Source organism: Equus caballus, chromosome 9 (genome assembly GCF_041296265.1).
Source record: "Equus caballus isolate H_3958 breed thoroughbred chromosome 9, TB-T2T, whole genome shotgun sequence".
NCBI classification, from domain to species: domain Eukaryota; kingdom Metazoa; phylum Chordata; class Mammalia; order Perissodactyla; family Equidae; genus Equus; species Equus caballus.
Genome location: NC_091692.1, coordinates 80,741,321 through 80,959,751, shown reverse-complemented (window position 1 = coordinate 80,959,751; position 218,431 = coordinate 80,741,321). Strand labels below are relative to the sequence as shown.

Here is a 218,431-nt window from a genome sequence, read left to right as displayed (position 1 = left end):
TTGTGTTTCTATGAATTTGCCTATTCTTGATATTTCAAATAAGTTGAATAATACAATACCTGTCCTTCTGTGTCTAGCTTATTTCATTTAGCACAATGTTTTCAAAGTTCATCCATGTTGTAGCATATATCAGAACTTTGTTCCTTTTTATGGCTGAATAATATTTCAGTGTGTGTGCATACACCACATTTTGTTTATCTGTTCATCTGTTGATGGATGGACACTTGGGTTGTTTCCAGCTTTTAGCTAAAAAACATGCTGCAGTGAACACTGGCATACAAGTATCTGTTTGAGTCGCTATTTTCAGTTCTTTGGGGTATATACCTAGGGGTGGAACTGCTGAGTCATATGGTAATTCTATACTTAGCTTTTTGAGGAACCATCAAACTGTCTTCCACAGGGACAAAATGTTTTCCACAGCGTCTGTAACCATTTTACATTCCACCAGCAATGGACAAGTGTTCCAATTTCTCTGCATCCTCAGCAACACGTTTTATTTTCAGATTTTTAAATTATCATCACTCTCCCAGTAGGTGTGATATCTCATGGTGGTTTTGACTTGCGTTTCTCTAATGACTAATGATGTCGCGCATCTTTTCATCTGGTTAGTGACCATTTGTATATCCTGTTTGGAGAAATGTCTATTCAAGTCCTTTGTCCAGTTTTTAATTGGGTTGCCTTTTTTTTGCTGAGTTTTAGGTGTTCATTATATGTTCTGGATGTTACACCCTTACCAGATACATCATTTGCAAATACAGGCAATTCCTGTTATTCACAGTTCCTGAATATGCAAATATGCCTAAAGTTTATTTGTAACCCCCAAATCAATATCCATGGCACTTTTGTGGTCGTTCACACACATGCACAAAGGTGGCAAAAAATTGGAGTTGCCCAATGTGCTCCTTCCCACTGAGGTCAAAAAAGGTGATGCTTTGCCTCTTGTTTCAGCTCTTATACTGTTTTTTTTGGTTTTTTGTAGGGTTTATTTATTTAGTTTTCCTTTCTTTTTTTGGTGAGGAAGATCATCCCTGAGCTAACATCTGAGGCAATCTTCCTTTATTTTGTATGTGGGATGCTGCCACAGCATGGCTTGATGAGCAGTGTGTAGGGCCTCACCCAGGAGCCAAACCCACAGACCCTGGGCTGCCAAAGCGGAGCACGTGAACTTAACTACTACGCCACAGAGCCAGCCCCTCTCGTGGTTAAGAAGCATCCCTTTTGTAGTCTGTGTAGTGCCATTTTTTAAGTATTTGAGCCTTTTTTGGTGATTTCACTGTTTAAAGTGATCCCTACATGTAGTGCCAAAGTGCTGTTCCTAAATGCAAGAAGGCTGTGAGATGCCTGATGGAGAAACCACGTGTTAGATAAGCTGCATTCAGGCACGAGTTGTAGTGCTGTTGGCTGTGAGTTCTATGTTAATCACTCAAAAATATATATTAAATAAGGTATCTTTAAACATGAAACAGATGAGTCATGTATGTCATGTCCTATAGTTGGAATCATACAGTATACAGCCTTTTCTAATTGGCTTCGTTCACTTAGTAATATGCACTTAAGTTTCCTCCATGTCTTTTCATGGCTTCGTAGCTCATTTCATTTTAGCACTGAATAATATGCTATTGTCTGGATGTACCACAGTTTATCCATTCACATACTCAAAGACGTCTTGGTTGCTTCTAGGTCTTGGTAATTATGAAGAAAGCTACTATAAACATCCATTGAAGGTTTTCATGTGGACATAAGTTTTCAACTCCTTTGGGTAAATACTGAGGAGCAGGATTGCTGGACTGTATGCTAAAAGTATGTTTAATTCTGTAAGAAACTTCCAAACCATCTTCCAAAGTGGCTGTACCATTATGCATTCCCACCAGCAATGAAGGAGAGTTCCTGCTGCTCCACATTCTCATTAGTATTTGGTGTTGTCAGTTCTGGATTATGACCATTCTAATAGGTATGTAGTGGTATCTCGTTGTTTTAATTTGCATTTCCCTGATGGCATATGATATTGAGCATCTTTTCATGTGCTTATTTGCTGCCATCTGTATATCTTCTTTGATGAGGTGTCTGTTAAGGTCTTTGGCCCATTTTTTAATCAGGTTGTTTGTTTTCTTATTGTTGAGTTTTAAGAGCTCTTTCTATGTTTTGCATAACAGTTATTTATCAGATGTGTCTTTTGCAAATATTTTCACCCAGGCTGTGGCCTGTCTTCTCATCCTTTTGAAATTGTCTTTTACAGAGCAGAAGTTTTTAATTTTAATGAAGTCTAGCTTATGAATTATTTCTCTCATGGATTGTGCGTTTGGTGTTGTATCTAAGAAGTCATTGCCAAACCCAATTCTAGGAGTTTTATAGTTTCCTGTTTTACATTTAGATCTGTGAGCCATTTTGAGTTAATTTTTGTGAAGGGTGTAAGGTCTATGTCTAGATTCGCGTTTTTGCACATGGGTGTCTAGTCGTTCTAGCACTATTTGTTGAGTAGACTATCTTTAAATACAGCGTACCTTAGTGGAATGAAGTTCTCTTTCTTCTACGCTTCCTTTGTGCTTTATATTTCTCTTAAAGGGCTTATTACTTTCTGTCTTCTATTACATTCAGTCCCTTGTTCATTAACTGTATGTTTTACACAGTAAGTGCACAGTTGCTTTCATTGAAATAATATATGCATGTTATTCCTTCTGTCCGGCTTGTTCTTCTGATGTTGTCCCCACCACAGTTGTCACCTCCCCTTGAGGCCTCCCGTTTTTCTCTCCTGCCCTAGTTACTACTAGCTGCTTCCCCCATATCTACCCGACAGGTCTTGGTTTATGCCTTTATTCAGTACATGTCACAGCTGGCTCTGTTAATACATCTATTTCACTAGCTAAGAGCACTTTGAAGGCAGAAACCACATTTTTTTAAATCTTTTTTTTAAAGGTAACATTTACTGAACACTTACCGCGTGCCAAGCCCTAGGTTGAGAGAGTTCCATGATTTGTCTCGGTCCCCATGGACTGTCCATGAGGTAGATGCTATCATTACCCCCACTGTATAGATGAGGAAACAGGCTCGCAAAGGTTCAAATTCACACACCTAGTAAGGGTTGGAGGAGTCAAACCTGAACAGTCTCTGGAGCGCTCATCCTTAACCATTGCCTCTAGTGCCTAGCCAGTGTCTTCACAAAATTGTTACTCAATAAATGTTAATAAAATTAAACTGAAGATTGTGAGTTTGGGAGCCAGGACAGAAAAAAGCAGTGTCAGGCTGGTTGTGTACATAGCTGGTGTTGGCAGGCAGTGTTTGTCTTTGGGACAACAGCCTGTGATACTGGAATGAAATGATCTGAGCAAGACAGAGTACACTCCACAGCCCTCAGAAAATTTCATTTGGCTCAAGAGTTGCTGACCCAAATAAAAGGGCATTAAATTGAGTTTTGTAGAGGAAAATGGGGGTGCGGGGAGAGGCCAAAACTCAGCTACATAGTTAGATCATATGACAACGAAGGGAGTGACAGGAAAACAATGCAACCACCACACCACACACAATAAATGTTAGAAAACACAGCCAAGAAGCTAGTAAGATACAGTACTTGGAGTTTGGATCATTAGCTCATTCATTCCTTCAGTAAACACGTATCGAGCACGTGATCTGTTCTCTGCCTGGCTGCGCCCTCTCCTGTTTCAGGCCATGCAGCCAGCTCTTCCTCTTGCTCACTTGCTTGTTTCAGCACCATGGCTGCTTTCTGCTCCTCATTCTTGCAGTTTTTCAGAAGCTCTTGCTTCCGCCTGCCATGCTACCTCCAGAAATCCCCTTGGCCAGCTCGTTCCCTCCATTCCAGGCTCAGCTCAGAGCTCACCTCTCAGAAGCACCTTCCCTACCTGAAGTAGTCTCTTCCTCAGACATCACCCTTCACATTTTCTTTATAGCACTTGCCATGGTTGAAAAGTACCCTGTTCATTTATTTACTTGTTTATTATTTTCCCACTAGAACTTAAGTTCCATGAGAGCAAGGATCTTGTTTGTCTTATTTATCACTGTATCCTCCACTCTGAAAACAGCCCTTGCCTTATAGCAGATAGTCAGTAAATTTTAGTTGAATCATGCCACAACTAGATGGACCCACAACTAAAATATACAGCTATGTACTGGGGGGATTTGGGGAGAAAAAGCAGAAAAACAAAAACGATTGCAACAGTTGTTAGATCAGGTGCCAATCTTTAAAAAAAAAAAATTTTAGTTGAATCAATGAATGGACTACCATAAAAGTTTACAGAGGGGCTGGCCCGTGGTTGAGTGGTTAAGTTTGCACGCTCCGCTTTGGCAGCCCAGGGTTTCACTGGTTTGGATCCTGGGTGCGGACATGGCACCACTCATCAGGTCATGCTGAGGCGCCATCCCACATAGCATGACCAGAGACACTCACAACTAGAATATACAACTATGTACTGGGGGGCTTTGGGGAGAAGAAGAAGAAAAAAAAACGATGGGCAACAGATGTTAGCTCAGGTGCCAATCTTTAAAGAAAAAAAAAGTTTACAGGATATAAGAAATGAGTGAACTCAATATGTTAATGTAAGTTGATAAATACCCATGAAAATTAGTGGGATGGAACTCATGCCAGTAATGGAAGGGTATGCTTTGCTCAGGAGAAACAAAAAAGATGGACAAGGAGAAAAAGCAATATTTACAAATATCCAGAGAAGCTCAGAGCAAAATTGCTTGGGTTAAAAAAGGAGAGAAAGATGCGATTTCATTATGGAAGGGGTTTTATAGGCTGCCAAGCTCTATTATTCTCTATCCTAGCACTTTGCCACAATCTGTAATTAAATATTTTGCTTGCTTACTTGTTTATCATCTGTCTTCCCCACCTTAATATAGGCTCCTTAAGAGCAGGGCCCATGAGTGGTGTATCCTTAGCACCTGGCACAGAGTAGACCCTCAGTAATACAATGGGTTATGCACAGAATGCATAAATAAAAACTGTGTACCCAGTGTTGCCCCAGAGGAGTGTACAGTGTAGAGGGGAGAGGATTCATATGCAAAGAGACTAAAGGTTAACCCATTCAACAGTCTTGGAGTGAGGGCCCACCGGGGGCCAGACACTCTGCTCGGTGCTAGACAGAGATGAATGACCCAGTCCCTGCCAGAATGAGCTCACTGTCTCCTGGGGGTGATGGACAAGCAAGCATGGGACAAAAAAGTGAGCATGGACAAGAGCTGTATGGGACGAGAAGTGCCTTGTTAGAGAGAAGCATGTGGTACTGTGTGAACCCAGACTGGGGGATCAGGAAAGGCTTCTGAGGAGTCAGCCAGATGGAGGGCACTGGGAGGGGCCTTTCTGACAAAGGAACCGGAGCCGGGACCTGGTAAGGGCAATGAAGGTTGCAGGATGAAGGGAAGACTCGGGGGAGAATATGGAAGGCCGATGCCAGAGAGGGCCAGCCTGGCCGAGAGCAGGATTTGGCTAAGGGGATGGCGGAGGGAGAGGGCTAACACTTTTAGAGCGATGGACATGTTCATCATCTTGATGGGGGGAAGCTTTCACAGGTGCATACCTATGTCAAAACTCATCACTTTAAATGTGTGCAGTTTACTGTTTGTCAATTATACCTCCATAAAGCTGTAAAAACAGAAACACCAAAAAAATAATAAAACTGTATGAGTGAGCTTGGCAACAGGTTGCAGATGGCTTTGATTGCCTAGCTATGGAGGGTGTGGTTAGAAAGGTGTCAGGCTTTTTCAAAGCACCCCTAACACCTCCCTTGGACCAGGGAGGAAAGCAGTAACCTCAGACACCCTTCCTTGAGGGCTGGACACGAACTTCATCTGGCTGCCTCTTGCCTCACAGAAGGTCTGTATTTCTGGGAAAAGGCAGAAACTCTGAAGACAACCAGTCTTCCCACCTTTAATGGTCAAAGATGATATTTTGGTGTTCCAGAGCAGAGCACCTTCGAGGGGTAGAGAGAGAAATCAAGAGGGAAATCAAGACTGGGAAGGGCATGAAGGACTGCAATTTCTGAGTATAATGAGAAGCGTCCTGTCCCTGGCAGCCACCCCAGGGCTGTGGAGTAATGTACCAGGAGTGGCTAGACTCTGGGCTCAGGGGCCCCCAGCCAAGGCCCAGGCAAAGATCCCAGTGCTCTGCCTGCTACAGTGGCTGCAAATCCTGCAGACTACACATGTATGTCTACTTGGCTTCCCGTCACCTCCCAGAGCACAGTCCCTCCTGAGCCACCGGCAGACCACCAGAACCTGCAGCTCTCTCAAATGGTGACCGGTCTGACTCTGGCCCAATAGAGTGTCTTGGTCAATAACCTGGAATTGGGACACACAGTAATGTCAGTCATTCTTTTCTGCGTACTTGAATTGCCCAGGTTTCAGAGGCCATGTTTGGGATGTGTACAAGCAGGGCAGAGAAAGCCATTCTGCAGAGACACACAGAGGAAGGAATGAAAGTCCCCAAGGCTCCAGAATATGAGGCAGGCAGAGCCAGCCAGTGGCAGATTCAGTTCTGTCTTCGTGAAACCCTGCCATCTTGTTTTTGGAGGAGAGCTGATAACACAGATTTTGATGCCAGATAAAGTTGACTTTGAATCTGGCCTTTTCTCCTCACGACCTGGGACCCTGCACAAATTACCTCTCAAATCTTTGTTCCTCATCTGTAAAAATGGGAATAATAATGTCTAACTCAGGGAGAGAGAGAGTGTGAGAATTAATGAAAGTTAATAGGGTGCCCATAGCACAACCTAGTACATAATAACAGATGCTCGATAAATGTAGGTTCCTCCCCTCCCTCACTCCTAGATGGGACGTGAACAAGTGACTTAGAACTAAGAAGTGCTCCTGTCTGTTCCTTCTGCCATCTCCTGTCCATTCAACAGGCATTGACTGAGCTGCTCTGGGGTCAAGACCTAGGGGTCTAGTCTAGGGGCTGAGTCTATGAGAGTAAAAAAGACACCATCTCTACTCTCCAACAGTCCACAGTGTGATAAAGGCCACAATGGATAGAAGCATGGTGGAATTACAGGAAAAAGAAAGGAGGGCTGCCTGGAGGAGGTGATGCTACCTTGCCATGGGGAACTCAGTCACACCCCTTAATCAAAAATCAGATTTGTACAGAAAATCTAAAGAAATCTATTTTTATCACCACTCATACAATTTTAGATATTTGCAGCATACCCATTTACTCCCTAACATAACCTAACACCAGGCATTTCCTAAGTGTACAAGGTATATTTTCCTAAGTGGATAAAAGTGCCCTTCTCTCTCTTTTATTAGTTTACTCGCCTCTTTTAAAATGGTATTATCCCGGGGCCTCTCTATCAATTGAAGCAGTGGTTTACAACTTGAGATCGCAGACCCCAGGTCCTCAGTAGCGACAGGGGTCTTTCAGCTGTTGTCATTATTGCCAGAGGCCCCACATGAATCACATTTCACCCCTCCTCAGCCTGCCCAAGGTCGGCAGCAGCTACTTCTTCGCTTTCCGCTAGAATCCTAACACGCAGCGAGGCAATGCTGGTAGGTTCAGGCTGGGAGAAGCTTGGATTGGCTGTTAGATAGGACTTAGATTCAATTTTATTTTTAAGGAAAATGAAGAAATTTTTAGTTAACAAATACAGCTTTATTGTGTACATCAATCCTCCACAACTCTGTGGAAAAATAACTGACAGCGTTCTTAGTAGTAAAAAGGCTGGAGACCCGAGCTCAGAAATCCTGAGTGCAAAGGGCAGAGAACTCTCTTTTACCCATAAACTGCCCTTCCCTGCCTTCCAACCCATTTCAGCAGAATATCCAACCAGCTCAGTTAGTTGTTGGGCCAGGAGGAGGCTAGACCTGGGAGGCCTCAGAACAGGAGAGGATGGAAGTTCTAAAACCAAACAGCCTTCAAAAAGAAAAACCTGAAAACACTCTCCCTGCCTGCCTTTGCTTTGCTCTTACTTTGGCCCTGGCACGGGAATTGTGAATGAACATGCATTACTCACTTGCCGTCCGGCAGACACTTTACACACATTATTTTACTCAGTGCCCACTTCACAAATCGGGTCACGTGGCTAGTGAATACCTGAACCAGGATCATGAACCCAGACAAATCCGGTGCTTGATGCCCTTTGACACTGCTGTATTGACTTTTCTGTTAGGACAGGGCATTTTAGGATTAGGGCAAATTTCTCTACCTTCTTTAGACTCTATTCCTTTTGGGTGATGATATTATGGATATAAATATATTTTTAATTTTTCTATAATTTCTAAATTTTTCCTAATAAGGACATTTACATCTCTGATGGGAGAACAAGCTTTTTTTCTTTTTTTTTTTAATGGTCCTTCCCTGGATGAACTCATCAGTAGCTAGTGCCTGGAGGCTGTCCTGGTGGAGCCTTCCACTCAGGCCTGTTGGATCTATGGGCTGGTTCTGGACTGGGGGAGTCATCAGCAGAGAGCCGGATTGCGACACCTTGGGGAGTGGATTACGTTTCATAGGGTGAGTTTGTGGAACAGAAAACTGGGTTGAGGAAAGAACCTTGGAAGACAAATGGTGGATGAAGAACTGGTGCGTCAGGAGAAATAAGAGGAAAACCAGGGAAACCCTCCACGTGGATCACCTGCCGTGTAGCAGGGCACAGTAATATTGTGCTGTGCAATATTGGCCGGTATTTTGTCAACAATTTCTATTATTCAGTCTCAAAGAATATCTTGAAAGTATAAGAATTCTAGTATGCTAGCCTTAGAATCCTGGGATTTGGGGTTTTTCTCCAGGTAGAATGAATGGTCCTTGATGGGGCCCTGCAGTGAATCTCAGGTCCTCTGCTTTCTAACCGCGTCAATTACTCTCACCTTTCTTATAGGTGGTGGTGTCTCTTCTCGGAAGACACGGGAAATACGGACTCATTTCTTTATTTCCCAGCTCTTAGCCACGTAATAATCGATCCTGAGCGAGCTACTTAACCTCCCTAAGCGCCAATATCTTCTTGTGCAAAATAGTAATCACTGTGCCTTTCATAACTTGTTAGGAGAGGATATATAATGCAAAAAAAGTGCTTAATACAGTGCCAGGAATATCGTCAGTGGCGAAAAAATAGTACCTACCAGTTTTAAACAGCTACCCTGGGGTCAGCGATTTTGATGCGTGCACGTAAGAATCGCTCTGTCCATCTCCTCAAACAGAGAAGTCAAACACGGGTTCACAAGTTTGTGAGTCAGATAAAAATCGCAGCTCAATAACGACTGCACGCCTGCAGCCCCGGTTAGGCCCCTCCAAAAACTACAAGTCCCAGCATGCCGCGCTCTGGGCCCTGGCGGACCCGCCTCTTCCGTGTCGGCCCGCACGTGGGCGCCGCTCTGGGCACCGCCTCTTCTCGATGCTCCGGCCGTGGGCGCGATGGAGAGCGGGTGCTGGTGGCCCGGCGGCGAGTTCGAGGACTCGGTGTTCGAAGAGAGGCGGGAGCGGCGGCCCGGACCGCCCGCGCCCTACCGCGCCAAGTGCTGCGAGCCGCAGGTGAGAGGGCCGGGCTCGCCCCATGGCTCCCAGCCGGGCGCTTGGGACGCCCCACGCACATGTCGCCTCCCGCTGAACCCAGACCCCCCCGCCCCCCTGGGCTGACCCTCTGCGCCCCCAGCATCCCCGTCGTCCCTTCCCCCACGCGGAACGGGCGTCTCCCGAGCCCCACCGGGTGATGAGCGCGCACCTGGCGTCTGGCCGGTCTCCTCACGGCAGCTGGTCTCACACCCTGCTCTGAGATGCTCGAAGATCCGCAGTAACTCCCCTCTGCCTTCTCCGACTCTGCAGCCCGGACCCCCAGAAATCCGGCCACCGCCCACTTGTCAAACCTTGGAGTTGTCTGCTCCCCAAACGGTGACGTCCCACCCACGGGCCTGCCCTTGTCCTGTGAATTCCGCCTGCGCGCCTTAACCCTCCTCTGACGGTCAAAATCGTTCAATTGTATCCATTTCTCAGGGCGCATCTTAAATGTTGCCTCCTCCAAGAAGCCTTCTCTGGTTCCCTCTTCCAATCAAATGTTTTTGTCTTTGACTCCTTTCTCCCCTTTGAGCTTCTATTAAAGTACTTGTCTGTATCTGAGTGCTAAATGATCCTATGGGAACGGGTGCTTAACTTTATGTTCTTGACAGTGCCTAGCAGTTTTTGTTCATAATAGGAACTCCGTGAGTATTTTTAATTAGTAGAGTGTTACTTTGTATTATTTTATGTGTGTAAATTTTATCTTGCCAATAATAACTACTGTTTATCAAAAAGTTACCTGTTCCAGGCGTTGTACTGGGTTCCTTTATGTTTATTGTTTGGTGTTTCTTTACAACCATTGTACTTAACAGATGTCAGGTGCTCAATAATTTCTGAATTGTATTTTTACTTTATTTCACTTACATTTCCTCCTTACCACATGCAGTCTTCCAAAGTTATGTTTAGTACATAACTGTGGTACAGCTGCGGTTATCAGGCAGGACCCTTGAATGTCACCACTGGCTTTACCTCTTGCCTTTCAAGGTGTCAGTTCCTTATTTGTCATTTGGGAAAAAGAATATTTGCTGGCTCACAGGGTTATTGTAACAATAAAATGAGATACTTTGTCAGGTGTGATGTGCTGTATACTTGAAAAGTAAAATCCAAGAATCATTTGTCTTTAGAATTTTTTTGGTATTTGATACTGTTCATAAACTCAAAGAGGCGTCATTCAAGTCATGTTGGTTTCCCTAAGTGTCAAACCAGGAGTCTGGGTTAGAAGATTTCTGTTGTCCCTTCCTGCCCGGATTCTGTGTGGGACCAGATGTTGGCCTTATCCAGCACTTCACCTCCTAGTCCCATCCCCGATCACAGCTGCTCCCTCCTTCCTCTTATCAGAAAGGGGTATTTGAAGCCATCCCCTGTCTGAACTCTTGTGCGCCTGCAGGTTATATGGGAGAAGAAAAAGAATCTTTTGAAAGCCAGTCTTGCTTGATCATTTCCCAGTAGGATAAGGAAAAGTGGACGGAGGTTTGCGATTATGCAGTTATGGTTCAAGAAGTTGGGACTAGCTAATAATCCCATAGAGTGTGTGACTGGAGCGCAGCCGAGTGCAAAGGAAAGTTATGGGTTCTGCATGTAGACTGCTGTTGAGTTACACGGTGCTTGAGGGAGAACAGAAAAACAAGTGACTAGTTCTCTCCACTGTGATGGGTTAGGCTCAGGAGAGAAACTGTTGTACTAAGGTGACGGGGGCAGTGGCACCCAGGCGACTCTTAGAAACAGAACCAAGCAATTTCAGCGTGATGCTGGAACCATCATAAATGCATTTACGTTTGAGTTGATAGCATTTAACTGAGGATAGATTTCCTTCAGCCTCAGTGTGTTTTACTCTGATGAGATCCTTCTTTGGAGCTGGTAAACCTGGGACACAGAGTGCTTTTGGTCACACCTGTTTTCTCATCTTATTCTTTACTCAATAGCCAAGAAAGCTCAGTCTCGGTTTCCTTTCTATCCATAGGGTTTAAGTCAGTAGAAAAGCGCATAAAATATTCCATATGGGCTCATCTTCAGCCTTTTCTCCTGCAGGTCTTTGGCAGTAGGCTGCGGAGCCTCCCCATCAGCCTTAAGTTCTGTCTCATCTTTGCTTAGATTCCAGTTTTGGCTTATACAACATTTTCATAATAGCACTGTAATGGGAATTCTTTCCTGTGTCCTTTCTGTAAAGACTTGTCAACCCCTGTTCCATCCACTCTGAACATCTTCACAAGAACACCTGTCTCAGTCTAAAATACCAGTGTGAACTGTGCTAGTTAAATGCAGGTTCCCAGGCACCACCACCCCATATTGAAAACACTATAGATGAAACCATGGACTTTTCTGCTTCTTTACTTGAGAGGTTTCATACTACTGTGTGTTTATTACACTGGGCTATCGATAAAATTGTCATTCTTCTTTGTCAGATGTTTTCCTCTGAGTCTCATCCTGAAGAAGTATGGTTTGTTTTTTTCGAGGTTGAATCACTCATACATGAGAAGTTGCTTGTGAGGGTGAGGTGGGAAAGCCTAGCTTCATTCTCTGTAATATGCTGTTTTCACAATTTCTAGTGGTTTTACGAAGAAACGGGGAGCAGTGATGATGTTGAAGCTCTAACTGTCCAGAAGTTCAGAGGGGACCTGGCCTACAGACGGCAAGAGTACCAGGTAGAATTCAGCGTTTCCCAGGCTGCTACTCGCGATGGGCGCCTGTTCTGTCGGTTACAGCACGTTTAAATAACAGTATTCTAGGCGAGGAGGGTGTTGTCTTGGAAGATAAGTTTAATCTTTTGTGGTAAGTGTTTGTAATCTTAGAATCCCTAGCTTCTGTCCCTTTCTACGTGGCTCGATAGAATGTTTTGTTTCCTGTAACTCCACATGGGGATCTTTTTGGGATCCTCATAGGTCTGTTTCCCCACGTTCTGCATCTCCTCATTATGTGGGAGCCTCTAGCACAGCTATCTCCTGGTGTCACAGGAGGAAAGCACTCCAAAATGTAAGAAAAGGGAAAAACTAATAACTGGGTGCCAGCTTGCTTTCCATCTAGATCTCATTTCATCTTCACGAGAGTCCTCTTGTTATTTTGCTGATGAAAAGGTTACACAGCAAGTTAGTAGCAAAACCAGGATTCAAGCCCTGGTCCATTTGGCTCCAGAATGCTCTTTCTCCTAGAGTGTGATGTTTCCCGTGATAGTCGTGGCTATATTCTCCAGCCATTTCATCTCTCCCTTTTAGAGAAATAGTGCTGACTGAAATACTCGTCTTCCTTAGTTCATCGTAGGGTCTATTATAACATTACCGTCGGCCTGGGGAAAAAAATCATCCCTGTAACTGAATCCTTTTCTCTTCTGTGTGACCCACCTTTCTTTTCTTCCCTTCTCTTTATTTCCTTTATTTAACAAATAATTGCCAGAAGGCACTGCAGGAGTATTCCAGTATCTCTGAAAAGTTGCCATCCACGAATTTTGCCGTGAAAAGGGATGTCCAGGAAGGCCGGGCTCGGTGTCTAGTTCACCTGGGAAGGCATGTGGAAGCGCTGGAGATCGCTGCGGACTTGGTGAGTGGCTTCCTTGCCTATTTTCATTTGCTTTCCTAGGATGGTCGAATAGTTCATTTTCTAAAAAACAAAACAAAAAACAACTTCCTGCAGGCAGCAAACTCGGTGGGTTTGGGTGAGCAGAAGAGGATTATCAGCGGTGTGAGAACTTCATTAGGATGCAGTTTGGGGCTTGAGACGTGGTCATTTTCTTGTAATATTTTTTCCTGTGTGATGCTCAGAATTCTTCACTGCCTGAAAATCTCATTTGCAAAGGTTTTTCTCTTGTTAGGTGTAAATACTCAGAGTGGAAAGATTATCAGTGATCTGTTTTCTTTACATTTTTTTATTTTCCAAAATTTCTACAATGAACAAGTATTACTTTTGTAAACAGGAAAAAAAAGTTACCAAAAAATGACTAAATATCATTCTAACCCAAGCTTCATAGTCCTTTTTATTTTTAAATAGCATTTAAAGATTTCTTTTTAAAGGATAAAGAAAAGCAGTTCTTTGCAATTCTGGATTCTACTGGTCTTTGTTTTCAGGTTAAGGCATTGATGGTTTTCTTCTGTGGTTGTCTGTGTAAATTTTATATGAGGATTGGTCAAAGTTGACCAGTTCTCGTTTATAGATGTCCAGTTTTCTCCCTCAGAAGGAATTAATGAGGCGCCAAGGCCTGACCTCGAACCCCGTGGGTCTGGTCAACCAGAGGTCAGCCTAAAGGATGCTTGCGGTTGAGGCTCCTACCCCCCCCCCCCCCCCCCCCCCCCCCCCCCCGCCCCGGCGCCTGATCTAAGAGAAATCCCGAAATTTGCTTGCCCAGGGGTTCATTGCGTAGGACCTCATGCTCTTGCAGTGAGAGGAAACCTTGGCGGTAATTGTCTTCAGAACACTGAAAACAGCTGTGTCTTGTTCTTTCTTCTCCCCTCTACCAACTGTGGGTTAATTCTTAAACTGGAAGATACAATTACCTTGTTAAGGAAGCACATGGCGTGAACAGTGAACTCGGTGCAATTTAACAGTGTTCCTTCTCAGTCCCCCTGGTCTGCAAACAGCAACTTGGGCTCTTTTGGCACCTTTTTCTAGACATCCGTTCCGTCCTTCGTTACTGTTCTGCTCTCTCTGTGGTTCCTTCTCGCTTGCTAAGTGTCTCTTTCAGTGGCTCAGAGAAAGAGCTGTTGCCGGTCGGCAGACGTCAGGTCTCCAGAGCCGGGGATGGGCTCCAGGTGGGGGGAGGGACCAGTCAGAAGACCTTCCACTCGCTTGTCGGGACTTTGAGAACTGTGCGTCGGGCTTCTGGGCACCCCGTCGGGGAGACAGGAAGGAAACGAACAGTGTGGGCCAGTGGGCCTCACCCCTTTCTGTGGGTCTCTGCACGTGGTCTCAGTGGACCCTGCCTGTTTGCGTGGTTTTCTCATTTCCTCGTACCTGGGTTTTGGGTTCCAGATAACATTTTTGTTTTGTTTTTTAAATTTCTCCCCTACTTACAGACCCTCCTCTCCTGTTATTAGCTCTGGCTCATTTCTGTTTTTTGTCCCAGTGGTTATTGTCCCCTCACGTTCTGTAGGGTGACAGGTCAGTATACAGCATTGAACGAAACAAGACACCTGGTTCTGGAGTGGCCGTCAGGATACGAACATGTTATGCTCACAACTTCTGTTGAAATTTATTCACCCCTCTTCTTAGTGAATTTTGGGTAAAATTTGTAATAGAACGTATTTCTTAAATAATTTAAACATCTTATAGCGACTCCTATGCTCATGTGATAAACCGTGATAAGGAAACTGCTTTCTGAGAGTAAAGGACTCGTTTTCATTCACGCACTCGACAGACATTTATTTCAGTCCTGCCATGTGCCCGGTTCTGGGTTCAGTGCTGAGGAGACGGATAAGCCATATCCATCCCCTGCACATGCATTGCTCGTCTCGTGTCTAGTGGGAGAATCCTAAGGCAGCCACCGTGCGTCAGTGCATCTGAAGTACGCCTTATTCTGTGACTTCTGGTGTGACTGACTGTAGCTGTGCTGCTTACTAGCTGTGTGACGTCAGGCCAGTTAGATAACTTCTCTGTTGTGTCTCAGTTGCCCCATCTATAAAATGGGGATAATAATAGAATCTATTTTTAAGATTCGTCATGAGGGTTAAATGAGTAAAGCACTTAGAATAGTACCTGGCACATGGTAAGCACTCAGTAAATGTTAACTGTTGTCACCATCATCACAACACAGAAGGAGGTGTGATATTCTGGAAAAAATCACGCAAACTCATTTAAACAATTTAATTTCCAGAGAGTTATTTACTGGTTATGCCATTGAAACCCTCGCCTCCAAATCATGGTTTGGATGTGACGACCTCAGCCTCAGCACACGCTTGCTTTCTCACCGTGGACGTGGTTTTCAGCAGTCTGAAGCACTGCAGACTCGTGTCGAAGAAAGGGAGCGTTTGTGACAGGTCGTCTGTACCTGTTGCTCTCCTTATTGTAAATAAAGGCGCGAAGACATGTCACTCAGCAGTTGTTAAAAAAAAACGTCTGTTGTGTCCGAGGTGCTGTGCTCTGTAAAGGGAATCAGCGTTCAGCAGAAGCTGTTGGAGCTTAAGGCTCTCTTGGGGAGGACAGAAGACTAAACACTGGTAATAATAAGACCGGATAAGCTCTGTCGCTGGGAAGGGACAGGATGACCAAGTAGTTGCGTGGAGCTTTATTCTCTCAATATATGAATATTTACGATCCTCCCCAAACTTCCACTCGCCGGTCTGCCAGTTTCTTCGGGCTGCATCCTGGGTGGTTTTGCTTGTATTTCTTGCTCCGTCTCGTTCTGTGTGGGAGCTTGGTCTGGAAACTGGTAGGCCAGGTTTTCCTTAGACTTCAAATCAACTGAAAGGTAATTTTAGTCTGCCATCTGCTCTCCGCAGACTTTAACTTAGCAAAAGAGGGCTTGTTTTCCCCAGCCCCCAGGGCTGTCGCCATACGGCAAGTTAGGCAAGAGGCGGTGGCTTTGGTTAAAGGGACTTGAAAAGGATTTTCTCATCAGAAGGAAACCAAGTGGCCCCCTCTGGTCAAAAGTAATTGGCCTAATAATTACCAGGGAAGGCATTTGGGTTCAATTATGATGCATCGTGAAACACGGAGAGCTTCAGGGCTATCCTGGGTAAGATGTCTAAGCCAAGAACAATTTGGAAATAGAGCCTTTTGAATCCTCAAGGAAATTACCAATTGGAATTTTAGAAAGCCTGGAATATTAAAATGGAACCATTAGCCCAGGGTATAAAAAAGTTGGCCATGGGTCTTTTAGATATCTGACTCAAGACAATAAAGATTGTAATAAAAATGGAAAATCACTGACATAGTGTTTTTGTAAGGCCACTGTCACATGAATTATGTTATTGTTATGACGTTGGGATTTTGGGGATGACTGGTGATTATTTTGCTAAGTTGTATATATTTCTCTAGGTTTCTGGCTGCAAACTGAGATCTGTTGAAAAATATTTAGTTCACTCTACTTCTGTAGCTACTGAAAGATACTTTTAATTTATAACATACACAACTTGGGTTTTTAGGCATCTCTATTTTTGTGTGGAAAACATTCTGCAGTTTAAAGTTTTCATTGTTCTTTTTTTCTCCTCAGGAAAATAAAGCAACTAACACAGACCATTTAACCACCGTGCTCTACCTCCAGTTTGCTATTTGTTCAAGTTTGCAGAACTTGGAGAAAACAATTTTCTGCCTACAGAAACTGATTTCTTTGCATCCTTTTAATCCTTGGAACTGGGGCAAATTGGCAGAGGCTTACTTGAATCTGGGGCCAGCTCTTTCAGCTTCGTGTGCGTCATCTCAGAAGCAGAACAATTTCACCTCAAGTGATAAAACTATCAAATCCTCCTTTCCACACTGGGGAAAACACCATCTTTTGTGTTTCCCTGACACGTTGCCTGAGAACTCTTTGTTTCCCATGGAAGCAAGCAGCAGTGATAACCAGAAGAAAGAGAAAGCTCTTAAAAATGTTCAAATCTGTACGGCAGAAAAGAGAGAAGCAGTGTTGCTAGAGAATCAGATGAAAGCATGTGCTTCTTTTATACGAACCAGGTAAATGAAGAAGGGATCAAAAAACATGTGGTCCTAAGCTTGGAGTAAAGGTTTTATTGTTCTAATTTTAAGCTTTAAAAAGTTCTAGGCTAAGGGCCACCCTGGTGGTATAGTGGCTAAGTTCATGCACTCCACTTCAGCAGCTTGGGGTTGGTGGGTTCAGATCCTGGGCTCGGACCTATGCACCACTCATCAGCCATGCTGTGGTGGCGACCCACATACTAAATAGAGGAAGATTGGCACAGATGTTAGGTCAGGGCCAATCTTCCTCACAAAACAAAACAAAAACAGTTCTAGGCTGGATACGTGGTTTATGTTTTTCAGAGTTTTCCTATGCTCTAGAGCAAATCCTTTGAATGTGTCCTTTTCATATGTAAGATTTAGAAACAAAACTATATTTGCTCAAGAATGCAACTTGTATCATGACTCAATATAAAATGTTAAAATGGGAAAACATTAAAATTAGGAAAAGAAAATTAAATGTATAAAATGCTGACAAAAGGGGAAGAGGTATTCTAAACAAGGAATTTTTCGCTTGTATGTTCCGCAGAAATCTACTGAATAAGAAACTGCTCTTGTGTTTGAATCACTATTAATAATGTGAACAATCGATGTTTAATGCATTCTACAGAGAATTCCCGTGGTTTAGGGACTCCACATACTTTGAATCCGTAGAGTATGAGAGTTGAAAGGAAAGGGGAGAGTACACTGGACCAATTCTGTAATTTGTGAGAGGAACAGACTCCGTTAGGTCTCTAACAATACCAAAAAACATAGAGTTGAGGGGTTTTTTTTTTTGACTCTGGAGAATTCAAGAAATATTGATTAACAGTAAGGCTTACTGAGAAGTGGTATCTATTTGGCGGATTTTAAACTTGATTCCGCAGATGTTTATTTAGTGTTGACAATGTCAATTTAATTCAGAAGTACATTGAATGGCAACAGTGTGTCAGGTGCCTACTGGGTGCTGGGATCATAAAGATCCTTAAAGAAAGAGTCTCTTTCCTTATACTACACACTGTATTGAGGAAAATACGCGTATAGTCAGTGACTGGCCGCACGGGTGCTAAACAGCATCAGTAGCGTGTGCGGAACTCTGTGGGGACCAGCACGTGGGAGCTATTCAGTGTGGCAGGAAGAAGGAAGCCGTTAGAGACGGGGTGGTGCTTCTGCTGGATGTTCTGGAACCTTCGTCACTGTGTGGATAAATGTGTGCTCGAGGCTTGGTGTACGCTGTTTCCTTTCAATCCTCACTGCCCTCGGGGGTAGATGTTGGGATCCCACTGTATAGACCGGGAAACTGATTTACAGCCGTGCCCAAAGCGATGCAGCTACGCAGTGCTGCCAGGAGCTGGACACGAGTCTTTGCCTCCGGAGCCTGTGTTCTTTCCAGGATACCATGCTGACTGCATGCAATGGAGCTCCTGAGCTGAGGGGAGGCGTGGCAGGTAAAGAAAAGCACAGCGCAAAGGGTGGAAGGGCCCGTGTAGCACAGTGTTGTCACGTAGTCTGGTGTGATGAGAGCAGCATTGGTGCGGGGAGCTCGAGAGGGAGGCGGTGGATGACCAGGAGGCTGGGCCCGCACAGTTAGCGGGAGGCAGGACTTTGGAGTCAGATCCCGTTTTAAGGAACCTAGTAAATTGTTGTTATTGAGTGAATGAGTCTGGACTCCTCCCCTTGCCAGCTGTCTGACCTGTGCCCATTACCACTTAAATTCTCTGATCTCCAGTTTCCTCATCTTGACAAGCTGGAGAAATGGGGAGAATGTCTGCTTCGTGGGGTCGTGAGAATTAAAGTGTCTGACGCACTTACCGTAGCGCGCGGTCTACAGTAAGCATTTGGTGAACGTCGTACTTCCATGGGTTTTGTTTTTATTGGTACAAGACGTTAAGTGGAAGGCCTTAAGAGTGTTGGTAGGTTGTAAATGTTGAAATGATGTGACGAGACCCGTGATTCCAGAGGGCGATCTGGTGGCTGGGAGGAGGTGGCAGAAGGAGCGTGGAGGCAGGGCCACCAGTGAAGGGGCTGTGGAGTATCGGGGGATGGTGCTGAGGACCTGACCCAGGACAGTGCAGTGGTAATAAAAGAGGAAGGGATGTCACTGAGGATGGAATAGACAGGACTTGGTGAACCAGCTGAGTGTGTGGGAAGGACGGGGTGGGAGGGGAGGACAGAGGAGTCAGGGACTCTGGAAGAGTCTACCGTGGGTGTGTGGGTGGTGGTGCCTTTCCCTGAGACAGGACAAGATTTAGGTGGAAGTAATGACTTTAGGTTTTTAGGTGTGCTGAGATTCAGGCACCTGGACATCCAGGACGTCCAGCTGGAGCTTTTCACTGGGAAATGGGAGTTGAGCTCAGTAGAAGGGGGCTAGAGAGGAAGGAGATTCAGGAAAGAGCTCAGCAGTCAGGTGGTGGTGAGAAGTCAGGATCGACCCTGAGAAGAGGATTTGAGAGCTGGGAGGTCATTTGTGACCTGTGAGAGGCAGTTTCAGTAGTGACGGGGTGACAGGCAGATGGCAGAGCGTTGAGGAGTGAATGAGCATGAAGTGCCAGGAGCTGGTATAAGCTGTATTCTCAAGTAATTTCAGGAGCAGGAGGGGGCAAGCAGGTACCTAGAAGGAGTCATGTGTGTGCACCTGGCTTCCTGAGGCCGGGTGGGCCATGGAGACAGAGCCCGTGTCAATCAGGTCGTGTCTCCAGCACCCTCTCCAGTGGCTTCCCACTGCCCGTTTCTTTCCGTGGCCTGCAGGGCTGATGTGAGTTGGCCCTGCCTCTCTCTCTCTCCTCATTCACTCCAATTTTTCCTCCCTGGCCAAGTTCCAGCCTCAGTGACCTTTTTGTGATTTTCAGACACTTCAAGCTAGTTCTTGTGTCGGGGCCCCCTTCCCCCTTGGGGAACCCTCTCCCCCACATATTCCTGTGGCTGGCTCCTCCTCAGTTAGGTCTTGGCTTGAGTGGTCTCAGAAAAGCCTGCCTTCCTTGCCCCATCTGAGATAGACACTTCATCTGCCTTGTCTTGGGTTTTTTTCCTAGCATTCATCACCACCTGAAATTACTTATTTGCCACCTCTCTCCTTGCATTCCTTGAAGCAGGGACCTGTCAGTTTTGCTCACCAGTATCTCCAAGGTCTAGAGTAGTGTGTGGGACATTCCCCAAGACACGAGGTGAGTGAGCAGGAGAGCTGAGTGCTTCTGGGCACAGCAATAGGGACCAGCGAGGCCTGAGGGAAATTGGAAAAATCTACATGTTCAATATTTTAAAAAGCAAGAGAAGGAGCCATGTGAGGAGGACAGAAGGGAGGAGGAAAGAGGAGACCAGGTTATGATCAGGATGGTGGGAAAGTTAGCAGTAAGGCGATTGCCAAGTGGTCATCGGAGGGTCGGCAAAGATCTGGGCCTGTTTGGGTGGCTGTGGTGTGCCAGAGAGTCTGATTGGTCCTTGAGCTCAGTTTGCTGTGGGTTCAGGGAGATGGAAGGTTCGTAGAACACTGGCTTCAAAGGAGCACTTCCGGGGTCGGAGCCTTCGATGGGGAGGCTGGTTCTTTTCACTCCATGTTACTTGCCCTTTCGATCACTTGACCATGCAGGAAGCCCTTCTGAGGTTTGGCTCTAAAGGTTTCTTTGAGAAGCTTTGGTCTGTGCATTTTAGGAAAGATGACTCTCCAACGTAGAGTTGCGCAGCTTGTTCATGAGAAGCTTTAGGATCCAAACGAGGGTGAGCCCCTCCTCTTAGCCTCGAGGGCCCCCGTCCAGCTGGATGCCTGCGCTGCATGGGGGGGGGCGTGTCCCCACCGCTGCCCCGGATGGGCACCTGCACACAGGGACTTCCTGTCTTCCAGGCTCCTGCTGCAGCTCGCCCAGGCTCAGCAAGCCTCGTTTGCTTTGGAGAGGAACTTGAGGACTCAGCAGGAAATTGAAGATAAAGTGAAAGGGTTCAGCTTCAAAGAAGACGCTTTGCTGCTGATAGCTGAGGTGAGTTGATGTGAAACGGGGCATCAGAGATATTTTTCCTGGCTCCGATACCACGTTTTATAAAACAGGGCCAAATCTCATCTAGTAAGTTAGGACGTCTGTCTCCCTCCTTCACGTGCCTTTTGACCACTTAATCCCCGAAAGCGGCCTCTTCAGCATCTTTCTCGGGCTGCACGCTCAAAGGCAGGGCTGTGCTTCACTTACTTGTGGATGCTGCTTGGTCCCCGCCGGCTTGCGCAGCGTAATGCCCAGTAATTGTCTTTTGAGTGTCAAATAGAGGAATGAATGAATGTTGGTGTTTGGGCAGCACTGCTGTCTGTCTTGTCCTCCATGCATCCTCCTAGCGGCCCGTGGGATGGGTAGAGCTGGGAGGGAGGCTCCGACAGGTCGTGACTTGCCTGAGGTCAGATTTTGAGTGGCAGAGCTAGACTGGACCCCATCCAGCTACAGTCCATTGTCTTTCTGCTCCACCCTGTTACTACTTCGATGATTGCAGGGAAATGCAAATGTCAATTTCTTTTTTTAACCTTTATTACCTTTATGAAAAATATGCTGTCAAAATTCTTAAGATGGCATTTGGAGATTAGGTGTTGAAATTATTCACGCCAGTTCCTTTTAGTAACTACAGGTGAAACTTGACAGTTCAGGTACTTTTCCCATGAGAACAACTCTCTATCCATGAACATCCTACCATCATTCTTCCAAGAAATACCTACTGCGTGTCTCTGATTGCCAGGCTCCTTTATTCCTTCCCCAAGCCAAGCCCTCATTTGGACTCTTCCCTGTGCCGGGACCATGCTCTCCTCTCTTATCCTCTGAGCCTTTTTCAGCCTTTCCCCTTCTGGGGGCTCTTTCCCCTGAGCCCAGGTACCCTGTCTGTCTCTCCTGACTTCCCGGAGCCTCCTTAGTCATTGATTATCCTCCAGTCTGTGTCTCTAGTCCCGCCTCTGGCACACTGGTGTCACATCTCAGATTAATTACCTACTGAGTGATTAATTTGAGATGATTGTTGATTATTCTGCTGTCACTGCAAGTACAAAATGTCTAAAATGGAACTACTCAAAACACTTCTCGTCAGTCAGTCTTTCGTCAGTGCCTCACGTAGTGTGGAACCTTTCGTGGCCGGCAGTGAGGACGTGTTGAGAGGAGGAAGAGAGGAGCTGGAGAGAACCATCTCTTCGTTGCTTCCATTGGCCCTCTCTGTCATTCTTCTATTATCCACACCCAGAACCTCTCTGGCTGTGGGCTTCTCCCTCTCCGGTCTCACCTCCAGCCAGGCACCAAGCCCACCCTTCCTTCAGGTCCACCCTTCATTTCTCTCCCACTGCCAGCACCCGACTCCTTCACCCTGTGTTTGACTCTCGCAGGGACCTCCTGGCTTGTCTCTCCTTGCTTCCTCCCCTCAGATCTACCTTGAACATTGCTACTCGGTTCATCTTAAAACATTGCTTTGACCATCTTACCCACTTGCTTAAAGACTAAAATGTGTCCCCATTACCTCTGAGGTCAGGTCTAGTTTACGTGCCTCGATAGGATGTGTAAGGCCTTCCAGAGGGTGACTCCAAACTTATGACCTGGTAATTCCTTACACAAATCTTTTGCTTCCGCTAGACGAATCTGCCTGTGTCTAACAAACTTGTCATGGGTTTTCCCATCTCCACCTACTGACTATTTCCATCCTCAGAGACCCAGCTGAAGTCCCACACCCTCTGGGGAGCTTTCCTGAATGTCCTGGTCTGCAGCAATTTTTCTCTCCTCTGAGCTCAGATAGAGTGATTGCTCGACTAGATAACTCTTGGGGCCCTAAAAAAAAAATACAGGAATATGTCATATCTTTTCAACTAGATTTAGGTTCCTTATAAGTGAGAGTATCCTTATGAGTAAGACATCCTTAAAGGTGTCTTAAACATCTTCATACCCTTCGAGATGCTCAGTACCTCTGGACTGACTGGAGTGCTAGTTCTCCACCTGGACAATGCATGTGAAATACCCCTGAGCTTTTTGAAGAAGGCAAACATCTGGGCCCTCATTAGGATTCTAATGTACGTTTCATTTTGTGCTCTGTTAATTTTACTTAACGTTGTGACGTGAGCATGACCCTATATCCTTCAACATTCTTTGATTGCAGACATTTTTTTTTTTCTTTTCGTAGTTATTTGAAGTAGGATCCATGTAAGGTCCACATACTGTTTGGTTCGTTTATCTCTTACATCTCTTTTATTCTCTAACAGTTCCCATTCCCCTGCTTTCTTTTGTGATAAAAAATATATAAAACATAAAATTTGCCATCTTAATCAGTTTATTGTGCAGTTCAATGACTTTAATTATATTCACTATGTTGTGCAACCATCACCACTGTCTATTCCAAAATTTTTTCATCACCCCAAACAGAAACTCTGTAACCTATTAAGCAATAATTTCCATTCCCGCCTCCTCCCAACCCCTGGTAACCTCTAGTCTACTTTCTGTGTCTATGAATTTGCCTATTTTAGATGTTTCAAGTGGTGGAATCATACAATATTTGTCCTTTTATGTCTGGCTTATTTCACTTAGCGTGTTTTCAAGGTCCATCCATATTGTAGCATGTATCAGAACTTCATTCCTTTGTATGGCTGAATAATATGCCATTGTATATACATATATATACACCACGTTTTGTTTATCCATCCATCTGTTGACGGACACTTGTGTTGTTTCCACCTTTTGGCTGTTGTGCATGAGGCCGCTGCAGACACTGGCACACAAGTGTCTGTCTGAGCTCCTGATTTCAGTTCTCTTGGGTACATTCCTAGGAAGGGAATTGCTGGATTATGTGGTAATTCTGTGTTTAACCTTCTGAGGAACTGCCAAACCGTACATTCCGTTTTCTACTTTTTATTTTTACCTAATGTGGTGACATGATTGTGACCCTATATTCTTAAATATTATTTGAGTACCTAATTTTTAATGTCTGGATAGTAGTCCAATTATAGCTTTGGATGAGTTACTGTTTATTTACTTAAGTCCTTTGTATTAAACATTTAACAAACATTCAGTACTATTTTAATAGGTCTGCCAAAAAAAAAAAATCAATGTGTGTATTTGTCCCTTTTAGAATAGATTACTAGAATTAGAATCACTGGGTTAAAGTATATGAACATTTTAAAGACGTGCAGCACATTTCCAAATTGTCATTCAGAAAGGTTGGTTCAATTTCCATATCCTCCAGCAGTGCATGAGAATACTGACTTTTCTTCCCCAGTCCTAGGTGTTAGGTTGAACCATGTGAAATTGTCAATATTCAGTCATTTTGACCTATAAAAACAATTTTATATTGATCTAGTTAATTTTATTACTTTTTGAAACCTGCAATTTGATTAGTAAAAATAGCACTTTTTAGTATTAATATTTATTTGATTACTATTAAGATGAACATTTTTTTCTTACATTTATTGGCCATTTATATATTGTAAAATACCTAGTCATGCTTTTTCTTCTTTATTCTATTTGTATGTTTCTGTTTTTCTTATTAATTTTCTTTTTAAAGATTTTACTTTTTCCTTTTTCTCCCCAAAGCCCCCTGGTACATAGTTGTATATTCTTTGTTGTGGGTCCTTCTAGTTGTGGCATGTGGGACGCTGCCTCAGCGTGGTTTGAGTGCCATGTCCGCGCCCAGGATTCCAACCAACGAAACACTGGGCCGCCTGCAGCGGAGCACGCAACTTAACCACTCGGCCACGGGGCCAGCCCCTTTCTTATTAATTTTTAAGAGTGCTCTCTCTTTATATGAGGCTTCCTAACCTTTTTATATGTTGCAGTATTTTTTGAAGTTCATATTTTTTGGTATATAGAAGTTTAAAATTTTTATATGGCCAAATATTTTTGCAGATTTTTTGACACCTGTGAATGATGTACTTGCTGATCCCTCTTTTTGGAATATTCCATTGTTTGGATATTACTATTATTCAGTTCTCTCTTTTTTTAATTTAAAAAAAAACCACTTTTAGTGTTATATCCCAGATTTTAAAATACTACATTTTATTGAGTCCAAGAAGTCATCCGTGGTAAGACACATCATTATTTGATATACCACTAAGAGAAAAATAAGATGCCATTTATACTATGACATGCCAGTGGTTATAAGATACATCTTGGTTTCAGAAATGTTAAAATACGAAAACAAAAATTGTCTTAGAATTGATGAAAATACTCTGCTTTAATAAATGCTGACGGTTGCCTGGTTAAGCTATGACGTCGTCCGCTCTCGCCTCAAACAATACGTAGTCTTTGAAGACGTGAAGCCAGTGGGGACTGTTCTTTGGGAGTGCGGCTAACCCGTGATAACTGGAGTGCTCGTGAACACAGTGGCTCTCAGGTTTGCAGGAAACTTAGAGATCATTTTGTCCAAATCTAAGTGACTTATATTCCCTGTACAACATCTCTGCCAGATGGCTCCCTAGCCTTCCGTGCCACACAGTAGGCAGTGTTTGGGGACTTAATTTTAGGTCACTGTCCTTAGCAAAGGTGGGCTGATGACTTAGCGTGTTCAGGTGCAAACTTTCTACGACTTACCTGTGTGGGTGTCTTATCAAAGAAAAACTGACACAGAGTCTGTCTGGGCCTGCTTCTGGCCAGTAGGGAGCAGTATTGTGCCTTCAGAGGGCAAGCTGCCCGTAAGGCCCTGAGCGTGCTGTGGTGACGTTTCTAGAGGGATTGTCTCTCTGGGTCCGGAGGGGGGCCCCTGCTACTTGCTCCTGGCCCGTTCGCTGCCTTTGACAGTTCTCCAGAAGCCTTTGGAGAACTTTTAAGGGAGAGAATCTGCACCCCTCCCCCAGCAGCAGTTGTCCTCTGTGCAAGCTCTGCTTTGCAGTCATCTTACAAGGGGGCGGAATCACTTGCAGTTGCGCTCGGCCAACAGAGGATCTCTTTGACCTCGGAAGGCTGACTCGGCCCTCCCTGGAGGCAGAGGGTCCTGCTGCCCCCTGAGAACTGCAGTGACTTCTCCCTCAGGGAGAGATGCGAGCAGAAATGCAGGACGATTTCCCTACGTGGTCCCTGGATCGCTTCCTCGGAACAGACATCTTTTCAATACGTTGGCATTGTCGGAGTTGTCCCCCGGCTGCTGAAGCATTTCTGCTTTTGTGTGAAATCCTTTATTTCCACTTGATGCATGGCATAGCCTTCTGTTCCACGTCTGCTGCCCCTTTTATTGGGACCGGTGTTTTTTTTCCTCCCACTGCAGGTTATGGGAGAAGATATTATCCCAGAAAAACTAAAAGACGAGGTTTGCACAGAGGTGAAGTGCGTTGGCCCAGCAGCCCTGAGTGCCTTGGTGATCGCATCTTCAGAAGAATTTGAAGACAAGTGGTTCAGGAAGATAAGAGACCACTTGCATGCCTTTGAAAATCAGTTCCATACAGAGATACAAATCTTGGCTTAGTGGGCTCTTTAAAAACAACACAAGACATCTTGCACTGTATTAATTGTCCTTGTTTACTTCAGACAGAATCCACTGCTAATCATGGAAGATAGTGAATTAAAAGTGACTATTTATGTTTTATAAAAATGGCTTCTCTCCCAGATTATTTCTACTGTGTTCAGTTTCTTGATTTTTTTGTTTTCTCTTAAGATTTTTGTCATTTGTTTATCTTGTGCCTACTACCCCTTTAGAAGATATGTTGGGAAAGTGTATAAAAGAGGCTTTTAGATTCTGTAGTCTTTTAAAAACAGTTACTGTATTGTAGGCAGCAGTGTAAGTATCCGCGTTGTTTAGGTAGATTCATCAGGAATGAGCAAGAATGTCGAAATGTAACAGTAAAGCATTTCTAGGAAGGGTGTGTCAAGGTCTGAGAAGGCGCTGAGGTTTTACCTGTCAGCACGGTAGCCTGCCCGTCCGTGGATACTGCAGGGGCCTTCAGTACTCATGGCCCAGCAAGCCCGTTTCTCATCCCACCAGCTACACCATGAGCCTGTTTGTATCACTTCTTCCTTCCAAATCCCAAGCGGGTAACGCACACGGGCTCAAACCGCTGAGTCACACGTGCTGGTTGCCTCGTAGGAGAGGAAGCCTGAGCTCAGGGAACTCAGTCTTCTGTAGTGGGCGCTAAGTGTGTTCGCCCTCAGCTCCAGAGGAGGACGCTGTCTCTTTTTGAAGGCTGTTTGCTATGCACACGTCGTCGGAAAGATCGTCTGGAGCGAAGGGCAGCTAGCGCGTTGCTCACAAGATGTACAGAAACACAAGAGACCCGTGGAGCACTGTCTCCCAGGGTGACTTTCCCATCCTTTCAGCCACACAAGTTATAATCACAGTCTGTAACCGCATCTTCAAAGACGAAGGGCCATCACCTTACTTGAATTATCTGGGATGGGAGAGCTCCCTTTGAGAGACGGAAGTCAATAATAAACCAAAAACTTCATCCAGTGTTGCCCCACGCAGCTTTCTATTTTTCTCAGCAGCGGAAGGAGAATTCCAGCCCCGGGCAAGAAGGCTCAGTCACCAGGATTTCCCTTCCGCTCCGCCTGCTCGCTGCAGCCTTCCCAGGCCATCCCCACGCAGACAAAGGTCTGATTTTGTTTGTATTTTGACTCCTCTTTTAGTATGAGTGAGCGCATGATGAGCAATCACAAGTTTAGTCATTTGTCTCTAATGGGAAGCAGAAGACTTGGTATGATTAATAGTTCAATTTTTAGGAACCATTGAAAAGCATGGAAACACCGCAACAGCTCCCCATTGCCCTCCTTCCGTTCACTGAGTTGTGAACCATCGCTTAGGGAGCTCCTGTTCTGTGATGAGTGCTGTGCGGTTGCCGTGGAGACACGGGTTATCATGGAGTTTATGGTCTGGTGTGGATGGCCCTCAGCGTAGATCCCAAACTGAAACGGGGTTTGCCAAGCCCTTCACGGTGGAGCCATTGGCTCCGCATGACTTCGTCTTTCCCTGCTCCCTGCCTTTAAATGTCACCATCAGGCTTCTGCACAGGCAGCTGAGTCTGGAACCTCCCCCGACCCCATCGCACAGCTAATTCACTTTCAGCTTTCAGGTCTGGACTTTGTGTTCGCTTCCCAGGAGTCTCCATTCCCCACGTGGTGGAAAGTTTCCCTCTTGGGCCCCTTCACCTCTCTCACTCCCATATCGGCCCTTAATGCTCAGTATCGTAATCGCCTGTTTGTTTTCCATGATAGACTTTAAATATTGTAAAATCGGGGACTAGGACTGTCTGGTTCATGTTTGTATCCCCAGGGCAGAATACCTGGCATCTCACTAAATATTTGTTGAAAAGAATTGCTGAATTAGGCCCAGCCAGGTGTGTAGTGGTTAAGTTCATGCACTCTGCTTCCTTGGCCTGGGGTTTGTGGGTCTGGATCCCCGGCCAGGACCTAGCACCGCTCATCAAGCCATGCTGTGGCGGCACCCCACATAGAAGAAGTAGAAGGACATACAGCTAGGATATACAACTATGTACTGGAGCTTTGGGGAGGGAAAAAAAAAAGGAAGATTGGCAACAGATGTTAGCTCAGGGGCATCTTCCTCACCAAAAAGAAAGAATTGCTGAATTAATTGGCTAGCATCTTATTTCGTTTTCGCAAAAGGTGAATACCCTGAAGTTCTGACCGAGCACGCTGCCTGTTTTTCTTTCTGTACCTAAAACCCCCTCCTTCCATTGGTCTAGCCTCCCTGAAATGCCCTTTTCTCCTCTAGCTTCTCTTGGCTTCCCGTCTCCATCCTAGCCCCCTGTAACTTCGCCCATGCTTTGACCTTTTAGCCCTCTGGCTTTCCTCCCAGACTCACCGTCTACACAATCCTGAACTGGCTGAGTGTTCTTCTGGAACCTGCTCTCCCATCACTCGGCCCAGCCTCGCCTTCCTGGCAGCGGCATGTCTGTACCTGTGAGAACCCCGCCTCCTGCACTCTGATGCCTCGGCTGTAATGCAGGGCGGGAGAGGGCGCCCGGGAAGACTGGGCCCCTCTGGGTTGCATCACACAAAAGTCATCTCCATCATCCAGCACAGATGGCGAAGCTTATTAACTGACGGTGATTATGCTGAGGAAAAATCTCAGGCCTGCCTCCTTAGCCACCCCACCCTCCTGTCAGTGAATGAATCATGCAGGAGGTGAGCTGATGTGACCCGCAGAGGTGACTGTCCGCACTGTAGGAGTGTGAGATGGGACCCAAGGGCAGTTCCGGCCTCTTGTGACTCAAAAGGCCTGTCCTCAACGTTTTCTGCCGAGGCGGAATCCACGTCCGCTATTTGAGCTGGTGGGGGCCCTTTGTCCTTCACACGCCTACATCCCCACAATCTTCAGACTATAGCCAAAGAGATCTTATAAAAATAAAGCTAGTTCTCAGATCCCTTCAGAGGTTTCCCAAATCCACGAGGCCTCTGAGGCCCTGTGTGGTCTGGCTGAGCCCCCTCCACCCCAGCTCACTCTGGTTTTTTCTCAAGTCCTTTGGCCATTCCAGCATCTTCCTGCCCAAGCCTGTTGCCCATCGGGTTACCTCTACTTGGAACATTCTCCCCTGCATTCTCCCAACCCTGCCACAAACGTCCCCTTCCTGCAGCTCTAAGCTCAAACGTCACTGTCAGACCAGATGTTCCTGATCCCACGCTTGCTCAGGTCCCCCTTTAAATGTTTTCATAGTGCCTGTACTTTTTTTTCAAAGTGCTTAACGTAGGGCCCGGCCCCGTGGTGCAGTGGTTAAGTTTGAACGTTCCACTTCAGCGGCCTGGAGTTCACCCGTTCAGATCCTGGGTGCAGACCTATGCACCGCTTGGCAAGCCATGCTGTGGCAGGTGTCCCACATATGAAGTAGAGGAACATGGGTACCAATGTTAGCTCAGGGCCAGTCTTCCTCAGCAAAAAGAGGAGGATTGGCGGCAGATGTTAGCTCAGGGTTAATCTCCCTCAAAAAAAAAAAAAAAAAAGAAACAAAGTGCTTAATGGAAATATAACTGAATATTCATAGTATGAATCCTCCTTGCTCCATGATAAGTTCTAGGACTCTGTCTGTGCTTTGCCCCTTGATGGCAGAGCTCGGCTTCCTGGACTTGCCATGACCTCTGCTCCTTGCTGGCTTCCTGGGGCCCCCAGGCCCTTGCAGAGGCAGCCCTGGAGTCTGGTGAGCCAGCAGCCTGTGGGCCCGTCCCTACAGAGCTCCATGCCAGCGCCAAAGTGCCCCTGCTCACCTGTGCGGACTGTGTTTCCACAAAGATGTGCTTCCTTTTAGCAAAACCTTAGGTAGACATCTCTATGGAACAAGTCCAAGTCCACTGTTTACAAAAAAGATTGTTTTAAATAGTAGCTTTCTAGTGCTTTTGAAATTTCATCTATGAAGGTAGTTAATACACTACTTTCCAAGATCTTAATCATAAAAGCAAAAAGCACAGAAAAACCAGAGCAGCTTACACAAAAGAATCCAAAGCTTTCGAAACTTCGGTCCTTGTGAGGGGCAGCACAGGCCTGACTCCCGTCCTGTCTGCCAGTCGGAGTGTGTCCCCTGGGAGCCTTCACTGCAGAGGTCAGGAGAAAGAGGGCACAGGCGTTTGTCTACCTGGGGCTGCCCCTTCCTGGTTCTTTTCTCCCTCCCCAGCACAGAGTGGCTTTGTCACCTAAAGCTTCCGTGTTGTTGTTGTGTCTGCTTAGCCCTTGAACTAATGACCACCCCACCCCGCCCCCATCTCTGGGAACTGCCCTGTCACCCACAGGGGTGGGACCTGGCAGCCATATTTGTTCTCAGTGATCCAAATTGATTGGAAGGAGAGTTTACTTGACCTAAGCTGAACCACTCAGAATCTCCCCTGGAGATTTAGAAATGAAAGATTCTTCTCATGCGTCTGAAACTAACACGGTGAAAACATGCGGTGGGCTGTGTTCTGCCAAGTGGACTGAGGAGCAGAGAGCAGAGGTCTGCAGAGAGAGAGAGCAAAGGAAAGAGATGCCCAGAAAGGCACAGAGGGACAGGTCTCTGCTACCTCCTGACTCCAGGCTCTTCTTGTCGTCTGGGCCCAGCTACGTTGTTGGCTGAAACCTCCACCAAACTCCTGGAAGGAGGGAGGCAGAAGAATGGCCCTCAGGTGTCCCCGTCCTAGCCCCCAGAACCTGTGAATGTGTTAGGTTACACAGCCAAGGGGAATGCAGTCTGCTAATCAGCTGGGCTTAAACTAGGGGAGTAGCCCTGCTTATCCAGGTGGGCCCAGTGTACGCCCTGGGCTCTTCGCAAAGCCAAGATGGAGCGTATTAGTCAGGGCTCCCCAGAGGGCCATCTGCAACCAGGACAAGGGCCGGTGTCGGAACCTGACGACACTGACACCCTGACCTTGGACTTCCAGCCTCCAGAACTGTGAGAAATAAAATCCTGTCGTTTATAAGCCACCCAGGCTGCGGCATTTCGTGACAGCAGCCCGAATGAACAAGGACACCTTTCTCCTTCCTCTGCTTCTCTCCTTTCCTGAAGTCAGGGGAGAGGCCTGGCTTGTGTTCTTCTGGGGAGATGGGGAAAAGGGGGCGCAGAGCCTGGGGAACTTCACTAGCAACCATTTCAGTGGGAGGGTCTAGAAATCTGTTCTCAAAGACCAGCCACCAGGCATCTCTGTGTGAATTTGCCTGACGTGGTGAGCGGCAGCAGCCTTGGCGAGCTCAGCTACAGGCTGGATTCCAGCCTGCCCTTGCCCTTGGCCTTGTGCACCCTTTGAGCCTCTCTGTCGGCTCAGCGTGGCATCATGCAGACACCCTCACCCACCGCACCCTCCAGAGGAATGAAGCATGGAGCGCCTTGGGAGGCAGTGTGTCTGTCTCAACCAAAATACAGTGAATGAGAAAAAGGAGGTCGTGTTGATGCTTCCTACGTGCGTGTCTGCAATATTTACATTCTCTGATAACAGTTTTTCTGACACACATCCACTCTTCGGGAGGAAGCTGAGAATGTGAGTGACAGTTTCTCTGTGTCTAACAGCTTCTTGGACCAAGTTCAGGAAATGAAGCATTTGAAGATAGGGCTCTGGCACTTCCATGATGGGCGGGTGGGTGGAGGCGGGGAGCCCAGGTCAAGGTGGGGGCAGGACAGAGGGGGAGGAAAGGTCATCCTGGGGCATCTGAATGTTTGTGCCTCTTGCAAGAGCAAAGCTCCTTGACCAATCGGTTGTCAGTCTGCCCTGGGGACGTCCAAGCCACTGTGGTTAGGGTTCCTCAGGGCCTACAAAGATATCCGTGGCCTCTGGCCTCTTACAATGCAGACGGGGATAACAGTTGGTATCTGGTGAGGACCCAGTGAAAGCTACAGATAGAGAGAGTTTGGGGGGCAGGGTTGGTCATTAGCAATCAGTTCTCTGGTCAGTCCTGGCTGCAATCCTGCAGGTGGATAATGTGATTCCCAGTCCCTGGCTGGGGTACGCATTTGGCCTTAAGTGAAGCCCGCCTTCACCATGTCCCCTGGACAAGACTATCATCGTGTTTCTTTCATTCTCTCGTATTCTTCATGGGGGTTGTTCCCGCGGGTGTGGCCTCTGCTGACTTTGGAGTTCTCCAGGACAGAAGCGAGTCTGGGTCTCTGCCTGTCGCTGAACCCGTGCCAGGCACATGTGGGCGCCCCTTCGAGTTGTTGAATTTCACCCTGTAGGAGAGACTGCAGACGTTCAGGACCGCCCCGTGCAAGTAGGCCGGCCAAGGCAGGCGCAGGTGTGCCTCCAGCCCGGAGCACAAATAAAGATGGGCGTGCTAGGTTTGGGAGGATTGCAAACTTGGATAAGGACTTGCTTCACAGGTATGTAAAACTCTCCTAGACGCCTGGTGGATATGGTGTCTTGCAACAAGAGCCCAAGGCTGGGGGCCCTTGGGAATCCAGTCCCACAAAGGGATGGCTCAGCCTGGCATCTGTGGGTCCCAAGGTTGTATCAGTCAGACCGGGCTGGATCACAGTGCAGTAAGAAACAACTCCAAATCTCGGCGGCTTAAACAACCAAGGTTTATCTCTTGCTCTTATTACTTATCCACTGCTGGTCGGTCGGGTAGGAGGGGAGGGCCTGCTCAGCACAGTCTCTGAGGAGCCCGGGCTGGCAGAGGGGCTCCATCCTGAGGCACGCTCCTATGTGGCCGGCTGCGCCCAGGCTCTTCAAGCTTCCACCTGGAAGTGGTCCTCACATTCCACGGGCCAAAGCAGACCCCTCCTAATGCCCCAGCAGGCAGGGATCACACATGACAAGGTGCCTGGAAGAGGAAACGCAGTACTTGTGAATGCCTAAGACGACCACAAAGGGGAAGCTGGCTGGCAGCGAGTGAGTGGGAGCAGCGGGGTTCCTTCTGGTGGCTAGGTCTCCTCTCCCCTGACACCGAGGCCTGACGTGGGCGGGGGCCAGAGCAGCCCCTTGAGCTCCTGGCCCTTCGGAAGCTTTACCTTCCTGAAGCTCTCTCAGTAGACCGTGAAATCCAATTTAGAGCACCCCGTGGCACCCAGTCATTGAACCTCCTCATGGCCACTAGGAGGAAGACAGCAGCATCAGGACCAGGGTTTGAAAACCCCTTAGGAAACAAAGGGTTCTGAGCTGGAAATGGCAACAGGGAAGACATCTGCTGAGATGAGTTGCAGGTGGCAGGGGGGTAAGGGGGACACAGAGAAAGGCAGATGGATGCGGGTTTTGCACCTGTTTCTCTTGGGCTGGAGCAGCCGGGATCACACCCACCCCCAGCTATGACACCCTTGTTCTTTAGGTCTCCGTGAACTGTCACTTCTCTGGGAAGTGTTCCCCAGCCTCCCCGAGCTGGGCTGGCCGACCTCCTCTGTGCTCCCTACGCACCCTGTATTTCTTCCTTATCCCCTGGCTAGGCGGTGCCCTTAGGATCTAGTACCAGCCCGGGAACAAAGCGCACACTGTGAATCTGAGAAGCAGCGAATGATGGGGCTCGTGAGGGCTCCACATTCGCGCTTCAGGTTGTCAACAAGCCACAGAGGCACCTGGATCTGGAGACAGCTGGCTGTGCCTGGGCTGCAAGGTCAACACAGGAGCCTCCCTGGTTGCTCAAGGCTGCCCTGGGCACTGCTGCAGGGCCACCCCTAGATCCTGACAACTCAAGGCCCTGGGACTCAGTCCAGACTCAGGGACCTCCAGGCCGACCCAAGGCTCTTGGAAGTGAGAACCTGAGCTGATAAACTGCCCTGTCCAGCTCCATCACCTAGACGCCTCAGCCTGCCCCATCCCCAGTGGCTACACTTTCACTGGGGCCTCATCCCTAATTCATCAGGCCCAGGGATGAATTACACCTTTCCAGGGATGAGTTTTCCCACCTCTCCCAGAAACATCCAGAATGTTCCCATCCTTTCTCCTGAATCCCTGGGGAGTGGACTGTTCCTGGGCACTGGGAAACAAGAGTACCTTGATCACACCCACCCTCTGCCTCTCAGTGCCTCAGTTTACCCATATGTAAGGCTTGTGCTGCATCTGCCCCTTCTCACAGAGATTCCAGGAACATTAATATTAAGGCGCTGGCCGCTCTTTGGGAGAAAGGGGCTCTATTTCCATGATTTTGTCCTCTGGCTCCCCATCCCCCACCTCCCTGGAACCTTCCGGGATGTGCTGCGTAGGCCATGCTGGAGAGGGAAACCCAGGGAGTGGGGGGGTCAGCAAGTGCAGGGTCTCAGGCCTGGGAACATTCAAACACAGGCAACGATTTCGTCCAAGCGCCTTTAGTTCAAGGGGAAGCAGGTTAAAGCTGCTAGTCGTCGAGGCGGGGTCCTTGGGCCAGAAAATCCAGGAATGCCCAGCCCTGGGCCAGGGAGGGCGGCTGGGGGCAGGGACCCTTCAGAAATGAGGTGAGGCCTGTAGAAAGGGCCTCCAGGTGTGGGCCACCCTGGACACCAGGCTGAACTGCTCGAGCTGCAGCCGTGTGGGCCTGTAGGCGTTGAGGTTGCTGTAGAGAGCAGGTGGGCCATCTAGGGGCCTTGGGGACAAGTGGGCCTGTGGGATCAGGGCCCCCCAGGGGCCGTGGTGGGGCTGAAACCTGGGGGGCGGAGGTGGGTTTGGGGCCAGGGGACTGCCGGGCCCCGAGGACAAGGACAGACTCTGGTTCTGGGGGTTGCTGCCCGTCGACGGGCTGCTGAAGGGGTTGGAGGATGTGCGGTCACTGGCAGAGCAGCTGCTGCCACTGAGGCGGGCGGGCGGTGGGCTGGGGCCTGCCCTGGGCTGGAGGGGTGCGGCCAGCCTGGGGGACTTCAGGCCCATCACGGGCTTGGAGGAGGCGTAGAGGTGGCGGAACTCCTCGTCGAACAGCTCCACTGCCTGGCCTGTGAACTTGGAGAGGATGTTCCGGTGGACGTGTCCGCAGAGCCAGGTGAAGCTGGAGGGGAAGAGGAGAGAGAGTGAGGGGTGGAACTGGGGAGGTGGCGCAGGGGTCTCCGTGACACTGCCCTGGGAGCAGTGGGGGCTGACGGCAGGGCTGGTAGGAAGGGATTAACATACGCCCACCACTCCTGGAAGGAGAACCCCTGGAGGGGGAGGCCCTGGAGGGAGACATGGGTGTGCTCCTGTCACAGATGACAAAACTGAGGCTCAGATACCAGCGACTGTCTGCAGGTGAAAAATTAAGAAGCCAGAGTGAAGCCCTGGCCTCAGGTCCGGGTGCCATCCTGGTGCTCAGATTATGGCCCCTTCAAAGATCCCTGGGGAGGCACAGAGGGACTGCATGCCAGCTGAGTCCCGGTGTCCTGACTCTGTGCTCCTCGGAGTCACCTAGCCACTGCGGCACCACCTGTGAATGCGAGGCCACCTGCTCCTTCTAACCCAACAGGGGGCTGGGCAAGGCTGCTCCCTAGAAGGCAGGGGCTGTGTTGTCACGAAAATCTAAAGGCGATGGCTCCATTTTGGGCACATAAACCTGTAGGGGGTGGGAGGGCGAGGGAGAATCCCATGCTCTCTGGGGGCGGAAGAGAGAGCACAGGGGCGAGCCCACAGGAACCGGAAGGATGAACAGAAGTGCAGTTTGCCCGGCCACCCACCAGAGCTCCCCGTCAAGCAGAGGCCTGGGCCCTCCATTTACAGGTTTTAAATGAAAACAAAATGCTCAAGGCATTTATGCATTGTTTTTATGATTCCCTGATTTAACCAAATTCCTTTCTATCTCTGATGGAAAACTCTCCTCATCACACCCCCCACCCCCCCAAACCCTTGAAATGCCTAGTGACAGCACAGAAGACCCGCCAAGAGCATCAGTTAGAGATTCCTGGGTCCCTAGTTATGTGAACCCAGGCGTGGGGAGCAATGGGGCAGGATGGTCACAGGGGGACAAGGTTACCATGGGCTACAGAAACGACCCCCACCAAGGGTCTCAGCCCCCAGCCCCCAGCCAGCCTGCCTTGCCACCGAAAGGCTGGGCCCAGCCTGTGGGATCCCTGCTCTGTGAGCCTGGGGCACCCCTGGAAAGAACAATGAGGCTTTGTTTAAACCCCACCTGCCGCCCAGGAGCCACCCACACAGCCCCAGAGAGGCGAGCAGCTGAGGCTGAGCCTAGAGCCAGCCAGGTGACAGGGAAGGTGACAAACACAGGGACAGGGGGACGCTTGGCTACACTAAGAACTCAATCGCCCTGTGTTGTTAGGAATCAGGATAGAGTAGGCCAAGCAACTGCATGCTTTGCTCAGAAACAGGTTCGAAGATGCCCTGGCAACTTTCAGGCCCCTATGCACCCAGCATGTGCCTGTGCCCCCACCCCCCGGCGGCCCCAGCACACCCCTGGGTCCCTTGTGCTTCCCTGCAGCACCTGCGTGCCCCCCACCCCCACAGGGGTTCCCCTTCTTTACATGGAACATGCCCATTCATCCTGTGCTCTATCTTCCACATTTTCTTTTATCACCACCCATAGTAAGAAATACATTTTATTTTTATTGTTTTTTGGCCCCTTAGTACATAGAATTGCCTTAATCATAAGCTTTGGCTCAAGACCCACTCTCATCATTAGTCTATTCATGACCCATTTTAATTTATGTAGCTATTTAATTTTTTTTTTTTTTTTTTTTTTTTTTTTTTTTTGCTGCAGAAGATTCACCCTGAGCTAACATCTGTTGCCAATTCTCCTCTTCTTTTGCTTGAGGAAGATTAGCCCTGAGCTAACATCTGTGCCAATCCTCCTCCACTTTATATATGGGTCACCCCCACAGCATGGCTGGTGAGTGGAGTAGGTCCACACCTGAGATCTGAACCTGCAAACCGAGGCTGCCAAAGTGGAGTGCGCAGAACTTTAACCACTCAGCCATGGGGCTGGGCCCCTTAGTTATTTCCAATAATTTAATAAGCACCTATGGACCCACCACCTGAAATAAAAAGCTAGCATCTTGACATTAACCAGCATCTAACCATATGATGCTTCTCGGAAATCCATTTTCTAGGTTCCCCCAAATAGAGGAAATCATCACCCTGAATCCTATGTCATAGTTCCCACACTTTCCTTTTTCTATAATTAAAAAAAAAGTTTTATGTACTTTGGAAAGTAAATATTTTTATTTTAGTTGTTTTTGATCAATATATGTGATCTTTGGGGATTTTGTTCCACTTAATATTAGACTGCTAAGATTCATCCATGTTGTCTCTTGTTACTATACTTCATTTGTTTTGACTGTTGTCTAATATTCGCCTGGTGGTCATAGTGTGATTTGGTCACCCATTCTCCCACTGACAGGCATTTGGGTCGTTCCCACGGTTTTTCTGTTGTGACCAGCGCTGCTATGACCATTTTTATACGTGTTTTCCACTGTACAGTGGACTCGTTTCTCCTAGAAATACGCCTAGGACTGGAAGTGCTGGGTTATAAACTAGGCGAATATTCAGCTTCAGGAGAAAATGCTGACCTCTTTCCAGAGTCACTGTCCCGATTTGCAGTCCCATTAGCAACGCAGAAAAGATCCTGTGAATCCAACATTCGGTATTGTCAGTCTTTGTATTTTTTTTTTGCCGGTTGAAAGGTGTAAAATGCTCACTCCTTCTAGCCTTGCTTTGCGTTTTCCCGATCATGACGATACCGAGCACGTCTCCATGCATTCCCACACGTCTCCTCCTCGGGACGTGCCGGCTCGCGTCCCTCGCCCACGCGTCCGTTGTGCTGCTTTGCTCTGTGATTCCCGGGAGTTCTTGGTGATTCTTGACATCGATCCCGTCAGAGCATCTGGAAAACCTGCTCCCGGTCTGTCATCTGACTTTTCACTTTCTTTAAGACGTCTTTCGACGAGCCGGAGTTCTCACCGTAAGACAGTCAGATTCAGCGATCTTTTGTAGTCAACGCTTTTTCGTGTTCTTTTTGACACAGAGGGCTGTCTGCGTGAAGACACCTCGTCCTACCCTGAGGTCTCAAAGATATTCATCTGTATTTTCTACTAAGAGTTTTAAAGTTTGTTTTTGACATTTAAGTCTTTCTAATCTATTAGGAGGGTTTTTTTTTTTTTTTTTTTTTTTTTATGTGTGGAGTGGAATCCAATGTTCCATATGGAGAATTATTTTTTCCCAGTTTCTCCTTTCCCCGCTGCTCTGACAGGCCCCATCATGTGTGGGCCTGTTCTGGGCTGTCTGTTCCGTTTGTCAGTTTGTCTGTCCCTCCTCCAACACTACATTGCCTTGACTACTGCGGCTCCATGACGGGTCCCCATCTCTGATAGGGCAAGCCCCCGCTGCCTGTTCAGACTTATCCTGGCTATTCTTGGAGAGATACATTTTACATCATGGCCTGCTCATATATACAAGGACACACATAACCACACAGTTTCCAGAACATGCCTTACATCAGTGTGCTCTGATTATTTTTACTCTATCCTATTTCATTAAAGAAAAAAAAAAAAAAAACTGGGCATCATCTGTTAGGTTGATTTCACACTCTGCTAATACATGGTGATTCACCATTGGAAAAACTTTGCTCCTCCAGCCACACTGAATGGCCAGGACCTAACATGGACTTTCATTCACTTATTCATTCACTCATTCAACAAATAGTTATGGTCACATAGTGTTCAGACTGTATTAACTGTCCTTTGTGCCAGGAATGCATTAGAGAAGAAAACAGACCCAGTCCAGGCCCTGACATTATGTTGTTTACAATCTTGGCTAAATAAGTCCACAGAGAAGTTCTCTAGGAAATGATCTGGAAGCTACCACCTGCAAGATAAGTTAACAGGATAAATGTAACAGGAATGAACTCTCCAGCAGAGGGAATAAACAGCAAGTGCAAAGGCCCTGAGGTATGAAACAGCATGAAAGACCTGGGAGGAGGCTAGTGTGGCTACAGCACAGTGGAGTGGGAAGAATAATCTTGCTGAGACAGAGGCCATGGTAAGAATGTGGATGTTCTTTTCCTAGGACCAGTAACAAACGTGGAAGGATTTTACAGATTTAAATGATTTGATCTCGTTTGCATTTAAAAATCTTTCTGTTTCTGGTAGAGAAAGCCCAGAGAAGAGACTGCGGGTCAGGGCAAGAGTGAAATCAGGGGCCAGTTAGAAGGCTGTGCTGGTATCATGCTGTTCCTCATGCTGTTCCAGCTACCTGATTTTGTACCCCCTCCCTGCCCCAGTCTTTCTCATCCTCCAAGGCCCAATCGAACCTCCTGGACCTGCCAGCTGGAGTGGGAGCTCCCTCCTGGCTGACCCCAGGGCACTTTCTTAGTCCATGCAGATGTTTGGGCACACACCACACCGCTCTGGGGCCATTTATCCATGTGTTTTGATGACAGAGAAGAGTTCTGTGTCCCCAGCACCTGGCACAGCGCCTGTCCTGGGTAAGATCCTCTACAAGGGCTTAAATGTTGAAATGCACACCCCCACCTGCACCCACACCCAAAGTTGAAGATGCAGACAGAACTCTTCCGGTTGGGAGGGCTGCATACGACCAGAGGGAAGAGCCAAAATATCTGAGGCCCAGACATGGCTGCACTGAAGGAATGGGATGGAGACTCTGTTTCGTTTCACTGGAGAGAACTCTGAGGGTCCCAGGGCAAAGGATCCTCAGAAAGGCTGGCAGACTGGTCGCCTTTGACCGTCAAGTGCAAAAACATTCCAGCTGTGCTGTGCTCGCCCCAGGAGCTGGCCTCTCCACGGTTCTCAGAAAAGGCCCTGCATGGCTCCAAGCCCACTGCCACCCTCCTCGTGGTGCCTCCCACATCAGGATGACAAACCCAGACCCCACTCAGTAGACACTAGAGAGCTGGAGACCTAGTCAAGGAAGCTGGTGACCCTGGGCCAGTCACCCACCCTCTCTGTGCCTCAGTGCCCCCATCAGACAATTGGAAGAATAAGGCCTCCCTCAAAGGCTGTCATGTGGAATAGATCCTTCCTAAAGGTCTGATTGCACCCGGCTCAGGGCCTGGCCCAGAGCTCAGCGCGGTTAGTTCCGCTTCCTCCTGCCCGTAGCGAGGGCGAGGGCCTCTGTGAGGAGCTCCAGGAGGCGAATGCGAGGCTCGAGTCTCCCTACTGAAAATAAGGGTAGACTCTCCGCCCTTTTCATTGCTCTTTCAGAATGTCTTTCTCTGTCCCTATCAAACGTTTGGAAATCTTTGGGACGGCTCACTAAGCCTCTTGCTAGGCTCACAGCTGGTTGCTAGGGGTGGGGAGACGGGAATGGGGAGCGACTGCTTAATGGCAAAGGGCATCAGGACCTGCCGTCCCAAATCTATATGCCGCTCTCAGATGAGAAATGGTTTAATCTGCAGGAAGCTGAGAAACAGCCGGTGCGGGACGGAGTCTCCGAGCTCCCCTTCTCCCTGAAGCGGGTCCCTAGACCCTCACGGGAGAGGTGCCCTCCCGATACCAGGAGGAAGGGCGCATCCTTATCCCCAAGGACGGAGGGACTCCGAGAGGAATCCGAGAGGTCAGGCCTTGCTATGTCCCCCAGTGACGACGCTCAGCTCCCACCCTTCCGTCCTATCGCGCTTTTCCAGGACCTTCCACTCTTCACCAAACCTCGTATGAACACGCTCAGGCTTAACTGTTTCTCAGAGTCATCATTTCCTTATGAATGCTCCCGTGTCATGTGAAACTTATATTAAGTAAATCTGTATGCTTTTCTCTCATTAACCCATCTTTTGTCAGTCCAGTTGACAGGGCCCCAGATGGAGAACGTAGGAGGGTGGTAGGAAAAAGGAGTTTCCCTGCCGGTGTATTGGGTCGTCTGACTTCTAGGCCAGGCTGCTGCCGCTTCAAGTCCCTAGCACCAGCCTTAGGTCCCGTGGGGCATGGAGATGCTCTGACAGGGGAGTGGAGAAGGGGCCGGGAAGTGTGTGGTTGGGGCCACAGAGGGTGACGCTTGCCATCTTATCTAGGACACTGCGACAGTTCAACAAGCCCTGCAGTGCTGAAGCGATCGGACGGCTGTCTTGGTGGCCTCCAGTCTTGTCGGGCCCCCAGTCCGTCTCCAGAGGCCTGCCTGCTTGGCAGCACCCCCACCATCTTCTCAGCCTTCTCCCTTTCAAATCTTGCCTATCCCATCTCCCCTTGCCCAGGGACCTTGCCAGGGTACCGGCTGGCTAGTAGCAACCATTTCTTGAGCACCTACTGTGTGCTAGGAACAATGCCACATGTTTTGCAAACTTTATCTCACTGAGCCTTACAATAATCTGGCGCAGAATGTATTGTTACCCTCATTTTACAGATGAGCACAGTGAGGCCAAAAAGAATTGAATTGCACACTTTGAATGGGTAAAATATCTGGTATGAATTATATCTCAATAGATTAGTTATGTTAAAATAATAAAACGTTTTGAAAAGAAAATGGGGCGCATACACACAACAAAACAAAAATTGCATGGCTTTATAATCACACCTGAGTGGCCTGAGGAGGGAGAAAGGATTCCATGTCGGATGGCCATGTCAAAGGAAACTGAGGCACTCAGAGGGGCCTCTCTCCCCTGGAGTCCACTAGGAAGGGCCCAGGTTTCCCCCTGTGCCCAGGCTGGTCCTGCCTCCAGCATCATGTGTGGGATGAAGGCCCAGCTCTGGGCAGAGGAGGAGCGCCCTGGGAGCTGCTCCTGGGCGTGTGTGCCTGTGTGGCCGGCTGGTCCGCACCACACTCAGCCTTCGCCTCTGCGAAGCCTCAGCTTCTAGAAGGGGCAACTGAGCGCTCACCTGTACGATCCAGACAGGACGTATCTCCAGTCGGAGATGATGAACTTCTCCTGGATTTGGCCGGCGAACTTCCTGCCTGATTTGGCACAGTACACCTCTCCTTCCACGCTCCGGATGGAGATGTTCTGGCGGAAGGAAGGCAAGGCTCTCTCACTAATTATGTGTTTATAGAAATACGTTTGCCTCGGAAAGAGTTGGGGAGGATGGTCACCAAGATGTAACACAGAGGTTATCTCTAGTTGGTGGGATTATGGGCAATTTTTATTTTTTCCTTGGCTGAATTTTCTAAATTTTCTTTGTTGGCCTGATATTATTTGAGTAATGGAAAAAAAAAAAAAAAAAAAGGAAAAGAGGAAAGGGGAGATGGTGAAATTTAAACAAAACAGAAAATAGAAGAAAGACGAGGGTCTGATGCCCATGGCGTCCTCCGTCTAGGCTCCCATGGACCACAGACGTCTGGCAAGCCCAGCCCTGCTTTGCAGGTGGCGTTAGTGACATGAGTCCCTCAGCCCACGCTCGTCAGAGGGAAGGCCCAGTGCAGTGAGAGGGGCAGCTTTGTGGAGACCCCAATAGACACTAGACTGTCCTAAGAAAAAGTGTGTCTACAACCCAAACCGTGGCCCTGTGTGTCCCTCTCCTCGCCAGCAGCACCTGCTGCCCCGGCCCTCCTGCTGGAACACTTGGAAGCCTGGAGACGTGAAAGGGCAGGTTGGGCATGGGGGTCTCAGAGGAAGGTGGGACACTTTTGGGATCCTGTGAATGCCCACCGGTGGCTGGCCGGGCTCTGGGAAGGAGATGCCCAATGCCTTCAACAGCGCCCCCCGGCCTACCATAAGCTCTGTGAGATGGTGAGGGGGGCCACATCCCACTGTCCCTTGGTGGGCAGAGCACTGTCAGGTGTGGCCGGTGCGGGCCGTGAAGGCAGGCCTGTGCTGACTCTCTGGACCTGGTTCGATGGCCTCAAGAGCAGGAGGAGCGATGCAGATAACATCAAGCAAGCCCAGCCATCAGAGGACCTGGGGCCTGTGGCAGCAGAGGTGCCTCCTGGTCAGGGTGGAGGGGAAGGAAGGAGGAAGGGAGGAGGGTGGGGTCTCCTGGAGGCTGGTCTGCCTGAGAGAGAGGCCATCACCAGGGGACCGCCCACCAGCCATTCAGCGGGGCCTCCTCATGAACGCTGTGGGTGGCTTTACATCCGTCCTTGGATTACCCTCCCCAGATTCGACATGACTAAATGAACCCTTATTTCTGGGTTTCTTTTCTCCCTGGTAGGAGAAGGAAGTGGGAAGTTCAGTTAAATCCAAGAAGATCCTGTTGGGGCTGTGGAGTCCTAAACATGTATCAAACAGGTCCCGGGTGTCACCCTGCCCCGTGGGGCACACCCACTGGGTTTCCTCGGCTGAGAGGAAAATAGCCATATGCCACAGATGTCGCTGCTCACCACCTATCTATCCATGGGCCCCTTTACACTTCCCAGCCCCCAAGCATCTAGGTGGGGTGAAAGGGCTATGAGTGGAAGTGACAAGAATCTCTTCCAGGTCAGATCCTAAAAAGACGCTGTAGAACCCTCCAGCCCTCTCTCTCCGTGTCACTACCATCTTGGAGGCCACGTATTCCTTCCGGTGTCGCTACAAGTTGAGGGAGGGCCCTCTGACCTACTCTGGACTTCGAGCGAGAAAGAAACCTGTATGATGTTAAGCCATTGAGAAGGGGGCATCTGTTACCATGGCACCGCCCACCCTATCTTGACTAATATAAAGTGCCTTTCGGGGCCCCTACCTTGAGGTGACTGTCGGAGATCTGGACTTTGTCACACATCTCCTGGAAGAGCTTCACACCTCCCTGGTCCAGGAGCACACAGACGAACACCCCACGCTTGTTGGCTGCCTCTAGAATGTCACAGAAGATCTCCACATCCGTGAACACGTCCATTAGGATGGCCAGGACCTGGGCCAGGCAGAGGGGTCGAATTCCAGAGGAGTCAGGGCGGGATGCTAACCAGTTTCAGCCAAATTTCCTAAGTCCCACTGGGCCTGGGAGAGCCATTCCCATTGCTACAGGGGACAGGATGGGGCCGGGGAGGGTCTGACAGGGCAGGACTCAAGGAAGGGGAAAGAGCTGGAGTGGAGCCCACTGCTCTGTCCTGACCCCACCTCTCCAGCCCCGCCACAGATCCTCTGGCCTCTGTGCACACTGTGGGAGTGGAGAGCACAGAGGACGAAGGAGAGAAAAGCACAGAGAGAAGGAGAGCAGACAGGGGCAGAAAACAAGGGGATGTGGCCGGGCAGGTTCAGAGGACAGGGACAGACTTAAGGTCATGGATTCTCAGCTGTTTGGAGCTCTAAGGCACTCTATGGCCACTGGATTTCAAATGTTTTTAAGCCATAGAATCTTCACCTCTAATAAAATCCAGTGTGGAGACCCCGTATGTAAACTAGACCAGACTGAGCTGCCCAGTGGGATGGAGAAGGGAGTCCTGCCCAGCCAGCAGTCACTCATCCTCTATCACAGCAGCAACTCGGGGAGGGGGAGCCCTAGGCATCCAGCAGAGGGGAGCGACGGATGTGTTCCTGCCTGCCAAGCATCCATTCCTCCTTCTTCTGCCAACAGCACCCCAATCTCACTTTAAGGAATCACCTCTCCCCTACAATCAATGTGGTTTGGGTGGGACGACTGCCATGCCCTGGATTGGGCACAGGGAGGGCCCATCACCGAGGCCAGACCAGTGAGAGCCCTGTGTCCCCCGCTGACCACAGAGATGGGTTGCGTGATCCAAGTTATTCTCCTGAGAGTCAGCCCAGGACTCCTGCTGGGTCTCTTGGGGAAGGCAGGCTTTCTTTCTAGTGGGTTGCTTAGCTGGTAATTTATAAGCTCCAGCTGCTGACAGCCATGTTGCCACCACGTGGGGACAGCCTGCCTGAAAATGAAGCCAGCCCCGGAGAAAGTAGGGCCAAGAGGTGGAGACAGACGGCCAGGAGCACCATTTGAACGTCTCGTTTCACTCGTGCCTGAAGCCAGTCCCACCCTCGACTTCTCCACTGTGGATGCTGAAGCACGTTCCTCTCCTTCAGCTTGTTTGGGGCTCCTTTCTGTCACCCAATCGGGAGTCCTTCCTAACACCCAAAGTGTGGTATATTGACAAGTGGATTATTATGTAGCCATTAAAATTGATCATTACAATGGTTACATAGAAACTATAAGACATCGTGAAATGTTAAAGTAAAATTTGCTGTGTGGTAAGTGCTCAACAAATGTGTGTTAAAAGTAAATGAATCTAGTGAAAAAAGAAAACAGAACAAAGTAGTTTGTCCACTATAACTGCCAGGGAGGGAGAGCGGCGTGCAGAGAGATAAGGACAGAGCCAAAACCAGCAGTCATGTTCACATGGGGGACAACAGTGATTGTCTTTCTTCAACATTACCTATAATAATGTGCTAACTTTTAAATAATTTTTCTAATAATTACAATAATTTTTGTGTGTGTGTGCTGAGGAAGATTAGCCCTGAGCCAACATCTGTTGCCAATCTCCCTCATTTTTTGCTTGAGGAAGATCAGCCTCTGAGCTAACATCTGTGCCAGTCTTCCTCCACTTCATATGTGGGTTGTTGCCACAGCATGGCTGATGAGTGGTGTAGGTCTGCACCTGGGATCCAAACCCGTGAACCCGGGCCTCCAAATTGGAGTGCACCGAACTTAACCACTACGCCACAGAGCTGGCCCCACAATAAATTATTTTGACCATCAGCATCTGGGAAGTAGCAAAGAAAAGAAGAGTGTCATGGAGACAAGTGAGGGACGTGGGTGGGATTCACTTGGAGCTGACTTTCTGCTCAGTTGACGTGGGCGTCTGGACAGGGTCAGGACCTGCTGAGAACTGCTCACCCTGGGCTAGAAGTCAGAAAGGCTGTCCTGATAGTGAGGCCTGTGACCCAGTAGGACCATGGCCCTGTTATCACAAGATTAAGTGTCTGTACACATTTGAGCTTATGGCGCCCATAGCACCTAACACTGACACCCTCTCTCTCTCTGCTGAAGCATAAGTGCTTCCTTGTCCAAGGTATTGACCAAAGAGACAATTCTCTCCTCTCCAGAGGTCAGTAAATCCTCCAAGTTGTGTTCCAGTGAGTCCTTGTCTCCCTGGGACAGGGCTGCTGAGCGGGCAACCAACCGAACAGAGAAGGGGGCAGGTTGGCAAATAACCCAGCGTCCTGGTTTAAGGGATGCTCACAGACACAGGCTCATGATGACGAGGTTCATCTTGTTTGCCTCCTGTTGGGACTGTCTCCCAGCTGGGTTGATTCAAGGCCAATGACTTCCCCAGTCCCTGGCGTGGGCGTGTGCCTGACAGGGTGTAGGGGATTGACTGATGACCTCCCAAAAGATACATCCACATCCTAACCCCCAGAGCCTGTGGTTGTGACCTGATCTGGACAAAGGGCTTTTGCAGATCTCAAGATGAGACCATCCTGAATTATCCAGTGGGCCCTAAACCCAATGACAAGTGTCCTTATAAAAGACACCCAGAGGAGAGACAGGGAGAAGAGAAGGCCATGTGAAGACGGAGGCAGAGACGGAGGCAGCCATAAGCCAAGAAATTGGGGCTGGCCCCATGGCCTAGTGGCTAAGTTTGGCACACCCTGCTTCAGCAGCCCAGGTTCATGGGTTTGGATCCCAAGTGCAGACTTACACCGCTTGTCAGCCATGTTGTGGAGGTGACCCATGTGCAAAATAGAGGAAGACTGGCACAGATATTAGTTCATGGCCAATCTTCCTTACAAAAAAAAAAAAAAAAGGAGCAAACACAGTCCCTTTGTGATGGAGCTCACCTACTCAGACAAGCTCCCAAGGCCTTCACAAAGCACCACGTGGTGCCACCTTCCAGGGGTGGACATTGGGGCTGAGTGGACCCTGTGGTTCCCAAGGAACTTTGCCTCCAAAAAAACACAAATGCCTGAAGCCACTAGAAGCTGGGAGAGGAAGGGAGGTTCCTTTCCTAGAAACTTCAGAGAGAATATGACCCAGTTAATATCTTAATTTTGGACTCTGACCTCCAGAACTATGAAAGAATAAATTTCTGTTGTTTTAAGACACCAAATGTGTGGTAATTTGTCATGGCAGCCCTGGGAAACTAATCCAGAGGAAGAGTGGTCTGCTGGGAGTCAGGGAACTTTGGCTCCAGCCCCAGGGCAACTGGAGACTAGCTGAGTGCCTTTGGACAAGTCACTCACCCTCTCTGGGCCTCAGTTTCTTTTTTCTTTTTTAATTTTTTGCTGAGGAAGACTCGCCCTGACCTAATATCTGTGCCAATCATCCTCTATTTTGTATGTGGGTCACCACCACAACATGGCCACTGTTGAGTGGGGTATGTCCGCACCTAGGATCTGAACCTGGGCCACCGAAGTGGAGCACGCTGAACTTAACCACCAGGCCATGGGGCCGGCCCCTGAGCCTCAGTTTCTTTACCTGTAAAACATTGCCCAATAATAGAGCATTAGTCATCATGCAAGGTGGGTCTAACTGTGAGCCCAGATAATATAAGTTAAAGCATGTGCAAAAGTCAAGGTTGTTATTCTAGTGTGTAGTTAAAATGTATTATTTTTATATGCATAATTCATGAGCAAGTCTGGATAATGGTAGACTAACATCATGGATTGTTCTTTTAATCCAGGTTATTGAAGAGGATTAAAATCAGTGTCCACACCTCTAAGAGTGTAAAAACAGAGACAGGAGAGGGAGAGCTGTGTTCTTGTCAGGGCCAATGGGATGGACCAGCACAGTGGGCGGGGTTGGCTGAGAAGAAGGAAGCCGCTTCTGTGACACTTCGCTGAAGATGGAAGTCAGCCTGGAAGCAGAGCCCAGCAGGTGGCTCTGGGAATAGGGGGCAGGCGGCAGCCAGGGGGATGCTGGTCTGCTGGGGCGATACCCAAAGGCAGGGATCATCCTGCAGTGACCTCAGATCCAAATCCTGCCTGGGCATCCCTTACTCCCTGCCAGGCGGACACGAGTTTCTCATGGGCTGGAAATCCTGCTGCTTTGGGAAGGGCAAGCGTAGGAGGGGAAATGGGATTTGCGTCCTGGTGGGGCCATCAGTCATACTGGGGCCAGTTGTTGGGGGCACTTAGCAACCCATCCCCCTTTCTGTGCTTGTTTCTACTCTCTCCTCTTTCTCTTCTATGAGCCACGCTCATTTTTCTGAGCTTGCTTTTGACAAATGAGTAATAACAGGAGCAATGATTTGTCAAGCACCTCCTCTTGGCCATCTGTCATCTTCTGTAACCGTCACAACACTGTCATCCCTGCTTCCCAGGTGAGGAGCCAAGGTGCACAGAAGTGAAGCAACTTTCCAAAACCCACATGGCTAAAAGGCAGGGGAGATGCCCCAGACCCCAACCCAGAGCCAGGCCCGTAGTCATTCTGCTTCAGGCCTAAGAGGAGGACTCTGATGTCTGTCTGTCTGTGTGTCTGTTTACAGGATCAGATACAGCCTGAGGGGCAAAGAGCCTCCTCCGCTTGTGGGTTAGGGCTGGGCCAGGGAAGGAGAATCAAGCCCTGGGAGGGTGGGGGGACCCCAGAGCAGAGCTCAGTGGACAGAGAAAGGTAAGGGGCCCAGGTGGACCCTCCACCAGTACCCCTCTGCTGACCCCAGAACGATGTGGCCACAGCCCCTGAAATGGCAGCTGTGAGATGAGCCCACTAGGGACAACCCCTCTCCAACCACATGCCCCCACACCCGTTTGTGTCGCCTCTGGCTGTGCCTGGTGTTCCCCTGGTATTCCCCTCCCCCACGGCCCAATCTGGAGCCATGACAATATGCCGGCACTTTGCCACATCCTGGGCACCCAGAGAGCAGAGTGACTTCCTTCAGGAAGTCCCATGGGGTGTGGAGACATGCCTATCACAGATCCCAGGAGGGTGGAGCTCCTCTGCTGGTCCTTGGGGGCCACCCCACCCCAGCAGGACCTGGGCTGGGTGGAGGCACCCTCCTGCCCGGGCCGGCACCCCCTGCACACCTGGGGGGCTGGACCCCTTTCTCAGTGGCTCCTTGTCAGAGAAACAACCAGCGATCTCGCCCTGGGGCCCTGGTGGCCCTGGTATCCCCGTCACAGGTGTGGGGTAAGGGACCCCCTCATCAGCTCCCTCCAGGGGGTTATGCAGTTTCTGCTCAGGTTTCCCGCTCAGTCCCCCTTCCTGACCCTGGACCCTCATCCCTGTCCCCTGACCACTTCCCTCAGCTTGGCTCATCGTGACCCAATGACCGTGTTGGGGGAACAGCCGCTCCCAGGCAGAGGCTCAGCCTGTAAAGATGGTCCTTGACACTGGGGTTGGGGGTTGGGAGTGTCTCCGGAACCTTCTCGATATTTTCCCCTTCTCCTCCTCTGCAGGCCCTCACCCTCCCCTCCGCCTCCCAGAGGGCTGCCTGGATCTCTCCTTTCTGCAGTGAATCTGTGCTACTTGTCCAGGGAAAGGAGAGGGAGAGGCGTCGAGTGGGAAAAGGGGGCTTGCCTGAGAAAGGTCTCTGACTTTTTGATCTCAGACTCCTTGCTAGTCTTCAAAATTATCGAGGATTCCAAAGAGCTTTGGTTTATGTGGATTATAGCTATTGAGATTTGTCATGTTAGAAACAAAAACTGAGACAATTTTAAAATGTGTTTGAAAATAGCTAATATTAGTTACTCATAATACTATGAAGCCCATTACATGTTACCATAAATAACAGTTTTAATGAAAAATAACTGTATTTTCCAAAACAACAACAACAACAAAATGGAGCGAGCAGGGTGGCATTGTTGCGCCGTTTTGCCAACCTCTGTGGCATCTGGTGTAACAGAGGACAGCCGGCCTCTGCCGTCTGCTCCTGCTGCAATCTGGGGCGACATGTTGTTAGGTGGGAGGGTGTGAAGCTGGTCCAGCCTCACACAGGTAAGTGGTTAGCAAAGGCAGGCCCTCACAGACCCCCTGCAAGGGTCTCAGAACCTCAGGGATCCTTGGTCACACACACACTCGTGGCTTTTGTTGTTGGTATTCTATGATGCTTTAGCATCCCAGGGCTAGCTGATTCCTGGAGAGAGCAAACAGCTTGCCCACGAGCAGGCCTGTGATGTGCACACCAAGAAACACAGAGCCCACATCCCTACCATCTCCTTTATCCCTGAATCACCCCAGGGCCAGGCACTGGACAACCAGGGACCACAAATAGCTCAGAGCCTGCTGGAAGGATTCAAATGAGCCAGTCCTCAGCAGTTTACCCCACCTGCCTGTCTTTCCCGCAAAACCACTATCAAGGCCTGGGCCCACGAATGCCCCTCGCTCCCTCTGCTTCCTGACCCACCCTGGTGCTTCCCGTGTGGCCCTGCATGGGGTGCCGTGCCTTCTGCTTCTAGGGAACTGAGAGCAAAACCTCTTCCTTCATGACATCCCACCCTCTCGCACCTCCTGACCTTTGCAGTAGACACTCCCAAGGCCTGGAATTTCTTTTCCCTTCCCTCTCTGCCTGGCACACTCTTACTCAGCCTTTGAGACTCAACTCAGAGGCCACCGCTTCTGCGAAGCCTGCCTTAGTCACCCACCTCTTCACTCCCAGGCACAGAGGTTGCTCAGGCCGGGGCTGCCACTCACCCGTGTTCTCTCTGACTCTCCCCGCCTCTCCCCTGCGGGCAGGCAGCTGGCAGGAAGCTCCCCAGAGGGAGGGAGGCCTCTTATTCTGCGCTGCCCTCCTGGGTGCAGGGCCTGGCCTGTAAGCTAGACTTTGTGGCATGAAGGAATGAGAGCATGAAGGGAAAGAGGGAGAATTCTTGATGCTTAGGGAGTGGAATCACTTCAGAAAACACCTAGCAGGCTGGCTCTATTCCCCTCTCCTCTCAGGGGGCTGAAGCCAGAGGAGAGAGGGAATGCAAACCCATTCTCTCCACCCTCTTCTCTCCACCTCTGTGTGGGGATAGGGGGGCATGGCCTACTCCTATGGACAGCCTGTGGCTGGGTTCCAGCCCCACCCCTGGCATCTCTGTGGGAGCAGGCCACCCCTGAGGCCTCGTGTGTGTGTGCATGGGTGTGTACATGTGTGTTGTGTGTGTATGGGAGGGATATCACAAACTCTGCCTGCAGGGGCCTGACAGGCAACACAATGGGTGAGGCTCATGGGGCCTGGGACAACAGAGAGTGGTGGGGACTGCAGCAAAGGAGACCTACCCAAACAGGTGGCCACAACTCAGAGCCCACTCTTCCTTCCTGCTAAGAGGAGCTAGAGAGTCTTGCTCTTAGGTGAAATCTGATTTTTAAGTATTGTCCTAAATTCATAACATGCTGTCTTGCTGGAACAAAGGACGTCAGTGAGCCTCAGGGCCACAGAGGCAAAGAGAGGGAAGCCTTGCTGGGTGGGGACCCAGGGGAAGAAGAGGGGCTCAGCCAGGGGGTTATGTTTCACACGCCCCAGCCTGGCTTCTCTCTAGGGAGTCTCACCTGCTGGGTCACAGCTGCTGTTGAGAATATCCCCAACACCACTGGTCCCCACCCCTCAGGACAGCACTGAACTAACACACAGACAGACCAGAGCTACACCCTTAGGAACAGGCCCTTGGAGCTGGAAGGGGCCTTAGTCCAGCGTGGAATCTGAGGCCTGGGGAGGTCAAGGGACTTGACCTAGGTCATGCAGCTGGCCCCAGGCGGTGGCGACACTCCTGGCTGCCTGCCTGGGCCCATCTGTCAATTCCTAATGCTGCCCTGCCAGGGAAACATGAAATACTGCTCTGAAGCAGCCCAGTGGCATGAAAAGCCCACACTCCACCCGTTGTCACCTTCTATTTATTTTCCAGAACTCGGCTCCCTCCCTCCCCTTCCAGGCACAGCCTCCTCACCCCTGGTGGCTTTTTCTGGAGTCTTTAGATTTCACACAGTATTGGACTTGGGAGGGGACTCAGTCTTGAGACTGGGATCCCAGCAGAAAAGGAGCTTACATATCAGCTTGTTCTTTGAGTTCTTTAAATGCGGCAAAATAAATCATGCTAGTGATGAGAGAGATTGAGGATCTTTAGAGATGGCAAATTTCTTTCCTTGGCGTCCGTTCTCACCCTGCCCCTCTGCAGCTTCGGGAAGCAGAAGCGGGCATCCACAACCCTCAGCTGAATGGTCATTTTGTGCACCTGGGGTGGAATGAGCTAGACGGCCTCCACCCATTCCCCAGCTGAATTCCCAATTCCCCAGCAATTCCAGGAGCTTTGGGAGAACTCCTGAGCCAATGCCAGTCACGCGGCCTGCAATTCTGCCAGCCAAGCTCTGGTCTTAAAGGATTTTTCTTCTTCTAGACTCACTTATTAAAATATAAATACTCTGGGGAGGGAGCATCTTCTCTGCTGCCTGCTCCCTCTTCTGCCTGACCCCCGGCTGGATGCAGGTGCCGCACAGTCGTTTGTGGGCAGACTAAGCTGAGTCTGAGAGGACAAGGGACAAGTGTGAGCCCCAGGGGAGTGGCCCCTTCATTCAGAAGCACATAGGGGAGGCCCCTCGGCCAGCCTGGGGAATTCAGGAAAGACTTCCTGAGAAAGGGGCTCCAGGGCTGGAGCTTGAGAAGGAGAAGGCGTTAGTCAGGTGAAGAGCAGGGAAGGTGAGGGGGGTCCCAGGCAGAGGGAACAGCACATGCAAAGGCCTGAAGACAAAAACAAGGCGGGTTTGAGAGTCGGCAGGTCACTCAGCACAGAGCGGCAGGAGGTGGCAGAGGAGCTGGAGAGGTTGTGAGCCATCCTAAGGGGTTTGCTCTTCCCACTGTGGGCACTTGGGAGCCATGGAAGGCTCTAAGCAGGGAAGGGACCATGTTAGACTTGAAGTATGAAAAAAGTGTCTACAGCAGCATGGAGACTGGGGGGTTGGGAATCAAGATGGAAGATGAGGGCCAGGCAGGAAGCCATTGCAGGAGTTCCAGTGATGGGTGGTAGTGGCCTGGACCCGGATTGTGAAAAGCGGGATCAGAAAGTCAGTGATCCAGGGCAGGGGCGGAGAGAAACACCCCAGACTCCATGCTAAGCCCCAACCATCTGGACTCCATCCCTTTGAGCAGGACGCACCCCTCTTCCTCCTCCACCAGCCCCCCGTTCCTCCCACCCGTGGCCGAGGAGACAGGCTCCGCCACGGCTACCTGCCCCGTCCGGTGGATGCAGCGGCGGATGAGGTCTCGGATGTTGTTGTGCTTGTCCGTCTGGAAGTACACGGTGGCACTGGACTTCTCCTTCAGGTAGGGCTTCTCAGCCGAGGCCCAGGTGTGCAGCAGGGTCGGCTCGCTGCCCTCCGAGGCCATGGGGTAGTAGGTCCCTGACTGCTGGGAGCAGGAGTCGAGTCCCTTGGGGCCTGCCTCGACCCCTCCCGGGGACTCCAGGGCACAGGGGGGCCCCTTGGACTGAGCCTGGATGTACTGGGCCTCCGCCGAGGACAAGAAGTCCACCTCGCCTTCCTGGCTGAGCACCTGCCAGTAGGCCTCAGGCCCCCCATCCAGGAGGGCATCTGTGGCCAGCCGGGCACTCTCATTGTCGCTGAAGTCTGCCCTGGCTGGCCGGACCCACTGGCTCTTGACATCTTCCAGGCGTTTCCAGATCTTGCCCACGTGCCTTGGCCGGCTCATGCTGCCCTGTCCCAGAGTGGTGGGGGAGAGACCCACTTGAGCTCTTCCTGATGGCAGGGGCAGGCGGGCCACGCCACAAAGGAGGACCGAGGCTCTCGGCACCCGGGGGAAGCTCCCCACGTCCAGCCCAACCTGCCACCCGTCGCGCCTGCTCCGAGGGACTGATTTCCCGCTGTCCTGGGCAGTGCTTCACAGCGATCATCCTCTGCACCAGGGGTTGGCTTATCTGTGAGTGACACCCGCCCTGCCTGCGGGCCTGGAGGGCTGGCTCCATCACGCCTTGGCACACTCAGCCCTGGGAGATTTCCTCTCCTCCCAGCAGCAGCGGGAGGCCAAGGTGAGCCAGCTTCCCGCCTGCTGGTTGCACAACTCTCCCGGAGACCGTCGGGCCTCTGTCATAAAACAAGGAGCCTCTTGCAGCACCCTCCCCCTGAGCCCTGGGTCCCTTGTGCTCCTCCGTTCAAACACCGAGTGGTTCAAAGACAAGAGTTTCCCCATGGGGGAAAGGTGCTGCCCTGAGATGTGCCATCCCTGTGAGGAGGGAAGCTGGAGGCAGGCCAGGCAGAATGTTCGCCAGGCGCCCCTCCTTTCTCTTGGGAACACCCCAAGCTCCTGGCCCTCCTGGTCCTCTGAAAAAGCTCTTCCCTCCCGTCTCTCCTGGACTGTGTCTGTCGTGGTCATGTGTGAACGGAGCCCCCAGAGAGGTTCCGGTTCTGGGGCCAGCGCTGGTCCCGGGGAAGCAGCTGCTTGCAGTAGTGTCTGGGGAAGAATGTGGCGGCATCTGGGCCCATGGACCTGTGGGATCGGTCTTTGTCTGTGCTGGAGGGGCTACTGGTCGCAGGCGTGTTGAAAGAATGTGAACAGCTAAGGGAGAAGCCACATTTTCTTTCCAGATCAAGTCAGCATCAATTCCACGTCAATGGAATGCAGTATCTAGAGTCCTGACTCTGTAATTGGGTTCTGCTAGAAACAGACTCTGGGACTAGGATTCCAGTACCAGTAGCTAATTGGATGGTGGGGGTTGGCAGGAGTGAGACGGGAAGGGAAGGGAGCTACTGTGGGTATGTTACTGAGCAGCTCACCACTGTGGACATCTGGGGTCTAGGAACACTTGGGAACATCTGGGTCCGGTCCTGCCGGGGACCTCTGAGAGATAGTGTAGACGCATCGCAGAGTTTTCCTACCCAAAGGGTGAGAAAGCTATAGAATGTGTCTACCGACCTCCATTTACTATTGGGCGAGGGCTGCTCCAGGGGCTGCCTTAATGCCCCCCTGAACTGCTCACCAAGTACAGCCCTGAAGCTGGAGAAGCCTCGAGGCAGAGAGCTCAGGGGCAGGTCAGAGACTGTCGTGGGAGTGAGGAGTGCTGAAGCCATAAGGCCGGGCCCTGACGATATCTGCTAAGAGAACATGCCAGAAAACCAGGCCCGCTCGGCCTTCAAATAACTGGTATCTAGTAAGAGCCAGTTGTCTCCCTGTGGCACGTCTCCTCTTGGGAGGAAAATGCCCACGAGTGTCTGCAGCCCCGCCGGAGCGGTGGCCCAAGTGGCTCAGTCCAGGAGTGGAGTAGAACCCTTGAAGCACAGTGCAAAGAGGAGAAAAGGAATTTAAAAGGAATTTCTTCTCCTCTTTTGACAGACATTGAGGGAATCTGATTCATGACCTCGGGCAGCCCTGCCTTTATTCCGTTTTAGCTCCTCCCCCAGTCCCTGGAACCTTCAGGAAGCTCTCTCCCTATCGCCCCCTTGGCTCCAGGCCCGCTTCCTTCTCCCTTCTGCCAACTCTTGCTTGTGCGGTTGACTTAACCTCTTTCCCACATTCTCCTCGGATCTTCCCTCCTCTCTGGTCTCGTCCTTGTCCTCCTCAGCTCATTCTCTGCTTCTGCGTCACACGGGTCCAGACCCCAGGCCGAGGAGGAGTTCCTGAGCTTAGCATCTGAGAGCCTGCATGTTTGTGAGCTGTGTGAACATTCCAGCCTGCCCTCTCCTACACTTGGCCATCCATGAGTGCTCACTGCATGCTGGCCCTCTGTGGTGAGGGAGACACGGATTGTTAGGCCTTATTTCGACCAAGGCTCAGAGAGGTTGAGTAAGTTGCCCAAGATCACACAGCTGGTAAGTGGCAGAGCCTGGGCACTGTCCCTCCAAAGCCCATGTACTTTCCACTGTGCCAAACTTCACTCTTTCCCTTCCTCCCCCCTTTGTCTTTCTACCCTCAGCACAATCCAAATCCTCTTATCAGTTCCAGATTGTGTGTAGGGGAGAAGGAAAGAAGTGGTGGATGTCCTGGAGTTCTCCTCTCGCCTGGGCCTAATTCTCTTTGTTGGATGAACAAATGATTGAGGGTCCCCTGAGACAGAGGCGGGGCTCCATGGCCTGTAGGGACCATTTTCTCCTGTCCACTTGCAGAGCAGCTCTTATTTTAAAATAGAATCTTGAGGGGGGGCTTTCCCCTCTAGAGATGCTGGAGGAAGAAGAGCCCTGCTCTCCCGTCCACAGCTCCTTGCCCTCACACAGACCCCAGACATTCTAGATGAATCCTTTAGAATAGACAGCAAATATATTCCATGCATGTCGTCACACCTGATCCCCCCATTCCTGTGCTCCTAGCAGACATTACTAGTTGATCACAGAACTCATTCCCTGTGAGCTGGAAACCGTCCCCTCACTGCTCTTTACAGGGCTCAAAGAGAAGCGCTCGCCTGGCAGAAATCTCAGATGTCCCGCAACTGCTCCGCTTTACTGATGAGAAAACTGTACCCAGAAAGGGGAAGTGACTGTTCTCAAAGTCACATAGCTGGCCGGGTGCTGTCATCAGCATTGCCCTCATCTCCTCTCCTCTGCAGCCCCGGCCTTGTGAAATGTCATCATTCTTGCTGGTCTGCTGGCTGAAACAACAAATTCCTCATCTGGGATGGCGCTTCTGGACCAGGAAGGCTGGCTGGCTGTTGAGCCACACCTTCACATGCTGAGAAATCCTGAGCGCTCGGTTCCAGGCACTGTGGATGACGGAGGGCTGACTTACCCTCTCCCTTCCTGCGGCCTGCAGCGTAGTCCTTCCTGCTCATGAAGACACTCCACAACGAGGCAAAGAATGAGAAGCCACGCTCCTGTTAGCAAAGGAGTGGTTTGGGGGCTTCCTGAGAATTCCATTTACCTGGGGTGATGGTTCTCAACTGCGGGTGATTTTGGCCCCCACCCAGGGGGCCTCTGGCAGTGTCTGGAGACACTTTTGGTTGTCACAACTGGGGGAGTGATGCTCCTGGCATCAAGTGGCTATAAGCCAGAGCTGCTGCCACATTCTACGATGCCCAGACAGCCTCACAGTAAAGAACTACATGGCCCCAAATGTCAATAGTGCTGAGACTGAGGAATCCCCGTCTAGGACCCCGGCCCTAGCGGATGACGGACCTTGTCCATGTGGGAGGTCCAGTCTCCTGCCTTTGTTCAGCCTGTACCCTCAGCTGGAAGTCCTTGCCTCCACCATCACAACCTATTCGCATCTTTCTCAGCGTTCAAGGTCGATCTCCATTCCCACCTATGCGAGGGAGCCTTCCTGACCATTCCCAGGCAGGTGTCATTGCTCCTCCTCTGAGCCTTCATGGTGCTCGCAGGTCTTGTCTCGGCCAGTCTTGCAGTAGTTATGGGCGCGCTGCCTCATCTCCCCCCCTGCACTTCATTCCTCGAGTGGTGCAATGGCAAGAAGCTAGCGTGCCTTCGGAATCAGGCATCAGTGGGTTCAGAGTGTGCCTGTGAGAACCTGTGACCTTGGGTGGGGAACTCACGGAACTTCACTTTTCTGTCCATATACTGGCAGCTAACATGGTGGACCCTGTGCTGTGTGCCAGGTGCTGATCTCAGTGCTTTGCATGTGTTAAGGCGTGCGGTCCTCAGAGGCCTGCGAGGGAGTGCTGTGGCCATTTCTGCTTCGCGGTTGAAGCGAACTGAAGCACAGAGCTTACCTAACTACCTTGCCTGAGGTCACCTGGCCAGGAAGTGGCACTGCCAGGAGCTACACGCGGGTGGTCTGGCCCCAGAGTCCCCCAGGTAACCGCAGTGCCGTCTGCCTCTTTCACAGGATGAACCTCAAAGGGCGTGAGACCCAAGGGAGCAGGCCTGGGTAGCCAGTGAGCAAACCTCGTTCCGCTTCTGCTCCACTCTTCAGCCTAAGACAGCGCCAGTATTTTTTTCTGAGCTTTTTACATAGTTGATATTATACCACATGTGCAATTTTATATCTTGCCTTCTTTTATAGCTTAACAGTACTCAGAAGCGTATTTTTCATATCATTAAAAAAGGGCCAGGCTTCTCCCTCCCTGTCCCTCCCCTTCTGCCTTTTCTTCCTGAACAGTTCAGTCCTAGAGTCCTTGGGTGGGTTGGAGCAAGGGAGGGCGCCTGGTAGGGAGGGGCCTGGTGGGAAGAGGACTGGAGGCCCATAGCAGGTGTCAGAGGCCAAGTAGGATGAGGAGGTGCAGAGTGAGGGGCGTCTGCACGGGGTGGGGAGCAGCCTGGAATGGGTATCAGAGGTTGAGCCGGGAGAAGTGGCCAGGGAGATGCTAGACTGGTTACAGACAGGGGCATTGAGCAAATAAGGAAATATATTAAGGACGATGGAAACTACGTGTCCTACTCTCAGGGACTAGGGAGTGACAAATACAGAAGGGGAAACCAGAATGAACTCTTTAGGGCTGACTATGAACTGGAGACACTGATTGAACTCACAGCTTCCAATATAGATAAATTTAAACACTTTAGAAATTATATGAATTCTAATATATAATATAAAAATTATAAATAAATATATAAAATGAGTGATGTAAAATACAGACATATTATATAAAGATATATATTTATGCCCTAGTTCCCTAGATCTGTCCACTGACAGTGACGCGCCTGCAGCAATGTCCACACCCAGCGCCCAGGGCTCCTGGGAGAAATGGCTGTTTTCACGCCCGGGGCAGGGAACATACAAGATGATCCTGGAATATCCTGTGCCACAAAGAATGATGAAGTCATGTCAAAAAGATGCAAGCCAGCTTGAAGGGGCTCCTGCTCGCTAAACCTAGGACAACTTAAGCATCAAAATAATGGTAATAAAGGATTATAAACATGAAATAAAGTAGGAAACCATGAGTCCAGACTGATATAAATAAATACGTTGAAAGTTTGAGGAACAACAGGTATTTAAGTAGTTTTCAATACATTCCCCATAAAATACTTAATAATTACAAAGAAGGAAGAAGAAACTACATGGAGAAGCCTGTTGGACACCACCCTAATCAAGTGATCAGAGTGATCCTCATCAATAGTGGGACGAATGGAAATCTTGAGCCACCTAATGGGATGCAATGAGAAGAGCCCAGCATCACTTCCGTGATATTCCTATCAAAGATGTATAACCTGAATTTTGACTTTTTTTGTGTGTGTGTGTGGTGAGGAAGATTGGCCCTGGGCTAACATCTGTTGCCCATCCTCCCCTTTTTGCTTGTGGAAGATTGTCCTTGAGCTAACATCTGTGCCAATCTTCCTCTATTTTTGTATGTGGGATGCTGCCACAGCATGGCATGAGGAACAGTGCCTAGGTCCGTGCCCAGGGTCCAAACACACAAACCCTGGGCCACCGAAGCAGAGCATGTGAACGTAACCACTACGCCACCACACCGGCCCCTGAATTTTGACCTAAAAAAATATTTATTTTTTAGGTGATCCCACAAGGAGGAAACAATCAGACAAATCCAGGCTATGAGACATTCTATAAGACAAGCAGATGGGACAGCTGGGGAGAGGCGGGGAGAGGATGTCATCAGGCACCTGGGAGGGAGTGGGCAGTCCCGTTACATACACACTGCACCCTATTACAGCCCTGCAGACTTTTTGTAGCTGAGGAAACTGAGGCACAGGGAGGTGAAGTCAATTCTTCAAGGACCCAGCCGCAGACCCTGGATTGGGCTTGTCTTCAAAGCCCTCACTCCCATCTGCAGGCCGATTCTGGAATTGATGGTTGGAGCAATTTTGGGTGGCGGATGGGGCACAGGCAAGACATGACTGAACTTTTTGGCTGGGACTGGCACAGGGCAGGCATTTACTCGACATTTGTTGGTGGATACAGGGCTCTGTGCTCCCGGGCCAGAGGCCGGCTTACACAGGTAGAACATGCACAAAGAGGATTCTAGACGCATCCCTGCTGGGGGGCAGCCAGGGCTGAGAGCCCGGGCTGTGGGCCCAAGGGCCTGGAGGAACAGGGTGCCTTCTGTTTGACCTCAAGGAGCAGCTGCCACCTTCTCCCTCCCACTTCTCTATCAAGGCCTGTAGCAGCAAGAAAATTGTAGTCTCATTACCCAGTGACCCGAGAAGCACAATTAAGCTGAAAATTAGTTGGCATAATTAATTAGATGGGTAAATAGCTCCCTGTCAACACCAATCAATCCATTCTGCATATAATCAGCTCGGCACCGGCAGGAAGGAGCTCCTGCAGCTGCTGCTTCTGCTGGTGGGCCAGGGCCTGGGGGGAGCGGAAATGGGCACCAGGGGACAGGATGTGCAGCCAGGTACGCTACACCCCACCCACCCACCCCCAGGACCTTCTACAGTTGCTTTTCATGGGAGCAGTTGCTCCCGGCTATCCTCAGTGAGTCCCTCATTGGTCCCCAGCAAAACCACGGCTTAATTCCCAGGGGCCTGCAGCTGGAAAGTCCCTTTGCTTTCTCAAGTTTTTTATTTTCGAGTTCCTGGTTCATTGCTCAAGATTTCCGACATCATTAAAAACCATGGGAGCTCCCATTTTTTTTAGCTAGTAAATTTGCAGAAGCTTTTCTTAAATTAAGGTATAACTTAGATGGGGTAAAATTTACCCGTGTTACTATATGAACTCCATGAGTTTTGAGAAATGCATACAGTTGTGTAACTACTACCACGATCAAATATAGAATATTTCCATCACTGTAAAAAAATCCCCACTCTCTTCTGTAGTCAACTGCTTCCCCCACCCTCAGCCCCTGGCAACCACTGAGCAGTGTTTGCTTATTCCAGAATGTTCTATAAGTGGAATCCCATAGTGTGAGCCTTTTGTGCCTGGCTTCTTCCGCTTAGCATAACGCACTTGGGATTCATCCATATTGTGGCATGTGTCAGTGGTTGGCTACTCGTTATTGCTAAGTAGTATTTTATTGCATGGATGTACCACAGTTTATCTGTTTCCCAGCTGAAGGACGCTGGGCTGTTTCTAGTTTTGTGCATTTATGAATAAAGCCACTATAAATACTCATATGTAGGTTTTTGTATGAACATAAGTTTCCATTTCACTTAGATAAATACCCAGGGGAGAGGCTGCTGGGTCTGCAGTAGGTGTGTAGATCACTTTATAAGGAACTGCCAAACTGCTTCCTGAAGTCCTGTACCCTTTTCATGCTCACCAGCAATGCATGAGACTTCCAGTAGCTCTGTACCTTTGTTAGAGCACAGACTTTAAAGATCAATAGGGCTGGCACAGTCGTGCAGTGGTTAAGTTCGTACTTTCCGCTTTGGTGGCCCGGGGTTCGCTGGTTTGGATCCTGGGTGCAGACCTACGCACCTGTTGTCAAGCCATCCTGTGGCAGGCGTCCCACATATAAAGTAGAGGAAGATGGGCACAGATGTTAGCTCAGGGCCAGCCTTCCTCAGCAAAAAGAGGAGGATTGGCAGCAGATGTTAGCTCAGGGCTAATCTTCCTCAAAAAAATAAAAAAAGAATTAAAAAAAAATAATAATAATAAAAAGATAATATCCATTCCTGGTGACAGCAGGGCCGACTCCACAATTTGCAGGGCCCAGTGCAAAATGAAAACGTGGGGCCCTTGTTCAAAACAAAAGGAAGAAAGTGCCATAGATGGTGTTGAAATAGAAAGCTTTTTCCCTTCTCCTGTAGTCTTTCTCTCAGCTTCTCATAGTGTTTTTTAATTTGCTCTTTAATGTTGTTAAGTAAAGAAAAATTAAACATTAGAATTATTAGCATGAATTTTATCTTTCATTTTTATATTGTGCAATGTCATTTTAAATGCAAATATGAGAGCTTTTAACTTGTATGTAGAATGGGTGAAATTACACAGTCTGTGTTTTGTTTGTACACGCATCTGTATTTCGTTCTTACTAGAAAGTGGAAATACTCCACTGTGTTTATTTCACTTCCTAACGTGCGCACATTCTACCCTATTCTCTACCTTTGGCTCACTGATGAGTAAGGAAGGACAGAAAAGAGAAGGCACTATCTTCTTTCTCTTTCCTTCTATGTCGTCGTTTTCAGCATGAAGTGGTTGGCTAATACAGGGAAGTCACACGAGTAAGAAAGCATGTGGCAGAAGTCCTTGGTCGTTTATGTCCTTTGAACGCCATTGCCTTTTTCTGCATTTGAAGCAAATTCTGGTCCCAACAGAAAGTGTGACATCTTGGGTCTGTTATCAGCCCCACCTAGTCAGAGATGTAAGACACTTACTTTGTCTTCACTGTGTCTTGCTGACCTCCCACGCGGCGTGGGTCCCCCCAGTTCAGCGCTCACAGGGCACGGTGAACACCATATGTGAGTGGTCAGCAAGGAACTGTGGACTGGCATAGTGCGTGCATCTCTTCTGCTCCCTCCACCGATGGAGTTCACTTACAAAACCCAAGTTCAACGATCAAATCGTTGAGAATTTCAAGATGGTGACGGCAGAGCATTACACCAAGTGTGGGACCCTTCTGAGCACGTGTGACCGCATAGGTTGCACATCCATGAAGCCGCCCTGGGTGAACGTATGGAGAAAAGTTTTTTCATATAAGCATTATTTGTGAAACCAAAATAAGATGTATTTTGTAATACAAAAAGAATTCAATCCCTGAAATCCTATCTAATTACATTATTTGGGCCAGTGTTCTTCAGATGTTTATTTTGCTTGTGCTTTGTCTTTCTGATGAAATTGTCCTTTCTCTAGAATGAAGATGATAACGTCTGCTCTTTCATTACAGCACAGCCCCTGGCCCAGGCCAGGACCGCCATGGGAACTCACGAAGTTCTGGCTCGTTTTCAGGGAAGTCCACTGCACTGGAATAAGCTGCCTGTGCCAGCCCAGCTTTGTGTGGGAGCAGGAGTGGGAGCAAGAGGACTGGGGTTCCCCCATTTCTACCACCTCCCCCGCCCCTCCCCTACATAGCTGAGAGTGAGTGGGGAAGGAAGGTTGAAGATATCAGCTGTTAAAGGAAGGAATTTATAAGTAGCTCATCTTTCTTTAACCACTTAGAAATGGTTCTCATGAATTTCACATAACCCTGGGTGCAGGTCACCCAGTGGTCAGAACCCGCCCACGGTGGCCATCAGGCTGGACGGGATCATCAGAAGGCCCCTCCCTCCAAGCTGGGCTGGGAAAATTTTCTCCTCTACAGGAATCCACTCAGTCTCCTTTCTTCTGAAAATAACTCTATTGGCTTTAGCCCTTTGTTTTGTGAATATGACATGTTCATTATAAAAATTTGGCAAAAACAAATAAAATAAAACGCATTCATATGATAGGAAAAAAATCAAGCATCTTCCATAGTCACAGCACTAGAGATGGTAATTTTTAACATTTTCTTGGGTGCTGTGGCAACAGTGTAGATTAGATCCTGGGACCCACCACAGCTTAACTCTGGGGAGGGAAGAAGGAGTGATGTGATGATATGATAAGAAGGACGTAGCATCTCCTTTGTAGCACTTACGCAGTGTTTGTTTACCTACTTAACATCTCTTAATTAGGGAGGAACCAATTCTGTCTCCAAAGTTCACCACTTTGACCCCAGCGGCTATCCCACTGTTGGGTGGGAGGGGCACCTTCCAGCAGCCCCTATCCCAAGGGAAAGCAGAAATACCAGCTTCAGCCACTTCTGTAGACCTAATGGGCTGTATTCCTTCTACATCTCCCCCCACCCCCCCACACACTAGCTAATTGCCTCTTTCTGCAGAGAAAAGCAATGTTCTAGAAGATTCCCACCTGCACCCCTCTTTGGCTCTGGTGACTTAAAGATTGTAAGGCTGAATCAGCTCACTGGGGCCAACGCCCTGCTTCCCTTCAGTGAGCAAAGACCTGCTCTGTGGTGAGTGTGTGTGATAATTGGGGATAGATTTCTTTTCTTTTTTTTTTGTGAGGGAGATTGTTGCTGAGCTGACATCTGCACCAATCTTCCTCTATTTTATGTGGGATGCCTCCACAGCGTGGCTTAACGAGTGGTGCTAGGTCTATGCCCAGGAGCCAAACCTGTGAACCCCGGGCTGCTGAAGTGGAGCCCCTGAACTTAACCATTGAGCCACCCGGCTGGTCTGGGGACAGATTTCTGAATAGAAAAAGACCCTGAGACTCAGGATAGAAACGTCATATCATTCATAGATTCCACAAACACTCACTGAGTGCCTCTTATGCACATGTGCGTGAGGTGCTGGAGGGGACCCAGACCTCCCAGCAAATGCCACTTGGTAATCAGACTTTCTCCTTTTGGCCACCAGACTGTCACCTACATTAGTTGAAGCCTCTAAGCCTTAAATTATGAGCCAGATGATGTGACTTTGCCATAATGTAGTTGTGGCAATTTCAGGCACAAATGTTATCTTTGTTTTTTTTTTTTTTTTTTTTTTTTAAAGATTTTATTTTTTCCTTTTTCTCCCCAAAGCCCCCCGGTACATAGTTGTGTATTCTTCGTTGTGGGTTCTTCTAGTTGTGGCATGTGGGACGCTGCCTCAGCGTGGTGTGATGAGCAGTGCCATGTCCGCGCCCAGGATTCGAACCAACAAAACACTGGGCCGCCTGCAGCGGAGCGCGCGAACTTAACCACTCGGCCACGGGGCCAGCCCCTACAAATGTTATCTTTGAAATACAGGTGTGGGAGTAGATTTTAATGATATGATTTGAAAGGATTGATGTTCAAGCAGCCCAGCCCCTGGCTGCCTCAGGGAGGAACCACGACACCCATGAGACCTGTGAAGAAGGGGGCCTCATGGCTCTGTGTCTCAACACAGCCGGGGGAGCCAGGACACTCACTGTGACCCCCTGACATTGCCATTACACCTGTTGGAACTGTGGACAAAACCATGGCCCTGTTCCAGATCTAAACCTGGAAGGAGAGGCCCGGCTCCTTGGGGCCCCAGGGCTGCTGGGACCACACCCACTACCCTCATCTGTCTCACCTGTCGCAGGGGGTGGAGTGGGAGGGCCCTGAGAGGTGAGTGCTGTAACCCTTTCCTTCCCTCAGGGTAGGAGACCTTGCTGTGCTCCCCACACCGCATGTGGAGCATGGGCGATGGACCTTGGAGCCCGTTCCCGGCCAGGTCACGGAAAGGCCTACCTGGTCACTGAAATCAGAGCCCACACACCTTTGGAATGAGGAGCCAGGTCTTTGATCAGAGTAAAAGCTGAGGATATAGAAATGAACCAACTGCAGGTCTGCCCTCAAAGAAAGACGTGCAGTTACAGTGGAATGTGAGGAGCGCTTCCTGTCATCATCAAATGCCGGTGGGCCCGCCGTGGGCTCTGCACAGCCTACAGCTTGGCCCCCGCTGTGGAGGGGCCTACACTCCACTGGGAAAGACAGCAAAGGAGGAGTCACGACCTCCAACCTCCAGCTGGGATGAGTGTTAAGGTCAGGGGAGCAAGAGCTGTGAGAATACAGAGCCGGGTGTCCTGGCCCAGCCCAGGGCTGGAGGCGTGGTGAGGACCTCAAAGAGACAAGTTCCAGAGGGCAGGCCTCGGCGCTGGGGCACAGGGTGACTTCCTCCTGAAGCTGTTAGGCAGGACACAGACAAGCCCAGATTAATGCCTGTGACAGAGGCCTCTGGCCACAGTGTGGAGAAGAGCAAGAGGCCCTCAGGGAACATCCGGGCTGGCAGGGGTCAGGCCTTCCTTCTTCTCTGTGCTTCGTCAGCACAGTCAGAGCAATGACTCTCAGACGCTTCCACAACAGGCTGACTCACACGGTGCGGTCCGCTCGTCCAGTCACAAATGGAGCTGGGAGGACGTGGCCTTTCGCTGCCCTGGATAGATGACAAAAGAACTGTTGGCTGTTCCTCCCGCCCTGCACTCGGCCTCCCTGAACTTGCCCAGCTGGCTGCACCCTCGCTTCTGGCTTGTCACAGCCAGAATACTGAGAGGAGACACGTGGGCCACAGCGGGGTCCTACACCACCCCCAGTCCTGGTTGGGAAGGGGCCAGGCCTGGGAACCCTTTGCTGCCTCTCAAAGTACCACAGGAGAACTTTCTCCTGAAATGGGGCCTTTCTGCCCAGCCTCCTTCTTTCCCCAATAACCTCTCCCCTCACCTGCCCTCTGGACTCCCTCTAGAGTTTTATTTTTTTTTAAGCAGAGAGGACTGGAAAGCTGATGAGAGTCACAGTGAGCATGGATTCTGGAAGCCACTCACCCTGACTTCCCTCCCACTGGAGCAGCGACCGCAGAGGACCGTGAGAGGAAAGACAGGCTGTGGGCCGCGGCCAGCTCAGATGCAGCCCACTATGGGGTTGTGACCCCCGCCGAGCCGATGGAGACAGTGACCCGTGGGTGGGAGGGAAGCTCAGGGAGAGGTCAGGGGTGAAAACAAAAGTCCCAGCTCTTAACACCCGTGAACACCCCCAACACAGACAAATCTTGGAGCTTCTGGGGGTGAAACAGAAAACCTGCCCAAATTCAGGACAGAACATAGTTTCAGGCTGTCCACAAGCTCCTTAGACTTCCACTGTCAACATGCACAGGAATGTTTGCTACTGTATTTGTTCCTAACTGGGAAGAATTCGATGTTCTAGAATTAGAAGGCCTAGAGCAGCTCGGGCTCCATCACTAAGGACCACAGACTGTGGGGCTTAAACAAGAGAAATTTGTTCTCTCACAGTTCTGGGCACTGGGAGGCCCAGATCAGGGTGTTAAAAGGGTTGGTTTCTTCTGAGTCCTCTCTCGCGGCTTGCAGGTGGCCGTCTTCCTCCCGCGTCTTCACATGGTCTTTTTTGTTGGCGTCTGTGTCCTGATCTCGTCTTCTCAGAGACAGTCTGTTGTGGTTAGAAAGAACAGGAAGATCTACGTGTATTGGCAGGGAAAGAGTTTCCAGCTATTGTTGAGTGGGGAAAGTCAGTCACAGGACAATATGTTGAGGGGCGAGGGTGGGAAGAGTGCTCAGTTCTTCACTCTCTCCCTCGCCCTGGCTTTACAGCCTCTCCCACCGTGGGCCGAGTACATTTCCCAGCCCCAGGGATGTTGAACTTGGCCAGGTGACTTGGTTTGGCCAATGGAACTCAACGGAGGCACCCAGAGCAGACACCTTCAATGTGCTTACTTGGCAGAGCTTGGTCTCTTGGGATGCTGTGACCCCCAGTGAGAAGAATACATCCCAGGGAAAGGCTGGTCCAAGGAGAACGTGGAGATGTGACAAGCAGAACTGAGCCCAACCTCAGCCTGGAGCTAGCCCAGTAACTCACATACCCAGGAGCAAGAAAAATACACACTTACCTGGAAAGCATTATGCTGAGTGAAGTCAGCCAGACACAAAGGACCAATATTGTCTGATTCCATTTGTGTGAAATATTTAGAATAGGCAAATCCATAGAAAGTAGACCAGAGGCTACCAGGGGCTGGAGGGAGAGGCGAATGGGGAGTTAATTACTTAATGGGTACAGAGTTTCGGCTTCGGGGGATGAAAAGGTTTTCGAAATAGTTGAGACTTGCACAACATTGAGAATGTACTTAATGCCACTGAACTGGGCACCTAAAAATGGTTAAAATGGTAGATTTCGTGTTATATATATTTTACCACAATTTCAAAAAACGATGTAATACATACAGTCATGAACCACAACGATGGACCAAATATACGACAGTGGTCCCGTAAGATTAGTACCATGTAGCCTAGGTGTGTAGGAGGCTCTGCCTTCTAGGTGTGTGTACGTATACTCTCTGATGTTCACACGACGACGAAATTGCCTAATGACGACGCATTTCTCAGAACGCATCCCTGTTGTTAAATGGCTGTACACAGAAGCCATTGAATTGTACGCTTTAAATGGGTGAATTGTATAGGATGTGAATCATATTTCAATAAAGCTATTTTTTAAAAGCACACTTGTTCTTTAAACCATTATGTTTGGGGTGACTTGTTAAGCAGCACCAGCGCAGTGTGGGAATAGCTGACTGATACAGTTTGTATGTGTGTACGTATTTTATAATGAGCACACTTATTTGCGTAATACAAAATGTACAAAAACGGAGTTTATTGGGTTCCCCCAAACAGGCCCCCTCTTTGCTGTCTTCCTGCCTGGTGGTAGCACCGGATGTTTCTGGACCTTGCTCATCCTAATTTGGAGTGACTTTGCTTCCCTCTTTGTGCTTGGCAGTTAAGCAGACCCAAGGCCTGGCTGCTCTTGTAGACTCTGTCTCCACGTGGCTCCCTCCTCTTGGTCTCTGCAACCATCTCCCAGGACCTACTTTCATCACCCTCGGCCAGGACTGTTTCATGGGTTTCCCAGGTGGTCTCGCTGCCGGGGTCCATCCAGTGCCATGGGAGACGGCTAACTCACAAGTTTCCATTAAGTTACTCTGCTCAGGCAGCCCTGAGCCCTCTACACACACACACACACACACACACACACACTCTCACGCTCATACACTTACCTTCTGTAAAATGGGCTTACAACAACCTCTACTGCCTATCAGATCAAATCTAAGCCCCATCAAACGTCACTTGGACATGTACCCCAGAGGTCCATAAAAATGTCCTAATATTGATCAAGTGGAACACAAGCTGCTGTCGGGGGGGTCAGGCCATGGCTCATTTCTGATCTCCCCTTTCCCATGTGCTCTTCTGCCACCTTCAGGATCTCACTACTTGGGTGCGAAAACCTCCAGCACTGCAAATAAAGGGAATGTTCGACTGAAAACACTGGTTTACAAGTTGAGACAGTGAAAGTCTCTAATGACCAATGACTGTGGCTTCCAATTCAAAACCGGAAGAGGACCTAACCAGCTGATAGAGGGATGAGAAGTGACTTTTTAGGATATAACCTGAAATTGTTGTTGTTGTTTTTTTTTTTGAGGAAGAAGATTAGCCCTGAGCTAACATCTGCTGCCAATCCTCCTCTTTTCGCTGAGGAAGACTGGCCCTGAGCTCACATCCGTGCCCGTCTTCCTCCACTTTATATGTGGGACGCCTACCACAGCATGGCTTGCCAAGCGGTGCCATGTCCACCCCTGGGATCTGAACCGGTGAACTCCCGGCCGCCAAAGTGGAATGTGCGCACTTAACCACTGCGCCACCAGGCCGGCCCCCTGAAATTATTTAAGGAATTAAGTTTTAGTACTGAAACAAAACTCTTTCCATTCTTTTTTACTTCATGTGAACAAAGTTTCTCAACATTTTTACATCTGTAAATACAAAAAATATGAACAGAATTCATGCTGAACCCCACCTCATTCTAGCAAAAAGTAATAGCTGGTGACCCACACACGAACGAAGTGGGATTAGAAAATCGCATCTATCTCGCGGGTATTTGTTTTTGATAAAATTTTATGTTTTTCCATTTAATAATTATTCTTCAAATCTATAAATAAATTTATAATTTTTGACTAATTGTATACTAATAAAAATAATGATATGTCAATTTAGAAGAAAATTTTGACACTTAGACCCTTATGGTCACAGGAAACAAAAAAATTTCAATTTATGTATATATTTTTATTGCTGAGATGCATGTTAGGGTGATCAATAACAGACATGCAGACATAAAATATGTGTTGTATGAGGATAAAATTCTGTAGGGGGAAGTAGAATGGAAATATGAGTTAAGGGAGGAAAATAAATGTAAACTTGTGTTAAAGAGGAGCTTATTATGTATATTTAAATTAGATTATGGTTTGTATGGAATCCGTAGGCTATCTCGAGTTCACTGGATGCATGTTAAAAAATCATATATGCAATTTTTTTGACAAGATCCTACAGCCATTTATGATAAAAACTCATAACAAAAGGGGGCTAGAAGGAAATTACCTCAGAATAATAAAGGCCATATAAGACAAACCCACAGCCAACATCATACTCAATGGGGAAAAACTGAATGCCATCCCTCTGAGAACAGGAACAAGACAAGGATGCCCACTATCACCACCCTTACTCAACATGGTACTGGAGGTTTTGGCCAGAGAAATTAGGCAAGAAAAAGGAATAAAAGGAATCCAAATAGGGAATGAAGAAGTGAAACTCTTGCTGTTTGCAGACGACACGATCTTCTATGTAGAAAACCCTAAAGAATCCATCAGAAAATTATTAGAAATAATTAACAACTACAGTAAAGTTTCGGGGTACAAAATCAACTTACAAAAATCAGTTGCATTTCTGTACTCTAATAACGAACTTACAGAAAGAGAATTCCAGAATACAATTCCATTTACAATCACAACAAAAAGAACAAAGTACCTAGGAACAAATTTAACTAAGGAGGTGAAGGACTTACACAATGAAAACTATAGGACATTATTGAAGGAAATAGATGATGATATAAACATATGGAAAGAGATTCCACGCACATGGGTCAGAAGAATAAACATAGTTAAAATGTCCATGCTACCCAAAGCAATCTAGAGATTCAATGCAATCCCAATCAGAATCCCAATGACATTCTTCACGGAAATAGAACAAAGAATCCTAAAATTCATATGAGGCAACCAAAGACCCCGAATTGCTAAAGCAATACTGAGAAAAAGGAACAAAGCTGGAGGCATCACAGTCCCTGACTTCAAAATATACTACAAAGCTATAGTGATCAAAACGGCATTGTACTGGTACAGAAACAGACACACAGATCAATGGAACAGAACTGAAAGCCAAGAAATAAAACCACACGTATATGGACAGCTAAAATCTTCGACAAAGGTGCCAAGACCATACAATGGAGAAAAGACAGTCTCTTCAATAAATGGTGTTGGGAAAACTGGACAGCCACATGCAAAAGAATGAAAGTAGACCACTATTTCACGCCATACACAAAAATAAACTCAAAATGGATCAAAGACTTGAAGATAAGTCCTGAAACCATAAAACTCCTGGAAGATAATATAGGTAGTACACTCTTTGACATCGAACTTAAAAGGATCTTTTCAAATACCATGTCTTCTCAGACAAGAGAAAGAAAAGAAAAAGTAGACAAGTGGGACTTCATCAGACTAAAGAGCTTCTGCAAAGCCAAAGAAACTAGGATCAAAACAAAAAGACAACCCACCAATTAGGAGAAAATATTTGCAAAACATGTATCCGATAAGGGGTTAATCTCCATAACATATAAGGAGCTCACACAACTGAACCATAAAACAACAGTCTGTTCAAAAAATGGGCAGAGGAGATGAACAGATATTTTTCCAAAGAAGATATACAGATTGCTAATAAACACATGAAAAGATGTTCAACATCACGAACCATCAGGGAAATGCAAATCAAAACTATACTAAGATACCACCTTACACCTGTTAGACTGGCTATAATCACTAAGACTAAAAATAACAAATGTTGGAGAGGATGTGGAGAAAAGGGAACCCTCATACACTGCTGGTGGGAATGCAAACTGGTGCAGCCACTATGGAAAACACTATGGAGATTCCTCAAAAAAACTAAAAATAGAACTACCATAGACCCAGCTATCCCACTACTGGGTATCTACCCAAACAACTTGAAATCAACACTCCAAAGTAACATATGCACCCCTATGTTTATCGCAGCACTATTCACAACAGCCAAGACATGGAAACTATCCAACTGCCCATCAACTGATGATTGGATAAAGAAGATGTGGTCTGTATATATACAATGGAATACTACTCAGCCATAAAAAGGACAAATGCATCCCATTTGCAACAACATGGATGGACCCGGAGGGAACAATGCCAAGCGAAATAAGCCAGTCTGAGAAGGACAAAGACCAGATGATTTCACTCACATGTGGAATATAAGCAAACACGTGGACAAAGAAAACAGTTCAATGGTTACCAGGGCAAGGGGGGTGGGGGGGTGGGCACAGGGGGTGAAAGGGTGCACTTAGGTGGTGACAGAGAAGAAATAATGTACAAGTGAAATTTCACAATGTTGTAAACTATTATAAACTGAAAAAAAAAAAAAATTTAAAGGGCCAGCCCCAGTGGCCTAGTGGTTAAGTTCAGCGTACCTCACTTCCAGGGCCTGGGTTTGGCTCCTGGTGTGGACCTACACCTCTAGTGGCAGCCATGCTGTGCTCACGGCCCACATAAAAAAAAAAAAAAATCATATGTGCAGTTTTGTTGTTAAAATATCAGCATATACAATCTGCTGGAAATGACATAGTGTGTAACTGTTTGAACTTAGAATGATAAAGTTTAGATATCAATTTAACATTATGCCAGGAGGTGTACAGACTTTTTCCAAAATTATTTCAGGGGGTGCCCATGACGAAACACTTTTGGAAACTGCTGCTGGGGGCGGGGGAATCGATGGTTGAGAGGCCTGCGTTGCCATCTGACTCGGGATGGAGTCCTGCCTCCGCTGCCAACAGCCGTTCGACCTCGGCTGGTCGCCTAATCTCTTTGGAGTTTGCGCATTGGTAAATGTAGGGCAATAGTTACACTGACCCCTTTAGGTTGTTGTTGGAGTCAAGGAGCCGCCACAGGGAAAGCGTATAGCCAGGATGAGGTGGGGTGGGCGGGGGCTGGAGGAGAAGCCGATGAAGAAGGAAATGGAGATCAGGTTTTCGCAGAGCAGGTGACCTTGACTTGAAGAAGGGCGAGGAAGAGATCTCCGTCACAGCAGGAGATGTCAAGCCGAGAGAACAGCTCGGGCAAAAACCAGGAGGTGGGAAGGGCTTATTCTGGGAGCCCAGCGCAGGCACAACCTGAGGCCCTTTCACCCCCCTGCCAGTCCACGGCCGTCGGTCACTCACCACTAGCCAGGCCTGGGGATCACCGCCTGCAGGAGACTTTGCGCCTGCGACCTCGGTGGGCATGTAGCACCGACCACCCTTTACTCTGGACTCCATCAGGGCTCAACCAGCCGGCGGTTCCCTGCACAGCACCTACGAGGTGCCAAGTGGGGACCAGGCACCTGCCAGAGTCTGCAGGAGCACAAGCTCTCTCGAGGCAGTAAGGAAGCACGTGTGTGTGTTTCATTGTACCGACACGCTCAGAAAAGTGTGTTGAAAATCGGTGGCACACGCATTTAAGAAATGGAGACATTTTATTTAGCGGAATATCCCCACCCCCACCCCCGCCACCCCCAGCTCTGGTTGTCTACCCTCCATATACCGGCTGGATGACGATGGTGGTCACCCCTGCGTGTGCCCAGCCTGGTACCCCGCACGCGGTCGGGGCGCAGTCACTGTGTTCGAGCCTGGCCGAGCGGCGGCCCCCCAGCCCCACGCCGCGTACCCTCTTCCCCTCCTGCCCCTCCCCCCACGCCCCACCCCCTCCCCCATCTCAGGGCTTCAGGCCCATAGCAACTCTAGAACCAAACGGACGCCCCCGCCTCCCTTCTCCTGCCTTCGGGCGCCGGGAGCCCGCTGGGTGTTGGCGGGGACCCTCGGCAAGGCGCCCCCTCGCGGCCGCCCGGCAACAGGCCTGGGAGCCGGGAAATCGTGGGAGCTCCGGGCAGGACATGTGACACGGGAGCCTCTCCCTCCTTCTCGCCCTCCTCCTCTCCCCGCTCCTCCTCCTCCTCTTCACCTTCCCCTCCTCTTTTCCTTCCTCCTGTCCCTTCCCCTCCTCCCCTCCCCGATTTCTTCTTTTTAGTTTCTGCAGTTTGTCTTCTAAATTAATATATTTAAATTTTAAATAGGTACTAGATTAACACAGCTTAGGGTTTTTTTTCAAGTATTCAAAGGTCTTCATCCTAGAAAAACATCAGACAAATACCGAGACTGAGGGACATTCTACAAAACGGCTGACCAGTCTTCCTGAAAAACGATCAAGGCCGTCAAAGATCAAGGAAAGCCTGAGGAAGTGTCCCAGCCAAGAAGGGCTTAAGGACACGTGATCGTGAAAAGTAATGTGGGATCCTGAAGGGAACCTTGAACAGAAAAAGGGAGAAACTAAGGGAATCTGAATCAAGATGGAGTTCAGTCAATATCCTGTCAACACTGTTTCCTTCATGTAACAAAGGTACCATACTAACCTAGGATGTTAATAACAGGAAACTGGGGGCGGGCATTCTGGGAACTCTACCATCTTTGCAAATTCTCTGTAAATCTAAGACTGTTAAAATAATAAAGTTTATTTTTTAAAAAGTCTTCATCCCACCCCTGCCCACAATCATACAGTTTTCACTCCTCTGCACGTATTAATCATGGGTCTTAGTTTTTTGTGTACACATACTTTCTAAGGTTTAGTGAGCAACTACTAACAAATATGAATATACCTGCCCTGCCCCCCTTTAACAGAAATGGTAGCACACCCCACACGCGGTCCTGCTCTTGCTTTCTTCCCTTGTTTGCATCAGACACAGAGCCTTCTGTGTTCTTGTTTACAGCCCGGACAGACTGTCATTCCTGTGGCCACTGCCCTGTTCATAGACACTGGGCTGTTTCCAATTTTTTGCAGTTTTTTCCCTAATCTTATTGTATTTTTTTATTGAGATGTAATTGACATATAACTTTCTATGAGTTTCAGGTGTGCAATTTTTTTGCAATTCTAACAAGACTTCAGGGACAACCATGGCCTTGGGTGAGTCTGTCTGTTGGACATCTTCCCAGTCATAGGACTGCTGGACCCCTGAGTAGGTTAGTTTGTAATTGGCGTAGGCAGGGCTGATGGGGTGTAATCCACACGTTAATCAGTGCTCCTTCGGCCTGGAGATCTGGGCGAAACTGCTGTGACACCCCAAGTCTGCAGTCCTTAGGGGTCCCTGCATTCCCATCCCAAATGTTGAGGGGCTTCCTTCTGTGTTCCTCTGCCCCTGCCTCTGCCCTCCCGCACTTGGGGGGCGGTCCTGGGGCCCCAGCGACCTTACCCTCAGAACACTGCCCCTGAGTCGGGTTCCTGCCAGCGAAAGTGGGTGGGAGAGCTTCCCCCAGGACTGAGAGGTTGTGGGGTTCCCACTGGGGACCGTGGGGGTGGGAAATCTCCCCCAGGATAGAGTGGAAATAATTCTCCTACGGATTAATTCCCCTTTGGGCGGAAATGTCTCCTCCCACGGAGCCACGAGGATGCCCTAAGGAGCCCACCTCATCTCAGCTACCTGCGGGGTCTCACCCGCCCTGGAGCTCACAGTACTTCCCCATCTGGGCCCCCGCCGACCTCCCACTCCAGGGGGCTCTCTCCAAATGCAGCAAGATCCACCCCCTCCAGTGTTCTCTCCCCACCCCAAGAATTCTGGTGCCTGCTCCTAAGATAATATTATTTTCTCCACCTCCTTACACTCATACTGCATTTGCCCCCTTAACATCCGACCGCATGTCCCCAATTCTGGATGATTTAAAAAAATTCCTCCCCCAGCACTTCATAATTAAAAATTTCAGATAAACAGTAACGAGGAAAGAATCGTACAGTGAAAATATCCGTGTACCCACATTAACATCTTACTCTCACAGGCCCCCGAATCTCTCGGCCTCTCTGTCCTTGAGTCCGTCGGTCCATCATATCGTCTCATCTTCTGAGCGCTTCAGACTTGCAGCCCTTCCGCGTGCCTCTCATTGGCTGGCCTCAGCCCGCGGCGCCGGGAGGACCCCGGTTCTGCGGTGGGGCCGGAAGATGTGCATGTGCGTTTTCACATCGTGATCTGCGCGCCCACTCCAACCCTTTGAGGCCGGGAGTGTCCCTGTGGACGCAGCATCCAGCACAGGGCGGCGAACACGGTAGGTGCCCAGTAAGTGTTGCACGAGATCACAAAGGTGCAAACGCTGTGTAAGCGCTATACAGAAATAAGAGTTTACAGCAACAGGAAGAATCCCAATACCTCGTGTCCTACTACTCAGCACAGCGCTGTCAAGCAAGCGGCAGTGTGTGTTGATTGACACACAGGCAAGCGGAGGAGGAACGGAGAGCAAGTGGCCGTTTCGGAGAGGGCGCCCTCGGGCGCGGGCGCGGAGGCCTGGAACTCCGAGTGTCCCGGGTTGGGGACCAGGGAAAAGAAAATTAAAACAGCCACCGTTTTCTGAGCATGCGCACAGGCCGCTGCGCTAGCCTCATCACCCTACGGCCGGAAGCGGCTCCTAGGTGCCTCGTTAGCGCAGTAGGCAGCGCGTCAGTCTCATAATCTGAAGGTCGTGAGTTCGATCCTCACACGGGGCACAATACTTTTGTTCCCTCTGTGCCTTCGCTCGCAAGAAGGACGGGTTTTACTTGCTGGTCTGTGGACCGGGCGACCCCGAGTGTCCGCGCTCTCCGGGGCTGGGGTCACCGGTGTGTCGGCCTCTGTCCCGGCAGGGCCAGGACCTGGGCACTGACCCACCTCTCCCGACTCTACCCCGCCGCCCGGCCTGTTCTCGGGGGCTGGGCTGAGGTCGGAGGACCTGACTGCAGGCGGTGCACGACGACAAGGGGGACACGTGCGGGAGACGCCTCCAAGGAGGAAGCGCACCCTGGGCGCCGCGGCGGGGGTGCCCAGGAAGAGCACGCCTGCGGCCCCGTCCCTCCACCACGGGTGCAGCCCTTACCGTCGAGCGCCGGCCGTCGCGGGGGGCACGCACGGCCCGCAGTGGGGCCCGAGCCCCGGCGCTCACCGTCCGGGGGAGCGCTGCAGGGTCGAGGGGAGTAACGGGAACGCGGGGCCTCGGGGAGGGGCTGGGTCTCGCCGCCTGACCCCGCGGGAGGGTGGGGCTGGGGGCCGTCGGGGGCGGGCTGCACGGGGTGGGAGGCCGGCCAGCGCGGGGGCGCTGAACGCCGTGGGGAGGAGGGTGGGCTGTGGAGCCGGAAGCGGCGGGACTCTATGGGGTCTGGGCAGGGGGTCTTAGGGAGGTCCCGCGGGCAGCTGTGGGGCACGACCCGGCGGGGCCTGTGCTCATCCTGCTTCTGAGACGGTTGCCGCGGTCGAGTCATCGTCGATTGTTCCTGACAATTCAGGCATTGCGCACAGGGCAGATGGCAAACTAGATCGGGCTGTGATAGCTGTAGCCGCCCCTTCATCCTCCCGGTTTTGACGGCGGCACTGATCTCCGCAGTTCCCCATCAGGGAGCCGGTAATCCTTGGGCTTACTCTCCTGGTAGGGGGGACCTTCCAGAGCTTTCACTTGGCTTTTTCTACCCGAAAGGCTGTTACTCGATGGGTCATAGTGCCAGTGTGGAGCTTCTGCCATTTGTCAGTATGTTTATTAGACACTCAGGTACTCGGAAACTAGCCACAGTTGCTTCATGGTCCAACTTCGTCCGCCGTAACTCAGACTTGGCCCAAGACTCCTGCATCACCTGACCACCATTCGCCCTGACTTTGGTGTCAGATTTGGAGCCAACGTCTAGTAATCCCTGAAAGGTCTGGGTGTGTTCTTTTCCCTCTTACACAGTCATTCGAGTCAATGGCCACAGGTGCCTTTGGAGAAGGCTGGGAGATTATTTATGGTATATACACGTGGCCCTCACTGCTGCAGGATCCTTGCTCCAGCTGACCTGGCCTCCCCTTCAGGGAAGAGGCTTTGGATCTGGAAACTAGTTGAGATCTGGAAAATGAGTGACAGGCATGACTTTCCATCGTGGTGGCTCAAATCAGGTTTTTGGCCCCCAGATCTGAACTTTTTCTGGTTACGTCTATCAAGCAGCATTTTAGGAGGCTACCTATCTACTTTATTCTCAGGGACATAATTAACTACCAGTAGCCCCAGATCCCTTACTAATAGTGCTCTGCTGCCCTTTACTGTGAGTGGTTGTCTTTGGTAGTTAATGTTGTCACTTGGCCTCTGCTGCTATGGAATCCCATCATGCCCAGTGAAGTCAGGAGCATATCCAGGGTGGCCTCACACCTTCACACATCACCAACAGAGGCGAGCCACCACGGAGCTGTTCAAGTCTGCCGACACTCCTTTCACTCAGTGCCTTAACAAACGGAGCGCCTTTCAGGCTGATCATGTGGTTGGGAGGTGAATGAGAAGTTCATATGTCATAAATCCGCTCCCACATTCCTACGTTCCTAAGCCTTCGGATACTTTCATCTCCCTCATGCCGGGGAAATTCTAGCATCTCCATCTCATTAAACAGAGGGCCAACAATGAGTGTGCATTTCTGTCAACCAACCAGGTAAACCTAGAGCCACTTCCAAGTGCACGAGTGTGCCAGTTATCAACTTCCTGCCTCTCGGCTCCAAACGCCCTCTTAGCGCCCGCTCTGCGGTAAGGGACTGGACTCGGGCGTTTCTCCTTACAGTGTGCACGAGCTGGAGCTGTCAGTAGAGGGCGCTGGAGGACGCGGCAGCAGGAATGGGCTGCTCTCCCTAGCTGCAATGTGCTGTGGCGCTTATCCTTGCTCGTGCTTCACGGTCCGTCAGCAGTGTGAGTGTGTGAGGACCCTCAGTGGTGCTCTGCCCCGGCCACGTGCCCAGAATGCACAATCTCTTAGTTGACTCCACAGCCCCAGCCCGATGACCACTTTGCTGCAGTCCTCCCAACGGGGACAGCGCCAGCAGCGGCGCCCTGACTCGCTCTGAGCACCTGCCTCCAGCCTTGGTTTGCTTGTGCTGCAGAGAGGGGTTTCCCATGGCCCTCTCGACATGGACCGTGCTGGACAGTGCACAGACCAGGCCACACGCCACGCTGACATCACTCGAGGTGCTGATGCAGAGTCTCTGTATGCTGTCACCCAGGGGCCTCGAATTGCCTGCACCCAAGGCTTCCTTCCTGCTGCCTGGGCACCCAGCAACCTCTCCCTTATGCAGCGCTCTGCAACCGCACCTCCCCCTACGAGGGCTGCACCTGAGCCTCGGGAGGGAGGGGCCTCCCTTCCCGCTCTGTCCCTCCTGGGTGCTCTCCCTCAGTCCTAGGCACCCTTGAATTCTCTCTACATCTTTATAGTTACTCGCCAATCATAGTTGAGTAACTCTTTATATTAAACTTTTCCCGTTGAAATATCATGTGGTTTGTCCCTCCATAGGACCCAGACTGGTAAGAGATTAAACAGTATGTCCAGAATCTGTGCTTAATGCTCCCATGCTATTAAGACTTTGGCAGTCCTCGTAGTCATGACTCTGTAACGGTCATCATGGAACCATGGTCAACATGTGGACGGGCCTTCAGCAAATGCTCAAATCCGGCTCAACATCAGAGAGTGCATACCAGAGGAAAACCCGAATGAATACAATAACTGTGCACAGGCCTTTAACCAAGTTAACAGCTTATTCACTCAACACCACTCAATAAATACTGGGAGGAACTCTCTAAGTGTGTTGTTGTGGAGAGGGATTTAGCTGAAGCCCCACATTCACCCAGCATTGTACGGGAGAGAAACCGCAAGGATGTAACAAATAGGAAAAGGCCTTTAGGAACAGCTCTGCTTTAACAAACTCAAAGGAGCCTGGAGAGCAGCTTTTTGAATGTAGCCAGTGTGGGGAGAGTTTTAGCCAAGCTCAAACTTTATTCAATTCCTAGAGAACTTACATCATAAAGAAATTGGGGTAAGGTTGAGGATATAATGCCACGAAGCAGGAAGAGATAATCAGAAATGTATTTCATATATTTCATTAAATGTGATAACCTTTGAAATGCTAGCCAAGTACATATGACTGAAGAGATTCAGCCAAGTATGTGAAATGTGCCAAGGCAGTGACTTTATCAAGATCATTATTGGGAGACTGGCAGGCTCAGAGAAAATTGAAAAAATGTGATAAAAAGAACTTCCACATTTGGTTGAGAGGATGCATAACTCGCTTTCACTGGATGAATAGAAACTTGTTTTTTTTGAGGAAGATTAGCCCTGAGCTAACTACTGCCAATCCTCCTCTTTTTTTCTGAGGAAGACTGGCCCTGAGCTCACATCCGTGCCCATCTTCCTCTACTTTCTATATGGAACACCTACCACAGCATGGCGTGCCAAGTGGTGCCATGTCCGCACCTGGGATCTGAACCAGTGAACCCCGGGCCGCCGAGAAGCAGAATGTGCGAACTTAACCACTGCGCCACCAGGCCGGCCGCGAATAGAAACTTTTTACAAATGAAATACTGTAATACTATAAAAGCAGGGTGTGTGTGTGTACGTGAAGTTGCAAAACCACTCTGAGCAGGTATAAATTCTAGTGAAAGAAGACCTGAAGCAGAGGTCAAAAACTGGCAATGTACAGCTGATTCCGGCGGGCAGAAGCACAATATTTTAGAACTTGAATGTTTTTGGGTGCACAAGCAATTTCTCGGTCACCCAAGTTCCCATCATACCCTACGTATTGTATATATCCAGTGACTTCCTGTTGCCAAACGCACCCACCTGGCCCACGAAGCCTGCTGTAACTGCCTGCAAACAAACAGAAAAGCAGGCTGAGGGGAGCGCTCTCTGGCAATGGCGCCTCGCACAGTGCCGGGACCTTATTTTAGGACTTGGCCTCTTGCACAACAGAAAGCGCTCTGCTGACTGAAACTGTCTGGCCTACCGTACAATTATGCTCTGTGACCCCAGAAAAAAGAATTACAACCATGGACTGCACACTTACCAGCCGGCATGGTGCCCGGAGCTTTACGTACATTATCTTCTTCAACCCTCACATCAAGTCCACGAGCTATTTCTACCCTCCTTCTAAAAATGCGCTGAGAAGTGATTTGCCCAAGATGAGGAAGTCATGAGCAGCCCTGTCGTGGAGCTAAGAGGGGACAGTGGTCAGTGCTGTCGGGAGCAGCAGGCAGAGGGTACGAGAGGCTGGAGACGCGGAGGCAGAGATGCCGATGGGATCACTGGCAAAGAGGAGATCCCGCTGCTGGGCGCACAGGGCTGGGACTCCAGCCGCTCCCCGCTGGGGCGCCCTGGAGCTGCTGCGGAACTCAGTGCTGGGCGGCCACTGTGGAGACGGCTCCCTGCTCTTATCTCGCTGCTTCTCTCTAAAAGGGAACCCCCATCAACTAAAGTCACTGAGGTTCACGCTGCTCCGTGCAACCTGAGAAAACCGAACCCACGTGCCAGTGGCTTCAAACATTTTTTTATTGTGGGAAGTACAAGAAGCCATTTACAAGCCAAAAAGCATCAGAATTAAATAGAACACATAATTTTTATATGCACATTTTTCTATACAAAAGGCCGATCTCTATAGGAATTTACAATAAATAATCTAAAAATCAGTGTCACTGATTGCAAAATAGGTCTCTCTCTCTTTGACTATCTCAGGGTGACAAGCCTCCTACGCAGCCAAAAGGTGAGGCGTCTGACACCTGTGGCGCGCCCGGGCCGTGAGTCTCTGGCGAAGATTTCTCACTCTCTCCATCAGGTCCCGTTCCACGCCGTCCCACTGTACTCTTCTTTGACTTAAAGAAACTTGGAAACAAAACTTAAAATTACTAATAGTTTGATTTTCTGATGGTAGCAATGATACAGCATTTAAAGGTAAAAAAAAATCAATAATTAAATGAATATTCTAAAAACCAAATTTCTTAAACAAAAAAAGTCTAACATATTACTGGCCCTATGTGGTTCCATTTACAGGCCAAACATTTGTTAAATTGCATGAATGCTATCAGGGAACTTACCTACTTTTGGTTATTTAGCACTTTTTTTCTTTGGGGGATACAGACAGTCTTTTAAATTAGGAACAATTTTAAATTTTAAATTTTAAATTTTAAAACAAAGCTTGTTTAAGAGAGAATTTAAATTCTTTGCAACAGTAAGTTTCCTTACTATGATGCTTAATGGAAGTGAGAAAAGGCATTCCAAGTCGCCCAAATTAACACTGCAGAATGTACACCATGACCACTTCCCAATGATTAAAAATAAGTAAATCAAATGCTTTTCTTAGTAGTAACACAAGAAGAATCCAGAATCAAAGTGAAAATATTACAGTGTGTCCAAGCATAACTGCCATCCCGTACTGATTTAGAGGGGCTGGTAAATACTGGAATTTGGGGAAAAAAAAAAAACCAACTCAAAAATACACTTCTCAGAAACTTAGTTCTACAAATTCAAACAGTTTTGACTTCTGAAAACTATTTTCCCCCCCAAAGGACTCCAACTTTTATGCTTTTTTGTTTTGTTGTCCAATAACCTAAACTTACCAAATGTCCTCAGCTTGATTTTCAAATTTGGAATTATCTAGTTAAAAAGTGAGGCTCTGCCCTGTCAGAGTAGAGGACAGTTGAGAAGCTCCTGTACTCTCATTTGACTTACACACGATTTTGTTTAATTCATATTCTGACACAGAATTTATAGATGCATATAAAAGTATGAATTAGCAAAAATATTTTACACAATGCTGGAACCTCAGTGGACTTGCTATTAAGTGTATTTCTTATAAAACTAGTCTTAGGGGACATCGTATAAACTTTGTCTTTCTAAAAGAACTCAAAGACCTCGTTAAATTCTGATTGATTTATACAACAGTTTTATTGAAAAAGTTGTTGGAAATAAAGTTTAACAGAGCTTCTTTCCTTCCCCACCTTTTAAAAACAAATCCAAGACTTTCCTGGGAAATCGTTAGCTCCTGTAAGGGCTAAAGCTGTGACTACATTTCCGTAAGACGTTTCCACTTCGTCCCTTCCAGAAATAAACAAAACCTCCGGGAAACCAAGTCAAAGGACCAAAAGTCCAGGCGTCAGCAGGAAGCCACCTGCCCTCAGCGGTTCTGCCTCAGCTGGCCCAGTGCTCGGTCCATCCGTGCCCATAGCAGGCACCAGTTTTCAACGGAGCCCAGCCCAGAACAGTCAGGAAAATTCAAGTAGTAGTAGTAGCTTTGAAAAATAATGCTGAGGTTTTCTTTTCACAAGAATGTAAAAAGTAGTTATGAGCATCATTAATTTACTTAGTCACAGGCTTCTGCTGGAGCCTCCGACGTTTTCGGGCCGCAAGGCTGGTGCTGAAGGAACGGAGGAGCACTGGCGAAGTCGGGCAAACTTTCTCTACTTGGGGTTCCATCTGACCTAGTTTTTCCCCAGCTGGAAATTTGAGAATCTTGCTGCCTCCATATTAGGATTTTCATTATCAATGCCTTGGGAAAATGGCCTCAGTGTGACATAAATACAATTTAAGCCACAGTCTTGCTTAAATATTGCTAACTTTTAAAAGACAGAAGGAATCTTTCTTGCTTATCAACTTACTCCGTGTTGAGGAATCCATCTCAGAAATGTCACTTGATTGGGAGGTTGCAGGAAAACAGCTTGAGGCGACCTGCTCATTTTGGCATCTGGGCACTACTGTTATAAAAGTGAGGAACAAACAGGATGTCTGAGAGTGAGTAGAAAGCCTTTATTAATTCCAAGTGCTCCCTAGTCATTAAAATGGCCAAGGATCAAAAGCCTCTTACTTTTCTGTTCTGAGAAGAAACTGTCACCACTCAAAAGGAAGGCAAATGCAGTCAGTGAGAATTAAGAGCTGAGCTGAAGTTTTGGTAAAATACTTTCAAAGCATCCTTAATTAAAACAAAAAGCCAACAAATAAACAATTCAAAAAAAACATACATTAGGACAGAGATCCCAAATATCTCCTGGAAGATTGTGAGCTGACCAGCAAGCCCCTGCCGAGAAGCGCCGCTTTAAAGCAGGCAGGGCCCCCGCGCAGAGCCAGCCACAGGCAAGGCAAACTGAAACCGAGAGCGAGAAGCACGGCCGTGTGCCAGCACCTCACTGGGCCAACTAACCACACGCCTCATCTCAAAATTTCTACTCCCCCTTCAGCTGTGTTTCCACGGTTCCCAACTCCTACAGCTTTGCATCCAATAAGACACAAGGTCTTCTTGATTTTTCATACCAGCGTCGTCCCTTCCTTTCTACTCCCATCCCTTGGGCCCAAGCCACCAGGAGCCTGGCCCAGACTGCTGGGGTTGCATGGGTTATTAAAATGCTTTTACCTGGTCTCAAGAGCTTCAGCTAAAGGTTTTAACTCATAGTTTTAGCTCAAAGTCATTAAGACAATGTGCCTAGTTACCAAATGACTAATTTGAACTGGTGTAGGAGAATGGAATATGACTCATTTTCAAGGGCCAGCCCCAGTGGCCTAGTGGTTAAATTTGGCACACTTGGCTTCATGGCGGGGGGGTTCAGTTCCTGGGCGTGGACCTATACCACTTGTCTGTTAGTGGCCATGCTGTGGTGGCAACTCACTACAAAAAGAGGAAGACTGGTGGCAGATGTTAGCTCAGGACCAATCTTCCTCAGCAAAAAGAAAAAAAAGGGGTCATCTTCAAATATTTGAGGGGCTGCCATGTATGTGGCAGAGATAGTAAATGTAATCTGCATTGCTCCAGAGAACAGTGTCTAGTGAGAGAATTTACAAAAAACCAGTAAAACAAAACAAAAACAAAACCAGATTCAACTTTACATGAGGAAGGAGTAACCTTTAAATGAAATACTGGCAGAGTAGGGAATAAGGAATGAGCCCTGCAGTTCAGTAAGTATTCTGGCACAGGCCGGAGGACCACTATCCCAGTGGTGCAGAGATGATTCACAGACCGGATACTGGATCCTTCCAAACCTGAGCCCTCACAGGTCCTTGCCTCTCACCGGTCCTCCCAAATCCATTCTGCCACGGCTGGTTAGCTCATCTTCCCAAAGGGCCATGTTGTGAATGTCCTCTGTTCAAACAGCTAACAGTTCCTTTTGCCTACAGCAACATTTCACACATTGTGAGCAGATCCCCCTGTGGAACCTTAAAACAAAAATCCAGCTTCCTAGCTTTCACCCTAGATCTGCCGAATTAAATCACCGTTGGTGAGGTCCTGAATACACGTAGGTTTAAAAAAAATCTGTAATTTACAAAAAACCCCAAAGCTAATTGTAACAGATTTGAACACGTAAGTAAAAAGTGAGTTCTTCTCCTATACTTTTTGAACTGCAACTTGTTTTTCTTAATGTACGTATTTTAAAGCCCCAAAGGTGAGTCTTATTTTAAATTAGTCTTTATTTACTCAATTGGCATTACATGAACCATAAAATTCAAAAGGAACAAAAGGGCACAAACTAAGTTTCCTTCTTTTTCCTTACCCAGGCGGCAAGCCCTATGCCAGGGTTCTCCACAGCTCCTTCTGCTCTGCAGCCAGGCTGGCACACGGGATGGGGCCCAGTTCCTGGGCCTGGCACTTCCGGTCCCTGTACCTACCTTCTCCAATGGCACCTATATCCATCCTTGTATGGTCACTCTGCTCCAGTTGCCCTAACCTCTATCACCACGACAGGCAGCTGCCTGCTGTTGATCAATTACCTTCAAGTTCTATTACACATAAGCAAAGTTTGTGGAGGCTCTCGGTTGGTGAATCCACAGAAATTACAAGGGAAAATTTTTCTGTATATGTTTATGTGCATGTTTCTGGGGGAGATTCTCAGAGAGGCCCACAAGCCACAAATTGTTAGAAAGTGTAATATAATGTTAGAACTGTAACAAAATTAAAGATCACCTAGTCTATAATCTTCTCATTTTACAAATGAGAAAACTGAAGACCAGTACGTATTTCTGAATAAATTCAAATGAATGAAGGCAAGTAGTTAAATAAACTAACCAGAGAGCACAGCTTAGTGACTCGCTAAGTTGATTTAAGCTCTTGTGTTCATCTGCCATAAAGGTGGGACTTGGGCCCAGGACTCCTGTCATCCACTTTCGGCTGCTGCACCTACCGTGAAATTCTCCCTCTGACACGTCCTCCCCACTGCTCTAAGCCCTCCCCTTTCTTCAAGGCCCAGTAGTTTAAAAACCTGGGCCAATGGTGCCACAACATTTACTAATGTATTTTTTTTTTAAAATAACATTTTCACTGAGATACAAGTCACATTCCATAAAATTCACTCTTTTGAAGTGTACGAGTCAGTGTTTCTGGTATATTCAGAGTTGTGCCACATCACCACTAATTCTAGAACATTTTCATCACCCCAAAAAGAAACGCCATACTCATTAGCAGTCACCCACCAAACCCCCAGCAACCACTAATCTACTTTCTGACTCTACAGATTTGCCTATTCTGGACATTTCATATGAAAGGAATCGTATGACGCGTTGCCTTTTCTGTCTAGCTTCTTTATCTTAGCAAAAGGTTTTCAAGGTTCATGCATTTTGTAGTATGAATCGGTACTTAATTCCTTTTTGTTACTAAATAAGATTCCACTGTACAGATCGGCCATATTTCGCTGATCCACTCATTTGATAGATACGTGGCTTGTTTCTACTTTTTGGCTATTACGAATAATGGTACTATGAACGTCATCACAAGTTTTTGTGAGGACATATTTTTGAATCTCCTGCGTATATACCTCGGAGGGGAACTGCTGGGTCATGTAGTCACTCTATGTTTAACCCTTGGAGCAACTGCCAAACTGTTTCCCAAAGTGGCTGCACCACTTTACACTCCCACTGGCACGGATCCAGTTTCTCTGATCCTCACCAACACTTGCTCCTGTTTGATTATAGTCCACTAGCGGGTATGAAGTGGTATCTCACTGTGTTTTAAAAAAATTTTTTAATTGTTTTGTCATTTGGTTTTGATTTGTATTTCCTTAATGACTAATGAAGTTGAACATCTTTTTATGTGTGTATTGGCCATGTGTATATCTTCTCTGCAGAACTGTCTATTCAAATCCTTTGTTCAGTTAAAAATCTGGACTAATATTACTTTATAAGACATAGCTATTCAGCTACAATTTAAGTTTTTGGACCTCGGATTTTAGGAGCAGCAAGGGCCATTCACAATGTCCAGAAGGTTCTGTTTTCTGGAAGAGAATAAGAATTTCTTCTCCATTGCTAGTAAAGATTTGACACTGGGCGAGTTTTACGTAAGTGCCCTGCTGTTGGCACATGCCTGTCTGCTTCCTAGCTCCTGGTGCCTCCCTTCCAGGCTCTGAGTGACAAACCAGCACCGAGCACCTCCAGCCAAAAGGTCATCCTCCTAGTTAGAGCTGATTATCTCCTGGTTCCAGGACTAAATGACTCTGGTTTAATTTATACACACTAATTAAGAAAATGACAAATCCTTACATTTTGCCTTTTGAAAAATGGATGATTATTAACCAATTTTAGGTGAAATTTAGGAAAGTTAAAAACTTTAGGTAGCACGCTGGGACGACATCACGGAGGCAGAGGGGCCGACAAGTAGGAAGACTGACGAGGGAATTTTTTTGCAGTTTCTTCCTCTTTTCAATTTCTAAATCCACAGGTTCTCTAAAAGCCTCCAGGTTTGTTTCTTTCCAAAGCAGGGGTAAGTGTGAGAGGGCTGGGGAGAAGGGGCAGCTCCAGCAGTATCTTTCATAAGCCAGTTTTAAATAGCTAATTTGTGCAAAGAGTGACATTCCACTCCCTAGTCCCCTCAAGTGCTCTGGGTGCTATTTGGGACCTAAATCTAAAGTGTGAGAAATAATGAGGGGTTTCAAAAGTAGACAATTATATGATGACAGCTTCAAATATATATTTTTACTTTTCAAATTTGTGAATTATAAGAGTCATGCACATAGCAGCATCATTCACAAAAGCCACAAAGTGGACTCAACCCAAATGTCCATCAACTGATGAATGGATATATAAAATGTGGACCGTCCAGACAGTGGAATATTATTCAGCAATAAGGAGGAACGAAAGCATTGATATACGCTACAACATGGGTGAACCTCCAAACATGCTAGGTGAAACAAGTCAGACACTAAAGGCCAGAGACTGTATGATTCCATTTATACGAAATTTCCTGAGGAGGCAAATCTATAGAGACAGGAAGGAGATTAGTGGTGGCCAGGGGCTGGGGGTAGGTGATGGGAAATGGGGAATGATTGCAAAGAGGTATGGCATTTATTCTGGGGTGCTGAAAATGTTCTAAAATGGATTGTGGTGATGGCTGCACAACTCAATCTATTTTTTAATATATGGTAACACAATACCATTGAACTGTACACTTTAAACAGGTGAATGGTATGCCATGTGAATTATCTATCAACAAGGCTGTTACTAAAAAAAGCAACAGATATACATTACAAAGACCAAAACAATACAAACTACAGTAAAATAAAAGTTCTCTGTATCTGTACTCTATTTTAGAATTTTAAATTGTAATTCTGATTTTTCAGCTGATGCCACTGTAAGCCCTGAACCAAAACCTAACGTTTGGTTCGATCTTACAAGAAGTTTCCTTGTGCTACTTTAATACTCTATTGTTCTGAGGACCAGCTATTGGCAAAGCACAAATTTTTACTAAAATGAACTAGAAATAGCACTTTCGGAACAAAACATATTCTAACACATTAAGGGAATGCCAAGGAACCATGGAATAAAAGACAGTCCTACAGGATGGTTGAGAACTTTTTCTTGACTGGAGCTGTTTTTTTAACAGCCCCATTTCCTCAGCTTTTTCTCACTCTTTTTGACCAAAAAAATGGTGACTAGTGATTACCTTTTGGCTGAGCAATAATTTGAATACCAGTGCCACAATATACCTCAAGGACTTATCCACGATAGCAGGTCACATGAGATGAGCCTGTGACAGCATGAAGAGGGAGAGAGGCACTTCAGACACTCACCTTTACCATGCGGACGCTCAGCATGCTCCACAGCGTCACTTATCTCCTTCTCTAGAAACCACTTTCTAGATGCGTCTGAAAGGGCAGAAACCTTCCTTTCCGATTTCAAATGGAAGTCTTTTTCTTTGGCTTCTTCCCACTAAATACAAATAAGTGAAAAAAAAAAAATCACATAAAAACTGTGCTAATGCAAGCTCCTGCAGAGGAATGAGCCTGTTTCCTCCCCTCCGCCTCCTCGTGGATGCCCCAGGCACGCAGCAGCCATGTGGAATTAGGGCGGCCTGGGTGCCTGGGCCCAGGGCTGCCGCAGGGCTTCGAAAGTAGAGGCACTCCTGACGGACCCTCAGTACCTCAGGCGCCACGTGCAAACAAGTGTCATCGAAATAATCCATTCCAACCCATTTCAAATCTCAACTCTTATGGGATTAAGCTAGTTTTTAAATTAATGGCAATTGTTTTATTTAATTTGAACGCTACGCCTTTAAAGTCTACAAAATTCAGAGACTGAATTCTTGCGACGATGACTACAGGGAAGCTGTGTGATCTCCATTAGCCCCCACCTTCTTCTTTCTGATGTGAGAAAACAATTATCTTAAATTAGCTCAAAGGGTACTAAAATTATAAATTTAAAATACTATATAACACCTTAAGTTACCAATGTTCTAGAGATGCTACAGCTTTTATATGCAAACACACGTATAATTTTTATGTTACAGAAATGCTAATGTATTAAATATGCATTACATTACAAAAATACCTAAAGGAACCATTAAGGCCGGGAAGGACCATCAAGGTCCATCCCTTTCAGGTTCCTGATGAGGAGACTGAGTCTGAGTGATGTTCCAAGGCCACAGAGTCGCCAGCCAGCTCTAGAAGCCAGGACACCAGACACAGAGAAGCACCTGTCCCTGCAGAGCCTGGGCGGTGCCTATGACTCTCAGGCTGCTCACATGGACCACTTCACCGAGGAGAGCAGCAGCTGCTCTGTTTTTTTTAAGATTTTATTTTTCCTTTTTCTCCCAAAGCCCCCCAGTACATAGTTGTATGTTTTAGTTGTGGGTCCTTCTAGTTGTGGCATGTGGGACGCTGCCTCAGCATGGCTTGATGAGCTGTGCCATGTCCGTGCCCAGGATTCGAAATGGCGAAACCCTGGGCCACCGAAGCAAAGCGCTCGAACTTAACCACTCAGCCACGGGGCTGACCCAACACCTGCTCTTACCCACTCGTGCCCTCGAGTCAGCAAGCCTTGCCTTGAAGTTAAGTGGGCTCCACCACAGCTTCCCGAGGAGGAGAGCCTCGGTGACCCGGGCATCCCTCCCGCCCCTCCCTGTCCTTGGTGGAAGGGCCGTCAGCTAGGGGCCCACGCCCCTGCGGTGAGGTCGGAGGAAAGTGAATCTGGAATAGCAACTTGAAGAACATACACGATGGAAAGCTTTCAGAATAGACGTTATGATGGAGCAGCAGAAACAGGAAGGGACTGAAGCCAGCTGCCTCGTTCCTGATCTCTCCCCAGCCCGTCAGCGTCCTCAGGGAAGGGCACTGTGTCTGCAATGTCTACAGAGCAGGGAGCCCGGAGCTGAGGGGAGGATCAACCCAAAGGTAACACGTGTGCGACGAATATTCAAGCTGCCTCCTCAAATCCATTCTTTGATTCTTCTTTAGAATGGAATTCTAATTTTATTTGACATGATAATGTTCCCTGCTAAAGATACTATATTTCCCAATATCCTTTGCAATCAAATGCGGCTAGAAATGTGGGATTTCCAGAAAGGAGTAAAAAAGGAATTGTCTTGGCTGGGAGGTGAGACCTTTTGCACTTCTGTCCTATATTCCTCCTGCTGAATGGAACGTAGATGTGATAGCTGGAACTCCAGTCATCTTGGATGGTAAGGCAGCCTTGAGAATGGAAGACATACACCAGGAAGCCGGTGGAAAGGCTGGAGAAGGCAGCTTCCCTGACGACCTGGGAGCCAGGATACCAAGGACTGCCCACCTCTAGACTTCTTTCATACGAAAAAGAAAAATACTTCTGTCTGTCTCATAGTCACTGTTATTTTGGTTTTGTTACCAGCAGCTACATATAAAACATTGGATGTCGTCTTTGCTCAACATCTATTAAAATGAGATCATCTTTAAGATCTTTTCCAACAAAAATTATTTGGTGTGGTGCTTTTGTCATTTGATATGTAATATTCCAAAATTTAAATGGTTAATAAGTTTACCACACCATTCTTACCTTTTTAGCTTCCTCCTCGCTCAATGCATTTAATACTTCTATTTCTTTCCTTCTGTTTTTCTGAAGGAGTTTGGCCGTTTCCTGGTAACACTCATTTCGCTGTAGATCACCACTTCTTTGCTTACGTAAAGCTTGAATTCGCCAGTCAGTATTCAGACATGCTTGTTCAGCTTTTGCCAAATTTTCTTCAATTAACTAAGAAAAATTTCAGAAACAAGGTCAGACTATAGAAAATTATGGTTTATCCATTCAACGTATTCAAGAGTCTAGGGCAGCTGTTCAGCCTTGGTTGTATATTAGAATCAACTCAGTGTTTAAAACAAACTGATGTCCAGGCCCCAGCACAAAGCAGTTAAATCAATCTCTGGGGCGGCTGGATGCAGGTACTTGTAGAAGGCTCTTGAGGTGATTTTAAGGCAGAGCCGAGGCTGAGGTCTTCCAGGCTAGGCTAACGGATGGGTGGGATTAAATACCTCCATGTTTCAGCCCTTTGAAAAGGAATCAGAAGAGTCCACTCTTACAGACTGGACAAAAGCCTATGAGGAAAAAAAAATGGTGCGATATTCCAGAGGGCGCAGCCAAGGGATTTTGCGGAACAGAAGGTACGAAACCTTACACTATCCCTGGGTTTTGGACCAGGGCCAGGCCCTGCCACAGACCCATGTAACATTTCGTTAAAAGGATAATAGAGAAAGTTCTTTCTTGATGATTTCAAATTCTATTTCAGTCCATTTAAGCCAGCACTCCTGAAAGGGTACTCCACAAGAAATTCTATAACATAAGTTTAGGAAATTTTCTTAAAGATTCATAATGTACTATATCTTCAGACTTGGCATGAAAAAACCTAACTTTAAGACAGTATTTCTAATACTTATTTGCCATCCCCTATTTTATTGAATAATAAATAGTTACTAATGACAAATAAATGGCAAACAATAGGATACACTGGAGTATATGAGGAAGCCATTTGGTGTAAACCTAATTCGGCCTGACCTTGTTTTTCCAAAAGGGCCTGACATGGCCGTTGAGCATGCATTGTGTATCTGCTTTAAGCATTTGCTATGTCCCAAAGACAAGATCAAATGGCCTTAAGATAAAGATGCAACTTCCCACGCTGGCATTTCTGTAAGGATAAGCATCTCTCCTCATGCTTGGAACTGATTGCTGCGCTCCCCTGTGATCACCCAGCTCGAGACAACAGACCTACCACCCTGCTGTGTCCACTGAGACCTGCTGTGTCCATCAGTCGCTGTGCCGACAGAGCAGTCTCGTGACTGCTGTAACAGAGGCATTCCAACCCTGTGAAACATGCTCTTTGAGGGTATATAACCACTCTGTACACCTTCCTTGTGCAGAAGGAAGGCCCCGGGCTCTATGGTCCTCACATTTGGCTCAGAATAAACTCACCCCAATTTTCATTTATAGATTGCTTATGGACTATTTTCGCCGACACGAATACTCTAGACAATCCCCTTTGGAAATGCTGGCTCGTATGCCAGGCCGAGACCCGAGGTTTTGCAGCTGATCTCCTCAGGGACAGTTTCTGAGACGTGACATGGTGGGACACTACAATTTATAAAGTTACCTTTTCCTTTGTATTTTCTTGTCTTAAAAGTCTCAGAGTATAAAAGACAAGTGTATATGGCTGTCAAAGAAGTAACCTATAAATAAAATAATGTGAGATTCTAGAAACTCTAATAACTGAAGCAAAGAAATGAATAACTTCAACTTGACAGAGTTCAATTTTGAATTCCTTCTTTTAAAAGGATGACAAATGGGAATGTCTCCCTCCATACATATATGCTAAATTTACCATATTTTTACCTTCTGGGTGTTTTGGATCTGAGTTTGATGTGTTTCCATCAGTTTATGAAACATGTGTTCTTCAAGATCCACTTTTCGTCTATAGGCATCTGCATCTTCTCTCATTTCTTTTGCAATAGCTTCTTGACTTGTACTAAGATTCTGTTAAAAAAAATCGTTTGTTAAAAAAAAAAAAATCACCGATCTATATATAATGTTAGAACACAAAAATGACCGTTTTTCAGAATACTAATATGCTCACAAATAAAAAATGTTATCATCTTCCAAAGTAAGAAGCAAACAGCAGTGACATCAGTGAAAATAAGAGTAAGGAACTGTACACACTCCTCCTAACAGCACGAGAACACTGGGTAAACAAGCTTTCTCCTGGCTCTGGAAATCAGCTGAAGGCTCACAGCAATCTGGGGAGCAGTTATTTATAAAAACGGCTAAAACCTGCTAAGAATGGCAAGCTGGACAGCATTTTTAAATTTTTTTTTATTTTGAGGAAGATTAGCCCTGAGCTAAGTACTGCCAATCCTCTTTTTGCTGAGGAAGACTGGCCCTGAGCTAACATCCATGCCCATCTTCCTCTACTTTATACGTGGGACGCCTGTCACAGCATGGCTTTTGCCAAGCGGTGCCATGTCTGCACCTGGGATCTGAACCGGCGAACCCCAGGCTGCTGAGAAGCGGAACGTGTGAACTTAACTGCTGCGCCACCCTGGACGGGCATTTTTAACTTGCACGACTCCTATTCCTCCCCATCTCTCAGCTCTGCATTAGCCTTGAAAACCAGCAGCCTGATGGCCAATGGAGGGGGCACAATGGGGCTGGAGCTCCTTCAAACTCCCTTTCCCAGAGAACTGTCACCAGCTGACCTGGCGGGTGGTTCTGGAAGAGCCCACTACCAAGGCTGTCTTTATTTGACCTGACTGAGAACTAGTCTACTTTTAACAGCTTTTTCCCTGGAGACAATCAGAGGAAGCAGTTGAATATCCTGGCTGCCTGAGGCAGTGGGTCACAGAGCAAACAACAGGCTCCTCAAAAAGCTTTATAAGAAAAGCTGGGGAATTAGACGTCTACAGCGGGTTTTGAAAGCTCTGACAGATTCCTGGGACTCTAGAAGGCTGCGTGCATGTTTAGGGCTGTGCTCATGCCAAGTGCTGTGTGAATGCTCAGACCTGAGAAGGTCCCAAGCTCTCAACTCTGGTGAATTGAGGTTTTGCATCATGAGGAAGTAAAATCTAAGACAGAGTTGTAAACTATCTAGCTGAGTGCTGAGGGTTAGCCCCAGTGTGATGCACACAGCCCCCAGCAAAGACTAGGGCCTTACTGGTTCAAGGCATCTAAGAAAACCTCTGTCCAGAGACTTCAGTGGCTACAAATAACAAAGAACAGAGAATTTACAGAATTAATTTAGAAAAGTCACTAAGCAAAGAAACAACAAGAAACCCTGCGGGGCGGGGGGAAGAGGAGAATCTGATTCCAGAATTGCCATATTTTATTACTTAAAATGTCTAGTTTTCAACAAAAAATTCTATGACATATTAAAAGTCAAGAGAGTATGGTCCTCCATACTTTGAATAGACATGAACCACATGATCTCCAAAGAAGACAGGAAAATGGTCAATAAACACATGAAAAGATGCTTGACATCACTAGTCATTAGGGAAATGCAAATCGAAACCACAAGATACCACTTCACACCCACTAGTATGGCTATAATCAGAAAAACACCAACAATAACAATTGTTCCTGAGTACAGAGAAATTGGAACTCTATACTCCTAGGTATATATTTAAGAGAACTGAAAACACATGCCCAAACAAAAAGTTGTACATATATGTTCACAGCAGCACTACTCATCACGGCCAAAAAGTGGAAACAACCCAAATATTCACCCACTGAAGAAAAGATAAACAAAATACAGTCTATCCACAGAATGGACTATTATTCAGCCATAGAAAGGAATGAAGTACTGGCTTATGCTGCAACATGGATAAACCTTGAAAACATTACGCTATGTGAAAGAAGCCAGTCAAAAAAGACCATATATTGTATGATTTATTTATATGAAATGTCTAGAATAGGCAAATCCAGAGAGACAGAAAGTGAATGAGTGGTTGGCAGGGGCAGGAGAATGGGGAGTGAGGGCTAATGGGTACAGTGGACGGGGGAGGTAGCAAACAGTATTCATGAAGACTTCAGTTAAAAAGAGCAAAATATCAATTTTATGTTCCAAATAATCTCACTTATTCTTACTGATGATATCAGTAGGCATTTTCTGATTGACAGATTCTTTTCCTACTTTTCTAATTATCTACTGGCAGCATAACTACCGTCATAATTAGTTAAAAATGTGTTTCACCTATATGTAGAGAAGATGAATGTGTGAAGAAATTTACTGCCAAAAATTGTAACCCACTTAACCATCTAACACCAGAAGCCAAGTTTACATAAGTTAGGGCTCATCAACAGCCACTACGAATGACGACTATGAAGGCATATGACCGTTCAGAAAAAGGATTTTATTAAGTCAAAGAGAAAAGCAAACTACAGAATTTTAGCTACTCCATAGAGAGGTAAAATGGTGCATGTATAGAGATTAAGGGTCAGGAGGAAGACAATGGAAATCTAAAAATAATGAAGAGCATAAGATAGGGTGACGGTTTGAAGCAGCAGACGGAGGGAGGAAGCTGTCAGCTCATTTTATAAAATGATGGAGCGTTTTAGGCCAAGGGGGAAGGAGGGGAACTAACAGCTACCCAGCTGGTGCCACACATCAGACACTGTGCAGTAAAGGGTTCACTCAGTAGTGTGATTTATTCAAATCCTGAACCTTCCACAAAAACGATTAGCCCTTGACCAGCTCCAAGCCCTTGGAATATCCTTCCTGATAGGAGTGTCTCTGTACAGCTGGGGCCTTGGGCTGGGCCAGATAATTTATACTAGCAATGTTATTCACAGTGGGCACCTTGGGCCACACATAATCAGCCTGCCCACCGCTGAAGAAGTAAGGCCAGCCACATGCATGTTCCACGCTTACATGACCAGCCCCCAGGCAAATCCTGAACACCAAATTCAGGTGAGCTTGCTTGGTTGGTAATACTCTATAAGGGTTGTTACACAACTTTGCTAACAAAATTAAGTGCTATCTGTATGGTACACTGGGAGAGGACAACTGGAAGCTTGTGCCTGGTCTCTCCTGGACTCCACCTATGTGTCTTTTTTTTGTGCTGAGGAAGATTTGCCCTGAGCTTACATCTGTTGCCAATCTTCCTTTTTTTTTCATATGTGAGCCACTGCCACAGTGTGGCCACTGACAGATGAGTGGTGTAGGTCTGCGCCTGGGAACGCCAAAGTAGAGTGTACTGAACTTAACCACTAGGCCACCAGGGCTGGCCCCCTTATGTGCCTTTTACCTTTGCTGAGTGTAATCTGTATCCTTCCAGTGTAATAAACTGTAACTATGAGTATAACAGTTTTTCTGAATTCTCTAAATCCTTCTAGCAAATCACTGAACCTGAGGGTAGTCTTGGGAACTCCTGACACAGACATAAACATACTAACTTATTTCACCCTCACAGCAATCTTGGCAAGGCTAGTCTTATGCCAAGGAGAAGGTACACACGCACGAGGACACGCACAAGACAGAGACAGAAAACGGACTTGATGAAACAAGGTCCTAGAAAATGAAGAAGGAGATAGCATCTGGATCGTAGGCCAGTATTTGCTTCTTTGTTCGTGCTTAGTTTTATTCTTTTGTTAAAAAAATTTTACTCAAATTAGATATATATGGAATGCTGAGCTCATATTTCCAATAGAGGTAATCACAATATCATCTGTTTTCCTAGGATATAATTTGTTTAGAAATAGACACATTTAACCAACCTAACATAAGAGGTAAGTTTGGCAGATAAAGTGTTAATCACTAAAGTTAACTTGAAAAAGGCAGTAGCAGCACCTTTCTATCGAATGACCTCATAAAATCCATGATTTTATAAGTTAGTTTTACTGAGTAGGTTAAGTCTTCTCTAACTGTATTTATTTGCTTTAATATATCTTTCAAAAGATAGCAAAAATGATATGATACACAGAAAGAAACAATATCATTTCTGTGGCATTCCAGCAAGCGTGCCGGAAGTTGACTCTTATCATGAGGGAACAGAGAAACACTAACTGAGGGACATTCTACAAAATATCTGGCCTGTATGTTTCAAAAATATCAATATCATAAAATTAAAGACAGATTCGGGAATGGTTCCAATTTAAAGGAGACTAACGAGACATAAGTGACAAATGGATTATCTTAGATTTTCTTTTTCTCTAAAGGACGTTTTAGGACAATAAGTTTATTCTGATAAAATCTAAATAAGGTGTTTGCAACAGATACTAATAATATTGTAATTTCCAGATTTTGATAACTGTATTGTGGTTATGTAATAAGGAATCTTTGGTTTTAGGAAATATACACTGAAGCAATTAGGGTTAAAGAGGAACATGTCTGCAACAGTATCTGTGTGTGTATATGTGTACAGATAGAGAAGGATGATGCAAATTTAGCAAAATGTTAATATTTGAGAATCTGAGAAGAAACTATTTGGAAATTCTTAGTGTTTTTCTTGCAAATTTTCTGTTAACTTGAAATCATGCCTCCTGGTGCCACCGTCTCACCTCCCCCAAAGAAAAGATAGTAGAAAGTAAACTTAAGCTTGGTCCAGATGAATTAACCTAATTCAAAATCATGAGAGACCTCGCTGAAGGAAGGGTGAGTCACTGGTTTAGCTCTTCAAGTTCAGCGTGGAAACTTAAAAAGTGGTGTAAGCATGAATGGATGCTATATGTTTTAAATCTTATTTAATGTGAATAACAATCAAATGTACGTTCCCTGGTGTATATCTGCAGTTATCACTAATTTGAAACTCACAGGTGGACTTTAAGAGGGCTGAAGGAAGTTTCAACATTAAATAGATGAGTAGCAAAATGCTCTTCCTCTATAATAAATATTTATATTAACAAAGTTCCTTTTCCCAGTGTCTTGGAAACTGAATTATGTGTGTAAGTAGACGCTTGCTGATTTGATCCCAGAAGATTCCATTTTAAGTACTTCACAGCTCTCGCCTGATTGACCTTAGAAGGTCCCTGTGAAGCAGTGGGACAATTTTGCAGTCACTATCACAGATACAGGAAAACGCAGTCAGCTGGTAGAAGATCCTGAGGCAAAATCTGGGGCTTACATCTGGTGCTTCAGACACTAGACTAAGTTGCTAAGAGAAACAGGAATTAAAGAATTACAACAAGCTCTGTATATTCAGACATTCTGGCTACCTTACAATCCTCGATGGCACTATATTCTGCTTAGAAAAACAAATAAAATGAACATTAAAAAACCATGAACATACACTCTAAAAAGAGCTCATATAGGGGCCAGCTCAGTGGTGCAGTGGTTATGTTCACGTGCTCTGCTTCGGCAGCCTGGGGTTCACAGGTTCGGATCCTGGGCACGTACGGACCTACACACCACTAATCAAGCTATCCTGTGGTAGCATCCCAAACACACAATAGAGGACTGGCACAGATGTTAGCTCAGTGACAATCTTCCTCAAGCAAAAAGAGGAGGACTGACAACAGACGTTAGCTCAGGGCCAATTTTCCTCACACAAAAAATTAAAAAACAAAAAAATCCTTAGTACTAAACCCAAAAAAAGAAAAGTGTTTGCACAAACCCTGCTTTTCTTATATTGCAAATAGCTGATTTATACCTTCTCATAAAGTCTTTTTTGTGATTCGAGTTCCAGACGTCTCATTTCTAGGTCCTTGGCTGTGGTAGCAATTTCTCGATCTCTCATGTGTACCTACGGCCACAAAGCAAACTGTGAATACCAAAAAGAAACTTACAAAATAACTTTCACTTAATAGATTTAGTAATCTTATGACCTAAACAACTCACTAAAAGTATGTAAAACAATAGGCATCATTAGGTTTTTGAAACCAGAGTACCTGACAATATATTAACATTCACTGTGGAATCTAGGAATAACGTCCGACTTAATGTTAAGCTTAATTTTCCAAAAAAGAAAGCACAATTACCATATGCTCATCTACCCAGACTGGGAGACCAGATGGCAGTTCTCACCATATTACATTAGCCAATATTATGAGTTAGAAAAACTTGAGCAATTTAAATTTGGGGTGGATAAGAATATGGAATGTTCAATCTTATTAAATATAACATTTATCTGATGTTCTTTTTGATTCAACCTCTATACTTCTATAAATTCGGTTTGGCAACCAGTTTAAATTTACTGTGGACTATTCAGCCTGTATGTGCCCTCCTTGGACTCAGGGAATTGGAAGCTCACCTTTCTCCCAAATTTGATTACTTGCAAGCTTTACACTCCTATACACTAGGGGGTTTGCATAAGGCACTCTTTAGACTAGAGAATCTTAGCAAGTGTCTTAAATACTGGGCTGGCTAAAGTCCCAATTTTGGGGGATGAGAATAAAATACATGACGTGTTTCAGAAAAAAACAAAACTACAACCCATCAGCTATCTGAGCCCATTCATTTATTCAGTAAACATTTAATGATTGCATTACTACCTGCAATCATAAGGCAAAAGGTTAGATATTGTAAAGATAAAAGACACTATCAAATACCTATAATAGGAGAAATAAACAGTAGAACTGAGAATGTAACGTAATGCGTAAGGACATACATCCAAGGAGTAAACCACCATGGACTGGCAGCCAGCTCCACTTCAGGAGGTTACTGAGCAGTCAGCTCAAAGGTGGGGATACCTGAGTTTCTGAAGCAAGAGCAGTGACAACGCCAAGAGGTGGAGGAGAGGTTTGGCAGAGCAAAGAATGCCTTTCAGGAATTTCAACTACAGAAGCTCTTTTGCTTATGAGTCTTCAGAGATACAAACAGCTATGTGCCAGAGCAAAAACAGATCAGCACTGCTTGCTGCTAACGGATGTCCATGGTCACTCTGGACTCAAGCAGCCTGTCCTGATGGATGGAGCCTGAACTGTGCCCAGAGAAGCTTCTGCAGTTAGCAGGGTCAGAACTATCAGATTAGGAGGCTGGAAGGGTAGGCAGAGGCCAGAACACGCCATTGGAAGGAATTGAGAGCATTCTCTGACCAGAAAATTGCTTTCCACTATCCCAAAGGGGTCTGGAATAAAGAGGTCAAGTGCTAAACCCGTATTACTTTTGGAGAAGAACATATACTTTTCTACATGGAGTTTTCAACCTCATTCACTAGATGAGAAAATTAAAAGGAATCAGAGATTTTAAAAACCAATTTAGGGGCCGGCCCGGTGATGCAGTGGTTAAGTTCGCATGTTTCACTTCTCGGCGGCCTGGGGTTTGTCAGTTCGGATCCTGGGTGGGAACATGGCACCGCTTGGGAAAAGCCATGCTGTGGTAGGCGTCCCATGTATAAAGTAGAGGAAGATGGGCACAGACGTTAGCTCAGGACCAGTCTTCCTCAGCAAAAAGAGGAGGACTGGCAATAGTTAGCTCAGGGCTAATCTTCCTCAAAATAAATAAATAAGTAAATAAAAAAGCATTAAAAAGAAAACAATTTAAAAGTAATCAGCTTTAAATAAAACAAAAGAGTATTACCTCATGCTATAAAGAGATAACAGATTTCTAATACAGATGAATTAAAAATACTTTAAAAGATTTAAAAAATATTTAGTATTTTATTAAAACTAGGTTTGAAACTCCCTAAATTAAATTCAATGCAATCCGAATAGAAATTCCAATAGGATGGGGGAGGTGGGGATTCAGAGAGAGAGAGGGTGACAAAATTTTCAAAGTCTATTTGAAATGATAAACATTTGAGAATAATGAAGAAAACTCTGAAAAGGCAGATTAATAGTGGGAATTAGTTCTACCACTTAGTAAAACAGTGCAAAGCTGTTTTCTAAACAGTGTGTACTGGCTTAGGAACAGACAGACCAATGGGAGAGATCAAGTATATAAGGGAATATAACATTTAACAACCGTCAGTTGGCAAACGACTTTGGTAATACTCAACAAATGGTGTTGGGACAATGGACTTGCCTTGGGAAAGAAGCGAGCTTGATACCTAACTCATTCCTTACATTCAATTTTCAGATGCATCAGGGGTTGGCAAACTTTTTCTGTAAAGGTTCACAGAGTAAATATTTTAGGCTTCGCGTGTCACAGTTTCTGTCACAACTGTTCACCTCTGCTGCTGTAGTGCAAAAACAGCCAAACACAATGCGTACACAAACAGATGTGACTGTGTTCCAATAAGACTTTACTGATGAACACTGAACTTTGAATTTCATGTTTTAAGAAATTTAATAGGGCCCGGCCCTGTGGCCAAGTGCTTAAAGTTCCACATGTTCCACTTTGGCGGCCCAGGTTTGAGGGTTCAGATGCTGGGGTGCAGGCCCACTCCACTCATCAGCCATGCTGTGGGGGTGTCCCACATACAAAATAGAGGAAAATTGGCAGAGACATTAGCTCAGGGCAAATCTTTCACAGCACAAAAAAAAAAAAATGTATGTCATGAAATTATTATTCTTTGATTTTTTTTAACCATTTAAAATGTTAAAAGCATTCTAACATAAGACTAGAAGAAAATATGCATAAGTGGTAATATAACCTTGGAATGGGAAGGTCTCTATAAATATGACACGAAACCAAGAAGTCACAAAAATTTAATAAAGTTGGTTATCCAAAAATTAAAATATTTCACATAAAAAAAAAAGAGGGTCAGCCCTGTTGGCCTAGTGGTTAAGTCTGGAGTGCTCTGCTTTGGTGGTCTGGGTTTGGTTACTGGGTGCAGACCTACACCACTCATCTGTCAGTGGCCATGCTGTGGTGGCGGCTCACATACAAAAATAGGAAGATGGGCAATCTGAATTGTTTAGTTCATGGCAAATCTTCCTCAGCAAAAAAAAAAAAAAAGAAAGAAAGAAAGAAAGAAAGAAAAAAAAAAAGAACACTAAACATGCTTAAGAGACAAGCAACACAGACCAGAGGAAAACATTTACAACAGACAAAAGGGTTAATGCCCCAGCCTTAGGCTGTGTGGCAGCCACAAGTGGCTGCTGAGAACTTAAAATGTGACTAGTCCAAATGGAGGTGCGCTGTAAGTATAAAAACTCACTACTGGATTTCAAAGATTTAGTAGAAACAAAAGGTAAAACGTTGTTAATAATGTCTTTATACTAATTACATACTGAAATGATAACCTATAGATACATTGAGGTAAATAAAACGTTATTAAAATTAATTTCACCTGTTTCTTCTTACTTTTTTAATGTGCCTAGCAGAAAACTTAAAATTACCTATGTGGCTCACACTATTTCTTTTGGACACTGCTGCCCCAAATGATACAAAGAGTCCATGTAAATTGATAAGAAAAAGATGAACTTGATAGAAAAATGGACAAATGATAAGGATGTGCAATTTACAATTCTTCTCCAAATGGAAGATAAATAACTGTAGAGATATTTAACCTCATTAGCAAAAAAAAAAAAAAAAAAAAAGGTTAATTAAAATGTATAATTTTCTCCCTATCAGATTGGCAAATATCAAGACTGACGTACTCCAAGCTGCCCAGGGTATGGGTGCTCTTATACACTTAAAATGGCCTAAGTGGGTTCACTTCTGGAGGACAATTTGGCATAACCGGGAATTTACTCAACAAGCGTGTGTGCACACACTCAAGGACTTGAACAGACAAGGTGCAACGCGGCACTGCTTCGTGCGGCAAAACACTGCAAACCACCCAAATTCCCAACGGTCAAGGACTAAACTATGACATATTCATACAAGGGAATACTATGGAACCATGAAAACGAGAAAGAGAGACACAACACAATGTGTGTGACAAGAAATTCAAAATGTATCATTTTAAGAAGCAGGTCACAAAAACAATGTCTAGGAGAATAATCCCATTTTTATACAAATATAAGAAAATATGAACGCAACTATTGCTTTACCTATAGCAAAACATCTGAAAGACCATGTAATTAACCATTTTTTAACAGTTTATCTCTGGGGATGAAATGAGAAAAGAGTGGAAAAGGTCTATTTTTAATTCCATATATTTTATAATGAAAATGTTTTTATATTGGCCGTGAGTAAGTTTTTATATTTAAAAAAAATATTTCCCCTATTAAAATTAACTTAAATTTTTAGAGAAACTGTCACCAAAGGCACCAGTCAACTTGACTAATTTTCCTGGCATTTCTAAACTATTTAACAATTAATGAAATAAAAAGAGAATAAAAGCTGAGGGAAGAATAAATAAAACGAAAGGGGCTATTTAGGATTCATGTGAACTCTAGGAATACTATTTAATTTGAAGGTGCTCATTACATTTAAAGGAGAGTAAACAGAGATAATGTATGAGTGCTAAAATGAACCTTTCTCTCAATTTCATCATCCAGTCTTCTTAATTCCATTTCACGTTGATCTTGCTGAAGCTTCAGAAAACGCCTTCTTGCAGCATCTTGTAAGTGCATTTCCTTTACTTTCAGTTCTCTTTTCACAGCAGCTAGTCTTAAACACAAAAAACATCAAGAGGAACATGTAATAATATTTCCCAATATAGATTTAAATGGAAAAATATTGTTTCCCAACAATGAAAGGCTGACACCTAGTTTGGTCCACTTTCCCAATTTAACTGGTGCCATTGTAGCACAGCCGTCTTTATAATACAAAAATGAAAGATGCCCAATTACAAGTCTGCATTCATGAAAATGATTAGTGGTCCACATGCAAGTGGATGGCCTTTCCATATTCAAAAGTTCTCAAGTGTCTGCTACTCAGATGATCTCAATACAAGTGATACCCTTTATCTGAAGGGAGGGCGAAAAAATGCTCCCACGTTACCAAAGATCACATATGCTTATTCTTTTAGAATTTCAGTAGCAGGTTAACGGCTCAGTTCAGTAACTCTTTTTAACCCACACCAGAAATCTGTTTCATAAAGTCCCACCCAAGAATAAGAATTGATGAACACGTAGAGAAGTGAGTTTCCCAACAATTAGGCTTAGTCTCCATGCTTGTCCCATATTTTAATTAAACATTTTATCTATTAGCAAACTTCTGAATAAGCGTTAATACTTCTTGCCCTGTCCTCCAAAGTATGAAATGAGTAGTGACATAGTCATTTTATGTTTCAATTTTCAGTTCACACAGATACGTTTAAAACATAATTTAAGAAATTATGCTCCCTAAGGGTGATTTACCCAGCACTCTATTACAGGGCATTTCTGCCCACTATAGAATCTTTCTAATAACATCTTCCAAGGCACATTAGATCTTGTAGTACTTCTGAATAATCAGTACAAAGTTATATCATATTCAGTGCAGCTTTAGAATTATTTTACTATATGCCAATTTTTGAAAAGTGGTATACACAGATTTCTTTTTATTAACTGAAATATTTGCTGAAAGAAACAGCACGGCTGGGTAATCCTATATATAGTATTGTTCCTATAATGAAAATGAAAGAAAATCAAAGTTATTCAACGAACTCATATGCCCAGATTTTTCCAAACTGATAAAACCTACTTCTGTCTTTGTTGTATCATTTTCTCCTCCTCTTGTAAGAGCATTTCTCTCCTTGTTTCTTCAGCTTTACGAAGTAGTTCTTGTTTTTGGTACCAAGCTTCATATTCATCTCTTTGCTGGTCTACTTCAGCTTGCATATCTTCAACCGTCTGCCTTAAGTAGACAATATTTAATATTATATCAAAACGCCAACAAGAAAACTGAGTAATTTTAGTTCAAGAACAACTAAAACACAAAATGTAATCCGACTGATATGCAACTGTTTTCCTTCTATATGCAAGAAGTAAGTATCTTTAAAAATATTTCCAGTCTTCAAATTCTGCTTTCACAGAAATATTTAATAATTTACATGTATTTTTCATAAAAAATTTTCTTAGTTATAACAGATTTTGTTTCTATTACACAAAGAACAACTATTCCATGATTACCTCTCTCTGAGGTAGTCCAATTCATCGTTCCTTATTCTTTCTCGTTCCTGTGTCTGATAGTCCACAACGAACTTTGGATATTTATTAAACACTGGATACTGCCCTTTTGTCAGCGACACAAAAGCATCAAGCATGCTGTTTGGATGAATATCGGCAGGCGTGGTGTCCATGAGATGATAAACTTCTCGAATTACGACGCTGATGTCCACATTATTCCGATGGTGAAAAAAATACTGTAAGAAAACTTTGTGTTTAATTTGAGATTTACCTAACAAAGCAACTATGAGGTGGAATTAAAACAAGAGTTTCAAAAGGAAAACATGAATTTGTCTTTAAGACGATTTTTTTTTTTGCAAATTCACTGACGCTTTTCTTAACCCAAGTTTTAAAATGAAGAGCCAATTTAATATTTTCAAAATGCAATAAAATTGCCAAAACCACATTATGACCTTTTGAAATAACACTTTTTAAATTTTAACACAAAATGAAGGCTTCCTTTATAATAGAAGAAGAATGCTTCAACAATGGAACAAACTCTTCTGCTTGAATTTTTTTCCCTTCAAAATCCAAAATAAATTTGCGTATAAATGAGCTTCTTTAAAAATATCTGAAACGTTTCCATATTATCTTGTTCTACTGGCAGATCCAAATTCTAAAATATATATATGTCTGTTATCTTGTGAACATGAAATAAAAATAAAGTTTAATTTGACAAGAACCACAAAACAAGTAACAAAAAAACAATTCAACCTGTCTCCAAAAGAATCTGTCCTTTTAAAAACCACCTCCAATGCTTTCTTTCAGTCACTTCCCCATCAAGCCTCAAAATTCTCACAGTTACCATTTTGCACGTGTGATAAGCATCCAGACTATCACAGGCCAGATGGTCACTGACAAGATCATGCACAGAACAAACAACTACCCAACTGTTAAACTCCTTTATACAGGTAAAAAGCATAAAACTCCAATGTTATGTTTCTTTTCTGAAGCTAAGATTTTAAGACTAACAGTCTGCTCTAATTGCCTGTTGAACTGTCTACAAACTATGTAAGGGCAAGGATACGGTATAACTTGTTCTCCACCATATTCCTATCACCCAGCACCAGCATCTGACATACAGTTGGTACTCAATAAGTGAATGGAGTTTTCAACTGAAATAAATGAAATCTGAGAACAGGTACTTAAGAACAAGGATACTGACCTCGAAATCATCTTTAAGATTACAGTTGAGCAAAGGAGCCCTCGAACATATGTTGTAGGCTACGACAGTCATCAGGAGGAACGAGGGATGGTTGGAAAAGACATTATCAAATAATTTAAGCCACTCCTCTCTTGTTAGTACTTCTGAGAACACAGTTTCAAGAAGAGGCCACGCATATAACTAAAATAAACAAGAAAAAATTTATTGGTTTTCCAGGGAAAAGTTACAATAGAGGTATTGCTAATATTCTCTTACATTTGGTTTAACTATTAAAATTATTATATTAAAAATATAATTATGACAAGAACTACCTTAATTTGGACCCTTCTTTATAGACTTTCAGGAAAGCAGTTTAATGAAGAAAAAGAATGAAATACTGTTAAAAATACAAAATGTGGTGGGTTTTTTTTTATTATACTCTTTCAAGAAAATACTGTTTTATTTATACCAGAACCAATATTAGCTTCCAAAATAAGTTCTGTCTTTCTAGAAAGCTCATACTTCTCACCTGGGAAGTTATGTCATGCTCCATGAAGTGCTGTAGCAGTGTCCTGTCATGAAACGCCAGAACATTTTCTACCACACTCAGAACGTTGATAGGAGGGTTAGGGAAATATTCAAACCAGTGCTGACACCAATTGACTACGGAGGAAAAAATGGAAAATTTACCTTTACTTTTCTGCATTATCAAAGGACTTTGCAATTCCTAAAAGAATCCACTGTTTATGTCCTCAACATGCCCATTAGTAGAGAAGAGAAAACATAACTCCTTAAATTCCAGAACAAGAGATTTAAAAATTCCATCATGTTAACAAAGTACTTTAGGCTTATAGAAGTTGTCCAGTTTCTTCAGAGCAGTCAATGAGAAAGTGTCAATAAAACAAACAAAACTTCCCAAAGCATTCCTGATCCTGGCTATAGGGCACTCTGGTTTCTGCTGCCTCGTGTTACATACTTTTGGATTTCTCTTGGTTAACAAAATGATCCTTCTAAAAAAGGCTCCTAGGTAAGTCTTCACTAAATGTGATCAATGTTAAATACCCATCTCCTAAAATCTACTAAAATCCATACCTAATTAAAGTTTAGAAAAGTTTAGGAAAAATGTTCAAAATTACATTTTACATATAGATAGCAATACATAAAAATAAATGGGTATATAGCATATCCCTATCCATTAAATGTTATATTGAGGATAAAAACAGTCCCCGTTACTAGGAAAAGACTGATTATTCTATAGCCATGGTAACAAGTAACCATCAGAATTGGTTTTAAATCTAATTGATCAACGATGACTTGTTCAGTAAACTTGATATTGAAAACCAACCAATCAGTGACAGCAGCATCCTCTGAAAGTCAGCCAGTGGAAAGCAGAACCCGTTCCAGTGACGAGGCGTCTAAGGCTGACTTTAACTCAGTAACCAGTACGACCCCCCAGGTCTTCTCAAAAACCCTAGTAGGATCATCAGTTTATTTTGCTCAATGAGCCTATGTCTAACCACCACAGCTCTCCTCAATTATCAAATTTAGATATTTTATTTTAAATATTGAGTTGTGGTTTCATCTTCTGACAACCAGATCTCCTTTCTCAAACTAAGAAAAGAAGGCTTTGATCAGCAGAGTACCGGATTACATATGGCTTACAATTATAGGGCCTTCTAATTCTACAAGTCCATTATCTCATTTATTAGTATTTAAATTTGAGTTAATAATTAAGTCATAAACTCTTGCAAAGACTAAGCTTTAAAAGAAATATTTCAACTTCTTTAACTGCTGCTCTTAAATAAATTAACTTCAAAAGGAAAATCCAGTTCAGCAACATGTACTAAGCAAGTACCTACCGTGTCTCAGACACTCCTGGTTCTGGGAATTTTACACCACACATACAAAAAGCTCCGATTCTTATACTTAATCTTCATCAACAGAACATCATTTTCAATTAGGAAGGAGGGAAACCCTGCTTTCTACAGTGACCATTTGCCATCTCTTCCTTTACTCTGCTTGGTGCCACAACAGAAGTGAACAGAGGCCCTAGCAACAAAGCTGAGTGAGAGCAGAACGAAGAGCAAGGATAATTGTGTGGAAATCCTTTACTAAACCTGAAGAATTTTCTCTTGGTCATAAAAGAGACTCTAAAGAGCACTTAAAAATGACTTCTATAAACATGTTCCAAATTATACATACAAGTGACTGTATTCCTTCAAACTATCTTCTAGGTCCCAGCTAGACTGTAAACCTGAAAGCCAGGACAACGGCTTATCCCCGGCAGTGCTAACATTTAGTTGAAGTTCCATGAAGGTTTATTGAATAAAACTACAGTAGCCCCCCCTTATGCGTGGGGGATACGTTCAAAGACCCCCAGTGGATTCTTGAAACTGAGGATAGTACCAAACACCATACACATGAAGGTACTGTTTCTTCCTAGACATACCTACCTATGATAAAGTTGAACTTATAAATTAGGCACAGTAAGAGATTAACAACAACAATAATAAAAGAGAACAATTATAACAGTGTACCATAATAAAAGTTTCATGAATGTGGTCTCTATCAAAATATCTTATTGCACTGTTCTCACCCTTCTTCTTGAGGTGTGAGAAGTTACAAAGCCTACGTGATGAGATGAAGTGAGGTGAATGACACGGACATTGTGACGTAGTGTGAGGCTACTACTGACCTTCTGACAATAAGTCAGAAAGAGGATCATGGAGCCACGACAATGTTGATGGCTGGATGTCAAAAGCTGATGAAGTAGATGGTTAAGGATTCAAAAAAGGGATGATTCATGTCCCGGGTGGGACAGAGCTGGATGGCGTGAGATTTCATCATACTACTCAAAATGGCGTGCAATTTAAAACTTATGAATTATTTATTTCTGGAAATTTCCATTTAATATTTTTGGACTGCAGTTGACTGATGGTGATGATGCAGAAAGCAAAATTGTGCATAAGGATGGACTACTGTAGTTTGAAACTCTTGAAGAAAATCCATAGCTACACATTATGGATCTTCTGGATTTAGATTTCAGGATTAGAAGAGAAAAATCAATTTCCTTAGCATATAATCGTACTTTAGCTATGTAACAAGATTTTACTCGAAATAAAAAAAAACAGTTTTGCATGTCTACCTAAATCAGATGTTTCTTTTCTTTCTTATGGTAAAATGTGCCATGTTAACCATTTTTAAGTGTCCAATTCAGCAGCATTAATTATATTCACAATGTTGTGCAACCATCACTATTTCCAAAATCCTTTCCCAAACAGAAACTCTGTACCTATTTAGCACTAACTTCCCATTCCCACTTCATCCAGCCCCTGGTAACTTCTAATCTACTTTCTGTGTGTATGAATTTGCCTATTTGAGATATTTCATATAATTTGCCCTTTTGTGTCTAGCTTATTTTACTAAGCATAACGTCTTCAAGGTTCATTCATGTTGTAGCATGCATCAGAACTGCATTCCTTTTTATGGCTGAATAATATTCCATTGCATGTACAGTTCATCCATTCATCTGTTAATGGACATGGGTTGTTTCCATCTGTGGGATATTGGGAGTAATGCTGCTCTGAACACTCACATACAAGTATCTGTTTGAGTCTCTGTTTCCATGACTGCAATGACTGGGATATACGATAATTCTATGTTTAACGTTTTGAGGAACTCCAAACTGTTTTCCACAGTGACCGCACCATTTTATATTTCCACCAGCAATGTACGAAGCTTCCAATTCTTCCACACCCTTGCCAACACTTATTTTGTTTTTTTTTTAAATTATAGCCATCCTAGTAGTATGTATAAAGTGGTATCTCAGTGTGGTTTTGATTTGCATCTCCCTAATGACTAATGATCCTGAGTACTTTTCATGTGCACTTTAACCATTTGTTTATTTTCTATGGAGAAATGTCTATTCAAGTCCTTTGCCCATTTTAAAATTGGACTGTTTATCTTTTTGTTACTGAGTTGTTTCTTTTCCTTTTAAAACTCTCAGTGTTACTGGCAGGGTAAAGTAGTACAACCGTTTTGGGGAATCAATTAAAATATTCATATTTTATGACCTAATAATACTAATCCTACAAATCCATCCAAAAGAAATTATAAATATTTGTATGTAAAGATAGTTGTAACACTGTTTCTTTTAATAGGGAAAAATTAGAAATAATCTAAATGTCCAACAATAGCATATTAAACTAGTACATGCACATTATGGACTATTACAGTCAATAAAATGTTTATCAAAGTTTATTAAAATAAGATAATGTATATAACAGTCAATAAAAGTAGTATGATTATAGAAATAAAAGCTACTTAAAAAGTGTGGAAAAATTAGGAAAAACCCACTAAAAGTCTAGGAGTTGATGAATAGATAAATGATACCTATGAGATGAAATAGTATATTATGCAGGCAATAAATTATGTTTTTTAGGAATATTTAATGATTTGGGAGAAATGCTCTTGTAAGAAATTCATCAATATATTACCAAAAATTATCTCTAGGGAAGAGGAACATTGGTGAATTTTCTTTTCTTCAGTGTATTTTCCTATATTTTCTCCAATGAACAGGAAAAATTTATCAAAGCAAATACAAAGCAATAAAATGAACAAAAAATGTAAAGAGAAATATACTGAAACATTCTCAATATGTATGCTGGGACCTTTTATTTCTACTTTTCAGAATTTTACTATAATTAAGTGCTTATGTTCTCTGTACAAGAAAACACTTTAATTTAAAATACATATAAAATTGGTTATTTTTGTTAAACCAATCTATAATTTGGATCCAGTTTATCAACTGTTTAACAGACCTGACTTTATGAATATGAAAAAATGACTCACTTTTCAGTGTAGATGATGAAGATGACCAGCAGTAAACACAATGGTTGGGAGTACAGGCTATAGAGTCTGACTGTCTGGGTTCAAATCTTTGTTCTGCCACTAACCTAACCTTGGAAACTTAAGCTCTTTGTGCCTCAGTTTCTTCATCTATAAAAAGGAGATAATCATGACACCTATCTCATAGGATTGTTGTAAGGATTGAATGAGTTAATAAAGGCAAAACAATGAGAATGGTAGCTAGTACACAGAAAGTTCTCAATAAATGTTAGCTACGGATAATGAGAATGAGAGCAGGCAGCACTTGCCACTGTAGGCACTGTGTGCGAAATGCTTTACATACATACTACGATCCTATGGATAAGAACTCACTTTTGGTAAGTGAAGCATCTGCTTCCTTCTTACTAACTAAATCTAGCCTATAATAGTATCTGCTGGAATGCAACTATCCAAATTTTCTCATAAATAAAAAGGTTTATGTATAAATGTCGGAATTGTCTACTTGAGGCTCTATATCCGATTGTTTCACACTAGCATTACTAAACATTGCAAAGGTGCAAGTATATTAGGAAAACGTATAAGAATCCACTCGATTTCATTATTTAATACTTATTTACTTACTTATGAGAGTAGCAATAACTTCAAAACAGATGAGTTGGTTGTTCTGGAATAATTTTACAAATGGAAATGCCAAGAGTGGAAGATATGGTGTGTCGCTAAAGATGGCAGACCAGTGAGCTAATGCAGATAGGGTTCTGTGAATAAAATGACAAAATAAAGACCAGAAAATGGTTTATGATTAAAATTTATTTGAATAAATAATACATTCATATGATAAAAAATTTGATACAGAAGGTGTAATGGGTGAACATTCTCTCTCCCATCCCCATCATCTAGCTCCCCTCCCAGAACCAGTGTTAAAAGTTGCTTATAAAAGACCCAAAGCTATGTTTAATGTCACTGTAGGTATATCATTCTTCACGTGGGAATACAGGGTTAGATGAATTCCTAGAAGTGGAATTGCCGACTCAACGGATACGTGCAGTAGTAATTCCCAGAGCCAGTGTCAAATTATTCTCTGCAAAAATACCCTCTATTTATGTTCCCATTAGCAATGTGAAGGGATGTCCATTTTCTCACTCTTGCCAACATATTATCAACCTTCTTTCTAAACCTTTAATCTAGGTAAGAAATGGTATTTCAACACAGTTTCAAAAATATATATATTTTTCGATGTAGTTTTAGTTGGCATTTCTTTTATTATAAGGGAGATTAAGTATCTTTTCATGTTTAAGAAGCACTTCCACTGCCATGAACTATATATTCAATCCTTTTCCCATTTTTCTTATTGGTTGGTCTTTTTCATGCTTACACACACAAGCACTTCATATACTAAAGAAATCAGCCTTTTATCTGTCAAATGTTTTGCACGCATTTTCTTGGTTTTACGTATGTCTTTGCTTTGGGAAACTTTCTACATGTCAAGACCTTTATTCACAGCAATCTCTTCTGGATATGTCATGCTTAGAAAAGCCTGCCTTACTTTGGGATTACAATTCTCTCACATTTATTTGTAATACTTTTAAGATTTTTTCTTTCTTTTTAACTTTTTGTTTTGAAATAATTTTAGGCTTACAAAACGTTGCAAAAATAGTAGAGTTCCTATATACCGTACACTCAGATTACTCTAATGTTAACATCTTGCATAAATACAGCAGAATCATCAATACTAAGAAACTAACATTGGTACAATGCTAGTAACTAAATTACACACTTCATTCAGATTTTACCATTTTTCCCACTAGTGTCATTTTCCTGTGTGTCATTTTTTCATTTCACTAATCTAGGACGCAACACTGCATTTGTGGCATTACCATAGTTTCCTCTAGTGTGAGAGTTCCCTAGTCTCCTATCTTTTATGACGTTGACATTTTTGAGGAACACCAGTTATTTTATAGATTGTTCCTTAATTTGAGTTTGTCTATTTTCTCATGATTAGAGTGAAGTTATAAATTTTTGGCAAGAATACTGCAAAAGTCATGTGCAAGATCCTGAAACGTTTTATTACTGGTGATTTTAAATGCGACGACTTAGTTAAGGTGGTGTCTGCTGAGTTACTCTACTAGAGAATTACTGTTTTCCCATTTGTAATTAATAAATATTTTACGGGAGGTACACATTGCTGCAATATACTGAACGTACCTCTGTAATACTCTGAGTAGTTTCCTACTTTTGATGGGGTAGTTCTTCTGGAGGTTGAGAAAGGCCGCATGAATACCCTTATCTATTAGGTTACTAAATGCAGTATGATTTTCAGGCAGTTGTAGCAGAGAGCGCCAAATGAACATTCTGAAATTAAAAAACATTTTTAACCAAGAAAAGTTTTGGGGGGTAAGACTGACTTAACATGAGAGAATTTAAGTTTTACCTATATTTTGTTGGATATTCACCATAGCCTTTTAATAAGACTTGTAAACGCTTTTTGCTTAATCCCTCTGACAACTCATTCTATAAAGAAAAAAACAGTATCAATAAGTGACATAATTTTAAAACTGAAAAGGTACCCTAGTTGACAGTGGCTTTCCTATTTTAGAACACAACACACAGTAAAAAATATTTTTACATCATGGGACTCTCTCTACATACACATACACACACACACACACACACACACACACACACACACACACACACACACAATCTCTCTCTCCTGAGCGTGCATATTACACAGCTGATAAAGTTGATGACATATTATTTTCCCTAGAACAGGGTTTGACAAACGTTTTCTGTAAAGGGTCAGATAGTACATATTTTAGGCTTTGTGGGTTAAGAGGCAAAATCAAGGATATTATGTAGATACTTATATTACCACTTAAAATGTAACCATTTAAAAAAAAAAAGTAGGGGAACAGCACTTTTTCCCCCGGTTTGCTTTTTTTTTTGGTCTACGTTCATTTTAGTGGAAAAATATGTTATAGATTTTAGGATTACAAAGTCATTTTCATAGATTATCTCAGTTGATCCTAACAACTATATGAAAAAGATGGAATGTTGTCTTCCTTTCTTTGAGAAAACGGGAAGGAAGGTCAGAGAAATTCAGTGACTTGCTCAAAGTCACAAACCTGCTAAGTCTTGGCTCAAGACTCAATGCTAGATTTTCTGACTTAGTTCAATGCTCTTTTTACCATAAGAAACAGGTAATCCAATGAAAGAGAGCGGTGAAGGAATAGCCCAAGATGATGGTGAAAGATCCATGGTTGAGAGCCATGTGCCAGATATCGAGGGTAACCCGTCCACACTGAAGCACTATGATCCACGAAAGAGACAGGCTCATCACTACCATCACCTCCCAGACATCTGCTGCCACTGACGCCTTTTTTTTTTTTTAAAAGATTGGCACCTGAGCTAACAACTGTTGCCAATCTATTTTTTTTCCTTTCTGTTTTTTCTCCCTAAATCCCTGCAGTACATAGTTGTATATTTTAGTTGTGGGTCCTTCTAGTTGTGGCACGTGGGACGCCGCCTCAACGTGGCCTGATGAGTGGTGCCATGTCCGCGCCCAGGATCCGAACCAGTGAAACACTGGGCCGCTACAGGGGAGCGTGCAAACTTAACTACTCGGCCACGGGGCCGGCCCCCCTCCCTTTTTTTTTTGAGAAAGATTAGCCCTGAACTAACATCTGCTGCCAATCCTCCTCTTTTTTGCTGAGGAAGACTGGCCCTGAGCTAAGACCCGTGCCCATCTTCCTCTATTTTATATGTGGGACGCCTGTCACAGTATGGCTTGCCAAGTGGTGTCATGTCTGCACCCAGGATCCGAACCGGTGAAGCCTGGGCCGCCGAAGCAGAACATGCGAACTTAACTGCTGTGCCACCAGGCTGGGCCCTGAAGCCTCTTTTTAAATAAAGATAGAATGCCCAGGTTGAGTTCGGCCCCAGTTTTATCTGTGTTTGTTTTGACCATAAGCTGATGAAACTCCTACTTCCCTTTCTATCTTGATGCCCAGATTAGTTGCGGACACGCATTTCGCCCCATAGAAGGGTTCTACTTTGACCTACTCTGCAGAGCTGGTTACAGGATTCTTAGCAGCAGCCCATCCCTGATATATTTCTGTAGGACAGTCTGATTTGATCCACACTAGGGCACTGCCAGATGCCTGTCATGGGAATCCTCTTATTTCCCAGAAGGCAATGACCATGCTCACTATTTTCCGAGAAAAGGTTCCTATAAACTCTCAGGAAAGCTGAAGCCAGACCATGTCTCAGAGACCCCATTCAGCTGATCTTCTCATTAAAGCATTCAGCTAATACGGGCAATACTGCCCAATCTTTACACAGCTAGGTTTGTGCCTGAAATTTAGTTTTTAAAAGCTGAACAATATTTAGGGTTACATGTAGAGGTGATAAAACTATAAAGAAAATCAAGGACGTAATTAATACAGTGAAGATAACGGTTACATCTACGGGATGGGGAGAGAAGTGAGACTGGGGACAAGCACATAGTGTGTGACCTGGAGCGTCGAAGTCCCTATTTCTTAATGTGACGATGGGTATGCCCAGAAACGCGTTGCAGACAGGTTGGAGACTGCCCCCCTCAGAAAGGCCTGCTTGCGAGGTTGGGCCTTGTCTGCTATCTGGAAACCCTGATTTCAGGAGGGTCCTCACCATGCCAGGACCACGCATGGCTTGCTGTGCCTATACGGTTTGTACACTGGGGTTTGCGTTGAATCCCTGCTTTCCTCGTGGAGTCCGCAATTTTGAAATGCACTAAACAGAGGGGTCCTATATAACCAGCCTCAAACCCTGGGCACCGAGTCTCTAACAAATTTCCCTGGTACACAACACTTTACACATTGTGTTTTTTTCTGCAAGTTTCACAATTTTAAATGCTTAAAGAAAAATTATTAAAAGTTATTAAAATTAATGTGAAAAATACCAAGTGCTGGTGAGAATATGGAGCAACTGGAACTCTCAAAGACCCCTTCGTGGGAATATAAATTGCTTCAATCGACCACTTGGGAAAACTGTTTAACAGTATCTATTCAAGCTGAACACGTGCACAGCCTATGAAGCCAGAAATTCCTCCACGGTTTATACCTAACAGAAACGTATCCTAATGTTCACCAACAGAGATGCACTAGAACGTTCCCAGCAGCACTATTTCTAACAGCAAAAATATTAGAAAACTACCCAAATGCCTACCAACTGCAGAATGGATAATGCTGGCTTATGCACACGATGGAATTCTATACTGCAGCTATGAGTGCGTGATTTACAACTCCACGCATCTCTCAAAAATAATATTGAACGAAAGAAGCCAGACACAAAAGACTACAAACTGAATGATCCAATTTATGTAACTACAAAAAAGGCAGAACTCCTCTACAGTGTTACAAGTCAGGACAGCAGTTTTCCTTGGGTGAGGGGGAGAGCGTCTGGAAGGGGGCACGAGGGGAGGTCCCGGGGGGCTGCTAACAGGTGTGTGAAAATTCACTGAGCCGTCCATTTATGTGTACTCTTCTGTGTGTGAGACTGACTGACTGAATGTCAGTAAGAAGTTTAAGAAGTCCCTGAAAATGTTAGCGACCTCTCTGTTAATATTCATATTTTCTTTCAATTCTAAAGTAATATACGCTCTTTGCATAAAATTATGAAAAAGCAAAAAATATATACAAAGAAGAAAATAAAACTGACTGAAATCCTTTCCCTCAAAGATAATTCTACTAGTATCTTGGTCTTTCTTATGGAGTTTTAAAAATAATATATGGTACTCATCTCCTTTTTATTTTTATTTCTTTTAAAGATTTTATTTTTCCTTTTTCTCCCAAAGCCCCCCAGTACATAGTTGTGTAGTTTTAGTTGTGGGTCCTTCTAGTTGTGGCATGTGGGACGCCGCCTCAGCGTGGCTTGATGAGCAGTCCCATGTTGGTGCCCAGGATTCGAACTGGCGAAACCCTGGGCCGCTGAAGCAGAACGCATGAACTTAACCACTCGGCTATGGGGCCAGCCTCCTCCTTTTTAAATCAAATTGAGATCCAAGAATATAGTTCTTGTAGCTTGCTTTTTGTATTTAACATACTATAATTATTCCCCTTTCTTCTCAAATATTCTTAGATTTCTAGTGTACAGCTCTACGATAATTTATGATTAGTGACCTACTATTAGACATTTTGGTTGTTTCTAAGCTTTTCTTGAATAAATCACACACACGCGCACACACACACACACGTTAACAGATCATCTCAAACAAGGCCAAAAGGCAAATTGGTACATTCTTTTTGAGAACAGCTTGGCTGCTACTATCAAAATTTTTATGCACACACTCTGACTTAAAAATTCTACTTCTACAGATACATTTGTGCAAATGTTCAGAGATCATTGCACAAGGATATCCACTGCATCACAGATGTATTAACAGAAGACTGACAATACAATGTAAATGCCAGTCAGCAGAGTACCAGTTAGATAAACTAAGGTATATCCAGAAATACAATACTTTGCAAATATTTTTTAAAATGTTGTAGCACTATACGCACTAACATAAAAAGAAGCAAGTTAGACAACAGTGCTATAGAATGATTCCATCTATGTAAAAGAAATAAAAGTAAAAAGGTAACATATGCAGACATGTTTGTTTACATATGCACAGAAAACTTCTGAAAGGCTATCTGTAACTCCTGGCAATGGCTACCTCTGGAGAGCGCAATGAAGAGTGGGCTGGAGAACGGGGAGGAAGCAAAGTATGCTTTCATCTTTTCCCCTTATAACCAGCATCATCTAACAGATAACACAAGCCACAAACGTAATTTTAAATTTTCCAGGAACCACATTAAACAAGTAAGAAGCAGCAGGTAAAATTAAGTTTAATAACGTATTTTATTTAACTCAATATAATAAAAATGTTAGCATTTCAACACATAATCAACATAAAATTACTAAATAATAAGATAGTTAACATTCTTCTGTTCGTAGTAAGTTTTCAATAACTGATGTGTTCTACACGTACAGCACATCTCAGTGCAGACTGGCCACATGCGGCGAGCGCTCAGCGTCCTGGACAATGCAATTCTATACTGTCTGATTTTTTAAAAAACCATTAAGTATGTATTAATTTTATATTAAAAAGTTTAAAAAGCATATTAAAATTTCAGTTACAACTTTCTTCTCTTCATAGAACTTTCCTCTAATTCCTAAGAGAGGGAAGAGTTATGACGGCCTAGAAATCACGAGACTGGCCTATAGCAGAGTCACGACAAAAAAAGTTGAATTATAAAAAAAAAAAAAAAAGAAAAAAAAGTTGAATTATAACACATTCTTACCTCTTTATTTTCACAATGACCAGCCAGGTCTTGTTTTAATATTCTCGTCTGTATTTTGCTTTCCCTTGATTTTGATGGCAGCTGGACCCTTCTCGATGTTACTTTCACCTTAAGATCACCAGCATTCAGTTTACTCTTAGGCAAATCTTCAATCACTTTCACTAAAGGAGGAGGCGGCTAAAAGGAAAAAAAAAATCCAGTGGCTATCTTTGGAAAACAGACCTGCCACATATGATTCACAATATTTGTTTTAATCAATTCAACAATGTGCCTTAATATATAGGTAATTATTCTTCAGGCAAGGAGTGTAAATAAAATATCCAAGAGTGTTGTTGACTAACAAAGTGAATTTCTACCAAATTCCTTTGAAGAACATAATAAAGATAGATGACTAACAACAACAAATAGAATTTAATTATTCTTTGAAAGCTGACCTTAAATCTTAGAGTACCAGTCCATTTTTTGTACTTGCAAGATGCAGTGAGCAGTATGGTGACAACCCGCAGCAGAGAAGGCGCAGGGAGACGTGCAGCCCTCTGGAACGGTGGCTGAAGCACCTTGATATTCTTCAGGCTCAAGCGAAATTGCTGAGGGAAACTGCCAAACGCCTTTCCTCCGGAAGCACGGACCCTGCCTCTCTATCCTTGGTTACGTTTTTTCATCTGCATAGAGATAGCTGCTGGTCCCTTCCTGCTTCAAAGGCAGTTCAGACAGCATGACTTAGATCCCAAACCCTCATTTTTACGGGGTCTTCCAAGCAGGAAAATAAACCCCGACAACTTCAATTTAGTTAAGGTAAAGTGGTTCACTGAAACATTTTATCCACAAATAATACTCTGAAATCAAAAGATCTTCCTGGTTCAAAGGAAATGAGCAGATAAGGCATTTCAGGCCTTCTGAGTTCTGACTATGATTCAACTACAATGACTTTCACGGGGGATTTAAATGTTTGAGACCATTATTGATGAATGTTCCCTTAGTAATTAGCCCAGACCCAAATCAAAGACAAGGTGGATTTGTGATTTAACAAAAAATGTTTTTGAAGCCAAAGTGCCAATTCCTTTCAGATGAGGACAAGAATATACAGAAGACTCTATATGTCCAAATGAACACTGTAGATTTCAGAAAAACACATGTTACACACATTACCTTGAATTCAACTGTCATGAAATCCAGAACAGTATTCTTCCAAGACGACGTATAATGAAAATGAATCACCACTCTTGGGCAGAGCTCTTTGAAGCAGAAACCAAACTTTTTTGACCTCCTCCCCTCTTACCCCCAAAAGAAATAAATAAAACAAAGCAAACATTTTGACTTTTTTTAATAACAGACTACTAAAAGACTGCTTTGAGGTTTCAAACAAAGATTTTTCTCATGCTGTCTTCAGAGGTTCAAGACTTCTGCTTTTGAAACCTGCAGCCAACTATGAGACCAAAAAAGGTATTCCCTAATGTCAACTGCAGTATATACAAATCCATAACACTGTAAAATGTGCAGAGTAGGTAATGTGATACCTATGTGGCAGAGATACTGCGTTTTTTATTTAAAATTATGAAAAGTATTTAGTTTTAACTTTATAAGGTTTTCCAAAGAGTGTTTTTCTAGGATACGTTATTTATTCTCATCTAGAAAGATTACAAGGATAATGTAAGATATAATAACAATAGCTCTGACCATAAAAAAAGTACGATGACTACTCATTCTATGATTTTTCAATTCTTTATCTATGAAATGTAATTAATAGTGCAATTAATAACTGACTTCTGAACACTGCCCATCTTTAATGTCCTCAAACTACCTTCTAACCTTAATCCATTCTAAATCTTTATTAAAATGTCTATTCTAGCGCCACATTTTTTCCTGCATGAACCCCAGACTCTTCCATGAAACACAATCTCCCAAAAGTTAGAGCCTGAGATATGACCTAAATTGCCATACCTTAGTAGTGCTAAAACTTCAACACCTTTAGCACAATACCAGAAATTCTCCAACGGCAAGAAAACAGGACTGAAGGAATGGGATGTAGGTAAGTTCAGTTTTGTGGTGACTATGGACCTGGGCATTTGTGTAGGCCCAGAACAGCCACAGAGACATTGGCGGTGCTAGTAACGAGTCCAAAAAAACCAGATTATCCTCCTTCTGTTATAAGGTAGCTTTTCTGGTCAATATGCTCTCAATTTGCCTAACAAACAGCAGAGAGGAGGTCAATGACTCTCTCTTACCTTCATTTTTCTCAGATCTCTCCCTGTTTCTACTAATAACACTCACCTAGCTCTTGTAAAATTCAGCTAGGCCAAACACTCTCCCAGTAAGAGCAAATAATAATATATTATTAAAATTTCTAAGGTTTACAAATAGAGTCTAACTCCATATATTTAAAGAAAACGCACGCACACGCACGCACACACACACACACACACACACACACACACACACACACAGAGTAGATTCTCATTATTCGCTGTAGTTATGTTCTATCAAGTCCCTGCAAATACTGAGTTAGTGAATACTGAATCATCGCTCAGAGGGGAAACAGAGTTAAGTCCTTGTGAGTCTGTCTAGTCACAACACTTCTGTCAACCAATCAATACATAACCTTGTTTTGCGTGTGCGTTTATTTAAAGACACTTATTTAATACATATTGCTGACTCATTACCATTGAACTCAGGCCAAGAGCACTGTAACTCATGCTAGAATGAAGTTTATCTATCACAGGGGTCTTGTGCTTAGGGACACCAGACAGCACTTCAGCACTACGCTTGAGGGCAATTTTAAAGAGCAAAATCACCTACAAAAAGCACAAAAATGTGAAAAACACAGCACTAAACAGACCACAAAAAGGATGCTGTTTACAGTCTGAGATGAGATCGGGAAGGTGGAGTGTTGGCCTTGTTTGACCTCAGCTGGGAACCTGCATGTTGGGCAATTCAAAACGTGTTGCTGCTCTGCACAGGCCAGTGTCTGTGAACACGTGGTGAACACTGATTTTACAGGCACAGATACATTTCACGAGCAGGTGAGTCCACACACACAAATCCGTGAATGATGAGGACTCACTGTATACGTTTATGCACAGAAAGATGGGGCACGTAGGCATTTCAAGGTCACTGGAGGACGCTGAGACTGTGATTCTTATTTATCTACTCGCTTATCGGTACCTTTTGATTTTTCTCTGCATTAAGACATTTACTACTTGTCTAATTAAAAAAAAGACAAAAAGGAGCAAGTAGAATGGCAAAAAAGCTTATCATACTAAGAACAGACCATCTGGGCCCGCTAATGACTGGCTGCGTGATTAGGGTGGGGCGTGAACTTCTTCCTCTGCTGAGTGAAGTCCCCGACTTACTGCTACCTTGATACAGTTCCAGACCTGGAGAGGCCGCCCACAGACAATGAGACATGGCAAGAAGCTGGGGAAATTTTATAGAACCATAAAAGAGGAGAAGGAAGTATATTTAGATGAAATGAATAATGCAGATAACAGATGCAGAAATGACAAGGGCATTACGGGGAACAATGGAGGAAGCTACCAGTATGGAGAAATAAGTTAGACAGGTAGAGCAGACAAGATAGAGAGGACCTTGAGAGCCAGGCAGAAGAGGCCGCACTTAATGCAACAGGCAAAAGTAGCACTATTTCAGAAATGAGGAAGCAAGTGTTATTTTACAGAAATGCTACATGAAAGATGGTTGATGGGCAGGGGCAAGCACTGAGGGCTCTGAGTGTTGGTATACTTGTTGAAATTACCGTTACTCAAGAGCAGTTAATGAGGACCAATACAAGATGGCTAATATGGAGATGGAGAACGGGCAGCACATATGTAGATATTCCAAATTGAGGCAATTACATAACCTAGTATTGACTAGATTTAGGAAATAAAGGAGTAGGAATAGTTATAGTACTCCAAGGTTTCTAGCCTACAAGACGGGAAGAAAGTGAGACAGATATGAAGAGGCTGGAACTGAGTGCCCTTTTTGGGAAGCATGAGGGCACTCTGAATGGGACAGGGCCACCAAACAGACGCCTTAGGGAGGCAGCCATTTAGGAATGGAGGATAGGTGAGAAATCGAGTCTGGATGTGTGGCTTTGGGAATAAGAGCAAAAAAAAAAAAATTCCAGAAAAATCGATAGGGTGCAAGGAAGTCAGAAAACCACCGCATAAAGATTTTATTTTTGATGATATACTTAAATCTTAAAAAAACAAAAAATTGACGTTTTTTACTTCGTCACATACCTTATTTATCTCTTGTGTTAAAGCCTGAACTGAATATATGTTGAGACTTCCATTCTCCATGATGGACGCAATGTACCGTCCGTGGGGGCTGACCACCGCCGAGCTAATTCCCTCGTCAAGGCTGCCGATTTCAAAGAGAAGCTTACAAGTCTGTATATTGATGAATCTCATGATACCATCTTGACTTAGCACTCCAAGAACCTAAGAACAGAGAGAAACAACATATGAGTTCCTAAAAACACATTTAAAAGTCAAATGTCTGAAAGTGTGTATTTATATGTTTATTAATTTTTCTTTTTTGAGGGGAGGACAGAGGAGATGACATTCGCAGAGAGTCATTACATATTTTCAAATCCCTAATTATGGCTCATGTAGTTTGCCCTGCTCAGGTCCAGGTAAGCTTGGCTCTACCCAGACCCAGCAAGGAGCCCATCCCGGTGGACTATGGAAAGGTCACCTGACAATCTTTCCTTCCCATGGGGAGGCCACGTCTCCACTAGTCCCTACGGAGGGAATACAGATGATAAGACAGGGCTTAACTCTGACCTCCACACTGCTACCAGAAGCGAGGAGTGTGGAGGGTTCGTGTTCTGCACCGTCCCCACAGCTCAGTCAGAGCTAGCAGCCACCCTGCTGCCCCATACAAACCTGTGACTCTCAGTGAGGCTCCCCACCGTCTACCTGCTTCCAGCTGTGTAACTAACATTTGGGGAGTGGAGAGAAAGGTCTGTGAGTTGCAAGGATAGTGAAGGGGTAAGAGGCAAGCTATTCTTTTAAGGGGGAAATAAAAAGCAGGTTCTTCTGTTGGTCAGGCTGTAGGACATCCCGTCATTCACAGTTGACGCAGCCTCTCTGGAGGGCTACTTGGCAGTAACTATCAAAACTGCAGATGCACATGACCCTGGTACCACTATTGCAACTGTGGAGTTTTATCCTGCAGACAGGATGCGTGAAATGAAGTGAGCAAAAAGCTTTTCAGTGCAGCATTATTTGTAATAGAAAAGGACTAAAAACAAGTTAAGTGCCCAATAATAAAGGATTGATTTAAAAACTATGGAATACTATGCAGCTGTAGAAAAAGAAGGAAGTGCTGTACCGATACAGAACAATCTTCAAGGTAAATTAAGTGAAGAAAAGCAAGGTGAAAAGAGGGAAAAACATTAAGACTAACAACAGTGGCTATGGAGAGCGCATAACTGGGCTAACGGGAGAGAGGAGTAAGACATTCACTATACGCCTTCATGTGGTTTATGTTTTCAGCCATGTGAATGAATTACCTACTCAAAAAACTTAAGTCAAAAGAGATACGGTAAATATACACAATTATATATAAACACATATACATAAAACATATATATTACATGTATATAAAATTTATTGAAGTGTAAGATCCAAGATAGTTAATTGAAAATAAAAAAGTTAAGGTTTGACTGTACTCAACTATTAAAAAGAAAGAAGATGTGTGTGTAGGGGAAGCAACTTGCAAACTAAGGCAGGATAGAAAGAAAACATGTTTCATGGGACTGAGGCACCAGTTACGGTACATAAAACACAGCACAACAAAATGGGAAAATTTTAGTTCCAGCCCCACCTTCAATCTTTAAAGTTCACAAAGAGTGTTGACAAGTCACTTAAGGTTTCTAAGCTTCAGTGTCACGATCTGTATAACAGTGAGAATACCTTCCCTGCCTATGTTCAAAGAATTCTTTAAGGATCACATAAAAAGTAACATGCTAATGTGCCCTGTAAACCATAAAGTATGACATAATTAAATTAAACCATAAACTTAAATCAAGTATATTGATTTTAGAAAAAGGGTACATTGTCAGTAACATACAGAACCTAAGATTTAAAATTTTTTTTCAGGGGCCTGGCCTGGTAGTATAGTGGTTAAGTTTGCAATGTCTGCTTTGGTGTACTGGGGTTCACGGGTTTGGATCCTGGGCTGTGACCTACACAGTGGTCAGCAAGCCATGCTGTGGCAGAATCCCACATACAAAAAATAGAGGAAGACTGGCACAGATGTTAGTTCAGGGCCAATTTTCCTCACCAAAAAAATTTTTTTTTCAATTTTAGACTCTTCACAAAAACAACACATTAGTAATTTTAAATCCTTGTAACAATCAGGGTACAAGTTAAGTACGAGCTAATATAGTTTAAAAATTGTTCAGATTTTTCTCAAACAGTACAATGTCACTAACACTTATGTTACTAACCTGATTAGAACCAGCATCGAAACTATCAGGAAGAAACTCTAGATGGCGAATGGCTCGAACTTTAGTAGGCATCTGGATAATTCTAAATAGCTGCTTAGCTTCTAAGCACCATAAATGAAGATGATTTGATTTGCCTCCAGCAGCCAGGATTCGACCATCTCTGTACAACAAAAAGGTAAGAAAGTAAGACTAGATGAATTGTTTACAGCAGCACTGTCGAATATGATCTGATATGATGATGGAAATGCTCTGTATCTATGCATCCACTATGGTCACTACTAGCCTAGCCACATGTGATTATTGAGAACTTGAAATGCGGCTAGTGTTTCTGAGGTCACTCTTAATTTTTCTTTGTTTTTGGTGAGAAAGATTAGCCCTGAGCTAACATCTGTGCCAATCTTCCTCTATCATGTATATGTGGGATGCTGCCTCAGCATAGCTTGATGAGCAGTGTGTAGGTGCGTCACTGGGATCTGAACTGGTGAACCCCACGCCACCGAAGTGGAGCATGTGAACTTAACCACAACACCGCCAGGCTGGCCCCGGAAATTCTTAATTTCATTTCATTTTTACTAATTTAAATAGTCCCATATGCCCAGTGGCCACCATATAGAAAAACTCAGGTTTACTGCATGTATTTTTTTTAACCTATGGTGCTAAAACCCCAACTTAACAAACATTTGTTTGCTGACTGGATTGTGGGTTTCTAAGTAATGCTTATATTTTACAGCACGATCTCACAAAGTCACTTATCACTACCCAACTTTCCACATTTCACATATGACTATACTGAATTGGTACAGCACTGCTATATGAAAAACCAGAGAGTCCAAACATTGTTTCTGCTCAAAGAAAGCTACTTTATGTTTATAAAGAACAAACAGAACAAGCTGGATTGATTTGCAAGGCTGTTGCTCATTCATTCGCCAAGAACTTGTCAGGTGTCTACTACAAACCAGGTAGCAGTTCAGGCGCCAGGAACACAGAGGTGAAGAAGACAAGTAAGGTTCCTGCTCTTACGGGACTTTCAGTCTAGAAGGCGGCAAACCAACCAAAAAATGAACTTGATTTATCAGGGGATGATAAATTCTGTAAAGAACTATAAAATGAGGCGATGTTACAGAGCTGGGAAAGGAGCAAGACCAGCTCCCTGAACGCAAATGGGTCAGTCACGGGATGATCTGGAGGGAGAATGCCATGCTGGGCAGCACTCCAGACTGGAACAGCTTAGTATGAAGGAAGAGTGAGAGGCCACACTCAAGAGTGGCTGGAACAGCGATGGGGGAAGGAAATCAGATGAGGAAAGAGAGGGAGGCCCAGGCCAGATGACAAGAGGCCTCAGGGGATGCGGTGCGGAGTTCGCATTTTGTTCTAAGAACGGTGGAAAGCCTTCCAAGGGGGTTCAACAGGGCAGTGACATGATCTGACTTACTGACTTAAAAAGACCACTCTACCTGCTATGTAGAGACTGACTTTAGGAGATGAGACTGAAAACAAGGAGACCAAAGAGGGAGGCTATCATAGCAGTGAGAAAGAGAGTAGGGTAACAGCTGAGGGAATGGACAAAAAGGTAGGCCCATTCAAAGCACAGTCTGGGAGAGCTGAAGGGATTCACTAATGACTTAGAAGAAGAGGGTGGGAGAAAGGGAGGAAATAACACCTATTTCCTAGCTCCTTCCACTGAAAAGGCCTGGAAATAATGACCAACCCAGTCACAATGAGAACCCCTAGCATCCAGATTCACTTCCCACTAAAATGAACCCAGGCTCTTTAGAGAAATGGCTGATTCCAGGTTTGGGACGGGAAACACACAAATAAGCCTGGAACATCCTGTCAGACCAGAAAGAACAAAAGCTATCACAGACCAATGGGGTTGTATCAGAAGGTCTCAACGCCAACTGAAGAGGATCCCATTGCTCAAAGACGAAAGAACTGGAGCATCACTAACAGTGACCACTTTAATCGACCAAAGCATGTCCACTAGATTAAACCCAGGAATTTACCACGATTAAAGACAAAAGACTTCACTGGCCACCTTCGGAAGATGCCAATAAACCAACTGATTATTTTGAAAATTTTTCTTTTAAAAAAAGAGGGGGAAATCAAGCATTTATCCTGTCTTTCCTTTACAAACTAAACATCAAAGTAATGAAAGAAATGCAAGGATGTTTGGAAGGAACATCCTTTGATGAAAGGAAGTTTTTTTCTATAGGAGTTTCTACTCGGTAAAGGAAAGAAGGAATGACAGAATTAGAGTAGCACCATTTTACTAACCTCTAATTCAAAACCAAATCTAGGTAATCATCATCAATGGCCGCTAATATCACATGAGAAAGAGCACTATCTTTCTCCTGATCAAAGTACACAAACCACCCATGTTTTCTTGCCCCAAAATCAAACCTGAATCAGATCAAGCCTCCAATTCATAGGAAATATATGCAGAACTAGTTTACAATATGAAATGCAGATGACAGAAGATCATATTAAACAACATCACAGGGATGCAAAGAGCAAAATCCAGAATATGGAAAACTCTAGGACAAATGACCAGCTGTTTAACAAATAAACTGCAAGGAAAAAATTAAAAGAGGGCTATATCAACCAAGAGAATGCGTGAATCTTATTTTATTCCTGATTTGAACTAACCATAAAAAACAATTAGATAAATCAGGGAAATCTGAATAATGATTAGCTATATGACAATATTAAGAAATTACTAATTTTTAAAAAGTGTGATAATAGCACTATGGTTGTGTTTCAAAAAGGGCCCTTATCCTTTAGAAATGCACATGGAGATATTTACAGATGAAACGATATGCTTTGTCTTTGCTTTAAGATAATGCAGTAGAGAAGTAGTACACAGAGTTATAGATAAAAAGGAGTGGCTGCTAGTTGATGATTATTATAGCTAATGAGAATACCGTACTCAGGGGTTCATGAACTTTTATATTTTTACGTTTATTTTAAATTTCCCATGATAAAATTAAAAAAAAAGTTCTATAGACCATATCTAAATTTGAAGGAAACTTTTCCTCAGATGACAATGAGATGTAGAATGAAAATTTGTAAAATTTCACTGGAAGTTATATTTCTTAAAAATTCTCAGTATCTTAAAACGCACATCACCTGGTCACAGCAAACACTTTGTATAATATACTGGAGCTTTCTGGTGGAGCTGGCAATTGATATTTGCAAAAAAGAGTATCACATTCCCAGGCGAAGACGGAATTATCTTTAAAACAGCTGAGGATGGTATTACTCAATGGTAGAAAGAAAACCTAAAGAGGGAGAAAAAAAGTTATTGGATCATTTAGCCCTCGTTAAATTTAAAATTATACAAGTAGTCAATTTTTCTTTTTTAAAATTATTTTTTCTTAAACTGGAGAAAAATATATTTACACTATAAGACAGAGGGTAATACTGATATTTCACATATTACTATAAACTAAAAGAAAAGGTATTCACCTTTAAATAAAAAGTAGGTGACTATAATGACTAAAATTCATGAAATATTAAGTAACAATTTATAAATATTTAACCTTATAAAAGGTTCAAATGAAAGTAATGAGATACCCTTTTATGTGTATCAAATTTATTTTTGTTTGTTTTTAAAGATTGGCCTTGAGCTAACATCTGCTGCCAGTCTTTTTTTTCTTCTTCTCCCCAAAGCCCCCCAGTACACAGCTGTACATTCTAGTCGTAGGTCCTTCTAGTTCTGCTATGTGGGCCGGGTGCTGGGTCCAGGAGCAGGATCTGAACCGGCGAAACACTGAGCTGCTGAAGTGGAGCATGCAAACTTAACCACTTGGCCGTGGGGCTGGCCCCCAAATTTATTTTGTTTTTAAATGCACACACATGCATAAACTATACATAAAGTAACATGTGAATTATATTTATAAACTATATACTAATATAAACACTGCATTCAATACTAACTACTGATAAATGTTGAAAATACAAAATGCTTGGGCCAGCCTTGTGGGCAGTGGTTAAGGTTGCATGCTCTGCTTTGGTGGCCTGGGGTTTGTGGATTCAGATCCAGGGTGCGGACATACACATGGCTCATGAAGCTATGCCGTGGTGGTCTCCTACATACAAAATAGAGGAAGACTGGTACAGATGTTAGCTCAGGGTCAGTCTTCCTCACCAAAAAAATAAAAATAAATAAAACCACACACAAAAAATTACAAAATGCTGGTGAAAGTACAGGAAAAGGCATTTTCATACATTGCTGCTGATAGCAAAAACTGGTTAAAGATATTGTACAACCTATCGCAACTGCCTTAAAAATATATATCTCTTCTGAATTAGTCAATCTACTTATAAGAGTTAATCTTTTGGAAACAATCCAGCAAAGTGCTTTAAGATAAATGTATACAAATGTTTGTTAAGCATTATTTATAAAAGTAAAAAGTTGAAAACAAATAGATGGTCATATTTTCTTAGAGGTTCAATTATTTAATGGACGAATGAGATAATTGATAGCAAAGTTCAAAATATAATTCTTCTAATTTCTATTTTTCTATTACATAAGCACTAAACAATGCTTGGTTTTGATAATATAAAATTTTAATTAAAACTGACCAATATTTTCTCGTATTAAGAGTTCAAATGGCCTCAAATATATATTTTGTGTGTCACCTGTGTAAAACACACAAAGGGAGGAAGGGAAAAAAGGAAAAGAAAGAAGGAAAGAAAATGGAAGAAAGCAATGCCCTGAGGACAAAATACTCCTGCCCATCTTCTCAAAACAAATCCCCTCGAATAGCTTGAGACGTTTCACATGATTCAATTGTTAGTTACATCTTTAGCTATTTATTCTTTGATTCCCATCTAGAATGACCTTCTTACTTGCATTATATCTTATTATAACACCTTATATTTGAACATATTTCATTATTGTTTCTACTGGTGTGTCTTTGCAAGCCTTATTATTATTTTTTAAAATATACGATTGCTTCTACGCTGAAAAGAGAGGAGCAGAGACTCACTGAGGAGGCAGAGACCTTTAAGAATTTCTGGCCTCTCCTTCTGACCCCTGATGTCACACAGCTTCACAACTTTACTAGTGTCAGGAGGAGGCCTGTCTTCTCTTGGAATGCTACATTCTTTGGGGATGAGTGGTCAGCACCGTTGTTTTTAGCACTGTATCGGAATATCTCCTGAGTATTAGCATCTGGATAAAACCGTCATCACAGTACTGAAAAAGAGCAGGCCAGAACTCACTCTGTTCAGGGGAAGATCAGGAGCAACACCCATCTACCACAGTTTTGCTCACTGTTGCAAAAATAATGGGTCAACAAGGCACCTATATGAATGCTGCTGCAGCCTTGCATCTAATTTGTGTTACTGTCACCCAGCCTATTATATACATACAGTTAGGAAATGATTCTAAAAGTTATTATTACTATAAAAGTTTCAGGGGGCTGTAAGCCATAATTTTCATAACAATAGTTGCAGGCTATTATCATAAACTGTTTTTCTCATACACATATAATAGTATCTCTTTTTTCAATAACAAATAGTGCTAAAAAAACCCCATACATACACATATACATAATGCACAATAGAACACATTGGTTAATGAAAACAATCTACTCAGGGTTAAGACTCAATAAAAATGCTCACTCAACTACGTAAGGTGTTGCTGTCCTTGCCTGACCCAGTTCCTCACTTTTGTCCTTGGCTCACTTTGTCAAAGACAATCTCGGTACATCTTTTGCCAACAGATTCATTACGTAGGAAGACTTCTAACATACAGGTCTCATAGAAAGAATGTGCAACGAATAACCTACAATCTATAAAGAAAACATTAAAAGATGGTTTCAAAACCAATGTCAAAAAAAAGTGACAAAGTTTTCATTATAGTCTGCAATATTTTTCTAGAAAAGTAATAAAGTTTGTTCCTACTGAGAGAAGCAAAAGCTTAAAAGTTAATGAGCATCAAGTGCTATTTTAGGGGCAAGGCTGTGATAGATTATGGCTTACATGATTATTCATTACCAGATCTGTGATTTTAATTGCCAGATTTTAATGATTATAAAATTGTTCCTAATGAATCATGTCATTATTTAGATAGTGTCATCTCTTGACAAACATAAAAAGCTTCGAGAAAACTTCAAAAGTACTAACAAAATGGACTTTTTGGAGGGCTGGGTACAAGGATGGGGCTGCAGATCTCCTTATAAAATATGCAAATCCTAGCTTTCCAATTCATTTTAGAGAAGTACATGAGTTGTTTTCAGAGAAAGAGTTCAGGATAGTAGTAAGAGCAAGTTAAGGTCAAACGTACAACTGAGCAAAAATCTAGTGCGTGCCCAGTGTATAGAGAGACGGAACTAAGTTCAGTAACACACTCTATTAAATGTTTTCTGATATCCATCACAAAACCTTTTCCGATACACACTAAGCCACAGTAATGAGAAATCCCAGGATTTACTCCAAAATTCCTAAAGAAAAAGCTAAATATTCTACCTCCAAGCATCAACAAAAAATTAAAAATTTACGACTGTGAAGACGCGTGACTTGTTTACCTGAGAGGTAGTGTGGTGCAATGGGATGACTTTGGAGCAAGACTGGCTTGGATTCAAATTACAACTCTCTTTAAATTTTTAAAATTTTCTTAAAGATTGGCACCTGAGCTAACATCTGTTGCCAATCTTCTTTTATTTCTTCTTCTTCTCTCCAAAGCCCCCCAGTACATAGTTGTATATTCTAGTTGTCAGTGGCTTTGGCTGTGCTGTGTGGGACGCCACCTCAGCATGGCCTGATGAGTGGTGCCATGTCCGCACCAGGATTGGAACCGGTGAAACCCTGGGCCACTGTACTGGCGCACGCAAACTTAACCACTCGACCACAGGCCAGCCCCAAATGGCAACTCTCTTATAAGCTATGTGACACCGGGCAGGTTACTTAATGTTTCTGAACTTCTGTTTCCCCGTTTGTAAAACGAGGATTATTAGTATCTACATTTTAGGATTATTTAAGCTTAAAAATAGCTACAGAATGTTGGGTACATAGTAAGCATTCAAAAATTGGTATCTATTACTATTAGTGTTAAATTACTGCTATTGCTAGGTACAAAAAACAGTGGCAAGAGGTTGGAGTGGTAGGTTCTTTAAAAACATTTCGAAATCAAAGGTCCATAGTTCTTTATCTGAAATTCTTTGGATCAGATGTGCTCCAGAATTCAGCAATATTTCTGATTTGAGAAAGGTAATACAATGCATACTCTGTAATATTATGTGGAACTCTCAGGTGACCTGTAGCGTCCATACTCAAACATATTAATATTTTAGCTTCATGAAATGCACTTCAGGTTTTACTGCCAAATGAATTCAGGTCAGATGAGATTTTGCCACCAAGTCAGTTATTTAAAAATTTCTGGATGTTTGAATTGCTAATAAGAGATTGTGCATCTATTTAACGTAGTCAAAAGAAAAACAATACAGTTGCCTTACAGATTTTTAAGAAGATCTGTAATTGCGCTGAGATAATCCCATAACAGAGCTAGATCATAAATAACAATAATTGTAGATAATAGTAACAATAACAACAGTAACAGAAACAGCAGCAGCTGCAGCTTTCACAAAGCACTTACTACACGAAAAGCATTGTGCTAAGTGCCTGCACACGACGGGTCACACTCAATCCTGAAACCAACCCTGAAGTGCCATTACTATTTTCATCTTACACATAAATCGCGTATCAAAAATATTTAACACGAATCTGCTCAAGCCTTTAGAATTAAGTTCTAGTTTATAAGAAACACAGGTGAGAGGACAAGTTAAATGATGTAATGAGGGAATAGTAAGACAAATCCAGAGTGTGGGGCATTTTTCAAGACAATTGGTCTGGTCTGTGTCTCAAACAAAACTAATGTCATGGAAAAAAAACGGTGGGAGGCTGTTTTAGATTAAAAGAGCCACCATAAAATGAGACCCATAGCATCACGTGTTACCATATGTTATAAAGAGAAAAAAGATCACAAAAGTTCTACTTAAAATAGAGAAACTGGAATAAAAATACAGGTTTAGTAAAAACTTGATAAGAATAAAAATTTTACTTTAAGATAAGTTTACAATTATTTCCTATTTTCAACAGAATAAGCCAGAAGTGGCAACCACCTGAGCCATCTCCACGTCTTATATAGCCAAGGACCTAAGAATGGTGTTTACATTTTTAAATTATTTCATTTTAGATGGCTGCATAAGTACACACATAATATCCTCAATCTTGCTCTTGGCCTGCAAAACCAAAACTATTTACTATCTGATCCTTTGAGAAAAAGTTTGCTAGTAACTTACAGACTACAATGTTCTGTTATTTTAGAACAATATATATGTGTACTGCATATTATATGCGTACTTATATGACTACTGCATATTATACATCCATTTTCTACATTTAATTTTATTCTTCTATCACTAACATTTGGAGTCTTATTTTTTAAACTAAAATGTCTAAATGACGAAGCAAGGTTAGAATTGGCAACCATCCAGTGTATACTAATTTTAATTTCATGGTAAAAGAACAGATGGTTTTTGTGTCATTTCATAACTCTGTTTCCATTGTGGGTTCAACTCCCAGTGCTCTCTTCTTTGGAATTTAAAATTGAATTTAAGTACTAAAGCAATTAAAGAAGAAAAGACCTACTAAGTCATTTGGCTTAAGTCCCTGATGAATAAGCTAGCTACAACTTTTACCTTTTTTTAATTATTAAAGGCAAACTAAAGAACTCTGGGATTTCCATGGAGACTACAAAACAAATTTGTGGTTGGCATGCACTGCTAGATGTTCATGTTTAATAATCAAGAAATTAAAAGCAACACTGCATGTATAATATAACCCGAGGCAAAATAATTAATCACACGGGAGGCTCAGATGATTCTGAAAACAGTATGTGGTCAATCAAATAGAAAAAAATTAAAGCTTAAGAACAAAAAGATTTTTTTTAAAAAAGTGATATACGTAGCCAATGAAATATTGATCAGTAATAAAAAGGAACAAACTACTGATACACACAACAACATGGATGAATCTCAAAAACATTATGCTAAATGAAAAAAGCTTTACATATACCACTACTGACTGGCTCTATTTACGTGAAATTTTAGAACACACAAAACTAATCTGTGGTGGAAAAACATCAGTGTTTACCTGCGAGGGGATAGGATGGAACTTTCTGGGATGATGGTAATGACAGGTCTGCACAGGTTATAAAGGTGTATGTATTTATCAAAACTTAACAAATGAATACTTAAGATTTGTGCATTTCATTATATATAAATTTTACATCAACAAATACTGAACCCTAGTCAATTAAATGCAGGCTTAAGTATTTATGGGCAAATATACAGATGTCTTCACTTTACTTCAAAACGCAAACAAGAAAAAAAGTGAATTACTGAACAGAGGGAGAGAAAGATAGATAGGTCCATAATATAGTTTAGTAACATATAAATACAGTGAAGGAAAGTATAGTACAGGAACTTGTTAATGGTGGACTATAGATGATGAGTGTCATGAGTCCACTGCGAAATCCTCACAAATCTGCTGCATGTCTGAAATTTTTCATAACAAAATTTTGGGGCGAGGGTTTAAAAACTAAAACAAACCCAATCAGCTAAATAAAAACTATCATCTCACTAAAGCTGAAGTTACAGACTACAATAATAACTGGAAAAAAAAAAAAGAAGAAAAGCTCAGTAAGTTATAAACTGCAGCCACAGGCAACATTTTCAGTTCTGCAGGCCACTTCGCTTTGCTTGTGGCAGAGTTATGAGAACATAGATACGTGGGACAAAGTGAATCATCACTCTTATATCATCTATAAATCCTGCTCACCAAGAACGAGCCCGAGAAGCCCTCACTGACCTTTTGTATACCCACAGACTGGAGAATATTCAGCTTCCGCTTCCTCTGAAAGGTGTCCAAGTCCCAGAGCTGTGCCGTATCAGAGGAAGTGGTGATGGCATACCTCCCCGATGCATGCACGGAGATCGAAAACACTGACGACTCATGGCCTCTCATCCAGCTAACCAGCTCCTTGGTGACTGAGGGGAAAAGTACAACAGACAGACAGGTGCAACACTATGTATCACCCAAGAACTGATTCAACTGATGGCCAGGTACTACACGAGGCACCTCCACTGACACCCACAGAAATGGAAGGCTGTGGCTAGGTGATAAGCTGCACTGTGGGACACATTAGTAATGTGTGTATCATGGAGGTATAAGGAGATGAGGCTGACAAAGGGTTTAAGAACAGCCTTAAATGCAACACTAGGGAGTTCGGGCTTTCTCGTGTGAGTAATGGTTTCATGTTGAGGAGCACCAGTTCTGGTCTGTGTTTTAGAAAGAGCACTCTGAAGACATATGGTAGATATACTGGAAAGGGGGAAGAGATTAGTCAAGACAACTCATTTATTTGCTGCTGTAGTAATCCAGGCAGGAGATAAGCAGGGTCTAAACTAAGAATGTGGCAATGGAGAAAGGAAGAAATTAGAGCTAGGAAGGAGAAAAATCAAAGGGGTTAGTGATCAAATGGATGGGTTAAGATACAAGAGGAGTTAAGACTCCAGCGGTTCCAGTTTAGCTCTGGAAACAGATGGTGATACTATACTATTAAACGAGGTAAGAAACACATAAGGAGGAACAGATTTAGCAGTGTGGGAAGAAGAGACGAATTTGATTTCTAACATTGATTCTGAGGTGCATGTGTGTGTGTACATGTGCATGTCACAAACAAGCAGAGGAAACAGGCTGGTAGGGAAAATGTCAAAAACTATTCATGATAATTATCAATGTGTAGTAAAATTACAAGTGATTTTTAGTTTCTCTTTACATTTTTCTGTGTTTCCAAAGTTTTCGACAGTGGACATGTTTTGCTTTTACGATCAGAATTTTTTCCTCCAGAAAGATGGAATTGAGGAGAATAGTCAGAAAGCAAGATGTAAATCTGGGAAACATTAAGATACAAAGTAGGTCAAAACTGAAGACGGAGGAACAGATAAACCCTTAGGGAGAGGGTAGTGGTTCCAAACATCAGTGTAAAGTCTGGCATTAATTAATGACCAAGTTCTCATTGGCCCTGAGTAAAATGAGAAAAATTAGGATCATGTAATGAGCTTTTCATAAAGCTAAATTTTAAAGTACTGGCTTTTAATTTTGTATTATATCCGTATAAGGTTATGTTTAAGAAATCCCTTGGTTTATAAAATGAAGTTCTATTGTTTTTTCCAATGTCAATTAGCAAAATCAAAAGCTAACAACCTGTGTGGGTTCCTCTACTTTTTCTTTTTAATTGGGTCAAAAATCCAGAAGTCTAGAAACTACTAGAAGAATCCAGGAGAGAGACAACTAAGCAGCAGCCGGAAAGGCAGGAGGAGAACCCAGAGAGAGAGGAGTAGGAAGACTAAGACTCCTAAAGTAACCCAAAGTGGTAAACGCTACTGAGAAGCAGGGTGAAACGCACAAAGAGGATCTAAACAATCAGCGGCTACTAATGACCTGGGAGCTGGAAGCCTCAGCAGCATGGAGTGGGGGGAGCAGGAGTCAGAATCCACTGATGGATGCTGTGAAGCAGCAGGATGTGGCAGTGACGAAAGAGGGAGGTGGAGACAACATCTAAGGAAGGGGCTTCAATGGGGGGGGGGGTTCAATAAGACTGAAGAGACTACCAACAGAGGAACTAAGAAGAGAGGAAAAGAGAATGGGTGAAATCCAAGGAAAGCAATCCCAGATGAGGATAAAGACTTAGTTTTTCAGAAATTCTGTGACAGTAGTGTTTGTAATACCAAAAACTGGAAACAGTTTAAAGGCCCAAAGTAGGTTACAGGTTAAATAATTATAGTACTGTAAACATCTATAGAGTAGAATATTAGGTACTGATTTTAAATATACTATATTAATTTTCTATGAGGCTTAGAAAATGATTCCACAAAACAATATAGATAGGATGATCATATATTTGTTAGAAAAGGTCTATGCATAGAAAACAGACTGGAAAGAGAGGTCCCTGTTATAAAAACACTGACTGCATCTCTGGACATCCTGAAGCATGACTGCTTTTCCTTCCTGCGTGGACAGTGAGAGAGGAGCAGTGATTAAGAGCAGGGACCCCGCAGCTAGACTACAGATGAGGAATCCTGGCTCTACCGCTCACAAGCTATGAGACCTAGGTCAAGTTACTTCTGCGCCTCGGTTTCCACATCTGCAAAATGGGGAAAACAGTATCCATTTCCAAGGGTTATTATGATGACTAAAATTAATTAATATGTATAGTCATAGAGCAATACTTGGTGAAGAGTAAATACTATATAAGTGTCTGCTATCACTATTATTACTATTGTTATTATCATTTATATATCTTTCTAAATATAACAATTACTTTAATAACAAGAAAAAACAATACAATTGAGATTTATTTGTTTTTTTGAGGAAGACTGTTGCTGAGCTAATACCTGTTCCCATCTTCCTCTATTTTATGTGGGATGCCACCACAGTGTGGCTTGACAAGTGGTGCTAGGTCCGCACCCAGGATCCGAACCTGCAAACCCTGGGCCACTGAAGCAGAGCATGTGAACTTAACCACTATGCCACTGGGCTGGCCCTGAGATATTTTTTTTTTGCTAATAAGAGCTTCATTTTAGAGAACTCTAAGTTCCCTATTAAAAAACACAATGTTGTATAAAATACACAGGTTATATTAAAAAATATTATTCTTGTATCTGTGCAGTAAGGAGTCTGGCCCTCAAAGAGAGGTCTTTGGCCCCTCTGGCCTTTGTCCAGCCTCCTGGGAGGCAACCTCTAAAACCCTGGGGTTTCCTCAGTGATAGGAGTGTCTGTCATTCCTGGTAGGTCCTCAGACCTCACAGCAGATGGCATGTGCTAAGGAGTGAACCTCAGAGTCGGGGCTGGCCACACCAGAGAGACCAACCATGTGAGTGATTAGAAGGTTGGGGCTGGGGCCACGTGATATCAGCCCGACCTCCAGAGAGGAGGAGGGCTGGAAATTGAGTTCCACCAAGTAGGCAACAATCCAATCAATCACTCGTATGATTAGGAGCCTCAGTAAGAACTCTGGATATCACAGCTTGGGTGAATGTCTTGGTTTGGCAATACTCAGTGCAGAGGGCTACACACCAATGCCGAGGGTAATGTGTCCCTGAAGACAACAGAGGCTTCTCCTTTGGGAGCCTCCCAGATTCCACCCTATGCTTCTCTTTCTTTGGCTGGTTCTAATTTGTATCCTTTAGCTACATTAAAACTACTATAATCATAAGCATAGTGCTTTTCTGAGTTCTGTGAGTCATTCTAGTGAACTATCAAACCTGAGGGTAGTTGTCGGGAACCTTGAATTTGCAGCCAGCTGATCTGACATCAGGGTGGCCCTGGGACCCCCAAACTTGTGGTTAGTGTCTGAAGTGAGGTCCGTCTTATGGGGACTCTCCCAAACTGTACAGATTGGCAAACTCCTTGCGGTACTTCAGTCTACATTTTACTCTGCTTCAAAAGGTAAACAGGAGGAATTCTTACCTGTATCGAAACATTTAACAGAATAATCAGCTAATGCCACAAGGAATTCAGACTTCCTATGGAGATTAAAGGCCAGAGCTGTGCAAGCTTGTGCTGTTCGCTGAACAAGATTAAACCTAGTAAGAGATGACTGCATTAGTATCAGAAATTCTTCCAATAATCATAAATTTTACATTGAGGAATCCTTAGAGATGAAGAAAATAAAACCCAGAAAAATGAGCTCCCACTTTGGTAGGCCAAAACCAGATGATGAAGAACGCCAGGCGCCATGTAAAGGCTCTTGGATTTTACTCACGCGAATGGGAGCCGTCAAAAGTTTGCAGCACAGCAGAATTATGAGCAGGCATGTCTTTTAGGAAGATGATTCTGGCAGGAATGGCAAACGGATAGCGCAAGAAAGAAGAAGAGATTATTAAGACAGCAAGCTGCTACAGAGAATCTCAACCAGAGTTAGGGGCATAAAATAGAAAGGGCTAATAAGAGAGGCGTCGAAGTCAAGCGGAAAGAGACTTGGTGATGTGTCAGATATGGCATGAAGAGGGAAGAATCAAGAATTCCTCGGGTGTAAAATGAAGAATACCTATCTCATAAGTTTGTTGTGACGATAAAATGAAATGATATACAAGTGCTTAGCAGAGTTCGTGGCAAAAACTGGAATTTAATTTACCAAAAAAATTAAGTTTTCAAGCTTGGGCAAAGGGGAACAAGTTTGAGAGTAGGAAATAATAAGCCTGGTTATAAACATGTTGAGTTTAAGGCCTTTGCAGAACATTTAGAGCTGTGCTGTCCAAAAGAAATATAATGAGGGCCACATGTGTAACTTAAAATTTTCTAGGAGCCACATTAAAAAAGTAAAAAGAAACAAGTATAATTAATCCTAGTAACATATTTTATTTAACTCGGTATATATCTAAAATATTATCATTTCAACATTTAATCAATCAAGAAATTATTAAGGCGATAGTTTACATTCTTTTTTTTTTATACTAAATCTTCAAAACCCAAAATTTATTTACACTAACACCACATCTCAGTTTGGACCAGCCGTCTTTCAAGGTCTCAAGAGTGACATGCAGCTGGTGGCTACCACACTGGACGGTCCAATCTAGAAGGTATCCAGTAGGAACAGAAGTGATCTGAGTTAATAGCATTTAGAGGGTAGCTGAAGCCTGAGGCTGGGTGGTGGTGAGAATATCAAAGGGAAGCCATGGAGTATGGAAGGAAGCAGGCCCAGGGCAGACGCCTGTGGAGCACAAACGATAAAGGGGTAGGCACCGGGGCAAGAGTCAGCAAAACAAGGGAAAAATGGCAAGAGAGGTAGAAAATCAGGAAAGAGTTGTACCTTGAAGCCAAAGAAAAAACTATCAGGGGGGGAGGGGAAGACAAGAGTGTTTAATACTTTAGTAAGATGAGAATGCAGAGACCATTGAATTAGGCATTAGGAAGAGTTTGAGGGAGCCCACTGTAGTGGGCTTTAGAATCAGACAGGCCTGGTTTCAAGTATCAGCTCTGCCATTTACTCCTCTGCTCAGCCATGAATAGTCATACAGAGAAAAGGGACAGGGGACAAAATAAAAGGAACACTCATGGTGCGAAGTCCCAGAGGAGGCTGTAGAAGATAGAGATTAGCACTGGAAGAAATTAGGATCACCTATTTTTATGAATAAGGTAGCAGAGAAGCAGGGATGGTGAAACTCACAGATGTACCTGAGACCGTGGCTGGGGAGGAGGAAAGGAGGAAGCTTGCAGGCATCTATGTTCTCAGGAATTAGGAGGCTAGGCAGTCAGAATAAAAGTAGAGTGAAACACAAGGAAATTGGTAGCGGTTTGGAATACTCAGAGGAGAATGGGAAAAGCAAGTAATGACAGACAAGCAAACGAAGTGCTAAGCATTGCTGATGCTGAAGTTCATTATTCTATAGAGTCAATCAACAATTGTCTGATTTTGTTTAGCAGTGGCAGCAAAGAAAAGACAGTTGTATTGATTAAAGATTGGGAATTGGCAGGGTAGGCTGGGCAAGAGTAAAGCATGGGAGAATTTTTGGTAAAGAAGAGAATTTTTTTGGTAAAGAGCAGAAACAAAGATTAACAGATTTCTACCTTGTAAGTCAGAGATAAATAAATCATATATGACCTCTTCTTTTCCTGAACTATTTGAGAATAAGTTCCCAAGATTAGGTTTCCCACAAACAAGGAAAGTCTCCCATATAATCAACCTATAACAATCAAAATCAGGAAATTTACATATTACCACCATCAAATCCTTAACTCCCCATTCGATTTTGCCCGTTGTCCCAACAATGTCTTTTAGAGTAAAAGGATCAGTCCAAATTCATGCCTTTGTCATGGCTCTAATCTCCCTCAATCTGGACTAGTTCTCCAGTCTTTCGACAGCTTTCATGACCTTGACCCTTGTGAAGATTACAGGCCGGTCTTGTTAAACAATGCCCCGCCCTTAATTTAGCTTTGTCTGGTGATCCCACCGATTAGATTCAGTGTGCATGTCTTTGGCAGAATATCACAGAAGTGACCTGTATTCTTTTTGCTGCATCCGATCAGGTGGCATGCACATTTTGATTTCTCTCACCACTGTTTATATTAACTTTAATCATTTCATTAAGGTGGTGTTTGCCAGGCTTCTTCACTCTTACTTCCTCTGTAATTAATAAGTATTTTGTGGGGAGGTACTTTGCTAATATGCAAATATCTGTTCCCACTAAACTATTTGTTTGTTTATTGATTGCAGCATGAAGTCATGGATTTCTACTTTATCGAATGGGTTTTGACCCATTAGTATCATTATTTATTCTGATGCTCAAATTGTCTCCAGTATGGCCAGAGGGAGCTCCATCAAGCTGACACTTGTGTACTTTTGACACATCCCCCTCATTCTTTAAACAATCCCTTCTTTCTGGCTATAAAATGTAGGGGTATCTTGTACTTTCCCTGCCTCCATCCTGAAACTGGCCACTCCTGCAAGGATTCCTGACTCGTTTCAGCAGAGTTTAGTGGTATTTAGAAAAGGAGAACTGGGCACTGAGTATATTCACTGCTACTGGGGTGCTGTTGCTTCTGGGCCCTCTGAGTGGACAAAGCTAGGGAAATATACATACATATAATTCATTCATTCTCTCACACACCCCCCTCCATTTTTATGTCTTGCTATATATATTCAAAACCAAGAGTTCACAGTGATACATCCAACTCCAATCCAGTCCCACGTTCATTCTAGTTTTCTTTTCTCTCTTTCCATATTTGTAACTCCTCTTTCCAACAGTGAGAAATCTGCCCCCATTATCCTCAACATATTTACTCATTTGATCAAAGCCCGCTGTCTTTCCCATGACTGCCTCATCCCTGCACAGACACCTTCTGACCCCATGGCCAGGCCGATGCAGCTCTCTCTCCTGCCTACCCCGGCTGCACGGATGCCTAGGCTGGTCAATCCCACCTAATTGCTTTTGGACTAAATTGTTAGCAAAGAAAGAGCAGAGAAAGAGGAGTGAGGAATGGTTTTTCAAAGTTCCTGGATCTGGTATACCGTGACAAGAACATACAAAAGGAAACTGTGTTCTTTCTAAATTGCCTAATGAAGTACCAGATATTAACAGATAAGTTAGGAACAACGAATTTTCAAATTTAAGGAAAAACAAGCTACTAGAGATACTGTTAAACCAGTACTTTAATTCTCTAAAAAAATCTAATCATATTATCTTTCTCTCCTTTCCTACTATCTTCCATCAGCACTTATGACAGTTTTTCACAAGGTACTTGAAATATAGCAAGAACCTCATAAATCTTTCTGAACAAATAATAAATAGCAGGTACTAAAATAGTCAGTGAATTAATAACTTGTTAAATAAGATAAAAATCAAAACTATCTGCGTACCTGTTTCCATACAAGTCAAACACATAGATATTTCCTTGATGGTCGCCAGCAAGTAAGCAATCACCTGAGCTATCAAAAGCCACATTCAAAAATCGCAGAACTTTGGGAAGGTAATCAGAAGTGTTGTGAATGATGTTCACTATAATTCTGTCAAAAAAACCAAAACACATTAAATTCTATGTCAACAATTACTTAATATTATGAAAAATATGGCTTCTGTTGCATACTTCACTAATTTTGAAGTTTTCTGGCCTATTCATTCCTCCCTCTCCGGCTGCCGCTCCTTTTCCTGTCCTAGAAGCAACCCTACGATGATTTCTGAAAATCGTTCAGAAAGTTATTCATGATCAAAGTAGCTACTGTTCATTTATTCAGTAAATATCTGAAAACTCACTATGTGTCAGACACTGAATAAGCCGGGAGCCAAGAGTAATTGATAGACGTGGGCCCTGCCTCACAGAGCTTTCAGTGTAGTGGTAAAGACAGACATTAAAAAAATAACACACATACATGAACAGATTTATAACATGGGATTTAAGTGACTGACAACAATAGACTTTGATAAGAGAATGTATTCTAGATCGAGCAGTTGTTACATTAAGCAACGGACACATTAATCTTGCTAAAAATTATGTAATTAGTGAAAAGTAGGGAGTTATATATAAATCACAAGCTACCAGATGTAACAAAAATTTCAATTCAATATCCTAATTTAAGACATCCTAGTGAGATTTTATTTTTGTGATACGGAGGGCTTCAGCATGAATTAAGTGTACATGAGTTTTAGTTTTATTTCTAATATATTTACCATAATACCCTCGAAGGTGAGCTTGCTGAGCACAGGGACCCTGTTTGCCCATCACTGGATCCCACACCTTGGCCTGCACTTGGCACACAACACACAAGCACTCACAACATGCCTGCTGAACGGATGAGCGCTTTAAGAAGTCACTCTTTTAAAATCCATATTTATCACACTTCTATTCAAAAGATTAAGAAAGTTTACCAAAAACAGAAAAGGAAAACTTACACACAGGAATAAAAAATGAACACACACTAAAATATTAACAGCAGTCGTCTGTGAGTAATAGAAATACGGCCAATTTTTTCCCCCTTCTACTTTTCTGTATTTTACACATATTCTTTAACGATCACATTCTGCTTATTTTGTTTATAACAGAAAACACAAACTTTATTAAGAACATGCAGCTATATTTGTCTAAGGTTACTATCTTTTGAGAGGAAGATCACGTACCATGAATGTGCTGAAAAGAAAACTTCATAAAACTTGCAGCACAGAATAACTAACTCCTTAAAACAATACATGTGTATATATTTGGTGCACAAAGATCAGCATAATCCCATTCTATATTGCAACAATAGTTTTTAAATCATAAACAATGATCTTAATTGACTTTTTGTGAATTTCTGAATTTTAATATTAGAAACGTCTATTTCCTCATTATCCCTTCATTGAGGCATGCTAAATTGAATTAAGTGTATTAAACATTTTCTTCAGTTTATCTAAGCATAAGGCTTTTCAGACTCATTTTGGGGAAACCGCAAACTTCTTACAATGCTATTTTTATCTGGTCCCTGACAAAGATCCTTGGCTTGAGCAAACGTGAGTCAGGTGCCTGAACCCTCTTCTAGGCCCATCTGCACACTTCCTTATGAAACCTAGTTTCAGCAAGAACCCTGCTCAGTGAGTTTAACCAGAACCCCCTACCCCTGCTACTTGATCACCCTTGACATCCCATCAGGTTCCTCACCCTTCACCACCTTCCAGGGGATGTCTGCTCCCCCTGGACCGTCTTCAGCAAGAATCCAGCTCGTCAGTTTAGCCAGGACTTCCTTACCCCAGAAGTTTCCTTTTAGAAAGTTTCCATCCACTGACCTTCACTCTGCTCCTTGGCTCTAAGTTCCCGCTGGCCCATGCTGTATTCGGATTGTACCCGGCTCTATACTGAGGTCTCTTTTCCCCCATTGAAATAGTCCTGAATAAAATGTGTTTTCTACCACTTAAACTACTGTCCAGCTCTGTTTTCTCTTTGAGATCCCCAAGAGGGGGTAAAATAAACGTCCTGAACTGGCAAGTAATAAAATCAGAATGTTCCCTGGTGACTAAACTCAGAGCAAGTGACTAGCCCTCCAGTCTTTTTTCTGTAACATTTACTATGTTTGAATTACAAAATTACATGATCATTGTTAAAATGTGGAAATACAGGAAACACCAAAAAATAAATAAAATTGATTATAATCCTACCATCTAGGTACAATTACAATTAATAGCAACATTCTGTCCTTCTGATTGTTCATATAAATCACACACACAAGTATTTATTTTGCAGCAACGTCTTTCCATTGCTCACAGGTGGCCTGACAGAGTTCTTCAGTCGTTAAACATAATAAAAACATCAACTATTGACTGAACACCCAGATGCATGGGACTATTTTAAAGTCTTCATAATGCCCTAAGATAACCCTGGCTCGTAGGTGTGATGACCTTCACTTCCAGTCTTAGCGATTAACTTGCCTAAGGTCGCAGAGCTAGTAAACAGACTTTGACTTCAACTAAAGTCCATCTGACGCCACGGTCAGGGCTCCTTGCCTCTCTCAACTCCATAACAAGGGGTTTCAATGAACAAAAAGAAAGCTATGCTTTAGTGGAAGAAGCAAATAAGGATATTTGCATAATGAACTTTTCTTTCATTTTCTGAATCTTGCATGTTTTATATTTTATAACAAGAGAAAGAATTACTGTAGGTTGGCAATGACTTTTAGAACATTTTGAGAACATTAGAACTAGGGTTGTTATTTACATAAACTCCAAATTTGGAAATGAAAAGCCCTACTCTACAGAAAAATTTGTATTCAATGGAAGTGAGGGACACCAGCATTGTTAGGGGGCTGACAGCAGCCAGAAACCAAACAAGCTGCTAGTACAAGGCTGGGCCCTGAGCTTTGGGCACACATAGCTGGCACCTAAAGTCTGTTGATTTGTTGAGGAGCAACCAAAGGATCAACAGGAAAATCACTAGAACTCTGAAACAGGAACTGAAGCGATACAGCAAAGTTGTGATTGGCACCACTTTGGGGCACAGGCTTCCATTAAAGTCACACAAGAGAGGCTGAGCCTCAAACAGGACAGATAACTGGGAACAGAATGAAAAGAAGGGCTGAGGGAGGAGCGATGAATAGGCAGAACACAGAGGATTTTTAGGGCAGTGAAACTACTCTACAGGATACTAGAATGGAGGACACGTCATTACACATTTGTCCAAACTCATAGAATGTACAACCACCAAGAGCCAGCCCTAATGTAAACCATAGACTTCAGGTGATAATGATCTGTCAAAGTAGGTTCATCAGCTGCAACAGATGTACCACTCTGGTGGGAGATGTTGATAATGGGGGAGGCTATGCATGTGTTGGGGGGGGGGGGTACACGGGAAATCTCTATACCTTTGCTCAGTTTTGCTGTGAACCTAAACTGTACTAACAAATAAAGTCTATTTAAAGAAAAAAAAGCAGCGGCGCTGGCTATACCTGAAGGCCCTCCTGCATTGTAGAAAGTGCACCTCTGCCTCCGACACAAACAGGCTAAAATACAAACTCCAGAGAACTAGAACTTTGTTTTGTTACGCTGCAGTCCCCCAGCACTTAGAAACTTGGCACATAGTAGGCGCTCAGCAAATAGCTGATGGATGCATGCTTGTCTGAACACACAATGATTTAAGGATGGATAAACTGCAGCATTTGGAAGAAAGAGAGAAGCGCACTAGTCTCCTCCCCCCGCATCCGTTCCTCCTCTTGCGCTCCTTTCCAGCTGCAACAGATATTTACTGAGCATCTACTACGTGCCAGCATCTACTACATAGGGGTACTATGATCAGGGCAGGCAGAGTCCTGGCATCACCGGAAGCGCAAGTTCTCTCACGTGATCTGAGGACCACCCGCCTCCTGCTTCAGGCTGAACCCGACCAGACCCCTGCCCCCAGGGCTGGGAAGGGGGTCGCTGCGGATCGTGGCATCCACAGCACACGAGACTCAGGTTACCTGCGTGTGCCGAGGTCACTCAACCCAGGGATCCGGGGCAGCGTCGGAGCCAGAACCTTAACCTCCAAACCCCCTAGACCCTCCCCAACTGCACCTCAAATGCCTCTCCGTCGACGCGGGTCCGCCCTCCCCGGCCCCCATGCCCCTCCACAGCCCGCGCCCTCACGCCACGGCCTTTACCCGTCCCGAGTGGCCGGGGACGGCTTGCGGTGCCATATCTTGCCGCTCTCCTTGTTGCCCAGGTCCGTGCTCTGCATGTCGAAGGCCCGCCGCGCCTCCGCGGGCACAGCGCACAACTGTCCCGGCTCCTTCCCGGCAGGCCCCGCGCTCCCGGCCCGGGAAACTTAAGAGCCGACAGCGGCGGCCCAGGTCCCCGTGGACCGTACCAACCGCGCGCAGGACGCCGGCCTTTCTGTTTACAACCAATCGGAAGGCGGTTTCCTCCCAAACTGCCCAGGCGACCCCTCCCGCTCTGGACAATGGAATCGGCCAACGACCTTCTCTTAGACTCCGCCCCTTTTTGCGGTCCGTCCCCGGGGACCCAAAGCCTTCTGGGAGTCGTAGTTTTCTGCAGATGGAACGTGGTCGTGAAGAATCGCCTTGGGAATTTTGCATTCTGGGCGCCTCGCAGGGTTTTAGGGTACCAGCGGAGGCAACAAAAGTGATTTTCTCGTCTGGTCCCTGCATTCCGTTCTAAATTGCGTTTGGGGATTAAGGAATTGTAGAGACAGGCAGTAGAGAAGCAAGGACCTAAATGTGTTGAGAATTGAGAAATTCTTTTTACAGAACATTCAGACTCCCAAGAACCTTATAGATTAGTCCACTCTTCTTGACCTTCTCACCATCGTCCTGATTATTTTTTCAATTCTGTAATCTAACAAGAGCTCCAGTATTATGGTGTCCAGTCCACCGATCACTGTCCAGAAAAGTAACAACGTCATCAACAACCAGTTGCATTGACGTTACAGAGTTCTTTTTTGTAAAAATTCACTTAGTACTTCAATGGTGCTTACTAGGTATAGAGCACTGTTCTAAGTGCTTTTCAAAGATCGACTCATTTAATTAACGTAATCCTCATAGTGAACCTACAACATTGGTGGTACTGTTACTCCCATTTTTAGTGCTCTATGAGGTTGTGTGTTAGTTTCTGGAGACAGTAATAAATTACCAAAAACTTCATGTTGTAAGTCAACAGAAATTTATTCTCTCACAGTTCTAAAGGCCAGAGTCTGGAATCAAGGTGTTGGCAGGGCTGCTCCATCCAGAGGCTCTAGGGAAGATGTCGTTCCTTGCCTTTTCCAGCTTCTGGTGCTTGCTGGCTTCCTTGGCTTGTGACCACATCACTGCATTCTTTGCTTCCATCTTCACATCGCCTTGTCTTCTCCTTCTGTCTCAAATCTCCTCTGGTTTTCTCTTCTAAGAACACCTGTCATTGGATTTAGGGCCCACCTGGATAATCCAGGATGAACTCTCCTCAAGATCCTTAACTTAAGTACACTTGCAAACACCCTTTTTCCAACTAAGGTAATATTCACAGGGATTAGCATGTGAACATATATTTTGGGGGCCCACCATCCAACCCACTACAGGTAGCTACTTCTAGTATCCCCATTTTGCAGACAAGGAAATTGAGTCAGAGGGAGAGCCAGGATTAGAACTTTAGTCTTTTCATTCTTGGTCCCCATGTTTTTCTATGACAGAAAAATGACTTAAAAGATTTATATGGGAGCCAGCCAGTGGCGTAGTGGTTAAGTTCAGCACACTCCACTTCAGCAGCCTGGGTTGGCAGCTTCAGATCCCTGGCAAGGACCTACAACACTTGTCAGCCATGCTGTGGCAGTGACCCACATAGAAAGTGGAAGAAGATAGGCACAGATGTTAGCACAGAGCTAATCTTCCTCACGCAAAAAAAAAAGAGGATTAGCAATGAATGTTCGCTCAGGGCTAATCTTCCTCAGGAAAAAAAAATTATGTGGCTGTGATATTTAAAAAGCTCAAACTCTATCAGAAAAGCAAAACTCTCAAAAAAGTTGACCAATGCAGCTTTTAAAACTTTTAATATTGTTACCAAGGGGTAGCTTGAACAGACCAGACAACTTTTAATAACCTATTGTAGAAGAGACAGCCACATCCCTCATTTTTGTTTATTGGATTTAAGATGGTGATAAACTACATGTATGAATGTTTGTATTCCTATTCAGGAAACTTAGGGTGTTAAGTTTATGGGCACCTAACTTGAAACACAGGTTCTTTCCCAAATTTCTATCCCACTCTGGTCATCAAACAATGTTTTTATCGGTAGTAGAGACAGATCTGCTGAATGATTTCCTTAACTACTGTCCTTTATCCTGCCTGCAGCTCAGCTTGTATGAGCTATCACAGATCATGTGACCATCTTATTCAATTGTGATGAAGAGGTTTCCATGTTACTTTGCACTTATCTTTGGATTTAGTTGGGCCAAATCTAAAAGTCAGGCAGGCAACTGAAGAGAGATGTACCCACGGCTGCCAACCTTCTATTCATTATAATCTCCCAATTTTTATAACCCAAGTTGGTAAACCATTGATAGTTCCTTTCTGAATCACTACTCAGTCAGTAACTGACGCAGCCTATACATTTTTTGTTTCAGCTTTATTGAGGTGCAATTGACATTCAATAAACTACACATATTTAAAGTGCATATTTTAATGTTTTGACATAAATATACCCCTGTGAAACCATTATCATAACCAAGATAATGAACATATTCATCACCCTAAAGGTTTCCTCCTGCCTCTTTGCAATCTCATTTTATCTCCACCCCACCTTGCCCACAGGCAACCACTGATCTGTTTTCTGTCTTTTAGATTAGTTAATATTTTCTAGAAATTGGTGTAAATGGGTCCTAAACTATGTACTCTTTTTCAAATGTATTCTGGCTTGTTTCATTCAGTGTAATTATTTTGAGAGGCAACTATGTTGTTGGCTGTATCAGCAGTTCATACATTTTTCTTGATGAGTGGTATTCCACGGTATTGATCCACCACAATTGGTTTATCCATTCACCTGTTGATGAATGTTTGGATTGTTTCCAGTTTTTGGCTACTACAAAGAAAGCTGTTATGAACATTCCTGTATAAGTCTTTGTATGAACATATGCTTTCATTTCTGTTGGGTAAATTCCTAGAATTGGAATGACTAGGCCATATGGTAGATGTAGGCTGAACTTTTTAAGAAAGCATCAAGCATTTTCAAAGTAGTGGTGGCCTTTTACATCCCCACCAACAGTGTAGGAGAGTTCCAGGTGCTCCACATCTGTGATGAGTCTTTGTAACTACAGCCATTCTAACAGTACAGTGGTACCTCAAGGGGATTTTAATTTCCATTTCTGGAATGACTAATGATGTTCAGCATCTTTTCATGTCGACATTTGCCTTCTTCTTATATCATTGGTGAAGCATCTGTTCAAACTTTTGCCCAATTTTTCATGGGACTGTTTGTTTTCTTATTATTGAGTTTTGAGGGTTCCTTATATATTCTGGATACAAGCTCCTTTTCTCCCAGTCTGTGGCTTGTTTTTTCATTCTCTTAACAGCGTCTTTCAATGAGTAGAAGATATTAATGTTGATGAAGATCAACCTATCAATGTTTTCTTTTATGGATTGTGGTTTCGGAGTCATATCTGAGAAATCTTTACCCAACCCTAGGTCACAAAGATTTCCTCCTTTGTTTTCTTGGTGTGTATTTCAAATACATTCTCAGAGGAATGGAAACTTGTGCGCGTCCAAGGGATTTTGGTCTTTTCTTTGCAAAGTCCTTTCTTCTCGCTCTCTCACCCATCCCACTTTCACCATTGAAGGATGCCTTCCTTGTTGCGGTGATAACATATAGTCTGCAGAGAGAAGGAGCCTTTCTACTTTGTCTACTTTGCTAGAGAGAATTTAGTGGACATTTGGATTGCTCAACATCTGAACACCCTTTCCATTTGGGAGAAATCCCAAGATATTTGGAAGGTAAATAAGGGCAGCTGTTCTCTTTCCCAATTCCTTGGCTACCAGATCTTTAACACCCAAAAGACCCAGGCCAGTAAAGGGTTGGCAAGAAAATTAAACGAGTATGATAACCAAAAATGACTGAAAATACAATTCAAATATTTACTGCAATCTCTCAAAAGCACCAAGTAGAAAGTAATAACTTTTAGCAAACTTCCTAAAATATTGTTTCCTACCTGATTCAGTCAGGTTAGACTAAGTTATAGCACAATAACTAACAACTCCAAAATCTCAGTCGCTTAAAACAACCCCTCATGGCTGAGTGTTCAGCTCATCGTAGTCTCTAAGGGGCTCAGGCTGATGGAGTAACTACTGTTTCAAAAGGTTTTGGTTATTGTGCCGGGGGAAAAGAGAGTTCTAGTGGGTTTCACACCAGCAATTAAATACCCCAGTCCAAAAATGTCACTATTACTTTTACTCCCAACTCACTACCAGAACTATGGCCCCATCCAAACACAAGGGGCCAGGAAGTGCAATTTTACTAAATTAGTTATCCAGAGCACAATAACACTGGGAAAAAGCAACCACCAAACCTCTGTGGGATTCACCGATAAGCATTATTGCCTATGCATCTGGGATCAGCCAGGCAGCTCTGCTGATCTTGGCTGGGCTCACTCCCATGTCCAGGGGGCAGCTGGCCATCAGTTTATAGGCTGGCCTCACTGGAGCAACTGGAACAACCTGACTGTGTTCCAGGTGTCTCTCATCTTCCCACAGACTAGCCAAGGCATGTTCTCATGGCTATGGCAGCAGGGCAAGTGAGCAAGCAGACCTGCAACGCCCCCAGCCTGGCGCTGACACACCATCGCTTTCTCCTCTTCCTCTTGGCCAAGGCAAGTTACACAGCTGAGCCCAGGGGCAGAGAATTATACTCTGCTCATAGTGGGAGAGATTTGAAAACTTCTGTGGAAGGCATGGATCCAGGGATGAATGGAGAAAGGTGACCAGTTCTGCAATCTACAACATCTACTGTGTGTTTGGAAGGAGAGAAAACATAAAATATTTGGTGAACAGAAAAATATCAGGTGACATTTGAGCCGGTCCTGGGAGGATGAAGTGAAGGCTTTCTACACAGAGGAAAGAATGAGTTTTGGAGGCTGTTTGTTACTGCCGCATAAAGTAGCCCATCCTGACTGATAGAATGATGTTGTTCCCGCTTTATAAATAAGGAAACTAAGGCATAGAGTGGTTATTGAACTTATCTAAGGTCATACATCTGTTAAGCCAAAATTCAAATGTGGACCTATCTGTCTCCATTATCTCATTCTGCCTTTCATGCACCAGGTCGGTGTGGTTCTGAATTCTTCCAAAAGACCTATTGCCTGGACCAGAAAAGGTTTTATTCCTAGCCTGCGTTAAAAATCTCTGGAAAATTTTATAACAAGATTCTGTTTTATCTCCTTGGAAAAAGGGTTTATTTGCACATTAAAAAGAGTGTTGGTAAACAAAGATGTTGAGAGCACTTAAAAAAATGTACAGAGGGGGCTGGCCCCGCGGCCGAGTGGTTAAGTTCTCACGCTCCACTGCAGGCGGCCCAGTGTTTCGTTGGTTCGCATCCTGGGCACGGACATGGCACCGCTCATCAAACCACGCTGAGGCAGCGTCCCACATGCCACAACTAGAAGGACCCACAACGAAGAATATACAACTATGTACCAGGGGGCTTTGGGGAGAAAAAGGAAAAATAAAAATAAATTAAAAAAAAAAAGTACAGAGGAAATGGGGTTGGAGGAGGGTGAGGTAGAACTGTAGACGTGGATAGTTTTGCCTGCCCAGCACCCTCCCCACTCACCCTGCCTCCAGTCCTCCCACACATACACAGTCTGAGAAATGTCTTGTCTTCTCAGCACATTTCTGAGAAATGGTCTAGCCCACCCCTCACTGGTCATATGATTGGCTCAGGGGTGGGGCCTGACTCAGCTGAGCCAATCAGAGCCCTCTTCTGGGATTTCTGAGACTGAGGAGAGCAAGGCTCAATCCGTCTCTGGTAGCAAAGACTGGAAGCTGCTGGAAGCCGGTAGTTCCAACTTTGTGGTGTTAGCCAGTCTGTGAGAGGGTAGCTGAAATGCAGAAAAAAGAAAAAAAAAGATAGTGAGAGAGGATCCTGGCAGCATTTACATCTCTTGTTTTAACTGTCCCAGAAGTTCCCCTGGCCACCTGTGCTTCCTCTACTCTAGTTACTTGAGCTAAAACACTGCCTTCTATTTCTAAAATAGATGGAACTAGAAGAAAAACAATATCAAGGAGGGCTTCAGGAGGTGGTGATACATGAGCCGAGTCTGGAAGAAAGAGGAGAAGTTAGGGAAGGAAGCAGAACCTGCAGGAACGCAGGGGGGTTTTGAAACAACATGGAACCTTCTAGAAACTAGAAGTGCTCAATGCAGTTAAAGCACAGGATGCACAAGGAGTCATCATGCGTGTAAAGTGCTTAGTACCTAGAAAGCCCTCAATAATAATAATAAGAACTATTATTATTACTCTATGGGTGAATGGCAGGAGAATCAGAGTAAGACATATGTAAAATTCAGAATTTAAAAGACCAAGTCTGCCATTCTAAGGAGTTTATGTCTTATCCTAAAAGGTTCTAGGGAAACTTGTGGTTTCCAGACACATCCTTCTGACTCCAGTGGAAAGATCATTTAAGAGTTTGAGGCTTGTGGCAGAAAGAAGGTGGGGGCTATTGTTCCACTTGAGACAAAAAGTGATGAAGGGTTGACCAAGTCAGTCATCATGGAAGGAATCCAAACGGCAACAGAAGAGAAGGGTGTGTTGACATATTGGGTAGGAAAGCTGACATTGCAAAGGAAAGAGCTCTGTTTCATCAGTGAAACAGAAATGTGTGTCATGCTCCTGACTGATGCAAACCCAGGCAATGTTTTCCATTTCCTAGACAACTCAGCTATTTGGCTTTGTAAAGAGTGGGTTTGGAGGCAGAAGCCATTATAGGTATGACACACCCGCAACTATGACATAGTGCACCTCTCTCTCCCTTTAATATGAGTCAGGACAGAAAAAGAAAATCGAAAGGACGTGCTCCAAGTTGCTTAAATAAATATTCATGCCTAGGTGTTCTCATAAAACATACATGAAAGCAACCAAGGGCAGTGTTTCATGTGTAATCAGAAGGATTTGGCACCTACAGCTGAAATGGTACAGTATCAAAGAAGAGGGGCAAATGTGATGTTGACCTTGACAGGCAGCGAGATCATTCCCACATACGAAGAGAAACTGCTGACATAGACTGGGGTTTCTAAAAGGCCTTCTCTAGACTAAAAGAAGGAGGAGACCAGAGGGTGAAGCACCCTATTCCATGGCAGAATGGGCAGTGGCTTTACAGCCCTTCACATGGCCGGGAGAGGAGGAGAGTGTGGAATTCTTGGCCTCTGTCATGTCCAAAGCTGTCCTAAGAAGCAAGGACAACCTAGAGCCACCTCTAACTCAGTCGCCACTGCATAATATCCCATCTTATGGATATGGCATGATTTTATAATTCCCCTATTGTTGGCAGTTGGGTTTTAAAAAATTTTTTGCAAACTTTACTCTAGAGAAATTGATATCTAAGTGTGCTGTTGTAGGCACTCGTATAAGCCAGCTGGGGAAATTTCTCTAGGGAAGCTTAAACCTTCAAAATTATGCTCTGCAGGTAGTGGCCTATTCCAAAGGTCTTCCCAAGCAGAAGGCTGTGGAGTCAGAGAATGCTGGGAATATCTCCCACAGGACTGAATAATTAGCTTTGATTCACAAGCTCCCCATAACATATGTGGGTTTAGAGGACAGGTCATCAATCAAGCGTGACAGGATGCTGGTAAATCTTGAGTAAAATGCTTCTAATTGCTGTAAGGGAGGAAGGCAAGCTGCTTGAGGTAAGCGTTTATTGTCCACTAAAGCATTCCAGGGCAGTGTGGCATCCTTCCTGCAATGCCCGCTCTGAGCAGTGCATGCAGAGAGGCCACAGAGCCAAGGGAGGATGACCAGCAAGACACCAGCACTTAACAGACCCCTTCTCTGCCAAACTTCATCACATCTCAACTGGCTCTTCTTTTTTTTTTTATTCTTCTCCCCAAAGCCCCCCAGTACATAGTTGTAGATTCTAGTTGTAGGTCCTTCTGGTTGTGCTATGTGGGACGCCGCCTCAGCGTGGCCTGATGAGCGGTGCCACGTTCATGCCAAGGATCCAAAGCAGCGAAATCCTGAGCCACCAAAGCGGAGCACGCAAACTTAACCACTTGGCCATGGGGAGGCTCCCCAAGTATTTTTTTAAAAGACTTTAAGAGTGTTAGGTTCTCAGAAAAATTGAGAGGAAAGTACAGAGGTTTCTCCTACATCCCCTGTTCCTGAACATGCACAGCCTCCCCTGTGATCAACATTCCCCACCAGAGTGGTACCTCTGTTACAACTGATGAACCTACGTTGACACATCAGAATCTCCCAGATTCCATAGTTCACATTAGGGTTCACTCTTGGTGTTGTACATTCTATGGGTTTGGACAAATGTATAACGATAGGCGTCCACCATTGTAGTATCAGGCAGAGAATTTTCACTGCCCTCAAAATCCTCTGTGCTTCAGTTGTTCATCCATCCCCTCTCCCATTTCCCCAAGTATTTTTGTTGTTTTCATTATATTGATGGCTTTGGGAAATACAGCAAGCAACCTTCTACATGAGGAAAGAGAAAGATAAGATAGGGTATGCACAACGGGATCGTCTATTTCACCTATACACCTCAGAGTAGGGCTGTCTTTGTTAGTCGTGGCTCAGAGAATTCCACGTAAGGAAGCAGGAGTGAACATGGGGCGGCGTGGGGTAGGTAATGGAACCCACATTGACTGGGCACCTGTGCCAGGGTTCTGTTAGCTGCTTCCCACTTTATGATTACACAGTTTATTCTTTGGTCTCACTAGCTATTAGTTTTTAATCCTACAGAAGCTCCTATTTGAATTTTGCATAAAAATAAAAGTTCTAACTCATGAATACTGTGAACATAGAGTCTTAAATTCCAATATCCTGCCCTGTTCTCCCCATAAGTACATTGCACTTATTAGATCTTGTACCCTGACTAATGGTTTGGAAATATGGGCCATATATGTAAAGACATGGGACCCGGAGTGCCTGAGTAGTTCATTGGCTCCAATGCTGACTAGTGTAATAAACTCGGATAAAGTATTCAACTTCTCTCTGCCTTGATTTCTTCATCTGCAAAATCAGGATAATAACAGTACCAACCCCATAGAGTTGTGAGGAGTTTAGAACGGCATCTAACACACACAAGTCCTCAAAGAATGCTGGCTATTATTATTGCTACAAGCCCTGGTTTGTAGGATTTGGCAATTTCTGTGGTATAAATACTCCTACTGTGGTGAATTTCAAGATATCAATGTGATGTCATTGAATGCAGAGTTGACAAAAGGTGAGCAATAATACGCTATACATAGTATGTTCACCATACAGATACAATAGACAAAAATAACCATAAAAGGTAGTACAATAACTAAGAAATGAGGGCCAGTCCCAGTGGCCTATTGGTTAAGTTTGGTGTGCTCTGCTTCAGCAGCCCAGGTTCAGTTCCCCCGTGTGGACCTACACCACTCCTCGCTCAGTGGCCACGCTGTGGTGGTGGCTCACATACAAAAAGAGAAAGACTCGCAGCAGATGTTAGCTCAGGGCAAATCTTCCTCAGGAAAAGAAAATTAAGAAATGATATGTTTTGAGTATTTATTACCTTTAAAAATATAATTTATTTCAATCTAAGTTTACATGTTATAATTTTAAATTATGGCTGTATTTAATAATCCACTCAGAAAACTCCTGGAAGTTTAACAATTGGCTCTTGTGAGCTAATATGAACCTGCTCCAATGCTACACTGCTTCTTAGTCATTTTGATCAACTTAGACACTGGATAATGTTTCAGTTGTCTATTGTTGTGTAGCAAAGCATCTCAAAATTTATTGACTTAAAACAAAAGTGATTGCCTATTTTTCAGAATTCTGTGAGTTGTCTGAAATCAGATGAACACTTCATCTGCTCCACGTGAGCTAGCCAGGGTCACTCCTGGTTGCAATCAGCTGAAGCTCGGCTGGGGCTGGAACATCCAAGATGGCTTCTCATCTACCAGCCTCTCTCCACGTGGCCTCTCACCATTCAGTGGTCTAGCCCGGGCTTCTTTACATGGCACTGGCTTCTAAGAAAGGAATGTTCCGTTAGGACAAGTCTGCATGTATAAGAGTTTAACAAGCCTCTGCTTGCATCACCATGCCTGCAGTTGCCCCATTGGCTAAAGCAAGTCACATGGTCAGGTCTAGACTCTGTGTAGAAGGGCACTGCACTCATGCGTGAATCCCAAGAGGTGTGTTTTGTTAGAGGCTACTAATGTGACGGTTGACCACAGATAACATCAGGAAATCCCAGGGGCGCATTCAGAGAGAGTACACATAGGAATAAGTCATCCTTTGAGGAGGGTTGGGAGGATTGTCCTACTGTGTGTGTGTGTGTGTGTCTTGGGGATAGACAGGGAGCTGCAAAAGGAGGGGGATAGACAAGCATCACATATAACTCAATGCTTCTCACCTAGGGGTGAATTTGCCTCTGGAACCCCAGAGAACATTTGGCCATGTCTGCAGACATTTTTGGTTGTCATAACTGGGGAGGAGGGTGCTTCTGTCATGCGGTGGCCAAGGATGCTGCTAACCGTCCTACAAGGCACAGGGAAGCCCCTCACCAGCAAAGAACTAAGCAGACCCAAAGCGTCAGCAGTGCCGAGGTTGCATGTAACCCAACACACGCACAAATTCAGCTGTTCGGTATGTACTCTCTCTCTTCCCAACACATTTTCCCCTAATGCCTTTGACAGCATGTACGAGACAGAAAATTCTCTCAGAGCTCTCTAAATGCATGTTCAGCCTACTTGGATTGGCTTCAAACGAACGTGACAGATGAAGCTTTTTTAACTGCGACGCCTTCCCAGTCAAGCATATGCATGCTTGCACATCACATCTGCAGCATCAGCAATGACATTCCGTGACTAAAAGAGGTCACACATCTAATTTTCACTAAAACATCTCGAATTTCTTTACTTTTCCTCTAAGTCTTCTGGCTCTCAGGTGCTCTTGACACCTCTCTTTTCTCTCTTCTCCAGGTAAGCTATTCTGTTCCATTCCTCATTATACTAAGGTTACATTTGCCCTCTGTCTGGAAGGAGCTCCTCATTCATTAGTTCAATAAATGCCAATGGCGCTCCTACTGTGGGCAAGGGCTGTTCTGCATGCTGGGGTCCAGCAGCGAACAAGACAAAGCTGCTCTTGCATGGAACTTGCATCCTAGTTGGGGAGACAGATAACAAGCAAGAAAATAAAGAAATGATGATATGTCAGGTAATGAACAGTAAAGAAAAACTGAAGCAGGGTAAAGGGATGTGAACGATGGGGTGGGGTGACACCTTGATTAAGGTGTTCAGGGAAGGCGCTGAGGGGTGTTGTCTGAGCCGGGAACTGGGCACCGTGCAGGAGTGAGTCACAGAGACAGGTTTTCAATAGTGTCCTCATCACGTTGTGGGAGGGTTGGTATTCATTTCCCAGGGCTGCTGTAGCAGAGTGCCACAAACCAAGTGGCTTAAAACCATGAAATTTATTCCCTCACTTTTCCAGAGGCTGCAAGTCTGAAATCAAGGTGTTGGCTCCTACTGGAGACTCTGAGGAGAGTCTGTTCCATGCTTCTCTCCCAGCTCCTGGCTCCTAGCTCCTGGTGGTGGCCGGCAATCCACGGTGTCCCTTGACTTGTAGATGTGTCACTCCAATCTCTGCCCTTGTCTTCACGTGGCCTTCTCCCCTCTCTGTGTGTGTGTGTGTCTACATTTTCTCCTTTTATAAGGATACCAAGTCATTGCAGATCCAATGGATTAACTCACTCTAATCCAGTGTGACCTCATCTTAACTTGATTATATTTGCAAAGACTGTTTTCAAATGAGGTCACATTCACAGGTACTGGAGGTTAGGACTTTATATCTTTTTCACCCCATAACATGATTGTTTTGGGTTATCAAAATGACTAGGGGATCAACTGACATTTAGGACAATGGCCAGGGGTGCTAGGCAGACATCCAGCAATTTATAAAATGGTCCTGCACTCTTTTGAATGTTTTCAAGATATTCCTGTAAGTGAAAAACCTATTTGCAATATCTGAACTAGAACCTAAATCTGTTTTAATATAAACATAAAGAATATTTATAAGGATTTGATACACACTATATTTTTCTGGAATGCAATTACTATATTCATTATGACAGGATTGTACTTATTCTTTTTAATGCATGTGTGTATGTGCATATATATTCTTATTTCCTCTTATTATATTAAAAATGGTATATTATATATAGCATTTTGCGCTTTGAATTTTTACTTACCAAGGCATCCTGAAAATCACTCCACATGTGTTCATAGAGACCTTCCTTATTCTCTGTTTACAGCTGCATATTATTCCAATGCGTGAATGTACTATAGTTTCTTCAACCCAGCTCCTATGTATGGACACTTAGGTTCATTCCAACATGTTGCAATTACAAATAGCATAACAATAAATAACATTGTATCTGATTTTTTTGTACAATCTTTTTTGTCCTGTTACAGGTTTATCTTCAGGGTAAATTATTAAGATTGATGTTGTCATATTAAAAGGTCAATGCCTATATTGTTTCTATTGTAAGAAATTCCCTCCCTAGAGATTACATATTTTTTTGCCAATCTGATAGGTGAGAAATAGAATCTCAGTCTGGTTTTAAGTTACATTTCTCTTTTTATGAGAAAAATTGAATATCTTTTACTATGTTTTGGGGTAATTTAATGTATTTTTTTGGTGAATTATCTGTGTATTTTGTCCATTTTTTAATTGGGTTTTTGGTCTTCTCTTCCCTCATTTTTTAACAAGTTCTTTATATTTGGGGCTTTTTATCTGTGATATACCTTGAAAATATTTTCTCCCATTTTATCATTTACCTTTCGATTTGGTGATTTTTTTGGTCACGCAAACATATTTTATTTTTACATAGTTCAGTCTATCTTTTTATTTTATTACATAGGAATTTTGATGTACTCTGTTATATTCAGAACTTTCCTGAGAGTTGTCCACCATTTTGGATAATCATGTAACCAATGCCAGGCTATGCAGCTCGGGGTGTTTGAGTCACAAATACGAGACATGGGTATCTGTCTGCGTGTGTAGCTCTTCGCTCCCCGTGACTCTACGTCTCACTGCCAGCACCAGACTGCTTCATGCCATCTGCTGATGTAGTGCTGCCTGAGCATTAACATATTAAAATACATATTAGAATAATAAATTAATTTCCTTTTATTTCTCATTTATATGGCAATTAGGCATTATATTTATTACATTGGAACTGTAATTCATAACCTATGGTTTTCATTTTTGGATAGCAAATATTTGTTTTACAAAGAGGGCATTGGTCTGACGGGGTTGAACACCACTGCTCCGGGGGAGGCATGATCCAGGCTAAGGGTCCAGCAAGCATGTGCATTGCCCTGGCCTGTCCAATGCAGGGAAGTCAGCGAGGCTGGAGCACAGTGACAAGCGGAGAAGTAGGAGGAATGAGTCATAGAAGTAGCCAGGGTTCAGATCATATAGGGCCTTGAAGGTCATGGTAAGGTCTTTCCATCACACTTGGAATAAAATTCAATGGAGCTTTCAGCAACGGAGTAACAGGATCTGATTTAGGCTCCTGTGTGAGAACAGACTGCAGAGGGGCACAGTGGAAGCAGGGAGACCAACTAGAAGTCTACGGCAGAAGTTCAGGCCCTGAGCCATAGTAGGTTGGGTCAGGAGGCAGCACAGTAAAAATGCTGTGAAATGGTTGCATTGGGGATAGATTTTGGAGGTGGATTTGCTCATGAAATTTATTCAGTCTTCTATGAAGAGTTACAAAACCCAGTCTCTGCTGAAGGAGCTTATGCTCTAGAGGAGACAGCTACCCCCAACACACACAAGTAATTATAAAACAAGGTGCTAAGTGCAATAATGGTGATTTGTGTAGGGTGTTCTAGGAGTATAGAGGAAGGTAGGGGGACATTAACCTAGCCTGGGGGGGTGATGATGGGGAATGGAGGAGGGTGTCAAGGAAAATTCCTAGGATGACTCATAATCCATCCATTCAATAAGTGTTTCTTGAGCACCTACTATGTACCAGGCACAACTGTAGGCACCAGGGATATAGAAGTGGACAAAACAAAGACCCTGTCCTTGTGGAGCTCGTATTTTAGAGGTCACAGTCTGAGACTTTCTTCTTCTTCTTTTTTTTTTTTAAAGATTGGCACCTGGGCTAACAACTGTTGCCAATCTTTTTTTTTTTTTCTGCTTTATTTCCCCAACCCTCCCCCCAGTACACAGTTGTATATCTTAGTTGCAGGTCCTTCTAGTTGTGGGATATTGGACGCCGCCTCAACGTGGCCTGATGAGCGGTGCCATGTCCGCACCCAGGATCTGAACCCTGGGCCGCCGCAGCGGAGTGCGCGAACTTAACCACTCGGCCACGGAGCCGGCCCCAACTTTCTTCTTTTTGATGGAAACAATTAATACCTGTTAGTGTATACATAATATAACTCATCGATTTTGTAAAACTGTAGTTGTAGAATTCTGGAAGGCCATGCTCTCAAGGCACCTGCATGTTTTCAGAGGGAAAGAAATGGGAAGAGCAGGGGAGGGCTTTGGCTGGAGTGGGAGGGCAGACAGGTAGGGCTGGACTGAGACATTTAGAGGGACCCCTAAATTCAAACAGATGAAGGGACCTACCCGTAATTGTAATCCAAAATCTGAAACAACACTAAAACTTAAAACACAAAGGAAAGAAAGTCCATTCTAGATGCCTGGGAAAGTCTAGATAAGTTCATGGAACCCCTGCTTTGCTGTTGTCCTAAACCTGTTCATGGGTTACCAGTGGATGCTGAAGTGGATTGGTCATCTGATCTGTGCATGGGCTGAGAGCTAGAAGCGATCCCTAGATGGAAACAAGAATTTGATTGGGTTCTCAGCTGGAGGTGCTGGGACCTGATCCTCCTTTAACTCTATGCGGATGGCTCTGAATTGAATTAGAGTCTAGGGCCTTCATCTGTGAGCTAAGGGCTCTATGCAAGGACAGTATAAAACCACTGAGGACAGCAGGCCACACAGGTCTCATCAAGCCTTAACAACTGCTAACGACTGGGCTTCAAGCAAACCAAAAGCTCAGGGGAAGATGACCCCGGAGCCAGAGTAAGCTTTCTATGGGTGAAAAGCAATATGACGATATGAAGTAAGTGGGCAGATCCCCATTTGTTGGGCCTGAAGCTTATACAATTTGGGGGCCCTCTTTTAGAAAAAGAATATAAAATTAGGGAAGAGCTTTGGGAGGATCCTACAAGTATGGGGCCCTGTAGCCTAAATTTGATCAGCTTCATAGTCAGGCGGTCTCTGGGAACAAGAGTCATAAAGATGTTCATATCCTTTCATCCCAGAATCCCACTCCTCGAAATCTGTTCAACAGAATTATTGAGAAGCAGTGTGGCATAGTGGTCAAAGAGCAGAGTGAAATACAACATCCTATCAATAACCTACAATGTCCTACACGATTCTGGTGACCCTCTCCTTCCTTTCTCTCTCTGTCCTTCTCCCCAGCTCTCACTCCACTCAGCCACATTGGGCTTCCTACTGCGTGGCTTCCCCTGCTTGCTCTTCACCTCCGGAGATCTTTACTCAAGCATCTCCTGACCTCACAGTGAGGCCTTTGGTGGCCAACCCAAATCTCCTTCTCTTCCTTATTTCTTCCTCCAAGGGGGCAGAGATATTTGTCAGTTGGTTCACTGCTGTATCCTCCGTGTGCACATGGTACATAACAAGCTGCTGTGGTCTGATTGTTTGTGTCTCCCCAAAACATTGAATTCCTAAGGCCCAAGGTGATTGTTTTAAGAGGTGAGGCCTTTGGGAGGCTCCAACCTCCTGAACAAGAGCTCCCTTGCCTCTTCCACCATGTGAGGGTAGGAGGAGAAGTCTGCAACACGAAAGTGAGCTCTCCCCAGAACCTGGCCATGCGGGTACCCTGCCCTGATCTTGGACTCTCAGCCTCCAGAACTGAGAGAAAAACATTTCTCTTGTTTACAAGCCACCCAGCTTATGGTACTTTCTTATAGCAGCCAGAACGGCATAAGACACAAGTATTTGACAAAAACATTGTTGAATACCCAAATTAAAGAGCATCATCTTTGGCTTGAGATAGACATGGATTTAAGTCTTACATATGCATTTGCTTGGAAGTGGCAAGTTACTTAACTTTTCTCAGGCTGTTTCTTTGTTTATAAATGGAAATAAAAGTACCTCATAGGGTTGAAGAGTTCTTGTGCAAACTAACTGAGACCATGCCCATAAAGTGCCAATCAAATGGTAAGCACTTGACAAATGCTTGCTATTAGTTAAAAAAAAGCTACTAGCATACAAAAATATATGTACAGAAAGATGTTCAAGCTATATTTAGTATTGACAGATATCAGAAATAGGAAAATGGTTAGAAGACTATGCTACATCACTAGCGGAATATTATTTAGTCAGCAAAATAATTATGGAGATTTTGTAGAAATAAAGTTTTTTTTAATGTAAAGCTAAACGAAAAGAGCAGACTACAGAATGATATGGACAAGAACTAGGAGATAGTAAAAATTTTTATATCCATTTCTTTCTTTTTTTTTTTTTTTTTGCTTTTTTGGTGAGGAAGATTGGTCCTGAGCTAACATCTGTTGCCAATCTTCCTCTTTTTTCTTTTTCACTCTCCAAAGCCCCAGAACATAGTTGTATATCCTAGTTGTAAGTCATTCTAGTTCTTCTATGTGGGATGCCACCACAGCATGGCTTGATGAGTGGTGCAGAGGTCTGAGCCCAGGATCCGAACTGGTGAACCCCAGGCTGCAGAAGCAGAACACACAAACTTAACTACTTAGCCATGGGAATGGCACCCATCTTTTCTTTTCAATAAGCATCCTACCTCCCCCAAGTCCTCCTCTAATTACTCTATTCCTTTCCAGAAAACAACTTACCCTTAAAGTTTTTAACGACAAAACTCACAGTCTTATTTACATTTTGGTTAACAGATGTGTGATATTGTGATATGACAAGAAATATATATTTGGTCTTTGTCCCCCGTTCCTGGCACAGAGCTTCTAAAACCCTTGTAATTTCCTGAGTGATGAGAGTGAGAGGAGCATCTTCTGTTGTTCATAAGCCCCTTTCTACCATACCTGAGTTTATGCTAATGAGTGACACTTGGAGGATGGGTGGGGTGCTGCCAGAGGAATCAACCACGTGATTAGAGGGTTGGAACCACTCCCCAACCTCGGGGAGGGGAGAAGGGCTGGGGATTGAGTTAATCATCAATGGCCAACGATTTAATCAATCTTGCCTGTGTAACGGAACCTCCAAAAAAACCCTAAATGAAGGGGTTCAGAGAACTTCCAGGCTGGTGAACACATGGAGGTGCTGGGAGGGTGACATGCCCGGAGAAGGCATGGAAGCTCCAAGTACTTTCCCTGAAAACTTGCCTCATGCATCTCTTTCATTTGGCTTATCCTGAGTTGTATCTTTTATAATAATCTGGTAATAAGCTGTGGAAACAGGTCTTGCATCTGTGTAATGGCTCACAGCCCTGGTTAATGTGTCTTTCTCGAGTTGTGTCACCAATTGAAGGTTTTTTTGAGAGTTTTGCCTGTGCCTTAATTCTAGTGGAATGTCCACCTTATGGGTGATGACTTGGGTCCAAGTTCAACTGATAAGAATACTGCACTTAAACACATCTCACGTTCTGACACTGACATGAGCTTGAACAGTTTTCTCTTTGGTTCAGAAGGAACGCATTTCAGATCCTTGCAGGCCCTCCTCAAGGCATATCTTGAATGCGTATCATTAACTAGTGTTCTGATTATGAATATAAGCTATGAGTTGATGAATATAAATTACGAATAGCAATAATTATTGCTTGGATTATTGTTATTCTGATGATTTTGGTTTGCAGAGTTGTTAGTAAAGAGAAGTTTGATACAAATTAAAGGGATTATTTTCTTCCAAATACTTCCTACACAAACTCTGGCCCAGCCTGTCTGGTTTACTCATCTATGAAACACTGAGCGTCTCCCCTTTACTGGTCCTTTGCATTGGTTACTAGAATAAAACTAGTACCTATGAGATGCTTTGGAGTTTATAAAGATTTTACATGTGTCACAGAGATACAGCAGACTGGCTAAAAGATGGTCTCAAGTCAGACAAACCTGGATTTGAATTGCCACTTATGGTTATGTGACCTTAGATAAATTAGTTAATCTCTGTTTTTCAATTTCTGTAGTAACAGTACCTACCTATGGGAGTTAGTGTGAACGTTAAGCAAGATGATGCCCGGAAAGCACAAGCACAGGGCTTGGTAAACAGCAGGCTCTCAATTGAAACAAACAACACACAACCTCAGTGTAGGTGGCAGTTAATACTAACACAATCTTGATGTAGTCAGCTAAGCGGTGAGCGACTGGCCCATGCTCACACAATCAGCAAAGAACAGAGGCAGGACTGGAACCCAGACTGATTCCTTTACAGCACATAGAAGGCTGACTTTATTTGGTAGACACACACACACAGGTACATCAGCATAACAAATGGGAAATGCTTTCTATACTGTTTAGTAACACCCTTGTCCCCCAGACCAGCGTGTCAAAATTTTAAAAATTTCCCAAGCTTATGATTAAAAATAGAGGACTGGTTCTGCTGGCATGACAGAGATAAATTATTATTCTGGCCACAGCTCCTTCATCTGCAAGATGGGGCTAATGAAACTGCCTACTAGTTAACATAAGGATTAATTACATCTTTGCAATATGCTTTGAATGACGCCGCTTACGTGGCAGGCATCCCACTGGGATAGTGTTCCTATATGACTGCTGTGACTGAACGATATCTGAGTCATCAGCCCCCTGTCTGTCGGCGTCACTCAGCAGAGCAGCGCCAAGCTTCAGCACCAAGCAATATTGTGCTCTTAACTGTTGGTCTCCCTCCAATTTTTTTAAGTCCTTTTTTTCTGAAAGAGTAGGAAATATATTTCAATTATAGCAGGAAAGACATAATTAAGGTCATCTTTTCTCTTTCTCAATCCTTTTGAAGCTTTTGACATTCAGCCCATTTCTTTCTGAACAAACCTTTCTAACACTTTAAAAATAATCTTAAACACAAGCACATAATATAGTTGGGACAAAATTTAAAAGGGGCAAAAGGATATGCAATAAAATTCCTCATCTCACTCTTGTCTCCCAGTCTCTGAGTTTCCCTTTCCAGAAGTAACCAATGTTTCAAGAAAATAGTGTGTGTATATTTGGGTGTGTGCCTTCTGTACAATACAACCGTGTAAGAGCATAGTGTGTACATTGTACTGTAACTCTTGTATTCTTAATGCTGTATGTTATTAGAGATCATTCCATTTTGGGGTATACCAAGTTATCTTTTTCTAATAAAGGTTGCCTAGTGTTCGATTGTATGGGTAAACCATAGCTTATTTAATCAGTTTCTTACTGATGGATATTCAGCTGTTTCCAATCTTTTGCCATTTCAAAAAATGCAGCAATGACTATCCTTGCACATTTAAAAGAAACGTTGGAGTCTATCTAAAGCTTAAATTCCTAAAAATGCATTTAAATATTGCCAAATTGCTTGCCAGAGAGGCTGTACCAGTACCAATGTATATTCTCATCAATAATTCATGAGATTGCCTATTTCCCCCATACCTCCACATTTTTCCTAGAACTTAGCCTGGTATCATTACCTGCATGTTTTAAAATGACTCGTGTTGATGACAGTAACCCAGGAACTTCCTTACAAGCTAAGTGATTAAATTCTAGAGCAAGCTATCTGGGAGCATTGGGGAAGTCCTCTATTTTAGATAGCTAAGAATATACTACCTTTGTGTTTTATGCACAGACTAGTTTATCACTATTTATCACAATAGACAGGGATTTTATAAAGAGAAACAGGAAAATCCTGAGTGTCCATCTAGTCTGATGGTTCCCAAAGAATGGTCTGAAGACAGCTTGCATCAGAATCCCAGGATAGGAGGGGGAAGGGCTCTTGAGAATGCAGATCTCTAGGGCCACCCCAGACTTAGGAAACTGGAAATCTCTGAGGGATGAGCCAAGTTCTCACTGGTGACCCTTATATCCACTCTCATTTGGAAACGCTGCTCTATCCTTAAGGTAGGACAATTGGACGGCAGACAAGCACTCTTACTCATTAACTCGTTCAGATTACACAGGTGATACATTTTTATTGTAAAACATTTCAGAAAGAGAAATAAGCCAAAAGAGAATAGTAATACCATTGATACTGCTTCAAGCACTAGATATGAACTTATGGAAATCTTCACAACAATCCTATGAATTCAGTACTATTACCCTCCTCTCTCCCATTTTACAGATGAAGAAACTGAGGCACAGAGGTTATTTTTACAACATGATATTTCTATAAGTGGTGTAACCACAATTTAAACTTTAGTGCTTCTAGATTCTGAAGCTGAATCCCAGAGGGCGCACTCTGTGAATTCTGGAGCACGATCCAGCAATAAGTACGGCCGAAGGTTGGGTGTATGTTGTTTTTGTTCTTGTTTTTTCCTCATGCATCTTTACTTATGATTTCATCAGAGAAAACTTCCTTAGCCCTCCGCCTAAGCTAGATAACCTATTTTCTCTCATTGTACCTTGGGTAGTGGGTCCAAGAAAATGAGGGGGAGATGCAGAGAAGGAACCTCAGGCAATATCTCCAAATGGTATCTGTTATTTCTACAACGTTCTAGCTTTTATTTTACATCAAAATTATCTTCTTATAAGGTTGTACCAATTTATGTTCCCGTCAACTTCAGAGGAGTGAGGACTTTCTTCACATATTTGCCATGCTTGATATCCATTAGCTCCCCAAGTGTTGTATACTCTCATTAGACTGTGGAATATTTAGAGCCTTTTTATTCTGTAGAAACTATTTTGTTAATTAACATCAACGACATGGTGTTGAGAAATGTTCTCTTAAATAGACTGTTGGAAACTTTGTTGTTTGAAATCATATTAGCGTCCCATACTTGCCTGAAGGATCTGAAACGTACAGGTCATTTTGATACAGGATTTTCACTCCAGGTGCAAAGCTTCAGATAAGGAGTTTTCAGACCCAACATTCCACATTTATCTTAACTTTGAGATTTCCAAGCAAAGAGGACCTTGGGTCTGGTTCTCAGCTCAGGCCTAGGCCTGATGTTAATCAACCCTTTTGCACACAGCCCTGGTTTGCTTTGAGCCTATCAAAACACTGCTTCATTTAAATTTTACCAAAACTCCATCTTCCCTCATAATCCAATAATGACCCTATTCTTTTCTGTTGGGTGAGATGCTCCAGGTTCCTCTGGAGTACAATCTCCCTTGCTGCAGCAAGTTCATAAATCTAACTGCGGACTACAGGTGTGTTCCTAGTGGTCTTTATTGGATGGCTTAATTAGTTTGAAACTGTAGCACCTACGTCTGAAAACAACAGGAAAAGTTCTACTTTTTTTTTTTTACAGATTCTTTTAAAAACAAGATGGATTCTCGTCGACTTGTAATTTAAGTCCTACCTGGTGAATTAGATTAATAGTCAAGATCATTTTGCTATATCACATGCTTTCAGTTCCTCTAACATTCCAAGCTAGTTGGGGTAGACTCCACCAATCTTTGCTAGGGGCTCAGCTCAAACGTTACCTCCTGTGAGAAGTTCTCTCTGATCATTCTCATCTAAAGCAGCCATCTCTCCCTCCACTCCCACCCCGTCAACCTATTTTATCTTTATTTTTCTCATCACTCTCTGAAATTATCTTATTCAATTGTTTGTTTATGACCTGTCTATGCCCATTAGAATCTAAGCTCCAGGAGAGAAGGTACCACGATAGCTCTGATAGCCGCAGCACCCTACCTGGCACTTAGCAAAGCCCTCACAAATATCTTCCGAATGAATGAACATACGAGGAACTACATACCGTTTGTTCCTCTTTCCCCTTTAAACACCCTCCAAGTGGACTCACCTGGGTTACACTTCGGCGTGAACTCGGTGGAGGGCGTTCAGCCTCGCCATTGGCTGGAGTATTGCCGTTGCTTCTGGCAACCACTGTTTCCCACCAGTCGTGTCGCCCCCCGCCTGGCCCCGCCCCTCATCACCCCGCCCCCAGGACCGCCGAGCCTCGGCCCAGGTGTAAAAAACGGTGCTGGCCCTTTAAGCGGCGGACGTCTAGTCGACGTCGTCCGCGGCCGCCGGAAGGGGAAGTTTCGCGGCCGAACGCTCCCTCGCTGGTCCGAATTCGGTGGCGCCACGTCCGCCGGTCTCCGCCTTCTGCACGGCGGCTTGGGCGGCTTCCGCGTCGACACCTTCCACTCGCGGAGCCGGCCGCGTCGTGAGGGGGCCGGGACGGGGAGTCGGGCGGCTGTGCGCATCCTGGCCACCTAAAAGGCGAAGATGTCGGACATCGGGGACTGGTTCAGGAGCATCCCGGCCATCACGCGCTATTGGTTCGCCGCCACCGTCGCGGTGCCCTTGGTGGGCAAACTCGGTCTCATCAGCCCGACCTACCTCATCCTCTCGCCCGAAGCCTTCCTCTATCGCTTCCAGGTAACTGCGCTGACCAGCGACGGGGGCAGTGGAGACTACAGGTCCCACGCGCCCCCGCGGCGGCGGAGCCTGGACCGGCATGTTGGGGGCGCGCGGTGCTTTGTGGGATTTGTAGTGCGGTGGCTCCACCGGTTTAGGGCGGGGTCCTGTGGTCGAGGGCGAGGTGGAGGCCAAGGGGTCTGGAGCGAGGGCCTGGGCAGCTGGAGACGTGGAGATCTGGGTTTGGCCCGGTGGAAAGGGACTGATTTCACCCTTCTGTTAAGATTGTGCTCCCCGTCCCCTGCGCTTAGAGAAGGCGACAGTGGGAAGGTAAGTCTGCGATAGTTGTCTGTCTGTTGGACGCTGGTGGTTAACAGCCTGGGTCCACCAGGAGCAAGTGCTCTCTGACCTCCCTCTGTCACCCACGTCGGTGGCATGTAGATGTCAACTTGCCCAATATCCCGCTGAGTTCTTCCTATGCTAATGGAAGGGTTTTTTCCCCTATAGGAGTGATTTGAGGTCAGAGGTGCAAAGAGTGAGTTTATTTGTCTGCATTTCCCCCAGGCCCTGACCTAGTATCTGGCATTGTAGTAGTTGAGTGTACGAAGGAATAAGTAAAGAGTAAATTGCTCCAGAAATGGAAGGCCTTGTTAATTTTTTAAGCGTGAGGAAACAGTCCAGAGTAACATTCCTGGCAAAAGAATATTAGTTTCTTGGAGGTTATCTTTATTCACTGGATTCTGTGATTTAAATCTTTAACCAGTGGCAGGTTAGATACTAAGATCTGACATTAATTTCAACAAATTTCTTGGCCTGTGGATAACCCTCTCCTTTCTTCCTCCTCTTCACTGGCTATGTCTTAGTTTTCTTTGCCGGTTCCTCATGTTCGTGACTCTTCAATGTTGTGATGTGCCCCAGGGGTCAGTGATAGGACCTGTTCTGTACTCTCTCCCCAGGTGCAGTGATCTCAGTTAGCTTCATGGCTTTAAATACTTTCTATAAACTGAAGGCTCTCAAGTGCAAATGTACATATTTGCAGTTCAGATCTATCTCCTGATTTCCAGATTTGTAAATACCAGTTGGGTGACTAATAGGTGCCTCAAACGTAGTGTCCCAAACCGAATATCCTTGTCCTAAATAGCAACTCCATTATTTCAGGAGCTCAAGCTAATAGTAATGGAGTCATCCTTGACTTCCCTTTCCCTCACACTCCAGTCTGGCAGCAGTCTGTTTACTGTGCTTTAGAAATATGTCCAGAATATAGTCCCTTTTCATTTTCAATTGCAAGCCATTATTATTCCAGCCTTGGTCCTTTCGATATTATCTCTAGACAGCTGGAGTGATCCTTTTAAAACATAAATCAAGTCCTGTCAGTCCTCTGCCCAGAACCTTTCAGTGTCTTCTCAACTCGATGAATAAAATCCAGTCCTTTCAGTGACCTGCAAGGCCCTCTGCTGCCCCTCTGACCTCATCTTCTGCTGCTCTCCACCTTGTATGTTAGGTTCCACAGTGGAATCTTTGCTGTTCCTTCAGCAGCTAACTCAGTCTCTGCTCAGGGCATCTGCACCTGTTTCTCTGCTTGAGGAAGATAACCATGGTTGACCTCCTTACCTGTCTCAAGTCTCTGCCCAAATGCCACCTTAATGGCCACGCCACCAATCGCCCTACATAAAATAGTACCCCTCCTTCACTCCGTCTTGCTTCCCCTTAATTTTTCCTGCTACATATCACCCTTTGGTATTTCTTAGTCCGCTTCCCTTCAGAAAATAAGACTCCATAATAACCAGATCTTTGTCTTGTTTACCACCATCTTTGTTACCTAGAATACTGCCTGGCACATAGCGGGTGCTTATATATTGGTTGAATGTGTGGAAATAATTGGGTACTTGCTAGTGCTGGGCACTGGAGATATAGTAGTGAATAGGACAGAAAAAGCCACAGCTCCCACGAAGAAAATAAGAGAAAGGCACGGGATAGTGAGTGACTTCAGGATGTAACATTGGAGAGACTGGGCCAGCAAGGTGTCAGAGAAGATGTCTGGACTGAAATCTGAATGATGAGCTAGCTTTGGGAAGGTCTGGCTCTGGGGACAACCTTCCGGGAAGAAGGAGCAGTCAGTGAAAGGCTCAGAGACAGGTGCTAGAAACAGAAGGAAGACTGGATTGTCAAGAGTCAGCCGTGGGGATGATGATTGGTAGATGAGGACAGAGATAGCCAGTGCTGAGTACAATAAAACGAAGATGGACAGGGAGGCCGGGGCTGGAGCTTCTGGGGCTTTGTGGTTTGAACTTTCCTGTGAAGACGCCAGGAAGACTTTGGAGCCTTTTGAACAAAGGACCGACAAGATCGCCTTGACTATGATGTGGGATGGTCTTGGTCTCTGGGGTCGGGGAGAGGGAAGAATCAAGTTAAGAGGCGGGAGAGATGGTCTTTTGGACCAGGGCGGCTGTGAAGACAGAGAAGAGTGGATAGATTTGGGAGCTGGAGTGGACAAGATTGCAGCTGAATGGATCGGAAGGGTGAGTGGGTGAAGGAAGGAGGACTCAGCTGTCACTGTTTGCACGGTGCGTCAGGGAGCCCTTCGCTGAGACTGGAAATGTTTAGGAGGCTTAGGTTGGGGTCGGGGAGGATATGGATTTGAGAGTTATGTTTTGTCCACGTTAAGTCTAGAGACGCTTCTTAGGCATCCAAGTGGAGAAGTGGACAGTCGGATATTAGAATAGGATTTGGGCCTGCAGCCAGATTTGCATACTGTTTTCTGTTTCTTTGCTTTGGTAAATATTTGTTGACTGAGTGAATGTTGTACACTTTGTGCCTGGTGGCATGTTGGGTAATGTGCATGCATGCAGAGCAGTCGTTGTAAATCAGTTTGTGAGGAGGACCTGCTCCAAACTGGCTCTTTCACCCTTCTTGCAAAATCTTGCTCACTTCTGTAGTCAGATTAGTAAAATAAGAAAGCTTTTCTAATAGACTACAGGTGTATGTTAAAAAGGGGTGACCGGATTAGAGTCATTGTTTGCGTCATGCCTTTCGTGGTTTTCCCATCTTCCTTACGTTGTTTCTTGAGGGCTTGTTATCCTGAGACTGGGGAGAAGTTGCTGGAGGCAGGACGGTGCACTGACTGCCCAGATGTGAAAAGGCCAGTATCTGCTATGCCTTCTTTTTGCTACTCGACCCCTACGCCTTCCGGACAAGTATAGCTTTCAGACCCACCTGGAGGAACTTGTATGCAAATGAAGCAGTTGAAAGAAAACCTCCATCTTTGAGGCTGATGTGCGAGACGACAGCTTGTGGTGTGTTTTCTGCTGGAGGCTTCTCTTTCCCTTAGAAGCTGGATCTTTACCAGCTTAAAAAATTGGGGATGATTGATTTGGAATTGTGGATTCATGTTGGAAGTGACAGAAGTTACTTTTCCTCCATATCTGTCAATTCTCTGAGTAGCTTGTTGGTTTGGAACTCTGAAGTTTAAAATGTTATTTTCTTGGTTTGGATAGGTGGAAACATAGGCGTGTGTTAAGATTTACTATCCTGTTGTCCACAGTTCCTAGTCGCTCACGTCTAGCACGCATCAATCAAATAGTTGACAGTGATGAAATGTGATCATATTGGTCCCTGATTAACTAGAAGAGGGGGCAATTTCCTGTTGCCCGGCTGGTTTCTGAGATTATGTCTCCCAGGGCTGCCTGCATGGAGATATTTCATTTCTTTGGACAAAATAACATCTCCGCCTTATATCTGTACTGTGCTTCTCCATATGTTGTTGCATTCAGCTCCCACAATCATCCTGAGATAAGTGTTACCCCAGTTTATAGACAACTGTAGTTTCAGTTTCTATTTTGGTGAGTCGAAGATGGTTCTAAGCTCTCTTGTTTAACTCCTTTGCATAATATCTACCAAAACACATAGTTGTGTTTAGCAAAACATTTTTGAAGGTGATTTTTTTCCAAATCAGTCATAGCAAATAATTTTTTCTTTTTTGTTAGAGTAGAAAGACCATGGGATTTCAAGGTGTTGAGTCATGTTCTGCAGGCCTGGCTCAGCCCCTTACTCAGTGTATGCCCTTAGGCAAGTTATTTATCCTTTCTGAGCCTGTTTCTTGACCTAAAAATGCAGATAATTTGATACCATATTAACTCTGCTCTAACTCTGTTGGTTATAAGATGCTCTATCAATTTAATACAACTTTTTGGAGGGGGAGAAAAGTAGAAATTACATTAAATGAATATATTGATTGTAAGACACATCTTAATTTTAGAAACACAAAAATGAGCATCTTCAAATTGAGGAAATACGTTATCTACTTCAGGCCTCTGTTATATAAAACTCAGGAGAAATGTTTGTAAAGTGCCCAGTAAATAGACTGATAAATAATCTATTAAAAAATGATGCCTATCTTAATTTATTAGCTAATGATAATTCCTGCCATTACTGCCTTTTCTCCTTGGGCAGTAAGATTCTCATTTTAATTTGTAATTGAAATTGAAGTGTAACTGCTGGATTGTTATCCTACATTGCCCCCTTAAAAAGGCATCCTGACTTGAAACGGGAAGATAGGATCTCTCAATTTCTCTAATTTGTTTCCAGGAATTAAAAGAAATGGCACTGACCAAATCTGTGACCGGGCCTCGCAGTCGTATTTGCCAAGCTTTTGCTCATGTTTTCACATTTAACCCGATGACAACAACCCTAGCAGATTGATTTAAGAGTGTATTAGGGAAGAGAGACGTATACACATTTAACCGGAAGAGGAGTGAACTTGGTCTGTAGGCTGAGCAAGGAAGTAGCCTCAGGGTCTGCATTTAGAACTTCAGTGGCTGGTGTTTTGCTGTGTGCAGCTTTCACTCTTCCCTTAGCGGTCCCATCCACCTTAGACAGTTGTGCTGTGCTCTGCAGATAAGGTTAACCATTAGATCATAGCTTTGTTTTCTAGCTTTTTATTGGGTTACAGTATATAAGCAGGAAAGTGTGTGTGTTATATATTTATAGCTTGTCGAAGTTTCAAAAACTGAATACCTATACATAACCAGCACCCATATCAAGAAATAGGACATTACTGACACCCCCAGAATCTTCCTTCTGGGCACTACCCCCTCCAAGGATAACTAATGTCTTGACTTAATACGCTAGATTGTTTTCGCCCTTCTATTTACTTTCTATAAATGAAATTACACAGTGTATGTATTCTTTTGTGTTGAAGCTTCTTTTTAACAGTGTGAGAGTCACTCAGATTGTCGCATGTGGTTATAGATTGCTCATCCTCAGATTCTTTCATTGTGTGAACTGACCACCATTTATTTATCCATTCTGCTGGTCAGGGGCCTTTTGAGTAGTTTCCAGTTTTTGCTATAATGAATAGTGCTGCTGTGAACATTCCAGTACGTGTCTTGGTGAACACAGGTATGCATTTCTGTTGAGTATATACCTAGGAGAAGAACTGATGGCTTCTCCTAGCTCTTTTAAAGTCCTCAGTTGAGATTGAGTGTCTTTCATTTGTTTTTCTTGCTTACCTTGTGTGTCCAAAAAAAAAAGGCCACGCTTTGCTAGCATCAGCATTTGGCATATGGGCGCTCATCTTCTTTTTTTGTTTGGTGACCACTGTAGACTTTCTTAACTCCAAATCAACCAGTCCCTATTGTTTCGGAAAAATCTTTGTTTTTGGTACTTTAAGAACCCCGCTGTAGACTCTGGATGGCATTTGTCATTATTCGGTGTTTGTAAGTAGCAGATTGTTTGGGAGATTTTACTTCAAGGATGGCTGCCACCCGCTCTCTCAGTGGAAGCTGGTGGACTGGTAGCTAAAGAGCCATGTCTTATGCTTTTTGAAGGCCTTCTATGGGCTCCTTGCTTTTGTGAAGTGAGGAACTCTGGGCCGATTACCTAAACTCTAATGAAGGCCCAGCTCTCCTCATGAAAGCACTGGGATGACTATGGTTCTGGCCTTGGCATTGCTGTGGGGTTAACACGAGATGCTTCCCTCCATGCTCTTGTCTGTCTACAAGTCCCGGGCTTTGGCTCTGCGCCTGGCTACCTCTAAAGGGATCTGAGAAGGCTTTCCAGGGTGAAAAGTGCCTCCCCCACTGCCTGCCCTGAGAATAAAAGCTGTTTCCTCATCCTAACTATTTACTTACAGGAGGTAGGGTGGGGATTTACCTGGGTGCCTTCAATGGGGATTGCAGAAATATGCTACATTGTGTCTTTCTGAAGAGGTGACCTATGTCCTGGTGTTTTCAAATTATAATTTTAAAGTAATACAAAAATAACATTAAGTCTCTTAAATCAATGAAAGCAAGTATAACTCAAGGGTAAACTTAATGAACGGGTAAAATAAGTGAGGTATTTTGACAGACACTGATTTCCAAAGCACAGGTGCACACTGTGGCTAAAAATAGTGTCGTGTCGTCAGTGTTAGTGAAAAATGTAGTCTGAAAAGACTAAGGTTTCTCTTCCAAAATCAGCCTTGAGTAACTTAGAGGAACAGGAGAGTAGTTTAAAATGTGAATTTGTAAAAACCAGGTCAGTATGTGTTCCCTAAAAGATTATGATAATCATACACCCACACGTATATATTTTTTTAAGCACATTTTTAATCCACTTTCTTAATTCCAACCTTTTACAAAATCTGTGAGATGAGGAAGGCGAGAGTCATAGGACAAATGTCACTGGGTAGTTGAACACGCAGACCCAGAAAGGTCCAGACTTTCCCAAGGTCCTGTGGTTACTTAAGAGCGAAGGCCAGGGCTGGCTTCCTTCTGGTCTTGACTCCCAGTGCTTTTCAGAAGCAGAGAGAATCAGGGTTATACTAGTGTAGTAGTACTGAGAATTTCTACTAATTCTAATTGTACTGCACAATAATGATGTCACTTGTGAGAGGCAAAGTAAAAACAGGGGTTTAGTATCGTAAACCCTGGAGTCCACCTGTCTGGGATAAAATTCTAGCTCTACCACTCACTTACTAGCCGTGACTTAACCTTTTCTCATCTATAAAACCCACCTCCTGAGTCACTGCATGTAAATGAGCGGAATAGCACACTATTGTTTTTTTTTTAAACTGTTAACCAAAGTAGGGCATGTATTAGTATATCATTCCTCTTTCACAGATGGAAATTGAGGCTCAGAGATGATAACTTGTAAGCTAAGACTTAACTCTAGGTCTTCTCAGATCATTTCCAGTGTTTTTCATTAGACTGTACTATTTCTATGATAAGGTTGTGAACAAACCAAAATTAATTTGAACCTCTTTTGTTTTACTGGTTTAAAAATATAGGGTTCTTGGAAAGTCACTTTTTGGGTATATAAAGTGCATTTTCCTTCGCCGGAAATTAAGCACTGAGGGTTACATTCCTATAGTATTTGGAGAATGTGACTTGCCAGCTGTGTGTCTGGCCAGGCCCCGCAAATCGTGTCCTCCATTCCAGCCACACCCCAATTGTTAGCAATATCCATTCGTTTATTGTGCTCTTGCAATTGTTTAGAACTTTGCCCTTGTTTTTCCAAGACCAAACTTCCCCTACCTTGTGCCCCACTCTTTGCTGCTTTGAACAACCTACACCTGTTGGGAACTCCTTGATGCAGGGGCCATCGCTTTCACGCTTGTGCAATAAGACACACAGCTCTCAAGCCAAAAACCAGCCTGCTTGCATTTCCAAAAGCCTAGAAAGGCCATCTGCTTCAACCACTATTATGGAACATTGTTCTGGAGGTACTAGCCAGTGAATTAGACAAGAATGGAATGAGATACAAAAGTTTATTTACAGATAGAGTTGTATACTTGGAAAGCCCAAGAGGCTCAGTTTTCAAATATTACAAACAATAAGATCATTCAGCTTTGCTGGTCGGGTATAAAAAGAGGTAGAAAGCAACAGTTCTATAGAAAACTATAAAAGCTATGAAAGACTTCTTCCTGGCTGGAAATTGTATCAATATCACAATGATATCATAAAGATGTCGATTCTAGTTCCTTTAGAAAAATAAAATATTGAGACTAGCCAAGAAAATTGTGACAAATGTGTACGAAAAATGGGAGGGGGATTATTTCATTATGTAACTTTACCAGATATTAAAACATTATAGAACTAAAAGTTATAATAGCTTGATATCAGTATAGGAATTCAATTCCAAACTGAATAGTCTAAAAGTAGGCCTTACTATAAAAGGGAATAAATATATGATAAAAGTAGCTTTTCAAATCAATGGAGAAAAGATGGGTTACTCTGTAAATAGCATTGGGAAAACTGAGTCTAGAAAAATAAACGTCGAATCTCTTCCTTACTCCTTAGATGAACCAGGAATGTACTACAGTAAAACCATGAACACTATATTCTTGGAGTGGAGAAATATCTTGTAAGCATGATAGATGATGGGTACATTTGCCTACATTAAATTAAACTTTTACATGTCAAAATACAGCAAAAATACCATAAAAGCCTAAGTCTAATGACACACCAGAAAATATTTGCAACACTGAGAAAGGGAAATTTCCATAATATATAAAGAAAAGCAAATCTAGCAGAAAAATGAAGAAAGGAAATGCTAAAGTTTTAAAAAATGTGATTGGTAAATGTAAAATACACTAATGGTTAGGGTGTAGAGAAAAGACAGCGCATATCTGTATTTTAGAAGGGAGTATAAATTGATTAAACCTTTTGGTAGGCATTTGGCATTAAATGTGACTATCTGTTGATCTAGTAGATTGGCTCACAGGATTTCATCCTACACATAAATGTTTAAAGAGGATATTCTAGAATATTCATTGTGGTATTGTAACAGTTTACATGAATTTTGGACATCCACATAAAAGGAATACTGTGTGGCCAATACAAATATTTTGTCAGGGGAATGAAACAAGATATAGAACAGTACAGGATAAGGAAGGATGAAAAGGACTGAATAATAGTAACACATAGTGTAATTATTTGAAAGAAATACAGGGGTGGGCCTGGTGGCATAATGGTTAAGTTTGTGCACTCTGCTTCAGCAGCCCAGGGTTCACAGGTTCAGATCCCAGGCGCGGACCTACACACCGCTGGTCAAGCCACGTTGTGGCAGCATCCCACATACAAAACAGAGAAAGGTTGGCACAGATGTTAGCTCAGCGACAATCTTCCTCAAGCAAAAAGAGGAGGATTGGCAACAGATGTTAGCTCAGGGCCAGTCTTCCTCAACAAAATAAATAAATAAAAGTTATTTTAAAGAAATAGAAGAAACTGCTCTGTTGCTAGAAAAAGAACTGGGAGACTGAGGGTGAGGAGAGAGGCTTACTTCTCCCTGTAGACTTTCCTGTAATTTTTTTTGATGGGGGGGAGGTTAGTATTGTAGTGTCATGTATCCACAATGCCTAAATAGCACAGTGGTTTGAATAAAAATTCCTATTTTACTTCTACCTTTTGACTGTAACATTTTTTGACAAAGTTTGTCATCTCAGTATATTCTTTTCCTAAATAGAGATATTACTGCACTGTTGGAAATTGTCTTTGTAATTCTTTTTTGACAGGCTTGACTGTATGCCTGGTCCCAGTAAAGACTAACCATATACTTCTAAAGTTTTGATTTTTTCCCAACTTGTTTCAAAATACTTATTGCTTATTTTATAGTGTCATTTTATTCCATTGATTTGCACACTGATATGATTGTAGCTGATGTGAACTTTTCTGCAGTTGTTTTCTTGAATTCTATTAGTGGTGTCCCTCTGCTGGCTGTCATCATTGAGGAGAATGTTTTGCAAGGGTTAATTTTGTTTAGTTAAAAGAAAAAAATTAATTAGGTTTAGAAAAACTAATGGCCGTGTTTCTTTTGATTTGGACAGATTTGGAGGCCAATCACTGCCACCTTTTATTTCCCTGTGGGTCCAGGAACTGGATTTCTTTATTTGGTCAATTTATATTTCTTGTATCAGTATTCCACACGACTCGAAACAGGTATGTTGTCCGTAGTTGTTTTAAGTATTGTTTCTGTCTAACTGACTAATCCATATGTTTACTTCTTGGAGGAATTTTGAGGGCAGTTAGTGTATATAAGGAAATGGCATAATGACTGGAAATGGTCAGTAGGTAGTAACTATGGCAGGATGTCCTCGGCACTTAGATTATTCCATTTTTAATCCTCCAAATATCATCATGAGGTGTAAGTAGCAGTGTCAGCATTTTATAGGTGAAAAAAATACAAGACCAGCGGTTTACCCATCTTGCCCATGTTCTTAGTGTCTGAGCTTTGTATCTCTCACTTAATTTGACATCTCACTCATTTCTGTCACACAACAGTCCTTGTCCTTTGATGCACAATTGGGCTGAAGTATATATATCTCCAGGGTGGGGATTGAAAAACACTGCTTCATGCAATTAAAAGCCTAGGCTTATTCTCTGTTACTGAAACAGTCGACTTTAAGATATATAGCCAGGATTGAATAATATAGTAGTTTATCAGATGTGACTACCTATATGATGCTATGAATAAGCTTTTTTATGAAAAATCTTTTCATAAAAATTTCTTGCTGAATTGTTATTTATTTCCTACAATACCTTATATGCTGTTCTGAGTTGCTTATACTGAGAAGCAATAAATTGATACTGCTGTGTCAAAATGTGAGTATAATTTTGTTAAGCCTAAATGATTTTGAAAAGTTGGCTGACTTCAAAGACTTTATAAACCTGTGGGCTGTAAGCTCAGGATGGAGGATTCTGAACCACCCTTTAAATCATAGTCAGTTGGAGAGTTGCGAATCAGTATCATGACTGTGGGGAAATAGAAGGATGGGCCTTTGGTGTCAAATATAATTTTTCCTTAAATTGGCATTTGCTACTAGGTGCTTTTTAAAAAGGAAGAAAGCATTATAGTAAAACAAAGTGTCAGATCATAGACTTCTACTACAGGAAACCTATTTCCATAGTTTTGTAGAGGAAGGAAAGGGGATTCAAGGAAGTAAAGTGACCTGTCTGAGGTGAAACTGACAAACAGGACTCTCACCACCATGTCAGGGGTTTGAACCTTAAATCTGTCACAATGTGTGATTTTCATGCTCCCTTGTCCTGGCTGGGCCTGATTATGATGTTGAATTGCTTAGCGATCTCCCCCTCTGATATAATTTAATTGAGGATAAGTTGTTAGGGTAGTTTTTTTTTTACATCAGTAGTGAACTCTAGATTAAACATGGGTGATCCATGACCCAATTTTTAAGAATTTTATTATGGAAAATTTTCAAACATATACAAAATAGAAAGGTTAATGAATCTTTTTTATTTTATCGAGATAAAATTCACATAACATAAAAACTCACTGTTTTGACCATTTTAGAATGTATGATTCAGTGGTCTTTAGTATATTTGCAATGTTATGCCACAATCACCATACCGATTTCAAGGCATTTTTCATCACCCCTCAAAAAACCCAAAGCAGTCACTCTCCATCCCCTCCCAGCCCCTGGCAACTACTCATCTGCTTTCTGTGTGTGTGGATTTGCCTGTTTGGAACATTTTATGAGTCCTTTTGTGACTGGCTTCTTTCACTTAGCATGACATTTTCGAAGTTCATCCATGTTGTAGCGTGTATCACTATGAACTCTTTTTAACCATTGCTCACCTTTAACCATTATCTTATACCCAGTCTTATTTTATCTATATCTGGGTCTGTCCCCCTGCCACTGATAATTTTAAGCATAATGTCAGACATGTATCATTTCATCCATAAATATTTTAATATTTACCTCTGAAACACAAGGACTTAAAAGATAATCATAATACTATTATTAAACCTAAATTACAATAATTCCATGATCACTTTTTATTTGTAAATTGTCTTCTCTTGGTTATTTAAAGTCTTTGAACCCATTTACTCATCCCTACTATCTGGTCAGGTAATGTAACTGATTTGTCATACCTGAATAGTGCTTAAGATAAATCTTTAGGATTACTAGGCCATTGATCTCTTTCATTAGTTCTAATTCTTAGAAGTTGCCCCCTATTCCTTACTATCCAATCACAGAGCATTTTGAAATTCTAGAGCCGAGAGGCATTTTTCAGAATAGTTTTATTGATATGTAATTCACATACCGTACAATTCCACCCATTTAAAGTGTATAATCCAGTGGATATTTGTAGAGTTGTGCAATCATTACTACAGTCAATTTTAGAACGTTTCATCGCCCCAAACAGAAACGCTGTACCCATTAGCATCCGCTCCCCATTTCTATTCAATCTCGTCCTCCCCCCTACCTCTTAGGCAACCGCTAATCTACTTTCTGCTTCTTTAGATTTGCCTATTCTGGACTTTTCTTATAAACAAGCTCTCACAATCTGTGATGTTTTGTGACTGGCTTCTTTCACTTAGCATAGTATTTTCAAGGTTCTTCCATGTAGCCTTTTGTATCGCCAAGTAAAACTCCATGGTATGAAATGATGACATTTTGTTTTTCCATTCTTCAGTGGATGGACATTTGACTTGTTTTTATTTTTGGCTGTTATGAACACGGCTGCTATGAACAGTCATGTAGAGAGCAACTTTTGAGATCTTTCCATTTAAATAAGATTTCACAGACAACACAACAGTGGTCTGGAGAGGTGGCGACATGCCCCAAAGGTCACAGAGCCGTTGGAGATAACACAGCTCCCACCGGAATCCAGTTTACTGGTTCCCTGTCATTTCTCCACCAGACAGCCTCAAGATAGCATTTTGACAAAATGTTTGCCACCTGCATATTTCCCTGCCTGGCTAAATTAAGTATATAGCAGTGTTGGCTTATTTATAAGGTTTCTGATTTGAACCGGAAGACTGCAATTTGAGACCAGTTAATTTGTAAATTCCCAGTTGGAAGCTTGACAAATAATAAAGTCCTATAGTTTATGTGATTACAAGATTTTAAGTATTCAATCTAAAGAATCCTTAGAAATCACAAAGCCAAAAGCACGTCAAAAGAAGCACAACTACTGGGGTGCCGGCCTGGTGGCGCAGCGGTTAAGTGCGCACCTTCTGCCTCTCGGTGGCCCAGGGTTTGCCGGTTCGGATCCTGGGTGCGGACGTGGCACTGCTTGGCAAACCATGCTGTCGTAGGCGTCCCACATATAAAGTAGAGGAAGATGGGCACGGATGTTAGCTCAGGGCCAGGCTTCCTCAGCAAAAAGAGGAGGATTGGCAGTAGTTAGCTCAGGGCTAATCTTCCTCAAAAAAAAAAAAACAAAAAACCCAAAAAAAGCACAACTATTGATAAAATTCAGAAATTGTGTTAGAATTTCAGCTCTGATTCATCATGGTGGTCTCCTACCATTAAGCATCCTTAATACTGTGGCTAAAATGTGTCTTTGAGGGAGAAATAAGGGAAAGAAGGAGAGACTTTTGCTAGAAACCTTTTTTCTTTTAGATAAACTTTTTTTCTCTCTTTCTGACACTTGTTAGGATAAGTGGTGCATAGGTCCACGCCTGGGATCTGAACCTGTGAACCTCAGGCCACCGAAGTGGAGCATCTGAACTTTGCCTTTGGGGCATGTTGCCACCTCTTCAGACCACTGTTGTCTTGTCTGTGCGACTTTGCCACCGGCCAGCCCAGGGTTTTTTTTTCAGTTGTCTATATGTCATGTCATTGCGATGGGGCAGAGGGGAGGGAAGGCGCCTTTGAGCTAGAGTGACCTTCCGGTCGTCGGTTTCTTTTCTCTGCCTCTCTTCTAATCTTCCAGCCGAAGGCGTGAGGAGTCATCCTTAGAAGGGAGAGCTGGGCTGTTGTTGATCATTCTGCCCAGCAGTAAGACAGAGGCTGGGGTATGGTATAGTGACCAGAGCGTAAGCTAGTTAGTAGACTTCACGCCGCTTTTAACAATCCACGTGACTTGGGTCATGTCATTTATTTCCTTATCTGTAAAAAGAGGGCATTGGTCTTTCCATTCCTACCTCGCAGACGTGGTATGAGGGTTAAGAGTCAAAGGCGCTGGAGAGTTTCAGTGTCCCCTACTCCCCTCCATCATTTTCCCTTGCTGGAATGTAGGCTCCTGGAAGATGGAGACTCAGTCTTCTCCGTCAACCCAGTGCTGGACTAAGTGGTAGAATGTGTATGTGTGTGTGTGTGATAATAATAATAACAACAACACAACAACTCTAAGTACCTCCCAGCGTAGTCATGGTGAGGGGACACAATGGCAGGCAAAACAGACATGGTTCCTCCCCTGACAGAGCTTGTGGTCTGGTGGAGGGAGAAGGGATTAACCAAGTAATCCCAAATATGTCATCAGGTCAGTCATGATGAGCGCCATGAAGGGCAGTCCGACAGGCTGCGAGGGTCTGCAGGGGGTGGGGTCTTGGTAGCTGTGGAATTGACTGTGCTCCCTTTGGGTCTGTTTGGCCTGTGCTGGTCAGAGCGTGGTACTTGCTGGAATTCAGTCAGGAGAGCACAGGCTAGCGTTGATACTCAGTGACTTCGTTCAGGGCCCTGTTGCAGACACGGTTTCAGATATTTAAGAAAATTTACTTTTTTTGTGGTTTTAAAATATTCTCACTTTTGCTTTCTCTGTAAGTTTTTCAAATGTTTCTCTACCTACAAGTTCATTTGTTCTGAAATTCTGAACCATGATGTTTGGCTTGTTTTCGTTTCCAGGAGCTTTCGATGGGAGGCCAGCCGACTATTTATTCATGCTCCTCTTCAACTGGATTTGCATCGTGGTATCCTTCAGTCTGTTGTTTTGGGCCAGAAATAAACCATTTTTTTTTCAGGTTTGGGGACATAGCCAGTATTCTGTACAACATTTCAAATTACAGTATTTGCTTCTTTGTTTACTATAGTTAATAATTAAGAATAATTAAAGTTCTTTTTAAAAGCTAGTAAGTCACAGAGCTCTTGAGTGATGCATCCTCTTGCTATTGCCTTTGTGGGATTTTTCCACATTTGGTCGAGTTTTATTACTGTTCCCCCCCTTGTTCCCAGCTCTCCGTGTTCTCATGTGTGACAGCTTGTTGGCTGCAGCACAAAGAGATTCTGTGCCATGAGACAGCTTTTGAAATCTGTGGTCCTTATCAGAAAATTAATTTACAGCCAACATCCTTTCCCGGCTTCATTGCCGTCCCTGTCTTGGGATCCTAAATAGCCATTCGGTCCCTCCCGAGGTACCCGGCTCCGGGAAAGGACACAGCCAGTCTCTGCTGTGTGTCAGCCGCAGTTGTGAGCAGCTGTCCAGCTGCGGACCATTACAGATGGTGAGGGCAGCACAGGGGCCTTGATGGCTCATGTCCTGTGCAGGGATGGTGAGCTCAAAACTGCTTTGAGGCTTAGCTGTCATTGAAACTTGGCGCAGAGCCAGCAAATGTGGCAGTTCGGATGCCCTTTCCCCTCCTTTAAGAGAAGAAGAAAGTAGTTTTGGACTTCAACCCTGCTCTGGGGCCCTGGGTAGAGTCATCATTTGTTTCTGAGGGCACAGGCGTCTCCATCTTCTAATCGAAGGAGAGCTGCTAAAATGCAGCGGTGAGGCAAGGAAAGAGGACACGAGGGGACCAAACTGAGTCATATGCCGAAGCGGTTAATTTCTGCCATTTCCTAGTCATCGTGTAGTCTGATAGGATATTCATAATGAAGATTATTAGATACCTTTTGTGTTCAGGGTTGCCTTAAGCAACCTGAGCTATAGAGAAGTGTGTTCCTTTGGAACACTGGATTCAGGTTAACTTTCACTAGGTGCAGAAGCCTTTGTCCATGTTTGATCTTTAACTTTATACACCAAGATCACTGGCTTAGCAATGGATATGCAAGTAAGTGTCCTTTGAAACTATCTGTCTGCCCTTTTATATGTTTCCGATTTACTGTTAGTGGCCTTTGACTGAAGTTTACATTGCATTAACTGTGTGGTTCCTTATGTGGTATTTTGAAATGATGGAATTATAGCTGTTTTTACTTTGAAGATCTTACATGAGTTATCTAAACCATTACTTTTCTTGCACATTTCTGGCTTCTTTATTATGTTTGAACATTGAGAATAATGGCTGTCTAGTATTTTCTATGCATGTATGTGGATATATATTTTTTGAAACTTGAGAGTATACGGTAAATAAAGCTTTATTGCCTACTTTTTTCAAGAAAACAGATTTCTGAATCCATCTAAAATAATATTGTGCTATATTTTATTATAGGATTTTGTAGCACACATTGTATGATCAATTAAATAAAAGGATCAGTGTATATTTCTGAGTTGAATTTCTTTTTCTTTTTGAATAGCCATGTGAGAATTTGTTTAGGGGGGAGGTGAAAAGAATAGCGGGGTCACGCAGCCTCTGAAGTGCTTCTGGAACCCTGTCTTGATGTGTTGCGTTCTTTTGCAGTTGCTGATGATTCCTCTGATCATGTCAGTACTTTATGTCTGGGCCCAGCTGAACAGAGATATGATTGTATCATTTTGGTTTGGAACCCGATTTAAGGTACTTCAACCTAGTTGGAAAAATTTCCTGTTCATTTGTCTCTGCAGAAATCCCTCTTCAGTCCAGAGGTGTACTTTCTGACTCGTCCAGAAGAGGTCACTGCAGAGCAGTATTGCATAGGCAAGCCCCTCCTCCCCTCAGTCCCTGTGTTTCTTCAGCCAACCCCGAGCCCTTTGCTGCCTCTTCTCACTCCCTCTGTACTTCAGGCCCCTCCGGTGTGTCCCTGAGTGATCTGCGTATGCATGTAGTAGAGGAGGGAGCTCACGTGGAACCTGCCCTTTTCAAATCTGTTCTTACCACTCCCTGTTATGCATTTTACACTCTAGCTAAAATGGATTGTTTTTTGCCCCCAACACTTCCCTTTGTGCCTTCTCCCACAATTTTCCACCTGTGACATCTTTTCCATTTTCTCCCTCCTGTAAATCCTACCTGGTCTTCCTGTGAGTTGGGACTGAACACATTTCCTGCGTCTCCTTCCTGGAGTTAGTCTTGCCTTTGGGCTCCTGCAGTACTTTTCCTCCTCTTCATGGCACTTGCTGCGTTCTGCCTTCAAGCTGTTTGTGGATAACCCTTTCTGTACTAGTCTGGGAAGTTTTTTTGCAGTTCCTTAGCTCTTGGTTTGATGTCTTAAATCTGGTAAGGGCTCAAATGTTGAATTTATCTGGAGAGCTGTCTTATTTGGGAGAGTTTTAGTTCAAGATATCAGTGTGTAATGAGATAAAAATACAAAGTAATTTTGTGAAATACGTAAAAGGAGAACCTAAAAAGATGGGATATTGTTAGTTTATTGGTAGCAATTTGCTGGTTGGAATCTTAATGTGATTCTGTCAAGGACCATGTTTTGATCGGCATCCGCAGGATACTCATCTCCTTTCTGAAGCTCTTTGTTAGTATTAATTCAGCAGGGCATGTATTGTATCTGAAAACTACAGGCAAAGTCCTCTGTCTCTCCAGTTACTAATATATGAATGAGTATAATTTTAGATAGGACGTTATAAGTACAGTAGGACTGATGCTAGATTGATCCGAGAAAGTTTTGCAGTGACTTTCCAAAGGATTTATAAAAAACCCTCAGTGTATCATTACGCACTCCAGCCCCCTAGCAACTGTATCCTCTTTAGGTGTGGTTATTCATGTTTGTGTATATTCTTTCCTAGGCCTGTTATTTACCTTGGGTTATCCTTGGATTCAACTATATCATCGGAGGCTCGTAAGTGATGTTAGATTTGTTTAATTAGAAATTAATCCTTGGAAGACTTCCATTATCCTTCATCTTCCTTCTCTAGTTAGTCTTTATAAAACTTTAAGAAATCTTGGTATGATGTGTTGGAACCTTATACGCAGGAAATAATTTTGTTTTGATGTAATTGATTAAATTGCAGGGCTTTAAGAACATTTAGCGCTGAATGATTGTTTTTTTATTAGCTTGTTACAGTATGCTTCCATATATGTGTTTTTGAATAAATATTTCTTTCTGAATTCAGAAAGCAATCCAGATTGAGCAAACGTAGACCTCATTTGTGTCTGAGCTGACTCTTCCAAGAACTGTGCATAAAATTACTGTTTTTATCCTTAAGGCATTTCCAGAATGCCTTGGAAGCTGCTCACTAGTCACAGAAATGCAAATTCTCAGATGGGAAATAGTTTTGTAAGTGGTTTGAAAGTATAGAAGTTTTGCCAAATAGGGTCAAATTTCTAGTGTGGAATTAGAACTGAGACTTAGGAAAACCTTTAATGCATCCAGTCAGAATTTTAGAAGGAGGGTATCAAAATGCAACTATTCCAAGAACTCCTGTTTCTTATACTATACAATATTTTTCATGATTTAATAGATTTTAATAATACTCATTCTTATTGCGTCTGACATATCTGCTCTGTATGGTCCTACCTTCTACTGCATATTGATAGGGAGAAATGAATGGATCGAGCGAACAGACTATGTTTAGATCAGAGCGAGTTCTGAGCTTGGTAGAGCTGCCCTGCCACCCACAGGGGCAGAGTCTGGGAGAGGTGGCGAATGTTGACCTGTCCCCGACAGAAATTGTGCTGCGGGCAAAGACAAAGAAGGATATGTACCAGTAATAGTGGGTCTAGAAAACCTTGAAGGGGCCTATATGTAAGCTAGGGGAAAAGTGGAGAAGGTCAGTGTTTACTTGAGGATTACAAGGTGACCCCTGTGATGTCTTACACTCAAGGACACAAGAGGCAAGGGAGAAGTGCTGTGGCTCTGGGAATAAGGGACAGGCCTTATTGTGCCTCCTTTCCTCACTCCCATGCCTCTCTCTTGCCTTCATACTTGCCCATGCTTTGCAAATACAGTATTTATGACTGAAAGCATTCAAAAACTTGCTTTATGACTTTCCCGAGTCTTGAGGCAAGAAGAAACAAAAAACAGTATTTTGAGGATGAGCTGGGGCTCGAAAGAGATGTCAGGGGCAGCTGGCCATGGAGAGCACAGACCCCATTGGTCCAGCAGGACTGATTTCCCTTCTCCCTCGGAATGCGTTTGCCACTCAGACTACAAAAGGGCTCATTGTGGGGCTGTCACAGACTCTGGGGCCCAGAAGTGGCCTACCATGAAGGATCTCTTTCCTGTGCTATTAGTGAAAACTTGCTGCATCCCACTTGACTGCTTGAATGTCCTTAAACTAATTTGTCTCTCTGTTTGCAGGGTCATCAATGAGTTAATCGGAAATCTTGTTGGACACCTTTATTTCTTCCTAATGTTCAGATACCCAATGGATTTGGGAGGAAGAAATTTTCTCTCCACACCTCAGTTTTTGTAAGTGGTTTTTCTCCTCTCATTTCATAGTCATTTTACTGCCCGTGTTCTTAAGCATCCTGATAAAAACTCCATAAGGGGTAGGATTTACCTCTATGTAAATATTTGTTAATAAATATATGTAGATGTTGCTCTGGTCACACAGGAACAGGAAGCCAGGGGTCGAAACCACAGCTCAGTCTTTTCATGGAGCCCTTGGGGCCAGGGGTGCTGACAGCTAGATTCAGGCATCACAGGCAGCATTTCAGCTGCTGAGCGGGCGGGGCACCTATACGCAGCTCCAGTATGCACAGCTTGGGCCAGGATTACAGGCGTCCAGGTTTACCTAAGAGTTTGGCTGAGGAGGGGGCGAGGGGGGTAAATTAGCTCATTAGTTAGCAATTTAAAACATTTTTATATTAAATATTACAGACCAGAATATTTATAGGACTTTTCCAAGTTAAAATGAGAGACTTGCTGTGTGTGGTCCCAGCCCCCTGCGGGTGTGTGCTTGTTCTTTCTCTCCTTGTGGGGTTTACTCAGGTGAGGAGGCCGAGGGCACAGCCTTGGTTCTGAGACAGCCTTGGGCTGGAGTCCCATTCCCCTCATTTATCAGTTTTGACTTGGCGAAAGTTACTTAATGAAACTTCCGAGTGTCAATTTGCAAGTCTGTAAGTTGCAGGGAACCCTGTCTCCCCGGATGGCGGGAGGTCAGGTATGCTGTTGGCAGCACAGTAGCGGGAGCTCAGTAAGTACCAGCTCTCAGCCCCGTTCCCAAAGTTGGGGCTGGAGTGGGATTTTACGAGCCAGATGAGGTGCCGACACACTTAAGCGTGTAAGCAGCATGACCATTCTGTCAGTGAAGCAAAAGGCTGTTGAAGAAGGGGCCAGTGAAATCACCATCTGGGTGTCGCAGCCTGCCTGACAATCACGCCTAATCTCAAGTTAGGGAGATGCAATAATAGCTTGCATTTAAAGGCTTAAAAAAAACCCAACCCTTTCACATCTTGCTCATTTTAATGTTTTGCAGTTTATCATTGTTCCAAGGGGTCCATGAGGGTGGTCAGACTTGAGTGGGCACCCCCTTTATCGGTTGGGGGTAGGTTTTTGAAAGACTTTTATTGTGAAATATAATAAACAGAGAAGTACAATATTGGTTTTTTTTTTTCTTTCTTTCTTTAAGAGCATAAAAAGAAACTTGTTTCTCTTCTGAGCCTCAAGTTGCCTTCAGGCTAAAAAAACAAATGACCAATCTGCTTTCTAATTATCAAAGGACACAGTGACAGCAGGCTTGGAGTTTTGATCTGGGTTTATCAAGTCGGATGGCAGATGCATCAATTAAAAAAAAAACTTGGTGCTTTGGGGGGCAGCCAACAGTTATTTTACTTTAAATGGCCATGTTCTGACTTTAATGGCTTGGAGATATTTCTCAATTGTGGGCAACAAAGTGTACAAGATTCTAGTGGCAAAATCAGAGCGTGCTGCAGCCCGCCTTCCACTTGGGCTTTCTCTGCTGGTGGAAGCCCTTCTGTTAAATTTTGCATAAAGATCAGATGACAAAATGTAGCTCCTTGCAAAAGCAGTAAGTGCTTTGAAATTACCATAAATTTTTGTTGATTATGTATAATTGGGTGTCTTTTTATACTAATTACTTGCATTTAATTTCACTATCCATTTAAGCAGTGGAGATGGCTTCCATATTGTCTTACATCAAGAGGCAAAGCAAGACAGCCCTAGCGTTGCCTTTTTTTAAGCGTTCTATTTTGTTACCTACTTTAGGGGAATGCTGTTATGCTAGAATGTCATGGAGGTTGAGAAACCAGTGCTTGAAAGTGTATTTTGATTTAAAGAGAATGCTATATTTGTTTAAAAAGGAAGATGTGAGTTAGAGAATTCTAAGATGTATCACTGCTCTGCATTCCATTTAGAAAAGCAGACAGATCCTCTTCTCTTCCATATGCAGTTATTCTGTTTAAAACGGGTTTGTTGGGGGCCGGCCCAGTGGCGCAGCTGTTAAGTTCGCACGTCCAGCTCCGCTGGCCTGGGGTTTGCCAGGTTGGATCCCGAGTGTGGACCTATGCTCCGCTTGTCAAGCCATGCTGTGGCAGGCATCCCACATAAAATAGAGGAAGATGGGCATGGATGTTAGCTCAGGGCCAGTCTTCTTCAGCAAAAAGAGGAGGATTGGTGGCAAATGTTAGCTCAGGGCTAATCTTCCTCGGAAAAAAAAAATAAAAGGGAGTTTGTTGTTTTTTTGGGAGGGAGCATGAAGGTATCAGGGGTGATATAAACAAATGAGGGTTCCAGTCACTAAGGGCTGTCACCCAATCACGCTCTGTGTGTCCCTTCTGAAGCAGAAGTCCTGTGATGCAGTAAGTGGGGCAGGGGACAAGCTCCAGAGCCAGGCTGTCTGGGTTTGAAGCCTGACTGTTACTTTAGAAGATCTTGGCTCAGTCTTGCCTCAGTTTTCTTGTTTATAAAATGGGGTAATCGTAGTGCTCATCTCATAGGGTTGTTGTGAAGAGCCGGTGAATTATAAACACACAGTGCAAGGAAATGCCCCATGATACGGTTGCACTCTTTGGCTTTTCTCTGTGGGCGAGTCATCCCTCGTGGTCTATTCTCAGGGCCGTGAGCGCTTTAAACAGGAGGATCAGACCATGGGCTCTGCCTTCAAGCACAGTTTTAAACATTAGGATCTGATAAGTAGAACAGAGTTAAACGCATTTGCAGTTTACTAATGATCAAGGAAGGGAAACAGTTGGAAAAACTGTTGAGAACATAGACTTGGGTGTAAGTTTTCTTGGCTGTTTTGTGACTCTTAATTTGTTAATTTGTAAGATGGGAAATCAGCTGACCTTTCTGGGCCCTGGCTTTCCCACCATCTGTGAGGTGGAAAGAGTGCAGTCCGAGGGTACATTGTGAATATACTTTAAAATGTTCCCCGAACTCCAAGACATGAAGCTTCCTTCTCCCATCTCCCCTGTGGATGCTGTGGAACCCAGCTGCATCGTGGAGACACCATGCAGGGCCCAGACACACAGGCTGCGGGTCTGTCCCTTGAAAATGAATTTATATTGTACCCTTTGATCCAGTTTGATCTGTATTTAGATATACCAAATGCTGTATAGGTGGTTCTCTTTCTGGTTATGGGGCTCATGGGTATACTATTTTTGTTTCCATACTGTTTTGCATGAATTGCTTTTATTATCAGAAAAAAAATTGTTGGAGGGTGAAGTTAGCTGAAAGCTTAATAAATTTAAAAAACTTGAAAAGCGAGTGCCTTCTGTGGTCAGGACTTTGAGCTAAATGCTGAAAAGGCAAAGTTAAGTAAGACATTGTCCTCAGCCTTTCATTGGCCACAGACTAATATAATTCAGTGTGACAGATGCCATGGGAACAGCAGGAAAGGAAGATGGGCTCAGTGGTCAGGGAATTGAGTGGAACTGACTGTGTGCCCTTCTCTGCCCTTGTTTTCTCCTCTCTCTGCTCCAGGTACCACTGGCTGCCCAACAGGAGAGGAGGGGTATCAGGATTTGGTGTGCCCCCTGCTAACATGAGGCGAGCCGCCGATCAGAATGGCGGCGGCGGGAGACACAACTGGGGACAGGGCTTTCGACTTGGGGACCAGTGAAGGAGCGGCCTCTGGCCTGCCCACCACCGCTCTGCTCAGATGAAGTTTCCTGCCAGTGCTGGGTGTACTTAACAACCGAGTTCTAGCTAACGCTGTTGGACCCGACCCGCACTGAATGTAGTCTTTCAGTACAAGACACAGTTTTTTAACTCCTGAAGAAAAATATAAGTGTTCCTCGAGTTTCACGATTCTTGTTCAAGTCCTTACTGCTCTGAAGAACAAATGTCACCTCTGCAAATCTCAGAACCAACTATATTTTTTGGGGTCTTCTCTTCCTTTTCCATCTGAATAATGGGTTTTGGCAGGTCCTGGTCTGCTGGCACCAAGCTGAGCATCGGGTTGGGTCACCAAACCCTTGTTGAAGGGACTCTTACCTCTTTCTTGCACACGTCTCCTTCCTGCTTTTCCCTACTTCCAAATTTGCAGCTAGAGGAGGGTGCCCATAAAATGGTTCTGCTTTTAACAAGCTCTCTTATTTATTGACTTTTGCCAAGGCTTGGTCACAAAGAACTTGTTCACACCGTTTTTTACCCCTTTGGTGGCAGAACGGTACCCATAGGGGAGAAGACTGGAGCAGCAGATGAAGCGCGCTCTCAGCTTTTGGAATTGCTAGGACCTGATATCAGTTGCAACCATTTGCCACGTCTTCAGCCGTTTTTATTAAAATAACACCACTGAGTCAGCGAGGGCCGCAGATTGGTATTAATGGGGCATGAGCATTGTCGCTAGGCATTTTTTCCCTAAGTTGAGTGATCAAAACTGTTGTGGAGTTGCATCTTAGACTGGGGCTAGGGTTAAACTGTGCTGGGCATAATCCCTTTGCATCTCACGTGTGGGGCTTTCTGGCTTTGTGTGTGCCCAATGTAGTTGGGTTGTGTTGTCCTAGAAGGTTCCAGATCACATTTGCCACAGGGAGATGCTCTCTGAGTGGCACCTGGGTATCGATTCCATTTCATTCTCATTCTGGATATATGTTTATGGAGAAGAGTGGATGGGAAAACCTATTTAAATTGTCTGTTTTTAAATCCCCCTTCTCCCTTAATGGCTACACGCTTCTCTTAATTGTGAGGAAAGTGCAGCTCCTCTGTACGTAGATCCTATTTTAAGAGCTAATATAAGCACATCTAAGTGAATCACACAATTTTGGGTTGTAATGACTTTAGAATCATTTGTGGTTGAGGGTCCTTATTATTTTGAGTGGAGTGTACGAGTCACGAATGTACCTCAGCCCAGCTCAAATACCCACAACTCCTTGTCCCAGGTGGGCTTTTTCCATCAGAGCTAGGCTTGTCACCAAATAAAGTTTTTTGAAGGCTGTGATGTTTCACACAGTTCCATATTTTGTTTTTCTTCTGAAAGCAGACTGCTAGGGAGCAGTGTCGAGTGGCTGCCATGCTTTGAGTCACCTGAAAAGGCTTTGCACATTTTGGTCGATTTCTTTTCAGGAAGCATTGTGCACTAACAGGATGACTATTTCTGCCCCACTCTTAAACAGTGATGTGGGTTATCCTAGGAAGTGGGGCTTTGAAAACAGCTTATTTCTAATAAAGTTTGTGTGTACCTCTCCATGTTTAATTTATGTGATAACATAGGTGGGGAGAAGCTGAATCTTAACTGTCATACGTTCTGCTGTTGACCCGTGGCCACAATAAAATTGACTTGTAAAGTTTTAGAAGCCATTATTCCTGTTATGTCGCACATGCAGTCATTGTACTGGAGTGGGAACTCACTGTCTGTAAGAAGAATCTCATGGTAAGTGAGCCAGGCTCTCTCACACCCTCAGCAACTCCACTGCCCGAGAGCGGTGGTTTTTCCAAAGGTTATAAGTATTATTTAGAATTCTTCAGTTCAAGGCAAAGTGTTCATTAAATTCTTCCTCTTAAACGTGTTTAGGAAGCCGATGATTTTATTAAGCTCATCTGGATTACCTATATTTTTGGAATCATTTTAGCTAAGCAAGCTATTTGAGATTTGATTGAGCAAGGCGAGACATGCCAGTGGATTCTCTTTATGAATGAAAAAAAAAATCCTTATTTTGTATAGAGAAATTACCTTTTTGTAACATCCTTTTTATTGGTAAAAATTGTGAATTAAAATGTACAAGTTGACGGTTGTCTGTCGTAAATTTCCACATTCCTACTCTGCCTCCTCTTTTAGATACCGCGTACTTTATGTAACCAGTCTTGGGCGTTTAGGAGTGTCCAGTATTTGTTGCTATTATAATGACACAGCAAACATTTTTGCAGGATTCATTCTCGAAGCAGAATTTCTGGATTCTCATTTTAATGAAGCAGGATGTGTCAGAATATTGGATTGGGAGTCATATTTGATTGTGGCGTGTTTTATGGCATTTCTGTGGCTTTCACCCATGGGTCTGAGTCCTGGAACCCTCCAGAATTAAGTTCCCTTGCCATATAAGAACCCACAGAGACTGGAAGGCAGATGCCATGACATCCCTGAGCCTTTTTTACTTGAGGGTGAACCACCCAAGTTTGTATCCCAGGCCTTAGGCAGGCCCTCTTCATTTATCACAAGGTGGACCCATGAGATGGAGCAGGGCTGTGCACCTTCTGTTACTGGAGAAATACTGGGAAAATGGCAACGCGATCCTGCTTATTTCAGAGGATGGCACATTGCCAGTGTCGTCATGATCTAAGCTGTTTTCTGAGTAACACTGACTTCATAGATGATGTTGCAGTTGCCAACTGCTTCATTCGTAGGCCACTCTGTCTCTGGGGTCCCTTCCCCTTTTAAATTTTCAGCATTAACTTAGTAACAAGGCTTAACCCTTGGGAAAACGTTCTCTCTGCTTCGACTTTTCACTCTCCATGTCTTAAAAGACTGGGCTGAGAAAACGTGTGCTTCGTGGCAGTTTACTGGTTTGCTTTCTAGAGTGGCTCTGGAGATTTTAATTGGAATTGGGGGGAATGTCATGTCATGTCATGTCATTCCTTATGTGTATGGTTTACGCCCAGAATGCATTTCCATATGCTCCCCTTAGTCGCATGCCTCTGTTCCTTAGGGTGGAGTCCCCTTCTTAGCACACCTGGCTGTCGAACTTCATTGTGACAGGTACTTTACAAATAAGTCTCCAAAGTATGGTTTCCCCGTCCAGCTATACCTGAGAATCACTTGGGGCTTTTAAAAAATGCACATTTCTTGCATCATTCCCACTCTGCTTATTTAAAGTTCCCAGTGATTCTGATACTCAACAGGGTTTGGGAACCAATGTTTAAACGAACTTGTGAATTAGGTAGTAGTATGCCCATTTCCAAGGTAAGGAAACTTAAGACTCAGAGAGGTTAAGTGGCTTAAGATCAAGCAGCTAGAAAGTGCAAAGATAAGCTAGAACCTGACTCTGAGTTAAGACGTCTGCTGGGGCTTTGCAGTTGAGGAAGCCAAAGTTCAGAGTCTGGCATCAAGTGGCAAAAAGAGATTCTTTTCTTGCCAAGCTGAAGGCAAGCCAGAACGTTTGGAAACATTAGTGGAAGGTATAAATTAGCTGTCTATCATCCTAGGGGGAATTGCCTTGTGGCCTGGAAAGAAAGAAAACATTTATATATATAAATATAAAATGTAACTAGTTCTCTATTGAGTGGCGCCTGGGCCGATGCAAATGGAACCTGAACTCTGTCTTCTGGCTGTGTTCTCTCTCTTGAGGCAGACAGCCCGGTCCGCTGTAGGGACTCATATTTGTCGAAGAGGGGAACAAGAATTGTAATTAATTTGATAAACTGCTAGAATAGAAATAAGTAAAAAATTGTCTTGGACAGAGGGGTTACGTCTTGGAAGATCAATGGGAAGTTCCAGGCTGAGCTGGGGAACGTGTGGACAATGGAGAACCATTGAAAGCTTTTCACATTTGTTCTTTGAAAAGTAACTGGCTGCAGCAGGGGGAGTGGGGAGAGGGCTGGGGGAGGAGAAACTGCAGACCAGATGACTGAGTTTTGAGTGGTTGCTGTGTGCAGGTGTAAGGCTAGGGTTGACCTAAGCATGGCGGTGGGATTGGGGGCTGGATGGGAGAGACCTCTGTGAGAGAATTGCTGGGCCTTAATGAGGAAGAGGCAGGCTTATGAGTAGGGGTTTCCATTGGACGTCAGGACCCGATATAAGTTTCCCATAGAAACACAGCTGGTTAAAATGCTATTTGTGGGTATTGTTGGTGCCACACATTGTAGATAATTGGGAGCTGGTGGACCAGCCTGAAAACATAGCCACTATTTGTAAGTGTATTTCTGTGGAAAAATACAGTATGAATGCTAAACCCATGAACTTGAAAATGAACTTTAGAACATGATCTCTTCCTAAATTGGGGACAGCTTTGCAGAAGGCCACAGTGAAAGAGAAACCATTCTCTTGATGCCTGTTGCCCACTCTGTCACCATCCTTCAGGTCCCTCCCAGCTTACACATCGTTTTGTGAAGGAGAGCTTATCTAGATTTGTAGCCGAAGTAGAACATCTTCCCATGTGGTCCACTGGCACCCTGATCTCTGCTTTGCGGCACTCCTCCACCCATAACCATTTGCTTAACGTCTCTCTCCTGTGCTCTGTTGGCATCATGAAGATAGTGACTGCCTCTTACTCACAGCTGTATTCCCAGTACGTTGCACTGTGCTTGCCACATACACGTACTTATGTGTTTGTTGCACTGGACTGAAATTTGGACCAGGTAATGGGTTGGGTAGGAATTTGGTCTGTTTAGGGAGAGAGCTAATGGCTTGGTCTCCTAGGAGCCTTATGGGATTTTTCGTTTATATGGGGTCATCATCGTCCCCTTAAAAAGGATGTTAGGAGAGGCTGCAGATATCAGGAAGAATGGATTCAAAATTAAGATACTTGGGGAAAAAAGCAGTTTCCATCTACAATGCATAATATCTGCTGATGGGTGTGAGGACTTGGGGTGACTGGCAACAGGAGACTGGTATAGACTGAAGGCAGGCAAGAACATTTGGGAAGATTAATTGAAGGAAGAAATTTAGCTTTCTCGCCCCTGCGGGCCCGTATAAATGCATATGCATTTAGAAGGAGAGAAACCCCTGCCATGTCATCGGGGCCAGAGAGACCCACAGGGAATGTGGAACTGAATTTAGGCACAAGGCTCAAGGATCACTTAGGAAGTGTTTACTAAGCCCGTTTGTCATTTCAAGCCTTACCTGATCCGGGTGAATTTGATCCCTTTCTCTTCTCTGTCAGTGTCTTGGCCTTTCCCTGAGGGCTGGTGCTGATACAGTGCATGTCCTTGTTAATTAAAGGTAACCGCTGTTAACTCAAGGGAGACTTCGGCTTCTGATTGAGGCTGTCCTGGTAGGGAAGGAGTAAACCTGGCTTTTAGGCTGTAAGATGCGGCTGTCCTCACAGCTAGGCCCTCGTCACCTGGAGGTGCCCGCTCCTCCTACTGGAGAGGAGGGATTGGCACTTCTCGTGATCACTTCCGTCAGTTAGGGTTCTTTGCTTGCAGGCACCCGAAAAGGACTCTGGCTAACTTCAGCAAAAGGGACTTTATTAAAAGGACGTACAACATCTCCCAGATTCCAAGGGCCTGCTGAGAAGTCTGACATGGAGGGGGTCCCGGGGATCCAGGAGCAGGAACTGACCTTACCACATCTGCTGGATTAAGTCAGCTCCACCTTCTCTTCTCGTCTCACATCTCTCCCTTTAGGACTGAACTCCCAGGCCTTATTGTTGGTAGGAATTCATGGGAAAACATTTGACTGACAGTCCCATTTAGACCACCTGTAACTGGGGAGAGTTAATTTTCCAAAAGCAAAGCAAAGTGCTGTTGCTTCATAAGAAGGGGAAAGAAGATGCTGGATGCCATAAAGCCCCAGCTGGCCCCCCAGGTGCATGTAAATGACCTGTATAGCCTCCTGGAGGAGCCTCTGGCTTTGCCTCATTCCAACCCGGCAACAGGACACTATTTCTTCCCATCTCTTCCCTCAAGCTCATCTACAGAGCATTATTAGCAAGCGGTGTAGATTTTGCTGAAGATTTTGCGGGGAGAGCGTAGGAAGGTTGACGTTGAACATCACCGGGAGAGTGACCCCCTACACTTCTTGAGAGCGGGGACTGTGTCTGCCCACCGTCACATCCCCAGTACCTAGCACAAAGCTTGGCATGCATAGTCTTCTTGAGATAAATATTTGTTGAAGGAATAATCCATTTCATAACCTAAATTCTCTTTAGCTATCAACTGGCTCCTTGCATTTCTCTCCAACCTTTCCTCATGTGGCTTTTCCAGTCCCCTCTAATGTCTTGGTCAATTTAACTCTGGCTCCAAACCTCTATACTCAGCAAAATAAAAGCCTTGCAGTTAATCAGACCTACCCACCTGAGAAAGGCTTGTCAAAGTTATTCACCAGATACAAAGCAAGACTCTAGGTCAGTGAAGCAGGGGAATTCTGCCGCTAAAAGTATAAGATTATTTCATTATGTACATACTCCCCAAGATTCTGATATGTCCTCTCTAGTGGGTTGAATAGAGGCCCCCCCAAAATATAGGTCCATGTCCTAATTCCTAGAACCTGTGAATTTGGCCTTATTTGAAAAAAGGGTCTTTGCAGATGTGATTAAGTTAGGGATCTTGAGATAAGATCATCCTGGCTTATCCAGGTAGTCCCTGAATCCAAGGACAAGTGTCCTGTAGGAGGCACATGGGGGCTGTGTAACAGACAGGAGAGTAGAAGACAGACGCAAGCAAGAGAAGCTGATGTGAAGACAGAGGCCGAGACTGGAGGGATGTGACCACAAGCCAAGGAATTGCCTGACGCCACCAGAAGCTGGAAGAGGCAAGGAGCAGAGTCTCCCCAGAGATTTGGAGGAAGTGTGGTCCTGCCGACACCTTGATTTTGGACTTCTGGCCTCCAGAACTGCGAAAGAACAACTTCGATTTTTTTATGCCATCAAGTTTGTGGGGATTTGTTACTGCAGGCACAGGAAGTTAGTCACCCCTAAAGTACAGTAATAACCCCCCAACTCTCTTCTCTCACTTCCTTAAATGCAGTGTGCCCCTGTCAGCCTCTCACCCCTGGAACACGCAGCTCTGTCTCTGGCCCGGCAAGGGGAATTGGCAGTTATATTTCCTCCCCGCACGTGAGCCAGTCAAGCTCTGCCCAAGACTGAAAGATTGAGCGCTACAGTCCCACCAGCTAAGGCAACCTGGATGCGTCTCTTCTTTGCTAGTGAAATTAGCTTTAACTAATTTGGAAGCTGACCACAGGCTTCTCTCTGCATCCCAGAATCGGTCTACTTTGGTCGGAGACCACTATCACTGGCGAAACATCACAAAAATGGAAATTTGGATTTCTGATAATAAGCTCAGAGATGCTTTAGGCTAGGGGGTATCTAAAAGGTTATCTAAATCAGAGATTTTCAAATGATTTTTAGACATGGAACTCTGCTTTAATGAAATCTCAAATCTTAATGTAAAAAACAAAAGTGAAGCCGGTCTAAATTGGGACGGAAGAGAGAGGTCACAGTTAGTGCTGCCTCAGCTCCACCCCCCATTTCAGTCCCCTTTTGCCCTCATTTTTTAACAAATCCCTTGAAATTTCCCTGACTTCTATGGTTAAAAATGATTTTTTCTAAGTTTGCCTCATTTCTGGTCATTGCTATAGAAAACAGCTCCTCTCCTAGTCTTTGTTTGTTTTTTAGGGAACCAATAAATTCCTCTCCCCTTTTCCTCTTCAGTTTGGAACCAACTGAGAGAGAATCTCAATCGTTAGATAGAGATAAAAATGACGGCTTCCTGACTGAGAAAAGCTGGATTGGAAGATATGGCATGTAAGATACGGGGGTAGTCATGTGGATGTCCTAAAATGGAACCCCAGAATTGGAAAGACTCCCCTGGGCACTGGCACAGCCAGGCGAGGACAGGACAGTCTACTGCCACAAGCTTACCACGGGGAAGAGCAGAGAAGGTGGCCCTCTGAGGCCTGGCTGGCTTCACAAGGGCTAACCTCAGTTCCTTCATCTACTCACCATCATGCAAGTCTTCCCTTTGGGAGAAAAAGTAAAGAGTTTCTTGTTTACCTTGCCTTCCTGGGAAGTTCCCTCTCCTCTATGGAACTACAAGGAGTGGGGAATAAGTACTTCTCCCTACGAGTGTTCACTTCCGTTCTCATTTACAAGACAGAGAAGGTTCCACGTGGAGACCCAGCACCCAAATGGCGTCTTTCAGGGAGGCGTACTGTATATTGATCAGATAGTTGGGTTAGGCTAATCGCTGAAACAAACACTCTGCAAATCCCCATTGCATATCACAACAGAGGTATATTTCTTGTTCAAATCATGGTCCCATGTGCGTGGGCAAGGGAGACGGTGGGGTGAGGAGGGGGAGTGGAGAATAAGGAGGGGCTCTGCTCCGCGCAGTTATTCAGGGACTCTGTCTCTTTCGGTTTAGTGCAGGGACTTTAGACTTTTTTTTTTTTTTATTGAGTTAATGATAGGTTACAATCTTGTGAAATTTCAGTTGTACATTAATGTTTGTCAGTCATGTTGTAGGTGCACCACTTTGTGCCCACCCTCCACCCCACCTTTCCCCTGGTATCCACTAAACTGTTCTTAGTCCATAATTTTAAATTCCTCATATGAGTGGAGTCGTACACAGATTATCCTTCTCTCGCTGGTTTATTTCATTTAGCATAATTCCCTCAAGGTCCATCCATGTTATTGCAAATGGGATGATGTTGTTCTGTTTTACAGCTGAGTAGTATTCCATTGTATATATGTACCACATCTTCTTTATCCATTCGTCTGTTGCTGGGCACTTAGGTTGCTTCCATGTCTTGGCTATTGTAAATAATGCTGCAATAAACATTGGGGTGCATAGGACTTTTGGGATTGCTGACTTCAAGCTCTTTGGATAAATACCCAGTAGTGGGATGGCTGGATCGTATGGTAGTTCTATTTTTAATTTTTTGAGGAATCTCCATACTGTTTTCCATAGTGGCTGCACCAGTTTGCATTCCCACCAGCAGTGTATGAGGGTACTTTAGACTTTTTTTGTGTTCCGTGGCAAGAACCATCAGCAGCTCCATGATCTCCCAGGACCTCAGAGTCCTCCACAGAATCCTTTGCAGGTGGTGAACAGATTGAGAAAGAGCACATGGAGGATGGTGCAGGAGATTCCAGGGGCCAGGCCCAAAGTAGCCTTTCCTGCCCACATTCTCCTGGCCAGCGCTCAGTCACATGGTGCCAACTAACCACAAGGGAATCTCGGAAACATAATCTTCCTGAGTGCATAGGAGGAACGTTAAATGAAGTGTAGGGAACACAAAGCTTTGTCTTAGCACAGTGTCACATTCACATAAACACAAGCCAGCCAATCGAAGCAATTGTACGGTAATGAAGATCTTTACTTTGAGAAATCCAAAGGACAGATCCACTACAGGGCTGCTGCTTTTTGAAAAAGATAAATTTTATTGTATATCGTACATTCAGACAACTGCACACATCCTTAGGGCACAGCTGGGTGAGTGTTTCCAAACCAAGCGCAACTGTATAGCTAGCATGCCGATCAGAATACGACATCACCAGCCCCCAGAAGCCCTCTTGAACCCCCTGCCAGTCACCAACCCCCCGCCCTCCCCCCCCCAAGTGAACCACTCTTCTGGCTTGTAACCACGTGGATTAGTTTTCGCTTCGTTTTGAATATTCTATGAATGGAATCATACTGTATGGATCCTTTTGCTTCTGGCTTCTTCCATCTAACGCTACATTTGTGAGAGTCATTCATGGTGTTGTGATAATTGTAGGGCTTTCCTTCTTGTTGCTGTGGAGTGTTGCACTGTGCGAACACACCAGGATTCATTTATCCGTTCTACTATTGATGGGCATTCGGGTGGCTTCAAGATACAATGAACAGCGCTGCTGCGAACATTCTGGTGCACATCTTTTGGTGAACATATGGACACGTATCTGTTGGGTAGGCACCTACTATACCTAATTCCTAGAAGTGAGACTTGCCGGGTCAGAGGCTGTGCATGTTCAGTTGTCATAGAAACTGCCAGTTTTCCAAAGTGAGTGAACGAATTTACACTCCCCCGGTGGTGCCGCCACTTATGAGGGTGTCAACACTTGGTTGTCTTTTTTGTCCCAGGGCTTCTTAAAATCCTCCTTCTGCTTGTTCCATTTTGTCCCTCACACCTGAGGCTGACATCCTGACTCCCCACCTCCAAGAAAACTCCCCATACCCAAAGTTTTGAATCTCAAATTTTCTCCCCCCTTTCCTTTTACGTCCTCCTCTCGAGTTTGGTCCCTTTCAGCCCAGTCTCCTGATTCTGCATCCCCAAAATGTGGGAACGGGCCTGGCCAGAAGAGAGAGCTCTTCAGGAGGAAGTGGAGGTGATGGAGGGGAGGGAGCTGGAGGAGCAGCTGAATGTGTGAAGATAAAATTTCCTTTAGAAATAGTGGAGGGGGGAACACTCACTCATCAATAATTTTGTAGCTGTCACACAGAGAAAGGGAATTAAAGAAAACCCTTAAAAATCATTAAGATGAAGTATCTGGAGGAGTGCGAGGTCTTATTAATATTCACATCCACGTGGTGTGTGATCGGAGGGGAGAGTCAGGCGCTTGAGTGAGGAAGCGGCTCCCCTAAGACTCTCCCTCCCCGCCCCTGGTGGAATGGGAGTGGCCGGGTGAGGCGGGGGCATGGGGAAGGAGGGCCTGCTGAAGAGGGTGTTGAGCAAAGGCGACTGGAACCCAGAAATGACCCCTGTGCTCAGTCTGCAGTGCTCTTGCCAAAAGGTCACTGGACACAGCTCTAACTCCCTCTCAATATGCCCCTTGGGCGGCCCTGAGGCATGAGACGAAGTGGAGTGTTCCCGGATCTCTGGAGAAATGCATAATCATTAATCAGCATTACCGGGCCCACTCAGACTAAGTGGCCTCTTGTGATTGGGAACGGGCCCTTGAAAAATAAAAACGTAGTCTTTTAGCATTTTGAGCGTGTGCATTTGACAATGGCTTTCTTGATAGCAGTGGGGGGTGGGGAGGGGAGCCTGCTTTGCAGGGCCCGTTGGGGGGGGGTGTGTGTGTGTGTGTGTGGGCGCGCATGTACATGTTAGAGGGTGCAGGCCTGGCTTCAAGGCCTGAGGAACAAAGACGATTAGGGCAGTTATGGGTCAGGCCTTAGCGGCAGGAGAGAGACACTCTCCAGTCCGTGGGGTACCTTTCTCTGGGCAGGAAGTGGAACCCCCAGGGGTGCGGAGGGCAGCTGGGGGCGGGGTTCCCTCCGGGCTTCTGAGTCACATGTTCATGACACACCCAAATGCCTGAGCTAGAGGGAAATAATCCAGCTCCCACTTCGGAAGGCTGTGGTGAGAATCAAATCAGGTGGGACGTGTAAATCATTTCGCTGTCCCCGGAAATGTTAGTTCCCCTTCCCTTCCCAACCATGAAGTCATTTCATCCTCACAATTACCCTCTGAGGACGTCACCGTCCCCATGCTGCAAGCGAGGACACTGGGGCTCAGAGGGAGCCAGCGACTCCCCCCATCTGTTAGAGGCGGAAGGCAAACCCCTGCCTTCTGTCTCTACGCAGTGTGGACTGGGAGGTCGGGCAGACCTGGGCAAAGCGGACACTGCCCTTACCAGCCCTGTGACCTGGAGCCAGTCCGTAAACCCCTGTGAGCCTCAGTTTCCCCAGCCTTATAAAGAGAAGGAGGAGACCCACCTCATCAGATTATCGTGAGGACTCAGGCAGCTAATGTTTGGGAAGCCTTTGGTGCAAAGTCTGTCCACAGCAAATATTAGTTCGACTGCCTCCTTCCTCTTTCCTCCAGATCAGTCATCAATTTGACCCTTGCACCAGCACCATGAGGTTGGTGGTGGTGTTACAGATGAGGAAACTGAGGCTCAGAGAAGCGATGACCCAGTCACTCTGCCATGTCCTGCTGTAGTGGAGTAGCAGTGGGGTTCCTTAGTACCCTCCTGCTACCAAGGTGGTGTTAATTACAGGGGATGCTGTGGGACCAGAGGGTCACCCTAAATTCCACCATTGGAAACGATACCACTTGCTTTAAAGCCAGTTTGGGGAAACGTGTTTCTAAAAAAAAAATCACTTTTTTTCCCCATAAAAATCTGAGTTGGCCCCAGTTCTGCTTCCTCTCTTTGACTATTTACCACTGCAATTCACATAAAGGACATGTGTAAGGATGCTGCTAGCAGTGTTATTTATAATTAGCCTAAACTAGAAGCAACCCAATGTTCATTGACAATAGATGGGTCAATTGTGGTTTACTCCTACTGTGGAATACTATACAGCCAGGAACATGATCAAAGCACTGCCATAGATAGCAGCATCAGCAAATCTCAGAAACATAATGTTGAATGACAGAAGCCAGATGCAAAATAATATCTACTGTATGATTCCATTTATATAAAATTCAAGAATAGGCAAAATGAATCTGTTGTATTAGAAGTCAGGTTGGTGATTACATTTAGAGAGGGGGCAGTTACCAGAAGGGGCCACTGAGGGTGCACCTGGGGGTACTGGTAATATCCTCCTTATTGATATAAGTGATGGCTCACTTTATAAAAATGTATTGAGCCATATACTCATGATTTGTGTACTTTTTGTAAGAACATTATACTTTAGTTTTAACGTTTATTTTAAAAGATTATTGGGTAACTAAGAAGATCAAGCATAAAGCCATTTACATGACTTGGAAGGCTGGAGAATTAGGCTTGAGTCTGAGCTCCTGGAATAGCTCAGCAGAATATCATTCAGCTGCAGAACTGATCTGATGAGGAAACTGCCACCACCAAGCACTGGACAGAACAGTTGCAGCCCCGTGTCCCCTTCTCCCCAGGAACTTGGTCCAACTGCAGTGGGAAAGGCTTCCCCAGCCCCAACGCCCCTTCTCCAGCCAGCTCCACCTTGTACCACTGCTGCCTCCCAGAACACGGATGCTCATGGTGCTTCTTCCCTCCCATCGCTCGCTTCTGTTCCCATAGCTCCTGCTGCCATGCTTGATTTGTGGAGCAAATTCTCGTTCCCAGCTGCAAGGAACTCCCCAAATGTGAGAAGACTGCCAAGAGGTGTGGGACAGCCAGAAAACACAGCAAATGTCCACTGTGCTTATGGCCTTAACCAGGGCCTTTTGGGGGCATCTCCTCCTCCTCTAGCGGTCTTAACCATGTACGGATGCTGTCTGTTGGTGTTCAGCTCGATACCTGTCCTTTTATCTTTTTCCTGTGCTATTAAGTCTGAGAAACTACATTTCCCAGACTCTCTTACCAGCTGGGTTCCAGTTAAGTGTGCAAATGAAAGGCACCTGTGTGAGATCAGAAGGCGGGAACAAGGTAGAAGTCCTTCGCTCCTTCTCTGGTAGCAGCACCAGGGGGGCCTGGGCTCATGGGCTCTGGGTAACACCTCTTTCCTCCAGCTCTCCCAACACTTGTCACGAATTCTCTGTAACCACCCCCACCTGTTTCCCTGATGGACATGGACCTGTGACCACGGGCGCCCTAAGAGCCACGGGGCGGGGGTTTAGACATGTGTATGTGTGAGGGCTGGAGGAGAATCACGCCTTTCAAACCACACTAAGGAGGAGAAGGATCAGGCAGCCCCCAAGGGTGCCTCATGGAGTGGTTAACATGTCACTGTAGCGGCCCAGCAGTGACTGCTCGCCTGGATCTCAGGCTGGCAGCATCCCCCCGGGCGATGCTAGAGGCACAGCACATGTGACGGAGGAGCAAAGGAGCTGGCGTACAGTGCCGAACAGGACAGACAGACCTGGAGGCCGCTCCTCTCTCTGCCACCTCCCAGTGTGCAGCTCAGGCAACTCACCTAACCTCTGGGGACCTCAGGTTCCCCATCTGTAAAGTGGGGATTAAAATCTGCCCCTGGGGGTGGTGGGGAAGCTATGCAGAAAGGTGCATGTGAAAGCCCTTTGCAAATAGAAGGGAGGGTTTTTTCATGCACAGGGAGCATTCTCGGCCCCAAAGAAGGACCCTTCAGCTGAGGAGCAGTGTTACATTTCTCATCCTACTGATTGGAGGCAGTCCCTCAGCGGCTCCCATGAGAGGGCGAACACTCATGTATTCACTTTACCTGGCACATTCATGCAGCCCTGGCGCGGTGCTGAGTGCCGGGGATACAAAGATGAACAAGATTTGGTCTCTGTCCCCGAAGGGAGACAGGGTCACATAATCCAGCAGTTACAATCCAATGTGAGAGGTACACGGAAGCCTGAGGAGAGGATGCAATGGGAGCTAAGCAGAGGCAGCTCCCCTGGACCTGGGGGTGGAATTGCAGGAAACTTCTAGAAGTGAGGATTTCGAACCTGAGACCTGAAAGAGGAGCAAGAGTTAAGCAGATAAAGGAGCAGGGCTAGGGAGAGGGGCTCAGGTAGAGGGGGCAGTGTGAGCAAGGGTCTGGGGACAAGAGAAATGGAGTGCTGGGGAGCAGGAGGTGAGGGTGGGGGAGGGTTAGGGAGCTATGGGGCCGGAGGGTAAGTCAACTGGGTCCTGCTAAGGGGTTGGGATTACCCTGAGCAGTGCGGAGGGCACATTCTCTGCCCCAGGAGAGACACAGCTGGCCCAGGCCCAGCTCCAGGCTGATTTATAAGCTCCAAGCCCCAAGACAGGCCGCATCACCTGCTCTGAAATCCGAGGGACGTAAGGCTCTGGGGCAAATGCTCTCTGTGCCTTTGTCCAGTGTTAACTTGAGCCGAGAGGGGAGGCTGCCTCTGGGACCCTGTGGGCCCTGGCTCCAGCCCTGTGCTCCACAGTGAGCAGGAGAAAAGCCCAGGAATGGAAGCCGCTCCTGCCAGGACCTTCTCCACCCTCTTCTCAACTCCAGTCCTGCCCCTTGTCAGCATCTGATGCCCTCTCTCCTCTCTCTTTGGCAAGACAGGCAGGAGTGACCACTGTGATTTTCCGCCTGCCCTCCAGACAGGTGATTTTCGTAAGGAGACCTGAACAGGCCCACACTGATGTTTCCATGGGAAAATGGAAGGCTGTTTTCCCATCGGAGGGTAAAAACGTCATCAGCAGTGTGAGGAGGGGCAGCTGGAAATTAAGCAGAAGAGAAAGCGAGAAGAGAGAAAAAGCTATGCTTGTATCGGCTCGTTTCTACCAAGCCCTGTCTCCTCCCACCAATTTCTTCTTGTGGTTTATTCTGATTTGTCTCAGAGCTCAGCTTAGGTGGCACCTCCTCCAGGAAGCTGACCATGACCCTGTTTTGAATTGAGGCCCCTCCTCTGTTTCCTCAGTTCTCTCTGTATACATCCAGTTGTAGTTGTTGTTGACTGAGCTCTTTCAGTTCAACAAAAGTGAACTGATCACCTCCTGTGTGCTGGACTGTGCTAGGTCCTGAAGTGGCCTACAATCCGCTGAGGGCACAGACTAGTGGGATCCATTCAGGGCAGGGGCCAGTGTTTATTTAGTTTTGTTTCCCCAGCAATTACGGTGCTGAACACAAAGTACAGCGCTTGACTTCGTAAGTGAATATTGAATGAATGGTTTGGGCCTTGTGGGTGTATTTATCAATTTCCTAAGAAATACAAGAGCACTTTGGAAAGTCACTCATCAGTGAAGCCTGCGCCAACAGCACTTCTCCTAGGTGCCCTTCCCCAGTAATCTCCCTGCTTCCCTCCATAACAGTTCGGGTCCCAGGGCACATGCCTGCATATTGCCCATAGGCACTGGTAGAATACGGCATGGAACTGCATCCTGGAAAGGAGGAAGATGAGCAAGTGGCTTGCAGTAGACGGACCACCACTAGTCTAGGGAACCAGGAGGCCTGAGACCAGAGGATTGGGGTCTGGGTTTGCAAAACTTAGTGGGAGAAACATATTCCCACCTTATGGACAATGGCCAGATGGCAGCCACTCATATTATCCATCATCATAACAAGCATCACTTGCTGTGACAAAACAGTATTGTGTATATTAATACATTGTCTTGTATAATAACCACCAGGTTTGTAGGGCAGATATTTCTGTCACTTTCAAACTGAATGGAATGTGGCCCACATTGCTTAGGGATTTGTTCAAGTCATGTAAATGGCTTTATGCTATTAAAAGGCAAAATTGGGAGTAGAATCCAGGCCTTTTGGCCCCAAGTTCCACCTCCCCCCCCGACTACACTATGCAATTATTATAGCCTCATATTAGTATGGCATTATCTTAGGAGGTAAGCATGGTAGGTATTACTGTCCTAAAGCTACAAGGAAGATAAATATCTTTTAAATCATTTATCTACCCATCCATCCAACTATCCAACCAAACATCCATCCATTATGTACCCATCCATTCACCTATTCATCCATCCATCCCTTCATCCATCCACCAACATCCAACCATCCATCCACCCAAATACCCATCCATGCATTGATCTACTCAAGTATCTATCTATATACTCATCTACCTACCCATATGTTAATTCACCCACCCTTCCATATATTCATAATCCATTCATTCACCACTCAATTAATTAATAAACATGTATTGAGCACCTCTTATGTACTTCTGGAGCTACGAAGATGCCTGGGATATGACTCTTGCCCTTGAGGAGCTCCGTGATAGTGGAGACAAGGTGGTAAATGCTGTAACAGTGGTCTCTGTGATGGGCTATGGGAAATCAAAGGAAGGAGCAATCATCTCCCTGCCATGGCAAGGCCAATAGCAAGATGTCAGTGCTTACAGTGTGTGTGTGCGTGCACATGTGTTGGGAGGGGGAGAATAAAGACGTAGGCAGACAAGTGCTTCAGGGACAAGAATCTTATCTAATTTATCTTAGTTTCCCCAGCATATAGTGCAGTGCTGAATATATAGTAGGTGTTCAATAAATGTCAGGGAAGCTTGGTGTAATCTGCAGTGAGAGAGAAATGAAATGAGCGGATCAGGAATGACATCTACAGCTACCCACTGCCACCTTAAAGGACACTCGACTTCATTTCTCCTCCACCAAGCTTCGGTTTGAATTTGGACTGTTAATTTGAATTTGGAAGAAGATTTGTCCGTTATTCCTGGAGATCTGAAGGCTGATTGTACCTCCTGCTTGCTCGAACCTATGAAAGAGTCGGGCGCTCTGGTTTCTCATAGCTTATGTTGGGCAAAGTTTACAAGGGACAATTAACCTTTTGTAGCTCAGAAGCTTTAAGAATAAATGCATTCATGGCTCTACCAAAGACGACTTTGCTGCATGGTTAAAATAATAATGTGGATAGTTAAAAAAAAAGCTGGTTCTGGAGTCATAGTATTTCAGTTCTGGTCTTGGATGTGTAACTAACTAGAAGATGACCTGAGACAAATCAGTTCCTCATGCTGGGCTGCTCTTTTCTCATCTCTAAAACAAGGTGGGAAAAGGTTCAATGAATTCCAACACCTTGCATTTTGGTATCTCTGAGCTGATGGCTTGTTTACTTGGATTCCTGGCCAGAATCCAGCTGGGTGCATTTGAGTTTTTGCCTTCTCAGGCTGGACCTCCTCTGGTGACACTGTTCCATCTTACCCTTGCAGGACCACTGCTTTCTGCTGTGTGTACTGCTGAGGGCGGTCAGCATCCTTGATGCCAAAACAGAAATGTTCATCTGAGGGGGTCTGCATCACCCAGAGTCCCTTGTCACTGGCTTCTGGTTGGGCTTGGCCACGGGAGGCAAAGGCAGGAGATTGGAGGGCTGTAGGAGAGAGAGAACCTGCCATTTCTTCTTCATTTTCTCTCCTTTTGGTTGTGTTACCAGCAGTAGCTACAATTATGACTCCAGCTAAGTGGCCCCTTCTCCATGACCCAGCAATCACTGGGTTCTGGTAACATTCTTTCCTCCATTTGTTCCTTCAGCCCTAGAGGTGGTAATGACTTTCCACTGTGCCTGGTCTCTGGGTGGCTTGACACTCCTTGCTTGTTCGGTTAACTCTGTCTACACCGTCTCCGAAGTTCCCGCAGTGAAGTCTCTTCTGCTGCGAGTAATGTTTCCTCTTAGTTGTCTCACTGTGCTCCATACCAGTACCTCAAGTTTGTCAATCTAGTCACTGCTCACAGAACTCCATGATGCTGCCCTTGTCTTCCCACTTTACACCCAAGGAAACCAAGGCTCAGAGAGGTTCGATGGCTTGCCCCGAACGACAGGATTTGGATCGCCTAGCTTCAAAGGCTATGTTCTTCCTCCTCACTTGTGCTAAGCATGTGTGAGGTTTTTCTCCTTCCCTGTCTCTAGGCAGAGTGGCTTCTAAATGCTTCCATTCTTCATATTCTTCCTTTCTGGCAACTTGGGACAGAATTTTACTGTATCTAGGCTCTAACTTTTTTTTCCTGAGGAACAATCGCCCTGAGCTAACGTCCGTCCGTTGCCAATCCTCCTCTTTTTGCCTGAGGAAGATTAGCCCTGAGCTAACATCTGTGCCAATCCTCCTCTATTTTTTTTGTATGTGGGACACCTCCACAGCATGGCTAGTGAGTGGAGCAGGTCCACACCTGGGATGCAAACCCGTGAACCCTGGGCTGCTGAAGCAGAGCATGCGAAACTTTAACCACTTGGCCACTGGGCCCTAGGCTCTAACTTTTATGTCTAGAAAATGTCAGTGTGCCTACCTGGAGTCTTAAATCATCAGCGTGGGCAATAATTGGTGTGAGCTGTTAGTTTAACCTGGCTTTCATTCTCGGTCCACGGTCAGCTCAGGCAGGAAGGGAGGCAGAGCCTAAAGAGCTTTTATTCAGCTGTAGAGACAAGGCTTGAATAAGGAAGAGCAATGGGCAGTCTAACACCACTCTCTCTGGCTCCGGCCTTGAATCCTTCAGGTTTGGCGTTGCTCTTGGAAGCCAAAAGCCACTCCCCCATTTATCCTAAGGAAATAATCAGAGAAATGGGAGAGGAAAGATGAACAAAGATTGTAGTGGCAAAAAAATCGGAAACAGTCTGCATGCCCATCAGCAAGGGAGTGGTTAAATAAATCATGGTCTGACGCTGGAAATGCTCATTTAAAAATCTACTAAAACTGATCTGCATTTGTTGACATGGAAACAATGTCCAGAGCAAGTTGAGAAATGAAAAAAGCGGGTTATAAAACAGTGTACATGGTGGGATGCCATTTTCATAAAAAATAACCTTGGTCTGTTTTGCCATCTATCTCCACATCCAACCTGGTAATCCTACCCTCTCCAAACTTTAGGCCCCTTGACTCCTCACTGATTCCAAATACATCTGCAAGGACCATTTCCCCATCCCTATGGGGGAACTCCTATTCCTCCTTCAAGATGGTTCCAAACGCAAACTCGAGTGCCTTCTTCCAGTGCTTTGCCCTGGAGCGCTTTGCTCATGGCCGTGAAGGTTCCCATTGGGTTGGGATGAAGTTTCTCACCCAGCTTCCCGTCTTCCTCACTAGTGAGGCCACGGTTGGATTCAATCTGGGGGCTCCAGAGCTTGGCCCCTAGTACGTACTCTGTGTGTGTTTGTTGAATAAATGATTGAGTGAATGAACCAAGATAGGATGCTGGAGGAAAGGGTAAAAATGATTCAGTTTCTTTCACATTAATGCTTTGGCCTGGGTCCCACTGATGCTGCACATGATGTCAGAGGCGGAAGAAACTGGCGCCAAGACTTAAAAATGCTAAAATGTAGAACATGCTTTCTAAGCCCCCATGGAACTGTTTATATTTTGAAAACATGTTTTTGAGTTCATCCTGATGCTAGCAAGTAAACAAATAAATGCTAGGGGGAGAAGGGAAAGCTCTTCTTTTCAGTAGGATGCCAACTAATAAACATAGAAGCAGAGACAGAACTTGAAAATCACCATTTTGCAGCCATCAAAGTATTCATTGATTCAAGCAAGAATCGTCAGTGGATGCCAACACCATTGGGTGAAACGTTGGAGAACAGGGTAATTACACAGTCTCAAAGGATCTGCCACAGATTTCTAGTTGTTCACAGAGGGAGAAAGGTGGCTTTTTACAGTGGAGAAACCTGGCAGACACCACCTTCACCAGATGATCAACATCAATACCACCAATGGTGCAAACTGATTTCTGGTACCTCCTGATGTGTCGCACTGAGAAGGCCACAACACCTTATAGTATTCCTGCAGGAATCCTGTAGTTGTCAAGAATCAGATCACGAGGACACAATCAGACAAATGCAACAAAACAGTGAGCCTTATTCTGTAAAGATGTCAATGTTGTGAAAAGAGGAGAAAGGCTGAGAAACTTCCAGATGGAAAGAGGCAAAGAAGCATGACAAGTAACTGCAAAATGTGATTCGAGCTTGGATTTTGGAAACAAAAAGTTGGTATAAAGGTTAGTATTACATAATTGGCAAAATTGGAATATGAGCTGTATATAAGATCGTAGTATTGTGGCAATGATAATTTCCTGAATTTGATAATTGCGCTCTGGTTAAGTAAGAAAACTGCTTTTTTGGAATTTCGTATTATGAAAACTTTCAAATGTACAGAAAAGTGGAGAGAATAGTATAATAAACATCTGTATATTCATTACCTAGATTTAACCTTGTTAATTTGCTATCCTTTGTTTTTGGAAATATTTTAAATACTCAAAAATAAATTACATATATCTCATGATACTTCACCTCTTCATTATGCATCTTTAAAAAATAAGGACATTTTCTTACATAACCCCAATACTATTAACATACCTAACAATTAATACTAATTTCCTAATATCATCTAATGTCCACGCATATTCAGATTTCCCCATTTGCCTCTAAAGGTCTCTTAGAGTTTGTCTGTTCAAACCAGGATCCAATTAAGACCATGTATCACACTTGGTTGTTACATAAGCAAAACCTTAAATTTATGTCCTAGATCCTTGCTTTCTTCATCTCCTTCCACTCAGTTCCCACCTTCCTCCCTTCCTTCCTTCTTGCCTCCCACAATATTGATCAAGAGCCTTATGATGTGTTAGGCAGCGGGGATATGAAAACAAATAAGATCCTCCCCTCAGGGATCTCACAGCCTAATGAAGGAGGAACAGTCACATGAATTGATAATCATAAGACAGCACGTGAGAGCTCTGCAGAGACAGACGCTGGGTATTCCCCAACTCTTTGCAACTTCCATCGAATGATGAGAAGAAGAAAAAGAAAGAAAAATTGGTTTAGGGAGGCAGTTGGAATAAACAATTAAATAGAGCAAAATTTTACAGGTCATGATGAGGATTTCAAATTCCCTTAGTCTCCCGGTCCTTCAATCAGATGAGTAAACAGAAGTTGATCACTGAAATCATTTGGTACCCAAGTTGTTTAGTCTCCGTTTTTATTTCTCTTTACAGCTCCTTGAAAGACTCACCCAACCCACGCCTCGCGTTCCCAGTCAGCCTTCCACGACCACAACATGAAGGCCAGACTCTTAGCAAGGAGGACTGTCTACTCCCCTGGCCTGGGAGTGGATGGAAGAATCCTCAGGGGTTATAACCTCAGGGCATATATCCCACTTATCAGCCCATTTAGAATGTGCATGTGCCCACATGCTGTTTCCAGGGTTGTAATGGGTCCTGAGCCATGGCAATCACTTGGTGAGGGGCTGGAGCCTTGTGGCAAAAAGGATGGGCTTTGGTCTCAGAGAAACCGGGGTTCAAATTCTGGCTCTGATACCTACTAGTTTCTGTGGCTATTTGGCAGATTCTTGAATCCAATCTTGAAGAAATCTTTCTGAAGTCTAAACTTTACTTCTCTGATGTGGAAAATTATGCAATTTCTCGATGCAGAGGATTAACATTTTCATGTGCTATGGAAGTCCTTCCTTCTTGGAGCCCTAGCCATTCTTACATAATATGCTAATGATCTGCCACACAAGGGAGTCAGAAGCACCATGTAAAACTTCTTCTGGAACACACATGGATTGAAAAATCCCTTATAGAGAAATTCATCCTGCTTAGGCCAATCCAGTCCTCAGCCTGGTTCCCATGCTGGCGCCTGGAAGGTTTTTTCACCTCTGCAGGGCGGAGACGGTGCCTAGGAGACTGCGTCCAGGCACAGAGCGAGGGCAGATGTGTTTCCCGAGCAGCTGGTTAGATGACCCCACACAAAGGTTCTCTGTTTCTCTAACAAACGCTATTGTGAATGTAGCTTGGCTGAGGAGAGACGCAGAGTGACACGTTCTGGATTTGGAGAAATATTCCTGAACAGCCCACTTTTTAGTTTTCCATGCTGCCTTTTACTGCTCTTTAATTAAACACTGTTTATGAGCACATATGCTTCTTCAAAGTTCTTCTCCTGGGGAGCTTGCTGACAAGCTTTGCTCAAAAGCTTTCGAGCTATTATTTCCTTAGCTCACTGCTGTCCTGAAAAATCCCCCCCCAAAGCCTTTGGTTGAGGGTGAGGGTTGGGAGCTGGAGCCTGGAGATTTTTAGGAGGGGACGTTGGCTCAGGCGCCTATGATCACAGAGTCTCAGAGTTGGAATGAACAGTTGATGGTCTTCTGGTCTAACCCCCCTAATTTTTCAGATTAAGAAACTGAGGCTTAAAGAGGGGGAAGTGACTTGCCCAGGGTCCTACAATCCATTAGTGGTAAAGGAGGGACCAGAAGTCAGAGCCCCTGAATCCTGGGGTGGCCTTGCCATGGATGGTCCATGTGACTGTGGAAAGTCACTTGTCCTCTGCTGCTTCACTGTGTTTCTGTCTATTGCAGGGCTCGCGGGAATCCCTACCAGACAGAGAACAGTATGAACAGATGTGAAGATGAGTATGGTCCATGGAAATGGGGAATGAGACTCATCCTATTAATAGCAGGATATGCTTTCAGTCGGTTTTGCAGTTTCGTTTCACGTTTACTGAAACAACTTGGTCATGTAACCCTATTGAAGCTGTGACCCACGTGGTCTAATCCTAGAACCAGTAGCATAGTCCAAATAGGCTGAAACATGATGAAAAGGGAATTTAGTTTTTTTCTCATCTTTCTGAAAGGACATTGAGCAGGCTCCACGTAGACCCCATGGCAGCGTGTGTGACATTCTCTTTGGACTCTTGCCCAGTCTTCTTATATCCCACGCTCTGTCTGAAGCTGTTCACTAACCAGAACATCAAAGACCTCTTTCCTTTTCCACCAGCCCTAGTGACTTCTATTTCCTGAGCTTATCTTTTCGCTCTCCATCCTTTATTATGTAGACTGATTTGACCTCTTTCCTAAGTCCTTCTACTTCTCCTTTGGCCCTTCTGCTGCTGTCACCCTTTGCTGACTTCAGACTCTGCACCAAAAATGTCTAGGACTTGCTCTCTCGGGGAGTTGGGGGAGAAAGGGTTGGAGGTTCTCTTGGGCAGGTTGGGTGAAGGGAAGAAGTTTGTGAACATTAATCGATTTTATCCCATCAGTGGTATTTTCCCACAAATGATATTTTTTTCAAATATCCTACTGCCATCCCTAGTCTAATGAAATTTCTGACATTGCTAGTGCAGATTTATTCATACAAAACATGATTGAATGCATGCTCACTTTGTCCCCAGCCTGTCTTAGCATATAAAGATAACAAAGACCTGGACCCTGTCTGCAAAAAGACAACAGGCTCATATGGCAGACAAACACAGAGACAACTACAAACCTGTGTGTCCAGAATTACGATAAAAACACGCTCAAGGGGTTTTGGGAGCACAGAGGAAAGAAGCACCCGACTTGGCTGGAAAGGGTCTGGAGAGGATTCTCAGAGGACAGGATAGTCATCTGGGGCTTGCGTGGGTCAGAGGAGTTTGCCAGGTGAAGAAGGAAGAAAAGGGAAGTCCAGGGAACAAGAACAGCAGGTGCAAACGCACCAGGTGAGAGAGAACCTGGAGAGAGAGGGGATGGGATACAGTAGATTGGAAGCTGGGAGATACAGGCAGAGGCTGGAGCCAAGTGGAGCTTGTCTGCGGACTCAGGAGCTTGGGCTTTGTTCCATAGGCAGTGGGAGCCACTGACAGGCAGGGGAAAGGTGTGAGTGGATTACGTTGTAGAAAAGATCACTCTAGCTGCAGTCTGGAGAACAGATGGGGCCAGGGTGGGGGGGGGGGGTGAGGGCGGGGCGGGTGCAGTGAGACTGGGGCAGGGGACCAGTGAGGAGGCTGTGCAGAGAGCAGAGAGGATCTGAGTGACGACAGCAGCTACGGGGCTGGTGGAGGGGTCGTTTGGAGAGATACTGGGGAGCTAGGAGTGAGAGTACTTGGTGTTCGGTTAAAATCGAGGGACAAATAACAGGTGTGAAAAATGCCCCCGAGATTTCTGGCATGGGCAATGAAATGCTGCCGCTGCCATTCACCAAGACAGGAAACATAGGGGCAGGTTCTGGGGGAAAAGATAACATATTAATTTTGACATGTGTATGTTCCTTAAATCAAGTTTCCCTCTAACTCAAGATTTAGCTTTTTCTGTTTGGTTTCTAGTTTCAATTATCACACACACTACATATTATTGAGATATAATTTACATATCATACAATTCATCCGTTTGAAGTGTACAGTTCCATGGCTTTTAGTATCTTCACAGAGTTGCATAACCATCACCACAATCAATCTTAGAACATTTTCGTTACCCCACAAAGAAACTTCAATACCTATTAGTCTTCACCTCTAACCCCCTCTACACCCCCCACCCTCCCACCCCTACTCCCCCAGGCAACCACTTTCTATCTCTATAGGTTTGCCTATTCTGGACCTTTCCTGTAAATGGAATCATAGCCGACATATTTTTAAATATAATCTAATCTGCCTTTGCATCTTCTATTGTTATCGGTTCCGCAGACATGTGCTGGGCATGGGGTAATAGGATGGATTTCAGTCACAATTCTTTCATTGCCAAACAACAGTAACGTAACTTGAATTAAGAAAAAGTGGGATTTATTGGCTCACATAACTGGGAAAGATGGGGTGAACCTAACTTTAGGGTTGACTGGATCTAAACACTCAAATGATGTCATCAGCTTCTCTCTCTCTCCTTGCTTCTGCCTCTTTTTGTCTTTTTCTTTCTCTCCTCCCTCCTTCTCTGCTTCAATTTCTATAAACTTCAAGAAGGACTCTGATTGGCCTGGCTTGGGTCCTGTGTGTACCCCTTGGACCACTCACTGAGGTCAGAAATGTGTGCTACGATTGGCTAAGCCTGAGTCACATGACTGCTCATGGACAGAAGGTCCTGTTCCATGCTGGTACCACACCAACATCCTTTAGTTGGAACAAGCAAAAAGCAGGTCCAGAGAAGACTTCCTCAATGGGAGGGGATGTGAGTGTTGCTAAAAGGAGAGGGGGAAGTGATGCTGGGTGGCTGAAAACAACTGATGTTCAGCATTCTTCCTGACCTAGAGGGGCATCACAGAAAGAGAAGATTAAACAACTAAGCCCATGTGTGGTTAGAACCAGATAAATCCCACTGATGAGACATGCTCCAGGAGTTCAGAGCAGCCGGGCTCCCTGAGAGCCAGTTGGGATATGTGTGTTTTTCTTAAATCCTGTTTCTGTGGTCCAAGATTTGCCTTTACTTGGTCTAGTGGTACCTCAGCTGGGCTTGGAAGAACGGGTAGGATTTAGGCAAGAAATGAGAAGGGGTGGGCATTCGAAGAGGGAAAGCTGCACAGACCCAGGGAGTGTTCATCAATCAGTGAGCAGACCAGTGTGACCAGAGGAAGAGATTGTATAAGGAGTTGGGGGGTAAATTTGGAGAGATGGACCTGGTCCCAAGGTTTGTGACACAAATTCAGCTATGGGAAGCAAATTCAGGGTAAAAGACTATGAATCTATTTTGTTTCACTTTATATTTATTTCATATACACTTGTTTTGGGGAAATCCCAAACCACGTTTTTGATTTCCCATCATACAAGCAAATAGCATAATTCTTTGGCTATTTTTCAGGTTCTTTCCAAGTAGATGCTGTAGTAGTAGTTTTTTTCATGACTGGTTTGGGATCAGGGTGCCTTGGTTATTTTTCAAAATTGGTTGTTCAATTTTGGTGGTTTCTTCTATTGTTACACATTAGAGACTGCTAGCTGGATTCCTACTACTTACCACCCTGACATTGTGTATACTCTTTCATTTCTGCTTCTTGTTCTTTCCTCTGACTTATCCACTTGGCAAACGCCCACTCATCCTTCAAAATATAGATCGTTTCCTTGAGGAGGGAACAGACTATGCCTAACTTATGTCTCACCTGGCAATTAGCGCAGGGATAAACGAACACATGTGTGAGTGAAAGCATTCGTATCTATCGAGCCAAAGGATGGCACTGGGTTTTGTGTCAATCAGGAGAGCATTTGATTGTAAGCATCAGACAATGCTAGTGAGTGGTGGGTTAAGAAAACAGAGGTTTACTCATCTGACATTAAGCAGCTTGAAAACTGGCAGCTATGGCACTGGTTCAGGGGCTCAATGAAGCCATCAGGGACTTAGTCTTAAGATCACCAATGTATACAAGGTAATAAGAAGGGAGGAACGAACTATGCATTGGTCTTCTGCGCATGTCTCATTAGCCACTCCTAGCTGCAAGGGAAATTGAGTTTCTCACCTGTGAACGGAGTATGTTACTGGCTGAGCAATATCTTGGCTCTGTTAGCAAGGAAGAATGAGGGGATGGATATTAGATAGGCAAGCAATGGCACTCACCACATATTTCATCATAAGTTCCAAGGTTAACAGATTTGACGTGATTAAGTATTGTGTTAAGTATTGTGAAGGACTGTCCAAGCTCAGCAGGCAAAAGCACTTTGATTGATTATTAATGTCTGCCATGGGTTTCGAGTGGGGCATGTGGCATGCTTGGTGTGTATTTGCCATCTTTGGTGCAGCCCATAGATTGATCTGTGTGCTGGACCATCCGTTTCCACCGCCACCCTTACCCACCTGCTCTGTGTGCTGGGAGGCAGATTCTGACAGACTGCATCGACAGATCCCCTTGCCCTCTGCCTTCTGCTGGGTTTGGCCATTGGGAGGCAGTGGCAGGAGGGCAGAGGATGGGAGCAGAATGATGTCAGGATGCTTTTCCCTGACTCCCCCTCTGCTGGGTCACCATGGTTTATTGAAGGCCACATCTCCTTTCAGGAAGCCGACTGTACATCTGTCCTCTACAGGTTCCAGTAACTGCCCCATCCCTTACCCCTTCGGGCCAGCCTCCCTACATCCTCTCTTCTTGGTTTCCCCAAATCCTGCCCACACCTTTGTAAACAGTCCTTTTAATACACTGCCTCCAAATCATTCAGTGTAGGTGTTCCATCTCTTTCCTGCAAGGATCCAGACTGAGGCAGTCTGTAATGCTCGGGAGGCTTGTTCTAGGCGAAGGTGTTAGAGTTACTAATGGACACCTTTGTCACCCCTTTCCTCAAAGTCAGGGGCAATGTGCCTCTACACTCTACAGGATACCCAGCTTGCATCATGGCATGGGATGCGCTTAGATGTCTTTTAAATTCATTTTTATTGATCAACCCCCCGGGGGGAAATGATGGTGTCTCCGCTGCGCATTGTAAGTACATCCAGCTGT

The 218,431-nt window shown here is 44.4% G+C and overlaps 4 protein-coding genes, 3 long non-coding RNA genes and 1 other non-coding gene across 27 annotated transcripts; 5 read left to right on the top strand and 3 right to left on the bottom strand.

The window, feature by feature from the left end:
• Nucleotides 1–9,273: 9,273 nt before the first annotated feature.
• C9H8orf76 (chromosome 9 C8orf76 homolog) lies at nt 9,274–26,618 on the top strand. Of its 3 annotated transcripts, none has more exons than XM_001497594.5 (6): nt 9,274–9,469; nt 12,037–12,132; nt 12,878–13,021; nt 16,626–17,083; nt 20,922–21,054; nt 26,276–26,618. In XM_001497594.5, the coding sequence occupies exons 1-6, from the start codon at nt 9,353–9,355 to the stop codon at nt 26,471–26,473; spliced, it is 1,146 nt and encodes a 381-aa protein (XP_001497644.1). In that variant the 5' UTR covers nt 9,274–9,352; the 3' UTR covers nt 26,474–26,618. The 3 variants fall into 3 exon arrangements, with proteins under 3 accessions (XP_001497644.1, XP_023504680.1, XP_023504681.1); XM_023648912.2 differs by having other exon boundaries at nt 9,294–9,469; nt 12,881–13,021; XM_023648913.2 differs by lacking the exon at nt 12,037–12,132 and having other exon boundaries at nt 9,306–9,469.
• A 5,227-nt stretch (nt 26,619–31,845) lies between these two features.
• FAM83A (family with sequence similarity 83 member A) lies at nt 31,846–53,975 on the bottom strand. Of its 4 annotated transcripts, XR_011421388.1 has the most exons (6): nt 53,239–53,975; nt 43,893–44,060; nt 42,117–42,241; nt 34,311–35,359; nt 33,423–33,504; nt 31,846–33,235 (listed from the first exon to the last, which is right to left on the bottom strand). XR_011421388.1 is itself a non-coding variant. In XM_001916280.4 (4 exons), the coding sequence occupies exons 1-4, from the start codon at nt 53,716–53,718 to the stop codon at nt 34,825–34,827; spliced, it is 1,308 nt and encodes a 435-aa protein (XP_001916315.2). In that variant the 5' UTR covers nt 53,719–53,975; the 3' UTR covers nt 31,846–34,824. The 4 variants fall into 4 exon arrangements, 2 of the variants coding, with proteins under 2 accessions (XP_001916315.2, XP_070077896.1); XR_011421387.1 differs by having other exon boundaries at nt 33,423–35,359; XM_001916280.4 differs by having other exon boundaries at nt 31,846–35,359.
• A 6,184-nt stretch (nt 53,976–60,159) lies between these two features.
• On the top strand, nt 60,160–62,883 carry LOC138915447 (uncharacterized). Its single transcript, XR_011421391.1, has 2 exons — nt 60,160–60,265; nt 62,693–62,883. It is a non-coding gene; the product is annotated as an uncharacterized lncRNA (long non-coding RNA).
• A 1,682-nt stretch (nt 62,884–64,565) lies between these two features.
• Nucleotides 64,566–75,669, bottom strand: LOC111775024 (uncharacterized). 2 transcript variants are annotated; one of them, XR_002810456.2, is made up of 4 exons: nt 75,242–75,669; nt 67,182–67,303; nt 66,569–66,724; nt 64,566–65,720 (listed from the first exon to the last, which is right to left on the bottom strand). It is a non-coding gene; the product is annotated as an uncharacterized lncRNA (long non-coding RNA). The 2 variants fall into 2 exon arrangements; XR_002810457.2 differs by having other exon boundaries at nt 66,106–66,724; nt 75,242–75,369.
• On the top strand, nt 73,190–75,867 carry LOC138915446 (uncharacterized). Its single transcript, XR_011421390.1, has 3 exons — nt 73,190–73,835; nt 74,343–74,396; nt 75,263–75,867. It is a non-coding gene; the product is annotated as an uncharacterized lncRNA (long non-coding RNA).
• Nucleotides 75,868–75,889: 22 nt separating this feature from the next.
• On the top strand, nt 75,890–75,962 carry TRNAM-CAU (transfer RNA methionine (anticodon CAU)). The gene has a single exon. It is a non-coding gene; the product is annotated as a tRNA-Met (tRNA).
• A 4,794-nt stretch (nt 75,963–80,756) lies between these two features.
• TBC1D31 (TBC1 domain family member 31) lies at nt 80,757–167,923 on the bottom strand. 13 transcript variants are annotated; one of them, XM_070221790.1, is made up of 22 exons: nt 167,715–167,923; nt 141,530–141,676; nt 137,641–137,756; nt 133,978–134,156; nt 127,228–127,379; nt 124,102–124,261; nt 121,886–122,086; nt 117,648–117,824; nt 112,757–112,836; nt 112,531–112,677; nt 110,950–111,083; nt 106,010–106,143; nt 105,502–105,681; nt 104,301–104,533; nt 103,873–104,025; nt 102,720–102,855; nt 98,066–98,158; nt 92,322–92,462; nt 90,498–90,692; nt 88,262–88,400; nt 82,877–82,972; nt 80,757–81,104 (listed from the first exon to the last, which is right to left on the bottom strand). In XM_070221790.1, exons 4-22 carry the CDS (start codon nt 134,131–134,133, stop codon nt 80,971–80,973), a joined length of 2,841 nt encoding a protein of 946 aa, XP_070077891.1. In that variant the 5' UTR covers nt 134,134–134,156; nt 137,641–137,756; nt 141,530–141,676; nt 167,715–167,923; the 3' UTR covers nt 80,757–80,970. The 13 variants fall into 13 exon arrangements, with proteins under 13 accessions (XP_070077891.1, XP_001497567.1, XP_005613322.1 ...); XM_001497517.5 differs by lacking the exon at nt 167,715–167,923 and adding an exon at nt 145,769–146,112; XM_005613265.4 differs by lacking the exon at nt 167,715–167,923 and adding an exon at nt 145,769–146,110 and having other exon boundaries at nt 82,877–82,969.
• Nucleotides 167,220–193,154, top strand: DERL1 (derlin 1). Of its 2 annotated transcripts, none has more exons than XM_001916266.5 (8): nt 167,220–168,295; nt 178,077–178,188; nt 182,844–182,908; nt 183,962–183,988; nt 184,556–184,651; nt 185,809–185,861; nt 187,323–187,433; nt 190,908–193,154. In XM_001916266.5, the coding sequence occupies exons 1-8, from the start codon at nt 168,143–168,145 to the stop codon at nt 191,044–191,046; spliced, it is 756 nt and encodes a 251-aa protein (XP_001916301.1). In that variant the 5' UTR covers nt 167,220–168,142; the 3' UTR covers nt 191,047–193,154. The 2 variants fall into 2 exon arrangements, with proteins under 2 accessions (XP_001916301.1, XP_023504677.2); XM_023648909.2 differs by having other exon boundaries at nt 167,968–168,604.
• Nucleotides 193,155–218,431: the final 25,277 nt, after the last annotated feature.

Coding starts and splice junctions, on each gene's coding strand:
- C9H8orf76 (XM_001497594.5), top strand. CDS start 9,353: ATGGAGAGCGGGTGCTGGTGGCCCGGCGGCGAGTTCGAGGACTCGGTG. Junction 12,133..12,877: donor ACAGACGGCAAGAGTACCAG/GTAGAATTCAGC, acceptor AATAATTGCCAG/AAGGCACTGCAGGAGTATTC. Junction 17,084..20,921: donor GCTTCTTTTATACGAACCAG/GTAAATGAAGAA, acceptor CCTGTCTTCCAG/GCTCCTGCTGCAGCTCGCCC.
- FAM83A (XM_001916280.4), bottom strand. CDS start 53,718: ATGAGCCGGCCAAGGCACGTGGGCAAGATCTGGAAACGCCTGGAAGAT. Junction 42,242..43,892: donor TCTCCGACAGTCACCTCAAG/GTAGGGGCCCCG, acceptor TCCTTCCGCCAG/AACATCTCCATCCGGAGCGT. Junction 35,360..42,116: donor GTCCTGTCTGGATCGTACAG/GTGAGCGCTCAG, acceptor CTTCCCCTCCAG/CTTCACCTGGCTCTGCGGAC.
- TBC1D31 (XM_001497517.5), bottom strand. CDS start 145,845: ATGCAGAGCACGGACCTGGGCAACAAGGAGAGCGGCAAGATATGGCAC. Junction 117,825..121,885: donor TAACACAAGAGATAAATAAG/GTATGTGACGAA, acceptor TTTTCCTTTTAG/CCGCCTCCTCCTTTAGTGAA. Junction 81,105..82,876: donor GATGGATTCCTCAACACGGA/GTAAGTTGATAA, acceptor TTTGTTTCCAAG/TTTCTTTAAGTCAAAGAAGA.
- DERL1 (XM_023648909.2), top strand. CDS start 168,143: ATGTCGGACATCGGGGACTGGTTCAGGAGCATCCCGGCCATCACGCGC. Junction 178,189..182,843: donor TTCCACACGACTCGAAACAG/GTATGTTGTCCG, acceptor TTTCGTTTCCAG/GAGCTTTCGATGGGAGGCCA. Junction 183,989..184,555: donor GCTTAGCAATGGATATGCAA/GTAAGTGTCCTT, acceptor GTTCTTTTGCAG/TTGCTGATGATTCCTCTGAT.